The sequence below is a fragment of the Symsagittifera roscoffensis genome, chromosome 9 (genome assembly GCF_963678635.1).
Source record: "Symsagittifera roscoffensis chromosome 9, txSymRosc1.1, whole genome shotgun sequence".
NCBI classification, from domain to species: domain Eukaryota; kingdom Metazoa; phylum Xenacoelomorpha; order Acoela; family Convolutidae; genus Symsagittifera; species Symsagittifera roscoffensis.
Genome location: NC_087070.1, coordinates 42,280,128 through 42,568,485, shown reverse-complemented (window position 1 = coordinate 42,568,485; position 288,358 = coordinate 42,280,128). Strand labels below are relative to the sequence as shown.

The 288,358-nt window shown below is 35.9% G+C and overlaps 7 protein-coding genes across 9 annotated transcripts in view; 5 read left to right on the top strand and 2 right to left on the bottom strand.

Moving 5' to 3' along the window:
• Positions 1-70,341, top strand: part of LOC134854412 (substance-P receptor-like) — a 154,402-nt gene extending 84,061 nt beyond the window's left edge. For all 3 annotated transcript variants that reach the window (XM_063870650.1, XM_063870651.1, XM_063870652.1), the window contains exons 3-8: positions 24,967-25,204; positions 31,032-31,235; positions 32,088-32,232; positions 36,460-36,662; positions 66,710-66,939; positions 70,026-70,341. In XM_063870650.1, the coding sequence (XP_063726720.1) occupies positions 24,967-25,204; positions 31,032-31,235; positions 32,088-32,232; positions 36,460-36,662; positions 66,710-66,939; positions 70,026-70,168 (1,163 nt within the window). In that variant the 3' untranslated portion in view covers positions 70,169-70,341. The remainder of the gene's footprint in view (positions 1-24,966; positions 25,205-31,031; positions 31,236-32,087; positions 32,233-36,459; positions 36,663-66,709; positions 66,940-70,025) is intronic.
• Positions 70,342-85,175: 14,834 nt separating this feature from the next.
• LOC134853901 (probable rhodanese domain-containing dual specificity protein phosphatase) lies at positions 85,176-107,933 on the bottom strand. The gene is made up of 7 exons (XM_063869864.1): positions 107,905-107,933; positions 100,540-100,982; positions 99,990-100,254; positions 93,848-94,000; positions 93,308-93,508; positions 93,008-93,146; positions 85,176-86,174 (listed from the first exon to the last, which is right to left on the bottom strand). Exons 2-7 carry the CDS (start codon positions 100,978-100,980, stop codon positions 85,634-85,636), a joined length of 1,740 nt encoding a protein of 579 aa, XP_063725934.1. The 5' UTR covers positions 100,981-100,982; positions 107,905-107,933; the 3' UTR covers positions 85,176-85,633.
• A 28,090-nt stretch (positions 107,934-136,023) lies between these two features.
• LOC134854070 (ribosomal oxygenase 1-like) lies at positions 136,024-143,982 on the top strand. The gene is made up of 6 exons (XM_063870144.1): positions 136,024-136,455; positions 139,388-139,501; positions 139,827-140,001; positions 140,352-140,618; positions 141,076-141,216; positions 143,552-143,982. Exons 1-6 carry the CDS (start codon positions 136,026-136,028, stop codon positions 143,976-143,978), a joined length of 1,554 nt encoding a protein of 517 aa, XP_063726214.1. The 5' UTR covers positions 136,024-136,025; the 3' UTR covers positions 143,979-143,982.
• A 568-nt stretch (positions 143,983-144,550) lies between these two features.
• LOC134854573 (queuine tRNA-ribosyltransferase accessory subunit 2-like) lies at positions 144,551-162,870 on the top strand. The gene is made up of 6 exons (XM_063870880.1): positions 144,551-144,761; positions 147,794-148,016; positions 150,135-152,053; positions 160,571-160,713; positions 161,736-161,932; positions 162,492-162,870. The coding sequence occupies exons 1-3, from the start codon at positions 144,556-144,558 to the stop codon at positions 151,206-151,208; spliced, it is 1,503 nt and encodes a 500-aa protein (XP_063726950.1). The 5' UTR covers positions 144,551-144,555; the 3' UTR covers positions 151,209-152,053; positions 160,571-160,713; positions 161,736-161,932; positions 162,492-162,870.
• LOC134854852 (dysferlin-like) lies at positions 151,870-228,656 on the top strand. Its single transcript, XM_063871211.1, has 14 exons — positions 151,870-152,053; positions 160,571-160,713; positions 161,736-161,932; positions 162,492-162,660; positions 206,235-207,196; positions 212,989-213,163; positions 216,124-216,359; positions 216,597-216,831; positions 219,631-219,754; positions 220,171-220,985; positions 222,972-223,879; positions 224,111-224,756; positions 225,399-225,611; positions 228,468-228,656. Exons 1-14 carry the CDS (start codon positions 151,870-151,872, stop codon positions 228,654-228,656), a joined length of 5,196 nt encoding a protein of 1,731 aa, XP_063727281.1.
• Positions 228,657-231,333: 2,677 nt separating this feature from the next.
• Positions 231,334-240,559, top strand: LOC134854851 (dynein regulatory complex subunit 2-like). Its single transcript, XM_063871210.1, has 7 exons — positions 231,334-231,360; positions 231,735-231,899; positions 232,260-232,399; positions 232,951-233,071; positions 237,290-237,426; positions 237,892-238,196; positions 240,150-240,559. The coding sequence occupies exons 1-7, from the start codon at positions 231,334-231,336 to the stop codon at positions 240,557-240,559; spliced, it is 1,305 nt and encodes a 434-aa protein (XP_063727280.1).
• Positions 240,560-259,854: 19,295 nt separating this feature from the next.
• Positions 259,855-264,817, bottom strand: LOC134854192 (vacuolar protein sorting-associated protein 28 homolog). Its single transcript, XM_063870347.1, has 7 exons — positions 264,736-264,817; positions 264,207-264,296; positions 264,027-264,132; positions 263,509-263,613; positions 263,009-263,062; positions 262,831-262,922; positions 259,855-260,129 (listed from the first exon to the last, which is right to left on the bottom strand). Exons 1-7 carry the CDS (start codon positions 264,801-264,803, stop codon positions 260,003-260,005), a joined length of 642 nt encoding a protein of 213 aa, XP_063726417.1. The 5' UTR covers positions 264,804-264,817; the 3' UTR covers positions 259,855-260,002.
• Positions 264,818-288,358: the final 23,541 nt, after the last annotated feature.

Below are 288,358 nucleotides of genomic sequence, written 5' to 3'. Positions count from 1 at the left end.
ACAAGACGAATTCGAAAAATTAGCCAAACAGCTAATTAAATATTCATCAGTCTATGCAACATCAAAATTCGATGTTGGCAAAATCAGTTCATCACTACATCTCCCGTTAAAACCAGACGCAGTTTTCAAAAAACAGAGAGCAAGTAAAGTACCAATTCACTTACATGATAAAGTAAACAGATTACTCGATATTTTAGAACAATACAACATTATATCACCAGTTAATAAAGAAGAACAACCAAAAGGCAACACATTCATCAATCCCGTTATCATTCTAGCTAAAGGAGAATCATTAAAAATCGTTCTCGACGCTAGATACCTCAATTCACTTATAGATGAATCAAAATGTAATTGGCCCATTGAACCAATACAAGTTATTTTAACAAAAATAAACGGCAAATACTTTACAACCGCCGATATGAATAGTGCATACAATCAAATGCCACTAGATGAACAATCACGACGTTTAACACAATTTGTTATCGGAAACCAACAATATGAATTTAACCGCTTATTCTATGGAATATCCATAGGACCAGCAGCATTTTCAGCTTTTATGAGCAAAATTTTTAGACCACTAATACTCAAGAAAAACGCAATCACCTATTTAGACGATGTTTTTATGCAATCACAAACAAAAGACGAAATGTTCAAAGTTTTAGAAAAATATCATCAAATACTTCAGAACGAAAATCTGAAGGCCGCCCCCGATAAATCACACTTCTTTTTGACAAGAGTTAAATTCTTAGGACATAACATAGAAAGAAAAACAATAACTCCACTGAAATCACGCATTGACGCTATTCAAAAACTTCAACCACCAACAAATAAGAAGAAAATCCAAGAATTCCTTGGAATGTTAAACTTTTTAAGTAAATATGTTTATAAAATGCAACTATATCTACGACCATTTTACAACATCCTTAGACAACAAAATAATTTTGAATGGAATACAGAACATCAAGCACGATTCGAAGAAATAAAGAAACTTTTAACCGAACAAATTTCAAATACAATCCCAGACCCTGATCAACCATTTTATGCAATGTGCGATGCTTCGAACTTTGGCATCGGCGCAGCACTATTACAATCACATAATGGTACAAATAAAATGAACCTGATATCAGCAAATTCCCGATTATTCACTCAAGCAGAGCTACGACTCTCAACTCTAATGAGAGAATGTACAGCCATAATATATACACTGACAGAATATGAATTTCTGATACTTGGATCAAAACATCCAACAGTTTTATTCACAGACCACAAACCAATCATTTTTCTTTTCACACAGAAATCTAACCCAAACCACCGAGTTTACAGATTTCAACTAATTCTAATGAAATTTCCAAACTTACATATAGTTTGGACTGCAGGAAAAAATCTTGCATTACCAGACACCTTAAGTCGAAATACACCACCTGAATTACTTACACGAAAAACAACAGTTGAAATACCCAAAAATATAAAATTCTACCTTGCAGAAAACGAAACATCACCCCGATTGGAATGCAAATATGCAGTAAAAACTGATATTGAACAATCACAAATAAATAATTTACAACATTTCCCACTTTATTTAGATTGTCAAAATAATCATTATGAAGTTGATCTACTTGGAACATCAACTTTCAAACCAATCCCATATTCTCAATGGATAAAAAATAACACCCAACAAAAACGAACAAAACAACACCCGCCTAAGAAAGACCATTTTCCACTAATTGAAAAAGAAGATTTAACTGATAAAATAAATTTATCAGGACCACAAACAAATGATTCAAAATACACAATAAATCAAGTTTTTGACCTTCACGACCCACTTGATACAATACCCTTATCTAAATTCGAAATTGAAAACATTTTTCTCCCTCCAACAGAAACAATTACAATTTCAACACTGAAACAATATCAAAATCTTGACCCGATAATTAGACAACTAAAATCATGGCACAAATATAAAACTAAACCTGTCAAGGCAGATTCAACCATTCTAGGAAACAAAACACTCCTCCGATACTTTCGCAAATTTAACAACACAACAATTAACGAAAATACAGACCTTTTAGAGTATAACCTGAATGACTCTACAGTTCCATGTCTCCCTTTAAGTATGATTCTTATAGCTTTTTATATTTCACATACACAAAATATTAAAGGACACTCTGGATCAGAAAAAACATATTCAAATTTTATACAAAATTTTTACTTCCCAAATGCACCAATCTGGATAAAAGTACTATGCAATGACTGTATAGTATGTCAACTAAATAAACCTTACCCAAATCAAAAACAAATAGCACAAAAACAAGATTTTAAAGGACAAAGTTTATACTTTAATCATCGTATCTCATTTGATACTAAAGGACCAATTTCACCCTCATCAGAAGGAAACTCGTACATTATGGTAATTGTTGACGCATTTACACATTATGTAGCAATTAACCCAGTACCACATTGTAATGCTTATTACGCATATACAACACTTTATGAACACTGGATAGCAAAATTTGGACTACCAGAAATTTTAGTCACAGACAATGGTACAGAATTCATAAACAATGAAATAATAACACTATGTCATTTATACAACATTAAACACAAACCACGTACATCTCATGCACCTTGGACAAACGGCTTAGTCGAAGGTATGAACCGTTCACTACAAGAATATCTTAGATGTATCATCAACGGAAATGATACAAAATATACCGAATGGTCAGCAGATGTAACATTATTTCCCTTAGCATATAATTCACAAATCACGACAACTTTAGGAATGTCACCATACGAAATGGTTTTTAACCAAAAGCCACGCAAACCAATAATGTTTACAGCAAATTCCCATAAAAACGCACAAGGTTATTGTCAACCAAATAAAGACTCAATTTGTTATAACCTCCCATTACATACGCACGATGAAGATCATTTTCATCACCCACAAATTCTTAAATTAGCCTCCGGTACACACACCGAATGGATTTTAAATAGAGATAAGAAACACAATGAAATTTACCAAAAAATAACGAAAAAGTTATTACAAAGACAAAACATAAATGACCAAATCAATTCACGTTTTACACCAGCTTCCGATTTAAAAGTTGGAACATTTGTTTTAATACCTAATTTTAATACTCAAAAAGGAATTTCTAAAAAATTACAACCCCTCCGAAAAGGACCCTACCAAATAATTGCAAAACCCACTGATGTCACATATAAAATTACCGACTCAGACAAAAAAGAAATCGTTCAACATCGAAACAACCTATTACCTTATTACCCAAAAGAATACGCACTCCGCGAATTAACTCAATTATATTCTTTCACAGGATTAAAAATCATTCAAAATGAACCACATCTGAAAAACACAGAACAAAATGATAACCCCACCGAAAATCAAAACACGAAACCAACCGCCACCAAAAACAATACGCAAAACCATAAAGAACCTCCAAAACTAAGAAAAAATAGAAAAATGACAGAACAAATAATACCCCAAGAAGAAATAGACAAATCAGAACATAGAAAAGCAACAAGACTCCGAAATCAACCACGTAAAAACTACAAAATGTTCATCCCCCAATCTAAAATATTAAAGAAAGTAGAATTTAAAAAGTAATTTTAAGATTTTATACTTCACAATCTTGAAACATCCGTAACATTTTTTATTTCAATTTTTCAAAATAACATGCTCACAAGTACGCAATAATTCTAGTTCAAAATAGACCAATAGGATTCATCCAATCCGCCACTTTCTCTAAACTAAGATCAATTAGACGAATAATCTAGAACTCCAGGCACATCTCTAACTATAACTTTACAACCTCCAGGTCAAAAATAAGCAAACCACTCCAACTTGACAACTAAAATAAATATCACCATAATACCGTACCCCTCCCTTATCTAATAACCCAAAGATCAACAATATTTCCCCAACTCAGACCACGAATACCCCCAAAACAAATTTGATAACTTAGCCTAAAGTAACAAAATGAAGATTTTAATTAGCCTAAAGTATAAAAATCTCACCATACCCCGGATCATTTGACAAACAAAAATAAAGAAAAAGACGACCTCCCAGTCACCATAAAAATTGCCCCCAACAAATTTTTACAAAACTCAACCCACTTGTCAAAAAACTAATAAATAATTTGACCACACTAGAAAATCGCCTCAAACAGCAAAAAATATTCGACCAAGAGATCATTTCTTAAATGCTTTTCTCTCAAACAGTTGCTCAAATACTTATAAATTTTAAACATTTTTTTTCAATACTTGAAGCCTTTATAATATTTCTTTTTGATATACTTGAATCTTTTCTAATAATCCTAATCATTTTTTGTAACATTTTTTTAATTTTCTACACTATACTCGAACTATTCCTCCAACTTTCCAAAACCCTTGAATATATCCACAGGTACGATTTTCACAACTTGTCTAAATGATACGAACAATTTTCAGTAGAACTGATATTTTTTTATTGTTTGTAATTTTCATAACATTTTTATCATCCCTCATTTTGACCATATGTAAATGTATAAAGAAAGCAATCATCACATTTGCCCTAGCAACAATTTTTCTAATTATTTTTATGGAAGAATATTATAATAAACATAAACCTTCCCACTAAAGTAAAAATTCAAAAATCCATCAAAAATTGCTACCCAACAGTCACAGAATCAGTCTTCACCGACATCATCCCAAGATAATCCAACACCACCTTCAACTACTCAAAATCCTCAAACATCTACACGAATTTCTTTTCAAGACAATCCATACACTTTTGAAGAACGGCACGCTCGTTTATCTGAACCACTAGAACCAGTTCAACGACAAGCATCCCTAAGTGAACCAACATACAATCTTTACCCAACACTACCACAAGAACTAAGTAGAATACGAAACCTTAGTCAAAACCAAAACACAACAGAAATAAATAGACAAATTATACATCCTCGACGAAATAGAAATTTTCAAACTCCCCGAGTTCATTTTGATATACCTCAATCCCCATCACAAACCACTCCAGAAAACCCCATTGGTATATTACCAGAAACCCCTACACTTCTTTCACAACGTAGCACCTCAAGCCTACCATCAGATTACTTAGGTTCAACACCAACATCTGAACAAATACGTGAAAATCCTTTTAACCCCCCAAATCTAACATCACGACTGCCATATTGGACTACACATTCATTTACACAAGGTGAACCAAATTTAGTCAATGACCCCATAGATATTTCTACGGATACAACAACATCCTCATCACTACCAGAAACATTATCACTACCATCAACACCATCAATAAGCCAATTTTCACCACCACCCTTTAACTTAAATTTTCCAAATAATCTCGACGCCAGATATCGAGAACAATCATCAATAAATATTCCTTTAAGACTAGATTGGAATACATTCACAGCACCTCCACCACTATTTGGACAACATCAAGAAAGTAACCGCCTTCATAACTGGGCACTTAATAGATTACAATATCGCCAAGATATTCATAACGATATCCGTGATCACAATATTCAAATACTCCAACAAAACAGTTTACAATTAAAGTTTGAAATCACAGTTAAGTTAAATAACATTACCCAACATCCCTACCCATTAAATCCACCTAACATCACAGCTCAATCACTACCACCACCGTTTATAACTACTGAAGTAATATATAAATACGACAGATACACCAAAAACACAATTGGTTACATTACATTTTATAACCCATACTCAGGATTATCATACACATGTATATTCTAAAATTATTAATTTTTCTCCAACTCCTTTTTCTAGTAACCTCAAATCAAAACATAAACCCTTCCCCTCGTACAGGACCACAAGATTTATTAGTAACACATTACGATTGCGAAGAAAATGAACAAAAAACACTACACAAATATGCAATAAATCAAGTATCACAATGTGAAACAGAACCACAAGCTATAGAAACCACAGATATAATAGCAACACTCTATTCAAAAGCCCGAGCAACAACAGTTACAGGTTATAAATTCACAGCGACATTTTCCGAAAAGAAAGTACATTGTTCACAAGTCTCGAACGGAAACAAAAACCGACTTGACCATGAATCATTCTATCAAAGTAATATAGAACGTCTTTTACATCTCAATCCCGACGATTGTAAAAATGAATTACTTAGACTAAACATCACACAGAATAAAAACTCCCAAAGAAAATTAGTTAATTTTCAAGTTTTTTCAGACTCTGTACATCAATCACAACTTGAAAGACACCAAGGACATATAAAACTAGACGAAAAATACCCGTATAACGGCGCACACGGACGATTAACCTATGACCTACATGATAAACATTGGATACCACACATTGGTATAAATAACCCATCAAACTGCAAAGCAGACACGAAAAATAAAGGATACCAAGAAATAATGTTTTTCGATTGGAAAATACAACTCGAAAAAATACAACTCACACGAGATTTATCTGATAATACAATGATCTATCAAGGAATCCGACTACCTTGTAAAAATGATCAAGGATATTGCAACCCTACAACGAGAACACAAGCAACAATTGTTTGGTTCCCCGAAGATACATGTACAACATTTCAAGTAGCAAAAATACACGCTCGTATGATAAAATTTCACGAAAAATATTTTATACAATCAATTCCATATGAACAAGTCCATCCATCACGCAAACTAAGTTCCGATTTTAGAAACATAGACAATATAGAAAATAAATTGACACGTTTTCAAATATATCAAGAAACAGAACTTGCATGTAAATACAGGAATCCACTTCACAGAACACAATACTCTGAAATATTAGTTGAATACGAAAAAGGATTCGACATGACCACTGGAAAAGTAAAAATCGACCCATATGCCACAGGTCATCCTCTAAACGAAGGAACATCCTATATACCAGTTAATTTTGAAAAAAGCAACGGACAACCTGGTGGACATCTAAAACCTTATGACACCAGAAGCACACGCTTACAAGAATTATCACTAATGAATGCTACATATTTCGGTAATATCCACTATGATATTCATTTGGATATGAAACTAGACTATACAATTAGCCGCATTTTTCAAGAAATGTCACTCTCCGAATTAGAAACACTACACTAACTATGCGAATTAGAACGAACACAAATATTACAATCACTTGCACTAGCAGTATTAAAAATACCCTACGCAGGATACTTATTATCAGGAAATAGATCAAATTTTTTAGACTATGAAGGAAACATCTTATGGTTTTATACTTGTACCAAAAAAGTATCACCACTATACGTTTTTGAAGATAAACGATGTTATAAAAGAATCCCTATCTTTTATAAGAATAAAGTACATTTCGTGGATACACTTTCACGAAGAACCTATTTCTGGGATACCGCAGTCCCATGTGGATCAGAAAATAGCCACAATGTAGTACAACTAAACCCTGATGAAAATAAATATTATCTTCTCACTCCATATCCCACATTAATGCAATCACTCAAAAAATTTTCACCAGAAAGCATTCGCGCTATTGCTCGAAACCCAAATATAGACTTACAATCAATAGGAATATACTCAAAATCAGATATTCAACATCACATTAGAACACAACAATTCCAAGAATTATTAACACAAATGGACACTATACAAAGACAATCAATAGACCAAAATTTACGCAAACTTGCAGAAACCGCAGGATTTGCCGATATCTACACACAAGACTATAGCGGATATTTTAAAGACATTAAAGATTATATATATCTAAACGGCGAAAAATACCGTCCCCAAGATATATCACCAATTAACATTTTTAGCTTTGTTACACTCAAAAATGAGATCCTAGATTTTCTAGGATGGCCCTACTACATCTTAGAAAAATTGACTATTTTATACGCAATGTTTAACTTTATTGGATTTCTTTTCTCACTCTTAAAAGGAATCTACAATACATGTGCTATACACACACAAGTAAACAGACAAGCAAGCGTAGCACGCATACTCTTTGCAGGATTTTTTGGAATTTTTTCCACATCTATAAACAAAATTCTTTTAGACGCACAAATAAAAGAATATAACACAAAAATAACAACACGACAAAATACATACGACGAAGAACATAACAATGTCGACACACAGCCAACGGCACCACAACTACCATCCCTACCAAATAATCATCCACTATCCCTAGTCCCACGAAATTTTCGAAATTTAGCAATCACACATAATCCAAATTTTCGACTCAATACATCACAAAGTCCCGTCCAACATATAATGACACACCAGTCACAAGATGATAATACTTATGAACAAATTATTGAACAACCCCATACCACCGCTTTTCAGTCTCAAAATAATGTTTTTTTTAGCCCACGATGAGCCGCCAACTTGGATCACTACACCGATCAAATTCCCATCCAACCAATCTTACCTCTTCAATCCCAATCATACCACTTTTTGCTTTTCCGCCACCCGATTTTCCATCTAGCAATGTAACATCAGGCATGAATTCCGACACTAACTCACATATTTCAGTTTTATACTCCATCTCGCAGCTAAATAACCCGAATATTGAAACCCCCGATGAATTTGCCGACTCAGAACCATCCCCATCCAATAATTTTCATAACCCTTCTAATTTTTCTCAACCTCCTTTTCAACCCATATTGTCCAATAACCCTGACCCAATCACTCCGACACCCTCTTATGCTTCCCAAGTTACCCCAACCTACTCCTCATACCAATCTGACCAATCATCTCATTCTCCAGACACCCCCCGAATCTCCCCAGAGCTAGATAATTTTATTACCCTCCAACAGCAACCCTACCACCTTAACACCCCGACCATAAACCAAATCTCCTCCACTACAAATTCATCCAATCCCCCTACACCCTCTTCAAATTATACTGAATCATTAACACCATCATCCACATCCACTATATCTTCCCTAAACACTAATAGAGCTTACCGCACTTTTAAAAGAAAATTCCCCAACCATCCTTTCCCAGCAAAACCAGGAACAGCCCGTGAATACATCAACCACCCCCAGCATACTAACACTAAAGAATTTTTAGCTATCACTTTACCCTCATTTCCACAATACACCTTAAACACCCCTCACGACGCTAACGAAACACGCAACTTTGTAGATGAATACGTTTTAATGCCCACTCTCTCTTGGACTTCATACTATCATTTCACTAACCCCCTTTGCTTACCTTTATCCAACACTTCCATCGATATAGAACGAAACAAGGACATGCTATATCGACTAACTACACCACTAACCCCTAGACAGTTTACTTACGTTGGATATAAAAAATCACTAAAAATACACACTGCACCTAGAGCTAATGAATATACACTAGAATACTACGATCACAACATCATTAGAGCTAACCAAGATCAATTCTTAGACGACGATCGCTTCGCTAATCCACAAATCACCGAGAAATTTTTCATCAAGACACCATATATATTTACACTAAACATCTTCGACCGCAAGTTTGATCACATTATTTCAGAAGCACTAACAGACACACAAGCATACGAAAGTTTTAAAGAACGCTTCCAAATATTTTCACTAACCTTTCATTTCCTTGCACCGCACGAAAGAGATTTACACTGCTCACACGATATTATGTTGCGCACTAAACAAACACATACATACAGTTACTATCGTTTCATCCAAAATCACTTTGACCTCCACACACCCTCTAGACAACCACACCATCGTTTCCAATTCATCAATTCAAAATACACTTCACCATATTTCCTAAATTTCACATATTGTATTAAAGACACTAACCTCCATGGTATTCTTCGTAATTATGACCCCATAACCCAAATTTACATTTTCTGCCCCATCACCAAGACCTTCAACGCCGAAGAATCCCGACCCTTCCTTATCCCGCACGAGTTCCTACAACCTATAGAAATCCCAATTTTAGAATTCATCCACAACACTAAATTTAACCACAAATTATATAACTTAATCCAAAACACACCTTATGAGTTTGCAGTAGGCACTGAAGAACTAACCACTATTAAGGCACTTCAATTGCTTTGGCCACTGCTTCAAACTAAAAATATCATCCGCATCTTAGCTAAACTACTAACAACTTCAGAACTAATTCACGACATCTTCCCCCACGGTTTTTTCCCCGACGACTAACAGGTAAGTATGAATTAAATAAATATTACTAATTAATTACAATATTAAAAACTCACCATTCTTTATTCATGTTTTCTTTAGATTTTTAGCCTTCATCCTAGATCATCTGAAAAATTCACAAAAGAAAAATAAAAAATAGCAAACTTCTTCAAAACTGTTCAAAACCCTATTAAACTTTTGCACCAACAATTAAATAAATATAATACCAATGCAGTAAATTAATTTATAAAATTTTCCCCCAAAAAGCAGTAAATCTACATATGATGAAAATTTGTATCTTAACATTTCCCCATAACTAGCAGTAAATTTCTAAATTCTATGTAGTAAATTAATAAAATGCAATTGCAGTACTAACCTTTTGATATTTTCTTTCATTCGCACAGAAATTCTATCCACACTCGCACAGCTCGCCCACGAAGAATTGTTTAAAATAATGAATTTCAGTTTCAAGTTTTCACACTCAACAACTCTAACATACAATAACATGTTTCAAACTTTCCTTTAACCCGGTTGGAAAGGAATCATATACTAAACAAAACTAACCAACGCAGCTTACTAAATACCACAAATCATAGAATAACAGCATGACTAAGAAAAGGAAACCAACGGTACCCAAACCGGATTAACCCAGTTTAAAACTGGATAATTTATTCTTTTGAAGACTATTACAAAGTCTTAGAAAGAAATAATAAAACACAAAAAAGTCGAAAGACAAACCCATACCACAAACAATTTGCTTTTTGGAAAAAGTACATAACCAACAAGACATAAGTAAAACCACAACAAACCCAACATAAAACGTTGTCACATAACAGGACCCCTCACAAACACCGCATGAAATCATACTCCCACTCCTGGCCTAACCCACCAGGAAAGGACGTCCTGAGCATGCTCTATAGCCGGCCTAACCCACCGCGCTACATCCACGCTTTGTGACCACACCTTTATTTTTAATAAGAGCTACTCAAGGGTGAGTAACTCTTCAAAATAACCGAACTAAAACAAAAAGCTTTTGTGAAAACAACTAACTAAAATCATTATTAAAAAATATTAAACTAATAAAAGTTTTATAAAATGTAAAATCACATGATGCAATATATAGATCAGAATACAACACCAAGGACGAACATCAAAAGACAAGACGACCTCACTACACTCGAGAGAGAATGACCAACTACAATCGATATGCCGCTCACAATCACAACTCAAAGGATTTAGAGTACGACTTGACTTCGCAGAAAAGGACTTCATTGAACTAGACCAATGACCACCTCGATGTTCAAGTATACGTACAGATCCGAGTAACCAGGCATCCCCTCCACGCACAATCTCCACGCCATTCCCAAACTAGATCATACACAAAAGAAGTTCTCCACGCAGAACAGAAAAACCTGACATAGCCAACCATTCTGGAATCAGAATTGACTTTGTTGCAGAGACTCAGTCGTTGTCACAAGAAGAAGCGAAAGAAAATTATGATGTTCGCCAAATACCAACGTCCATCATCCACCCTTGAATTACAGAAGAACTGTTCTAAAAAACTCTGTAAAACCCGGATGGGTGAAACCTGATCTAAACTATATTTTATGATTGGATAAATTAAATGTTTTACCAATGTAAAGTATTTAATATTAACCAATCATGATCCATCTAACTAACAACCCACTTATTTGTAAGTGCTGAAGTTACTTGTAATTTCAGCACCAGAGAGATTTGAATTTAACTTAGAAATTAGTTGGACTCTCCCGAGCACTTCAGCAGCCGCAATAAACCAGTATACCCTAGATCTATTGAGCCTAGCAGAGACTAGTTAAACAACCTGAGACTAGATAGTATAAGAGTAAGATTAGGATCGGTATTAGACTAAGAAGTTGCACGAATCTATCCGGCCGAAAATAAGATAGCGTGACGAGCAGACGGTGTACCCTATCCGAAATTACTCTATGAGTTACACTTCGGTCCTAACTCAATTGGCAGCTCACTCATTAGTTTGTGGGTGGTAACAGACAAGAATGTGAGTTTCATCAGCAAGTTAATTTTTTTATCAAGGTTGGTTTGCTTTAACATTTTTAAGTATCAAGACAGCCAGAAATGTTTTTTTTCTGAAATTTTGTAACTTTTTTTGCCAAGTCACCAGACCTTATGGACCATTTATTTAAAAAAAAGAACATAACGAAAAAATGACACTGTTTTTGAATTCTTACTGGTCAGAAACGAAATTCTTGCACGCCAATGGGGGATAACAAATTGATCAAAGTCACACATTTAATAGTCTTCACAAAATTTTGAGCCAGGTTCATTTGCAGCTCATTCGTTAAAAACCGCAAATATATTCGCACTATGCTTTTGAAATCTTTCAAAAAAATTTCCGCCAGGTTCATCAGAACGCAAAATATTACGCTCATAGTTTTGTAAATGGACTAAATTAGCTGAATTTGAAACCCCCCAAAAAAGTTTCAGATCAAAACATCTCTTGAGCCTAAATTTTGTTTAAAAAATTTCCTAGATAACTTTTTGAACTGTCATTTGCGCCCTAGTTGCATTCTTTTTTGCCGAATTCAGCTCCAGAAAACTTCCGCTGCCATTACAGATCCAATGGTGTAATTAGGGGTAAATAAAAGACTGTATGCTCAAATGTCGGACCTTATCAGCACCCAACTGCAAAAGTTTGTTGTCCTAGAAGATGTGATGACAGTTTACTACATAATCAGGGACTGCACAAATTAAAGATGCGTCCAAAAGAGCAGCATCGGAGATTTCCAAATAGCGGTTGACACCACTGACTGGTTTTTCTGCTGAAAAAATTAGAAGACATTGGTTTTCGTGGTTTTTGTACAATCTAATACAGCCATATTTCACTAGTCTTTTCAAATACTGGTCTTAAAAAAGAAAAAAATCCTAACATGCTTCAAAAAAAACTGTGCATCAGAAACCTGTTTTTGGGCCGCTGCTGTTTCCTTTTTGCACTTCATAAACCACTTTTTTATTTTTAAAAAGTTTGGATTTTTGTGGATGAAACAACATTATTTTACACTACAAAGACTTAAGAAAAAAATAAAACTCATTTAAAAAACGATTTAATTTTAATGAAGCAATCCAACAAAAAAAAATATTTTTTACAAAAGAAGTAAGGATGCTAATTTTTTGCAAAAAAACAGCCATTCGCGAGGTGTCTCTAGGTGGAGAACAAATGAAAAAAGTATATTTTTTAAAGTAAGTTTTCATCAGCAATTTAATTTTTTTTATCAAAGTTGGTTTGCTTCAACGGCCTTAAGTATCAAGCCAGCAAGAAACGTATTTTTTCTGAAATTTTGATTTTTTTTTGCTAAGTCATCAGACACTATGAACCGTATATTTAAAAAAAAACGAATGTAAAAAAATGAAGCTGTTTTTGAATTTTTACTGGTCAAAAACGAAAATAGTGTATTTTTTATGTACAAAAAATTTAAAATGAAGAAAACTGTGACAAATAACAAGCACAAGCGCTCGCGAAATTTTAATTTATACTTCACAATTAGCTGGAAAAAACTGAGTGCACAGGTTGGTCAACCAGAGAATAAAATGTGACACAGTTTCTTGTCTTTACTGATTTACTTCCTGAAGTTCAGAAAAAAAAGAAAAACAAAATATTAAATCCAGAAATTTCACTGAAAACTGTTACCTTCCGAGACACACCAAATATATTTCAAATAAATGTTGAGATTTTAGTTCTCGCGTTCTTGATTTTCCACGATTTTTCTCAATGAGACTCAGAGCTGGTGGTTGTCACTTGTGGTTTAAATTTCCTATTTATATCTTCTTCTCACTTATTATTTAAATTCGAACAGAACAGACTAAAGTTAGTTAAAATTAAACTGGATCAAAGTATGTTTTGAGAGCAAAAAATACCCCGAGCATAAATATTCCGTAACTTTTTTTGGTGGTCGAGGCAAGAAAAAGTCATTACAGATTTCAGCACCATATAAATGTGTTGTATCAAATTTGTATGTAGTAGTAGTTTATACATACTAATTTACAAACCCAATATAATATAAAATTTTTGAAAACCAAAGTTTTGTATTTGCTTTGATGGATTGACGTGCAATATGCAGTTAAGACATTATATAAAAATTATGTATTTTACGGTAAATATGCGTAAAAGAAAGATCATTCTATAATAATGGCCCTTTTAAAAAGGTATTGTTGTCTTGAGCGTAAATTTGAAAAAATATTTCACTTCTGATCATTTTTCTTAAAGTTATGCGGGTTTCAGTGTTGCCATTTTGACCAATTTGTGACAATTAACGCGCGACATGTTTAGCGCTATTAACGCGTAAGAGGAGATTTATTGTTCCGATTTTCGATACGAAAGTAACGGAATATTTGTGCTCGGGGTGGTTTTTTTTTTCTTCAGACAAATTTCGACTTTTTAACTAGCCATTTTTGACGGAATTTTTTTATATCATTCGAAAGCTATTGTTGACCTGAGCTCAAAATTGAAAAGATATTTTACCTGTGATAATTTTTCGTAAAGTTATGGGGGTTTAAAGATTGCCATTTTGGCCAATTTGGGACAATTAACGCGCGATATATTTCGCGCTATTAACGCGTAAGCGGAGATTTATTGTTCCGATTTTCGATACGAAAGTAACGGAATATTTGTGCTCGGGGTGGGTTTTTTTTCTTCAGACAAATTTCGACTTTTTAACTAGCCTTTTTTGACGGATTTTTTTTATATCATTCGAAAGCTATTGTTGTCCTGAGCTCAAATTTGAAAAGATATTTTACCTGTGATAATTTTTCGTAAACTTATGGGGGTTTAAAGATTGCCATTTTGGCCAATTTGGGACAATTAACGCGCAATATATTTCGCGCTATTAACGCGTAAGCGGAGATTTAATCCGTCTTAAAATCGTTCCAAATTGGTTGAAAGAAAATTATTTGCCATAATTGATTTGTTAAAAGGAGCTAAATCTATCTTTTTAAACTTTATATGGCGTGTGGGGGGATGATTTTCATAAAAAATTTCAAATTTAAAAAAAAAATTCATTTTATTTTATTACATTTAATTTTTTGATGTTATTACTGCTCCATAAAACCCTAAAAGGCAGTCGGAACATTCAGGGCTTCGCCCTGATACGAGCAGTCTTATTGCTCTTAGAAATTGTTCCAAATTGGTTCAAGAAAGCTTATTTGCAATAATTGATTTGTTACTAGGAGCGAACTCTATCACTTAGTTTTTATATGGCGTGTGAGGGAATGGTTTTCACTAAAGAACTCAAATTTTTTTAATTTTTTTTTCATTTTATTTTATTACAATCAATTTTGCATGTATTTAGAATTAACCTTGAGGTGTTTACGGTCTAATTGCTGCAAAACCAAATGAAAAGTCTCATTTACAAAAAACTTTCGACTGATAGATCAGCACCAGCTCATAGGAATGTCTATACTTGATTCAAACTACGGTTGTTTCAATTCAATTCAGGACATCTAGCCTCTATAAAAAATAAAAAGTAGATGATTTTAAATCATTCCTACACATTCTACTATAACTTTCTGCATTTATAATATCAAAAAGTGACGCATTTCTTATGACTTTTTAATGATTGCAGATAAATTTATCTAAACTACCAAAGGGCTTAATTGGCATTTTAAAATTGAGCGAAAAAGCAAATTTTTATCTGCGAAAAAGTAAATAACCGTTTTTTAGGGGCGCGTTCTTTTATCAGATTTTAAACATTTGACTCTAATGAGATGACTCTACCAACTTTTATCAGATTTAAAACATTTGACTCTAATGAGATGACTCTACCAAAAAAAAGAACCGTAAAGAAGAAATTATAATTTTACGTTTTACGAAGTGAAGCTTCTTCAGGATTTTTATCTCTTCTATATCAAGTATTATTCACTGACTTTAACTTTTAACGGGAAACAAATTGCTTTTTTGTAGAGCCGCTCCGCTATGGTCGAAGCTTGAGCTGCAAAACTCGCAAAAACTTTGCAACAGTTGCAATTTGGTGCAGTAAATGCTGTAAAATTGGTATTCTTATTGCGTGAGGAGAGCTCGGCAAATGAATTAATTGGCTAAGATGTTTGAAAAATGCGATAAAAGATAGCATTCCTGGGAAGCGATTTTTGAAGATGATATTCCTCCTAACCAGAAAATTGCATCTAGTTCAATAATTAACTTTACTTCCACCATGTTTGCCTCCGTAGTTGAATTTTGATAACTCAATCAAAATACTTATTTTCATTCTTTGAACTTTTATTCTGGGTAAAGTTTAAGAAGATTGTTCGTATCTGGGCGAAGCCCTGAATGATCGAACTGCCTTTTAAGCTCGACGACGTGATGATCGCTTCAAAATATTGATGAAAGTTTCGAATGAAAAAAACCAAAAAATTTCACATTTTTTTCTGATATTTTTTTCTAATACCAACACCCCACCCCCTCGCACTTGTTAAGCACAAAATGAGATATTTCGCTTAATTCAGATTATTGAAACGGCCAAATAAGATGCCTCAATTTAATTTGGAATGTTTCAAAGACGGATTAAGACTCCGCTTACGCGCTAATTGCACATAACTATTCTCAAATTTATCGCAGGTGAATTATCCTCCTAAATTTGAGTTCAATACAAAAATAAATTTCAGATGATATAAAAAACTTTATCAAAAACTGCTGGTTAAAATGTCGAAATTTGTCGAGAAAAAAAACACCCCGGGCACAAATATTCTGTCTCTTTCTTCGAACATGAAAATTTTTTATCAATTTTTTTGCATTGCTTATTGTTTTATAGGGGTAAAATTAAATAAACAAAAAGTTCTGATAAAATTTTGATAAAAAAAGTGTTTTCGACCTACTTAAAAAGACTTTCTAAAAGTTTTACAAATTCATGCAGTTTTTAATTTTTTAGTAAAAATGTCAAAGTTCAGGGGCAGATTGAGGGAGGGGGGCGTTTGGTGGGGCGGACGCTCCCTTCCCTCTCCTCAGGGTTTCGACCTGTTGAGAATCTTACTATTCGTCTTATTTCATTTAATTAGTTTTAAAGTTTCTTAACTGGTTAATTTAGATATGACCTTGTTATCTTCATTCTCTCCGACGGAGAGAACGACCGCTCACTTTTTAATGATTTAATTTAGAGATTAATTCACTTTTTAAACATATCTTATTTGTAACTAAGTAGAATTATCCGTAACAAAGAAACATTTTATCATGGCGCAGTCAAACAGCAACGAATCAAACGTGAGAGGTATACCTTCATTTTGGCAAAACCACACAGTGGACCCACCAATCCCTTGGGAAGAGTGGAGCGATCTATTCCAGCTAGCAATAATCGCAAAGGAGAATATCGATATCGAAAATCTCTTGAATCCATCGGAACGATATCATCCACTTCCCCCAACATTGGAAAATCCGCCGGAAAATGAATCCGACGCTCAAAAAACATCTCGCATCGAGAGGAATATTCGAGAACAAAAGAGATTCGATGACGAAGAAATGGCCTCAATAAAGTCAGAAACCAAGAAATTCAACGGCATGAGACTTGAAGAGGCGGACAAAAAACTCAGATCCATACTCTATCTAGCCCTCGGAAACGAAGGAAAGAAAATATTCGGCCAAAAGTTCACGAGAGTTAAAGTTCTACAAATTTCTTTCAAAGAATTTTGGGAAAATTTGTCCGTAGCTTTTGTGAGAAAGACAAACATAACCTTCGAAAGACACAAGTTATTAAACAGAAAAGAGAGGGACAGAGAATCATTAGAACAATTCTGGGGGGCACTTGCAGAAATGGCAAAAAGATGTAACATTCCCACAGGAGAAGATGAATGGATTCGAGATATTTTTATCAATAACATGAAGAACTCGGACATCCAGCGCAAACTTCTCACGGAAACCTTACCTCCACTAGAAGCCTTAAATGTAGCCCTGATTGACGAAAAAGGAATAACAAACCACATCAAAATGACGAGTTCTTTTAAATCCAACGGATATTCTTCCAACAAATCTTTTAATCATTTTAATGTAAAAAGAGAACCCACCCTAAACATCGAAAGAACCAACACATGTATGAAATGCGGCGGAAATTTCACAAAAGGACATCTAGCGGTTTGCCCCGCTAAAGATACGACTTGTACGACTTGTAAAAATCGAGGACATTTTACTAGACTCTGTAAATCACGCCGTAAAAATGTAAATATTGTGGATAGTCAAATTGTAAATAATACAGACCATAATTATCCTTCGGAACAATCGGATGTACATATCGACCACGCCAATAGAGAATGCTGTGGAGTAATCAACGCATGGTCGGAGTCCGGACAGAGCGATAACGATGATTACTCTGTATTAAACGTAACAACTATCTACGACGACCAAGGAAAGGAACTGAAGAAATTACTAAACATCGGCTTAGGAAATGAAAACCAAGTAATTCTCAATATACAGGTGGATTCAGCAAGCCCTGTAAGCTTCCTTAAGCAGGATGTGTTACACGAGTTGAAGTTACGAGACCCTTATGTGAAAATTTATCCAGTGGATAAAGCGACTAAAGAACTCTATTGCGGATTTATGAACAATGCAATAAATATCACTGGAGAGGTAATCGTCCCAATTTTCTCAAATGGATAGTCTCACAAGGAATGCCATTTCTTCTTAACGCAAGGTCATGAAAGAAACATCTTGGGAAACAACAATTTACCAAAAGTCGGAATCGAAGTTTCACAAAAACAATTCACAGCACCCACCAACAAGAGAACTTGTAAGTCTATCAATTCAGTTACCTCACTTGACAGAGATAATGAAATAGAAATGATTTCCAAAACCTTCAAACAATTATTCCTTCGGATTGGAAAGATAAAAAATCAAACAAAAATAACACACTTTCACGAACCACTAAAGCCAATTCAACTAAAAGGCAGGAGGGTCCCTTTACACTTACTGGATTCAATAAAATCAGAATTATACAGACTTAAATCCGAAGGACACATCAAAAAATTAGAAAACTGTGACGAGGACAGATTTATTAGTCCGATAGTTATCACTTGTAAAAAAGACAAATCGATAAAGCTAGCTCTAGATTCAAAATTTATCAACAAACAAATTTACAAGAACAAATATCAGATGCCCAATATACACGAATTAGTGGATAACGTAGCGGCTCAAATTTCAAACAATTCCGCCGGAGAAGTATGGTTTACAAATCTAGACTTAAAGAACGCATATAGTCAACTCTCGCTAGACAATTTTACTAGCAGCCAATGCAATTTTAGCCTAGTTGGCGGAGATATAACAGGCACTTATCAATTTTTAACCGGTTTTTACGGATTCGGCGATATGCCAAACGAGTTTCAAAGAGTCATGGACTCAACTCTGGCAAATATTCCTTTTACAAATTGTTACCTTGACGACATATTAGTCGCTTCCAAAGGAAGTTTTAACGATCACAAGAAAATTGTTTATAAAATTTTATCAACGCTAGATAGTTACAATTTGGCAGTTAAATGGTTGAAATGCAAATTCTTCCAGAAAGAAATCGAATGGCTCGGCTTTAAAATATCGAAAACCGGAATCGCCCCACTATTCGATAAAACCAAGGCAATCAAAGATATTCCAATTCCAAAGAATCTAAAAGAATTAAGATCATTCTTCGGATCAACTAATCAGTACATTAAATTTGTACCAAATTTAGCATCCCTCGGAAGCCCGCTTAGATCTCTTCTAAACAAGAAGTCATTTTTCCTTTGGAATGAAGATCACTCAAAAGCATTCGATAAGATTAAATCAGAAATAGTAAATCTTACTGAAAACAGACACTTCGACTTAAAAAAGTCCACGAGAGTAAAAACCGATGCTTCACATAATGGGTTAGAAGCATCCCTTGAACAACTCCATGAAAACGTTTGGAAAACAGTGTCATTTGCTTCAAGATTTTTAAATCCTCATGAATCCAAATATTCAACAAACGAATTAGAGTTATTAGGAGTTGTATGGGCGGTGGAACATTACAAAAATTATCTCTACGGCTCCGAATTCGAAATTATTACCGACCACAAAGCTCTCCTTTCCGCTTTTTCACCTAATCACGGAAACAAAACGTACCATAGCCGATTGACAAGATGGGTAGATCGTCTTCTACCATTCAATTTTACTATCAAGCATTTAGCGGGAAAAGATATGGGTTTTACCGATCTAATTTCAAGAACTCCTTCGGGTAAAGCAATTCCCCCATCACATTACGACGAAGAATTCGTAGTTGCAACTACCAAAAAAATATATAATGCACTCAATCCTTTGGATAATGAAAATCCATTACGTAATTCAATTAATTCAATTTCGGAAAATTCCCAGTACACGAAATTACGAAATCACGTAATAATTACAGCATTGAATTTCGTCAATTCTTCCATCTCAATCTGTAATCAAAAACACTATAGAACAGAATTTTGTAACTCTAAATGTATTCCCTCGGATTTCTCAAGCACAGATTCTACTAAAATCCTTCTATCAAATTCAGCCTTTTTTTATTTTTTAATTATTAACAGTAGCTTAATTAGTAATCCTTCGGATTTCAAACTTTTAAATAGTGTAAAGATGTCAAATAACCAAATTGTAGTAAATCCTTCCACTTCCGGGATACAGGTCTCTATTGATTTCCAAATTTCCTCAGAGCACAAAAAGTTAGTAACTAAATTTCGAGAAAACCTCAAGTTACCTGAAAGACCTTTGGACTTAAATACTTTATTCAATGCAAAGTTGGTTGCTTTATCAACGGAAGATGATGAGATGGTAAACCCAATTGTGAAGGCTTTACAGAAAAAAAGTAGAAAACATCAACGCAAATTCCCGTTACTTACACCAATTTTCGAAAGACCTTCATGAATCCGACGGACTATTATATATGGATGGAAAATTGGTTATTCCATTTACACTTAGAAACGCCGTTTTAAAAACTTTACATGAATCGCACCCTGGCCAATTCGGTATGAAATACATGGCACAATATATTTGGTGGCCACATATAAACCGGCAAATTTACTTCCACGGGATTAATTGCACACAATGCACCCAAACCGGTAAGATTATAAAAAGCATCATACCAACTACACAAATTAGCGAACTTCCCACTTTATTTGAACCTAATGAGGAATTAAACCTTGATTTTGCCGGTCCATTAGATAGCAACTGGGGAAACAATAAATACATCTTATTATGTATAGATCGTTTTTCAAAATTCCCATCAGCAAAAATTACTTCTTCAACGTCATCAAACACGGTAATCGAATTCCTTCAAGATTATTTTTATCTCCATGGGATTCCTATCTCTATTCGTGTTGACCACGCATCCTGTTTTACTAGTCAGGATTTTAAATTATTTTGCAATTCTCTTAATATCAAATTAATATTTTGTACAGTTGGGGACCATCGTTCTAACGGTCTTGTAGAAAAACTTGTTCATACTGTAAAAATCAAATTATTAGCAATGTCTTTAGAACAACAAAAACCTACATTACAAACTGCCATTTCGAAAATCATTTGGAATTTACGATCTTCCTTTCAATCAAAAATAAAATGCTCACCTTTCGAAATACACTTTAATAGAAAACCGAACACGATCTGGAAGCAATTAGCATCTAGTAAATTATCCGGTGGATTTTTAGACAAAGGGAAGTCGATCTTAAGCAGAGAAAGGGCCCTTGACTGGAATGCTGACGATCGGATAGAGGACGGATACAAAGACTTTCTTGTACCGAAAAAGAACCAGTCACCATTGGAGAAAGGCTACGACTCAGACCTTCCTACAACCTCAAAACCTTCATCTTCCCGAGTGGCCTTAAGCACTCCGTTTAAAGGTAATTTACTACGAAAAACCAACAGAAGTATAAACGGAAATCCCTTCTATAAACAACTAGATCAGAAAATAATAAACTCAACAAAATCCACGGTTGAACTATCCGACGGAAAAATCATTAGAAAATCGGACATCGCCATCCCAAAGTCTAAATCCTCTACAATTCGTTCATTCAACGGAAATATCTCATTTCCCTCTTTTTCTAACAGTGATTTACAAGTAGGTCCAAGAAAGACAAACAAAGCGAAGACACAACAGACGCGGAAACCAGACACTAAGACAGGACGACACACAGAGTCTTTCACCCCGGTCACCACCAGATCTAGAGGAACGAGACAGCCTACTAAATTCAACAAATCGAAGCGAAACCGAAATAAAGCCTCGAATTCGAACACAGGATACTTAGCAGGTGACGAATCCATGTTCATTCCGTCGGATACGTCGGACATTAGTGATTGGGAATGGATTGCGGGAGGTTTTCCATGCAGAGAAATGATACGAAAACGCTTCATTTCAGATAATCTCATTTTTAACAAAAAACCTTCCCCATCATTAGCTCCTCAAACATATCAAACTAATATAAAATCTGAGATTTTAGACGAACAACTTCAATCTACAGATACAGCGGAATGCCCAATTAGTATAAAGCCAGCACCTCAAACTACCTCACACCCACCTGGCGAATCTTCTACCGCTACGACAACAGAGGGCCCAAACACTCCTTCAGATTCAACAAAAGCATTGGAAGGAGTAAATCCGGTGGAATTTTCAGTCTTTGAGATAGAGGACTCCTCTAACGAAAGTGCAACTAGTGAGGAAAGACATCCTAAGGAAATCACTATCACCGGTAACGAATTTAAATTAAGACGTTCAAGTCGAAATGTTGGTCACCCACAATTCTATGGTAAGCGATATTACATAGATATTATAGACGAGTTCGAAAACCAACCAGGCTCTGCGAATAACCCTTTATCTCTGGACGAGGGCGACAGCTCGGGCTTCCCCACACTAAACTTCAGAGAGAATCCCTCGGAGAACCAGACCCACATTTGCGACACTCTACCGGAGGACCGTGCACCGGGCCCAGCGTACCCTTCATCTCCCGATCAATTCTCCATCGCCTCTACCGACGAATCCATGAGAGATGCGGTGAATAGTTTCGACAACTACATCGACTTAGACAGTGAAATTTTTAACGCTGAGCTAGAAAAATTCATGGAAGGGGACAGCTAAACTAAATCAAAAACTTGAAAACTCGCATTTAGTCATTATTTCGTACTAGTATTTCGTTTCAGCGCAGTTAGAGTTTACCTTCTTATAACTAGGGATTATAATCCGCCGGAATTAAATATTATATCATTCTTTCTAATTCAGTCATTCCTTCGGAGCACTAAAATTTCATTTGTGATATTGCGCATTATTTAATTTTCAATCCTTGTTGGACTTCTCGAGAGGGAGAAAAAGGATTAGATAACATGTTATGTATCATGGCGCTTAGTACTTTAATTTTTTTCCCACTAAGGGGAATGTTGCGAATCTTACTATTCGTCTTATTTCATTTAATTAGTTTTAAAGTTTCTTAACTGGTTAATTTAGATATGACCTTGTTATCTTCATTCTCTCCGACGGAGAGAATGACCGCTCACTTTTTAATGTTTTAATTTAGAGATTAATTCACTTTTTAAACATATCTTATTTGTAACTAAGTAGAATTATCCGTAACAAAGAAACATTTTATCACGACCCCCTCACCAACCAAAGAGTCCCCCTTTGGTATTATTTTATGACATCCGTTTTCGGCTGACCAACCGTAAAATTTTCTAAAGGCGACTTCTGCGCCAATATATATTAATTTTTAAGGGGAGCGTTCGCTGAAAAAACGCAACTCCTTGGTCAAGTTTTTCCATAAAGTGCCCAAAAATGGCTTTCTTACCTTTTTTTTCAATAATTCACTTGCGGCGCAAAATTTTGTTCAAATTAAGGTTTTTATAATGGTATGAGAGTGCTCAAAAAATCAATTTGGTTGACCTACAAAAAAGTCGAAAAAATTTTCGAATAATTTTTGAAAATCTGCCCTCCCTTCTCGAAAAAATCTCTTAGGTCCGCCATTTTCAACGTTGTTGAACCAATTGGAAAATTTGACACCACGAACACTAATTAAAAAATAAAGATGACTCGATTCACTGTTAAGGAATTTTTTACGCAGTATTGTTCGACACTACCCGACGTTTGTATGGAGTGTTTCTTGATTTGTTGTGTTTTTTATTAATAATAAATTTCATACATTTTTTCTAGGTTTGGAGGCTTTATCATTAGGCTTCGATTACAACTTGTTATAGTTTGTTTTACATTTACGTCTATAGCCTAATCTAAATAATTCATTGAATTAACGTGAATAAATTGTGATTTGCGTCAGGCGATTAGTGGTTGAATCACATGTAAATTCCAACAAAAGTTCCACGCAGATTTTTTCTGTAAAGCTGATGTTACCAATTAATTAATTGGTTTTTTACTAAGTGATTGCTGCCTTAATTGGTGATTATTGCTTTACATTGTACGATAATTAGTTACAAAAAACAGTTTCATACCAATGTTTTGAAACTTAGAAAACACTTTTGTACACTTTTGTAAATCTACAACGCAGCACAAATCAAGAGTGAAACAGATCAAAATTGCTGTTATAAGTATGTTGAAGATGAATAAATGGTCCATTTTTCTGAAAGGGTTTTTGACATTTGCATAAATTACCAGAGTTAGTTCATCACAGAAGCTCGTCTTTCCTCGAAATGTTTCGTTTTGTCTTCTGGTTCTAAAAAAAAGGCATAGAATATTTCGACCTCGGCAAATGTATTTTTTTTCAGTGATTTGAGTAGTTTGCATACACGCTAGTAGTATGCACAATGTGACTTTAAAAAAACGAAGCGTAGAATATTTCGACCTGGGCTAATGTAATTTTTTCTTCAGTGATCTGGGTAGTTGGTATGCACGCTAGTATGCACAACGTGACTAACTACTTCTTGGTGAACCTCTCCATCAGTGACGTAATGTACACAACCCTCAATATCCCCTGGTACTTTGTGTCCAATCTCTCCGGCGAGTGGCTGTTCGGAACTGGAAGCAAATTCTGCAAGATAGTCCGCCTTGTAGCCCCTCTGTCAGCTGCAGCCTCCACCTTCAGCATGACTGCAATCAGCATTGACAGGTCACTATCACTGTTATTTCTTTCTTTAAAGTTTTGTTCACACTATAATAAACAAAGTAATCATAATATTCATAATCATAAGAACAAAATCATAATACAGAGGCGAAACGGAGCTTCAACGCAGCACTTGCGATGCAAAAAAAATTTCTGAAAAACTAAGTTGAAAAATTACTTGAAAAAATAATTCGAAACATTGAAAAAAAAACAGCTAAAAAAACTTCATCGTTGCATAGGAAAGAAGTTCAAAAACAGTTCAGAGAATTGAAAGTTAATTGCCGAGCAGCAACAATTTTTGGTTCCAAACCTGTTTGAGCTGAAAAAAAAAACTGTTGTCAGAAAAATTACATAAAGTTTTAGAAAAGTTTAGGACCCATCCAATCTGCAACATATATCGCATGTGAATATATATGCGCTCGAAATTATGCAATATAATTTGGCTAGCCGATAGAACATGAACTAAAACTGTTGAAACATTTTTTTTAATGAGAAGAAAATGAGAAAAAAAATAACCCATCATCAGACTTATTAAACTTACAAATTACTGAATTTTCGTTTATTGTAGAAAAACTGTCTAAATTGGAACAAAACGTTTGCTCAAGAAAGTAAGGCAGTAAAACCCCTATTAAACAATCAAAAAATGGCTTTGAAAAAAGGAAAATGAACCGACGGAAATCAAGGCAAAGTTGCGAATCCAAAAAAAAATAAATTGAGAAACGTTTTTGAAAAAAAATACTACCTGAAACGGGCGTAGTCTAATTATTACTAAAATTAAAGTCGTTTTAATTGATCTTTCAAGAAATTGAGCATGTCAGAAGATAAAAGAACTCAGAAGTTGAAATGAATCTTGTGAACAAAGTTATTTACGGGAAAAAAGTTTATTACGCGATTTCAACACCCTTTCTCATCGCAAGGGTTAAACGATATTAATAATCATAATAATCATATTCATGAAAAAAAACTAAATTGATCAAAACGATAATCATAACAAAAATTATTATAATAATCATAATAATCCTAATACTCATAACAATCATATAAATCATTATCATAAAAATCATAATCATAATAATAATTGTAATAACAGTAAGCATAAAAATTGAAAAAAACCATAATAATGGTTATCATAAAAAGGCATAATAATCATAATCATACTCATAATCATAATAAACATAATAAAAGAACCGGCACTGATGTTTCATGATAATAATCGAATATTTTGGATTTGTATTTTCTTTGATTATAATTAATTAATTAAATTCAATTGAACTTTCAAAAAATTGAGCATTGTAGAAGATGAAGGAGTCCAGGAGATGAAACGAGTCCTATGAACAAAGTTATTTACGGAAAAGAAGTCTATTGCAGGATTTCAACACCCTTGCTCATTTCAGGGGTTAAAAAATATTAATAATCATAATAATCATATTCATGAGAAAAAAAACATAATGATCAAAATAATAATTATAATAAAAATTATAACAAAAATCATAATAATCACAATACTCATAATAATAATGGAAACCATAATCATAATAATCATAATCATCATAATGATTATAGTAATAACAATAGTCATAAAATAAAAATTAGAAAAGCAACCATAATAATGGTAATCATAATAATCATAGTGATAATCATAATAAACATATTGATATTCATATTAATTAAAACACCGGGCCCTGAAGTTTCGTGGATAAAATCGATTATATTGGATATACATACGCTGTCTCTCTAAAATTTGAAAATAATTGAACATAATTGAATAAAAATGGACTGGTCATAGTTCCTTGCTTCAGTTTTTTAAATCTTTTTATGTGGATTTTTCTTCTGTTCATATTAAATTTAAAATTAAGTAAGTTTGTCATCTCGGGGCGACGAGAACGGGGGGGGGGCGTAGCGGGGATTATGGGGATAATGAATCGTGATTATGGGGATGAACGTGTTTGCTGGCGCTCGATTTATTTCGATTTTTGCATAAAGCAGCTAAAAGAATGATAAAAAGTTTAAGAAAAAATTAGCGATCACATCGAAATCGAAAATGGATTGTAGTCATTTATAATGGACTATAATGGATTGAGAAACCCTTACGTTGTCTAGTTTTGTCAAGACAATCGATTATAAATACACATTTTAGTCAACAAAACTCATTATAATCGAATTTTATCCATGAAACTCCAGTACGGGAATAATAATAAAAAAAATCATTATATTCTTAAATATAATAATACTAATAATAATAAAAATCGTATTAATCATGAAAAAAAAACATAAATAAACAATCTTAATAATGATAAACAAAAACAATCTTAATAATGATAATCATAATAATCACAAAAATAATCGTAATCATAGTAATCATAATTTCATTTTCAAGAAGGAAACAGATTTTATTATGATTTAGTAAACCCATAGCAATAGAGACCCCATCTTGGAAAAATGCCAAAAAAAATTAACTGCCTATTGTATGGTGTCTTCATCAGAGTTCGGGTAATTTTTCAATTGCAATTATCAGTCTTAGATCAAAACAATTAACTGTTAGCGGTCTACAACTTTGCTTCAATTTACGCAACTAAAACAACTAGTTCAATAAACATGGTGTGAGCATCAAAAAGCGAGTATTGAACTCAATTACTATGCAAGAGTTGATAAATTTTTACGAAATTTGTCTTGAATCTTATCAATCTCAAAAAAAGCCCAATTTTCTTTAAAAAAAATTGCTACAGATTGGAAGGTTGAGCTCAAAATCATTCTCAAGTGGATATATCTATACCACTTCTTTACAAAATTGAGAAAATGATTTCTATGATCAGTCAACTAGTGTAGAGTACAGCAAGAAGAATTATTCTTGAAAGAGGTTGGCAATTAGGTCGGACTTTTTTCTTAATCACCTATTTAACTTGAAGCATGTAAATTGTCTGTGTCTGGGCAATTGAGTCCAAGACATGTATGTACCAGACAAAGTTCTACGAAAATCAAAAAGTGTTCAAGACATTTTGTTACCAGACAAAAGTGTCCAGCTAATTGCCAATCTAGCTAACAACAGGACTATTTTGACAAAATGTTAGATTAAGAAGGATCATTTTGATACGGCCGCGCAACAGTGCAAAAAGACTTTTTGAGTAGCCTAATATAGACTCAATTAAAAGAGGGCTCCAATCCTTTACACATAGCTGAACAGTTTTTGCTTGGTTGAGGCTTACGCCAAACGTAGCTATGACTGAATTTAGTATCATTATTATAGCTCTTGAGTTCGCGTTCTACAATGGAAACCTTTAAGACAAATAGTTCATGATGCATACGCTTATATCAAACATCGAATTTTGACGAACACGTCAGTTTCGTGGCGAAACACATCGCCATGAAATTGAGGTGTTTGTCAGTCTGTCGAAATTCGATGTTTGAAATAAGCGTATGCATCACGATTTAGCTTTTCATTGTTTTTATTGTCAAAAAGATTTCCATTGTCGAACGCGAACTCAAGATGTATCAAAATGTAATGGCCCATTGTGCACTTTGAAAGACGAGGTCACTATTATGAATTGTTTTGTCAATTTTTTTCTAGATACCTGTCGGAGAATTGGGTAATTGCGTTGCGTTAGATAACCAATTTAAAAAAAAAATAGTTGTGCTCGGAGCAGGGGCGGATTTAGGGGGGATGCCTCTTTCCTCAGGTATGAGACCATCTGTCGACCCAAAGGATCCCCCTTTGAACTATTTTTGAGATATCCCATTTTGGCTGACGGACCCATGGCGCCAATATATACTATTTTTAAGGAGAAGATGCGCGCCGAAAAAACGCCAATTTTGGTAAACATTTTCCAAAAAATGCCTGAAAACGCCTTTTTGTTGCCTTCGTTTTCAAATTTTGCCTGCTGCGCAGAACTTTTGGCCAAAGCATGGAGTTTTTAGTGCTTTGGGAGAGCTCGGAAAATCAGTTTCGTCGGGCATAAATTTTGAAAATTTTTTGAAAATCCATCCCCCTCAAGGAAATCCTAGATCCACCCCTGGCTCGGAGAGGTTTTACTCCAGAAGTTTTGGTTTTTTCACTAACCAATTTTTGGCAGATTTTTTCTCAAGTTAAGTTCCCAAGCTAGAAATTCCAAAATTTTTTGATCCCTGTCACCATTATAAATTATAGCGGATTGATTTTGGGACTATTTTGATCACTATAAATCGAAGTAAGATAGTTAACGTGTAATTTAATTCATCCTATCAAAGCGCTAGCGATAAATAATTAATTTCAATCTGAAATCAGACAAGCAAGCAATTTGCGCTCATTATTAAGGTTCCAAATGCAAAATTTATTAATTTTTACTCAACATAAAAATGAGGGGAAAAACCTTATTTGAACCTCTTAAAACATTGTTTTAAGCCAAAACATTGCTCAACATTCGTAAGAACCAGTTAAAACAACATGGCAGCCAGGAAATTCAAGGTTTGGTGCTGATACGAAAAGTTTTGTTATTCATTTAAATCACTTCGTTCATGAATTGGTATTTAGCGTAATAATGTTTTTCGATGACGCCGGCATTTGCGTCAGATATCCTTGTTTATCTCATTAATAAAAATTAAACTTAGAGTATACACTGTTGATCAATTTGATACATCAAATCTTGTTAAAAATTGAAATTTCATCAACTATTTGTGCACGAAGTCATCACCGTTTCCACATTAACTGAAACCTAGGCGATGATCTAGGACGCTTGCGTGAGTGCGGACTTTCAAAAAGAATCAAAAACGTTTGTGGCTTTTTGCTAGGCCGACTGAATTGATTGTCTGAGCTTTCACATACACGTAGCTTCAAAATGATTCTAATCAGCCGATAGTAGAATAAATTACCAAAATAATTTATAAAAAAAGGTCGTTTAGGAAACTTTAGTGTGTGCTTCCCTTAGTAAACTTTAGGTTTTTTAAATCAAAACTGAATGTTGTGTACAAAATCCTACCAAGGTTGATACTTTCTAGAACCAAAATTTTACTTGATAAATATCAGACTTAATTTAAATTTGAAGCTTCTAGGATTTTTACTGCTCCATAGCAAAGTTCTCATTCTAATTTTGAAACTTTTTTGATTGTAATTGCTTTGCAACAAATTTTTAGAATTATTTTACCAAAAATTGAGGAAATTATGAATGGTTCGATGCAAATGTGCCAAAATTAAAAAAAAAGCTTCCCATAATGCCAAATGTCAATTCAATATAAGGTTTTTTTGGGGTCATAAAAAAATAACACAGTAAAAACTACTTCATAAGCAAAAAAAAATTGAAACAAATTTGATATATACTTCCTGGAAATAATCAAAACAGACAAATTTATCCCCTAAAACGGCATCCTACTTTTTTAAGCAAGCATTACGTTGGGTTGTAGCTCTTGTTCCAAAAATTTTGCGAATCGTGCAAATTTATGAATACAATAACTTTATCAATAGACATTATTACTTTCAGCTTCAGATTATGGAAATATTTTAGCGTACAGAGAGAATTAGGTAAATAATTTATTGAAAGGCTTCTCCATATGATCTTACTTTTATCGGTGCAAAGACATCATGAAAAAACCAAAGCTAACCGTTCCTTTTTGTGTTTTTCCAAGATAGGATTTTCGTTGGATAAATTTTGTAGAAAAAAAAAACAAATAAGTTGCTTCGTTCTTGAAAACAAATTTATTATGACTAAGATTAATATTATTTTTATTATTATGATCATTATTATGATTATTATTTTTACGATTAGTATCATTATTATGATTATTATTTTTACGATTAGTATCATTATTATGATTATTAATAATATGATAGTTATTATTGTTTATTATTTAGTTTTTCGTTTGACAGGTACTGTGCAATTGTGAATCCCCTGTCGCATCAGCTGACCCACAGCAAAGCATGGGCGGGCATAGTGGCCATCTGGACCCTGTCTGTGGCCACGGCCTATCCCCAATTCCACTTCTCAGAGACAGTCCAGATAGAGCCCAACTCCACAGCTGTGCAGTGTCTTATGATATTCCCAGACGGGCTATTCGGAACATACTTCCTCGTGTAAGCGCACTCCTTAAGAAAAGTAGGCTCTTTCAGAAAAGTAGGCTCTTTCAGAAAAGTAGGCTCTTTCAGAAAAGTAGGATCTTTCACAAAGTAGGCTCTTTAACTGCCCCTTTCGTAACCCCCCCCCAAACCCTCCCCCCCCCCTCGCTTACCCCTTATGGCCTTATGGCACATAGAAAAAAAACCATCCATATCAAGAAGAAATATTTCAATGGTTAAAAATATTTGAGAACTTGCGAGAAAGTAACAAATGCCGTCCCCTGGCCGAAGTCCGCAACTTGTTGCGACTGAATTGGGGTCATGGAATACAGGGGAGGGGGAATAGTTGAAGAGCTCTTACTTGGGAACTTTACAACAATTGCACTTAGTAAAAAAATACCACCCCCTTAATAAACTAATCCAATAATTGTAAGTATACATGAAATTAGAAACGAGACTTTTACCCCCATCTATTTTGCTAAAGGCCGAGAATTGTTTTCAAAGTCCCAAAACATATCTGTGGTCCCCCCTAATGTAACGAAAAATCTGCAGGAATATGAAATCCAAATATATTACTTAGCTTTGGACTGCAGATTCAATTCATTATATTTTCATTTTTTGCTACATTTTCGCTAATGATTGGACTTTCTAAATACTTTCTAGAATGACACGTACTGTTATAGATTATGCCAAACTATATCAGTGTGACAAACGACAAACACGTGAAAAAATTTGTTCCATTTTTTAAAATATTCAAGTTGCCGTATCGACATTTTTAGAAACTTTTATGTTGTAATTTGTAACGTAATGGGTTCGAAACTAAAAGAAACTGTTTTAAAAAATCATTATTTGTTATGTTTTGTTGTACAGCACCAAGATTTTGCAGTCTGTGATCTACTTGGTGATTCCTGGACTCATAATTTCGTCTGCCTACACAGCGGTGGCCAGGGAGCTCTGGCAGTCCAACTCAATAGGAGAGACCCAGAACCAACGCCAGATAGACTCCAAGAGAAGGGTCAGTCCAAAACATGTTTAGCACACCGATGATTTACCACCCAGGTCGATTTGTTCGATTCAAGTTTTGACCAAATCGGTCAAAAGCAAGGTCTCTGTTTGACCCAATTCCGAACTGGAAAAACAAAATCTTTCGATCGAGCAGAAAGTTGAAGCAAACTTAAGCTTATTGTTAAACACAGCCGAGGACAAAAAAGAAATACATAAGAACATAAAGTTGAAACGTAGCCAAAGTTAGAAAGTTAGCCAAGAACAGCCATTTGATACCAGTTTTTCTCAATATTGTTTGAATTGCGACTCAGAAAAATCAAATCTCGCACAAAACAAGCTGAAAAATCTACAATTTAGAGTTGTCAAACCCTTATCAAACGATGATTTTGCAAAAAGCCATTTTGTGTCGCCTTGGTCATATCAAAGCAACTTCTTATCGTTTGTTTGTTTTTAATGTGATTCAGATAACAGTTAGTTTGTAGAATTTTTAACGTTAGCGGCTTTTTTAACCGTTGTATTTTTTCTCAACCTAGTAAAACTAAGTTTTGAAATAAAAAATTTGACACCACTGAATACTCTTGTTCTGAACCATATTTAGTTACTTCTGCGTATAAAATATGGCCGCGCGCATTCAAAGCCTTGAATTAGAGAATTTTATAAAAAACTAAAACAAAAAGAAAACATGTTTTTGTTCCGACTCTGACCACTATCAAGTGTGGGAAAATTTTTTTTTTTGATTATGAGTTGTTTTATAAAGCAAAACTTTGGTCAGTTTTGGCTAACTCAAGGAAAACTCGTATAGGGTCAAGTGTGGTATCATATTAGAGTATAATCATGATCGCAATTTTTAAGCCAGGTTCCAATGAAATGGTCTCAGTGTCAAGAAAAACTGGTCAGAGAGTTTAAGGTTTTCACTCTAAATTAGGCCGACCCTTCAACTTTAACACTGAGTCGAATTGAGCTTGGCATCACTTGCTATACAACACAAACATAAAAAAAACATAATCGATTTTGAAAAAAAATGAAAAATCTTGAAAAAGATTTGGTGAACCATAAGATTAGTTTAAGCAGTCTGGATAAAAAACCATAATGGACCCAGCTGTAGCTGGAAGAACGATATAGAAATTTTTTGAAATGTTTAAACTGATGCGGGACAGAATCTCAGCTATAAAAACTAAGAAGAGTGAAAACGTATTAAATATTGGAAATTATCCAAGGACATAACAATTCTCTTGAAAAAAAATAAGGACAGCTCTCTTATGAAATTTCTACAGGAAAAACTCTCGCAACCAGTTCTTTTGATTGAATTTTTCTTCTCAGATTTGATAAAGAAGTTTTCATGCAATCAAAAGTTCAAAAATTTTGCTTTACGAAATTCAAAACTGTTTTCAACAAAAATGCAGGTTGCGGCCGCTAAAGTGGAGGAATTCCCCAAAACGCAAACCGTGTTTTTCGATAACTACTATGCTAATTCTCAGGTTAATCAAAAAAATTTCCAAAGCAAAGTCGAAGTTTTGAACCTTCGCCTTTTTGACGGCCATAATTTTTGTCTTATAAAATTAGGCGTGGCCAACTAAAAAACAAGGATAGTTACTGTGCAAGAGGCACAGAGTGTTCCGACCATAGTCTTTCAAAAATACATTTTGTTTTGATAGTATAGTTTTTTCTGCGTGGTGTCATTAAAAAAATCTGAACAAAAAAAAACAGAAATTAGGATAATGCGACAGTCATAGTCAAATGAACCAATTGGAAAACTGATAATGTAGAAAACTGAATAGAAAAACTTTCAAAACTTTTTTCGATTTTTTTGCCAAAACTGTAGGCATTTTTGAAGTTTTTGATTCCAAAATGGCGCTAAAAGCTACTAAAACTAACTTTACTCAAGTGAAACTGAGTTTTCTTTTCATAGTTTAGTTTAACTTGTAAAAACTAATGTAAACTTGACGTTTTTGGCTCAGAATTTCAAACCGGTTTTTCTCGACATTGAGAAACATTTTAATTTTTTTTAGGTTGCTCAAATACGACTGAAAGAACTTAAATATGACATACCACTCAATCCAATCCAAATTCCGATGTTACCTGATTTTGACTGGAAAACAAAAAGAAAAAAACTAAAACTCACCCGAATACAGAATACCTCCACGTTTTTCAAATGGTCGGAACAAATAAACTTTCAACAAACTGTTGTTTTGGTTAGATCTGTGATATCAAATTTGACAGAATAGCCATCGAGAATGGTCCAAAAAAACTGTCAACAAATCATAAAATTCATCTTTCTAAATATCAGAGGTTTTTGAAAAAATAAGGTGTAGTCGCTGATGCAGTAAAAACTCACGCAGTGTCTAGTTACAATTGAAGACTCCAAAAAACCCAGATTTAGGAGTTTAGTTCAAAAAACAGTCAAAAATAGAAATTGATTCTTCAGAAGGCCTTAGTTTTTGGTCTGTAAATATATGTGAGTATTCATTAATGCAGGGCAATTTCACACTTAATCGTTATCTACATTGAAACCACAACCTCAGATTTGGTAAGTTCGTTTTCGAGAAAAGTCAAAAGATTTAAAAAACGCTCAAAATCAAAAGATTGACGTTGCGAGAGTCATAATTTTATGTGTAAAAAGTTTTTGAGAGTAGCCGCTGGCGCAGTGAAGTTTTCCAACACGCGTTCCAGGTTTAAAATAACACTTTTTGGGAAAATAAAAAAATCTATTATTTGTTTCAATTATTCCCCTACAAACTTTTTTGAAGGCTGTAGACAGAGATATAGTGTAAAAAAGAGACTGTGGGAGTATGCAGACACACAGAGAAGAAGGCGCCAAAAAATTGAAATAGTTTCAAATGCGTCTCAAAAAGAGAATAGAATAGGAAACTCAATCCAATACAGTCTCATAATACCTCAAACTACAATTCCCCCTCAAACTACAAGATGATACTTGTTTACAGCATAAGGCAACTAAGCAGACAAAAGTTGAGCAGATAAACAAAAGTCGGACAAATCAGTTTTTACCGGAAGCAAAACTTTTCAATCGCATACATCTTGAAAAAAAACAAGGTTCGGCCGAGCGTTGTTTTGTGTTATTTAAGCGTTTTTAATTTTAGTTTTTGCCCTTTCTTCTATCGCACTTTCTTTTATCGCACTCTATGTAACAAAAAAGGGGTATTTTAGTTAGACACAAAAAAGCGAACACAATTTTTTTTCGAATCTTTTTTGAACTTTATCCAGATTAAATTTGATCGAAACATTCTGTGCTACTTGCAAAATAACCAGCTGTTCTTGTTTCTTATTTGATTTTGCACTAAGCTCGTTTTATTTTCAAGCTTGTGTTTGCATATGGTGTGTATTCTTGTGGAGAAATTGAGGTAAAACAAACTGAACTGAGTACTGAATTTTGACTTTTAAAAAAGATATTTTACTTGTGATTATTTTTTGTATAGTTTGGGGGCAATTAGCGCGCGATATATTCCGTGCTCTTAAGGCTTAAGCTGATATTTAATTGAATTGAGGAATGCTCTTTGGTCTATTTAAAACATTGCTATACGCAAAACTTATCACTTTGTACTTCACAGATTTTCAGTTTATTTTTTCAATTTCACCAATTATTTTATTTTAATTACCTCCATCGAAACTAAACCGCAGTCGAACCCTTCAGGGTTTAACTCTGATGCGAGCGATCTTGTTTTTTCTTGTATCTTTTTTGGTTGACTCCTATAAATGAAAAATTTAAATATTGAATTTGAACTAGGCTGCAACGTGTAGTTTATTTAGTAGCGTATTGGATCTTCGAAAATGAGTACTTGGCATTTTAGAAAATTTGAATAAAACGCGTCATATTCCTTATCTGGACCGAGTTAGCCAATTAATCAAAGCTAAATGCTGGGTTGGAAGATCTTTATTTGATCTGTCTTAGGGGCAATGTAATTTTGAGCACCTTATGTAAGTAAAAAAATATATTAAATTCACTTAAAAGAACTTGAGTTTTTTTAGACAGTTAATGCTATTTGTTTTTTTTCCAGATTTTGAAATTGATGGATTTGAGTTTTTTTGTTTTTCAGACAGTCAAGATGATTGCGGTTGATTATTGTTCAATAAATCAATTGGTCGGTCGTTTTTTCTTCAGATGGTGAATATGTTTTGTTTTCTTATTCAGATAGCGAATTTGATACATTTTATGCATTGTTTTGGCTCGTTCCGATAGCGAATTGGATATATTTATGTTTTGTTTTGGGTTGTTCTGCAGATAGTGAAGATGATGATCACGATAGCGGCCGTGTTCAACCTGAGTATGATTCCGATGCACGCAGTGTTGATTGGGATCGGACTGGACCAGAGTGTGTTGGAGAGATACCACGTGGCCATCAAACGCACCTGGATGCTGGTCACTCTCCTCGCTAACTCCAACACTGTCTACAACCCAATCATATACTGCTACATGAACAGCAGGCTAGTCACTATTCTGTGTGAGAGGCTGGGTGGGGGGGGGGGAGTTTATGCTCGAACAGCAAGCTAGCACCTATTGTGTGGAGGGGGGAGGGGAGGTGGAAGGCTAGTCATCACTATTAGGGGATTTCAATCAATCAAACCTCTTTAAACTGCTTCAAAACTGACTGAGTTTCACCTGTATTTTTTTCCTATTGGTTTTTTGAAACCTGATTGACTGGCACAATTTTCAGACATTCGGTCTGTCTGACAGAAAAGATTCATTTGCTTGTTACTATTGGGGAATTGTCTGTTTTTAGATAGACATACCGCATTCTCACCAATTAAGTTTTTGCCGAAACTCATAAATCTCAACCAAGTAAAAAATTGGGCTCTTTTCCAGTTCGCCTTATTCAATTTTTTTCTGAATTTTAAGATGACTTTTCACTTTTCATGTTATAAACTGCATTAAAACATGTCAGCGTGAACAGGTGAACAAACTCTACAATATTTCTTACATGAAAAATTCCGTGTGAACAATTTTTGGTTCTTTTTCTCCCCCCCCCCCCCCCCCCCCACCTGCTATTTTTTTTATTAAATTACTGTTCACATTGCCCGATTGTCATACAAATTGGCATGCAAATAAATTAGGCCATGACAAACATATTTGGTCTTTATAATTAACCTTGTAAAACCACTCGTAAGACCATAAAAATGATGCTCATGTGAGGTGGGGGGAAAAGGAAAAAGAGCCCAATTTTTGAACAGCTTAATTTTGTAATTATACGAGGGAAACTTCATAAGAGCCAAAATTTGAAATGAAATTGCACGAATCATGCTGGTTGAAATTGAATGGGTCGTTCGCCAAAACAGAGTTTGATCGGATCGTTCTTTGAGTAAATGATATGCTCTCAAGCTAAATTTGGAGAGGATATCCGAGTTCCATAATCGCATGGTTGCGATTGGTGGGGGCTTTTCTCATTGATGAAGCTTCGAATAGCCAAAAATTTCAGGGCAGTATAAAACTTTCAAAATTTCTAAAACTTTAAGTATATTGGGCTTTTTTGGGTTCGGCTCAGGTTGATTCAAAGTGGAACCTGATCTAAACTACATTTTATGATTGGATAAATTAGATATTTTACCACTGTAAAGTATTTAATATTAACCAATCATGATCCATCTAACTAACAACCCACTTATTTGTAAGTGCTGAAATTACTTGTAATTTCAGCACCAGAGAGATTTGAATTTAACTTAGAAATTAGTTGCCTCTCCAAGAGAACTTCAGCAGCCGCAATAAACCAGTATACCCTAGATCTATTGAGCCTAGCAGAGACTAGTTAAACAACCTGAGACTAGATAGTATAAGAGTAAGATTAGGATCGGTATTAGACTAAGAAGTTGCACGAATCTATCCGGCCGAAAATAAGATAGTGTGACGAGCAGACGGTGTACCCTATCCGAAATTACTCTATGAGTTAACCACATCGGACCTAACTCATCTGGTGCGACCATAAAACTCGAACAAGACCTTTATAGCTTAGAATTAACCAAAAATAGATTAGAATTTAGACAAAACATTTTCAAAATGTTATACGACGATAATTTAATCGAAATGTCTCTACGACTCAATAGATCAGAGCCAAGATTCCGAACGATAATAGAACTACCCGGAATTGGAAGAAGACCTCGAACCAGAGACGACATACGACAAAGTAGAAACTTACCAAATAGTTATATGATAGTACGGCAAAAGCCAACACAAACTTTTATATTTAGCATCTTATTAGCAATGAATTTAGATTTTCATTTGCAAACATAAAATCTTGAAGTCAATCTTCATGATCATTTCAGGCGCTAAACAAAATTATTAATATACAATAACGATTGATAAAAAGATCTCAGATCGTTTTCCTAAATTCTGCAGTATTATATAAAACATGCTTGGAAAATATTTATTGAAAATCAAAACAAAAATTAGTAGCATGACAATAAATTGTTAGTAATCATAAAAATCATCTGTAGTCCCAGCTTCATCACCTAAACATAACAGCAATCATAAGGTCACTAAACATCAAAAACTAAAATTTTGAACAATTCAAACCATTTTAAACTTAAAATCACTTAATTTTAAAATCAGATCATCAAGGCTTATCCTTGGATCTACATTAAATTTTTCTATTTCATTAAATTTAAAACTTGATCATCAAGGCCTATCCTTGGATCAAAAAGAACAATTTTGTTCTCCCCCACCCACTTAGCTAGTGTCTAATGACCTCAAACGTCGATTCACTATCCAACCCTTTCAAAAAACCCAAGACTAATAGAAATTTTTGAACAAAACTAACCATTCAAATTAGGATAAACAGTGAAGAACTTCGGTTATTCATCCTTCACTTGAACCCTCCTCTTACCAGACCCAGGATAAATCTTAGACTTAGTAAGTTTAAAATAGTATCTAACGAACTACTCGCGTTCTAATTATACCTGAACCTTGTGGATCGGTTTACTATTCTCCAACCCTTGAACACAATCACTACCCCTAAGTAAGATTAAGTAAGTTAACACCTTAGCTTATATTAGCCACGAGAAAGTAAAAAATCACTCTTCGGAATCGATATACTTTTCTCTCCAACCCTAAATAAATAGACCCAGGTTAAGCTAACCAAAAAATCGTAAGGACTAACAGTTTAAGAAAATAAAAATCATCTAACAACTTTTAGCATCCGTCATCCTAAACCTTATGTCATTTAAAAATCTAGGAAACAAACAAACAATCGTTTTGCACAACTGTGAAATAGATAACAAAAAATACGACCTTGTAATCACACCTCATACACAAACAGTTGGATATATCAGAACAAAACGACAAACACTAAAAAGGAAAATAATAACCAAACAAAGACAAATAACACGAAAAAGATTTTCCAAAAATAGAAACGCATTCTCAGAATCAGAAGCCAGCAATTTAGACGAACTTTATAAATTAAAAGAATCCATTGATGAAAATTGCCCCATTCACGATCAATTATATTTTTCCGACTCAGAAACAACATCAAATTCATCAAAAAGAGGAAAAAGAAGAATAAAAAAGCAATATAAACACAAACCAGTACACTTGTATAATTGGAATCAACCAATTAGACACATCGATAATTACCTATTAACAGTCATTGAACGAAAAAATGAGCCAAACACACAATCCAAGTGAAGATAGTCCAGATGATGACGATATCTACCCCTTCCTCGTAGATGCACCCGATAATAGAGGACAACATGATCTTTGCAAGAATTTTCTCCTAAATTTGTTTGAACCCGGAATCAGCCCATGTAAAGCAGAGTTCCCAGATGTAAAAATAAAAAGACAGATTATTGATCTTTATCTGAAAAATATAGGTAGCTTAACACAACAATACGGAATCTACACCATAGAATTCAGCTCACCAAACCAGAATCACCGCAAATATGTAATTCAAACAGACGATCTTGATTTAAAATTTTCAAAAGTATTCTCAGAAAAAAAAGCATACAATATCATAACTCACAAAGAGCAAACTCCATATTTACTAATGAAGTTTTTGCAATAATATATAGTCATATTTCAATATTAGAAAACGAAAACCCAATCCCACATGTCTCACCGACAGAGACATCCAAACCTATATGGGTACGACATGAAATCACACTATTTTCAACTTTCCTACATATAATTAAAGAAAATTTCACTAAAGATGAAGTTTCACAACATACAAAACATGACTTACAAAAAATTTTGGCATGGTTTATAATAGATTATTTCACACATAATATAGATTTAATTTCACAAGCAAGAAAAAATTTCAGGCCTCAAAATTCAAACGATGATACCGCCATCACAGAACAGTCAGACTACGTTTGGGACCCCGAATGGTCTCATTATGCATTCATAAATATCCCACAATCAATCTCAAGTCAAGCAATAAGTACAATATCTTATGTAAGAGATTAAGTAAGAGTAATAACCATTGATGCAACCATTGATGCAACACCATTAAACTACAATACATTTTTACCTGATACGCGAAATAACAGTTTAAATTCGACCGTCATACACAATGAAAACCTTAATGGAACTAGGAACCTCACTCAACAAGATATTCAAACACCATCACACTTCATATATGAAGAAATCGTCCAAACAACAACAACTACACAACAAAGTATTTCACCAATACGTCCAAATTTAACAACACCAAGAAATACAAACACTTCACTAGCCTAAGTAACCTTACAATCAACCGTTAAACCTTCGGTTGCTCCAAAATATTCACAAATGGATTATCAAACATATAGACCCATGACAGTACCGTCAAAAACACGCAGAACATTCACAAGAAACACTTTTGCGGAACAGAATTATAATTACGCACATTCATCAAAAACAAACTATCCCCCACGAAAAAATAATAATAATCAGATAAGATCTCGATATTGGGATAACCCAATGGCAACAACCAACTCAGTAAATTTTCAAACTAATTCACATCCTCCACAGGATCGTAGTGAAAATTACCCATTCTTTCAACAGAATAAAAATAAAAAGCAAGCACCTCATCAAACGGATTATTTATCCTCTGATGATGATTATTTACAACCAGATATATTTGCACCATATACTCAAGAATATCGTGGACAAGGAGTGCAGAAACCACATACATATCATAGAATTTTTTCTCCACATCCAACAGATACACAAAATCAACAACCAATACAAATGCAAAACCCAATTAATACACAATCTTTTCAACCAATTCAGCCACAAAACCCATTGATTACACACTCGTATCAACCAACACAAATGCAAAATGAAATACCACTCCCATATTACCTTCAACAACACGAAATAACAAAAAATCAACTCTCAAATTTTTCACAAATGCCAAATGCCGCAGAATCATTACAAATGACAATGAATCCATACCTTATGGGTGGATCATCAATAACATCAAATAAACCATTAATGGTATTCACAGGAACAGACCCTGAATATTCTGTAGAAGATTATTTAAATGCAGTAACAGCAAATTTAATTTTAAATATAGGACCTGAACCAATTAATACGCCACTACATCAAAATTGGATACATCGACGCACAGCGTTGATACAAACAACCCTAGATGACGCAGCCCAAAAGTGGTTTTCAGTATTGCCTATAGAAATAAAATCAAATTGGAAAAGATTTACACAAGAATTTTCAAAAAAGTTTGACTCCGAGAGAAATAAACAACAACAAAGAGTTTTATGTAATGAAATTCGCAGATTACCAAATGAAACCATCAAACAACTAGCAGTACGTATCGAAACACTAGTTCGAAAAGCATATTCATTAAATACACACGACTATAAAAACACAAAAATGACAGAAATCTTAATGATGACCTTAACACCTCAATTAAGGAAAATAGCAATAAAAAAGAGAGCATCCCATCCCTCCTCAATTCGAGAGCCCGATTTAGATTTTAGAAAACTAGTAGACAAACTAGAGCAAGCAGAAATCACAATGAAACTTGAAGAAACAGAAAATCTGAAGTTACAATATGTTAATCGAATTGAAACAAATACCACAAATATCAACAATAAACAGGAATCAGTTACAGACCTCGTTGAAAAAATCACTGAAATACTCAATATTTATGAAAAACACCCAAACTTTAAAGGCAGACCATCTTTTAAAAAAATGGTGTAATTATTGCCGACGATACGGACATAGTATTTCTGAATGTAGACAAAAACAACAGGACAATCAAAACAAACCTCAAAATATAAAAAACCAAATAAATCATTCTATCAATACATGAAGAAAGATCAAAATCTACCAAACAAAAATGTATACAGCAACAACAGTTCAGGAAAACCACTTCCGAACAATAACAATTACACGAGAAATCAATCACCATATAACTCAAGTTATAGAGGAAGATCACCAGAACGAAGAAATACACAAAATTCTTCACAAAATCATTATAATTGACCAAATAGTCGAAATAACTACTCCAGATCAAATTCAAATACAACACAATTTGTTTCTAGATCTAATTCCCAATCAAGAAATAAATACTATCCAAACAATCAATCACGAAACTCATCATATAATAGAAATAGAAACTATTCAAATAATCGCAATAGAAGTTATTCAAACAACCGTAATCAGAACTACCCAAACAATCGATCAGGGAATAACTCATATAACAGATCAAACTATCACAGATCAAACGATAATTATCAAAACCGATCACAAAACAATTCACAAAATCGACATTCAAGTTATAATAATCTTTATAGAAATTATTCCCAATCACCACACAGAAATAATAACCATTATAATAATTCTAACAATCGCCACAGAAGTAGTACACCTAAACATCAAAGATATATTAATCAAGTACAATCAAATCCAGAAACAACATCAGACCCCCCAGGTATTGATGACACAGCAAATAACGAACTACAACTAAATCAAATAAACTGTGGATCATCAGATTCAGAAAGTGATACAGAAAACACTATCTCCATAAATATGATAGCAGTCGAAAATGACTACGAACCTATTATATATGAACAAGCTTTTTCATCACATTTATATGAAAATCAATTAAAACTCCTTCACAATTATTATATTGAACCCATCCATACCACACAAACGGCACAAGAAACTAACGAAATCAACACAGTAAATAAAACCAATGAAAATGACAAAACAAAATGCTTGAATACAAATCACATCTATCAAAATATACAAAAAGAACAACCCAAAGAAAGAATTTGGACAATACCATTTCTTTTAGAAAGTCCAAGAAACAAAGAATTTCAACCACCAGATCTTGAAAATGATTTTTTAATTGATTCAGGAGCAGAATCAAACATAATAAACATTCCCACATGGAATGAGATAAAAACATTACACCCAAAATTAACACCTCTTGCAACCTCCAGTAAACTAGCAACAGCACAAGGATCAACATTGGTAAACTATGGAAAAGTTCAATTATTTCTTCTCCCCACAAGAACAATAGAGCAAAATAAATTTTTAAATAAACCATTTAAACAAATATTTCATATCACTGATATTAAACACAATATCATTGGAATACCATTTATCTCTAAATATATACCAACAAAATCAACATCTTGAATAGTAAAATACTAATTAAAGATAAGTACACAAAAACAAAAGAAACATCCCTAACATTTTTTCAAAGATTAATTAAACAACCACCATTCTTTTCAAAATTTTATCCAATATATAACCAACAAAGAAAACACCTGAAACCACTATCAGGAAACATATATAATTTTTCAATAAAACAAGTTCACCAATATGATAAAAATCAAAATAAACAACAACTCTATATGTCAGACTTTGAATTCAAACCTATCCATAAGTTTTTCAAAATCACAATTTCATCCATAAAATATTTGAAAAATTCGAATTCAGATATTATTTCGTTACATGTATACAACAATACACCGTATCAAGTAACATTACTTTTAGGACTTTTAGGATATTGCGAAACCAACGCTACGATATCACCAATGCACGAAAAAGCATACCGCGTAAATAATATACTCCAATTATTAGATATTTGTCAATCCACAATTCTTAATGAAGAATTATCCATAAATAATATAATAAGTAATGAAAAAAGTAATACAGATTATTTCACAAAAACCCCATATTTCAAACCTACATTCAACATAAATAACTATACAGAGGATCAACAGAAATTTTTAACATTGTTTAACTTCCAACATTCACAAATAACACAAGACGAATTTGATAAGTTAGCCAAACAGCTAATAAAATATTCATCAGTCTATGCAACATCCAAATTTGATGTTGGGAAAATCAGTTCATCACTACATCTCCCGTTAAAACCTGAGGCAGTTTTCAAAAAACAAAGAGCAAGTAAAGTACCAATTCATTTACACGATAAAGTGAACAGATTACTCGATATTTTAGAACAATACAAAATTATCTCACCGGTAAACAAAGAAGAACAACCAAAAGGTAACACATTTATCAACCCTGTTATCATCCTAGCGAAAGGAGAATCATTAAAAATAGTTCTAGACGCTAGATATCTTAATTCACTAATAGACGAATCAAAATGCAATTGGCCTATTGAACCAATACAAGTTATTTTAACAAAAATAAACGGAAAATACTTTACAACCGCAGATATGAATAGTGCATACAATCAAATGCCACTAGATGAACAATCGCGACGCTTAACACAATTTGTTATTGGAAATCAACAATATGAATTCAACCGCCTATTCTATGGAATATCCATAGGACCAGCAGCATTTTCAGCTTTTATGAGCAAAATTTTTAGACCACTAATATTCAAGAAAAACGCAATCACCTATTTAGACGATGTTTTTATGCAATCACAGACAAAAGAAGAAATGTTTAAAGTTTTTGAACACTATCACAAAATACTTCAGAACGAAAATCTGATGGCCGCCCCCGATAAATCACACTTCTTTTTAACACGAGTTAAATTCTTAGGACACAATATAGAAAGAAAAACAATCACTCCATTAAAATCTTTCATTGATGCCATTCAGAAGCTTCAACCACCAACAAACAAAAAGAAAATTCAAGAACTCCTTGGAATGTTAAATTTTCTAAGCAAATATGTCTATAAAATGCAATTATACTTAAGACCATTCTATAATATACTTAGACAACAAAATAATTTTGAATGGAATACAGAACATCAAACACGATTTGAAGAAATTAAAAAACTCCTAACTGAACAAATTTCGAATACAATTCCAGACCCAAATCAACCATTCTATGCAATGTGCGATGCTTCGAATTTTGGCATCGGCGCAGCATTATTACAATCACACAATGGTACAAACAAAATGAACCTTATATCAGCAAATTCTCGATTATTCACTCAAGCAGAGCTACGATTCTCAACTCTAATGAGAGAATGTACAGCCATAATCTATACACTTACAGAATATGAATTTCTGATACTTGGATCAAAACATCAAACAGTTCTATTCACAGATCACAAACCAATCATTTTTCTCTTTGCACAAAAATCCAATCCAAATCACCGAGTTTACAGATTTCAATTAATTCTAATGAAATTTCCAAATTTACATATAGTTTGGACAGCAGGAAAGAATCTTGCATTACCAGACACATTAAGTCGAAATACACCACCTGAATTACTTACACGTAAAACTACAGTTGAAATACCCAAAAATATAAAATTTTACCTTGCAGAAAACGAAACATCACCCCGACTAGAATGCAAATATGCAGTAAAAACTGACGTTGAACAATCACAGATAAATAATCTACAACACTTCCCACTTTATTTAGATTGCCAAAATAACCACTACGAAGTTGATCTACTTGGAACATCAACTTTCAAACCAATTCCATATTCACAATGGATAAAAAATAACACCCAACAAAAAAGAGTGAAACAACACTCGCATAAAAAAGACCTTTTTCCGTTAATTGAAAAAGAAAATCTAACTGATGAAATAAATTTATCAGGACCACAAACAAACGATTCAAAAATACACATTAAATCAAGTTTTTGACCTCCATGACCCACTTGACACAATTCCTTTATCTAAATTAGAAATTGAAAACATTTTTCTCCTTCCAACAGAAAAAATTACAATTAAAACCTTGAAACAATATCAAAATTTTGACCCAGTAATTAGACAACTAAAATCATGGCACAAATATAAAACTAAACCCGTAAAAGCAGATACCACAATTTTAGGAAATAAAACACTTCTCCGATATTTTCGAAAATTCAACAATACAATAATCAATGAAAACACAGACCTTCTAGAATACCAATTAAATGAATCGACAGTTCCCTGTCTCCCTTTAAGTATGATTCTCATAGCTTTTAACATTTCACATACACAAAACATTAAAGGACACTCTGGATCAGAGAAAACATATTCAAATTTCATACAAAACTTTTATTTCCCAATTGCACCAATTTGGAGAAAAGTACTATGCAATGATTGCATAGTATGTCAGCTAAATAAAACTTATCCAAATCAAAAACAAATAGTACAAAGACAAGATTTTAAAGGACAAAGTTTGTACTTTAACCACCGTATTTCATTTGATACAAAAGGACCAATTTCAACATCATCCGAAGGAAACTCCTACATTATGGTAATTGTTGACGCATTTACACATTATGTAGCACTTAACCCAGTACCACATTGTAACGCTTATTACGCTTACACAACACTCTATGAACACTGGATAGCCAAATTCGGACTACCAGAAATTTTAGTTACAGACAACGGTACGGAATTCATAAATAATGAAATCATCACACTATGTCATTTATATAACATCAAACACAAACCACGTACATCTCACGCACCTTGGACAAACGGCTTAGTCGAAGGTATGAACCGTTCACTACAAGAATATCTTAGATGTATCATCAATGGAAATGATACAAGATACACCGAATGGTCAGCAGATGTAAAACAATTTCCCTTAGCATATAATTCACAAATCACGACAACTCTAGGAAGGTCACCATATGAAATGGTTTTTAATCAAAAGCCACGCAAACCAATAATGTTTAAAGCAAACTCTCATAAAAATGCACAAAGTCATTGTCAACCGAATAAAGACTCAATTTGTTATAACCTACCTTTACACACACATGATGAAGATCATTTTCATCACCCACAAATTCTTAAATTAGCCTCCGGTACACACACCGAATGGATTTTAAACAGAGATAAAAAACACGATGAAATTTACCAAAAAGTAACAAAAAAGTTGTTACAAAGGCAAAACATTAATGAACAAATAAATTCACGCTTTATACCAGCCTCCGATTTAAAAATTGGAAAATTTGTTTTAATACCCAATTTTAACACTCAAAAAGGAATTTCTAAAAAATTACAACCCCTTCGTAAAGGACAACCCCTTCGTAAAGGACCATACCAAATAATTGCCAAACCCACTGACGTAACGTATAAACTCACAATTTCAAATAAAAAGGAAATTGTTCAACATCGTAACAATCTATTGCCCTACTACCCAAAAGAATACGCGCTACGCGAACTAACTCAATTATATTCTTTCACAGGTTTAAAAGTTATTCAAAATAACCCACATACAGAAAATGAAACACAAAACCAACATGACATTCATCCCGAAATCCAAAATAAAAAATCAACTACAATAAAAAACAATACAAAAAAGCTAGATCAAAATATTCCTCAAAAAGAAAGAAAAAATAGAAAAATGACAGAAAAAATTATACCCTAAGAACAAATCCACAAATCAGAACATAGAGAGTCATCACGACTTAGAAAGCAACCACGCAAAAACTATAAAACATTCATCCCACAATCTAAAATATTAAAGAAAGTTGAATTTCAAAACAGCTTTAATTTTATATTTAATAATCTTTGCACCTCTGAAATATTTTGAACTTTCATTTTTCAAAATAACATGCTGACAGACACGCAACGATTCTAGTTCAAAATTGGCCAATAGGATTCATCCAATCCGTCACCTTCTATAACTCCAACACAAACCAACTAGACGAAAGATATTAAACTCCAAGCATATCTATAGCTATAACTTTGCGACCTCCAGGTCAAAGATAAGCAAACCATTCCAACTTGACAACTAAAATAAACGTCACCATAATATCACAACCCTCCCTTATCTAATAACCCAAAAATCAACAATATTTCCCCAACTCAGACCTCAAATACCCCCCAAACAAATATGTTAAATTAGCCTAAAGTAAAAGAACGACCATTTTAATTAGCCTAAAGTACCAAAAACTCAAAAATACCCCAGATCATTTGACAAATAAAAATAAAGAAAAAGAAGACCTCCCGATCACCATAAAATATGCCCCCAACAATTTTTCACAAAACTCAACCCACTTGGCAAAAAACCAATAAATAATTCGACCACACTTGAAAATTGCCTCAAACATCAAAAAATATTCGATCGAGAAGCCATTTCTTAAATGCTCTTTTCTCGACCAGTCAACATAATTCTTGACATTCTCATAAACTTTTTAACGATATTTAAACTTTTAATCATATTTCTTTTTGATACCTTTGAAGCTTTTATAATAAACTTAATCATTTTTTGCAATATTTTTTAAATTTTCTACTCATATTTGAACTACACCTCCAACTTTCAAAAGCTATTGACTATATCCACAGGTACGATTCACAAAACTTATCTAAATGATACGAACCATTTTTAGTAGAACCGATATTTTTTTACTATTTGTAATTTTTATAACATTTCTATCATCCCTCATCTTGACAATATGCAAATGTATAAAGAAAACAATCATCACATTCGCCCTAGCAACAATCCTCCTAATTCTTTTTCTAGAAGAATACTACAATAAACATAAATTTTTTCACAAAAAGAAATAGATCAAAAACCATCAAAAATTGCTAACCAACAATCACACAGTCAGTCTTCACCGACATCATCCCAAGATAACCCAACACCACCTACAACTACCCAAAACCCCCAAACATCTACACGAATTTCTTTTCAAGATAACCCATATACCTTTGAAGAACGACCCGCTCGCTTATCTGAACCACTAGAACCAGTTCAACGACAAGCACCTCTAAGTGAACCAACATATAACTTATACCCAACACTACCACAAGAATTAAGTAGAATACAAAAACTTAGTCAAAATCAAAATACAGTTGAAATAAATAGACAAATTATACATCCTCGACGAAACAGAAATTTTCAAACCCCCCGAGTTCATTTTGATATACCCCAATCCCCATCACAAAGTACTCCAGAAAACCCCATTGGTATATTACCAGAAACCCCTACGCTTCATTCACAACGTAGCACCTCAAGCCTACCCTCGGATTACTTAGGTTCAACACAAACATCTGAACAAATACGTGAAAATCCCTTTAACCCCCCAAACCAAACATCACGACTACCATATTGGACAACACAATCATTCACACAAGGTGAACCAAATTTAATCAATGATCCAATAGATATTTCTACGGATACAACAACATCCTCATCACTACCAGAAACATTATCACTACCATCAACACCATCAATAAGCCAGATTTCACCAACGCCTATTAACTTAATTTTCCCAAATAACCTCGACGCTAGAATCGAGAACAATCATCAACAAATATTCCTTTAAGACTAGACTGGAATACATTCACAGCACCTCCACCATTATTTGGACAACACCCAGAAAGTAACCGACTCCACAACTGGGCACTCAATAGACTACAATATAGACAAGACATCCACAAAGACATTCGTGATCATAACATCCAAATACTCCAACAAAATAGTCTACAATTGAAATTTGAAATCACGGTTAAACTAAACAACATTGCTCAACATCCCTACCCATTAAACCCACCAAATTTAACAGCTCAATCACTACCACCACCGTTTATAACAACTGAAGTAATATACAAATACGACAGATATACCAAAAAGACAATTGGTTACATCACATTTTATAACCCATACTCAGGATTATCATACACTGTATATTCTAAAAATATTAATTTTTCTCCAACTCTTTTTTCTAGTAATCTCCAACCAGAACATAAATCCTTCCCCCCGCACAGGACCCCAAGATTTATTAGTAACACATTACGATTGTGAAGAAAATGAACAAAAAACACTACACAAATATGCAATAAATCAGGTATCACAATGCGAAACAGAACCACAAGCTATAGAAACTACAAATGTAATAGCGACACTTTATTCAAAAGCCTGAGCAACAACAGTTATAGGATATAAATTCACAGCAACATTTTCTGAAAAGAAAGTACATTGTTCACAAGTCTCAAATGGAAATAAAAACCGACTTGACCACGAATCATTCTACCAGAGTAATATCGAACGACTTTTACATCTCAATCCCGAAGATTGTAAAAACGAGTTACTCAGACTAAATATCACAAGAAATAAAAACACAGATAGAAAGTTAGTATATTTCCAAGTTTTTGCAGATTCTGTACATCAAGCAGAACTTGAAAGATATCAAGGACATATAAAACTAGATGAAAAATACCCATACAACGGCGCACACGGAAGATTAACTTATGACATACACGATAAACACTGGATACCGCACATTGGTATAAATAACCCATCAAACTGTAAAGCAGACACAAAAAATAAAGGATATCAAGAAATAATGTTTTTCGATTGGAAAATACAACTCGAAAAAATACAACTCACACGCGATTTATCTGACAACACAATGATCTATCAAGGATTTAGATTACCTTGTAAAAACGATCAAGGCTATTGTGACCCTACAACACGAACACAAGCAACAATTGTTTGGTTCCCCGAAGACACATGTACAACATTTCAAGTAGCAAAAATACACGCTCGAATGATAAAATTTCACGAAAAGTATTTTATACAATCAATTCCATATGAACAAAAAAATCCATCACGAAAAAAAGTTCTAATTCTAGAAACATACACAATATAGAAAATAAATTGACACGTTTTCAAATATATCAAGAAACAGAACTTGCATGTAAATACAGAAACCCACTTCACAAAATACTCCGAAATATTAGTTGAATACGAAAAAGGATTCGACATGACCACTGGAAAAATAAAAATCGACCCATACGCCACAAGTCATCCTATAAACGAAGGAACATCATATATACCAGTTAATTTTCAAAAAAGTAAAGGTCAACCTGGTGGACATCTAAAGCCCCATGACACTAGAAGCACACGTTTACAAGAAATATCACTAATGATTAGTACATATTTCGGTAATATCCACTATGATATTCAGTTAGATATGAAATTAGACTACACAATTAGCCGAATTTTTCAAGAAATGTCACTCTCTGAATTAGAAACACTTCACCAACTATGCGAATTAGAAAGAACACAAATCTTACAATCACTAGCACTAGCAGTATTAAAAATACCCTACGCAGGATATTTACTATCAGGAAATAGATCAAATTTTTTAGACTACGAAGGAAACATTTTATGGTTTTATACCTGTACCAAAAAAGTATCACCACTATATGTTTTTGAAGATAAACGATGCTATAAAAGAATCCCTATCTTTTATAAGAATAAAGTACATTTCTCGTTGACACACTTTCAAGACGAACCTATTTCTGGGATACCGCAGTTCCATGTGGATCAGAAAATAGCCACAATGTAGTACAACTGAAATCTGATGAAGATAAATATTACCTTCTTACCCCATACCCCACATTAATGCAATCACTCAAAAAATTTTCACCAGAAAGCATTAGAGCTATTGCTCGAAACCCAAATATCGACTTACAATCAATTGGAATTTATTCAAAATCCGATATCCAACATCACATTAGAACACAACAATTCCAAGAATTATTAACACAAATGGACACTATACAAAGACAATCAATTGACCAAAACTTACGCAAACTTGCCGAAACCGCAGGATTTGCAGATATTTATACACAAGATTATAACATAGCGGATATTTTAAAGACATTAAAGACTATATATATCTAAACGGTGAAAAATACCGACCACAAGATATCTCACCCATAAATATCTTTAGCTTTGTTACACTAAAAAATGAAATTCTTGATTTTCTAGGATGGCCCTATTACATCTTAGAAAAGTTGACTATTCTATACGCAATGTTTAACTTTATAGGATTTCTTTTTTCACTTTTAAAAGGAATCTATAACACATGTGCTATACACACACAAGTCAATAGACAAGCAAGTGTAGCACGCATACCATTTGCAGGATTCTTTGGAATTTTTTCATCATCAATAAACAAAATTCTTTTAGACGCACAAATAAAAGAATACAACACAAAAATAGCAACAACACAGAACACATACGACGAAGAACATAACAATGTAGAAATAACACCTACAGCACCACAGTTACCACCCCTACCACATAACCATCCATTATCCCTAGTCCCACGAAATTTTCGAAATTTAGCAATAACACATAATCCAAATTTCAGACCAACCATATCACAAAGTCCCATTCAACATATAATGACACATCATTCACAAGATGAAAATACATATGAACAAATTATAGAACAACCCCATACCACCGCTTTTCAGTCTCAAAATAATAATTTTTTTAGCCCACGATGAGCCGACAACTTGGATCCCTACACCGCTCAAATTCCCACCCAACCAACCTCAACACTCCAATTACAATAATTCCACTTTTTGCTTTCCCGCCACCCGATTTCCCAACCAGTAATATAACATCAGGCATGAATTCAGACACTAATTCACATATTTCAGTTTTATACTCCATTTCACAACTCAATAACCCTGATATTGAAACCCCTGATGAAATTGCAGACTCTGCACCATCTCCATCCAATAATTTTCAAACCAACTCCTCAATTTTTTCAACACCCCCTTTTCAACCAATCCCACTAAATAACCCACTCCCATCCATTTCTACACCCTCTTACGCTTCCCAAGTCACCCCAACCTACTCTTCATTTCATTCAGACCGATCATCCAATTCTCCAGATACTCCCCAAATCTCCCAAGAACTAGATAATTTTATCACCCTACAACAACAACCCTTCCACCTTGACACCCCCACTATAAATCAGATTTCATCCACAATAGAATCATCAAACCCACCTACACCTACACCCTCTTCAGCTTATACCGCATCATTAGCACCATCATCCACACCCACCGAATCATCAAATAGCACTAATAGAGCTTATCGCACTTTCAAAAGAAAATTCCCAAACCACCCATTTCCAACAAAACCAGGAACAGCCCGTGAATATATTAATCATCCAAATCACACTAACACGAAAGATTTTCTAGCAATCACCTTACCTTCATTTCCACAGTATACTTTAAACACCCCCTATGACACTAACGACACACGTAGTTTTGTAGATGAACATGTTTTAATGCCTACACTTCATTGGACATCATATTATCATTTTACTAATCCCCTTTGCCTACCATTATCTAATACTCATATCGATATAGAAAGAAGTCAAGATATGCTATACCGACTCACCACGCCACTAACACATAGACAATTTACTTATATAGGATATAAAAAGTCACTAAAAACATACACTGCACACCGAGCTAACGAATATACGCTAGAATATTACGATCATAACATCATCCGAGCTAACCAAGACCAATTTTTAGATGATAATCGCTTCGCTAACCCACAAATCACAGAAAAATTCTTCATCAAAGCACCATATGTATTTACACTCAATATATTTGATCGCAAATTCGACCAAGTCATTTCTGAAGCACTAACCGACATGCAAGCTTACGAAAGTTTTAAAGAAAGATTTCAATTATTTTCACTAACCTTCAATTTCCTTGCACCACATGAACGCGATTTGCACTGCTCACACGACATTATGTTGCGCACTAAACAAACCCACACGTATACATACTATCGCTTCATACAAAATCATTTTGACCTGCACACTCCATCAAGACAACCACACCAACGTTTTCAGTTTATTAACTCTAAATACACTTCACCATTTTTGCATCAAAGATACTAACCTTCACGGTATTCTTCGCAATTATGATCCCATAACCCAAATGTATATTTTTTGTCCCATCACGACGACCCTTAACGCAGAAGAATCCAGACCCTTCCTTATCCCACATCAATTTATTCAACCTATAGAAATCCCAATATTGGAATTCATCCACAACACTAAATACAATCACAAATTATATAATCTCATCCAAAACACACCTTATGAGTTTGCAGTTGGCACTGAAGAACTAAAAACCATTAAAGCACTTCAATTGCTTTGGCCACTGCTTCAAACTAAAAACATCATTCGCATACTAGCAAAATTACTAACAAAATCCGACATAATACACGACATCGTCCCCCACGGTTTTTTCCCCGACGACTAACAGGTAAGTATAATTTATACATATTCTTCACTAATAAATTCAAATTAAAAACTAACCATTCTTTATCCATGTCTCATTTAGATTTTTAGTCTTCATCCCACGATCATCTGCAAAAAACACAAAAGAAAAATAAAAAATAGAAAACTTCTTCAAAATCTTCTAAACTCTATTAATATTTTGCACTAGATAAATTCAATAAAATTCATACAAATGTAGTAAATTAATTTATAAATTGTTTCCCCACAAGCAGTAAATTTAGTAATGATGAAAATTTGTAACTTAATTTTTCCCCAAAACTAGCAGTAAAATTGAAATTCTATGTAGTAAATTGATAAGACGAACATGCAGTACTAACCTTTTGATATTTTCATTCACTCGCACAAGAATTCTATCCAAACTCGCACAGCTTGCCCACGAAGAATTGTTTAAATAATGAATTTCAGTTTCAAGTTTTCACACTCAACAACTCTAACACACGATAACAAGTTTCAAACTTTCCTTTAACCCGGTTGGAAAGGAATTATATACTAAACAAAACTAACCAACGCAGCTTACTAAACACCACAACACATAGAATAACAGCATGACTAAGAAAAGGAAACCAACGGTACCCAAACCGGATTAACCCAGTATAAAACTGGATAACTTATTCTTTTGAAGACTATTATAAAGTCTAAGAAAGAAATAATAAAACACAAAAAAGTCGAAAGACAAACCCATACCAAAAACAATTTGATTTTTGAAAAAAGGACACAACCAACGAAACATAAGAAAAACCACCACAAACCCGACATAAAACGTTATCACATAACAGGACCTCTCACAGAAACCGCACGAAATCATACTCCCACTCCTGGCCTAACCCACCAGAGAGGACGTCCTGAGCATGCTCTATAGCCGGCCTAACCCACCGCGCTACATCCACGCTTTGTGACCACACTTCTATTTTTAAAAAGAGGTACTCAAGGGTGAGTAACTCTTCAAAATAACCGAACTAAAACAAAAAGCTTTTGTGAAAACAACTAACCAAAATCATAATTAAAACACTGAACTAATAACAATTTTATAAAATGTAAATTATACCTTGCAGTATATAGATCAGCATACAACACCAAAGACAAACATCCAAAGACAAAATGACCCCACTACACTCGAAAAAGAATGGCCAACCACAATCAATATGCCGTCCACAATCACAACTCAAAGGATTTAGAGTACGACTTGACTTCGCAGAAAAGGACTTCATTGAACTAGACCAATGACCACCTCGATGTTCAAGTATACGTACAGATCCGAGTAACCAGGCATCCCCTCCACGCACAATCTCCACGCCATTCCCAGAAAAGGTCGAACACAAAAGAAATTCTCTACATGAAACAGAAAAACCTGTCATAGCCAACCATTCTGAAATCAGATTGAGTTTGTTGGGAAAACCCAGTCGTTGTCATAAGAAGACACAACGATTGATCCTGGAACTTCTCTAACAAGAAAACCCAGAAGAAATATGATGTTCGCCAAATACCAACGTCCATCATCCATCCTTTGAATTGCAGAAAGACAATTCTAAAAAACTCTGTAAAACCCGGATGGGTGGAACCTGATCTAAACTACATTTTATGATTGGATAAATTAGATATTTTACCACTGTAAAGTATTTAATATTAACCAATCATGATCCATCTAACTAACAACCCACTTATTTGTAAGTGCTGAAATTACTTGTAATTTCAGCACCAGAGAGATTTGAATTTAACTTAGAAATTAGTTGCCTCTCCAAGAGAACTTCAGCAGCCGCAATAAACCAGTATACCCTAGATCTATTGAGCCTAGCAGAGACTAGTTAAACAACCTGAGACTAGATAGTATAAGAGTAAGATTAGGATCGGTATTAGACTAAGAAGTTGCACGAATCTATCCGGCCGAAAATAAGATAGCATGACAAGCAGACGGTGTACCCTATCCGAAATTACTCTATGAGTTAACCACATCGGACCTAACTCAAAAGCGAGAATAAGATACGTGGTTAGTTTCAGTAATATTCGATAAATATAACGACAATGAAATTCACAAGCTGATTAAAAAATTCACGAAAAGATAATTTTTTGAACAATCAAAAGCATTAGGAGGCCATCAACTGTTTATTTTGTGAATTGTAAGCAATTTCTATGAGCCGATTGTAAGCGTATCATATTTCAAGGGAAAAAAAATCAATGAAAAACCAAAAAAAAATCTTATAGCCATAGTGAAAAATTAAATGAGCTCACGTTCAAGAGTACTCGACAGTAACATATTACGTCATATGTGACGTAACATGTCAATGTCAACTAATCGCTTCCGTGAGCTCAATGAACTTTTCACTAGCGTTTTTCAAGCGAGAACTTCCCTGCCCCAACGAATAGGCGAAAGCTCAATGATTGACCGCGTTGATTCTCCGATGCAGGTCGTTGCACTTGCGAAGCGCGTAAAGCCGTCCTTGTCGTAATTAAGCGTTCCTAACAAAAGAATGAATAGTAGCCACTTAAGATTTGCTCCATGACTATCCAGAAAATAACGCCAGATGAGAGTTACGTTTGAGTCTGGTTTCACTCAACATGGGCGCTCGTGGCGTTCCTTGTCACAAACTACTCCTTCAAAAAGCGCTCGCGGGGTTCCTTGTCACAAACTACTCCTTCAAAAAGCTCTCGCGGGGTTCCTTGTCACAAACTACTCCTTCAAAAAGCGCTCGCGGGGTTCCTTGTGACAAATTACTTCTTCTAAAAGCGCTCGCGGGGTTCCTCGTCACAAACTACTCCTTCAAAAAGCGCTCGTGGGTTTCTTTGCCACAAACTACTCCTTCAAAAAGCGCTCGCGGGGTTCCTTGTCGCAAACTACTCTTTCAAAAAGCGCTCGTGGGGTTCCTAGGCACAAAGTACTCCTTCAAAAAGCGCTCGCGGGGTTCCGTGTCACAAACTACTCCTTCAAAAAGCGCTCGCGGGGTTCCCTGTCACAAACTACTCCTTCAAAAGCGCTCGCGGGGTTCCTTGTCACAAACTATCCTTCAAAAAGCGCTCGCGGGGTTCCTTGTCACAAACTACTCCATCAAAAAGCGCTCGTGGGGTTCCTTGTGACAAACTACTCCTTCAAAAAGCGCTCGCGGGGTTCCTTGTCACAAACTACTCCTTCAAAAAGCGCTCGTGGGGTTCCTTGTCACAAACTACTCCTTCAAAAAGCACTCGCTGGGTTCCTTGTCACAAACTACTCCTTCAAAAAAGCGCTCGTGGGGTTCCTTGTCATATACTACTCATCAAAAAGCGCTCGCGGGTTTCCTTGTCACAAACTGCTCCTTCAAAAAGCGCACGCGGGGTTCCTTGTCACAAATTACTCCTTCAAAAAGCGCTCGCGGGGTTCCTTGTCACAAACTACTCCTTCAAAAAGCGCTCGTGGGGTTCCTTGTCACAAACTACTCCTTCAAAAAGCGCTGGCGGGGTTCGGTGTCACAAACTGCTCCTTCAAAAAGCGCTCGCGGGGTTCCTTGTCACAAAATACTCCTTCAAAAAGCGGTCGCGGGGTTCCTTGTCACAAACTACTCCTTCAAATAGCGCTCGGGGGGGGGGGGGGGGGGGGGGTTTGTCACAAACTACTCCTTCAAAAAGTGCTCGTGGGGTTCCGTGTCACAAACTACTCCTTTAAAAAGCACTCGCGGGGTTCCTTGTTACAAACTACTTCTTAAAAAAGCGCTCGCGGGGTTCTTTGTCACAAACTACTCCTTCTAAAAGCGCTCGCGGGGTTCCTTGTCACAAACTACTTTTTCAAAAAGCGCTCATGGGGTTCCTTATTACAAACTACTTCTTCAAAAAGCGCTCGCGGGGTTCCTTGTTACAAACTACTTCTTCAAAAAGCGCTCGCGGGGTTCTTTGTCACAAACTACTCCTTCTAAAAGCGCTCGCGGGGTTCCTTGTCACAAACTACTTTTTCAAAAAGCGCTCGTGGGGTTCCTTGTCACAAACTACTCCTTCAAAAAGCGCTCGCGGGGTTCCTTGTCACAAACTACTCCTTCAAAAAGCGCTCGCAGGATTCCTTGTCACAAACTACTCCTTAAAAAAGCGCTCGTGGGGTTCCGCGTCACAAACTACTCCTTCAAAAAGCGCTCGCGGGGTTCCTTGTCACAAACTACTCCTTCAAAAAGCGCTCGCAGGGTTCCTTGTCACAAACTACTCCTTCAAAAAGCGCTCGCGGGGTTCCTTGTCACAAACTACTCCTTAAAATAGCGCTTGCGGGGTTTTTTGTCACAAACTACTCCTTCAAAAAGCGCTCGCGGGGTTCCTTGTGACAAATTACTTCTTCTAAAAGCGCTCGCGGGGTTCCTCGTCACAAACTACTCCTTCAAAAAGCGCTCGCGGGGTTCCTTGTCACAAACTACTTTTTCAAAAAGCGCTTGTGGGGTTCCTTGTCACAAACTACTCCTTCAAAAAGCGCTCGCGGGATTCCTTGTCACAAATTACTCCTTGAAAAAGCGCTCGTGGGGTTTCCGCGTCACAAACTACTCCTTCAAAAAGCGCTTGCGGAGTTCCTTGTCACAAACTACTTTTTCAAAAAGCGCTCGCGGGGTTCCTTGTCACAAACTACTCCTTAAAATAGCGCTTGCGGGGTTTTTTGTCAAAAACTACTCCTTCAAAAAGCGCTCGTGGGGTTCCGTGTCACAAACTACTCCATCAAAAAGCGCTCGCGGGGTTCCTTGTCACAAACTACTCCTTCAAAAAGCGCTCGCGGGGTTCCTTGTCACAAACTACTTTTTCAAAAAGCGCTCGTGGGGTTCCTTGTCACAAACTACTTTTTCAAAAAGCGCTCGTGGGGTTCCTTGTCACAAACTATTCCTTCAAAAAGCGCTCGCGGGGTTCCTTGTCACAAACTACTCCCTCAAAAAGCGCTCGCGGGGTTCTTTGTCACAAACTACTCCTTCAAAAAGCGCTCGCGGGGTTCCTTGTCACAAACTACTCCTTCAAAAAGCGCTCGCGGGGTTCCTTGTCACAAACTACTTTTTCAAAAAGCGCTCGTGGGTTTCCTTGTCACAAACTACTTTTTCAAAAAGCGCTCGTAGGGTTCCTTGTCACAAACTATTCCTTCAAAAAGCGCTCGCGGGGTTCCTTGTCACAAACTACTCCCTCAAAAAGCGCTCGCGGGGTTCTTTGTCACAAACTACTCCTTCAAAAAGCGCTCGCGGGGTTCCTTGTCACAAACTACTTTTTCAAAAAGCGCTTGTGGGGTTCCTTGTCACAAACTACTCCTTCAAAAAGCGCTCGCGGGGTTCCTTGTCACAAACTACTCCTTCAAAAAGCGCTCGCGGGATTCCTTGTCACAAATTACTCCTTGAAAAAGCGCTCGTGGGGTTTCCGCGTCACAAACTACTCCTTCAAAAAGCGCTCGCGGGGTTCCTTGTCACAAACTACTCCTTCAAAAAGCGCTCGCAGGGTTCCTTGTCACAAACTACTCCTTGTGACAAACTACGCTTGGGGCTTGAAACTCATAAATCTCAACCAAGTAGAAAATTGGGCTCTTTTCCAGTTCGCCTTATTCAATTTTTTTCTGAATTTTAAGATGACTTTTCTTGTTATAAACTGCATTAAAACATATCAGCGTGAACAGGTGAACAAACTTTTACAATATTTCTTACATGAAAAATTCCATGTGAACAATTTTTGGCTCTTTTTATTTTTCCCTCTCACCTGCAATTTTTTATAATTAAATTACTGTTCACCTTGCCCGATTGTCATAAAAATTGACATGCAAATAAATTAGGCCATGACAAACATATTTGGTCTTCATAATTAACCTTGTAAAACCACTCGTAGGACCATAAAAATGATGCTCATGTGAGGGGGGGGGAGGAAAAAGAGCCCAATTTTTGAACAGCTTATACGAGGGAAACTTCATAAGAGCCAAAATTTGAAATGATGGTTGAAATTGAATGGGTCGTTCGCCAAAACAGAGTTTGATCGGATCGTTCTTTGAGTAAATGATATGCTCTCAAGCTAAATTTGGAGAGGATATCCGAGTTCCATAATCGCGTGGTTGCGATTGGTGGGGGCTTTTCTCATTGATGAAGCTTCGAATAGCCAAAAATTTCAGGGCAGTATAAAACCTTCAAAATTTCCAAAACTTTAAGTATATTGGGCTTTTTTGGGTTCGGCTCAGGTTGATTCAAAGCGAGAATAAGATACGTGGTTAATTTCAGTAATATTCGATAAATATAACGACAAAGAAATTCACAAGCTGATTAAAAAATTCAAGAAATGATAATTTTTTGAACAATCAAAAGCAGTAGGAGGCCATAAACTGTTTATTTTGTGAATTGTAAGCGGTTTCTATGAGCGGATTGGATTGTAAGCGTATCATATCATATTTCAAGGGAAAAAAATCAATGAAAAACCAAAAAAAATCTTATAGCCATAGTGAAAAATTAAATGAGCTCACGTTCAAGAGTAGTCGACAGTAACATATTACGTCATATGTGACGTAACATGTCAATGTCAACTAATCGCTTCCGTGAGCTCAATGAACTTTTCACTAGCGTTTTTCAAGCGAGAACTTCCCTGCCCCAACGAATAGGCGAAAGCTCAATGATTGACCGCGTTGATTCTCCGATGCAGGTCGTTGCACTTGCGAAGCGCGTAAAGCCGTCCTTGTCGTAATTAAGCATTCCTAACAAAAGAATGAATAGTAGCCACTTAAGATTTGCTCCATGACTATCCAGAAAATAACGCCAGATGAGAGTTACGTTTGAGTCTGGTTTCACTCAACATGGGCGCTCGTGGCGTTCCGTGTCACAAACTACTCCTTCAAAAAGCGCTCGCGGAGTTCCTTGTCACAAACTACTCCTTCAAAAAGCTCTCGCGGGGTTCCTTGTCACAAACTACTCCTTCAAAAAGCGCTCGCGGGGTTCCTTAACACAAACTACTCCTTCTAAAAGCGCTCGCGGGGTTCCTTGTCGCAAACTACTCCTTCAAAAAGCGCTCGTGGGGTTCCTAGTCACAAAGTACTCCTTCAAAAAGCGCTCGCGGTGTTCCGTGTCACAAACTACTCCTTCAAAAGGCGCTCGCGGGGTTCCCTGTCACAAACTACTCCTTCAAAAGCGCTCGCGGGGTTCCTTGTCACAAACTATCCTTCAAAAAGCGCTCGCGGGGTTCCTTGCACAAACTACTCCTTCAAAAAACGCTCGTGGGGTTCCTTGTGACAAACTACTCCTTCAAAAAGCGCTCGCGGGGTTCCTTGTCACAAACTACTCCTTCAAAAAGCGCTCGTGGGGTTCCTTGTCACAAACTACTCCTTCAAAAAGCACTCGCAGGGTTCCTTGTCACAAACTACTCCTTCAAAAAAGCGCTCGTGGGGTTCCTTGTCATATATTACTCATCAAAAAGCGCTCGCGGGTTTCCTTGTCACAAACTGCTCCTTCAAAAAGCGCACGCTGGGTTCCTTGTCACAAATTACTCCTTCAAAAAGCGCTCGCGGGGTTCCTTGTCACAAACTACTCCTTCAAAAAGCGCTCGTGGGGTTCCTTGTCACAAACTACTCCTTCAAAAAGCGCTCGCGGGGTTCGGTGTCACAAACTGCTCCTTCAAAAAGCGCTCGCGGGGTTCCTTGTCACAAACTACTCCTTCAAAAAGCGCTCGCAGGGTTCCTTGTCACAAACTACTCCTTCAAAAAGCGCTCGTGGGGTTTCCTTGTCACAAACTACTCCTTCAAAAGGCGCTTGTGGGGTTCCTTGTCACAAACTACTCCTTCAAAAAGCGCTCGCGGGGTTCCTTGTCACAAACTAGTCCTTCAAAAAGCGCTCGCGGGATTCCGTGTCACAAACTACTCCTTCAAAAAGCGCTCGTGGGGTTCTGTGTCACAAATTACTCCTTCAAAAAGCGCTCGCGGGGTTCCTTGTCATAAACTACTCCTTCAAAAAGCGCTCGAGGGGTTCCTTGTCACAAACTACTCCTTCAAAAAGCGCTCGCGGTGTTCCTTGTCACAAACTACTCCTTCAAATAGCGCTCGGGGGGTTTTTTGTCAGAAACTACTCCTTCAAAAAATGCTCGTGGGGTTCCGTGTCACAAACTACTCCTTTAAAAAGCACTCGCGGGGTTCCTTTTTACAAACTACTTCTTCAAAAAGCGCTCGCGGGGTTCTTTGTCACAAACTACTTTTTCAAAAAGCGCTCGTGGGGTTCCTTGTCACAAACTACTCCTTCAAAAAGCGCTCGCGGGGTTCCTTGTTACAAACTACTTCTTCAAAAAGCGCTCGCGGGGTTCTTTGTCACAAACTACTCCTTCTAAAAGCGCTCGCGGGGTTCCTTGTCACAAACTACTTTTTCAAAAAGCGCTCGTGGGGTTCCTTGTCACAAACTACTCCTTCAAAAAGCGCTCGCGGGGTTCCTTGTCACAAACTACTCCTTCAAAAAGCGCTCGCGGGATTCCTTGTCACAAACTACTTCTTAAAAAAGCGCTCGTGGGGTTCCGCGTCACAAACTACTCCTTCAAAAAGCGCTTGCGGGTTTCCTTGTCACAAACTACTCCTTCAAAAAGCACTCGCAGGGTTCCTTGTCACAAACTACTCCTTCAAAAAGCGCTCGCGGGGTTCCTTGTCACAAACTACTCCTTAAAATAGCGCTTGCGGGGTTTTTTGTCACAAACTACTCCTTCAAAAAGCGCTCGTGGGGTTCCGTGTCACAAACTACTCCATCAAAAAGCGCTCGCGGGGTTCCCTGTCACAAACTACTCCTTCAAAAAGCGCTCGCGGAGTTCCTTGTCACAAACTACTTTTTCAAAAAGCGCTCGCGGGGTACCTTGTCACAAACTAATCCTTAAAATAGCGCTTGCGGGGTTTTTTGTCACAAACTACTCCTTCAAAAAGCGCTCGTGGGGTTCCGTGTAACAAACTACTCCATCAAAAAGCGCTCGCGGGGTTCCTTGTCACAAACTACTCCTTCAAAAAGCGCTCGCGGGATTCCTTGTCACAAACTACTCCTTAAAAAAGCGCTCGTGGGGTTCCGCGTCACAAACTACTCCTTCAAAAAGCGCTTGCGGGTTTCCTTGTCACAAACTACTCCTTCAAAAAGCACTCGCAGGGTTCCTTGTCACAAACTACTCCTTCAAAAAGCGCTCGCGGGGTTCCTTGTCACAAACTACTCCTTAAAATAGCGCTTGCGGGGTTTTTTGTCACAAACTACTCCTTCAAAAAGCGCTCGTGGGGTTCCGTGTCACAAACTACTCCATCAAAAAGCGCTCGCGGGTTCCTTGTCACAAACTACTCCTTCAAAAAGCGCTCGCAGAGTTCCTTGTCACAAACTACTTTTTCAAAAAGCGCTCGCGGGGTTCCTTGTCACAAACTACTCCTTAAAATAGCGCTTGCGGGGTTTTTTGTCACAAACTACTCCTTCAAAAAGCGCTCGTGGGGTTCATTGTCACAAACTACTTTTTCAAAAAGCGCTCGTGGGGTTCCTTGTCACAAACTATTCCTTCAAAAAGCGCTCGCGGGGTTCCTTGTCACAAACTACTCCTTCAAAAAGCGCTCGCGGGGTTCTTTGTCACAAACTACTCCTTCAAAAAGCGCTCGCGGGGTTCTTTGTCACAAACTACTCCTTCAAAATGCGCTCGCGGGGTTCCTTGTCACAAACTACTTTTTCAAAAAGCGCTCGTAGGGTTACTTGTCACAAACTACTCCTTCAAAAAGCGCTCGCGGGGTTCCTTGTCACAAATTACTCCTTGAAAAAGCGCTCGTGGGGTTTCCGCGTCACAAACTACTCCTTCAAAAAGCGCTCGCGGGGTTCCTTGTCACAAACTACTCCTTCAAAAAGCACTCGCGGGGTTCTTTGTCACAAACTACTCCTTCAAAAAGCGCTCGCGGGGTTCCTTGTCACAAACTACTCCTTCAAAAAGCGCTCGCGGGGCTCCTTGTCGCAAACTATTCCTTCAAAAAGCGCTCGCGGGGCTCCGTGTCACAACCTTAGCGTTTCCGTTATTGAGGTACTCCTCAAAAAATAAAGGAAAACTGGTGCCATATAGACCCAATAATAGCAATTGGGAGTTATCTCTTCGAAATCCAGTGAAATGACATTCATAAGCGTTTTAGAGGTCGAGAGTCTTACGAGTTTGCTATGAGACAATACGTCGTGCCGTAACATCCAGTTTGCCAGCAGAAAGTCTACTTCAATTGGAGAAACCGCATTTTAAGTTTCAGACTTTATTCGTTCATCTATGTAATTTAAATGTATACTGTATTTCATATCACCGTTGCAAAAAATATGACATTTGGAGTTCGGATAACAACTTGCTACTTCTAGAGCAATTAATTTCAAATTATGTACGCTAATCGATAAAAAAAATCAATTTCGCCGCGCAAAAAGCGGACGTTTTACAACCCAGCAGCTAAGTACCGATGGTTTATTGAAAATGATGCAAAAAATTAGAAACTTGTCTACGTCATTCCCGTTTTCTAAAACAGGAATTAGCTTTCAATGTTTTTTAAGGTTTTTTTTCGAAAAATTTATAGAGCTCACGCCATCGAGTAAGTGCCTGAAAGCGTTCTTCTAGATGAAATTCCGATTGAGTAGATTCCTTTTTTTTCAGATGCGTGTTAGAAAAACCATGCTTAATTTAAAATGTTGTTGGATGTTTGCACAATCGGTTATTTGCAGTGAACCTTGCAAGAAACGTAGACAAAGTTGAATGTAATATCAGTTAATTTTTGACTCATGTTCATGCATAGATACTCGAAAAAACCTCCAAAACCTCACAATTTTTTATGACGAGAGACTTCCCTTGTGAATTAAAACTTCCCCTTAAATGTCAACCGGAGTTATAGCTCATGGGAGGAATATCAAAGGGCCCAATTTATGTTCTGTTTGCAAAATACTTATCCGTATTTCATGAATCTTAAAAAAAACTTCCAATTCTGTCAGTGATTGTTTCAAAAATTTTAAACTGTTGCTTATAAGATTTTGAAAGTTGCAACTGAGAAAGGCTTTCGATTATTTCGACGTTTTCTGCTATTCGCTCCTTCTGCCCTGCGAATAGCCCCAATATAGCCGCTGCCATGGCAAAGATAGTGTGTTAAGACGAGCTCTCACTTGACCTCTAGCTTCAGGTCTACCACACATTGGCCGATTTCGGCTGCAAAAGTGGACCACCTTAAAAACTAAGGCGCGAAAAAGCGGCCGTGTGTCGAACAACAAAAGGCTTTGATCAACAAAAGTACTCAGTCTGGAATGTTATTATTATTTTTATTATTACTATTAATAGTATTATGATTATTATGATTGTTTTAATGATTATTATGATTATTGTTATGATTATTTTTATGTTTATTATGATTATTATGACTGTTATTACTATTATTAATAGTATTATAATGTTTATTATTCCAACCATTAAAAATGGGGAGAAACTTTGCATTCGGATGTTTTAGTTATTTTTTCTTTTTTTTTTGTTTTCCACGCAAAATCAGCTACCAAAAGTAACCATCGGAGTAAGTTGAGTGATATGTCAAACGAAAGCTCGGTTAAACCAAGAAACTTTCCCAGTGTCGAGAAAAGCCGGTATGAATATTTTGATTTTTCGTCTAATTTTGAGTAAAAAAAAAGTGAGCGAGCAGGCTTACAGTAGCTTATTTATGCTTAATTTAAGCCGTACAAACTTAGTTTTACTCAAAAAAACTATTTTTTGGATGGTTTTGGCGCAATTTTGAGAATAAAAGTTTCTATTATTGAAAAAAATTCTGCAAAATCCATTTTTCTGATTTGAATTTAAAAACATCTAAAATTTTTTTTCATTTATTTTTTGTTTATCTAGTCATTTTTTCCACGCACTGTTGTCCAATTTGGTTATTTTAATATTTTAATATTTTCTAGTTTTTGTTCAGATTTTTAAATCGCATCACAGAGAAACTACATTAATTTGAAAAAACAAAAAACATTTTTTTGTATTATTCAAGACTATTGTCGAAAAATTCTGTGCTATTTGCACAGTAACCGTCTAACCTGGTTAGTATAATTGATATAATACGTACACAGTTCACTGCAGTTTTATTTGTTCTCAAAATCTTCCTCATTGTAGATTTCGCCGAGGTTTCATCAACTTCTTCCGGGCACTGGTGTGCAAACGACGTCTTGAAATTGACAGTGTACGAGCGACAGGCGGCAATTCGGGTCACGATATGGGCCGAAGATCACGTGGAGGTCACGGGGCATCGGTACCCAAGAACAGCGGGACATCATCAAGCGCCGCTGCGGTGTCACGGGGAGCCACTGTGTTGTCGAACTCCTGTTACGAACACTCCTCGACAGGTAATTGGCACAAAAGTTTTTTTTAAAAAGTTAATAAAAAAATCATGACAATATCACAGAGGCGATGCCACAAAAATAGCATTGCCAGCTAGCAGAGAGGACAGGAAAGATGAGCCACTAAGTCCAAAGAAAACGGAACAGTTTTCGCAGAAACCACAAACAAAAAATTTCAAAATTTGTCTGGAAAGATGTTCCATCTGCGGAAAACAAATCCAGAAATAACATTCGATGGCGTTTAATAAAAACTCAAAAATACTTTTGGAGCGAAAATAAAATTGTCATGAAAAACTTTGAATTATAAACTCTTTTTTGTGATTTTTAACGTTTTGTGCAATTCGGCGGAAAGCATAAAAACTATGGTTCCCTCTGAGGACTAAAAATTAAGTAAGAAAGCCGATAAAATATATGCCGCAACCATTTAGGCGTAACAAACTTTTAAGCAAAAAAAAACAAAAAAATGAAGTATACCAAGTCAAGGTTAGTAGAATTACAAATTGAAGGAGAAACTGAAAATTTAAAAAGCAACTACAATGAAATCTGCATACAGCAAAACAGTTCTGAGCTGAGCCAATTAAAGCGACAAAACATAAACAGACAAGCAATAAGCCGAACTTTTTTTAAAACGGGAAAATTTCCCATTGAAAAAAAATATGTCCTGGTCAGATTCGAAATAAGTACTTTTTGACGTCCTAGGCGTATTCGTTACCTCCAGAAGTGTGCCGGAGATGCTTAGAAAGTGGAATTCATTATGAGCCAAGATATCAATATTTTAAGCGAATCAGTAGTTAACCCGACAAAAAGTCCATACCCCGATTTGATAAGGCTTGCTAATCGCAAGCGTAATAATCATCATAGCAATCTTAATAATAGTCATAACAATCATGTTAATAATTTTACTATTGATAATAATCATTAAAAAATAATTATAATGATGATTTAACTCGACATTTGGTACTTAAAAAATCAAAAATATTCAGAGCGTTGAAGCCCTCGGAAAAAAAGACATTACCAAGTGTCAATGACATATTCGACGGAAAAAGCCGCGATTTTCATGTTTTTGGTATCTTCTGAAAATCCTGGCAAAAACAATGCCATACGGTAACTTTGTGCAATCGTGTTAACCGTAGAGTTTATAAAGATGGCCCTGTTTACAAAACCTCGCAATGCTTGGTACACACAAATCTTTTTAATTCAGTTCCATCTATGACTAATGCAACACTCAGCATAGCCTGCATAACTGTTTTCACGCTTATTTTTAGTCCAAATCAAATTTCAAATAACGCTCTTTTCATTTGGTTCACTTTGAGGTAGAAAAACGCACGAAACTATGTTCGAACAATTTGGTGTAATTTTAATTTGGAATGCGCCTTGACTACTTGTGTTTTATTAGGGAACTTTGTTTTCCTCAACTGAGGAAGAGCATGGAAAAATGACAAGTGAATGGCAAAGGAAAATTTTAGCCCAAAATTGATGACCATAAAGTCTCAATGCAAAGCTCTACGAGATACTTTCACTCTCAACAAAAATGGAAATACTATGCAAGAACTTCGCTTGTTCGTCTGGAAAAATTATTTAAAACAGACATAGACTAATCAAGCAAACAGAAAAATGACGCGTTGTGAGCATTTAAAAAAAATGTTCGAACGTTTTTGAAGAAAAAAAACATAATTGTTTCCATCAAATTTTGTAACATCAGAAATACATTAAGTTGAGAAACTGATAGAACGTCAGTTGATAGTATTAGACGAATTCTTGATAAAAAATACAACTCAAGGCTATTGAAGTCAGTAGAAGTCAAAAACAATCAAAAATATTGTCTAGTAGGTTAAAATTCTCTCCTAATACTTCCGTCAAGACAATGCTGGGTAGAAGAAAACGTATTCAATGGGTTGTTTTGAAAGCTTTTTTTCCAAAAGAAAGCATCGATGTATATGAAAAGTTTTCTAAAAGACTGATTGCACAATCTTTTGAAAACTTTTTTTTTGTCTAACAGAATTTTCAAAATGTTGGGTTTCAATATATTAATAAATAACCATATTTCTTGCGGCAAAAATTCTATTCCTTAGGTTTTAGAATGAAACGTGGAAATGGAAATCGTATACTGAAGATTTCCAATGCAAAAAAAAACAAATTTTGCAGTCAAAAAATATTTGAGTTGAAAAAAATTGATAGATTGATTTTTTTAGAATCTCATTTTTTATTCGCTATCAGTAAAAACTGTGTGTGACAAGATAATCAGATAACGAAAATGGCGGCCATATTAACAAGTTCCAATAGCTAGCCTTTCACTTTGCAACGGTGCATGAGACAGATTAGATCACCGCTTACACTTCAAAATCACGAAATATATCGCGCGCTAATATCTTTCTAACATTTAGCTCAGGGCGTCAATATCTTTTATTTAATATAAAAAACTCCGTTCAAAAAAACCCAATTAAAAAAATTCAAAACCAGACCACTTTCTTCAGACTAATTTAAAATTTGTCTGAAGGAAGAGAACCACAGTGAGCATAAAATGCAAAAAAAAATACTGAAAAAAAAAACAATATTTTGTTTTCAAACCAATAAAAAGAACAAATAGGTTAATGTTAGTTGAAAAGAGCATCCTGAAGTTTTTAGAAATCTGCTCAAAAAATGAATTTCAATCTATTCGCAACTTCGAAAACAAAGTTTTCACGCGTTTCACTGAAAAAAAGCGGTAAATTAATCAACAAAAAAGCATTCAAAATTTTCTGGTGATGAAACAGACCAAAAAGTCCGATATTACCGAAAATGGCATCAAAATCAAATATGATTGAGGCAGCTCGAAACGATTTAAAAACATGGATCAATCTTTACGTAAGTTAAATAGTTGATTTCGATGAAGGACGCACAATTCTTTTTCAAGGTAAATTAAGCTCAAACTTGAGCTTCATTGCTAATAAGTTACAAATCAAAATTTCCTAATTTGAATTAAAAAAGTCAATATATCTCACTTATCTCAATTTAGACTTTTTTGTTTTCTCATGAAATGCTGCTTTGAAACAAATCAACTCATAACAAAGTATTTTTAATTCATTCAAATGATTTAAGACTGCTTGATGTAGGTCCCCTCCGATCTATGGCAAAGTCATCGGCAGCAACCAATGCTTCTGAAGCCCCGGTATCTTCGGCAACCCATAGGTTCAAGAACTCCTCTTCCCTCACTGTCGATGCTTGTTACTCGTCCACGAAAACGTCCAAGTGCTAAGTCGCTCCTCAATTTATGCATATCTGCACGCTTTTGTTTGGAATTTTTAATTACTACTACTTTCAAATCATTTTGTTAAATGTATATATATTTTCAAATTGAAAGAAAAAAAAATTAAAAACGATGAATTACCTTCAATAGCCAAAAAGACACAATTTAATTGCCATATTTCATCCAAGTCAAGTTTCTAGTTAACAATCTTCCATTTTCGGTAAACTTCTTCGCCAAGTGATTTTTTATTTGACCATAACTTGTGCAGAAACGGACTTAGGGAGGACGGCGAGCCCCCCCCCCCCCTACGATAAATTCCTAGATCTGCCCGACATTGTTCATGCTTGATTATGCTTGGGATGGAATTGAGCAACATGATGAATGATTCATAATTAGTCCTCAAATTATTAAGAGCAATATGTTAACAAGATCTGAAGTCGCAGTAAATTGTTGCTACTATTTATAAATTTTGATATTCCTCGAATTAAAAATCCAATGTATTGTCGCTTGGGAAAACGAGAAAAAATCATTTGTTGTCCGGCTCTTAATAACAATTTTCTGAAGTTGCTTTCACAGTTGTTCAGATCCGAGTGTGTTCCGACCACGGAATTCAATTATTTAAATTAATCAAAATTTTGTACTAATTACTGGGTACAAAATTCTCATATGCTTAGCTTGCATTAGTTCTTTATAGGGGTGGAATTACTTTCCAGGTACCAAAGGGGAGAATAGTTAAGGAGATCTCCTAAAAGATATTGCGACTTAGAATGTATTTGAAACTATCTAGAACCATAATGAATGATTCGTTTCGAACATAAGTTGTATTAAAATTTAAGTAAGTTTGCTTCTCACTCATTCTTTGAATGAAAATTGGTACACTGTCGCAAAGGTTTCAGACCAGTTTTTGTGACACCTTTAAAGCATTTTAGAAAACTAAATAGCAAAATCTGCATCAGTGCGGTAAGCCAGTCATTCAAAAGCGTCTAAACTTTTGGTTCATTTTTTTCAATATATCAGAAAAAATTAAAAAATCAGACATAATTTGCTTGCTGTGGTCGGAATACATGGACAACATACAAATTGAATTAAAAGATATTGATTTCTGACTGTTTTCGTACCATAAAGATTATTTAAATTTTTTGATTTATTAATTTTTATTTACTCAGAAAAATGGAAATACTCAATTACTTAATTCTATTTTCTTCCCAAAAGATGAGTGCAATGTATTGATTTTATAATTTAATTTGTCCTGTCATGAAAAATTTTCAATCAGATCTTTCCGAACTATTACGAAGGCAACTCTCATGACATATTTCGGGCATCTTTAACTTGCGGCAACTTCCAGAGATCTTGACTACTATAAAACTTCTGCTGGCCTCGAATTTTTTCGAAGACGTCTAGTACCAATGTTTCCTTTTGTTCAAGCCTGAACTGTTGAGTTAGGGCTGTGCCTGTTTCCATGAAGCCGTGTTTGTTATATGTCGCGGCTAAAACAAACCAGGTTTGCATGTTCACAGATAGTCTTCCAAGCAAGAAATGGTTGGGTGTATGAGTTTCCGAATCTGTCAAATCTGATGGCACATTTGTCAGGGGGCGAGAGTTCATGATCGCTTCTACTTCGCAGGCGAAGGTTGACGAAGTTTTGTCGTCGAGGGTGCGTGATCCGTTTACATTGTAGAAGGAGTCTTTGTGAACTTTTACCAATGTTTCGCGAGATCCTCCAAAGTGTGGTGCGGCAGGTGGGTTAAAATTGCATTTCAACTCAAGAAGTTCGTTCTGCTGTTGGAACTGTTTCGACTCTTGAAGCTGCTGGAGAAGTTGCTCGAGCTCGCTGTTGGCTTCGAGGAAACATTTCCGTTGTCCGGTTGTATTTGGCCCTGATTTTCACGTCGGGCGATGAAGCGTCGAAGAGCTTGAAAAATGCAGTCAGTGATGATGAAGTGGTAGATTTCAGTATGTACTGCTCGAGTAACTAGGCAGGTGAAGAGCAAAACATATCTTTTGGAGAAAAAAAATCCGTTTTTATTCTTTACGAAGGGTCCTACGAAGTCAGCACCTGTCGCGAGGAAAGTGCTATTGCTGTCCGGTACTGGCAATCTGGCAGGAGGTAAGTCAACTATTAGAGGCGTGATTGGTTCTTGGCGTAGTCGGCAACATGCTAGGCATTTCCGGATAATTCTTCTCAGAATTTTCCTAGAGTTGAGAATCCAAAAGTCCTGTTGTACGATGCTTCGGCTACGATCTAAACCACAATGTCCGTTGCTGTCGTGAATATGCTGCAGAAAGAGGCAAATGGGTTGTTGTTCTGCGTCCATGATTACCGGGTGGTGGCTGGAGTCAAGAATTGTTGCCTTGCAGAGTCGTTCTTTGGTTCGAAGAAAATCATGTTCGTCGAGGAATGGGCAGAGTGTTTGTGGTCGGCTGCGGGCAGGTATTGATGTCTTTTTTCGAAGGCTGTCAATTTGCTTAGGAAGATGTCGATTTGGCAACTCTTCACAATAGAAGCAAATGCATTAGCGAGATCCTGAAATGTGAGCTGGCGGCGTTCTTTTGCTTTAAGGTTCTGTACTGTAGGTTGACAGTCGCTGTCATTTTAGAAATCGTGTCCATGTGCTGAATCGGCTGCAGTCACTTCACTGTTGAGATTAGCTGTCTACTGAGGCCTATGTCGGCTGAGTTTGACTGTCTGTCGTTAGAACATCGGTCGAAAGCTGTAACTTCATTTCTGCGGGCCGATCTAATGAAGATTTTGAAACGAAGGCTGGTCCATTGATCCCTCGGGAATTAGCTGTCATGTTGCATGCTTTGTAATCACGTGTTAAATCGTTCGCAGGGTTGTCTTTGCTGGGTACATATCTCCAATCTTGTTGCGATGTCGAGTCCAAGATGAAGTTCAAGATGAGGCGGTTGGCAATAAAGAAGTAGTGGCGCTGATTTGAAGAATTGATCCAACGTTAAACGGTCGTACTGTATGTCCAGAGTGTTGTGTTGCCAATCTTGACGTCGTGCTGTCTTTTGACAAATCGTGCGAGTTCGGCTCGATTTGTCGCCGCTTGTACTTCCAAATTCGGTCATCCTTTTGATGGGGACTACTCGTGTTTTTCCGATGATGAACTTTACCTCCAATGTATTTTCGGCGGCGTGGGTGATCCTGAAGTCAGCAACTGATGCAAGGGCAAGCTCAGAGGCGTCGTTAAAGATATGAAGTTGCATGTCACGAATATTTTTTTCGTGCTGAAGTAATTCCGTGGCTGGCAAAAGTCGTTCAACTAATTGCGTTCGTCAATCTATTCGTTGAGATTTTTCAGAGGGACCTGGTTGAGGGATTTGTCCCACTGAGGCCCAGTAGTCCAGGCAAGTTGAAATGATTTTCTAAGTCGAATCGTCAATGGCATGCTTATTCCAAATGTGTCGAAAATTGAAGAAACAATCTTCAGTAGTTTGCGCTGGATAAGGTCCTTTTCGTCAATCGTCTCAAAATTTAGTACCCGGCATACTTTTCCAGGCTTGTTGACATTTGTTACTGGGTGATGAGGCAAATACCATTTTCCTGTCGCGTTGACCGGGGGGTCGTCTACTTCGATGATGAATCCTTTTTGAAGATCCGTGTCGATTGTTTCCTGGTACATGGCTTCCATGCTGGGTTTCTTCGTAGTCGCTGTAGAAGGCTGTCGATTTGCTTATTGGCAAGCCATCGGATGTTGGGCAAATGTCGATCGCGTTTCCAAAGCATTCCAACTTCTTAGTGTCCATTGGGTAGGCGGTGGTCTAAGATGTCCAGTGTTTCATGTCGTCTGCAGAGAGGCTCCGCCGGCGTCCATCTTCATCCATTCGGCCACATGTCGAAATAGCAAATCGTCCGATCTGAAGTGAATGGTTTTGGCATCGTTAGGCTAAGCTGCATTGTCTCTTCCGCAAAGAGGACCATCCAAGAGACCAAGCGTTTTACATCCAATCGGTACATTCTGTTTTGATGAGATGGATTCCGTTCGTGTCACTAGTTCGGCGACGTCGCATCCTACGATAAGTCCAATTTGCTTTAAAGACAATGTTGCAATGCGGATATGTTGACGTTGTTGATTCTTTTGTAAAATGGAATTAACAACTTCAGGGTCAACATCTAAGAGATTCCAATCTAATATGACTTTAATGTCATTAAGTTGAAAAGGCTGCTATCGATGTTTGTAGCTTCCAATTGCAAAGGTTAATTTGGCAGAGGCTGTGTCGGATAAAGCCAAAGATTGATAAAGCTGAATACTGTCGACGAAACTGAGATCTGGTTTCAATTGAGGGACGATGGATGATTTTAGCAAGGTGAGTTTGCTAGCGCAGTCAAGCATTGCATAGGCATGTACTACGTGATTGCCATAAGAGATCATTACTGGCAATGTCGGAATGTGGTGAGTCGTTTTCCATGTTTTTTGTTTTTGTGCTGGAGCTGCAATTCGTTGCATCATGTCGTATAGCCTTCCTAACTGTAGTGTCCTTGCGTCCTGTCGAGGTCCATGAATTGTAGTTGTTACTGTTATGTAGTAGAGTGTGGTGTTTCTTGTTGCATCCATCTCTCCTACAGGTCTGAGTTTACTGACAGTAGGCAAACTTGATGGGGCTGAGGCAAATAAAGCAGAGTTGTAGATCTCTGGCATGCTGTAGTCAGTCCTTGATTTTCATGGCTATGAAAGGCTGGCACTTTCCGAACTAGGGGTATCTGCCTTTTTCTAGGCAAAAATCTCTTCGTGGCTCCTTTTGTCCTGGGTGATGTTGTTGTATGCATTGAACATTCGGGATTTTATTTTGATTGATAGGTCAGCTGGCAGAAAATGCTTGTTGATTGCTGCTGCGCAGGTTGCCGCAGGCTTCGGCGTAGACGTTGAACCATAAGCTCAATTCAATGAGCGAAGGCTTTCGCAGGTTTTGTTGAAAGTTGTAGCAATTCCATTCCAGTCGGCAAGGCGTCGGCAGTTTTCCCAGTACTGTCAAAACATTCGTTGTAGTATGGAGATCGTGGTGGAGTCCAAGCGTTGTGAGGGTGTCAACCATTGTCTGTAGGAAGTTAGCGAGACCCTTGTAGCTTCTGTTGCGTCGTAGAGTTGGGCTGCTGATGTTGTCCAGTAGTCGAAAGAAGGAAGTTATTATTTTCGTCGGGTTTCCAAAGTCATTTTATAGGCGTTCGAGTGCTGAGTTGTACATTAATCCCTTGCATCCATATCGGCATTTGAGAGATTTTGCATTTCCGGAGACAAGTCACTGTAAGGGGTCAGTTTCTCCGAGAGGAACATGTCTGTGGTGTCGATTGTTGCGCTGAAGAGTCCCATCCAATCTAACCATTAATCCGGTTTCAGTCGAATACAAATGGCTTGACTATTGGAATTGATTTCCTGAAATTCTTTGAACACTTCTACTGGTTGCTAATTTCGGGCGGTCTTGCTTTTTGCCTATGTGTCACGTTTTGAGGTGCAATGGCAGCTGATAGTTTTTGATACGCTGTTTGTTGGTATTCATGCTGATGTGAGGATTGTTTGATGTACATTGACTTATTCCCTTGATTCAGCTCGTGCTAGCGGCTGCTGATCATATCGTTCATTCATGGTGCTGGCTACACTATTGTTGGGTTGATTACCGATGCGTGTACTGAGTTGGTCGTTTGAAAACCCTGATGTGGTCGCATGAGGTGCTGTCTTCGTTCCACATATCGAGTTGGCTGGTTTCCGGTCTATGTTGTCCTTGGTCCAAAAGCTTTGCTGTCGAAATTAAGATGTAAACCTGGCTGGGTTGTTGACTGCAGTGTCGATCCAATGACGAGGTTTGTAAGTTTCGGCTGATGTCTGTCGCAAAGTTTTGGTGGGTTGCTGCGGGGGCAGTGTGTTCTCTGGCGGCAGATCTGGGTCTGAAGGCGCTGAACTGATTGTGCAACATTGGCTGTTGATTTGAGAACTGAAAAAATGCAAAAGGTTGGTTGTATGGAGGTGAAATCTATTGAAGACGCTGAATTTTACTTGCATGAAGATCGTCTGTTGCTGCTGCATGTTCCTGATGAGTGTGGAATTGCTGTCCTGTCAATTGGAGTTGAGTTCGATTGGGGGCATTGATAAAGGCTGAAAACATTGTGCTGAAGTGTTAAGTAACCGCGTCTTTGTAGCTTCCGTCTGTCTTTTGCCAAATAAGAGTTGAGTTCTGAAATTGAGGTCGTACTGCGTTCCATGAAGTTGGGCTTCTGGGGTGCGCGAATGACGAGTCAAACTTTCTGATATGTCGATAATGGATTGCGGCATTGAGGCGGTGTCCTGAAATCTGCTGCTGTGGAGTTGAGTTTCTTTAGCTGACTGTGGAGGAGGCGAAAACTGAATTATGGCATCCTGGGGGTCATAAAGTGTTTCATTGTAAGTATTCGTCAATTGCGAAGGTTTCGCGTTGAATGCGGGTGAGGTTGGCATCGGTGCTCCGGAAAAATTCGACACGAAGGCTGCAGACGTTGAGGGGTGAAAGAGAGGAGGCGAAATTTGCTGTTGTGTTGGCTGTTCGCTATGAACTTGACCAGCGTCGGTTTTGTTCTTTTGTTTTAGTGTACAGAGCGGTGTAGCGGCTTGATTAATCGGTTCGTTGTTCATGGCGCTGCGAATCGTAACGGGCGTAGACACGTGGCCGTTCAGTCGTGATTAAACTAAGAAAGTTGATGGGGACAAGCAAAGAGAATTATCGTATCAGTTGTATTCCATCTGTACTTTGCTGTAATTCAATTTCTGCGACTCGAGACGAGCTAATAATACCTCTTTTGATTCAATATTTCTGGCGTTCATGAGCGTAAGAATCTTGTCGTTCATGGAAGTAATTAGCGCGTATAAATCGCTCATAAAACTGGAAATTAAGTCGAAGTTATCGCGGCTTGCAATGAGTTTGGTTATTGTAGAAGATAATGATGCTATTTTGTGTTCAATTGATTGCAATTTATTGTCGTAATTACAAACCGAAGCGTTGCCTCCCGTATTTTTTACAGTGATTTTACCTGAAATCTTTCTCTTAGTTCGTGAAGCAGAAGGCATACTTAAGGCGTAACACAAGTAGAAAGCCGTAAAATTGTCAGAACATAACTCTGCGCTCGAACGGGAACATTTGTCGTATTGGGAGTTTGGCGTAACCGACAAAAAATTGATGCAAAGCAAAAAAAAATAATTTTTCTCTGAAAGATGCATTAACAACAATAATGAAAAAGAGTTGGAAAAACAATGTTAACTAAAGTCGTAGGCTCAAAAAAAAACTTCCCACACTATTTCTCTAAATGCAAAATGAGTTTAATGAGACAAAAGAGAGCTGAGAAGGAAACAGTGGTTGAGTATGGGGGACAGTTATCGTACCAAATCCTAAGTATCTCATCGAAGATGAGAGAGAGAGAGGAGATTGAGAGTTCTTAGAATGGTATACGTATCGTTCTCTACCCAAAAAGCTTGTCTTCATGAGACATGTGAATTATTACCCAAACATAAAAGCTACTGAGTTCAATGAATACTGGATTTATTTGCTAATGTAATTTAAAGTGTCTTTTTAGAATTGATTTTAATTGATCTATTTGGAAATTGACTTTTGTTCAGTTGGGAATTATTTTTTGTTAAGTTTCTGTTGTTGTCTGTAATGTTTTTGACATATGCGTCGAAGTGGCGGGAACAAAGCATGTTACTTTTGATGTCTGGGAAAAAATTGCAAACGCTCATGATTATAGACCACGATTATAGTCTTTTGAGTTCTTTTCTGGTTCACTTCATTACATTTGTTAGCTGAAGGCACACTCCAATATACAGCAGCAAGTGTAAAGGTCATAAAAACATGGTTGATTTCTATTTTCGAAAGTGAATTATAATTTTAGATCTCAAAGAAATATATATAGCCAACAGCTTGTTGAAAAAGAGTCAATGAACGCAAGTAAGCAGAAAAAAAATTGACTCAATTTTTTTGCGAAATCTGAAATTTCGAAGAAAAAAGTTGATGACTTTAAGGTTCTTTGAATTTCTAGAACAATATGTGATTGCCACTTTTTTGATAATATTACAGCATTTCGAGAAAACTGGATCATTAAGTAAAGTTTTAGTTTTGATTTCGCTGGGAACTTTCACTTTCGAAACTTGAAGTCAATCAATTTTTTCGTGACTTTTATTGTTACGCTGCTCAATTGCGGAGTTTCCCTTCCTTTTAACAAAGGAAAGGAACTGAGTAAAAAAAAACTAATCAAACCTCAAACCCCAAAAAAGTAAAATTGAGCGTGAACAAATTTTAAGACTTTCCTGAAAAAAAATTGCACGACCTTTACAAGAGTTTGAGCTACATTCATTGACTATTGAAAATTTTACCGATTGATCCAGTTTTTTCAAATTGAGTTGGTATATCATAAAATTGTCAATCAGTGTTCGTTAAAATCAAAAATCTTTGAGGCCGCGTGTTTTCACTTTGAAAATCAAAAGTTGAAGATCCTGAAAAAAAAATCAATTTTTTCTGTTTTCTTGCGTTCATTTACTATTTTCCAACTGCCTGTTGGCTATGTGTAACTTTGTGTTAAATTTGAGATATATAAATAAATGAATCGATCGGCAGGGTACTTAGAACTCAAGGTTCTACGAGTGAAAAAATTACGTCAAATAAGGTGTTTTTGTAATTGTCTGCTATTTTGTTTCCTTTAAAAGTTTGATTTTTGATTAGATGAACAATACTTCCATCATCATTTCTTGTTCATTGTATAATGCTTTCACTCTATGTTCTGATCTTCTGAGCGAAAGTTAGCAATTTTCTACATTTTTTTTCACAGGGTATGATAGGGTACAAACACTCGCCCAGAAAATCAGAACCTAAATGGAAATCTTTATACCATGAACAGGAAATAATGGAAGTTTTGTTCATCAAATTTAATATCATGTTTTTTAAACCGGTTAGCAAGCTGCAGCCAAAAAAAATTCGTTGATTTGATGTAATTTTTTCTGTTTTAGAATATCCCATTGAACGTTAATTTTAATGGATTCAATTTTGGGATATACTTCACAGTTTCCACCCCTTCCAAAAAAGGGGAGGGGAGATTGTTAAGATGGTCAAAATGGTCGTTTTTTGACCAATCAGAATGCAGCAAAATAGGAACCCTAGGAACTCTCAATAAAAAGCACTAGCGCTAATTTACTGCTTTTACTTATAGGGACGGAGTATTCTAAGTAGGTACCATGGGGGGAGGGATTGTTAAATAGAACCCAATTTTTGTTTATATCAAATAAATTTTGAGCTGAAAAGCTCCAATTGTTACTTGAGAAGTCACATTCATTTTAAGAGCTCAGAAGATCTCTTCTACGAGCTCAGAAGAACTGTCCCGCATCCAGTTTCAAGCGTGAATTCTAAATTATAATATGATTTTAGAACCAGTCTCACAAAAATTGAGAAAAAATTTAATTTTAATCAATTATTAATCGATTATAATCACTCTTTTTGAAATCAAACTCATCAATTGCAAAACATTATAATCGATTTTAATGGATTAATTTTGTCTGAATTACTAAAGTTTTTTTGCGGTAAAAATCCATTATAATCGATTATAATTGTTTATAGTCCCCTTTGTTTGCCCATTTTGTCTTCTGAATTGCTTAAGCTTTTCGTAGACGTTAGTTTATTAAAAATTGCGAAAATTGTTTTCGCAGTTTTGAAATCAATTCAAACTTATAACATTTTTTCTTTTCATTTCTTGCTGATTATAGTTGTTTCATGATGCACATTTTAAGACTTTTTGACCACCAAAATATCAACACACTGCTTCAATTTCATGGTTGTTATAGAAGAATTATATTTCACTTACCGGGGGATTCTTTCAACTAATATGAAGTGATCTACATGAAACTTTTGTTTCCTGGTAAAACTTTGTGTTCAGATGAGCCAAAGAGTGACAAGACATCTCACTTTTAGAGATTTCTGACAACAAAAATATAATCTTAAATAATTTTTAGATATATAGATCTTAATTGGTTATTAGAGATTATAACAGATTATAAGAGACCATAAGAGATTTTAGGAAAAATTATAATCAATTTATTGATTATAATTTATTATGATGTCAGAAAAATGTTATAATTATAATGGATTATAAATCGCTTAAACATCTAAATTTGGCGCCAAAAACTCATTATAACTTTGACGAAAGTACAATTATAATTGCCATAAAAGCAATTATTCTCTCGTCTTACTGATTGCGGGGTTCTACTGCTTATCCAAAACAATTTGCCGAAACAAGCAAATTACTGCTTTTAAAAATTCGCGTTGAATTTAAAAATGGGTAAGCAATTGTCCTTGATTCGGGGACTAGGAAATTAGACAAGCTAAGTAGACGTGACCAGAAAAAATGAAATTAGAACTACAATTATGGGAAATTAGACGACATTGTATTGTTCGTGTCTGAAATTTTTTACTGACTACAATTAACTTTCGTTTAATCTTGCTAAAATGGAAGTCAATTTTTGAAATGAGGCAATTGTATAATTTATGAATTTCAAAAATTGTTCATAATATTTGGATTCAAGTTTTATAACTTTTTTAAAATAAAATTTTTGATATGCGATGGGTTTATGTACTTGTGAAGTTTTGTTTTATGCAGTAAATTTTGTGGGCCCTTTGCTTTCCGTCTTTGCTATCCGTCTAAAATAGGTTTGCAAAAAAATTTTGACGTCTAAATTCCGTTTTACTGGAGCCGTTTAATTTGCTTATCGACTAACCCCTCCTGGATTTACATAAAGAAGAGTGCTTTTTGCCGCATACATATGTATAGTGTGAGTTTGCGACGCCAACTTCGAGAAAGACATTTTAGGTTATGTAGTTAATTATTGGTTTTTAAAAAAAATTGTGCGGACTAAATCGTTTATTTTATTAGATGAACAGATTTACTACACTGTAGAATGCTGTATTTGAAGCTCTCCCCACTCCTTGTTTTCAGAATCAATTGATAAAATAGGAATGCCGCAAAAAAAAGATGAATTGACTTTCAGAGGAGGACATCCGTTTTTAAAAATGAGCCGACTTTCACCTCACAAAACAGCGTCAATCATAAGAAAAATCACGAGGACTTCTGAAATTGATTGAGGAAAATCAAAAAATGAGAACAAAATACGTTTTTTAAGCTTTGATAATATATACAATCATGTTCTTGTGTTAGTAAAAGTTTTTGTAAGCTGTTTACTGTCTGTTGACTATGTTTTTATTGCCCAATTCAAATAAGAAAAAAATTCACGCACAAATAGATGTTGTTCATTACTATTTTCAAGACACATTCTCTCTCTCTCTCTCTCTCTTTAAAAAAATATGTATTTTGCAGACGTCCTTGTGAGGCTAATTATGAGCAACCAAAAAATTTGGTGCATTCTTGATCTTAAAAAATTACAGAAAAATGTAAGGAGCAAAAAATAAGGTAAAACATAGCCAACAGACAGTTGGAACAGAGTCAATGAACGCACGAAAACAGAAAAATTTTTTAACTTGTTTTTTAAAATAACCTCAATTTTAACCTCAATAACCTTTAAAAAACCTCAAGAAAAAAATAGATGCCACTAAATCTTTCTGATTTACAAAAACAATACGCAAAAACTTATCTTTTTTTGATGAAAATAAATATTGAGAAACATGGATTAGTAACTAAGATCTTTGCTCTGCTGGGAAACCTAAAAATCAAAATCCACTTTCGAAACTAGAAGTAACAAAGCAAATGAACTGAAAAACCATCAAGACCTATATAAGTGTATTCATTGTGTAAGCAAGGTGGTATACATAACTCGATAACTTAGCCGACATTTTCCCAATGTTGATCCGAAAAATAATTAGCATAATTATGCTGTAAATATACATACAATTAGATTTCTAGATGTAACATTTACCAGCAGTGATATTACTAGCCGCTAGTTGAATTTGAATTTTCAAAATGAAAAAAAAAACAGCGCAAGTATCACACAAGATAGCAGTGATGTCTAAAAGAGACATAAATTACAGAAATGCCATAAGATTACTAAGACTCAAAACTATATTTCTGCAAGATTGCGAACTCAGAAGAAATAGTCACCTGTATTAACCATTCGGCCAATAGCATTGATTTGACCACTCTTTTTTCTCAAATATCTGGGTGCAAAAATGCGCTGTGACAAATATAACTAGATCATATACTGCGCAATTAACAGAAAAGTTGCAGAAAATGTGCATTTTCATTTGCCAAAAAAATCTGACCGTGTAACACTATCTAAGCAATTTAGCTTGTGTACAACTGGTAATTGTAATTTTTTTATGCACAGGTAAATCACAGGTTCGCACTACTCTTGATTCGTAACAAACAAAGCCGACAATACTCAGGTAGACGCCCATTGAGCAGAAAACTAAAGTGTCACAAAACATTACGCTAGAGAGCTTTGAAAATTTTGCATCGCTCTACCCTGAAACACCCTCTAATTGAACCAATATTATCACTCTAAATGACGAAAAACGTTTTTATCATTCCGACCATAACCATTTCGAGGAAAATGCAAACACTTGCGAGGAAAATGCAAAAAAGCGCTCTGAACGGGCAATCAAAGTGAAAAAAAAAGAAAAGCTGAAGTCACCTTGACTAAAATTTTTGTTCAGATCAGGATTATCAATTTCTCACATCTGCTCCACTACCACTTGTAATTTTATTGATAAACTTACAAAAAAGGTTGGTGCTAATACACTACGCTGCTGGCTAGTGTAGAAAGGAGAAACTTAGAATTCGAGCGTTTGTTTTTCTTTTGTTCTCTCAATAACCATAAAAATTCATCAGAATTGTCTAGGTAATACATCATGATTAAGCTGTTTCAGACGTAATTCGAACATAAAAAATTTCAAAATGTTAACCCCGTATAAGTTCGAGCAAATAAAGCTAGCAAGCAGGCTTACAAAAACTTATTTATGCTAAATTTAATTCGTAAAAATTTTAATTTTTCATCGTTTTTCTGGTCACTGTTTTACAATGATGTCCATTTTGCTGATTTCAAGATGAACGTCGAATATGCTCAAATTCCAACTTTTCGTTCAGATCCTTTTATCACACCATGCAGAAAAAAACACCAATTTGAAAAAAAACTATCCGAGATAGCTTTGTAGCTTTTGTAGGGGGTTGTCTATTGCAATACTCCTCAATCAAAAATATAACCCTTAGCAGTAACTAGGGATAGAAAGCTAGAAGTATTTTTGACTGGATACTCTTTTAATTTGGAAAACTAAAGCTTCAAAAATTTGAATTTATTCAATTGTTTTTGCATCATTAACATAACTTGGTTTCACTTACTTGGTTTCAAACTGAACTTTTTTATACGTTATCAACTGTCTGAGGAAAAATGAGGTTTTGATCAGCTGCAGATTTTCAACAAGTGTTGAATATCTACAGGCTAACCATGAACACTGAAGCAATTCAACTCTTAAAATTTGTCTGAAACATATCTAAAAGTATTCTTATATATAATAAGTTGCAAAAAATTCGGATAGACAAAACTATTTAAAACGAGCAATCTGCACGCAATTTTGAGGCGTAAATTTTGTTGGAACAAACAGCTTCTCTGCAAAATTTTCCGAAATTGTTCATTTGCACTTTTTAATTAGTTTTTCTATCCGCAATTCATTATTCAAACCCAAATGCTTAAGCAGCAGCATAATTGTTATGACTTCACATGAATCGCAAGGTTACAGTACTAAGCTGTTTTAAAGCATATGTAGATTTGACAATTTGATGTGATAAAAACCGCTTTGGTCACCTCAAAGAGATTATTAACGAAATATCACACTGATGATTCCCAAGAACAAACTTTTTCATTTGTATTAAAAAAAACGTTTTGTTGTAGCCCAAAAGGCCTACAAAACTTCCTTACCCACGCGTTAAATCAAAACTGTTCTTGAGATATGATTCAAATAGCCACAATAACAACACCGCTGATTAAGAATAAGAATTGGTCAAAAATGACACACAATTGAGATGCGGGAAAGAATATTTCAGGTTTCAGTTACCGTGAAATTAGCGAGTCTTAGTAGTCTTTTCCCTGTTGCCATTGTAAGCATGTGCGTCCTTGTGTGATTTCCTAGTGCGAATCCTTTGTACATAGTGCTGCAATAAGACTCAACAATTGGTAATAAAACAACTGTTGATTGTTATTAGTATTAGTAGTTTGGAGAGATCACGCGCACGTGGGGGGGGGGGGGGGGGTTGTTTGGCGAGGGCGCGGGTTGGAGCAAGAGTAAAATGTCAAAAATAGTTTTTCGTCCATAACCACGAAATAAGTTTTTGATTCTGAGCCACTTTGTTTTTTGGTCCATAACCATAAAAATGTAAGTGGCTCAGAATCAAAAACTTATTTCGTGGTTATGGACGAAAAACTATTTTTGCATATTGCTCTTGCTCCAACCCGCGCCCTCGCTCACCCCCTCCCCCCCCCCCCCCCCCCCACCCCTGAGTGATCTCCTTAAACTACTACTACTACTACTACTACTATTATTGCACAACTATGCACGAAGATATTTCACTTGGAAATCGCACAAGAGTTCAGTTGCGAACAAAGGTTTCCACATCCACAGGTACACACCAAATGAAAACTCGCGAATTTCGTCCAAAAATTGAATATCAGATTGTGAAAAAAAATTAGCAAAACAAGAAAGTAATTGTCAAAATTGTTATAATTATTCGAAATAGCTTTTTTTTCAATTCTGATATTTTGATTTGCAAAAAAAACGTTCGAATTGAGAACATCAATTCAAAAGAGCAATCAGCCAAATCTGAGCAAATTTTGCAAAAAAAATCTGAAATAGTACATTTGCTCTTTTTAATGGATTCTGACAATTCGAACTTTTTGCAATTTAATATATGCTTTAGTTTAATATGCAGTCCGCTTCATCTCAATTAATAATCGATCTCTTAGAAACTAAATTTGAAACGAAAATATAAAAGAAAAGAAATAACTCAACAGCTGTCTGGTTTTTCAATATTTATACAACTAGAGAGTTTTGTTTAAGAAATATGCAAATGATAAAATTTCAATTCAAAAAATTTCTATTCTATCTTTTTAACTCTCCAAGCTGCTATTTTGCATGTTTTTTTTCTATGATTAATAATCGCTACTCACAAAAAACTGTAAAGAAAATCAGGCTCATAATCAGGGTCAAAGGGTTCAATCAGTAACCTGCTTTGGTTTCAGGCAGGACACGTTCACAAGCAACGAGCAATTGAGTTCCAAGCTCAATGTTCAGACTCTTTCAAGGTTTCTCTTCAAATTTTTTGTACAGATTCACATTTCTAGATAAGCAGTAAAGGCCGAAACATTTTGAATGCCTAAGGAATATTCGCAGCAAAATTGAAATTTGTTTCAAAAACTCCTGGAAATCTGTAAAACGTTGGCCAAAAATTAGCCAGATCCGTCCGAAGTCGGATACAATTTTGGGCAATTCTATATATAATTTTTTCGAACATTAATCTTGGAACTACTCGGGAATCGAACTATTTTTCTGATGAGAAAACGAAGGGGCGCCAAAACTACACTTCGGAAACGCAGAGGACAGTTCATTGCTGGTCTTCAGCGAACTACTAAAGGAGTTTTTATTCGTGTTTGCCTTCTTGAACGCCGAGCAAAACGGGTTGTAGTTTGTCGGCATAATTGGGGCCGAGGCAATGTTCTCGAAGCGCGACGCTCCTTCGCGAGGCACTGCGGAAGCTGCTACATTTATTTTCAGGGGCAGTAACATCTTCCTTTTGGCCGCAAATCCTGTGCTTTGCGCTTCGTTAGAATCCTTCTTTAAGTTCAGGGCATCGAGTTTTAGGTTCTGAAGTTGCACTTTGGTACGTGCAGAACTCCCCGCTAAAGGAACATGGGGTGGGGGTTGTTTGATTTCCATAATGACAGGTGATGAAGGGCTGCTTTTCGAGACGTTCTTCTTCTTGGCTTTCAGGTGGTCATCATACTTCATGAGTTGAGCTACAAAACTGATGTTTGGTGCAACTATACTGCGCTTCTGCTTCAGTTCCCTAAAAAAAGATGTTTTTGAAACCTATTTATAAGAACAAACAAGAGTATCAACTTAATGTTCTTCAATAAATTTTTACAAGAAAGGTTAAACTTCATAACTGGTTTATTATTTTGCTCACATGATTCAAAAACCAGTTAATTTAAGATCCGGATGTGATGTCATTATTATGCATTTATGCACATTGTTAAATGCAAGTTATGCAGCTCAAAATGCAGATAATTTATGCAAATATGATGTAATATATTATATAACTTTGGGTTGAAAGCATGGCGACTTGTTGAACTTTCCCGGTTTGCTACGAGAAGGAGCAAGAATCTATTCGATTGCATCATGATTACGTAACTTTATTTTTAAGTCTGGTTGAATCACGTGAAAACATACCACCATCAGGCGCTTTATTTGTTACCAATTGAACTTATATTAAAACTGCGACGGTAAAATAACTGATGGTATGGTAAATTTTGAGAGCCGCTGCGCATCACGGCTGCTACATTAGAATGAGCAAATATGCTTCACAATAACAAAATCTTTTAAAATTGTAAATATCTCAAAAAGACAAGCGACTACAACCTTTGCTTGCTTAATCTTAATTGGACGAAGTTGATATGAAATTGACCGAAGACCACATACATTGAAATCATACTAGAACAAATATAAATGTTGTTCTGCCAATACCAGTTCCTATTTTTTACCTTAAGGATAGATAATTTGGTTGGATTTGAGTGATCAAAATTCGATGTATCGAATTTACAGACAACTTTTTCATGGTAAAAAGAATTGCAGGGAAAACATCAGATTTTTTTTCAGATTGAAGCCAATAGACAGTCGGGAAAGTGTTAATGAGACCGAGGAATTCGTTTCTTTTTTTGCCGAAACGGATATGCATCCCCTTGAAATTCAAGAATCTTGAATTATTGACAATTTTTGAAACAAACGAGTCCAATTTGAAAAATGTATCAATGCGTAGTTTTATTGTGCTAAGAAATCTTAAAACTTTAGTTTGAAAACTTTTGCAACTAGTTTGAAGCAGCTGTAGAAGGCCAAGTCAGATTCCAATTGTGCCGCTATTTGCCCTTTTGCTTACGGAAAAAGCATTTACTTTGAACAGGGATAGCCAGTTTTTGAACATTTAGCTATCCAAGATAGCAATTTTTTACACCGAGGCGAAGCTGAGCTTCGCACCACTTGCGATGCAAAATCAAGTCTGAAAAAAAAAATCAAAAATGTCGAAAAAAAATTGATCTATCAAAACGAATTAGACTAGTTTTGAAAAAAAAAACGCCCAGACAATAAAATGTGGAATTAGCATCAGAGGAAAATTTACCAAGCGGTAACAAAGTAAAAACAAAACCTAATCAGAAATCATTTAGGCCAAAAATAATCAAGACTTAAGTCTTCTAAAAAGTTAATAAGTCCCACTCACCCTCCCTCAAACACACAAAGAAAGCCGAAATAAGCAAAAAAAAAAGGACAAGTAAAAAGTTATTAAGTCCCCTTCACCCTCAAAACAAATGCACATTAAAACAATTTTGGCTGGTCAAAAGACGCAATATGAGGCCAGTATGCCGATTTAATGAGCCGAAACCTATCAAGCGGGAAAAAAACAACAAAAAAAGAAAATTAGAAGTGAAGGTTAGTAAAATTACAAACAGCAGAAAAAATTAAAGCGCTAACAGCAACTACAATTTAAATTGTGCTCAATAAAAAAAACAATTCTACGATGTGGCAACTAAGCCGACAAAACATAAGCAGACAATACTAAGCCGACATATTTTTTAGAAATGCAGTATGTACCGTTTGATAAAAAGGTCCTGTCAAATTCGATCCCAGGACCTTTGCCGTCCCAGGCATTATCAATACCTCCAAACCAAGTCATTATCAATACCTCCAAACCAAGTCTGCCGGAAAGGCAGAGAAAATTTGAATTTATCATCAACTGAACCTAAATCTATCATTTCTGATTTTGACCATTCTGTGAACAAAGTTATTACGGGATAGAAGTCTAGTACCCGATTGCAATACCCTTGCTTATCGTACGGATAAATATGATTCATTTTTAAAGTTCGTAGCAAAAAATTAACATGTTCGAGCTCTTCAATTTTGAAAAAAAAATTTTTTGATGGACAGTTCAAAAAACAAGCTCAGTGAAAACACTAGATCAAGAGGTTTTTTCCATTCAGCTGGGATTCTGAATATTCAAATTCATGTTCGAAAATTCAGTCACCCAGGCTTCTTCGCGCTATTTGCACTTTTTAGACAGTGTTAGGTGCCTTCCTATGAGCAAAATAATTTGAACTGAACTTGAACACAAAACAGAAGTGGAAAAGCAAAAAAAATCAAATTTGAGTCAAAACCATTTTGAAGATTTTCCTGAAAAAAAACAAATAGGCACAATCTAGAAAACTGAAGACTTCGCTGAGATTTTGAACACAGTCGAAGCTCCACATATACAAGCTAAAAAATTATCGGCAATAACTATTGCTGCTGATTTGATGAAGTTTAATTGTCGAAAAGAAACATAGCCAGCAGACAGTTGGAAAAGAATCAAGGAACACAAGAAAACTATGAATTATTTTATGGAAACAAATAACTTTCAAATTTCAAAGAAAAAAAATATGTCCTTATAGCTATTTGAATTTTCAAAGGCAATTTATTATTGACAATTTTTAAATATAATTAACTCAATTTAAGAAATCTGAATCAAAAGGTAAAATTTTTCGGCAGGTAAATCTGAAAGTTGAAATCCACTTTTGAAATTAGTAGTCGATCAAGTAATTTGGTGACCCTTGAACTTTTGCTGTTCAAAAGTGGCGTTTGCCATCCTTTCAACAAAAAATTAACTAAACTTAGAAAAAATCAAAATTCAAACCGCGAGAAATCAAAATTGAGCGAAACCAAACTTTTAAATTCCTGAAAAAAAAAACATCACGACCACTTTAACAATCTTCAGTCCCTTCATCGACTCTTAAACATCTGGGCCCGCTCAGCACCGCGCACTGCAGAGCATCAACTTCAAAAAGCCGAGTGCCACCAATATTAAACCAGCTATCAAAATTAACAGAGCGCTCAAAAAGTCGACAACAGATGATTAGACGTCCATTGTGCCGAAAACAAATAATTGTCATAAAAAACTGTCATACAAAAATTTGAAACTGTAAGTTTTAAAACTTGCAACAAACTACCAAAAATGAATAATTTTATGCCTTTGAAGCAACAAAGAAATAAAGTTATTAAGCCGATAAAACATAGGCGGAAACCATTTCAGCAGAAGAAAGCTTTTGAGCTCAAAAAAAAACGAAAGACAACCAAGGAAAAAATACGTCAAGAGTATTGATTTCTAAATACAGGAGTAAATTAGAAACACTTGCATCTCTACGATGAAAATTGCCAACAGCTTAAAAAAATTGCCAACAGCTTAAGAAAACTACCCGATTTGGCAACTAAGCTGACAAAACATAAGCAGGTAAACAAAATTCCGACCAAATTCCCAACTTTTTTTTTTCAATTTCTTACATACTTAAAGTTATTTGAATTTTCAAAGGCAATTTATTATTGACAATTTTTAAATATAATTAACTCAATTTAAGAAATCTGAATCAAAAGGTAAAATTTTTCGGCAGGTAAATCTGAAAGTTGAAATCCACTTTTGAAATTAGTAGTCGATCAAGTAATTTGGTGACCCTTGAACTTTTGCTGTTCAAAAGTGGCGTTTGCCATCCTTTCAACAAAAAATTAACTAAACTTAGAAAAAATCAAAATTCAAACCGCGAGAAATCAAAATTGAGCGAAACCAAACTTTTAAATTCCTGAAAAAAAAAACATCACGACCACTTTAACAATCTTCAGTCCCTTCATCGACTCTTAAACATCTGGGCCCGCTCAGCACCGCGCACTGCAGAGCATCAACTTCAAAACGCCGAGTGCCACCAATATTAAACCAGCTATCAAAATTAACCGAGCGCTCAAAAAGTCGACAACAGATGATTAGACGTCCATTGTGCCGAAAACAAATAATTGTCATAAAAAACTGTCATAAAAAATTTTGAAACTGTAAGTTTTAAAACTTGCAACAAACTACCAAAAATGAATAATTTTATGCCTTTGAAGCAACAAAGAAATAAAGTTATTAAGCCGATAAAACATAGGCGGAAACCATTTCCGCAGAAGAAAGCTTTTGAGCTCAAAAAAAACGAAAGAAAACCAAGGAAAAAATACGTCAAGAGTATTGATTTCTAAATACAGGAGTAAATCAGAAACACTTGCATCTCTACGATGAAAATTGCCAACAGCTTAAAAAAATTGCCAACAGCTTAAGAAAACTACCCGATTTGGCAACTAAGCTGACAAAACATAAGCAGGTAAACAAAATTCCGACCAAATTCCCAACTTTTTTTTCAATTTCTTACATACTGAAAAAAAACAAGGTCCGACCGGGATTCAAACCCAACAACCTTAGAATTCTACTCATATCACCGCTATCGACAATGTGAAGATCTTTCAAGATAAACACAGAGGCCCACTTCGCAAGTTGCACTTTGCATACACAATCAAAAATATGACCGATAACGCTACTGGGAAAAACTGAATTAGTAAAACTTTGAGTCCACAAAATTCTCGAGTGACGCACACCAATTATGATTCAACATAATTGCTAAGTGACGCAAGCTATTATGACGCATTAGCAATATCAGTCAACTGAAAAAAAAAAAATTTACCAACTAACATGCCTCAATTTATAGAGCGGACGCATTTTAACTAGTATACGAAAAGGTTCATTAAAAATACCCGACCCTGCCCAGGTTCGAACCCTCTTAGTTTGTTGCGGGTCTCCCTCCCCACTTCTACGCTACAGATCCACTAGGGGCCCAGCTGAAAGCTGGAGAAACCTGTTTGATTATTTTAGTATTGATTATTTTAAAATTGTTTTAAAATTTCAGGTTTCTCAAGTCGATAGCTCCCTTCCTACGCAAAAAAGTGAAAGAGAAGCTTATGCATTCATTGGTAACGCTTTAGTAAAAAGTTTTCATGAGGGAACTTTTCAAGTCCATAGGTGTTTCCAAATCTGGACGGATAGTTTTTGAGGAAATCGGAAAGATTTGAAAAAAGGCCAAAAAAGTGACTTTTCCTAAGTCTATAGCTCTTCCCCTAGGCAAGTAAAGGACCAGCCGCTTGTGCGGGGGAGTTTCCTACAACCTGGTCTATCGATTAAACCCTTAATTCCAAATCTGGATGGGTAGTTTTTGAGGAAATCGATAATTTCCGAAAAAATAGGCAAAAAAAATCAAAAAAGTGACTTTTCCTAAGTCTATAGCTTTTCCCCTAAGCAAATTAGGGACCAACCGCTTGTGCATGGGGGGTTCCTACAACCTGGTCTATCGATTAAACCCTTAATCCCAAATCTGGACGGGTAGTTTTTGAGGAAATCGGAAAGATTTGAAAAAAGGCCAAAAAAGTCAAAAAAGTGACTTTTCCTAAGTCTATAGCTCTTCCCCTAGGCAAGTAAAGGACCAGCCGTTTGTGCAGGGGAGTTTCCTACAACCTGGTCTATCGATTAAACCCTTAATTCCAAATCTGGATGGGTAGTTTTTGAGGAAATCGATAATTTCCGAAAAAATAGGCAAAAACAATCAAAAAAGTGACTTTTCCTAAGTCTATAGCTTTTCCCCTAAGCAAATTAGGGACCAACCGCTTGTGCATGGGGATTCCTACAACCTGGTCTATCGATTAAACCCTTAATCCCAAATCTGGACGGGTAGTTTTTGAGGAAATCGGAAAGATTTGAAAAAAGACCAACAAAGTCAAAAAAGTGACTTTTCCTAAGTCTATAGCTCTTCCCCTAAGCAAATTAGGGACCAGCCGCTTGTGCATGGGGGGTTCCTACAACCTGGTCTATCGATAAAACCCTTAATCCCAAATCTGGACGGGTAGTTTTTGAGGAAATCGGAAAGATTTGAAAAAAAGCCAAAAAAAGTGACTTTTCCTAAGTCTATAGCTCTTCCCCTAGGCAAGTTAAGGACCAACCGCTTGTGCGGGTGAGTTTCCTACAACCTGGTCTATCGATTAAACCCTTAATTTTAAATCTGGACGGGTAGTTTTTGAGGAAATCGATAATTTCCGAAAAAATAGGCAAAAAATCAAAAAAGTGACTTTTCCTAAGTCTACAGCTCTTCCCCTAAGCAAATTAGGGACCAGCCGCTTGTGCATGGGAGTTTCCTACAACCTGGTCTATCGATTAAACCCTTAATCCCAAATCTGGACGGGTAGTTTTTGAGGAAATCGAAAATTTCCGAAAAAATGGGCAAAAAGTGAAAAAAGTACCGAGTTGTGAAGCTTTTCTAAGACCGTAGGGGGTGGGGTAGGGTAAAAATTGCCCTAAATTTCATGCAGGCAGGTAGGTAAAACGCTACTGAATCCATCATACCACTTTTATGAGAATCTGACGGGTAGTTTTTTGGGAAAGCGAATTTTTCGAAAAAGCGTCTCAAAAAAAAAAAAAAAAACAGATCTCATCTGGAAAAAAAAACGTTTTCATAATACCTGTTTAATAAATCAAACAGGAATTATACCTTGAAGCTAAAGTGCAATTTGTAATATAATAGTCTGTGTTATTATCCATGGCATTGGCTGTATTTAGAAGCTGGTTATTAATCAAAATGAACACTAATATTTGCGGCTTTGCTTGTGTACAGATACTATTCATTGTCATGATAAATAACGTCACTCTTTATTAGAATAACATGTAGTTACTATTTAATTTGATGCTTTTCAGCATATGTAGGGACATTATTGTATGTAATATATAGTCTTTTTTGTCTGCTTCTCTTGTCTCACCTGTAGCTGTCGTGGTAGGTGAGATTGTAGGCGTACATGAGGTATGCGATGGTGATGGCCGCACTCCGGGACACTCCGGCGTAACAGTGGATCAACACTTTGCCTCCCTTTTTCCCATTCTCTCCCCGAACTGCTTCGTCTGCATCAGACAAAACAACAACTTCGCTTACTAACTATCACTCATGCCAACCATTTCATTGCTCCCGTCATTCACTTTTCTAATTTTTTCAGGATTTTTTTGTAATTGCTAATAACGACAACAAAAAAACGGCGAATTTGTTAGATTATATAAACAGGCACCTATGAACTGAAAGGCATCGTCTAGTTTCCCAGCCAGTGACTGCTGCAGATTATCATCACACTGCAACTCCCTGTACTTGTACTTGCCCCTCCCACAGTCTGTCACGCCCTCTCCTCTGGAAGCAGTGCGACAGCAGTTCAGAATATGAGTGATGTTATGTCTGTCCAGCAGTTTGTCATTCTTCGCGTCATGCAAAGCTCCTGGAAACAAAAATAGTTGACTCCAATTTCGTGCGCATGAATCATTCAATTACAGAATGAACAGTCATTTTTTCCCGTAATATTATTTGACAACATCCATTTTAACCCAAACACAACAAACACGTAAGTTAGTTTTGAATATCGAAGAATACAATTTCTCAAGGGAAAACCTTTCGAACCTACACGAAAAATTTCATCGGAAAAATTATAACTTTTGCTTTATAACTTTATTACGGTTATGCTTTATTACTTATGCTGTCCAAAACAAATTTAGGAACGCCTCTCTTAAAAGACTCTTGGCACTTCTGTAAGTTAAATTATAAAAGCTATGACTCATACCTATGAATATGTTTTTCCTCACTTCCGTCGCCTCCCAATTGAGATAAGTGCTTTCATCATCGCCACTCACATTGGAAATGAAATATCTGGCCACGAAGGGAACTCCTTGGGTACAGTGGTTTGGATACGCTTTGCGGAAACTGTCGAAACCTCCTGAAATACAACACACCGAGCATGTACCCTGGTCTTTGTGAACTTATAGCGCAAAGCCAAATTCCATATTATGAACCAAATTATAAACATGACTTTTGTTAACTGATTGCAAGGGCGAATATATTCATTAATTGAGATGGTTGACAGATAAATTTAGAAAAATATCCCAAGATTTCATCACCCCTTACTTTAACTTAGCCAGATCTAATTTTGAAATTTTGGAAAAGTTGAAAAAAAAGTATGTAACGGTGTATTTTCAACTAACCACGACCGTTTTGGTTGTTCATGTTTTTCGAAATTTACCGAACATGACATGAATTTTGTTTAAAACTACTTTAATAAAGACAAAATCCTTTCACTAAGGAGTCTTTGCCTTCCGCAGACTTGAACAGTTCAAAATACCAAATAAGGCAACTACTAAAGTGGGAATAAGGCAACTTCGCAATACTTGTTGTGAATTCCATTTTGAACCACTTCGCGGGCAAATCTGGGCTTTGAAATCTACTATTCAACCCGTTCAACAAGCACGTGATGTAATTTAAACCCTCACTTTCCAACATTTACATAACTGAATAGCGCCCGTTCAGTTCCTAGAAGGATCATTTAGCCTAGCAAATGGCAATACATCTAGTTTTTCAAAACTGCCTCTAAACATAGGCCACGACATTTTTTGAGCATCTCTAAAACCGAACCGACTGATAATAAACATATTTTGTTTTCAGAGCTTAAAATATTTCAGACATCCACATTCGCAATTTAGAGCTTTTCGTAGGCTGAAAAAATTTTCGACTATGTGGCGTTCGATCGAAAGGTGTTAATGATACTGAATGAGAAAAAGAGGTCAAGTGTCATCTGAGATTGATTCCAGATTGGCTGGCAACGCTTCTGGATTTCCTTTTCTTCCGCCCGCGCGCCCGGCGACAGCAGTGCACTTAGATCGGGGCCAATACATTCATTGTCTTGCATTTCATTTCAATTGTTCATGCAGTGGCAGTCACGTTCTGTTCTGCTTAACAAAACGATCAAGGTAAAACACTTAGAGCCCAGCCACTTACAGCAACCCACCAAAATGGAGATGAAAGGGTTTGACTTGACCTAAAGGGTAAACATTTATTAAGAACTAACCAACTCGAAAATTGTACTCACAACGAAGATTGCTCTCAACGAGGCCCACACAAAAAATGATGAAGAATAGCAATATCGACACAGAAGCGAAGCAGAGCTTCGCATCACTGGCGATACAAAACAAATACATAATAATAGCTAGGCGAAGGCCAACATTCAAAAAAATGCTCATAAACATCACCCAAAATATTCAAACACTTGTCTAGAAAAAAATCACTACGAAAAAAATCTTGTCGCAAAACATGATTGCCAGCATAAAATAAGCAGAATGACTAAATTTATAGAGTGGTTGTTAATTCTGCAGATAAAACTTAGGTGGGCGCCCGTTAAGCCCGGAAAAATGGCCATAAAAAACTTTCAAGCAACAATGATTTTATAAATTCCAAGTTTTATGTCCTCTTCGAAGCACATAAACGCAAACAAATCTAACAAACAAGCCGACACTATTTAAGCCGAAAAACCTTTAACGCGAAAAGGCAGAAATTACACAAAATCTTCATGCAACATTCAAAATTTCAGAAATGGCATTTTTGAACGTTTGAAATAGATAAGTTATCAAGAAAAAAGCGTGCTGAGAAAACTAAGCAGCTAACTCAAGTAGACATACAAGAGTCCGAAAAAGAGACAATGAAAAAGTAGAAAATTTGGACTTTTGAAAAAGTTTGGGTGAGATTTTTCAAAAATTCTGTGTACCATTACCTTGGATCAGTTTTCAAAACACTATCCAACATAAAGAGAAGTATGAAAATAAATTGCTAGAAAATGAGGCCAACAAAATAAAGACAATAAAAATTAACCACAAGCCGTGGGGCGAGAAAAAAACACCTATTTCAATTTTTTCTTCTTTAAATAAAGAACTAAATAAAGAAACCTATCTATACAAAATAGGAGAAAAAAGACAGGGGCATTACAAAACAAAATAAAAACTAAAAATTTTAAAGCAAAACTTCTATAAATATGAGCAGAACAAATCAGAATTTTTGAAAAAATATTTTCTGATCTGATAGCAACTAAGGTTTCTAAAATTGAGAGTACTGCTCAAGACTGTTATCGTTGAAACAAAGATAGGCTTGAAATATTTAAATCGATATAAAAATCAGTTGACAAAAATACTGATAAAACTACACCTAGAAAAATTGACATAACCTCATCATTTCAACTATCTTCACCAAGGACGAACTGAGAATACAGCATTCCAATCAAGTAGTATCGAGTAAAATTTTGAACGAAGTTACTTGTGTGAAAAAGAAAAGAAAGGAAAGAAAAAACATGTTTTTGAAGAGAGTCAGAGAAGTTGATTTCAAGCTTTCTAAAATAGATTATTAAAAGTGAATCAATTTCAAAAAAAAATTTTAAAAAGTAAGCGGAAAAACATAGTCGACTGATAGTTGGAAAAACTTCAACTTGCGAATTTTAAAGAAAAAATACTAGCGCTTAGAGCTCTTGGAATTTCAAAAACAGTTTTCTATTAAACCCAAATTGAGAAAACTGGATCAAAAGGTAAATTTAATCAATTTAATCAAATTGCATCAATATGTAAATTTTCGCTGGTTAATCTGATAATTAAATTCCATTTTCGAAAATAGAAGTCAATCACGTTTTTCCTGACGTTTGCATTTTTGATGATCGATAGTGGAGTTTCCCTTCCTTTCAAGAAAATAAATGAAAAAAACTTAAACAGAAATCAAATGTCAAACCGCGACAAATCACAATTGAGCTGGAACAAATTTTAGACTTTTTCCTGAAAAAAAAATCAGCCGACGCCTTCAAAATTGTTTTTAACAAAACAAATCAAACTCAGATACGGCAACATGTAAAGCCTTTGCTCAAAATGAGGCGGTCGGAATAAAGGATAGAAAACGAGAAAGATTTAAAACAATATATACATTTGGACAACATGCGAAACCAGAAGTTAAAAAAAAATTTAACACAATCATTATAGAAATTAAAACACCTGAATCCAATTTAGGAGGAATATTGAGAACATTATGGAAATTTTTGAAACAGGGGAAGCGGAGCTTCACGCCTCTTGCCATTAGAAATATCATTATCAGAAAATGAAATATTTTCAAGCGCTTTTCTGGTTCCTCGGAAATGGTGAAATCTTACTCTTCTAGCGAAACAAGCAATTAAAACCAAGTTTGAACAAGGAAGAACCAATCAAAAACGACAGCAAATCAAATCATTGCAAAACAACCGAAGAAAAGTTTTCTAACTCACATGATGCCTAATGATGTGTATTAACTAGCATATAAATTTCAAAATTGAAAATGGTCTCGATTATTAGAAAAACGGAAACAGAAGTTCCAAATATTGTTAAATTGAAATCATTATACGCAAAGAGTATATATAAAACACAATTTTTTCAGAGTTGACAATTTTCGCGGTGATCAGTGTTCCGTTGAAGTCATCACATGTCGGGGTGTGATTAATCACGATTTATGTAACGGAATTTTTTCTGCTTTACGATTGACTAAATTATCGGTTTTTTCTATTTCTCAGACATGCAAGTTTTAGTTTGAACAGATTATCATTTCTGTTTTGTGTTTCTGAGAAATAAAACTATCAAAAATATGCTACACGATAACTATTCATGTTTTCATTTTTTAAAGCTTTTCAAACTTTATGCTAGTCGAGCGGTCACCGAAGCCTACATTAGACGCGAGCAGATACCAGAGCGATGAAGATGTACCAGAAATTACAAAAACTATACCAGTTCAAAAGAGAGACAGATAGTTGAAAAATTTGAAAAACTGATCCAAAAACTTTTTAACATTTTATAATTAAATCATATCTCACACTTAAAACTTCGTAATTAATGAATTCTTTATGATTCAACCGACTAAACAGAAAAGAAAATCAGAGAACCTTTTTAAAAAGGTATTGCAATTTGTCTAGCTAGTTCTCAAATCAAACTACTCTAGATTCTCAAAAGTCTACTGTCGATTGCAACACGCTTGCTCACGCAATGTAATAAATCCAGGCACACTGTTCTACTGAAACTTTAGCAGACTCATACAAAAAATCGAAAAAACAATCAGCCGAAAGCAAAAAAAAACATTAGTTTTCATTTTTAAATTTGGATTTGCTCAGTATAAACATACAATGATCAAAGTCCTGGAAATCGCTTTCATGACAGTCGATCAATCATCATCGAGTTTCTTATTCGACAGCTTAATATTGTATAGCATGAAAACTGGGTCATATGAAAGGGTCATAAAAAAGCTGTTTGAACAAAAAAGCTTTCCGACTTTTCTTCAAACTGTTTTCATTTATTTCCCCAATGTTATATTGGGAAAAATGTAAAATTGGGATCATTTTGATGTTATCATATAATTCCCAAAATTTACGGCGTGGATTCAAACAAACTACCAATGGCTCACAAGGCAAAACATTAGCTTCACGCCAACTTGCATACATGCAATATGCACTTCGACTTTCGGACGTGTTTTTGCAAAAATTAACTAAGCTGCACAAAGTAATAACAATGCACTAAGTAGCAAATAAAAACATTCGTACAACTTTAAAATAAGACTGCTCGTATCAGGGCGAAGCCCTGAATGTTCCGACTGCCCATTAAGGTTTATGGAGCAGTAATATCATTAAAAAATTAAAAGTAACAAAACAAAATGAAAATTTTTTTTTCAAATGAAATTTTTTAAATAAAAATCATCCCCCCACGCCTTATAAAGTACAAAAGGATTATGGCAAATAAGCCTCGTTAAACCAATTTGGAACGATTTCTAAGACGGATTAACTCTCCGCTTTACGCGTTAATAGCGCGAAATATATCGCGCGTTAATTGTCCCAAATTGGCCAAAATGGCATTCTTTAAACCCCCATAATTTTACGAAAAATGATCACAGGTGAAATATCTTTTCAAATTTAAGCTCAGGACAACAATACTTTTCGAATGATATTTTAAAATTCCGTCAAAAATGGCTAGTTAAAAAGTCGAAATTTGTCTGAAGAAAAAAAACCCACCCCGAGCACAAATATTCCGTTACTTTCGTATCGAAAGTCGGAACAAAAATGAGCTGAATTCGCAAAAATTGTTTGACCACTTTTATGGCGGTTGGGGAATCTTCAAACTTAGCTCCAAGAACTATCAATCAGGGTTGCAAAAATACAGGCTCTGAGCATAAAAAACTTTTAAATACGTCTTGAACACATTAAACATATGAAGCTCAGAAAGTTAAGATTTCCTATAAAATCTACTCAGCAACCAGCCACTACGCAGTCTTTCAAATCCATAAGCCATGCACTAACCCAAAATCACTTCTAACATTTCATCATAACTATAAAATCTCAAAAATGTGCCAAACTATGTATTGAACGATCAAAAACTTTATCGAACTAGCATCTTGAGCCTGATAATACAAAAAAATTAAATCCAAAGAGCGTTAAATGTTTTAAATGCGAATTTCCCAAGTGTTCAGACCATGTTTTCAATCGTGACACTAAAAGAAGTTTACCGTTGCCCATAAAACACCTCTTCTCCCCACTTGCCTAAAAAACATTAAAAGCAAGATGACTTATGTCATCAACCATCAGATTTTTCATGATGGAAAAAATTTTGTCCCAAATTTTTATAGCAATCTAAATCACGACTAAATGAGCTTCAATGTTATATACTAATTGACTTTGTCCGACAATTTTTGTAGTTTCTGATTTAGTGTGAACCAAAACAAAACAGCCCAACTCATAGTTCATTCAAATTCTGTGATCGGAACACAATAAGTAAGGATGCATATTGTTAAAAAGTAATTTGAGGCAAAAATAAATAGAGATTCATATTGATTCAATTACTACACGTAAATTCTTTTAATTCCTATATACAGTAATTTTGTAGAGCTCAACTTACCTTGCAATATCTCAATGCGCGCTTCCTTGTTGGACACATTTTTTAGATTTTTGAAGATTAGTTTAGCGAAATCAGTGACTGCATTCATCCCATTCCCCTCCTCACTTTCTTGACGGGGGTCTCCGCTTCCAGTGCCCGCAGAAGAGGCTGAGGGCAGTTGGCATCCACTGCCAGAGGGGGGTCCTTGCTCGTAGATGACGATGTCTTGGCTGCCGTCGAACAGTAGTCGAGCCTCCAAGTACTCCTTAATCTGCAGTTTCCCATCCTAAACAATATTCCATGCAGATGATTAAAACTCTAATGAAAAAGGAACAACGCTTGAGGAAAAAAACAGAAAAAATCATGAGATCGACAATTGAAAAAAGAATTTTCGTAAGAAAAAAAACACTTCAAAATTTATCATAATTAGATGAAACTAACCATGGATAAAAAGTATATTACTGAAAAAGTGAATAGAGACTAGCATTTTTATTGGTAAAACATTATGACGCGATCGGAATGATATGATTTAAAACAATGTTTACTTCAAAAGTCGGGTGCTTTGCTGTACCTGAATGCGTTTTGAAACCAGAGGACAGTTTGTGAGGTTAATACTCTCTCTCACGTGACTCTCCTGGAACAGAAACATAGAGCGCAGATCAATGAGAACCAGTTTCCTATAACTTCCCCCTCCTGGCGATACTGGAGGCGACGGGGAGGAGGGGGAATTCGCAGGTTGTCCCACAGGAACAATCTCCATAGCAGTTGCGCTACTCCTACAGTGGAAGTCCCCACTATCAGCGCTACGACACATAGTACCGTCACCGACAGTGCCGGAAGGGAAGGAGGGAGGACCATCGGTTGAATCATAGGTGCTACAGAAGCCATCCTGTAGACGTCCGGCTAGCTCGTCTCCCGAAATGAAGTTGAGGTCGGTGGTTGAAGCAGCAGCTACATCATGTTTTGATCTACTGCTTGATTGTAATGTCAAAGCAGAACTCCCAAGAACCATCACTGCAACAGAAAACGGACACTTTAATACCAGTTAATCACAATATAAATCGAACATCATCTAGTTCGGCAGCTTAATAGTCGATTGCAACCAAAAATAGGCACAAGTTAACATTATTTATCGTTTGCGCTTGCGCATCAGCTTAATTTCTTTAAAACGACGTTACTTATTTCAGAGAGTCGACAAATACAGATGACAAGACTGCTAATCGGAACTCTTCCGATTATATAGACCGATTTGAAATATCCTACAAGAAATTTTTTAAAAACTGGAGAACCTAAAAATGTTCGACCTTACAAAACACGGAACGTCAAAAAAAGAAATCGCGAGTGCGGGGATCGAACCTGGGCCCACTGGATCGAAACGTGCAATCTCCAAAAATGAGCCCTAGTACATGTTCTTCTAAACTAAAAAATATTCGAACAAAATGTTTTATATTCCTCACCAATTATTTTAAAGTTTTAACCCAAATTTATTTCAAAATTCGGAATTGTCGAAGAAAGTTCTCGTTTGCAAGTCGTTTATCCGATGAAAACGTCGTTTTAGTCGGTGCAATTTCAGCAATTTGAAAACTGTTAACAAACCGCTCAAATGGATTCCATGCTAGAGACAACATCCAAGATAATCTTTGAGGTCATTGGTAAGGGTCAAAATAACATAAAAGTATCAAAAAATAACAAAATACATTAACTAATTCGAATTTTCGAAGCTGCAATCGCGAATCTATTCTATAATGAATGTTATTCTGATTCCATTCGTAAATACATACGAGAATAGAATTAAAACTCGTTCGATTACGTAATTCTTCCGTCATGTTTGTAATAGATTGTTTGCTAGACTAAAATACAATACTGTCAGCGTGCCATATGCTTTTATCTATCATCAGGCGACGAAATGTTTTAACTGTATTGCATGGTGAAAATGGTTAGAGGTCATTAAACGCACCGCTCTAATAGCATAACTGCGAACACAAACAACTTCGCTTGCGCAAATTCTCATCATGACTTATCCGACAAAAATCAATAGGCTAGCTGTTCAAATTTTTCAGACACCGCTGCTAACCCGATGTTTAAAAATTACATGCATTTTTAAGTAGTTTTTTTTATGGCTGGATAATGCTGCCTCACCCTCAAGCAAGGAGCACGGATCATCTGAGCCTCGAACGTCGAACCACCGCCCTTTCGATTGAGAGACGATAACTAGCCAGCTTACCAAAGTTACGTAAGTATGTTAACACATGGCAAAAATTAAAAAAAAAACAGAAATACTTGATTTACCATCATTTTTTTCTGGGTATTTTCAAAAATTATGTATCAAAATTAGTTTTTAAAGGTCGACTATTGGATCAGTCTGCTAGGTGCACGGATTCCTTCAGTTCATTCATTCACACATACTGGAGTTCATTCATATTTGTTCACATACATATATATTCATTTCCTGGCGCTATTTCAACCTACATACAAATTGTGCGGTTATCAACGAATATTTTCAAAACTTACGTCATTTTCGGCTTAATAGTCGTCTCTTCAAAGTTTAGATACATACAATCTTGTCTCGAATCGTCCAAGCATATCCTTCAATTTATTCATGCATTTATAATATATCCTTTTCAAAACTTAGCTCTATATTTAACAATCTAGTCACGAGCAGAGGCGTTCTTGTATTTATAATAATATATATATTTTAGGCGAATCACTAAAATAAAAAATCAAGTAGGACGAAAAAAATAACTAGAGATTACAAGCAAAAAAACAGAGCGAGTAGTTTCATAGTCACTTGGCGAATAACTCGAACGCAAAAATAACCTCTTTAACAAAAAATCCAGATTTGTGTTAGCTAAAATCATGTTCATTTTTGTTTGTTTAACGGTAACACTTGATTTCTAAATGCAGAGCACTTAGAGCACCACTTTACAGTAACTACACTATTTTCTACTATGTAATGTGAATTTAGTGTTCATACAATACCATGCATGCCCCAGCTAATCGTTCAATAATTCAACCATCAATACGAAAGACAGCCAAATTTCCTTGCGCAGAGCTGGATTCAGCCATCATTCATATTCATGTACACGCTAGATTTGCGGCTTGATTAATGATTATCCGGTTCAGCGCCTGTCCAATTTTTGTTCACATTTACCAATTTGAATGATAAGAATACACCAGTCAGTCCTCAATAATACCTTAATACTCAATTGAAAAAAAATGTTGGAACTGCAATCTGAATTAGCTTGTATTCTGGGTCTTACAACATGTTTGTACCTTCATTTTGCAAAATTAGGATAACGTAGACCAGGAGTCATTGTTACAAATAACGAAGTTGCCGTTCGCAAACACTTGCAAACAGTTGAATATAAAACAGCTAATAAGACTATTGATGAATTTGCTGAAACACATACACTAGTGGACAAAATTAAACGCAAATTTAGGCTTTTACTCTCAAAAATTCAACTCTAAGGACCATTTTGGACAATATTAACTTGAAATTTTGACAAAACTTGTAAATGGACCGGCAGCAAATGATCCGGGTCTGAAAATGCCAGTTTTCACCGTCTGCGCTAGGTTTTACATTTTACATCGTAGTGAACTCTTTCTCAAACCAGCGGAGTAAAAAAATTGTTCATGCGACATGAAACATTCTCAGCGAGAAAATTGAAAAAATCAGTTCGAAAACTTCACCAAACTCAGCTGTTTCATACATTTACACGCGAAATGAAAATTTTTTTGCAGATGATGAAAATTGGCATTTTCAGACCCGGAAAACACTGATAAACACTTCAAATGGTTAGTGCGGAAAAAAGGTACGCGTTAAACTTTAAAAGTTTTAAGAGTCTAAATTTTTAAGAGTTATAGACACTTTTCTCCACTCGTGTAATTACACTAGTGGACAAAATTAACCGCAAATTCAGGATTTTACTCTCTAAAATGCCTGTTTTCGAAGTCCATTTTGGAAAACACTTCTTTCGAAATTCAGTGAAATTTTTACATTGAACGAGAGCAAATGATCAGAGCTTCTCTTTCATCATTTGCCCATGTTTTGAATGACAACAAATTTAAATAATTAAATTTCCAAAAAGACAGGCTCCACAAAAAACTATAGAAAATTTACTCAAAAAAAGCAAAAAGAAAAAAACTGACAATCTTAAAACCAGAAATTTCAAAATTTACCCTGATATCGATGATGCGATTTTAAATAACTTATTTTAAACCGTTGGTAAAATGTAACATCTAGTACATATACTTTATGTTCAGCAAGTAAAATCCTCGGTGGTTTTTAGTTTCACAAATACTGCAGGATTGTACGAAACAATCTCAACAAGAAAAATCATGAAATAACTGAAAGCTAACTAAGTAACAACAAAACCAATTGCTGTTAAAGTAGCATAGAATGTACCAACTAAATTATTAATTTTCCGATTTTCGAAGAAAACGGAAGATTTATGCTTGGGGTGGTTTTTTATTCAATAAATTTTCGTCGATCGAAATAATAGTTTTTACACAGAGGCTAACTTGCACTTCGCACAAACAAGCAAAAATATGACCGATAACGCTACTGGGAAAACTGAATGAGTAGAACTCTGAGTCTATAAAATTTCTCAAGTGACGCAAGCCAATTATCACGTATTAGCAGTACCAGTCAATTATCACGTATTAGCAGTACCAGCCAATTATCACGTATTAGCAGTACCAATTAACATGCCTCAATTTATAGAGCGGACGCATTTTAACTAGTATACGAAAAAGTTCATTAAAAAGATCCGACCCTGCCCAGGTTCAAACTCTTTTATTCGAAACAAACATCACTAAAAAAGCCAATAAGGCAAACGGCATGATAGCAGTAATTAAGAAAAGCTTCACTAAAGTCACGATACAAGTATTTTTAAACATCTACAAATGCTTGATACGGCCACACCTTGAATTTGCGAACTTAATCTGGCACCCAAGACTGATGAAGCATCAAAAGATCTTAGAAAACGTACAAAGAACAGCGACGCGTCTAGTTAGTGGTATGAAAAATCTATCATATTACGAACGCCTTAAAGAACTGAATCTATCATCGCTGGAATACAGAAGGAAAAGAAGGACAATGATAGAAATGTATAAAATCTGCTATGGTTTGTATGATAGGAATGCCACTGCGGGACTATTCGAGCGGAATGATAGGGATTCTAGAGGTAACGCATGTAAAGTAGTAGTACGTAAAGCAAATCTAGAAATGCGAAAAAATTTCTTCACGATTAGAGCACCTCTCGACTGGAACAATCTGCCACAGGAAACAGTGCAAAGCAAGACCATCGACGAATTCAAGTGGAAACTGGACAAACATTGGAAAGCGATTGGAATCGACATGTACGAATTCGAACGGAGATAGGAACAAAAAACATTTGAAATGACCACAAGAGGCACTGCCTAATGGTCATAAAAACTTGAATTGACTTGACTTGAAACTTATGACGAAAATAAGGCAAAATCGACTAAACAAAAACTAGGCTTCATTCTTAAATAGATATTTATTTCTCTCCCACAAGACTTACTTGACCGCGTTAATAGATGAAATAACAATTTCAAACCGATTTTTCTTGACCCTGAAATTACTTTATTTTCAATCGGAATCGCTTTTTGCCGCGTCGCCTGACTTTTCAGAATTCTGTCTTTTATCTCTCCAGATCCACCCCCTCCTCCCTATCCGCCAACCTAGCTAAACTTTTTGTTCAAGTTGTCTGATTGTTTCGGTTTATTTAAGCATGCAGTTTATTTGGGCCATGACAAACATATTTGTTCTTAATACTTGACCTTGTAAAGCCCTCTTTTAGTTGCCTTTTGAGCGCAGGGGAAAAATAGCCATAGTTCTATTAGACTGAAGCAATCTTCATAAAATTAGTATTAATATGAAAACCAAACCAATTGATTATTTTAAAACAATAGATGATTGCAAAATTATTATTTGTTTTATTAGATCTGAGGATGCGCTAAACTAAACTTCGAAAACTAGTTAAACACACCTAAAAGTAAAAGAATAATTTTTTATAGAGCTGAATAAAGCTTATTAATGAGTTTTTCGCGCGCTTTACTTTCTAAAAATTAGACAAAAATCAAAAACTTTTGACCGATTTTTCTCAACACCCAGAAAACTTTTTGTAAAGTTTTCAAGATCCCGGGACTTAAAAAAGTAAAAAAAATCTTAAGCACACTTGAAGGCTAAGAAATCATCAATTGATGCTTTAAAAAAATCCACGGTTTGGAATGTAAGCCAACAAACACGAGTAGACAAAACATCAAGTTCCACACACCGACAAATAATCGAAGCCCGGCTCGGACTCAAACCCAAGACCTTATATTCAAAAGGCGCGGTCTTTAACAAAAGACAAGTCATAGGGCCTGAAAAATGTCCAGATTCCATAAGGAAACAAGTGTAGATAGAGTCTAGGTCAGCGGAGAGAGAAGATAGAGTTTTGATAGTTATGCCTTGGGTGAAGACATTGAAGTCGTCCGCGTTAGATATAATGGATATACTTTCGGGCAGAGAAGGGGAATCGTGGACATAGTAGTTGCAAAATGTTGAGGATATAACTGAGCCTCGAAGGACTCCACTGCAGACTATTGCAGTGAGGATTTAGCAAATTTATCAATGAGCGTGTGGTTCATATAATCGAAGGCTTTCGATAAATCTAAGGCTGCAAGAAGCAAGAAGCCATGCGAAATTAAATTGTAGCGAGATTAGGACCCTGTTGGTGGAGTGCAGGGGTCAAAAGCCGTGTTGCTGTGACTAGGTTTTAAGGTAATTATTAAGAATAACGGGGCTAAATAAGGAAATATGACGATAGGATTTGGAAAGCGTGGGGTCTTTCAGGGGCTAGACGAGAAGTAAGGTGGCTGTTATCCAAATGGATGGAATTTGCGAAGAGCGTAAACTAAGGTCTATGATATTTGTGAGATAGTCTAGCACTGTTTCATGGGGACGTTTCAATTGAATTATTGTAATTCTATTGTAATTCCATGGGTACCGAAAGCTCGAGACGCGCAGTTTTTATGCGTTTTTCCACTTCAGCATAAAACTGAGGCGCATCTATTAAGGGAGAGGCGTATAGCGTTTCTCTTAATCTTAAGGCTCCGTTTGGAGGTATTGTTTATGTTAACGCGGGTCAGTTGAACTTTTAATGCGTTTGCTATTGAGGGTCTGATGAGGGACTAGAAATTGAAAAAAATGTTGCAGTTTGAGTTTTTAACTCAGCCTGCTGATGAAATCTAACTTTTTGAAAGAACAATAACAGAAGCTAAGTGGAAAGATATTTGATGTTAAAATGTTGGCAATATATACAAGCCGAAAAACTTTTTGAAGATTTTTCACAAATGAAATTCGTAGAAAAAAAATATGAAGCCATCAACTTTTATCAATTTCCAAAATCTTTCAAGCTGAGTTTTTTGTTGAAAACATCCTATAGGGACATCGGGATCAATTGGTTGTTTTTTATTTTGCTTGAAATTAAAGCATGTGTAATAACTTTTTCCTCACATGGTCGATTCCCTTTTTTTAAAACTTCAGTTTCAATCGCCAATTTCAAGTCAGTAAGTTCTGATTCATTAGTATCGCCACTTAAACCTCTAGTGCACTAAAGAAATGCTGGCCCGTTCATACGCTGGCCCCCTTCATGATACATCTTTATGTCTCTGTTTGCGTCGGCTAGCTTTTTTATTCAAATTTTCGGCTCTTTTCCAGTTTCCCAGCCCTAGTAAAATTACAGAATTAAGTTGTTCAAAATTTTGCATGAAAGCAATGATGTAAGATTTTGTTCACCGGTTCATGCTTATACGTTTTGATGCATTTACAGAAACTTTGATGCTTAGAATTTCAGAAAAAATCAATGGAGGATCTGGAAAAGAGCCTATATTTTAGAGAATACAGATATTTAAGACATCGACTTACCGCAAACACCACACACAAAAACATATTTTTTCTAAAATAAAATTGACGTTTTAAATGGAGTGAAAGACAAATAAAGATGCATAAATTAGGAGAACAATTTACAAATTACGCTTAAAATTTAAAAATTTTCTGGGTGCTTTGTACTTTTAACTAGTTTCTTAAATTCAAACTTTCGACTTTGGAACTATAGCTTGTGTCAGCTCCCTGCTTCTAAGATCCTCGCGTGAATTGACTCCTCATTTAATAATCGGTCAGAAATTACAGTGACAGAGCGTAGAAAAGGTCCCTATTGACGACTGACTGACGTCAGTTACCTTAATTCTACTCGTTTTTTACCGTCTCGACCTAGCCAGTTAACTTTCTGATTAGTTTAAGGGCTAATTATCATTACGCCGTTTTTAGGCCATCAGCCAAACGACTTTTAATCAGCTTTCGTAAAGTTGCAAAAAATATTATAGCTGGGTCTCGGATCCCCAGTCAACGTGATTTTTGTAAAAAACAGGGCTAGATACCATAACTAAACATCTTTTTAATGAGTTATATATGAGCTCCATTAGAGATGGATTGAACCTTTGAAGGGATATTTGATAAAGATGTAACAGTCGCCTACTTTAGTCACATATGAGGCTTAAGAAAAATAGGCCCTATAACCATTGGCTCAAGAGTCAGGGACACTATCTCTTGTGTTTTTCTACCTCAAGAACGGTCGGAGCCAATTCGGTTCGCTTGCGACATGAGACTAGAACCCGTTACAGCTTAAAGGCCACTACCAAAATACCCCCCACTCTAGAAATAAGAACGTCCCCATACTTAGGTCTCGAAATACCCAAAATACATGAACGCCGTTAAAAACCGGGTCGGAACAATCCGCTTAGTTACTTTTTATTGGACAGTGGAACTTTGATCCATTACAGATGGATCAACCTAAAACTCGCCTTATCTCAACATAACTATCATAAAATACACTCGAGAAATTTAAATTGAGAACTCACATGTCGATGCGCTTGAGTATGAGGAGTAATTAAAAGACAAGCAGCTTGAGAATTAAATAATACAACTAAATAAGTTTGATGCTAATTAGTTTTAACAACAGAAGTAAGTTCTGTCTCAAGAATCAAAGTTTCTGAATGAACCATCGGGACACTCGAGTTGTCCTCTCTTCCATTGAATGTTCACTCTGTTCCGTTCGAATAATCGTCCTTTCTCAAGTCTGTGTTCTATTCTCCTGTTTTCGGGATAAGACAGCTCTACTCTCTTATTATTTCGTATCGAGAATTTGCGAACAGCAATTTCCTGCCTTTTTCCTGAGTAGTTTCCCGCAATTGTTAATTCGGTCGTTCTGATTTTTCTTTTTGCGTTTTCAGTTGGTTCGAGAAAACTGAGCATGACAGGCTCCATTCGAAATTTTTAAAATTAAAACTTCACTCCATAATTACGTGTTTCTCAAGGTGAAACCTCCAGACATGACCGACTGGCACAAGAGTAAACTCCAAACGTTTTTGCAACTATGTGCATCCTCAGGATTTTTACAATAAACTAATTTAAATGTCGATAAAACATCAATTTACAAAAATTATTTACAATAATTCACATAAATTTTGGTTAAAACCATGATGTTAAAAATGTGTCAATCACCGTTGACTTCTAAAAATACTAATTAAAATAACCAAACTTTTAACCTCTTAAATTAATTAAACAATTTATAATTAATATGTCTGGAAGTTTCTGAGTCATAATTTTGATTGTGACATACGTTTTGAATCAAAAACCGAAAAATATTTTGAGAATATTTTCAGTGTTAACTCCCTGGTCCTAAACTCATCGCGCGTGTTACAGTTTTCTCTTTTCTGATATATTTCGCCTCTAGTGTTAAGTTTTGTTTGGTTGTTTGACGTAACTACAATTTGCCAACTAAGATCTGCGCTATTTCCTTCAAGACTACATTGCTGAAGGTGAAGGCCTACCGGTGAGTCTGCTTTCTTATGTTCCCCGATTCTATTGGTCTTATGTCGAACTGTGTGTCCGACATAGGTGGAAATAAACCACTACATGTCAATTTATTAACCACTCTTGTTTTGCGGTCATTAGCAAATGCTGATTTCAGTGATGGTAAACATGATTCTAGCTTTCCTGTGGTGAAAACCACTTGAACATTGGTTAAATTTTGCAACCTTGTGCCATTTGGTCATATTTGGAAAATTGACCTTGAGAAAACGTTTAGTCTTGATTTTGGGGTGAAACGTAATTTTTCAAAAAATCGAATTGAGCATGTCATGCTCAAGTTTCTCGCGACAACTGAAAATATCAGAAAATAAGATCAGAAGATTCGAACTACAATCGCGGGAAAATCGTCAAAAAATAGCAGTTGGAAATTGCTAATCGCAATTTCCGATACATAATTCGAACGAGAGTAGAGCTGTCTTGTTCTTGGCAGAAGACAGAAAGTAATCGCGAGTGGAGGGAGTGTAAATTCGAGTGGACCAGAAAAAACCTTCGGTGGAAAGGTGGACAACCGAAATTGCCCAATGGTCCAGACCCAAATCTTATTTCCTGAGCAGAAATTTATTCATTACAAACTTTTCGAGTTAAACTTAATTACCCAATCAATTCTAGAGTTGCTTTATAGTTTAGTTACTCAATTCTAGAGTTTGTGTTGGTATGTGAGTGCCTAATTTAATTTTTTTGAGTCTGTTTTATATTGTTATGTTGAGTTAGGGATAATTTTTAGATTGATCCATCTGAAATGGATAAGGTCCACTGTCAAATAAAAAAAAACTATACAAAAGAATCCAACCCTATTCTTAACGGCGTTCGCGTGTTTTAGGTATTTTAAGACCTTTGTATGGGGGCGTTCTTATTTTCTAGATTGGGGACATCAAGACTACGGGAACAAACCCACTTGACACAGTTCTGGGCTACATGCCCAATCTAGAGTACCGATGGTGCGGTTCAACGGGAACAGGTTCACCTAGCTTTTTAAGAAAATTTGAGAAACCGGTGCGTTTTCCGAAACGAGGCCTACCCACAGTTTTGAGGAAATTTTTTTACTTGAGCAGAGCTTGGAAACAAGTTCTACGTTTTTCTCTCGAGAGGTTTAGCACCCATCGCTCTTAGGGTAATTTTCAGCTTAAGTGTGGGGCTAGACAGGGTGAAGGTTAGAAGGGGGCTGGTTAAGATAGAGGTTGGTGGTTGAAAAGTGTAAAAAAGCGGACACATTATAGTAATTACACAATCGATATCGTCGATTTAGTTACCTTAGTAGACCCAGAGTCTGAAACGATCCATCTTTAGACTCAGAACAAGAGTTAAAACGCGAGGATATCCAATTTTAAGATCGAATCAAGGTAGGTAACCTGGTCGGATTGGGTGGGGGGGGGGGGGGGGTCGGAAATAGACGGTTTTTGGAATCCAAAAGGAGAATACCCATTAAGATCGTTAGTAGGGGGGAGGAAAAACGCGTGGCAATCAAGTACAAGACATTTTTTTACGAAAAGACCACATTAGTCGCCTCTGAATTTTGAGCGTACTTACCATTTTTAAAAACTTTTTTCTCATTTTTCTCAGTTAAAATTTTACGCTTCCTGATCAATTTTAATTGGCTTTTAACGAGTTGGAAATCATAAGGCACTTGCTAACAAGTCGTATTCCCAACACTAAGGAACAGGAGATCCGACTGTCCCAACAATAAGGAACAAGAGATCCCATTGTCCCAACACTCGAGCGAAGTCTCCTAGGAGGGTTCAGAGAAGACCTGGGACAGTACGAAGTGTCCCAACACTCGAGCGAAGTCTCCTAGGAGGGTTCAGAAAAGTCCTGGGACAGTACGAAGTGTCCCAACACTCAAGCGAAGTCTCCTAGGAGGGTTCAGAAAAGTCCTGGGACAGTACCAAGTGTCCCAACACTTGAGCGAAGGGTCCTAGGAGGGTTCAGAAAAGTCCTGGGATAGTAACGAAGTGTCCCAAAACTCAAGCGAAGTCTCCTAGGAGGGTTCAGAAAAGTTCAGGGACAGTACGAAATGTCCCAACACTCCAGCGAAGGATCCTGGGAGAGTTCAGAAAAATCTTGGGACAGCAACGAAGTGTACCAACACTTGATCGAAGGGTCCTAGGAGTTTTTAGAAAACTCTTGGGACAGTAACTTAGTGTCCCAAACAGAACACTATGGTTCCTAGGAGGGTATATAAAAGTACTAGGACCGCACCAAAGTGTACCACGACCCCATCGAAGTATCCCAACACTTGGGCGAAGGGTCCTAGGAGAGTACCAAGAAATCCTGGGAAAGTATTAAAGTATCCCAAAACAAGAACAACAGGTCCTAATGACTGAAATTGATTTACATTTAAAACTAATTTAGACTAATTCGATTTGTTTTAGTTTTTAATACATTAGGAAATTTTGTTATAATTTCAATAAGATTTTACAGTAGGGACTTGTAAATAAAAAATTTGTAGATAAAGGAAATTGTTTATTTAGAAATAGGGTATCGATAACTGAAAGAAGAGGAACAGGACTTAAGCAAAACCAAACCTCGTCACAACTGAGACTAACACCATCACATCCGAAAGTCAAAAAAAAACATTTCAGTGAACATGGTCAAAACAAGAAGCATAAAAGAACATCAGGACAAGGAGAAAGCAACGGAAGAACAGACTTTGCCGGCTAGAGAAGACGATCTTGGGACACGAAATCAGAGTATTGACGGGGTGGAAACGAAAACGACTGAATCAACACCAATGTTAAATGCAGAAAAACAAGAAAAGAAAACGAGTTCTCACCGCTTGACAATGCAGACGAAACAACAAGCAACACGCCGAAAACGATAAAAGACGATTCTCAAACAAAAAGAACGTCGTTCACAGAGAGGATTGCAGCGATGGTCGGGATGAAAACAAAAGATAAAGAAGAAGTTATGCAGACGACCGAGAAATGCAAAACGTTTGGAACAGTTTCCGCAATTACATCAGAAACCAAATAAGACGAAGAGCAGGTCACACATGGAGCAACGGCTAACCAAGAAAAACAATTTCGCTTGAGCTGGATTACTTGATGGCAAAGTTGGAGCAAATCGACAAGAAACTGAACTACAGCAAGGAGGACCGCCAAGAACTAAAAGGGAAATACGACAAAACAAAAATGAGAACCCAGACAAATGTTTTGACCTGGCAAGGGCGACTGAAGAGAAGCTACAACAGATGTCGGACAAGGTAGAAGCTACCGATAAAGAGCAAGAAAAACATATCAAGAAGGATATGGGAGAAATGAAGAAACGGTATGACTATGGGGGTTCTAGAGACCAGAATGGATATAATTGGCAAGAATCTAGCTGAAAGTTCTTGTGCCATACAGTCCAAACTGGATGCTTTCTTGAGAAACTCATTCGCCCAAGATAAATTAATGGTGGAAAAGCCATCCGGAACTAGAGTCGATTTTGTGGAACCACAACGAAAGGAACGCGAATCTACATAGTTAGCACGGACTGATAGTATCATGGCGTCAGGAGGGATAAGGAATGCCATAAAAGTGGGAGTCTCAAACACAACAAGGACAACAGAGGACTCAGGATCACATACGCGTGGACAACCGGATGCCATGACGCGGGCCATTACCTGGGAAAGGATCAACAGGACGCTTGAAGCATTCGCAACGAGGAACACAGACTCAAGTGACAGAGGTAGTGACAAATCCCGGAAAAACTTCAAAAACCTACGGAATTCAAGGACGATTCAAATGGTTGCATTGATACATGAGTTGAGGTAATGAGACTGCATCTAGAACAAGATAACTTGAATGATGAAAGGCAGGCCTGCACGGCAATACTAAGCAATTCAAAAGGCACCGCACTAAAATGCGTGGTAGCAAAGAAAGAGGAGGAGCGTGATCAAGCGGAAAATATCTTCGAGATACTGTTCAACCGATTCGGGTCAGGGATGAAGGGCCATCAAGCGATGATGAGATTTGAAAAAAGGATACAAAGGGAAGATGAGTCAATCGGTCGATTCCTGGATGATCTTGAGAAGAAGAAGCGACCCGGAAGAATCGACGAGCAGAAGAAACTTCAGCATCGCTTCAAAGTTCATTGACGGGCTGAGAAGTGACGACTTGAGAACGATGCTGGCAACGTACTATACCCCTATCAAAGGATAATGCATCGACCCCAGAAAAGATGAGACAAAAAAGAGTACATGTTAATGAAACCAAAAAAGTGCTCATACTCAGAAGGAAGGAACTTGCAAGGGGGGAGTCAGTCACAAAGGTAGTCATGGTACAAGCCTAGAGACGACATGGACAAACGTAGGTCTTGCGCAAATTGTAGATGGCGGATTGCACGACAGAGAAGCAGGGCATGAAGAGCTTGGGATACGCACCGGAGGAAGAGGACACAAATCAAACGGAGGAACAAGAGTTTTACAGTGGCTTGATCATCAAGATAGGCGCGAGCCGTGTTTTCTGCAATCATGAAGGTCATTTCAGTATGGACTGTCCTTTATTCTGGGAGGCAGTGAAAAATCAGAATCACCCGAAACACAAATTAGCACTGGCCGCAGTGTAAAGTACTAGGAACAAACAAGCTGAAAACAATTTGAACAACAAAGAATCAGCGAGTGGTGATTTATCAACAAAGACAGTAAAGGCCGTGACACAAAACAAAAATGCCACGGGGGCCGAGAAGAGAAATTCTCTAGAGATAAAATACGAGTGAGCAGCTGCAGAGGCGATCAACAAAGTGAAGCAAGACTTGGCGACCAAAGAAACCGAACAACAGCTGAAACAGAAAATAGAAAAACAGAGATTAAAAGAAACGCTCTGTATGACAAGACCAGAACCAAAGACCGGAGAGAACTCGATGAGCAGGGGCAAGTGCAACACCTTGAAAGTGGTGACAGGAAAACCATATGGCATCACGAAAATTGGGGCAAGAATCATGCCAATAATCACAGTGGGCTGCACAAAGTAACAAGAAGCCTGAGTGAACCGAATGATTAGACAAAAATGCTCATTGATGTGTACGCGGATAAGCCCGCAAACTCCTTCTAGAGCTTCAAGGGCCTTACTATCGATAGGTGGTAGTAAATCAGTTCGCATAGAGATCAGCTAAACGGAAGCCTATGGACCACATGAGGTCATGGTGAATATAGATGGTGTAAACATCTACACAAAAACGCTGATAAGATGTGATGAGGATCTAGCCGGGCAAATCTATGTTGGTAGAGAGGCACTAAAAGTGAGATCCATTGGCACTGTGCTATGCTGGAAGAGGATGCCACGCATTTGGGAACAGAAGCATACGTTTCTGCACATGTATTGGATATAAGCGGAAAGAAGACACAACTGCGTGGGTTGGTGGACTCGGGAGCCATCTTGAGTGTAACACTAATTGAAATTTGGAGAAGAATAGGTTTCGACAAATATGACTTGATTGACTCAAGAATACGACTGTCAGCAGCAAACAAGGGGGCGCCTCGGATTATAGGTAGGACACCAATAATATCACTAAATCTGGGAGAACGCAACTTGTGGATGAATTTTCTGGTGGTGGAGAATCTAGATGAGTCTGACCAATTCATTTTAGGCAGAGATTTCATCAGGAGTTTTGATGTAACAATTGATCTTAACAATGCGGTGTTCAGGATTCGAAACCCGGAAAGGAAGTACGTAATTAAACCGGTTAATTTGAAAATGGCGAATGAAAATTAAGCTCCAGTTTTTTTGAGAAGGAGGGTAAGGCTGAAAAGGAATGAGGCGGCAATAGTAAGTTTACGGATGAAAAACTATAATGAACTAAGCGACAACAAAAAAAGTATTTATGGTACCCAATCCACACAGTCAAAGTGCTGCTATTTTAGGAAGATCCTTCTCGATAACCAAGAGTGGCCTCTGCGACAGTGTCTTGTTGAATACTCTTGACATACCAATCACAATCCAGAGGGAGAGGAAGCTAGGATACGCACGGGCCGTGAAAACTAGATATGAAATGATGGAAAATGTGAAAGAAAATGAAGTTCTTGATTGCCCGAATCACAGGGATAAAATTTGTATCTTGAGACAATTGAAGAAAACAAAATGTTCATCAGGTCTTGTGAAGTCATTTAAGTCAGAGACAGACAATTGACTGTCGAGCTGTTCGAATTTTCCAGAAAGACCTACGCTAGAGGAATTGGAAAAGGATAAACCAGTATTACCAGAGATTGAACATTTAAGGGGGAAGGTAACAGTTGAACAGCTCGAAGCTATCTAGGACGTTCGAATTAGGAATCAGGATGTTTTTTCGAGACATAAGGCAGACATTGGATGCTGATACTTTGTTGAACATGAAATAGAGCTAGAAGAATCGGCGGTGCCGCATATGGGGGGGGGGAAGCGCATGACCCCAAAAAAATCGAAGGCTTGTAGAAAAGAGATAGAGACCCTTCTAGAGTATGACATGATAGAACCATCCAAGTCACAGTGGGCGTGTGGAGTAGTGATGGCTAAAAAGAAAGGAGACCAACTTAAGTTTTCTTGTGACTTTCGATATCGAACTCCGTCACGGTGAAGGATGCCTATCCCATAGCTAGGATAGATGAAAGTCTCTCAAAATTACGTGACGCAAAATTTTTCACATTTCTTTATCTAGGGTCTGCCATTTGGCAGGTACCACTGAGGAAGCAAGACAGGTACAAGACGGGTTTTGCAAGTGAACTGGGATTGTTTCAATGGAAGAGGATGACCTTTGGCCTATGCAATGCGACAGCCACCTTCCAGCGACTGATGACACAAGCGCTGACAAACGTAAGGAAAAAATAAAGCAATATAGTAATGTGCTACTTAGATGACGTGGTGATTGCAACACCTACACTGGATTACCCCATTGAACGACTGGACGAGATGTTTGCTTGTATGAATAGGACAGGACTGAAATTCAAGCCATCGAAGTATGAGATTCTCAAGGACTCGATCAAATACCTGGGACGAATGGTGGACAAACATGGTATTAGACCAGACCCAGATGCGGTAGAGGTAATACTGACTTGGAAATGGCAAAAAAAAAACAGAACACCAGTTGATGAGCTTCTTAGGTTTCTCAAACTACTACAGGGAGTTCATCAAGGGCTATGCAGACAAAGTATATCCAATGCAACAACTCATGAGGCACAAGGGTAAGAAATTCACGTGGAAAAACGCAGCAGAAAGAGTCATTTCAAAGAAAGAGAACGGAGTTGTGCGAAGCACCAGTGCTGGGGATGCCCACGGAAAAGCGAATGTACATGCTGGACATGGATGCCTAGGTGGTAGCGATCTCTGGAATACTCCACCAAGAACAGGAATGGAACGGAAAGACAGTCTTGAGACCGATAGCTTACAGGAACAAAGTCTTGTGTGATACAGATATGAAGTACGGAGCACCCAAAGCAGAAATGTTCGCGGTAGTCACCTTTGTAGAAAAAAATAGGGCATACCTGGGTAGCGAGCCAATCAAGCTGCGAGTCGACAACTGAGCACTCAGTTGGTTAAAAACGTACGCACTGGACCAGAGCTACATCAAACAAGGTAAAAACAAGGTAAAAACTTCAAAATGCCGACAAATTGAGCAAAAAGGCGGAGTTTTACGAGAGACAGGAGCAAAGAGAGGCCGACAGGCCGGAAATCGAAGATGGTTGATCATTTATGGACAAGGAGACGTATGACAGTCTCCCACTCATGAGGTGGCTTGACAAGTCAGGGAAACCAATAGATGACCATCCCGAGCTACCAGCAGAACATGAGACGAAAGAAATTCTCAAGACGAAAACAGGAAGGCCAATGGAAATGATGCTCAAGTCGAAGATAGTGAGGAAAACATTAAAATCAAAAAGCTTTGACCTCGATGAAGTGGAGACAAGAAGGGTGACGATAGAAGAAGATCTGAGGAGACTAACTCCAGAAACTAACCGACAATAAACCAGTAGTCCGAAACAATGATAAAGACAAACCGGTAGTCAACATATTGAAAAGAGGGGAAGCGGATCAAGGCGAGAACTCAACAATAAGGCAATCTGACGACAAAGAAAATGTGCGGACATACTCTTCCGCAGGAACTTACAACCTAGAGCAACAGGAAGCGTACGGAGGAGAAGAGCTTGAGAAGATAGCGGTCTCAAGATAACCTTTCGGGCAGCTATCGTGCAACTCAAACGTCAGGACAAACCTGGAACCGGATGATGATTTTGAGAAGGATAGTTAGCGTTAAGCTAAAAGGTGACATCCACAGTCCAGGAGAACTGAATGGTCAAATGATGGTATTGAAGGAACATGTCAAAGCGAGGTACAGACTATCGGATCTGATATGATTCCAGAAGAATGACAAGATGACGAGCAACCTTTCCAAATGGATCCAGACGGTAGACAAGGAGACAGGTGACTGGGAGAAGGATAGTTACAAGATCTTGAGCCAATTCTACAAGGAAAGAAGGGACTTAATCTATCACACAGCTGATGGTGTGGTACTCTGTAGGAGGAAAGATGAGGAGAAGATACTACACAAGCATATTCTCATCATATTACCAGACAGAAGTGTTGTTCAGATCACACGACCAAATGGGACATCAGTGGATAGACAAGGTGCAGCAAAGAATACTACACAGGTTTGATTGGCCAGGGTTGAGAAAAGCTTGCGAAAGGTGGATGAACGCATGTTTGTCGTGTTTGCAATTAAAGGACACTAGAAAAATGAAATTCCCACTTAAGTCCGTGGAAAGCTCGGAGTTTAACGAGATCGTGCAGATAGACCATCAGAAGATCTGCTTGACCGACTCGGGATGCAATCAGATACTGATAATTATAGACCACTTCACAAAATTGGCAGAAGCGGTACCATGTCAGACGGCCTCAGCGGAAGAGACTTGTTATCTTTTGATAACGCACTGGATATCACGATATGGTTGTCCGATGACAATCCAGTCAGACAATGGGAAAGCCTTCGTGGGGGATCTGACAAAAGAACTCATGAGGAGATCCCATATTGCTCAAGCGTACTCAACAAACCTACCATCATCAAAGAAACGGATTAGTGGAGAGGCAGAACAAAACTTTGGTGAAAATGCTCAGGGTATATTGCTCGAGATACATGACAGACTGGGACAAACATCTGCCACAATTGACGCAGCACTCAACAACAGGGATCAATCCTTTCATGATGTTGACTGGCAGGGAGAGAGCAATGCCCCTGACCTTCTTCTATCAGGAATATTCAGGGAAGAAGACGTCGCCGCTGGCGTACGTGAAGCAAGCGGTCAGGAGACAACAAAAATTGAACGAGCTCTGTAGAAGGAACACGACGCAGGCTCAAATGAGACAGCGGAAGAAGTACGATGAAAAAACACTTCAGGCAAAACCGTATGCTGTGGGACAATACGTCTAGATGTTCCAGAATGTCATACCCTCAAAAGGGACTAAGAAGTTACTGAAGAATAGGAGAGGACCGTTTATGATAACAGAGCGCACTACGAAAATCTGAAACTTCACGTCCCGTCTCCGGAAGACTGGTGTATACCACAGAACATGGAGGGACTAGAGTACCTACTGGTAGAACCAGCATGTGAGGTGAACGAGAAAGGCTCCAGAGAGAAGAATGACGGCAACGAGGACCTGAGCATGGATGACAACGAGAAGATAGAGTTGGATTCGGATGAAAGATCTTTCGCGGAGGAAGATTGGAATGACCCGGAGCAGAATGAAGTGACAAAATGAACAGAACCAGTCCAGCCGATGACCACAGGGACGAGGAAAGACGATCGCAAACGGACAGGCATGAGATACAACAGTTATGGTGACGACTTCTTGATTGACAAAGCACAACCAGATGAGATAAGCGAGGAGTTGGTGAACGTGGGCGAGCTGGTAGCCGATTAAGAGTGGCAGATCATCAACGACAGCCCGAGCCTTCCTTGCAAGAAGACTGCTCAGTAACGGAATGAGAAGTAGACCTGGAACCAAGCGAGATAGAAAGAAGGGATATACAAACCTGAGGTTACTGCAATGGATGCATACTCTTGAGACTGACGAAAGGGAGGCGCAAAACATCCACTAAGTCGACGTGTCAGCAATGAAACATGTGAAGACAGGAAATCCACTATTTGGTTGGACAGCCACAGACTGGCCGCTAGAAATAACACCGGATAACTTGAACCCAGCACCATCGACGGGGACGTCGATAAATATTTTTGTCCGGGGAGTGGGGGTAGGAATTACCCACAACGAAAATTTGATGATAAAGAAGCTCATAAAAATAAGAGAGACTAACGGGTTGGAACTGGATCAAGATGAAGCTGAGCCTACCATAGGAAGACATTTCAAGAAAAAAAAAACGAAATACTGAATGAATATTCAGAGAACATCCTGGTCAAAGACAGCGACTTCATTTTGACAGATAGCACGAGTTCAATCTGCATAACAGCGGACATGAGCTTCAACACGAGGCTGGAAGCAGACTTTAGAAAAGAATATCCGAACGTGGAGTTTCTATTCAGGCAGAGGCCAGGGTTAGGAGTAATGGCTGCGCTTCCTCCTTCAGTTTCACAAGTTCCTGGTAAATATCTGTGTTTTTTGGTGACGAGGGTCAACGAGAGGAACACGATATTCCCCGAGCACATAAGGTTGAGGGACTTCATGGTCGAAAGAGGGATACGAGAGGTCTCAATGCCGGTTTACGATCCAAACAGGGGCAGGATGAACCCTTAGGAATTATACGCCATCCTACATGTGGTCTTTGCAGAAACGGAGATAATGGTGCACCTACACAAGAAGTACTATTTGAGTATCGCCTGAGCTTTGAATGGACATGGAAGTCTTGAATTGGGAGGCACAGGGTTCTTAAGCTAGGTTAAGGGGGGCACGAGTCAGGTAGATAAATGTTAATGTAATTGGCATGTCAATTAATCTGAAGAATTAATGGTGCTAAAACATAAAATGAATCTGCATATTTTTTAAAATCTAAATTGAATCATTTTAATGGAGTTGTCAGGATAATGTCGAAAAGATATTAATGGGGGAGGTTTAGGCTAGGCATGAGCAAAAACATCTTAGTCTAAAAATAATTTCTATTTTCAGATTGATTTGCAAATTAAATTGACATTCAAACTACACTTACTTGAGCAAACCAGCAGAGATCTCGATCGGTTCTTCACTAGCAGTACTAGAGGAGGATATTTCTTGAGTTTAACTGGGAAGGTATTTCTTGAACTTAACTGGGAAAGTATTTCTTGAGTTGGTTTGGTGAAAGTAATTGTTTAGTTTGTTGACACGTGAGATCGCTTGAGAAGAAGCAACGATGGCGGATCGCTTCTGGAAGTCTATGCCAGCAGCGCTCAAAAAACCTAACCTCGATGAGCTATAAAAGCGTTTGAGGGAACTCGATTATACACAAGTGGACAAAAGATTGGCGGTGATGTTGAATGCCATCCTGCAACTGGAAGCACAAGGCGAACGCAGGGAGTCAGCGACTGAAGCCGCGTTGATGGTGGGATACACTTCAGACGGAATATCAAATCAGGAGCAGACCAGATGGCTATCCTGGAATGTGGATGGAGGCCTGAGACATGACCTTGCGAGAAACCCTGGCTTGAGCAACAACACGAAATATGGTGCGGGAGAGTTTCTCCTTCCGACCAGACCGCCAGCAGGAGCAGGGACTCAGTCCACAAATAAACCAAAGTCAATGTTCCGCTCGCAACAAACAAAAGAGTCGTATCCGGATCTCGGCAGCATGAAGAGAGAGTTGGAAAGGGCCCAAAGGGAAAGGGACAAAATCATTCTGGATAGGGACCAGGCGGCTCTTGAAAGGGATCCAGTCAAGCTTGATCGCGAGCAGGCAGGACTTGAGTGAGATAAAGCGATTCTGGATTGGGATCTGCTGATGGCAAAACGAGTGCAAGAGTAGAGGCAACAAGAAAGTGTAGCCAATTGTGATCAAATAAAGTCAGAACTAGAGCGGCTACAAAGGAGGACTACGACTGAACCGGCTGTCGCGAGATCGAGACCAGAGTCGCGGATGGAGTAAGACGAAGCTCCTTGGGCGGGCGGTTGCTTCAACCTGGACCGTGGGGCCCAAGAACACATGAGTGAGGGCCTGGAAACATGGACGACTCCCAAGCCAGTTTCTTCCCTGCGCAATCTAGAGGCAAACCCAGTTAGGCCTTTGATGGAAATCTCGCTGCCGGGATGGACGCCCAGTTCAACCGGTAGCAGTTGCTCAGAGAGTTGCCAGAGAGGTTGTAGTCAAGGGCTCGAGAGAATTCAGCACGAGAATAGCGACCTCCCACCTGGAGAGACCACCCAGTGAGGAGTGTAATAATCGCAAGCTACCAAGAAGAACACAGACGGGCATAACCGGATGGATTAGACGACGGCGCAGCGCGCGAGGAGGGATGCCTTCCACGACGCTTCTTGGGCTGAATATTTCACACAGCCCAGGATACCCGAGGGGGCAGTTCACTTGATTATAGGGGACAGACTGATACGAGTGTTGACGCGAATCCACGCGCATTAGCTGGTGGAGATCGCGAGTTTTTCTGGAGCCGCAACACCCCCAGATGTTGGCGTTGCTAGAAATGCTGGATATGACGAAGATTTACACAGTCACGCTGATTCAGGAACCAATGACGTGTCCAGAGGCGAGCAGAGGAAAGTGATGAGGCTGCAGGAGAAGATGAGTTGTATTCTTGTGGAATTGAGGATCTATCTAGTTCCAGTCATACTCACTATTTGATGGCTGATCAGAATGCGCGAGAGATGCACGACAGGGTGCGCAACCTCAATGAAATCATCAGGCAAACACAGCAGAGAAGCGTACAGTGAGACTGCTCAACGAGGAAAGCATGATGGAACACTCCCTTCCGGATGATGCGTGTTCCGACGGCATCCCCTTTGATAGGCCCAGGGGTTTGAAGTGGCTGAACGGTGTCTTCCAAAGGCACATGAACCTTCTGGAGTCAGACCTGCTGGAGACGGGCCAGTTCACCTTTGGTCCACCCTCAATACCTCCCTTTTTCGCTGCTAGGCCCTTGTCCGATCATTTGGGAGGAAGGACCGACTCGAGAGAAAGCAAATAGGAGCCACACCGATGGAAGGAGACGAGGAGGAAACATCCACTCCCCAGAGCTCGGTAGTGTCCTCGGTGGTGGCGGTGGACAACAAGAAGACAGAAAGACCGGGAGAGGAGAGCAAAGCCCGATATCAGAGAGAATAAAGGTCCTAGACCTGAAAGATCTGGCATGTAGATAAGAGGTTCTGGGGCTCAAGAATATGTCGCACGAGTATTTGAACAGACATCACTGTTTGGATTGGCAAAAGGCCCACGAAGCGGATTTCTCGAGAGCCAAGGCACTGGAAACCGCAGATCTAACGGGAATACCACAAAAATCGATAGTGGGCCCAGTCAATTACAGGCCCCTCAAGCAGCTAGGGAGTCCAGGTCTAATCGTGGAGCCTCCCAAGCATCGAACGGGCATAGCCAGGTTCAGAGTGGCAAATCCCGCACAGCTAAGGATAGTCGAAAAACTTCTTGAGCCAACGAGCATGGGGAGTGCGGACACCGGATACCTGGGCGCAATGCTCGCCGAAGACCCAAGGTATGGTGGATTCTGTGGGACTTCACAGCTAGCAAAAACCTTGGCCGTGTACGATCAATCAGACCCCGGAGCAGCGAGAGCAATCATCTTGGCAGGATCGGACTTCGAGGGGACGTCGCCGAAGATATTTTGGCCAGAAACCCTAGTGTACCTGCTGCATGGAGCGGAACTGAATCAAATGCTGACCCTGGTGTTGGCTACAAAATCGGAGACGCCGTGCGAGCCGGAGCTGTTGCTATTCGCGGGGATGAATGACCACCTGCATGCGGCATGACTTCTAGAGCGCTTGAAAGGCGCGGAGCCAAAACCCAAGAGGATCTGGGAAGCGATTCAGACCCTGTTTGCTTCTCAATTTAGGCCAAAGACGAAAGTGGTGTTCTCGTCATCGCCAGGTTACGCGAGCATGCCACCAACATTACAGTTCGTGCATGCAATTTTGATCTTGATAGCAGAGGGCAATGCGTGGCGGATGCTTATGCCCGCTCCGAATTGCGAGTTGGAGCCAATAAACTTGAGACTTCTTATGTCTGAACTGCCAGCGGTATGGGCGTATGTATCTCATGCTCTGAGGGGATTTTATGAGTTAGCAGACATCTTGATTGAGCTGGATGAGGTTTTCTGCCTTGGGGTGTCGAAATTTACCCGACAGTTGAAGTTTAACCGGGAGATTGGGGACGATCATCCTGCGATAACCCATCTAACAGCCAGCTTGTGGTTCCGGAGTAGGGATCTGACAGTAACGAGCTCCACCAGCAATGCGAGAGGACCGAATAATGAAAGAAAGAATGTGGCCGCGGCCGAGAAACAATTAGAGTCGATAGGATATCGCTTAACACAAGAAAGAGGGAGATGGCCGTTTCTGACCCCCAGATTTGAGAATGCGACGGAAAAGACGAGAGAGAGTGCCCCACCCCTCATCAAACAAATATGGAAGTTTCTTGAGAGCAGCTAGGGGTGGCAGAAGATAAATAGATGACGGTGGGAAGATTTGTCACAGCAGGTAATGAAGTCAGTGTTGGAGGTTTCTTGATGGATCATGCGAAGGGCGAGCTGAAGACCAGGAGGGACCACGAGATCTTGAGATTCTTGAGCCCATGCTGGGAAAAGAAATATCTAAAAGAGGTGTTGTACGCTTTGTATCTGGTGTACTCCAGGTACCTGTTTAATATGGGGCCGGCGTACATGTTCAGTAGGGGCGTTGGAACGCTCCGGAGTGATGGGTTTCTGACGTTGGTACTCTTGGCGCATGGGGAACTGACGGCGTTTCATCGGTTGATGAATCATGGGGAACCCCTGTCGGTAAAGAAGGCTCACCCGAGTAAGGAGACCTATTCGCACAAGTGTGCTGCCGGACTGAAGACATTGCTTGTGGAGTACTTGCTGATGCAAAATCGATACTTAACGGGCGAGGAAAGAAACCCCAAGACGAGAGAAGAGTTGAGAGAGGCGAATGGGGGCATACCGCTTCTGACTTACTTGTGATTGACCATGAGATCTGACCCAGTGGGGATTATCAGAGGCTTGGGGGAGGTGGTGACACTTATGCCTTCCCGGACCCACTCGTGGTGGCCTATCGACACTTGGTGGTGGATGTGAGCCTGATCAGCATTCTAGATGGGACGGCACTCAACTGGTGCAGACAAGAAGACTTGAGAACGCAGATGTTTGAGGGGGAGCTTTTTGGAAAAGTCAAGAGTCCCGAGCTGCTGGCGTGCATTTTCAGAGGACAACTGCACTGCAGAATGGGAGGAAAACGTGAGGGTCCCATCGAGGTCTGTCCCAAGTTTTGGAGCCTGAATCCAGTGACGAGGGATAAGAGGGAAGTCTTGAGGATCCCAGCGGGGACGAGGAGTTTCAAATTCACGAAAAAGGAATTGGATACGATACTAGAGCGGGATGTCCTACCCGCTGCCGTCCCCGAGTTGCCGACGGTGAGAAGATTGACCCTGGGAAAGAACAGCTCCCTGGTAGTCCCTTCCCTACACACGAGAGCTACAGTAGAAAGACAACAGAGAGAATTCACGAATGGCTGGGACCCTTTGTTCATTGGGTACTCGGCAGCGGTGTATTTCCACACGTGTGAGATTAAGATAAAATCGTGGACTACACAAGCGGAGAAGATGCGAGGCTCGGTGCCCCCTAAGTTTGATGTCCGAGATGTCTTGAGAACACTTGAGGAGGCTGGACTCGAGAACAAGCTGCCAACTTATGACGATGGAAAGATGATCGTGGAGGAGGGTAATCTGGCTCTGAAGGACGATATGAAGTTTGCCACGAGAAAATACTGAGCGCCTCATGGTCTGGAGGAGTTGGAGTTGAGGCAAGAAGGGATAAGGCTGGAAGCGGCAGGACCCCTGTATATATCCCTCACTGAGTATAAGACACCTTCACCCCTGTCTGTGGGAACCCCTGGAGACATAAGGAGCCTTCCAGTAGAGAACAGATTCACTGCCGCGCTAGAGAGGGACCAGCCGGAGTCAGGAGAGGGGGAGAGCATGGACGAAACCCTCAGCGATGCTTGAGAGGAAATGGAAGTGGGTAATACGCCAGACGGAGGGGCAACGAACAGAGAGTTCAGCCCCGGCACCACACGTGAGCTACTACAAAAACTGAGTGGGGACGACTGGGCAAGCACAGCAACCCCACCTTAGGAATCTCCCCGGAAGAATCTTGAGCTGCCACTAACGAGTGAACCATCCAACATCGGTAGGGTGTTCCTAGCCGATGAAGCAAGGGAGGACAAAACCTTTGAAGGCAACAAAGACATGATCATGAGCACGTTGGACGAGGAGGCGTCGCGAAGTTTTCTGGACGAGTTCAACCAGAGGGTGGAAAACAAAGTTGAAGTAGATGGTTTCAAGGAAGAGCTGTGGAGCACGGTAGTGATGTTTGGAGAGCCAGTCCTGATCGGTACTGGATTGGACGAGAAAGGGAGGAAAGGGCTGCTCGAGAGGATGATTGACCTAAGGAAGCAGAAGCAGGACGCCGGTGCCAACCCATGTAAAAAGAGCTCTACTCTAAACAAAAAAACTGATGATAAAAAAAAAGTGTCGAGGTGGATGAAAAAAATAAGACTAGTAATATGATTTAAAATACTAATAATCTCAAGGCTAGTGAATGGGGACGCAAGAGTCGGATAAGAGGGACCTTGACAAGGAAGTTGAGTCAGTGATGGTAGTGAAAACGCCCCCGAGTAAAAATTAAGGTCTAGGAAAAAGAAACGGGGGACAGAGGAGACGAGTCCTTCGGCGGACGCGGTTTCGGAGAAAAATCTAAAAGAGACAGCTCCCTTTTGCAGGAAGCCAAACATTGTCAAATCACCATTGCTCTATAACAGAAAACGCTTCCGAGTTCGCTGTCTCTGTTGGAGAAGCTCTTTCTTCACCGCCAGGAAGGGTTGCTATCGTCACTTCAGCCTTCCCAATCGATGAAATATGTCCAGTAACGATTGTAACTGTGCAATCGTTACCACCCAGAAGGCTATTTATTGCAATGTCAAAAGATGTTCTCCGCGTAGTTGCTGCCGTTCTTTTGATCTCTCTCATAGTGTTGCACTGCAAACATCTGATTTTTGCGGTTTCTTCGCGGAAATAAAATCGTTACGTGTCATGCACGTCCAGAGAAGGGGTAATAAATTGTGAGTTCAGATTTCAATTCGTGACGGGACTGGGCTTATTTCTCCAGGCTTGGATCAATTTGGATCAAATTGGATCAAATTGTAAATAAATTTTCTCTATCCCATTTTCTCCTTCTTTCTGTATCCAGCAATATGTCTAAAAATTGCAAAACGTGCAAAAAACCATAAATGCCAGGTACAAATGTTTCAGTTGTGTATCTTGCAATGCTCAAATGCATCTTGAGGGCACCTGCACTGGTCTTACTAACACCGCCATCAATGTTATAGTAGACTTGGGTTTAAACGCAATGCTTCTATGCGACACACGTGTCACTAATAACGAAAGAGATAACTTCATAAAGTGTAGGACCATCATGCAAATAAACGAGAAAATTGAAAAAGAGTGTGAGGGAAAACAAGCACGTCTTGAAAATATGGAAAAAAGCTGACGGCATTGGCTGATGAAAAAATCGAAAACGCTACTAAAACCACATGAGAAAAACTGGAAAAAAGCTATGCAGATATACTCAGTGTGAAACCTGTTAAAGATATGAAAGCTCAACCAGGAGCTGGAAAAAAAAGGAAAACATGAAATACATCATAATATCACAAAAAACATGCGTATACAGGGGATCAGAAAAAATCCCGAGAAAGCAAAAGGCGAAAATTTTGTCCACACAAACGAAAAAGTACATGAGGTACTAAACAAGGAGTTAAACCACAAATTGAAGAAATAAAAGGCTACGAAAATTCAGCAAAGAGCGCATTAAGTCGAGAACTTTAAAAATAACTCAGTCAACGGAACATGAAGCACAATTGGTGCTGGCAAGGAGCTTCGAAAAAAGAGATGAGCGGCGAGATGAGGAAATTTACTTTCTACCAGCATTATCGAAAGAAGATGCGAGGAAGGAAAACCTATGCCTAAAAAGACGAGGAGAACTTCTAGACGAAGGAGTTCCAAAGGAGAAAATCAAAATCAGGAATTTCGAGCTGTTCAATGATGGGAAAAAAGAGATGATAGAAGCCGAACAAGCAAAAGATCCTTGACTAGGCTTTTTCAAAGTCCTGCAAATGAATGTAAGAAGTCTCATAAATCTCAAACGACGAATGAAGTTTGCAAATGCTGTAGCAACATCAAACTATGACATAATATTTCTCTACGATGCTTGGTTAAATGAAAACATTGCATCATCTGACTTAATGCTAAAAGAATACAGTATTTATAGATCAGAACGAAAAACAGCCAGAGATCAAAATTTGCACGGTGGAGCGCTAATGGCAGTGAAACAAACATTTTAATCTAAATTTTTGCCAATTAAGCAACCTTAATGTTAATTATTTTGCAGCATCCAAATAAAAGATAAGCGAATAATTGTCTCTAGTTTTTACAATCCACCTTCGAGCAGCAAATATCGATATTGTCTAGGTGATTTTGCACAAATTTTAAATGAAATCAAGAAATCAAATCAATCAACTGCAGCACTTATTTGCGGAGATGTAAAATTTCCAAATGCAAAATGGATTGACTATAGTAGCACCGAAAATGAAGAAAATTCAAAGATTGAACTAGTCAAGCAACATCAGTTCGAGCGGCAATAGATTTTCCAACTTGTGGCAAAAACACCCTAGACATTACATTATTCAAAAATTGTCACATTCATGCGACTCCTGACCAAAATTTCTCAAAAACTTACAATTGTTCCGACCACATAGCAATCAGCATTCTCCTTGAATGCCCTCACCATGAGGAAAAAGTCGCTTTTGAAAACTTTCGAAGCTTTGGTAGCGTGGACTATAAGGAAATCAAGAAATCAATACTAAGTGAGCCTTTCTCACCAGTGTGTCACACAAACTTCAATAGAATGTGCGAACTACTTTACGACTATTCGGAAAATTTGGTAAACCAACATGTGCCCAGAAGAACGAGACGTCGCCAATCACTTCCGCCATGGATTATGCCAAGTACAGCAAATATCATGAACAAACTGCAAACACAAACTAGAAGATACAAATTGAAACCTACAAGCTACCGCAGAAATCTCAATCTATCTCTAGATAAAAGGGTGAAAGAAGCAGTAGAGGAAGATATATTAATTTATCAGGAAAATGTGATGTCCACTCGTAACACACATTTAATTTTCGAACACTTTAAGAGTCTGAAAAAATTAGAAACTCTCATTAGAAAATTATGATCATGGAAGACATAGCTGTTTCCAAAGCCGAAGAAAAGTGAACTTTTTGAATGAATAGTTTCACTCTGTCTTTTCGCTCAAATCAAGCTTCAACCTCAGTGACATGAAGTGCGAAATCACGATATTGAGTAACTTCAGTATCTCAAAAACATATTTAAACCAAATTATAACAGAGCTTGACATAACAAAATTGCGGGACCCAGATGGCTCCCACCAACTTTCTACCAGCGAACTGCCAGAAAAATGAGCACAATTTTGCATTGCGTTTTTAAAAACATCAAGAGGGTAAGGAAAATACCAGATAAAGGGAAAGTTGCGGCTGCGTCGCCTATTTACAAGAAAGGTGATAAACGACTAATGGAAATCTACCGGCCAGTGTCACTCCTAAATATCATGGGTAAAATCCGGCAAAAATGCATGTATCCACTGCTGTTCGACCATTTCATCAAATTTCTCACAAGAAATCAGCACGGTTTTGTTAACAAAAACCGTTCAGTTATTACAAACATGTTATCTTTCTTGAAAGAAATCTACAAAGCAATTGACAACAACGCTGAAAACCATGTGATCGAATTTTATACTGACTTCTCTAAGGCATTCGACAAAGTCCCGCTCTACGAACTACTACAGAAAACTAGCAACATTGGAGTTGGAGGCTGTTTCCTAGAAATAATCTCAGACTTTCTCAGCAACAGGAAACAATTTGTTCGTGCTGACAATTTCTCGTCAGAAACTTTAGAAATTACAAGTGGCGTACCACAAGAATCGTTGATTGGTCCATTATTCTTCTGCATCTTCATAAATGATCTTCCTGAATTATTGAAATTTAGTGACCCATATGTTTTTGCACACGACCTAAAATCACTAGCAGTGAATGTAGACACAAAGGACATCCAGCAGGACCTAAAAAGCGTTGAAAACTTGGTAGACAAAAACAAAATGAGTCTGGCACTGCACAAATGTTTTGAAGTAGATTTTAGAGGAAATCAACACGAAGTGTTTCTTTGTGAAACAGCAGTGGAAAGTCCGAATGTGATAAAGGATCTAGGAATACATGTGTCCAAACATTTAACATGGACAACCCATATTGACTCAAGAATGTCGAAAGCGAGTAAAACGTTCTATTGCATCCGCAGAAACTTAGAATTCAAAGTCAAAATGCGCATAAAACTTGGTCTGTACAAATCCTTAACACTTCCTGTTCTAACGTATGGTCTTATTATTTGCAATTTCTCAAGAAACGACTTAGGGAGATTAGAGAAGTTCCAAAAGAAAGTCTTAAAATGGATCAGGGGAAACGGTTCTGTTTACACAGAGCAGCTGAGATTGTTAAACATCCTGCCTCTGGCGTTGTTTCTCCAGCTGAACGATTTACTGATGATGGAACGACTTTATGGATTATGCCAAGTACAGCAAATATCATGAACAAACTGCAAACACAAACTAGAAGATACAAATTGAAACCTACAAGCTACCGCAGAAATCTCAATCTATCTCTAGATAAAAGGGTGAAAGAAGCAGTAGAGGAAGATATATTAAATTATCAGGAAAATGTGATGTCCACTCGTAACACACATTTAATTTTCGAACACTTTAAGAGTCTGAAAAAATTAGAAACTCTCATTAGAAAATTATGATCATGGACGACATAGCTGTTTCCAAAGCCGAAGAAAAGTGAACTTTTTGAATGAATAGTTTCACTCTGTCTTTTCGCTCAAATCAAGCTTCAACCTCAGTGACATGAAGTGCGAAAACACGATATTGAGTAACTTCAGTATCTCAAAAACATATTTAAACCAAATTATAACAGAGCTTGACATAACAAAATTGCGGGACCCAGATGGCTCCCACCAACTTTCTACCAGCGAACTGCCAGAAAAATGAGCACAATTTTGCATTGCGTTTTTAAAAACATCAAGAGGGTAAGGAAAATACCAGATAAAGGGAAAGTTGCGGCTGCGTCGCCTATTTACAAGAAAGGTGATAAACGACTAATGGAAATCTACCGGCCAGTGTCACTCCTAAATATCATGGGTAAAATCCGGCAAAAATGCATGTATCCACTGCTGTTCGACCATTTCATCAAATTTCTCACAAGAAATCAGCACGGTTTTGTTAACAAAAACCGTTCAGTTATTACAAACATGTTATCTTTCTTGAAAGAAATCTACAAAGCAATTGACAACAACGCTGAAAACCATGTGATCGAATTTTATACTGACTTCTCTAAGGCATTCGACAAAGTCCCGCTCTACGAACTACTACAGAAAACTAGCAACATTGGAGTTGGAGGCTGTTTCCTAGAAATAATCTCAGACTTTCTCAGCAACAGGAAACAATTTGTTCGTGCTGACAATTTCTCGTCAGAAACTTTAGAAATTACAAGTGGCGTACCACAAGGATCGTTGATTGGTCCATTATTCTTCTGCATCTTCATAAATGATCTTCCTGAAGTATTGAAATTTAGTGACCCATTTATCTTTGCACACGACCTAAAATCACTAGCAGTGAATGTAGACACAAAGGACATCCAGCAGGATCTAAAAAGCGTTGAAAACTTGGTAGACAAAAACAAAATGAGTCTGGCACTGGACAAATGTTTTGAAGTAGATTTTAGAGGAAATCAACACGAAGTGTTTCTTTGTGAAACAGCAGTGGAAAGCCCGAATGTGATAAAGGATCTAGGAATACATGTGTCCAAACATTTAACATGGACAACCCATATTGACCCAAGAATGTCGAAAGCGAGTAAAACGTTCTATTGCATCCGCAGAAACTTAGAATTCAAAGTCAAAATGCGCATAAAACTTGGTCTGTACAAATCCTTAACACTTCCTGTTCTAACGTATGGTCTTATTATTTGCAATTTCTCAAGAAACGACTTAGGGAGATTAGAGAAGTTCCAAAAGAAAGTCTTAAAATGGATCAGGGGAAACGGTTCTGCTTACACAGAGCAGCTGAGATTGTTAAACATCCTGCCTCTGGCGTTGTTTCTCCAGCTGAACGATTTACTGATGATGGCGAAATTCATGCATGAAGAAAACGATCACATCAAGCTCCCGGCAAAAATTGAAAGTCCAGGAAAAACGAAAGAAATTTCCAACCTAAACAAGACGAGAAAAGAAAAAGCTAGAGGAGAGTATACATCCTTGACGTGCCGTCTAATAAACCGACTAAATCAGAAAATTGAGTTTCGAGAAATGTGAGGCTTAAAGCGAAGATTGATACAGATGATGTGGAAGTTTCTCGACGATCAATTCTCAGAACAAAACAAGTCCTCATGTGTCCTCTTCTGTGACTGAAATTAACTGGACAAAATTTTGAGAACTTTAGGATTTTGACCCAAAAGTATCCTATTGAAAATTCACAACAACAACAACAAAATCAAAGTTGTAAAAATATTCAATTAAGTTCTACATAATTTTTTTGGTTCTTATAGCAGATATGGTCACTAATCGTTTTTTTGAACGTATTTCGCATTCAATTTCTTCCAAATAAAAGTCAACGGCATTCTGGTCGAATGGCACATAATGCATAGTTTTCAGTAAAATTTACAAATGAGATTTGGTTTAGATTTGACACCATTAATTGTTATTCAGAGGTCCTAATTCAGATTGCGGTCTGTGTAATAATAATCATAATAATCTTAATAAAAGAGAAGTTAGGGTAGCAACCCGGGGTAGATATTCCGAGTTCCAGTTTTCCAAAGTTCATTTGAGTTTGTGTTGATTTCTGCAGTTCTGACAATTACATGTCAGTCTCCAGGAGCATATATCTTCGAGATTATTTTTATTGACAAAATAGTTTTTGTAAACTGCCGTGATTTTTTTTTGGATTTTCCAATTCGTCCAGATTTATCCCTATCTTTTGAGCAACTGTGTTTGCTAAGAATGTACCTCTTGTCCAAAAGTCACTGTTTTGTTTCTTCTTCAACAGAATAAGTGTTTTATGGAACTTCAATTCCTGTGCTCTCGTGTTTTGTTCTGATTTGTTTTGTACAAGAACAAAAGATTCCCATTCAATAATATACCTGCCTTTCACTATGTCGACAAATGTCAAAAAAACGTGCATTTCGTGATGCAAGGATAGTCGTAGAATCAAAAGTCGTTTTAATCTATCTTTATAGTCTAATCTATTGGTACCAAGGATCCACTTCGAAGCTTTTTCCTGAAGGTTTTCTATCATTCTCAATTCTGATTTATTTGGTTTCCAAAGAATTGCACCGTATGATATGATTGGGACAATGAAGCTCCGGTAAATATTCTTTTTTGCAATCCAACATGTACCATTAGCGATGTTTCGTTTTATAGTGAAAAATATTTTGATTGCTTTCTCACATCTTCTTTCGGGGTTTGCAGTCCATGTCAAGTCGTTCAATACAATTATTTCAAGATCGTTTTCCTTCTTTTTTTGTTCAAGTGTCTTTCCATTCATTGAAATACTTCCGTTTCCGTTTAAGCTTAGCGTTTTACATTTGTTGATGATCAATGTAATCAAATTCTGGCTACACCATTTCCATATTCTGGTCGCGTCATTTTGTAGAGTGATCGTGTTGGTAGCAATAACTTTATAATCATCCGCGTGTCCGAAACAACTTGACATGATGCACTCTGGGAGATCCTTTATTAAAATTATGAAGAACAGAGGACCCAGTACTGAGCCTTGTGGAACTCCACTTTTGACTTCGAGTTCTGAAGAGGTCGAATTTTCAACTTTTGATAGGTGTTTTCGACTTTTCAGGTAGCTTTCAAGCAGCTCCAAAGCTCCTCGTTTCAGGCAGCTTTCAAGCAGCTCCAAAGCTTCTCCAGCTACAAATGTCAAAAGAACGTGCATTTCGTGATGCAAGGATAGTGGTAGAATCGAATATCGTTTTAATCTATCTTTATAGTCTAATCTATTGGTACCAAGGATCCACTTCAAGGCTTTTTCCTGAAGGTTTTCTATCATTCTCAATTCTGACTTATTCGGTATCCAAAGACTTGCACCGTATGAAATGATTGGGACAATCTAGCTCCGGTAAAGATTATTTTTTGCAATCGAACTTGTACCATTAGCGATGTTTCGTTTTATAGTGAAAAATAATTTGATTGCTTTCCCGCATCTTCTTTCGGCGTTTATAGTCCATGTCAAGTCGTTCGATACAATTATTCCAAGATCTTTTTCCTTTTGTGTTTGTTCAAGTGTCTTTCCATTCATTGAAATAATCCCGTTTCCGTTTAAGTTTAGGGTTTTACATTTGTTGATGTTTGATGTTTTTAAATTCTGGCTACACCATTTCCATAATCTGGTCGCTTCAATTTGTAGAGTGATCGTGTTGGTTGTGCCATTCTGCCAGATTGACACAGCGCAACCTTCCGGCGACACGAAAAAAAACGAATAAAGGCTTTAGGAACGAAAAAGTATTATGAAGGAGGGTAGGAACATTCTAGAATTTTTTTTTAAATTTCGATTGAGGAGTGGATATTTCTCAGAAATACAAAAAAGACGGCCATCTTGAAAAAAACGACGAAAAAGCAAAACCACGACAATTATTGTGGAAAACGGTCGCACAAGAGACGAAACACACAAAGCCTCTTATCGTGGCAACAACACACGATAAGACTCTTAGCAGTGAAAATTGGTGGAGGAGGAAGCTTCAGTGGGGAAGGAATATTCCACGGAACCCTCCCGTGCCACAAATTGGGAGAGATAAGAACGTTATCTCAGGAAGATTGCGGGAGCGGAGGCTTGGTCCCCCAGAGACTGTTTGATGTGAAGGGACTATATAAAACTGACTTTGTAGCTACTTGGATGTCGTAGAACTCTGAATTAACACCGGTATAATTTGATATTTTAGAATATGAGTAGCTAGAAAGAGGAAAGGGTCAATCCATCTCCAATGGATTTAATATAGAACTGTCACACAAAAACATGTTAAAATAGATTGTTCGAGACGTGTTTTTAATGGCAATCACGTAGTCTGAGGATCCGAGACTCAGCTATGTGGTAGTGTTTGCATGAAAACGAAAGCTGATCAAAAGTCATTTGACTGATGGCCTAAAAATAGTAACTTTTACTTAGCCCTAAACAGACCAGAAAATCAACTGGCAAAGTCGAGACGGTGAAAAACGAGTAGGTTTAAGGTAACTGACGCCTGCCAGTCGTTAATAGGTACTTTTTCTACGCTCCGTCGCTGTGTAGTATTTGGGCGAATGTTACAGGTAGCAAGAACTTTATAATCATCCGCGTATCCGAAACAACTTGACATGATACCTTGTGGGATATCATTTATAAAAATTATGAAGAACAGAGGACCCAGTACTGAGCCTTGTGGAACCCCACTTTTGACTTCGAGTTCTGAAGAGATCGAGTTTCCAACTTTTGCTCGGTGTTTTCGACCTTTCAGTAATGCCATTATTTTGCAATTTTTCTATTAATTTTTCATGACTGACCTTGTCGAACGCCTTTTCGAAGTCGAGGTATAGAGCAATCAGTGTTGGAGACTCGAAGTGGTCAAATATTTCACTGAGATATAAGATCATTTGAGTCATTTGGTGAATCCATGTTGTTCTTTGCAGATATTAAGTCCAATGGCTACGTAAAGTTTTTCGAAAATTAATGGTTCAAGAACTTTTGAGAGGCACGCCAAGAGCGCAATGAGACGAAAATTTGAAATTTCTTGTTTGTCTCTGTCTTCAAATATTGGTATAAGGATGTAATTTTATATGTGATTTTTTTTTTTCAGTTTGCAATGAGCTCAGCAGATCTTTTACATTCAAAAAAGAAACGAAAATATAACTCTAAAGCTTCGGAAATTGATGTCAAGAAAATGAAAACAATGGGTTCCACTGAACCGAAACTGGATGAAACTTACAAGCATATTCACGATGAAAACGTACAGTTAGAGCCGCCATATCTAACAAAAGGTGATTGTAGAATTGACGGAAAAAAGCTTCTGGATTGGATTTTGCATCCTGTTAACAATCAAAACTTTTTTCGTGAAATATTCGAGAAAAAACCTTTGCTGATTCAGCGGAAGGGAGTATCTACTACATATAGCTCGCCTTGGATATCCTCTAAAGAAATTGATTCTATTTTACGCGAGAATATTTTGATATATGGGGTCAATATTGACGTCACCAGTTTTGAAAATGGCCAACGAGAAACCCACAATCAGGAAGGTAATAATTTATGAATGTTAAATTTTGAATTTTCGGTATATGAAGTCGAAGAGATAGCTGGTTACTGTGCAAGGAGCACAGAATGTTACGACCACATTCTTAAAAAACTTTGAAAAAAAATAGTTTTTTTTTTCAAATAAGTGTTTTGTTTTGTGTGTAGTATGATAAAGAAAATATTCGAAAGCTTATAACGTTAGTGAACTAGGCATAATTTACAAGTTTTATCTTGATAAACAAATAAAATAAAAAAATTTCTTTATTTGGGTCGCATCGCAGAAAATGTAGCCTAAGCAGCCTTGAATTACCTCTGGACTGAGTTGAATTAATACTCTGATAGTGCCTGCAGCTCAAGGTTTAATTCAAGTTGCTGAAATAAAAGTCTTAGTTTTGCAGAAAAGAAAAACCACCTTGAATAATGTTCATTTTCTTTTGATTAATATTGTTGGGTTTCGGCCTATTATTTGGTTGAATTGCCGCGACCAATGTATTGAACTTGAAAGGGAAGTTTTGAGCGAAATCGAATTTGAGCAGATTTATTTGATCGAAATAGTATTATTTGGTGCATTTTCTCGGCTTAAATGCCGCTCGCTGTAATTTTTTTCTCAGTGAATTTATATTTTTATAAGTTTACTGTTGGCAATACTTCAGTTGAAAATACGCTTCCGATTAGCAAGCGTCATTAAATCAGATTCAAGACTTTTTTCCAGGCAAATACTTTGTCTAACAGTTTCTCATCTGATCAAAGCAAGAATAATTTTCTCATCTGATTTTCTCTTCTGTCATCCAGTAATTTGAGCTTGCCTCATTTTCAAACACCCGTTCTGTTTGAATTTAGTTTTTCATGTTTGTTGTAAATTTATGATTTTTGATGTAGTATAATTTCAGTTTTTGTTTGTGCTTTTGATTTACTTATTCGACTTGAAAGTTTCGACTTTTGTTATATTGACAGGATGACAAGCGACAAGCTGACCCACTGGAATTTAGTTTTTTAGATTTCCAGCAGAATACAAATTTTACGTATTGATCCAGTTTCCTCTAGTTGGATTCGTCTTATCAAAAAAGCGCCAATCATAAATTGTTGTAGAAATTTAAAGAGCTTTAAAAGCATCTATTTTTTTCTTTGAAATTCGAAATTTGAGATTTTTTCAAGAAAGTCAGTGGTTTTCATGTTAACTTGCGTTCATTACTCTTTTTCTATCTTCGATTGGCTATGTTTGTGGATATAGTTTTTTTCGTGTAATTTTTAAATTTCTCAGGGTGTATGTGCAATCCAGGAGTCCATAACATTGTTTGTCAACAAAATTGCGGCTACTTGGCTACTCTTGACTGGGAAAAGTTTTTTGGGTTTGCCATTCAAATTTTTTTTATCATAATTTATCTGAATTACACTCGGCATAACGCAATCCGCAAACACCCAAGTAAGAAATGAGTGTTTTACAAACAGATGCGGCATGCGTTGTGCTTTAAGGAATAACTTGACTGAGGTATAAAGATTTTAATCCCATAGGCCACAAAATTTGAAAACTGCAGTTGGTTTTCCAACTAGTTTTGGTGGTATAAGTGCAGCATTATTAAGACTTAATTTTGAAAAGATACGCATTCTAATGACGTCATTAAATTTTTCCATCTATTTTGCTTTTGATTGCTGATTTTTAATAACGATTTTCCCTTTTTTTGTTTGCATGATCCAACCATAAGCCATGTTGCTCAACTATTAGTTTTCTCTGATTGCTAACTCACGAATTTATTAAGGCTTTTTCATTCCATCGCTTCTGAGAAGATGTTTCCGATTTTTTTCAGATTTTTCTGGTTTTTGTGCGATATGGTATGCACCGTCATAATTTTTCAACGATGCGCACAAAACTTTCGACTTTTGTGATCGGTCAGATTTTTCGTAAGCTTCTGAAGAATTATTTCGTGCTAAGTCCGAGATGTTTACGCCGATTTTTTTTTGTAAATCTCTTGTTTCTATTTTCATCATTTATTGACTCGCAAAAAAGTTAATGTTGCATATGAAAGCATGTCATGATCTGTGTTAAAAGGTATTTTGTACAAAATAAAAGAATTTCTTTTGTTGTTTGAAACCGCAATGGTCGATATATCCGTTACACACGATTGTTTTGAAATATTAGATATAACTTACCCTCAATCTGGAGCATAGTCATAAGTTTTCAAAGACTAGAATGGTTTTAAAAGGTCTATATTGCAGTCACGAAATATAAACTTTAATTTTCGAAGGAAAAACTTTTCAGAATAAGCAGAAATTTCACCAAATACTACTTTATAAAGTATGCGAAGAGCCTTTTTCTTGAGCAGCTCGAAACCATTTTTTCTTTTTATCGATGATTTAATTCTAACCCGTAGTCATTCGGGGGAAAAAACTATCTGTCAGCACTCTTAAGATCTAGTAGTTTTTGTTCCAATAGGTTGTCAACAATTTTTTGTTTGTTTTTAAAAAAATTTGTTTTGCAGTTGTTATAATATTTTGTAGATGCTGTAGCCTCAGCTGTGTAGTCAAAGATCTGGAGTTAAAAATTTTTGGCTTAACGAGCTTCTACCGAAATTAGTCGGCTTTGTTGCGGCTTTTTCATTTTTTTTGTTTAATTTAACGAGACTGTTTGTCTCTCTGTGTTTTTCCCTACAAATGTACTTCATTTTGAGACTAACGTCGTCGAATTTTGGCAGCTCTAGTTTTTATTCGATGTTTTTTCAGACCATTTATATGTGTCAGTGGATTTAGTCTTGTTTTCTAGAGGCCATTTTTAAAGCTTGCCAATTTCTAGCTTGCAGTGCGAACGTCGAGATGTATCGTAAGTGGCGCGGAGCTCCGGTTCGCCTCTGTGGATTTTGTCATTTTCGTCTAGCCGGTGTCCGGCGACTATAAAATTGAATTGCAAACTCTTGGAGAATCAAAGAAAATGTGTTTGTTTAGGCCGTGCATATGCAGGAGCGATCTGGGATTTCTATCAGACAGGTTGTTCTATCAGACTTTTGAACCCACAGACGTTTTCACACGATGTCTACGAGAAGTTATCTTTTCTCCAGGGTTGGCATAATTAGTTAGCAGCAAAAATAGGTATTCAAAGCAATATTTTTGTATTTATCTCGACAACCTTTCGATTTAGGTGTTTTTCCATAATTGAATCTTAATCTTCAAGTATTGAATTAGAAATTAAAAAGAAGTTGTTTAAATATTGCTATTTAAATTCTACAACGAAAAGTGCTAAATTTTTATCAAAAAATGAATTTTCCCGAACGTATTTTTTGAGTTTATGCTCAATAGGAAGATGCGGTCGGAACATGCAGTGCAGTTAAACTTTGATATTCGTCTGCAACCTAACTTAATTCGACCAACCCTGCTCTTTTGCAAGAGTATGTGGGCAACTTCTGCGGTGCTAATGTGTACCTGACCCCACCGGGGACCCAAGGCTTCGCTCCTCACTGGGACGACATCGAGGCATTTGTGATTCAACTGGAAGGGTGTAAAAGATGGAGAGTGTATGAACCCACCACTTTGCTGCCTGATTATTCGAGCCATAATTTAAAGTTGGTATATTGTTATTTCCACTACCGCATGTTATACCTAAGAATTTTTCAAAGGCTTTTCAATTTGAATTGTTTTGTATCTTCTAGATCATAGTCGAGTATATAGTGTTTGATCATTTCGGTGATTGGTTTAAGTTGAGTCGAAATCAAAGAAACTATCAAAATTTGTTGACGACGTTCTTCGTTCAGGTCATATCGTTTCTTATTTCATCTGATATATGATTTTGGAGATCATAAAAGTATTCGACATATAGGAAATTAAAGTTATTTTCAAGGAAAACGCCCAAAGCTTCTTGGCTGAGCTATGAATGGTTTTAAAAAATGTAAGACAACTATTATTTCAATTTTAGGAGCGAAAGTCTTCCGGATCCCATCATTGACTGTCATCTGAAAGCGGGCGATTTGCTCTACTTTCCCAGGGGTTATATTCACCAGGGAAACGCCCTTGAAGACCAGCATTCTCTACATATAACAGTTTCTATGTTCCAACAACACTCATATTCTCATCTTATGGCCAAAATCATGCCTAATTTATTGAACAACTTCCAATCGAAAAGTCTGACTCTCCGAGAATCTTTGCCGTGTAATTATTTGGACGCTTTCGGAAGCAGTAATCGGTCAATTTGTACTGTTTGATTCAGCTTTCCAGTCATGAATTGGAAAAGTCAAGCATCAATTAGCTTTTGTTCTTTTTTTTGCGATTTCAACTATGCGAAGAAGTGCTCGTAGGATATGTTTTCAAGGCGTAAGGGTCCAATGGTAGAAACTTTTAAACAAATCAAAATACCGAGACATTGTAGCTCAATTATATTTTCACATTTTCTCTTCGTGTTGGAATACCAAGTCTTGGGAATTCTCAAGATTTTGGTAATACATTTTTTGATACCATTAGAGCAAGCTTTTTTGGACCAGTGTATAATAATGCTCAAATTTCAAATGCATTTTTTAATCAAACTTTTGAACAATTTGTTCATCTGGACATTTAGCGACGAATGAACCTAACTTACGAATAACTTCGTTTATTAAATTATGCATGAGGTTTTTGGGTGACTCTAGTAGTACAAATTGCGACAGTATGCAAACTAACTCAGAAAGCAATAGCGACACTGCTCAGACAAGAAGCGAAGTGATCAAAAGAGTGCAGAATATGCTGGGAGAGATGATCAATTGTGTTCCTGACATTGTGGACGAATCGGTGGATCAGTTTGCATTGAAGTAAGTCAGATGTACAACGTTCATTTTTTTCTCGACTGAAAATTTGAAACACCTTGTATCAGAAACCTTAATTTAAGATGAGTAATTTCAAGAGAGCATTTCTATAATAATAATATAATAAATTGTTTGCAAATTAGATTCCATTCATTGTAAAAGTTACTACATTTACTACCAAACGAAATCTCATTGCGAGAACGCCGTGGAACTATGCAGCCCGTTTTCAGGCGCCTCTGATCCTGCTTATGACTTCTGTTATTTTTTTATATCGATAGTTAATCAAGAAAAAAAAAGATTTAATGATTTAAAGAGGAAAAAAAAGCTTTGAAGCGAAAAAGAGGAAAATTTCAGCAGTATACCTTTGACTGCAAATCTTTTTTTAAAATACTATTTTATTTCTTCTCAAAAATGAGTTTAAACAGTTGATAATTTCCTAGAATAAAGTTGTCCAAAAACTCATGGTTGAAGATTTGTGATTAATATTGTGTGCAGCTCTGATTCTTAGTTACAAAATCTGGGTAGTATTTTAAAACAAAGTTGAAAAGTTTTCTAATTCTAACTTTAACTGAAGTTTTTTGATTACCCTTTGATTGCACAGGTATCTGCCTAGCTAAAACTCTCTTATTCAAAATTGTATTCAAATTTTTCTCAGTTACAGCTTCCTGGACAATGGCCGATATGCACTCTTTTCTCAAAACCTTAATAGTTCATAGATATGTAATTCCTTTACGAAGTATATTTTGCGTTTTTGTCTCAGTTCTTCGATGCTTTCATTTTTTCATTTCTTCTCTTAAAACAAATAATTTTTATAAGCCGTTTAATTTTAAGTTCAATTGTTTCGAATTTCGTTTTGTCTGTTGACGCATAAGCCAAAACCCCGTACTGTAGAATGGGTTTCACATAAGCGTTATATGCTTTCAGTAGTTGATCTTTTCCTTAAATTTTCCTCAACCTGTAATACATCCCACAAAACCTCGACAATTTATTTTCAATTTTTGTAATATGTTCAGTGAAGGAAAGTTTAGAGTCAATTTGAACACCTAAGGATCGGAACGATTGTTTTTCTTCAATAATTATTCCATTCATTTTGACATATGATTTTCCACTGCTCTTCTTAGATAGTATCATTGTTTTTGTTCTATCTTCATTCAAGATCAGCTTGTTTTTTTTGTAGCCAACTTGCTGTTTTGTCCAACGCTTCTAGGTTTTTACCGGTTAAGTCACTGTTTCTAGCTGTTGTTTTTATGAAAGTGTCGTCTGCATATAAAATCAGATTACTTTCACTATTTTCATTTAGCTCAATATTATTTATATAAATGATGAAAAGAAGCGGCCCTGTGGTACTCCATAATTCACGTTTATATTTTGAGAGCGTTTGGTTTTAGTGGCAACGTATTGTTGTCGGTTTTTTAAATAAGATTTTAGAAGATCAAAAACAGATCCCCGAAAACCATATGCGTCACATTTCTCAAGTAAAAGAATGTGGTCAACTGTATCAAAGGCTTTCTTAAGGTCAATGAATCGCACTTCTTCTATTACGGTTATCAAAGCATCAATTGTACTCCTTTTTGATCTGAACCCAAACTGGCAATTTCGTAGTAACTGATACTTAGTGAGATATTGATTCATTCTGTTATAAATGACCCGCTCAAAAATTTTACCTACAACTGGTAAAAGAGAAATTGGCCTGTTGTTTGATGGGTCTAGATCGTTACTTTCTTTGAAGAGAGGTTTAACTTTGGCAATTATGAAACTGTCTGGAAAAACTTGTCTATCCAAACATTTTTGTAAAAGTTTTGTCAAAACTGGACAATTTTTTTCAAGTAATAGTGATTAAGTCCATATTTCTTTATTTTCGAACTTTCTAATCTCTGAAACGAGAGAGCTTTTCGAACTTTCGAATCGTTTCAGGGTTTTTATTACACTTGTATTTGGCCGGCGAGGCAAGGATGAAATAGCTTAATTTTTAGCAGAGAGCGAAATTACGTCATGCTAGGAAAAACCACTTAAAAGTTTTAGCCAATACAAGCGGTTTCCATCCAAGAAGTAATTGCAGCTATATGGTTAAACGAAAAATTTAGCGTTAATTGAACAACGTATCAAGTAGCTTCTGAAAAGTGAGGAGGGTTTCTTGTTCAGATCTGCGGAAGTTTATTTGAACATAGTTACTTAAAGTTATACAATTTGAATTGGTTGAAATTTTAAAAAGTATTTTTTTTTGTTTCGCCCCAGCAGAACCTCTACCTGTTCATTCATTAACTAGAAGAAAATCTCAAGTTATGAGATTTTTCTTGAGTGTTTTTAAACAAGATTTGACTAATAGAGTTTTTCTGTTTAGATTTATGAGAGAAAGTTTGCCGCCTTGTCTTTCCACAGAAGAATCCTCGAGGACAATTGCAACGAGCGGAGCATTCTGGGAGAGCAACTCAAAATCAGTTCAAGGAACGGAAAATGTCGTCGACTTGGACACTAAATTGAAGCTTGTGAGGAAGCGCTGCATACGCCTAATTTACGAGAGAAAGACGAAAACAAACCGGCTGTATTTCAATGTAGAAAATACACGAATTTATCATGAAGTTGATTTGAAGTCAATCGAACTTGATTCAGTTGATGCCAAAAATATCAAATTTTTAATTAGAAAATATCCCAAGTTTTGCACGGCCAATGATTTGAAGTTTGGAGATGAACAATCTAAACTAGAACTTGTTATGGGGCTATATGAAAAAGGTATCTTGATATCTGAGAAAAAAATTGAAACTATTTGATTTCTGGTTTTTCAAAGCTAAGTAGGATTTAGGTCAGTCGGTGCAGGAAGACGAAGGAAATAAAATAAATTTAGGCGGGCGCCGCAATATTGTTTTGACTACCGAAGGAAGTTTGCATGCTGATGTTTTCTTGCCACGGAAAATGAAGTATCACAAACTATCTTCAGATGGGTTCGAGTAATATGTCAAATTGAAGATTTTTCAGTGGTCATTTTGCTTGGCGCAGGAAAAACAGGTTTAAAATTTTCGCTTTTTTGGAAGCATTTAAAGCGCAGATTGAAAATGAGTTGCCGTCAATTTTGAGCAGCGCTTCCTTTTTTACACATGTGAGATAACAGGCGTAGTGTCGCATAACGACTTCTACTTTTTTCCAAACCAAATCACCAGGTAAAAAGCTCTTTTGGTGGCAAATTTGCTTCAATGCATAGCAACAGGAATTTAATAGCATATGTAGCTTCTTTTTGCTGGCTAGTCTTTATATATATATAGCCTTATGTGCAGTCGTGACTCTGTTAAAGTTTGCCAGAGTCAAGAAGTTATTTTCTTTTTTTTTGCTATTTGTATTCTAGACCAGCTGATGTCAAACTTTTTCTCAAGGCGATCAATTGGATTTCAAAGAAAATGTGGCGCGATGGAGATTCGAACCCCCAACTACCTGGTTTATACCAAATGCGCCCGAGTGCCTTTTCTAACTGATGATATTTTGGAGGACCACCTTAGTCATATCAGCCCGACTAGGATGTTGTGTTTGCCAAGTGTCTATAATCTCGCCGAGCGAATTTGGTACTTGTTTTTATTACTTACATGAAGTTCAGACTATTCACTTAAGAGTGATTTAGGAAGTGAAGTTGGAGATTTTTGAGATCAAGGAGAATTTTTCTCTAGATTCGATCGACTCGTCCCATTTGACCTTTATAAGGACATTCGTTGTTGAGGAGCCAACCCTGGTATTTATTGGGGCAACTATGGTAATTTTGCAAAGAGCGCTTTCCGAAAAGTCGGTTTATAGTGAAAACGGTCCAAAAAGTGCCATATATTTTCTGCAACAAGTTTGTGTGGCATAAGATGAGTTGGCAGAATTCTGATCAGGGGGAGTTGCTAAAATTGCAAGCGTAAAAAATTGAACTGATTTTCACTCTTACATTTTCGCATTTTGACTTTTAATTTTTTTCTAAGTTCATTAGTTCCTTTGTAAAAAAAGCAAACTTCGCAACCGAACAGCAAATGTGTAAAGGTCACGAAAAACGTGAATGATTTCTAATTTTAAAAATGGACTGGAGTTTAATTCGCAGCGGATTAAAAAATTACTTATTGATCCAGTTTTCTCTGCAAATGATAATTACACAAGCAAAGCTTGTGTTATAGTATGAACTCTCTTTTTTAACAACCTAAGTCGCAAATATTGTTGCGACAAATTGTGTTCAATTTGATCAATAACCAGCTATAAAGTACAGCCAATGCTAAGGATATTAACACAGACTATTATATTACAAATAGCACTTTAGCTTTAAAGTATCATGGATCTGTAGCATAGTGGTAGGGAAGCCGACCAGCAACAAAATAAGAGGGTTCGAACATTGGCAGGGTCGGATGGTTATAAGGATTTTTTTTTTCGGATACTAGTTAAAATGCGTCCGCTCTATAAATTGTGGCATGTTACTTGGTAAATTTCTTTGTTTTTTCATATTTTTGCTTGTGTATGCGAAGTGCAACTTCGCCTCTGTGTCAATTCTTGGAGTTCAAAGTTTTTAATCAAATTTTTTTTGGCTTCCTGATTATGTTACTTTTTTCAACTGTCTGTTTGGTATGTTGTTTGTTGCCAAACGTTAACCGTCCCCTACTAGTTTTTTTTAGTAAAATTAACGTTTCCTCACTTGACACAAATGTTTGGAAAATTGGCAGCTTGACTAATAACCCTAGATGGTCTTGCCAAGCAAAATTTTCCAGCTAAAATTTTGAATATGAAAAAATTATTGGCAGGGAAAAGAAAAAAGAATGACTTTCTGTTTGGTAAGAACAGGTATTGTGAAAATGTAAAGGGTATGGCTTATAACTTATTTTTTTTGAGACGAATTGGAAAATTTTGACTTCTCTCAATCTTTTTCTCAATATACTGCACCGGTTTTTAAAAAAAGTGATACCAGTGGGAAAACAGACGTTTTTCTGTAAGTCTGAATATTTATCTAGTCTAGTCTCTTTATATCTAACGCCATTTTTTACAGCCTCGGAAATTTTCTGTGAGGGTAGTGTTTAACCCATATTTTTGTAGTTTTCTATTTTCTCAAAAACAATTTCGCCGGGGGTTGTGGAAAGGTCTCATGTTTAAGTGTATATGCGCATTTCTTAACACAAAAGTTATGGGCCCTGAATAAGTCAAAATTTTAATTTATTGACCATTTTTGGAAACTTTGGATTTTTCTCGGATACTAATTTCTCAAATGTAAGATTTTGCGTTCAATCAATTAAAAGGATTGTGGGAGGTCTTCCGACTTAGTGGTTCTGTCCAATGTTGCTTAAACAAAAAGTTATGATCCTCGGAAAGTCAAACTTTTGATTTTTCAATCGTTTTTTGAAACTTAATGACTTCTCTCAAAAGCTCACCTTCAAATCTGGAATTAAAGGTTCGATTGAGAGGACAGATTCTTTTAATTTTTCCGTTGTAATTAAATACGCCCTTATATTTGTAGAAAAAGATTTTTGTGTTTCGAAAAAGTCAAAAGTTTTCTAAAAGAGCAGAACCCGTTATTTCGATTGAACCATTAATCTGAGAAAGGGCAGAGTAGTTTTCGAGAAAACTACTCTGCCCATTCTCAGATTAATGGTTCAATCGAAATAAAGGGTTCTGCTCTTTGCTGTACGCCCTGTTTTTGTGTAAGCCAGTACGCCCTGTTTTTGTACCAAAATGTTGGTCTTGGAAAAAGTCTATTTTGTTTCTTTTTGTCGCCGTTTTTGGAAACTTCTGGCTGGAACTACCCTACTAAATATGAGATCAAGGGCTCAATCGACTAAACCGGTTCCGAGAATTTTCAGTGTAGATGCGGCCACTTCTTAATTTTTTTATACATTGGGAAAAAAACCAAATCTGAAATTTAAAGCGTTTTGCAATTTTGCCAAACTATCTTGCCAAATCTGAAATTAAGATTTCAATACAAAAACTGGTTATGGGATTTTACCTGCATAAGTGGCTCCGCAGTTATGATTTCAATTGAAATAAATTGTTGTGAGAATCTTCCTTGCAGAAGCTGTTAATTATTAATATTTGTCGAAAAACTGTTTTGAACTAAAGAAAAATCAAAGTTTTGAGATTTTGATCATTTTTGGATTTTTTTGAAAACTGCCCGCCAGCTCTGAGATTAATGGTTGCCTTGAAAAATAGGAATAAACAGTTTTAAACTATTTTTTGTCGAAAAGCAGGAATGGATGAAAGAAAAATCCATTTTTCGAATCTTCGAAAGTCTTTTGGAAAATGTTTTTTTTTTCTCGAAAAATACACATATGATATTAAGTTTATCAAAAGAACAGGTAGTATGAACGTCCCCTACGTAAGCGGCTACTTCCCTCATTCTGACAGAAAAACAACTAAGGTTCTGGGTAAGGTCAAATTTTTGAAATTTTGAAAATATGCGTATGCGTTTAATCCCCCAGTAGTACAAATATTCTAAAAAAAATCAAACAGGTAACCTCCTGCTTTAGCGGGGTCGCTATTTTAACAATCCCGTTATAGTACAGCAAATTTATTAGCCAACGCGCACAAGGAGTATTTCAAGAGTTGAGCGTATACGAAAAAGATAGCCAGAAGTGTTTTTTTTTTTCAGTAAATTTCCGGGAACTGCTCGGAAGTATCTCAACTTATCAGAAGATATATTTGTGGCTCTTTGTCAAATTGACCCGGTTGATGAACGTCTATACGGCACAGACACTCAGTCATCAGCATGTATTAACATCAGGAGAGGGCGGATGTTGCTGAGTGCCGATCAGTATATGAGTACTATTGACATTTTCGACCCAGATATCTCTCACTACATGTTTTCAACACCGGTAAGTTTCCGAAATCAGTCTTCGGTGCGGGTGTTTATTGGAAAATGCTAGCTGCGCTATTTGAACATTTTGCGGAATTTTCTTGCTTCTTGTGATGATGTTTGGTATGTTCTCTCGAAATTGAAAATGGCACGACTGACTATGTGTAGTAAGAAGTTTAGTTTGTGCTCTTTTTCTAAAGGTATAAACGTATAATTTTTATCTTGTTTTTGGTGTGCTGCTTGATAAAGGCGAACCATTGGCTTTTTCTGGTGTTTTTATAAATTGTTCAAGCTCGAATATAATTGTTAGTGGTTTGTCTTTTGACTTTTTTTAAAGCTCAGTTCATTTCCTTAAGGAAGGCAAACTTCACTATCGAACAGCAAAAGTGAAAAGATCACGAAAAACGTGATTGACTTCTGGTTTCGAAACTGGAATTTAATTTTCGAATTTCCCAGCGAAAGAAAAGAATAAATTTGAAAAAGTATCAGGTATCCAAAGTTGTATAGATCAGTAACCCAGCGAAATCAAAATATTATCTATTGATCCAGTTTTCTCAAGTTCGATTAATATTATCAAAAAAGTTTCAAGGATGAATTGTTCGAGAAATTCCATGAGCTTGAAGGCCATATTTACAATTCGAAAATTGAAGTTTTTTTTAAAGTTTTTTCTGTTTCAGTGACTCTTTTCCATTTTGGTGTTGGCTGTTTTGGATCCCTTGTTCTTTTTATCTTTTCCAACAATCTGTTAGCTAGGTTTGTAAACTCTTAGAAACGTTCGGTGATAAAATGCCAAAATTTTTCTTCGAAAGTTTTTTTTATTAAACTATGCATACGTTTTTTCGCCCCCCCCCCCGCCCGACCTGCAAACTTTCGTCCTAGTTTAATCTAAATAACACTATAGAAACTTCTACCTGCTCGTTTGCCTCTTATTGATGACCAGACACAGTTGAACGTGAGCTTAGGCATAAAAAATGAAAATTTTAACAAAAAAAGTTTAACGAATTGATTTTGCTTCAATTTCAATCCCACAATTTTTTTTTGACTTTTTCGGCACGTAATTAAGCTGAAACTGTGAATTTGTTTACTTGTCTTTGCACACGTTTGCGAAGAGTTCCCCCGGTTTCTGTCAAAAACATTCTGACAGTTTTTTTTTCTTTGTTTTCTACGCAAAATCAGGTACCTTAAATACTCATCGGACTGGGTTGAGTGATATATCATATCAAAGCCCTTTCAGTCGTGATTCGAACCACATTTGAAAAAACACAAAAATTTTTGTCAGTGTCGAGAAAAACTGGTTTGATTTTTCGTCGCAATTCGCGCGAATAAAGCAAGGGAGCACGCTTACAAGAGCAGGCTTAAATTATGCCTAACTTAAGACCTTAAAACTTAATTTTAAGCAAGTAAAACTAGTTTTTGGAGATTTTTTTTGCTTCATTTTGGGAACCAAAAACTTAAAAAATTTTCTAACTAAAATTTTGAATGTTTTTTTTTCACATTTTTAGTTCTTCTTGTCAATTTTCTACACAAATTTTTGTTCAATTTGCCTATAATACTATGACTGTCTAATATACCTAAATAATATTTTTACGTCTAATTTGGAAACAACTAGTTTGGAAAAAAAACTTTCTAAACCGTAGTTTTCTAGAGACTATCTATTGTCGGAAAATTCTGTGCTACTTGCACAGTAACCGGCTATCCTTGTTTTCTATGTTCAATTGTCTTTAACTTGGGTATCGGAAGTGGTGCGAAGCAAACGAAGCAATGCAGACAAATGTTAGCATGAAGATTGCTGCAGAGTACTAATAGTTAATGTGCTGGATTTCAATTTTGTAGATCGAGGGATTGATTGCTGATAGTGCCAATTGTTTTTGTCGGATAAGTTAAGAAGCATCTTCAAATCAGCAATTGAAACTTGTTTTGGCGATTTGTAGTTTTTTCGCTAGTGTAGGCGTAGTCCAATTTAGTTTTCATATTAAGTTGTAAACTTCTCGCTCTACAAAGCCATAATATCTCGCTCTAACGCTTGAAGAAAAAATTTTTAAAAAATGTATTGTTTCGCTTTTTTGAATTTTTTTTTTCAATATCTGTTGTAGGATTATTCTGTGATAATTGCACAGCAATCATCTGTTCTTCTTAGAACTCTGCCGCGAGTCAGTCGGCGCTGAAAAAGGCGGCAACGAGAACGGCTACACACCATTTTCAATGTCACGAAATCTATTCTACGAGATTGGGATCCAGTTCAAAACCGGATAGCGAATTAATAATTGTGCCGGATAAAAATGACGAAAAACTGGACTCAAATGTGTTGCAAATGGGGGCACAAATGGCGGATCAAGCTGAGACGTGTTCTGAGTTGGATAATGAGGACAATTGTATAATGGGCAGAAAAGGAAGTGTGGCCACACCGCCACCTGATGAGGTCCATAAAATGGCCATAAAACAGGGACCACCTTCTTGTTCTTTCTCAGCGGGGGATGCAATAGAAACACAAGATAACAATGCTAACAGGGAAAAACTAACTTCATCTGGAAATGAAAATGACGCAGACTGTAACTACAAATCTAAAAGTAATATAGCCGAAATGGCCATTCATATTGACTGTACAATTTCTATACAGTTTGCTCTCAATCAGATATTAGAATTAGACTCTTATTTGATACAGTCGGCCAAAACTCTTTTCATATTTTACAACCCCAAATCGCTGCTATTTCCACTTGCGGACTTAAAAATTGTTCTGGATAAATTTTCGCCCGCTGTTGCTAAAATTCTAATCGGTGCTAAAAGTCTGGATTGTATTGTAGGTGGAATAGAGCTAGGCTTTGATTTGTTTGACGGGTCCTACGCTTACCTTTTGACAACAAAAAATCTGGCCCTAAATTTTGATTTTAAAAATTTTGAGTGCTGTGATGTTAAAAAAGAAGCTATTTTATTAGACGCGGAAAAATTGGCTTACAAAAACAATTTTGAGCCTCTGTCAAAATACTGTGATTGTTATGTTTGTAAAAATTATACAAAAGCCTACTTGAATCATTTAACTGTTACAAAAGAATTGCTCGGTCCAATTTTGTTAATGATTCATAACTTACACAGTTTTGATGCATTTTTCATGACTATACGAAAATTGCTGTCGTTCCAACACCAAAGTTCTGAGCAGAAAGAAAAATTTGAATGTTTTGCTTCCAAAATTAAGGAGCTCAAATTTTCAGTTTGAAGTATCTGTCTTTCATCTTGTTTTTTGAATAAATAATTGAATAAGTACATTTCTTTTTTGTTCTTTTTCTGTAGTTAAGAGAGCGTGGAAATTCTTACTTGAAAATTCTGCCCTTGTTTTCAGGAAAGAACTTTTCTAAAATACAAAAGAAATTTTCTTGTAGTTTTAATGAGTGACGTAGCGGAATGCTCTTGGTTGCATAAATAAACACAGCGAAGTTGAATCAGATTGTCTGAAATGCACCCACGGAGTACAGAGATTTCTCAAGTTTGAGAAACTTGTTCTTCTGGCGGGAAGAACTTTTGTTTAATGAATTTAATGATTTTGTTTAATAAAACCGGTTTGGTTTTAACCAGTGCGTCAATATTCTTGCTCTGAAAACGATTTAATTTCTCCAATGGTTCATTACACAGTTTTGGGATTAAATTAGTTTACAGAGAGATTTAACGTGTAGATATTGTCGAAGTAAAAAGCAGACCTCCCTCTCGTCGACACACAAGTAGCGTGGGAAATGTTATAAATTGGTTATAACTTGGTTATTTTATCTCTACAAAGTTATTCTTACCTTTCGGCCGACTTAACATGTCCTGATTTCAGCTAATGTAATTCTCAAATTAATATTTTGTCTATCTTTTTTATTGGATTAAAAAGCTCAAAACAGATGAATTCGACGTGTGCTGTTTTGTATGTTGTGGTTATTTTTATCTCCTTTGCGGGAAGGTCGATTGAAGATGCAAGTTGTTGCACATGTACTTCGCCGTCGTTGCCTCAGCTGTTGAATAAACCCTCTGAGCAGATGCAACAGCTGCTCCAGTTTTCACTCTCTAGGTCGAGAGGAGTCGCAGGTAAGATTGGGGGATATTTTTTCTACTATTTCCCTCCTACTGAACCAAAAAGAGCCCCTATTCATCGGCTCATGTTGAAACTATTCAGTGCCAATGAACGAAATGAAGACACTGATTTAGGTTGTGTGGTTTTTCCGTCCTTCAGGAAGTCTTAGAAGTTATTCACGCTCAAATCTCTTTTTAGATCGAGTTTGATTGTTTTTTAAGATCATTTCAAATTGAAATGGAAGAAAAAATTAAGCTCCCTAAAACCAAATTTCCTATTGGAACGATAAAATTTTGACTGTATTTAAAAATAGATATAACAATATAAAAACGGTATGTAATCATCTTTGAAAGTCAAAAGTGGTAGCATTTTTTAAAATGTCCATTTTTCCGGTGTATTCGAGCTTACTAAAACTTTCTTGATAGTCTATGGATTATGATTTAAGTGTAAATTATGCATTAAAAAATTTCTGCATAAACAATTCCGATAAAAACTTGATTAGTGGTAAGTTGGTGGCTCATTACGATAAATCTAATCTATTATATATTTAAATGAGGGCTCCACTATCTCGCAACGTTTAAGCTTTTTCAACGTATTATTTTTGCATGTTAAACGAAAAAAATTTTTTCACATTTAAGCTACATCGTATATAGCAATGGTTAAGAACTTCTTTTTCGATTTTCCAGAATGATTTCGATGGTGTTTTCACCAAGTTTAAAATAAGCAGCCCATTAATTGGATGCTGTTCGGATTCTCCACGAGCTTGCAAGTTTGGACTCCAATTTTGAATGCCCAAATCTTCGTAGTTTACGAGATACGACGATTTTGGTGATTTTTTTTTCAAAAATTTTCAGGAAACTCAAATTGCAAAACAGTTTACAAAAACTGAAGTTTTGTAAACCCAGTTTAGTTTTGTAGAGGGAAGCTTTCAGAGTGCTCTCAAGGATTGCGAATCTTGCCTCCAAAAATGACGGCTCAAATCCTTGTAGTTTTTGAGATATGACGTGTTTTATGATTTTTTTCAGCAATTTTCAAAAAACTTAGATGTTAAACATTTCTTAATTTTGAAGATCTTAATCCTGTTGTTGGAAACTGTCTGTCAGGCTGCTCTCAGGGGTTGCGAATCTTGCCTTCAAATATGACTGTTCAAATCCTTGCAGTTTTGAGACATGGCGTATTTATGATTTTTTCAAAAATTGTCAGAAAACAAATATTTTTTTTCTTTCAAAATTTGATAACCCCAACCCTGTAGTTGAGTGCTGTCAGGGTACTCTCAGGGTTTACAAATCTTGCAAAATGCGACTGCTCAATTGTGTGACATATTTTTGATTTTTTCAAAATTTCTCAAAGAACTTCCCTACAAAAAACTTCACAAAATTTGAAACTACTAATTTGATGAAGGGATAAACTCATTATCAGTGTACACCCAGGCGTCGCAAATCTTGCCTCTAATTTTGAATGCTCAAATCCTTTTAGTTTCCTAGATGTGACTTTTATTATGATTTTTTCAATTTTTTCGGGAAACTTGAGTTTCAAAAATCTCACGAAATTTTAAATCCCAACTCTATAGTAGGGTGCTCTCAGGGACTCTCAGTGGTTGCAAATCTGACCTCCAATTTTTTCCAGAGGTCCATTAAGTTTTCGAGATGACGCTTTTGTGGTTTTTCGAAATTGGAATTAAAGTTTTTTTTTAATAAATTTGGAAATCGCCAACCCTGTAATTGAGTGCAGTCAGAATACACGAAAAGTTTGCAGATCTTGGTTCCAATATATGCGGTTTTTCGTGAGTTGTCAAAAAACTTCGAAGCACCGGAGGTGCGTTACATGCTAGCTGAATTTAAGCTCAATTATATTTTTATTCCGACCATTGAAAATGGGAAGGCACTTAGTTTTCGGATGTATTCTGTTGTTTTTTGTTTAACACGCAAAATCAGGTACCACAAATAATCATCGGGATAGGACGAGTGATGTATCATGTTAAAGTCTTTCAAGTCGTGATTTGGACAACTTTAAAAAAACTCAAAAATTTGTTCAAGTGTCGAGAAAACTTGTTTTAAATTTTTTGAAATTTAGTCTAATTTTGAGAGTAACGTTTTTTTTTACAAAGAGATTGATGAAAACTGTTGTCAACTTTGAGTAGTTTGCTTAACTTAAACGCGTTTTTAAAGTTTTCTCCTTACATCACCCACAAAAAAAAACGATACTAAATTGAAGAAAAACGTTTTGTTTTTAAATGAATGTCGTCGGAACATTATGTGCTACATGCACAGCAACCGGATACCCTTGTTCTGATCAATGTTTGCTTTTTCAGGGTCGTTCAAAAGTGCCGAAGTACAAGAATAACGAAAACAAAAAAGTATTTCGAATTGCAGAAAATGCACCGCTTCTATAATTGGTTGGCCTTTTTCAACTTCTTGATGGGTTAAATATCGGGTTTTTTTTAGATTTAGAACCAAAATTTTATTTAAAATTTTGCTTATTGCTGTAGTAATTGTTCACTTGCTTATACTAGCGTGAAGTGATTGGTTTCAAACAACATAACAATCATGAAAACTCGATATATCTCGCAATTTTATGAAATCCATAATTATACATAATGTGGCTTTATGCTTTCCAATTTGTTACATGCAAAGTTAGTGTGGATGCTTTCAGCTTGCTATGTTCCAAATTCTTACTTGCAAAATTGAGTCTATTTGTATTTGCTGCTACTTTTGCTGAATCGCATTGGCAATATATTTGCATATGTAGCTGCTTTATTCGTGACCAGTGTTTGTTGGTTGTAAGCTTGCGTGGCTGAGTGGATAATGCGTGAGACTCGAAATCTCTTGATTGCAGTAGCTCGCAGATCGAATTCTAGACAAGCCGATTTTTTGGTTAATTGGAGGCTTCTTTCTATTTTTCTTATTCAACTTTCTAGAGCTGCTTTTTGTCGTGTTCTTGCTAGTGCTTGCGAAGCGAAGCATCGCTTCTGTGTAAAATTTAGAATGCCAATTTAGAGGAGTTTTTGTTTGTTTCACTTAATGCGAGAAGAAAGTACAGAAGCTATGTCGCGTTCGCTTGCTAGTGCCTCAATTTTTACAACTTTATCTTCACAAAATCTTGATTAAGAAATAACTTTCGGCACTGCTGTACACTTTTGTTTTTGGTACTCTTGTGCTACCGGGCTTGTACTGAACAGGCTTCACAGAATACCTAAATTCTAACGTTATTTACGAATTTATTTTCGTTGAGGTTTCAAAAATACTAGTTTTTAAATATTTGAGTTTTTTGTGATGTTTTGCAAAATTATTTTTCTCTGTAGCTCGAGCAGCTGTTGACTTTAATTCTTATTTGATTCACTGGTGGGCCAAGCTTTTAATAAAAATTTATTTGTTTTCTACAACATATCGTAGATATCAGAAAGAACTATATATTTTTTCTAAGTGTCTTGCCACCACCTCAAAACAACAAAACACTTGAAAGTTTGAAAAAACATATATTTAAAAAAACGTTCAGTTCCTTTTTCTGCAAGCATTTTGCGATTTGAACCTTATTTGCACAGGTACTATATATACTTGCACAGAAACTGGCTCCGTGTTGTCCAGAGAAAATTATATGTTTCAGCAATCCTTCACTTTGATCTCAACATCCCATCTATCTGGTGAAAGTTTACACCGAATTGCAATATTTTTTGTTTTTATAGGCTTTTTGCAAGGGATCATTTGGCATTTTTTTCTGATCACTGAAAATGAGAAGAAGTTTTGCTTCCACATATTGTTCAACGAAAAATTAGGCGCCACAAAGAAGCGTCAAATGAAAGTGATTAGTTGAACAATGTAACATACATAAGTCGAGAGGCAATGAATTTTTTTGTGAAAAGTTCTTGAAATTCGGCGAAAATTTGGTTGGAGTATTCAAGAGTGAAGCGTAGATGGAAAAAAGAGCGCTTTCACCAGTTTTCATAGTTATTCGATAAAAATAGTTCTTACAATATTTATTCTAATAAGTAGGAAAATTTACTTTCAAATCATTACGACGAACAAACTCCCTCTGCTCGATCAACACAACCACAAAAACGAGAAAAATTGCAGAAGCGCAGCAATAGGGTTTTTGTTTAAATTTACCCATCCTCATTACATCGATCAAATGTGTTTTAGATTCCTAAGCTTTAGAAGTAACCATTCAATGTAAATGTTAAGGTTTTGACTATTGAGCTTTCGTTTATTACCGTGCGATAAGCAAGGTTGTTGCAACCGTGGTACTAAATTTTTTCTCGTAAACAACTTTGTTCAAAAGATTTCGCAGATTTCTCATCATCTTGCTTCGTATTTAAATCGAAATCAATCAAACACCCAGCGCATCTAACGTAGAGATAACACGCCTGATTGAGACGACAAAAGCTTGTGGTTCGAATCTTGTCGGTACCTGTTTTTTTTTAAAGTTACGACCGTAGTAAATGATCTTAATTAGATCTTTGTGATTTTTTTTCGCGGTTTGAGTTTCGATTTCTTTTCAGGTTCAAATCATTTCGTTTGTTAAAAGGAAGGTAAACTCCACTATCGAACAGCAAAGGTGTAACTGCGGCCTAAAACGTGATCGAAGTCTAGTTACGAAAGTGGATTTTAGCTTTCAGATTTCCCAGCGCAATGAAAAATTTATTTTTGTTCCAGTGTTCTCAAACAGAGTTGATTTTATCAAAAAAGTGTCAATCATAAATTTGCTTCGAATTTCAAAGAGTTTCTTGACCGAATACTTTTACTTCGAAATTAGAAGGTTTTTTTGTTTGCTTGCGTTCATTGTCTCTTTTTCAACTGTCTGTTGGCTATGTTTTCAAAAAAAGATTTTCCTAAAATTTTACTAAAAATTTAGGTTCTGTTTAAAGGTATGACCTTATAAAGTCTTAGTTGTTTGTGGTCTGCCATATGGCAAAGGTGAATCAAAGACCGTATCTGGGATATGATAATTGGTCACGCCCAAGTTTAGTTTTTTTTTGTGTTTTGACTTGATTTAAGTTCATCGCTTTAAGTTCATCGCAATTCCTTTTTTAAATGGAAATTAAACTACTTTTTTGAACAGCAAAATGTAAAGGTGACAAAAAAATTTATTCGACTTCTTTTTTCAAATGAACTTTTTTGCAGCTTTTCCAGCGGAAGAAAAAAATGTTTTTTGACCCGTTTTTTCAAATTGGGTTAACTTCATGAGAAAATTAATTTTTTTCCTTCATGACTCTTTTCTAACTGCCTGTTGTCTGTTTTAAACTAGAAATGTTCTGATTTTAGGGAATATTGTCCGTCTGTTTTTTGTCGGCTTCGGACTGTTTTTGAAGGTTCATTTTAGAAATAATTTTGAATGCCAGTTTTTCTGAGGATTTTTTTAATATATTTTTTGCTTCATTCATTACTCTGCACTAAATTATTACGTATGCGACAATTTTGCGCGTAATTAGCAAATGTATCAATTCTATCTATCGAATTGGTTTAGTTTACATTGTCGGTTGAGCGAAAAACTTCCTATGCGTGTTAGTTTTTTCAAGGGGTATTTTTTTGTATTTTAAAAAAAAATTGTCTCAACAGGCGTCTGTTCAAAAATTGCCTGCTTTGAAACCGCTTTGATTTTTTGCAAATTGAACTTTTTGCTGTTCATATTTTTTGCTGTTTGAAAAAATTAAATTTATTCAAGGCAAAGATATGAAAATTGTGGCGGATCTAGCTTTTCTCGACGCTTTCTAATTTTCGACATTGTGGATTTCTTAACACTTGCGAGACTTGCGAGACTAAGTTTATTTCATTTGGGAAGTAGACTTTTCCTGTAAACAATTTTTGCTACAAATCTGTTGCAGCCTAAGGTCTGGGGTTCTGGTCCCAGCCGGTCATTGTTCTTTTTTTCAGTATAATTGAAATTGATCTTTTTCAGGTCTGCTTATCTTTTGTTGTCTTACTTGCCGAATCGTGGAATGTTTTTGTGCTGACAGCAATTTTATCATAGATACAAATGTCTTAGAATTACTCCTGTGATTTATTTTTTTTCGCTTAAAATCTGTATTCGGCATAAATGGTTTGGGATTATCTTTTGTCGGCTTAGTTGCCTTATTTTGTGCTGCTTCAAGGGCACAAAATGTGCGATCGCAATCGTAGTGTTATAGAACATTCCAATTTTGTTTTTAGTCAAGTTGCACATTTAAGGCGAAGCTTATGCATATATCATGCAGAATATAATTTAGCTTTAACTTCATGGAAGCGCATTCTGTTTTGCCTAACTTCTGAGAAAAAAAGTATACTTGAGACTAGCTCAGGGCAACATAACATGGCTTGACTAATTGATTAACGCAAGTGAATCTTCGTTCGGAATTCCCGCTCCGAATCGTGCAATTATCGGTTTATTATTTTGATATTGATTTTCGTTTTTTTTTGCGATACAAGACTTAGAAACTTTGCGCGATACACGACGTAAAAACATGAGATGCTTGAAGCGATACTCGACTTAGAAACTTTGAGCTAGACAAGACTTGGTAATTTTAAGCGGTACTAGACTTAGATAGAGAACTTGAGCAAAATGTAGAACGGAACTCCTGGTCAAAAAGTTCTGGGTCGAACTCAATTGAAACGTTTTTCCTTGGTTGAACACAGTGGAAATATTTTTTCGCGGTCAAAATTCTTCTCGGTCGAAAAAAACTCTTAGGTCAAACTCAGCTGAAATGTTCTTTTTTGGTCCAAAACAATCCAAATGTTTTGTTGCGGTCGAAATTCTTATGGGTGAAAAAACTCCTTATTCGAACTCGATCGAAACGTTCTTCTTTGGTCGAACTTAGTCGAAACATAGACAGCTTGGGTCGAGTCAGGGTCGAGACAGCTTCAGCCTGGGTCGAGAAGGTACAAACATACCATTTTTTGGTCGAGTCAATCCAAACATAAATTACAAACCTCGACCCGAAACTGCAAACCAAAGTTGCGCAAATCACTTTGGTCGCGCAAAATGGCAACATATTGATTTTGAGTTGCGCAAAATCAAAAAACGTTTTTGCTTTAGTCGTGCAAAGTCGCACAAAAATTTCGGTCCCGCAAAGTCGCAAGATACCCATTTTGAGTCGCAATGGTTGCAACATACTTTTTTTGGGTCACAATGATCGCAACATGCCCATTTTCAGTCGCAATGGTCGCAACATAAGTCCCCAACCTCGACCCGGGAATGAGATCATTCATTTGGCTTAGAGAAAAGCAATATTTTTAGCCAATCAGAATTCAGTGTTTTGAGTTGTGACTCACTGCTTAAATTTTTGTTTTGGAAAGTGTTCACTTGGTGCAAATAGGCGTATATTGTCGTTGTAGCTTTAGAAAACTGTTAATATTATCGTAAACTACTACCACGAAAAAATTAAAAAGAATCGCAAAACAGAACTTCCCTACCTGTTGTTGTGAATATGATTGATTGATTGATATGACAAGTACACAAGCAACTTTTTGTGTTGTAAAACGATTTCTCTTTCTTCCGACCGGTCTACTGGTCTACCGACCATAATACTACCCGTACCCAGCATAAGTTCATTTTCTAGATAGAAATGTTTAATAGATTATCTCCCCAAGTTTTCTCGTTTTTTCTGTACCCCTTTAAACTAATATATCTCGACTCTGATAAGGTCATGCAGTATTTGTCGAAATACTGATGAGCATGAATACGGGGTTGTTTAAATACAGTCCGCTCTTTCAAATTATTTTTACTCTAAAAAAAACAAATACTTCTCCAAAACAAGACACGTGACAAGACTTGAAATGAACTTTTGAAAACTTGTATAAAAAATCATTTTTTTTTAGTTTTTCAGAGTAGGTAGAAATGGTTTATTTCTAACCTTAGACAAGAAATAAGAAATTTTTGTACAGAAAATACGAGAAAACTTGGGGAGATAATCTATTAAACATTTCTATCTAAAAAACGAACCTATGCTGGGTACGGGCCTAAGTCGCTTGTTTTTGTTTAATTTCAAGATATGTAAATTTTTCTTTTTAGTGTCAGTGAACATAAGTGTCAATCAAAACATGATGATCAAGAGTAATGAGCGTAGTGAAGACTCTTCTATAGGTCTTGCTGATTGTTTTTTTTTCAGGAAAAGTCTTAAAGTATTGATGCACTTAGGTATATATGCACTTTTTGAGTTCAATTGAAATTCATCTGCTGAAAATGACGTAAATATCACTCTCCAAATACGAACGTGGAAATGGCGCGAAAAAACGTGAACGATTTCTAGTTTCGAAAGTGGGATTTAATTATCAGATTTCCCAGCAAAACAAAAGTTTAACCTTTTGATCTAGTTTTCTCAAATTGGGTTAATGTTATCAACAAAGCGCCAATCATAAATCGTTCTGGAAATTCAAAGAGCTTAAAGAGCATCTATTTTTTTCTTTGAAAATCAAAAGTTTTTTCTATGAAGTCAGTCATGTTTTTGTCGGTTTGCTTGCTTTCATTGGCTCTTTTCCAACTGTCTGTTGGCTAAGTATAAAATTTCAATTATACTCATTTTGCTGTTTTTTGAAAAGTGCAGCTTTGCCTCACTGTTGTAGGGAATGATGAGGATGAGGGTTCAAACAACTACCACGATGAGTCATCGTCATCATCTTCTGCAGGAGTGAACAGATTAAAAGAAGAGTGTGAACAGATGTCGACTGAAGTTTGTAGGATCTATGGCACTCAACACACATGTACTGTAAGTCGAATAAATACTATTGGAAGTGTTTGAGTAGAAAAAACAACAACACTCCTGAAGGGATTTCGTGCCTCTTGTCTTATTTAAAAAATTCCTGTGTTACAATATTTTCGATTTTGGAGGCTCTTTATATCATTTAACAAATCGTCTTTTTGTGATAAAACACGCATAATTAGCAATAGTTTTCTATACACTGATTTTTTGCTTTCAATAAACACAATTTGTGAATTGATTTTGTCAAACGCGAAAAATCAACGAGCTTGCAATAAAAATTATGAAAGTTCATCGAAATTCCGCAACCGCTAACATAAATCTAACCCGGGTTGAAGTTGCACTGCAATTCAAAAATGTATCATAGATTGTAATTGGAGACGTTCAGCAATCAATTAATTTAATCGCTATCTAATTTTGAACACAATCCCCCCACCACCTCCACTTTCATGCAATTTTTTATTAGATATCGTAGGGAGGAATTGAGGGGGTAATAGTATTTTTAAAAAAATACACAGCAGTTTGTTAAAGCAACATTTTTAAAAAAAATTCAGATTTTTTGCATTATGCATTGTAATTCATTTGAAATCCATTATATGAATGGATTATATAGTAAGTAAAAAGTCACATTGAAATTGGTTTTTTCCGCTTTCTTTTTGCTTCGCGTCGTGCAAAATTTTGCAAGAATTTCAGCATTTGTCAAATGAGTAATGCGGAAACTTTGCAAAGCGAGTGTACGGCCTAATCCATTTCTAAATCTAAGCTGAACCACCAACCCCAAACCCCCTTCCCGGCCCTGAACTAACCCTCCCCCCGCACCTAAACCACAAACCCCCCGCACCTGAACCAAACCCCCGCACCTGAACCAAACCCCCCGAACCTGAAAAACCTAAAAATCCCCCAACATCAACCCTCCACTTTCAACCAATTCTTTACTAGATACCGTAGGGGGGCAATCCGCCACTGGTTCCAGCTGTGAGATTTGTTTCTGAGCAACGTGATTAAATTTTGTTGCTGTGTGAACTGTACAGGTGTTGCATATCTTCAACGAGACCTCTCTGATTGGGGAGTCCCGCGGTTGTGCATACAACATGGCCCTTCTCTTCCTCCTCTTGTCTTACCCGAACAGTGAGGTGGATGTGCATGTCAGACAGCTGAAGACACAGTACAATGAGATCATACACACCCTCAAAGCCAAAGGGTCGCTCACTCCAGACCTGCTCAACAGGTGAGATGAGTCCCTCTTTTTTATTAGCCCCCCGCCCTATTCCACTGTTCTACCCTTGGGCCTTTTCTTCCACGGGGGAGAGATATGTCATCCATTTTGAGGTAGCCGGTCCCATCTTCAAGAGGCGGATGACCCTGGGATCCCTCCAATCGTGCCCGAAACGGGATTCGAACCCAAGACCCAAGCCGCGCGTATTGCCCAATCAGCCATAAGTCTCTCTCAGAAGTTGTAGTAGCAGGAGGGTGAATGGGCATTAGTGTTTGAGAAGAGTCTATAGCGACTCGCCGAGGTTTTGCAAAGTTATTAATTCGCTTTTCCTGGGAAAAATTCTAGATTTGTCCGTAAAAGTAACGGAACCAACAAGATGTCGAAGAAACTTTGAAAACTCTTATAACTTTTTCGCATCCCCCTTTTGTTTTCAACCGAGCAGATTTTCAAGTTACATCTCAGCTTGGAGTACAGGGTGTAATGGCACATTTTAAAAATGGTCTAGACGTACCGTAATTGAAACACAGTTTAGAGTTTTTATAAACCTGCAAGTTTTTATCACGTGTTTCAGGTTTGAAAAATCAATGGCCGACGTGATCTTCAGTGTACTATGCTACGACACTTCCTCATCTGGGGTCCAAACACCTCAGAATTTGGACTCTATGTCTTCTCTATCTTTCCCTTCATCTCAAATGACATCGGCTGCTCCTAATGGAATCACCTTCGACTGTTCGCACGCCGTGCGCGGTGCACACTACTGCACCATACAGTGCTCAAACCACTTCTCTTCTACGCAAATGTCAACAAAAAAGCACCCCACGTGCTTATCTTACAGCTATTTTAAGTCAAAAACTCAATCAAAAAATTCTAATTTAGTATTAATTTTTATAGCCACACTTAGTCTGCTATTGCTCTTTATTTAAAATTTGATTACAATCTTATTTTTCAAATGCGCGCATATTGAATATTTCAAAATTATGTTGATGAAATTCATTTATTTGGCATTTTTTATATTTCTTATCATTAAAATTGAATTCATCTTGAAATCGACTGTTTTGGACGAGCTATTATAACATCGGTGTTTGTTGTGACCATTTGAAAAAGGGGGAGCAACTTGGTCTTCGGGTGTGTTTCAATTTTTTTTTGTTTTCTAACGACAATCAGTTAGCACAAATAATGATCGGACTGAGTTGGGTGATATATCACACTAGATCCATTTTAGTCGTGATGTGAACAATATTTTAAAAATTTTCAAAAAAAATTCTAGTGTCGAGAAAAACCGGTTTGAATTTTTTTTGTACTTTTTGTCATAATTTAAGCGAATAAAGCGAGCGAGCAAGCTTACGGTAGCTTGTTGCATTAGCTGAATTTGAGTCGTGAAAAATAAGTTTTCGTTGAAAAAATGTTGTTCAATTTGCTTATTTTACCATTACCGAAGAATATGCCTTAACTCTAGTTTTTCGCTCAAATCCTGTTATCGCACCCACCACGCAGAAAAAAAAACAACTGTAATTTGAAAATCTTTATTATCTTTGTTTATTTTATGGAATTGTATGATAAAATTCGGCTCTAAGATTAATACAAGATAAGGACTTTTTTGAACAAGAAATTTCTAAGACTATAAAAAAATTGCTTTTTTTGTAGTTCAGTGTTCAATACACTTGCAAGACCTATCTAATCAGGACCTAAATTTTTTCCCCAACTTATCTTGCAACTCTTTTTCTCGTTAGTTAACGTGATCCAGAGATAACGCGGTCAATAGATAACCGAGAGGTATGAAGCGGTCGAGATGTAACCCCGTTGCCTTTACATCCTACGGTCAGGGGTGCGAGTCTCGGCCAAAACTTGTTTTTTCTTTAAAAAAAGAATTGTTGGATATTCTTTTGCCTGCTCAACTTTAGTTGATGTATCAAAGATTTTTCTTGTGCTGTAAGCATTGTTACGTCAAGTTTCTTGTTTCATGGGGGACTTCAGAGATTTTGAGTTTTTTAAATATTTTTTTTTGCTCAGCTGGTGTTTGCTCAAAAATTGTCGGCTTAGTTGCCACATCACGAATTTTTGATGTCCTGCTAGCAACATTAACTGTAGCTAATTGTGCACGTGCTATTCATACTAGATTCACTTGGGACTTAACACTCGTAAAAAAATTTTTTTCTATAATCATGTTTTTTTTTCGGCTCAACTTAAGTCTTCCCAAAAATTGCCGGGTTTCTTTCCTCTTTATAAGTTTTGTTCCGTTGCTAAGTTAAGATGCAAATGTTTAGCATGTTTTTCTAGAATGAACTTCTATTATCTTGGACCTAGTTTGAAAAAATTCAATTTTTTTGTTTGTGTTATAGCGCAAGTAATGCAAAACTCCGCTTTGCTTCGGTGTAAAAACAACTGAAGAATAATAAATGCATATCTCGAATACGTATGAAAATTGTAAGATGGAGGAATCTCCCTACAAACCTTATGAGAAACTCGAAGATCGGGGAAATTTCTGTAGGATATTCAAAACGGGTCGCGTCATTACGAGGCCATACTCTACTACATCGGCGAATGAAATTCTGTAAACATATTCCAAAAAAAATAGTGGATTCCACTTTCAAAATTTCCGTACATTAGAGTAAAATTTGTCGGTACACCTGTTGTCGCGGATTCCGCAGCAAGCGAATATAACTAGTTGTTCTGCATTCCGCAAATTGTAGGCAGTTTCCCTAAATTTATGTGGGATCCGCAAAATTTGGAATCGGAATCCGCAAATGTTACGGACTCAGCAAATTTTAAGCTGATTCCGCAATTTTGTTTGTTAAACTAATACAAGCCAGCTCTTGCGTTTGAACAACTAAAAGCTAGAGCTTGAATTATTATCTAGCAAATGCGGAATTGAAAAGCAAGGTTCTAACCACTGTCAGCAGAATCCGCGAACATGTTAAATCATTGGTTAACTAAATTGTGGATGTAGCCTTTAGTATTTGGTATAAACTTTCCACCAATCAATTTGTAGAAGTATAGTTTTGGAAACACAAAACCATACATCACAAAACACAACGTAAGGTACAACTCGTCACCGAATAAAATCATTACTCAGAGTTGTGGGCTGGTTGAGAGCGATTTCAAATCATGAGGGCAAAAGTTGATGTTAGATGATAGTGAATTTAAATCATGAGAACAGTGTTTGAGATCAGACTGAATTCGAATCATGGGACGGAATTCAAATCATGACGGCAAAATTTTCATGTAATTACTACATCAATGTGGAATAAATCATTAATTATTCACATGCAATATCCCAAAAAAAGGCAAATATCATCATCGCTGTCATCCGATGTCTTTAAATGTATATTGCATTTCTCCCGGTTGCGTCTGATGTGATTAATCACTAATTAATCACATACGGTACCCTGAAATCAGTATAGATATTCATCGCTGTTATGTGATATCCTTAAATTTATAGGCTACTTATATATGATACTAGAATTCGCTAACAAAAAGCGGATTCCCGCAAACGAAAGCGGATTCCACTTCAGTTGCGGATTCCGCAACAGCGCAATTTTGCTATACCTATAGTTTATTATTTGTTTGCGGTTGGCACAAACTGCTCCAGATTTCAAACAAATTGTTGCGGATTCTTCAATTTTGCTCGTTGATGGAGCAATTTTGAGCAGTAGACTGTTTTAGTTATTTGTTTGTCGAGTCCAAAACCGCAAAGATAACCAAAGAAAAGTTGCGGATTCCGCGACAAATCTGATTTTGGCCGGCTGTGGATTCTGCCTACAATTCATATCATGCAAAATTTGGCCTCGTAATGGTTTAAACTCTTAGTGTTACCTATCATACAACCGGTAAAATGCTATTTATATCTTTCCCATGGTATGAAAACTGCATGGCTAGTATTGCTGCGTAGCTTCACTGAACTTAGCATAAATTTTTGAATTTTCAAATTTGAAACAAAATTTGAGGTACATGCTCTGGTCTTAAATTTAAAACCTTAAAAGTAAATTTGAATATGCAATTTAAGTATGAGCGTAATGGAACCTGATCTAAACTACATTTTATGATTGGATAAATTAGATACTTTACCACTGTAAAGTATTTAATATTAACCAATCATGATCCATCTAACTAACAACCCACTTATTTGTAAGTGCTGAAATTACTTGTAATTTCAGCACCAGAGAGATTTGAATTTAACTTAGAAATTAGTTGCCTCTCCAAGAGAACTTCAGCAGCCGCAATAAACCAGTATACCCTAGATCTATTGAGCCTAGCAGAGACTAGTTAAACAACCTGAGACTAGATAGTATAAGAGTAAGATTAGGATCGGTATTAGACTAAGAAGTTGCACGAATCTATCCGGCCGAAAATAAGATAGCGTGACGAGCAGACGGTGTACCCTATCCGAAATTACTCTATGAGTTAAGACCACCAGGAATAACTCATCTGGTGCGACCATAAGTCTCGAACAAGACCTTAATAGCTTAGAATTAACCAAAAATAGATTAGAATTTAGACAAAACATTTTTAAAATGTTACACGACGATAATTTAATCGAAATGTCTCTACGACTCAATAGATCAGAGCCAATATTCCGAACGATAATAGAACTACCCGGAATTGGAAGAAGACCTCGAACCAGAGACGACATACGACAAAGTAGAAACTTACCAAATAGTTATATGATAGTACGGCAAAAGCCAACACAAACTTTTATATTTAGAATTTTATTAGCAATGAATTTAGATTTTCATTTACAAACATAAAATCTTGAAGTCAATCTTCATAATCATTTCAGGCGCTAAACAAAACTATTAATATACAATAACGATTGATAAAAAGATCTCAGATCGTTTTCCTAAAATTCTGCAGTATTATATAAAACATGTTTGGAAAATATTTATTGAAAATCAAAACAAAAATTAGTAGCGTGACAATAAACTGTTAGTAATCATAAAATCATCAGTTGTCCCAGCTTCATCACCTAAAACATTACAGCAATCATAAGCTCACTAATATCATTAAAACACTAAATCTTTTTCTTAAATAAATTTAAACCATTTTAAACTTAAATTCACTTAATTTTAAAATCAGATCATCAAGGCTTATCCTTGGATCTTAATTAATTTTCTATTTTATTAAATTTAAAACCTGATCATCAAGGCCTATCCTTGGATCAAAAAGAACAATTTTGTTCTCCCCCAGCCACTTAGCTAGTGTCTAACGACCTCAAACGTCGATTTACTATCCACCCCTTTCAAAAAACCCAAGACTAATAGAAATTTTTGAACAAAACTAATCATTCAAATTAGGATAAACAGTGAAGAACTTCGGTTATTCATCCTTCACTTGAACCCTCCTCTTACCAGACCTAGGATAAATCTTAGACTTAGTAAGTTTAAAATAGTATCTAACGAACTACTCGCGTTCTAATTATACCTGAACCTTGTGGATCGATTTACTATTCTCCAACCCTTGAACACAATCACTACCCTTAAGTAAGATTAAGTAAGTTAACACCTTAGCTTATACTAGCCACGAGAAAGTAAAAAATCATTCTTCGGAATCGATATACTTTTCTCTCCAACCCTGAACAAATAGACCCAGGTTAAGCTAACCAAAAAATCGTAAGGACTAACAATTTAAGAAAATAGAAATCATCTAACAACTTTTTGCATCCGTCATCCTAAACCTTATGTCATTTAAAAATCTAGGAAACAAACAAACAATCGTTTTACAAAACTGTGAAATAGATAACAAAAAATACGACCTTGTAATCACACCTCATACACAAACAGTTGGACATATTAGAACAAAACGACAAACACTAAAAAACAAAATAATAACCAAACAAAGACAAATAACACGAAAAAAATTTTCCAAAAATAGAAACGCATTTTCAGAATCAGAAGCCAACAATTTAGACGAACTTTATAAATTAAAAGAATCTATAGATAAAAATTGCCCCATTCACGATCAATTATATTTTTCAGACTCAGAAACAACTTCAAATTCATCAAAAAGAGGAAAAAGAAGAATAAAAAAGCAATATAAACAAAAACCAGTACACTTGTATAATTGGAATCAACCAATTAGACACATCGATAATTACCTATTAACAGCCATTAAACGAAAAAAAGAGCCAAACACACACTCCAAGTGAAGATAGTCCAGATGATGACGATATCTACCCCTTCCTCGTAGATGCACCCGATAATAGAGGCCAACATGATCTTTGCAAAAATTTCCTCCTAAATTTGTTTGAACCCGGAATCAGCCCATGTAAAGCAGAGTTCCCAGATGTAAAAATCAAAAGACAAATTATTGATCACTATCTGAAATATATATGTAATTTAACACAACAATACGGAATCTACACCATAGAATTCAGTACACCAAACCCGAATCACCGCAGATATGTAATTCAAACAGACGATCTTGACTTAGAATTTTCAAAAGTATTCTTAGAATATATAAAAAGCATACAATATCATAACTCACAAAGAGCAAACTCCATATTTACTAATGAAGTTTTTGCAATAATATATAGTTATATTTCAATATTAGAAAACGAAACCCCAATCTCAAATGTCTCACCGACAGAGACATCCAAACATATAAGGGTACGACTTGAAATCACACTATTTTCAACTTTCCTACATATAATTAAAGAAAATTTTACTAAAGATGAAGTTTCACAACATACAAAACATGACTTACAAAAAATTTTGGCATGGTTTATAATAGATTATTTCACACATAATATAGATTTAATTTCACAAGCAAGAAAAAATTTTAGACCTCAAAATTCAAACGATGATACGGCCATCACAGAACAATCAGACTACATTTGGGACCCCGAATGGTCTCATTATGCATTCATAAATATCCCACAATCAATCTCAAGTCAAGCAATAAGTACAATATCTTATGCAAGAGATTATGTAAGAGTAGTACCATTAACCATTGATGCAACACCATTAAACTACAATACATTTTTACCTAAAATAACAGTTTAAATTCGACCGTCATACATACTGAAAACCTTAATGGAACTAGGAATCTCACTCAACAAGATATTCAAACACCATCACACTTCATAAATGAAGAAATCGTCCAAACAACAACAACTACACAACAAAGTATTTCACCGATACGCCCAAATTTAACAACACCAAGAAATACAAACACTTCACTAGCACAGGTAACCTTACAATCAACCGTTAAACCTTCGGTTGCTCCAAAATATTCACAAATGAATAATCAAACATATAGACCCATGACAATACCGTCAAAAACACGCAGAACATTCACAAGAAACACTTTTGCGGAACACAATTATAATTACACACATTCATCAAAAACAAACTATCCCCCACGAAAAAAAAATAATAATCAGATAAGATCTCAATGTTGGGATAATCCAATGGCAACAACCAACTCAGTAAATTTTCAAACTAATTCACATCCTCCACAGGATCGTAGTGAAAATTACCCATTCTTTCAACAGAATAAAAATAAAAAACAAGCACCTCATCAAACGGATTATCTATCCTCTGATGATGATTATTTACAACCAGATATATTTGCACCATACACTTAAGAATATCGTGGACAAAGAGTGCAGAAACCACATACATATCATAGAATTTTTTCTCCACACCCAATAGATACACAAAATCAACAACCAATACAAATGCAAAACCCAATTAATACACAATCTTTTCAACCAATTCAGCCACAAAACCCAATGATTACACACTCGTATCAACCAACACAAATGCAAAATGAAATACCACTCCCATATTACCTTCAACAACACGAAATAACAAAAAATCAACTTTCAAATTTTTCACAAATGCCAAATGCCGCAGAATCATTACAAATGACAATGAATTCATACCTTATGGGTGGATCATCAATAACATCAAACAAACCATTAATGGTATTCAGAGGAACAGACCCTGAATATTCTGTAGAAGATTATTTAAATGCAGTAACAGCAAATTTAATTTTAAATATAGGACCTGAACCAATTAATACGCCACTACATCAAAATTGGATACATCGACGCACAGCGTTGATACAGACAACCTTAGACGGCGCAGCCCAAAAATGATTTTCAGTATTGCCTATAGAAATAAAATCAAATTGGAAAAGATTTACACAAGAATTTTCAAAAATGTTTGACTCCGAAAGAAACAAACAACAACAAAGAGTTTTATGTAATGAAATTCGCAGATTACCAAATGAAACCATCAAACAATTAGCAGTACGTATCGAAACACTAGTTCGAAAAGCATATTCATTAAATACACACGACTATAAAAACACAAAAATGACAGAAATCTTAATGATGACCTTAACACCTCAATTAAGGAAAATAGCAATAAAAAAGAGAGCATCCCATCCCTCCTCAATTCGAGAGCCCGATTTAGATTTTCGAAAACTAGTAGACAAACTAGAGCAAGCGGAAATCACAATGAAACTTGAAGAAACAGAAAATCTGAAATTACAATATGTTAACCGAATTGAAACAAATACCACAAATACCACAAATATACCACAAGTATCTGATTCAACAATATACAGGAATCAGATACAGACCTAGTTGAAAAAATCACTGAGATACTCAATATTTATGAAAAACACCCAAACTTTAAAGGCAAGCCATCTTTCAAAAATTGGTGTAATTATTGCCGACGATACGGACATAGTATTTCTGAATGTAGACAAAAACAACAGGACAATCAAAACAAACCTCAAAAATATAAAGAACCAAATAAATCATTCTATCAATACATGAGGAAAGATCAAAATCTACCAAACAAAAATGTATACAGCAACAACAGTTCAGGAAAACTACTTCCGAACAATACCAATTACACAAGAACTCAATCACCATATAACTCAAGTTATAGAGGAAGATCACCAGAACGAAGAAATACACAAAATTCGTCACAAAATCATTACAATAGACCAAATAGTCGAAATAACTACTCCAGGTCAAATTCGAATACAACACAATTTGTTTCTAGATCTAATTCCCAATCAAGGAATAAATACTATCCAAACAATCAGTCACGAAACTCATCATATAATAGAAATAGAAACTACTCCAATAATCGAAATAGAAGTTATTCAAACAACCGAAATCAGAATTACCCGAACAATCGATCAAGGAATAACTCATATAACAGATCAAACTATAACAGACCAAACAATAATTATCAAAGCAGATCACGAAACAATTCACAAAATCGACATTCAAGTTATAATAATCGTTATAGAAATTATTCCCAATCACCACACAGAAATAATAACCATTATAATAATTCTAACAATCGCCACAGAAGTAGTACACCTAAACATCAAAGACATATTAATCACGTACAATCAAATCCAGAAACAACATCAGACCACCCAGGTATTGATGACACAGTAAATGACAAACTACTACTAAATCAAATAAACTGTGGATCATCAGATTCAGAAAGTGATACAGAAAACACTATCTCCATCAATATGATAGCAGTCGAAAATGACTACGAACCTATTATATATGAACAACCTTTTTCATCACATATATATGAAAATCAATTAGAACTCCTTCACAATTATTACATTGAACCCATCCATTTCACACAAACGGCACAAGAAACTAACGAAATCAACACTACAAATCAATCCAATGAAAATGACAAAACAAAATACTTGAATACAAATCACATCTATCAAAATATACAAAAAGAACAACCCAAAGAAAAAATTTGGACAATACCATTTCTTTTAGAATGTCCAAGAAACAAAGAATTTCAAACACCAGATCTTGAAATTGATTTTTTAATTGATTCAGGAGCAGAATCAAACATAATAAACATTCCCACATGGAATGAGATAAAAACATTACACCCAAAACTAACACCTCTTGAAACCTCCAGTAAACTAGCAACAGCACAAGGATCAACATTGGTAAACTATGGAAAAATTCAATTATTTCTTCTCCCCACAAGAACAATAGAGCAAAATAAAGTTTTAAATAAACCATTTAAACAAATATTTCTTATCACTGATATTAATCACAATATCATTGGAATACCATTTATCTCTAAATATATACCAACAATCAACATCTTGAATAGTAAAATACTAATCAAAGATAAATACACCAAAACAAAAGACACATCCCTAACATTTTTTCAAAGATTAAATAAACAACCACCATTCTTTTCAAAATTTTATCCAATATATAACCAACAAAGAAAACACCTGAAACCACTATCAGGAAACATATATAATTTTTTAATCAAACAAGTTCACCAATATGACAAAAACTAAAATAAACAACAACTCTATATGTCAGACTTTGAATTCAAACCTATCCATAAGTTTTTCAAAATCACAATTTCATCCATAAAATATTTGAAAAACTCGAATTCAGATATTATTTCATTACATGTATACAACAATACACCCTATCAAGTAACATTACCTTTAGGACTTTTAGGATATTGCGAAACCAACGCTACGATATCACCAATACACGAAAAAGCATACCGCGTAAATAATATACTCCAATTATTAGATATTTGTCAATCAACAATTCTTAATGAAGAATTATCCATAAATAATATAATAAGTAATGAAAAAAGAAATACAGATTATTTCACAAAAACCCCATATTTCAAACCTACATTCAACATAAATAACTATACAGAGAATCAACAGAAATTTTTAACAATGTTTAATTTCCAACATTCACAAATAACACAAGACGAATTTGAAAAACTAGCCAGACAGCTAATTAAATATTCATCAGTCTATGCAACATCCAAAGTTGATGTTGGCAAAATCAGCTCATCATTACATCTCCCATGAAAACCTGACGCAGTTTTCAAAAAACAAAGAGCAAGTAAAGTACCAATTCACTTACACGATAAAGTAAACAGATTACTCGATATTTTAGAACAATACAAAATTATCTCACCGGTAAACAAAGAAGAACAACCAAAAGGTAACACATTTATCAACCCTGTTATCATCCTAGCAAAAGGAGAATCATTAAAAATAGTTCTAGACGCTAGATACCTTAATTCACTAATAGACGAATCAAAATGCAATTGGCCTATTGAACCAATACAAGTTATTTTAACAAAAATAAACGGAAAATACTTTACAACCGCAGATATGAATAGTGCATATAATCAAATGCCACTAGATGAACAATCGCGACGCTTAACACAATTTGTTATTGGAAATCAGCAATATGAATTCAACCGCCTATTCTATGGAATATCCATAGGACCAGCAGCATTTTCAGCTTTTATGAGCAAAATTTTTAGACCACTAATACTCAAGAAAAACGCAATCACCTATTTAGACGATGTTTTTATGCAATCACAGACAAAAGAAGAAATGTTCAATGTTTTAGAACACTATCACAAAATACTTCAGAACGAAAATCTGAAGGCCGCCCCCGATAAATCACACTTCTTTTTAACACGAGTTAAATTCTTAGGACACAATATAGAAAGAAAAACAATCACTCCATTAAAATTACGCATTGATGCTATTCAGAAGCTCCAACCACCAACAAGCAAAAAGAAAATCCAAGAATTCCTTGGAATGTTAAATTTTTTAAGCAAATATGTCTATAAAATGCAATTATACCTAAGACCATTCTATAATATACTTAGACAACAAAATAATTTTGAATGGAACACAGAACATCAAGCACGATTTGAAGAAATTAAAAAAATCTTAACTGAACAAATTTCGAATACAATTCCAGATCCAAATCAACCATTCTATGCAATGTGCGATGCTTCGAATTTTGGCATCGGCGCAGCATTATTACAATCACACAATGGTACAAACAAAATGAATCTTATATCAGCAAATTCTCGATTATTCACTCAAGCAGAGCTACGACTCTCAACTCTAATGAGAGAATGTACAGCCATAATATATACACTAACAGAATATGAATTTCTGATACTTGGATCAAAACATCCAACAGTTCTGTTCACAGATCACAAACCAATAATTTTTCTCTTCACACAAAAATCCAATCCAAATCACCGCGTTTATAGATTTCAATTAATTCTAATGAAATTCCCAAACTTACATATAGTTTGGACAGCAGGAAAGAATCTTGCATTACCAGACACTTTAAGTCAAAATACACCACCTGAATTACTTACACGTAAAACTACAGTTGAAATACCCAAAAATATAAAATTTTATTTTGCAGAAAACGAAACCTCACCCCGACTAGAATGCAAATATGCAGTAAAAACTGACGTTGAACAATCACAGATAAATAACCTACAACACTTCCCACTTTATTTAGATTGCCAAAATAACCACTACGAAGTTGATCTACTTGGAACATCAACTTTTAAACCAATTCCATATTCACAATGGATAAAAAATAACACCCAACAAAAACGAGTAAAACAACACCCGCATAAAAAAGACCTTTTTCCGTTAATTGAAAAAGAAAATCTAACTGATAAAATAAATTTATCAGGACCACAAACAAACGATTCAAAATACACAATAAATCAAGTTTTTGACCTCCATGACCCACTTGATACAATTCCTTATCTAAATTAGAAATTGAAAACATTTTTCTCCCCCCAACAGATAAAATTACAATTAATACTTTGAAACAATATCAAAATCTTGACCCAAAAATTAGACAACTAAAATCATGGCACAAATATAAAACTAAACCCGTAAAGACAGATACAACTATTTTAGGAAATAAAACACTCCTCCGATATTTTCGAAAATTTAATAATACAACAATTAATGAAAACACAGACCTTCTAGAATACCAATTAAATGAATCTACAGTTCCCTGTCTCCCTTTGAGTATGATTCTCATAGCTTTTAATATCTCACATACACAAAACATTAAAGGACACTCTGGATCACAGAAAACATATTCAAATTTCATACAAAACTTTTATTTTCCAAATGCACCAATTTGGATAAAAGTACTATGCAATGATTGTATAGTATGTCAGCTAAATAAACCTTATCCAAACCAAAAACAAATAGCACAAAAACAAGACTTTAAAGGACAAAGTTTGTACTTTAACCACCGTATTTCATTTGATACAAAAGGACCAATTTCACCATCATCCGAAGGAAACTCCTACATTATGGTAATTGTTGACGCATTTACACATTACATAGCACTTAACCCAGTACCACATTGTAACGCTTATTACGCTTACACAACACTTTATGAACACTGGATAGCCAAATTCGGACTACCAGAAATTTTAGTTACAGACAACGGTTCGGAATTCATAAATAATGAAATCATCACACTATGTCATTTCAACCAATCCCACCAAATAACCCACTCCCATCCATTTCTACACCCTCTTATGCTTCACAAGTCACCCCAACCTACTCTTCATTTCATTCAGACCAATCATCCAATTCTCCAAATACTCCCAAAATCTCCCATGAACTAGATAATTTTATCACCCTACAACAACAACCCTTCCACCTTGAAAACCCCACTATAAATCAGATTTCATCCACAATAGAATCATCAAACCCACCTACCCCTACACCCGCTTCAGCTTATACCGCATCATTTGCACCATCATCCACATCCACCGAATCATCAAATAGCACTAATAGAGCTTATCGCACTTTCAAAAGAAAATTCCCAAACCATCCATTTCCAACAAAACCAGGAACAGCCCGTGAATATATTAATCATCCAAATCACACTAACACGAAAGATTTTTTAGCAATCACCTTACCTTCATTTCCACAGTATACTTTGAACACCCCTAACGACACTAACGACACACGTAGTTTTGTAGATGAACAAGTTTTAATGCCTACACTTCATTGGACATCATATTATCATTTTACTAACCCCCTTTGCCTACCTTTATCTAATACTCACATCGATATAGAAAGAAATCAAGATATGCTATATCGACTCACCACACCACTAACACATAGACAATTTACTTATATAGGATATAAAAAGTCACTAAAAACATACACTGCACCCCGAGCTAACGAATATACACTAGAATATTACGATCACAACATCATCCGAGCTAACCAAGACCAATTTTTAGATGATGATCGTTTCGCTAACCCACAAATCACAGAAAAATTTTTCATCAAAACACCATATGTATTTACACTCAATATATTTGATCGCAAATTCGACCACGTCATTTCTGAAGCACTAACCGACATGCAAGCTTACGAAAGTTTTAAAGAAAGATTTCAATTATTTTCACTAACCTTCAATTTCCTTGCACCACAAGAACGCGATTTGCACTGCTCACACGACATTATGTTACGCACTAAACAAACCAACACATATACATATTATCGCTTCATACAAAATCATTTTGATCTACACACTCCATCAAGACAACCACACGACCGTTTTCAATTTATTAACTCTAAATACACATCACCATTTTTTCTTAACTTCACATATTGCATCAAAGATACTAAGCTTCACGGTATTCTTCGCAATTATGATCCCATAACCCAAATGTATATTTTTTGTCCCATCACGAAGACCTTCAACGCAGAAAAATCCAGACCCTTCCTTATCCCACATGAATTTATTCAACCTATAGAAATCCCGATATTAGAATTCATCCACAACACTAAATACAATCACAAATTATATAATCTCATCCAAAACACACCTTATGAGTTTGCAGTTGGCACTGAAGAACTAAAAACTATTAAAGCACTTCAATTGCTTTGGCCACTGCTTCAAACTAAAAACATCATTCGCATACTAGCAAAATTACTAACAATTTCCGACATAATACACGACATCTTTCCCCACGGTTTTTTCCCCGACGACTAACAGGTAAGTATAATTTATACATATTCTTCACTAATAAATTTGAAATAAATACTAACCATTCTTTATCCATGTCTTATTTAGATTTTTAGTCTTCATCCCACGATCACCTACAAATTATACAAAAGAAAAATAAAAAATACAAAACTTCTTCAAATTCTTCAAAACTCTATTAATATTTTGCACTAGATAAATTCAATAAAAATCATACCAATGTAGTAAATTAATTTATAAATTATTTCCCTAAAAGCAGTAATTCTAATAATGATGAAAATTGTAACTTAATTTTTCCCCAAAAAACTAGCAGTAAAATTGAAATTCTATGTAGTAAATTGATAAAACGAAAATGCAGTACTAACCTTTTGATATTTCCATTCACTCGCACAAAAATTCTATCCAAACTCGCACAGCTCGCCCACGAAGAATTGTTTAAATAATGAATTTCAGTTTCAAGCTTTCACACTCAACAACTCTAACACACGATAACACGTTTCAAACTTTCCTTTAACCCGGTTGGAAAGGAATTATATACTAAACAAAACTAACCAATGCAGCTTACTAAACACCACAAATCATAGAATAACAGCATGACTAAGGAAAGGAAACCAACGGTACCCAAACCGGATTAACCCAGTTTAAAACTGGATAATTTATTCTTTTGAAGACTATTATAAAGTCTAAGAAAGAAATAATAAAACACAAAAAAGTCGAAAGACAAACCCATACCAAAAACAATTCGATTTTTGAAAAAAGGACACAACCAACGAAACATAAGAAAAACCACAATAAACCCAACATAAAACGTTATCACATAACAGGACCTCTCACAGAAACCGCACGAAATCATACTCCCACTCCTGGCCTAACCCACCAGAGAGGACGTCCTGAGCATGCTCTATAGCCGGCCTAACCCACCGCGCTACATCCACGCTTTGTGACCACACTTCTATTTTTAATAAGAGGTACTCAAGGGTGAGTAACTCTTCAAAATAACCGAACTAAAACAAAAAGCTTTTGTGAAAACAATTAACCAAAATCATAATTAAAACACCGAACTAATAAAAATTTTATAAAATGTAAATTATACCTTGCAGTATATAGATCAGCATACAACACCAAAGACGAACATCCAAAGACAAAATGACCCCACTACACTCGAAAAAGAATGGCCAACCACAATCAATATGCCGTCCACAATCACAACTCAAAGGATTTAGAGTACGACTTGACTTCGCAGAAAAGGACTTCATTGAACTAGACCAATGACCACCTCGATGTTCAAGTATACGTACAGATCCGAGTAACCAGGCATCCCCTCCACGCACAATCTCCACGCCATTCCCAGACTAGGTTGAACACAAAAGAAGTTCTCTACATGAAACAGAAAAACCTGTCATAGCAAACCATTCTGAAATCAGATTTGAGTTTGTTGAGAAAACCCAGTCGTTGTCATAAGAAGACACAACGATTGATCCTGGAACTTCTCTAACAGGAGAACCCAGAAGAAATATGATGTTCGCCAAATACCAACGTCCATCATCCATCCTTTGAACTGCAGAAAAACTATTCTAAAAAACTCTGGAAAACCCGGATGGGTGGAACCTGATCTAAACTACATTTTATGATTGGATAAATTAGATATTTTACCACTGTAAAGTATTTAATATTAACCAATCATGATCCATCTAACTAACAACCCACTTATTTGTAAGTGCTGAAATTACTTGTAATTTCAGCACCAGAGAGATTTGAATTTAACTTAGAAATTAGTTGCCTCTCCAAGAGAACTTCAGCAGCCGCAATAAACCAGTATACCCTAGATCTATTGAGCCTAGCAGAGACTAGTTAAACAACCTGAGATTAGATAGTATAAGAGTAAGATTAGGATCGGTATTAGACTAAGAAGTTGCACGAATCTATCCGGCCGAAAATAAGATAGCGTGACGAGCAGACGGTGTACCCTATCCGAAATTACTCTATGAGTTAAGACCATCAGGAATAACTCAGTAACCAATTATTAAGTATTTAAAAAACTAAAAATGCGCTGATAGTGAAATTAATTTTCGAAAACAATTGTATGGCTAGCGTTTGTGGCGATGCGGATGACCCCGAAAAACCACGCCTATTATTGGTCGAACAACAGTGAAATATTACTAAAAGCGGATTGATTGCCCATATACAGATATTTTAATTTTGATTTGGCGTATTTTTTTTTGGTTTTTGCACGAAACGTTCTGGAAAATACCCAAAGCTGCATCAATGGTCCGTATTGTACTTTTCTGGCCTTTGGCGCAGAGATTTTTTTTCAGAAAATAAAGCTTGACATCGTCTTAAAGTGAGCTCAGAAAATCAATTTCGTCATTTTGAAAAGATCATCTACTTGCAAAAATTCCGGATCCTTGTCCCGGATCAAATTAATTGTTGCTTTGTTAATCTTTTTCGGCAATCCAATGTAGACGAATTCCTTCAAGATTTTAGACTTAATATTTCTTGTTATGTCGAACTCTCAAAAGTGCATCAAGAATCCATGTTTGATTTTTCATTAGCATTTTGCCTTTACAACTACTATTAACTATTATGACTAGCACTCGGACTTGTAAACGGTGCGCGGTCCTTCCCTGGTCGGGCTGGGTCCACATTTCAAAAATGCCAATAGGGTACAACGGACGGAATGGTTCAAAATGTCGATCATGCTTCGGTTTCAGTGAACTTTTAATAATACTGCTAAATTTCTCCAAAAGTAGATTCAAAAAAGATTAAAAGGACGAAGATTTTTAAGAAGTTTATTTTTAAGTTATTTTCTCAAGCTTCTTTTTCTTGCTGAGCTCAAGTATTGCCCCAAATTGGCATCAGGGAAACATTTTTTAAAAGTCAACATACATCCAGTTTTTTTAAGTTGTTTTGATGCGATAAAAAGAGAATTAAATCATCATGGAAGTTTTTTCGGGCCATTAGAAGTGTTTTAATATACTCCAATGGCGAAAGAAAATACAATCTGACCTATATAGGAAACATTGAATCTTACGCAGATTGGAACCCTGGATTCAAAAACCAATGGCGCTGCTTACAGAAGATTTGCATTAACAACTAATGCCTTTCCAAAACCCGCCTAGTTACAGCAATCTAGTAAGGTTTTCTACAAACCGATATAAGCTGCATAAGAGCATAGTAGAGTTTCATTAACATTCCAGTAGAACTAATAAATTCAATTTTGTTAACCAATAGTATTGAAAAAATTTTGCATCCGCATATTATCAAAAATCTAGATTCCAGCCTGGTCGAAATCTGCAAAAAAAAAATCGAAACCTTGAAGTGTTACAACACGGGCGCTGATTAAGTTGTATGGCAGTAAGTTTGACGAGGTCGCGAGTCTCTTTTTAAATTGCCTTTGTCGAAAGCAATCCGCTTACAAATTGCAAAAAAATTGGTGCAATGAACGTTGGAAAGAGCGCGGCGCGTTTTCCTTCAGATTTAGACTATCGTACAGGTAAGTTATACCCGACAAGAAAATGATATTTTATGCTCCTTCAAAAAACCTTGGTCTCTTTTTCACCGAACAAAGATAACGTTCCTTTTCTTTGTCATATGCAACAATTCATCGTTCCCGTAAATTTGATCATCTCTTTTTATAAATTGTTCATGAGCAGTTTAGTTTAAGGATTAACATTTTGTTCATTCTTTTTTTATGAAAACATGAAATGAAAATAAGGAAAGTTCTGCGTTGGAATTGATTTTGCTGAAAAATGTCTGTTGCAAGTCAGCAAGAAGTTGCCGTCGATTATTCGGTCAAAGTTCAAATATGGGGGTGTCGAAATGTCAAAGCCTCTGGAATCCGACCTGAAGTAAAGGTTACACTTTTTGACAGCAAGAAATTAACCCCATCTAAAAGGTCAGCTGAAAACCCTTATTGGAATGAAATTTTCTTGTTCCATGTGAAAAAAGCCCACACTTTACTGCTCTCCGAAATTATCAATTTTCAGCTGATGAGTAGTAGAAATTTATTGAGCCGAGACCAAATTATCGGAGCCTTTGATCTCCAGCTTAAAGATGTTTATGCATACGAGAACCATTCAATGCAGAAAAAATGGTTGCTGCTAACTAACGAGTATCACGAGTTTGTAGGGTACCTTAAAATTACTGTTTCAATAGTCGGACCCAACGAGTCATTCCCACCCGAAGAAATTTCAGACGAATCTGAAACGGATATTTCTGAAAACGTGATCAGACCGAATAATGTATCACTCCACCCCGTTCAATTATTCACTAAACTTTACGAAGTTTGCCATGTTCCGGACTTTTCAGACGCCCTCAACCGGAATTTTCCTCAATGCAATTTAAGAGATTTTAGACCTGTAATTGAAGTCAGCTTTGATGGAGTGAAATCTAAGTTTAAAAGACTGAAGAGATGGCAAAATCACGTGGTGAACGAAGGAGCAGTCATGAACATCCATAACTACCCTTCGATTGCGAAAAAGATTTACATTTCAGTGTGCGACTCAAAGCACGGAAGTCGCTCCAGTGGGCTTTTGGCCCGCTGTTCGATTGATTTAAATTCATTTAAGAAAGACAGAACATCGATAGATTTGTCATCACCTCTTGAGACTAGTTTTGGACCGAAATTGCTCAACCTGTACGCTCAAACAGAAAACTCCGATTACCAAGCTCCTGAAGCGTTTATTTTCATGGGTCGCGTCGTCGTCGAGTTTCGGCTAACTGTTTCATCTGAACTAAAGCACGAGAGAGAACGTCATAAAGCATTCGCTATTGCACCATTGGCTAGACCGCTCAAATTCCCATCCAACCAACCTCAACCTTCCAATTGCAAAAATTCCACTTTTTGCTCTCCCGCCACCCAATTTCCCAACCAATAATGTAACATCAAGCATGAATTCAGACACTAATTCACAAATCTCAGTTTTATAATCCATTTCACAACTCAATAACCCAAATATTGAAACCCCTGATGAATTTGCAGACTCTGAACCATCTCCATTCAATAATTTTCAAACCAACTCCTCAGTTTTTTCAAAACCCCCTTTTCAACCAATCCCACCAAATAACCCACTCCCATCCATTTCTACACCCTCTTATGCTTCACAAGTCACCCCAACCTACTCTTCATTTCATTCAGACCGATCATCCAATTCTCCAAATACTCCCAAAATCTCCCAAGAACTAGATAATTTTATCACCCTACAACAACAACCCTTCCACCTTGAAAACCCCACTATAAATCAGATTTTATCCACAATAGAATCATCAAACCCACCTACCCCTACACCCGCTTCAGCTTATACCGCATCATTTGCACCATCATCCACATCCACCGAATCATCAAATAGCACTAATAGAGCTTATCGCACTTTCAAAAGAAAATTCCCAAACCATCCATTTCCAACAAAACCAGGAACAGCCCGTGAATATATTAATCATCCAAATCACACTAACACGAAAGATTTTTTAGCAATCACCTTACCTTCATTTCCACAGTATACTTTGAACACCCCTAACGACACTAACGACACACGTAGTTTTGTAGATGAACAAGTTTTAATGCCTACACTTCATTGGACATCATATTATCATTTTACTAACCCCCTTTGCCTACCTTTATCTAATACTCACATCGATATAGAAAGAAATCAAGATATGCTATATCGACTCACCACACCACTAACACATAGACAATTTACTTATATAGGATATAAAAAGTCACTAAAAACATACACTGCACCCCGAGCTAACGAATATACACTAGAATATTACAATCACAACATCATCCGAGCTAACCAAGACCAATTTTTAGATGATGATCGTTTCGCTAACCCACAAATCACAGAAAAATTTTTCATTTTCATCAAAACACCATATGTATTTACACTCAATATATTTGATCGCAAATTCGACCACGTCATTTCTGAAGCACTAACCGACATGCAAGCTTACGAAAGTTTTAAAGAAAGATTTCAATTATTTTCACTAACCTTCAATTTCCTTGCACCACAAGAACGCGATTTGCACTGCTCACACGACATTATGTTACGCACTAAACAAACCCACACATATACATATTATCGCTTCATACAAAATCATTTTGATCTACACACTCCATCAAGACAACCACACGACCGTTTTCAATTTATTAACTCTAAATACACATCACCATTTTTTCTTAACTTCACATATTGCATCAAAGATACTAAGCTTCACGGTATTCTTCGCAATTATGATCCCATAACCCAAATGTATATTTTTTGTCCCATCACGAAGACCTTCAACGCAGAAAAATCCAGACCCTTCCTTATCCCACATGAATTTATTCAACCTATAGAAATCCCGATATTAGAATTCATCCACAACACTAAATACAATCACAAATTATATAATCTCATCCAAAACACACCTTATGAGTTTGCAGTTGGCACTGAAGAACTAAAAACTATTAAAGCACTTCAATTACTTTGGCCACTGCTTCAAACTAAAAACATCATTCGCATACTAGCAAAATTACTAACAATTTCCGACATAATACACGACATCTTTCCCCACGGTTTTTTCCCCGACGACTAACAGGTAAGTATAATTTATACATATTCTTCACTAATAAATTTGAAATAAATACTAACCATTCTTTATCCATGTCTTATTTAGATTTTTAGTCTTCATCCCACGATCACCTACAAATTATACAAAAGAAAAATAAAAAATACAAAACTTCTTCAAATTCTTCAAAACTCTATTAATATTTTGCACTAGATAAATTCAATAAAAATCATACCAATGTAGTAAATTAATTTATAAATTATTTCCCTAAAAGCAGTAATTCTAATAATGATGAAAATTGTAACTTAATTTTTCCCCAAAAAACTAGCAGTAAAATTGAAATTCTATGTAGTAAATTGATAAAACGAAAATGCAGTACTAACCTTTTGATATTTCCATTCACTCGCACAAAAATTCTATCCAAACTCGCACAGCTCGCCCACGAAGAATTGTTTAAATAATGAATTTCAGTTTCAAGCTTTCACACTCAACAACTCTAACACACGATAACACGTTTCAAACTTTCCTTTAACCCGGTTGGAAAGGAATTATATACTAAACAAAACTAACCAATGCAGCTTACTAAACACCACAAATCATAGAATAACAGCATGACTAAGGAAAGGAAACCAACGGTACCCAAACCGGATTAACCCAGTTTAAAACTGGATAATTTATTCTTTTGAAGACTATTATAAAGTCTAAGAAAGAAATAATAAAACACAAAAAAGTCGAAAGACAAACCCATACCAAAAACAATTTGATTTTTGAAAAAAGGACACAACCAACGAAACATAAGAAAAACCACAATAAACCCAACATAAAACGTTATCACATAACAGGACCTCTCACAGAAACCGCACGAAATCATACTCCCACTCCTGGCCTAACCCACCAGAGAGGACGTCCTGAGCATGCTCTATAGCCGGCCTAACCCACCGCGCTACATCCACGCTTTGTGACCACACTCCTATTTTTAATAAGAGGTACTCAAGGGTGAGTAACTCTTCAAAATAACCGAACTAAAACAAAAAACTTTTGTGAAAACAACTAACCAAAATCATAATTAAAACACCGAATTAATAAGAATTTTATAAAATGTAAATTATATCTTGCAGTATATAGATCAGCATACAACACCAAAGACGAACATCCAAAGACAAAAATGACCCCACTACACTCGAAAAAGAATGGCCAACCACAACCGATATGCCGTCCACAATCACAACTCAAAGGATTTAGAGTACGACTTGACTTCGCAGAAAAGGACTTCATTGAACTAGACCAATGACCACCTCGATGTTCAAGTACAGATCCGAGTAACTAGGCATCCCCTCCACGCACAATCTCCACGCCATTCCCAGACTAGGTTGAACACAAAAGAAGTTCTCTACATGAAACAGAAAAACCTGTCATAGCAAACCATTCTGAAATCAGATTTGAGTTTGTTGAGAAAACCCAGTCGTTGTCATAAGAAGACACAACGATTGATCCTGGAACTTCTCTAACAGGAGAACCCAGAAGAAATATGATGTTCGCCAAATACCAACGTCCATCATCCATCCTTTGAACTGCAGAAAAACTATTCTAAAAAACTCTGGAAAACCCGGATGGGTGGAACCTGATCTAAACTACATTTTATGATTGGATAAATTAGATATTTTACCACTGTAAAGTATTTAATATTAACCAATCATGATCCATCTAACTAACAACCCACTTATTTGTAAGTGCTGAAATTACTTGTAATTTCAGCACCAGAGAGATTTGAATTTAACTTAGAAATTAGTTGCCTCTCCAAGAGAACTTCAGCAGCCGCAATAAACCAGTATACCCTAGATCTATTGAGCCTAGCAGAGACTAGTTAAACAACCTGAGATTAGATAGTATAAGAGTAAGATTAGGATCGGTATTAGACTAAGAAGTTGCACGAATCTATCCGGCCGAAAATAAGATAGCGTGACGAGCAGACGGTGTACCCTATCCGAAATTACTCTATGAGTTAAGACCATCAGGAATAACTCAGTAACCAATTATTAAGTATTTAAAAAACTAAAAATGCGCTGATAGTGAAATTAATTTTCGAAAACAATTGTATGGCTAGCGTTTGTGGCGATGCGGATGACCCCGAAAAACCACGCCTATTATTGGTCGAACAACAGTGAAATATTACTAAAAGCGGATTGATTGCCCATATACAGATATTTTAATTTTGATTTGGCGTATTTTTTTTTGGTTTTTGCACAAAACGTTCTGGAAAATACCCAAAGCTGCATCAATGGTCCGTATTGTACTTTTCTGGCCTTTGGCGCAGAGATTTTTTTTCAGAAAATAAAGCTTGACATCGTCTTAAAGTGAGCTCAGAAAATCAATTTCGTCATTTTGAAAAGATCATCTACTTGCAAAAATTCCGGATCCTTGTCCCGGATCAAATTAATTGTTGCTTTGTTAATCTTTTTCGGCAATCCAATGTAGACGAATTCCTTCAAGATTTTAGACTTAATATTTCTTGTTATGTCGAACTCTCAAAAGTGCATCAAGAATCCATGTTTGATTTTTCATTAGCATTTTGCCTTTACAACTACTATTAACTATTATGACTAGCACTCGGACTTGTAAACGGTGCGCGGTCCTTCCCTGGTCGGGCTGGGTCCACATTTCAAAAATGCCAATAGGGTACAACGGACGGAATGGTTCAAAATGTCGATCATGCTTCGGTTTCAGTGAACTTTTAATAATACTGCTAAATTTCTCCAAAAGTAGATTCAAAAAAGATTAAAAGGACGAAGATTTTTAAGAAGTTTATTTTTAAGTTATTTTCTCAAGCTTCTTTTTCTTGCTGAGCTCAAGTATTGCCCCAAATTGGCATCAGGGAAACATTTTTTAAAATTCAACATACATCCAGTTTTTTTAAGTTGTTTTGATGCGATAAAAAGAGAATTAAATCATCATGGAAGTATTTTCGGGCCATTAGAAGTGTTTTAATATACTCCAATGGCGAAAGAAAATACAATCTGACCTATATAGGAAACATTGAATCTTACGCAGATTGGAACCCTGGATTCAAAAACCAATGGCGCTGCTTACAGAAGATTTGCATTAACAACTAATGCCTTTCCAAAACCCGCCTAGTTACAGCAATCTAGTAAGGTTTTCTAAAAACCGATATAAGCTGCATAAGAGCATAGTAGAGTTTCATTAACATTCCAGTAGAACTAATAAATTCAATTTTGTTAACCAATAGTATTGAAAAAATTTTGCATCCGCATATTATCAAAAATCTAGATTCCAGCCTGGTCGAAATCTGCAAAAAAAAATCGAAACCTTGAAGTGTTGGAACCTGATCTAAACTACATTTTATGATTGGATAATTTAGATATTTTACCAATGTAAAGTATTTAATATTAACCAATCATGATCCATCTAACTAACAACCCACTTATTTGTAAGTGCTGAAGTTACTTGTAATTTCAGCACCAGAGAGATTTGAATTTAACTTAGAAATTAGTTGGACTCTCCCGAGCACTTCAGCAGCCGCAATAAACCAGTATACCCTAGATCTATTGAGCCTAGCAGAGACTAGTTAAACAACCTGAGACTAGATAGTATAAGAGTAAGATTAGGATCGGTATTAGACTAAGAAGTTGCACGAATCTATCCGGCCGAAAATAAGATAGCGTGACGAGCAGACGGTGTACCCTATCCGAAATTACTCTATGAGTTAACCAACTCGGTCCTAACTCATCTGGTGCGACCATAAGTCTCGAACAAGACCTTAATAGCTTAGAATTAACCAAAATAGATTAGAAATTAGACAAAAACATTTACAAAATGTTATACGACAATAATTTAATCGAAATGTCTCTACGACTCAATAGATCAGAGCCAATATTCCGAACCATAACAGAACTACCCGGAATTGGAAGAAGACCTCGAACCAGAGACGACATACGACAAAGTAGAAACTTGCCATATAGCTATATGATAGTTAGGCAAAAACCAGAACAAACTTTTATATTTAGAATATTACTGGCAATGAATTTAGATTTTCATTTGCAAACATAAAACCTTGAAGTTAATCTTCAAAATCATTTCAGGCGCTAAACAAAATTATTAATATACAATAACGATTGATAAAAAGATCTAAGATCGTTTTCCTAAAACTCTGCAGTAATATACAAAACATGTTTGGAAAATATTTATTGAAAATCAAAACAAAAATTAGTAGCGTGACAATAAACTGTTAGTAATCATAAATCATCCTGTTGTTCCAGCTCCATCACCTAAAACATAACAGCAATCATAAACCCACTAATATCATCAAAACACTAAATCTTTCCTTTACACACATTTAAAATTTTATTAAAACTTAAATTCACTTAATTTTAAAACCAGATCATCAAGGCTTATCCTTGGATCTTAAATCATTTTCTATTTAATTAAATTTCAAATTTGATCATCAAGGCTTATCCTTGGATCAAACAGAACAACTTTGTTCTCCCCCACCCACTTAATTAGTGTCTAACGACCTCAAACGTCGATTCACTACCCAACCCTTTCTGAAGACCTAAGACTAATAGAAATTTTTAAACAAAACTAATCATTCAAATTAGGATAAACAGTGAAGAACTTCGGTTATTCATCCTTCACTTGACCCCCCCTCTTACCAGACCCAGGATAAATCTTAGACTTAGTAAGTTTAAAATAGTATCTAACGAACTACTCGCGTTCTAATTATACCTGAACCTTGTGGATCGATTTACTATTCTCCAACCCTTGAACACAATCACTACCCCTAAGTAAGATTAAGTAAGTTAACAACTTAACTTATACTAGCCACGAGAAAGTAAAAAATCATTCTTCGGAATCGATATACTTTTCTCTCCAACCCTGAACAAACAGACCCAGGTTAAGCTAACCAAAAAATCGTAAGAACTAACAGTTTAAGAAAATAGAAACCATTTAACAACCTTTTGCATCCGTCATCCTAAACCTTATGTCATTTAAAAACCTAGGAAATAAACAAACAATCGTTTTACACAATTGTGAAATAGATAACAAAAAATACGACCTTGTAATCACACCTCATACACAAACAGTTGGATACATTCGAACAAAACGACAAACACTAAAAAGAAAAATAATAACGAAACAAAGACAAATAACACGAAAAAGATTTTCAAAAAATCGAAACGCATTTTCAGAATCAGAAACCAACAGTTTAGACGAACTTTACAAACTAAAAGAATCAATAGATAAAAATTACCCACTTCACGATCAATTATATTTTTCTGACTCAGAAACAACTTCAAATTCATCAAAAAGAGGAAAAAGAAGAATAAAAAAGCAGTATAAACACAAACCAGTACATTTATACAATTGGAATCAACCAATTCGACACATTAATAATTACATATTAACAGTCATTGAACGAAAAAATGAGCTCAACGCACACTCCAGGTGAAGAAAGTCCAGATGATGATGAAATCTTTCCTTTTATAGTAGATGCAACCACTGATAGAGGACAGCATATATTTTGCAAAAATTTACTATTAAATTTATTTGAACCCGGAATCAGTCCATGTAAAACAGAGTTCCCAGATGTAAAAATCAAAAGACAAATCATAGACCACTACTTAAAAGATATATGCAACATAACACAACAGTATGGAATCTACTCCATAGAATTCACCTCACCAAACCATAATAATAGAAAATATACAATTCAAACAGACGATCTTGATTCAGAATTTTCAAAAGTTTTTTCAGAATATATAAAAAGCATCCAATATCATAACTCACAAAGAGCAAACTCCATATTCACCAATGAAGTTTTCGCAATAATATATAGTTATATTTCGATATTAGAAAACGAAATCCCAATAACAAATGTCTCACCGACAGAAACATCTAAACATTTAAGAGTACGACATGAAATCACACTACTCTCTAGTTATTTAAACATCATTAAAGAAAATTTCACGAAAGACGACGTTTCACAACATACAAAACACGATCTACAAAAAATTTTGGCATGGTTCATAATAGATTATTTCACACACAATATTGATTTAATTGCACAAGCAAGAAAAAATTTTAGACCCCAAAACTCGAACGATGATACCGCTATCACAGAACAATCAGATTATGTTTGGGACCCCGAATGGTCTCATCCCGCATTTATAAGCTTCCCACAAACAATCTCAAGTCAAGCAATAAGTACGATATCTTACATAAGAGATTATGTAAAAGTAATACCATTAACCATTGATGCAACACCATTAAACTATAATACATTTTTACCCGATACACAAAATAATAGTTTAAACTCTACAGTTATACACAATGAAAACCTCAATGGAACTAGGAATCTTACTCAACAAGATATCCAGACACCATCACACTTCATAAATGAAGAAATTGTACACACAACAACTACACAACAAAGTATTTCACCAATACGCCCAAATTTAACAACACCAAGAAATACAAATCCTTCACAAACACAGGTAACCTTACAATCAACCGTTAAACCTTCGGTTGCCCCTAAATATTCACATATGGATTACCAAACATACAGACCCATGACAATACCATCAAAAACACGCAGAACATTCACTAGAAACAACTTTACAGACCATAATTATAATTATACACATCCATCAAAAACATATAATCAACCACAAAGAAATTTTAACCAATATACAAGATCTCGAAATTGGGATAACCCAATGACCCAACCTAATTCAATAAATTTCCAAACAAATCCTCCACAGGATCACAGTGAAAATTACCCATTTTTTCAACAAAATAAAAATAAAAAACAGACATATTATCAAATGGATTATTTATCCTCAGATGATGATTTCTTACAACCAGATATATTTGCACCAAATACTCAAGAATATTGTAGACAAGGAATACAGAAAACACGTACAAATCATAGAAATTTTTCTCCACAACCAATAGATGCACAACATCAACAACCAATTCAACAACAAAATCTAATTAATACACAATCTTTTCAACCAATTCAACAACAAAATCCAATGACTGCACACTCGTATCAAGCATCACAAATGTAAAATGAAATACCACTCCCATATTATCTCCAACAACATGAAATAACAAGAAACCAACTTTCAAATTTTTCTCAAATGCCAAATGCAGCAGAATCATTACAAATGACAATGAATCCATACCTTATGGGTGGATCATCAATAACATCAAACAAACCTTTAATGGTTTTCACAGGAACAGACCCTGAATACTCTGTAGAAGATTATTTAAATGCAGTAACAGCAAACCTGATTTTAAATATTGGACCTGAACCAATTAATACGCCACTACATCAAAATTGGATACATCGACGCACAGCGTTAATACAAACAACCTTAGATGGCGCAGCCCAAAAATGGTTTTCAGTACTACCTCTAGAAATAAAATCAAACTGGAAAAGGTTTACACAGGAATTTTCAAAAATGTTTGACTCCGAAAGAAACAAACAACAACAAAGAGTTTTATGTAATGAAATTCGCAGATTACCAAACGAAACCATCAAGCAAATAGCAGTACGAATCGAAACACTAGTTCGAAAAGCATATTCATTAAATACACATGACTATAAAAACACAAAGATGACAGAAATCTTAATGATGACCTTAACACCACAATTAAGGAAAATAGCAATAAAAAAGAGAGCATCCCATCCTTCTTCAATTCGAGAACCCGATTTAGATTTTCGAAAACTAGTAGACAAATTAGAACAAGCAGAAATCACGATGAAACTAGAAGAAACGGAAAATCTGAAATTACAATACGTTAACAGAATTGAAACGACTCCCACTAATATTAATAATATACAGGAATCAGAGACAGACCTCGTTGAAAAAATCACTGAAATACTCAATATTTATGAAAAGAACCCAAACTTTAAAGGCAAACCATCTTTCAAAAAATGGTGTAATTATTGCCGACGATACGGACATAGTATTTCCGAATGTAGACAAAAACAGCAAGACAATCAAAATAAACCTCAAAAATATAAAGAACCAAATAAATCATTCTATCAATACATGAAAAAAGATCAAAATCTGCCGAACAAAACAGTCTACAGCAACAACAGTTCAGGAAAACCACTCCCGAACAATACAAATTATACAAGAAATCAATCACCATATAACTCAAGTTATAGAGGAAGATCACCAGAACGAAGAAACACGAATAATTCATCACAAAATCACTACAATAGACCAAATAGTCGAAATAACTACTCCAGATCAAATTCAAATACACAACGATTTGTTTCTAGATGTAATTCCCAATCAAGAAATAACTACTATCCAAACAACCAATCACGAAATTCATCATACAATAGGAATAGAAACTACTCCTATAATCGAAATAGAAGTTATTCAAACAACCGAAACCAGAATTACCCGAACAATCAATCAAGGAATAACTCATATAATAGATCGAACTATAACAGACCAAACAATAATTACCAAAACAGATCGCGAAATAATTCACAAAATCGACACTCAAGTTATAATAATCGTTATAGAAATTATTCCCAATCACCACACCGGAATAATAATAACTATAATAATTCTAATAATCGCCACAGAAGTAGTACACCTAAACATCAAAGACAAATCAATCAAGTACAATCTAATCCAGAAACAACATCAGACCCTCCAGGTATTGATGACACAGTAACTGATACGTTACAACTCAATCAAATAAACTGTACATCATCAGATTCAGAAAGTGATACTGAAAACACTCTTTCTATCAATATGATAAAAGTCGAAAATGACTATGAATCTGTCATATATGAACAACCTTTTTCATCACACATATATGAAAATCAATCAGAATTTCTTCAAAATTATTACACTACACCCATAAATTCCACACCAACGACGCAAGAAACAAATGAGATTAACACTACAAATCAAACCAATAAAAATACCAAAACAAAATGCTTGAATACAAACCACATTTATCAAAATATACAAAAAGAACAACCCAAAGAAAAAATTTGGACAATACCATTTCTCTTAGAAAGCCCAAGAAATAAAGAATTTCAACCACCAGACCTTGAAATAGATTTTTTAATTGATTCAGGAGCAGAATCAAACATAATAAACATCCCCACATGGAATGAAATAAAAACTTTACACCCAAAGCTAACACCTCTTGAAACCTCCAGTAAGTTAGCAACAGCACAAGGATCAACATTGATAAACTACGGAAAAATCCAATTATTTCTCCTCCCCACCAGAACAATGGAACAAAGCAAAATTTTAAATAAGCCATTTAAACAAATATTCCATATCACTGACATTAAATATAATATCATTGGAATACCATTTATTTCGAAGTATATACCAACAATTAACATACTAAATAGTAAAATATTAATCAAAGATAAATATACAAAAACAAAAGAAACATCCTTAACATTTTTTCAAAGATTAAATAAACAACCACCATTCTTTTCAAAATTCTACCCGATATTTAACCAACAAAGAAAACACCTAAAACCACTATCAGGAAATATCTATAATTTTTCAATCAAACAAGTTCACCAATATGATAAAGAACAAAACAAACAAAAATTTTATATGTCAGAATTTGAATTCAAACCTATTCACAAATTTTTCAAAATCACAATCTCATCCATAAAATATTTGAAAAATTCGAATTCCGATATCATTTCCTTACATGTCTATAACAACACACCTTACAAAGTAACATTACCTTTAGGACTTTTAGGATATTGTGAAACCAACGCTACAATATCACCAATACACGAAAAAGCCTATCGCGTAAATAATATACTCCAATTACTAGATATTTGCCAATCTACAATTCTTAATGAAGAATTATCTATAAATAATATAATAAGCAACGAAAACAGAAATACGGATTATTTCACAAAAACTCCATATTTCAAACCTACATTCAACATAAGTAACTACACAGAGGACCAACAAAAATTTTTAACAATGTTTAATTTCCAACATTCACAAATAACACAAGACGAATTCGAAAAGTTAGCCAAACAGCTAATTAAATATTCATCAGTCTATGCAACATCAAAATTCGATGTTGGAAAAATCAGTTCATCACTACATCTCCCGTTAAAACCAGACGCAGTTTTCAAAAAACAGAGAGCAAGTAAAGTACCAATTCACTTACATGATAAAGTGAACAGATTACTCGATATTTTAGAACAATACAACATTAGATCACCAGTTAATAAAGAAGAACAACCAAAAGGCAAGACATTTATCAACCCCGTTATCATTCTAGCTAAAGGAGAATCATTAAAAATCGTTCTCGATGCTAGATACCTCAATTCACTTATAGATGAATCAAAATGTAATTGGCCCATTGAACCAATACAAGTTATTTTAACAAAAATAAACGGCAAATACTTTACAACCGCCGATATGAATAGTGCATACAATCAAATGCCACTAGATGAACAATCACGACGTTTAACACAATTTGTTATCGGAAACCAACAATATGAATTCAACCGTTTATTCTATGGAATATCCATAGGACCAGCAGCATTTTCAGCTTTTATGAGCAAAATTTTTAGACCACTGATACTCAAGAAAAACACAATCACCTATTTAGACGATGTTTTTATGCAATCACAAACAAAAGACGAGATGTTCAATGTTTTAGAAAAATATCACCAAATACTTCAGAACGAAAATCTGAAGGCCGCCCCCGATAAATCACACTTCTTTTTGACAAGAGTTAAATTCTTAGGACATAATATAGAAAGAAAAACAATCACTCCATTGAAATCACGCATTGACGCTATTCAAAAACTTCAACCACCAACAAATAAAAAGAAAATCCAAGAATTTCTTGGAATGTTAAACTTTTTAAGTAAATATGTTTATAAAATGCAATTATATCTACGACCATTTTATAACATCCTTAGACAACAAAATAATTTTGAATGGAACACAGAACATCAAACACGATTTGAAGAAGTAAAGAAACTTTTAACTGAACAAATTTCAAACACAATTCCAGATTCAAATCAACCATTTTATGCAATGTGCGATGCTTCGAACTTTGGCATCGGTGCAGCACTATTACAATCACATAATGGTACAAATAAAATGAACCTCATATCAGCAAATTCTCGATTATTCACTCAAGCAGAGCTACGACTCTCAACTCTAATGAGAGAATGTACAGCCATAATATATACACTGACAGAATATGAATTTCTGATACTTGGATCAAAACATCCAACAGTTCTATTCACAGACCATAAACCAATCATCTTTCTCTTTACACAAAAATCTAACCCAAACCACCGAGTTTACAGATTTCAACTAATTCTAATGAAATTTCCAAACTTACATATAGTTTGGACTGCAGGAAAAAATCTTGCATTACCAGACACCTTAAGTCGAAATACACCACCTGAATTACTTACACGAAAAACAACAGTTGAAATACCCAAAAACATAAAATTCTACCTTGCAGAAAACGAAACATCACCCCGATTGGAATGCAAATATGCAGTAAAAACTGATATTGAACAATCACAAATAAATAGTTTACAACATTTCCCACTTTATTTAGATTGTCAAAATAATCATTATGAAGTTGATCTACTTGGAACATCAACTTTCAAACCAATCCCATATTCTCAATGGATAAAAAATAACACCCAACAAAAACGAACAAAACAACACCCGCCTAAGAAAGACCATTTTCCACTAATTGAAAAAGAAGATTTAACTGATAAAATAAATTTATCAGGACCACAAACAAATGATTCAAAATACACAATAAATCAAGTTTTTGACCTTCACGACCCACTTGATACAATACCCTTATCTAAATTAGAAATCGAAAACATTTTTCTCCCCCCAACAGAAATAATTACAATTTCAACACTGAAACAATATCAAAACCTTGACCCAGTAATTCGACAACTGAAATCATGGCACAAATATAAAACTAAACCTATCAAGGCAGATTCAACCATTCTAGGAAACAAAACACTCCTCCGATACTTTCGCAAATTTAACAACACAACAATTAACGAAAATACAGACCTTTTAGAGTATAACCTGAATGAATCTACAGTTCCCTGTCTCCCTTTAAGTATGATTCTTATAGCTTTTAATATTTCACATACACAAAATATTAAAGGACACTCTGGATCAGAGAAAACATATTCAAATTTTATACAAAACTTTTATTTCCCAAATGCACCAATTTGGATAAAAGTACTATGCAATGACTGTATAGTATGTCAACTAAATAAACCTTACCCAAATCAAAAACAAATAGCACAAAAACAAGATTTTAAAGGACAAAGCTTGTACTTTAACCATCGTATCTCATTTGATACCAAAGGACCAATTTCACCCTCATCAGAAGGAAACTCCTACATTATGGTAATTGTTGACGCATTTACACATTATGTAGCACTTAACCCAGTACCACATTGTAACGCTTATTACGCTTACACAACACTCTATGAACACTGGATAGCAAAATTCGGACTACCAGAAATTTTAGTTACAGACAACGGTACAGGATTCATAAATAATGAAATTATCACACTATGTCATTTATATAACATTAAACACAAACCACGTACATCTCATGCACCTTGGACAAACGGCTTAGTCGAAGGTATGAACCGTTCATTACAAGAATATCTTAGATGTATCATCAACGGAAATGATACAAAATATACCGAATGGTCAGCAGATGTAAAATTATTTCCCTTAGCATATAATTCACAAATTACGACAACTTTAGGAATGTCACCATACGAAATGGTTTTTAACCAAAAGCCACGCAAACCAATAATGTTTACAGCAAATTCTCATAAAAACGCACAAGGTTATTGTCAACCAAATAAAGACTCAATTTGTTATAACCTACCTTTGCATACACACGATGAAGATCATTTTCATCACCCACAAATTCTTAAACTAGCCTCCGGTACACACACCGAATGGATTCTAAATAGAGATAAAAAACACAATGAAATTTATCAAAAAATAACAAAAAAGTTATTACAAAGACAAAACATTAATGAACAAATCAATTCACGTTTTACACCAGCCTCCGATTTAAAAATTGGAACATTTGTTTTAATACCTAATTTTAATACTCAAAAAGGAATTTCTAAAAAATTACAACCCCTTCGAAAAGGACCATACCAAATAATTGCAAAACCCACTGATGTCACATATAAAATTACCGACTCAAACACAAAAGAAATCGTTCAACATCGAAACAACCTATTACCTTATTACCCAAAAGAACACGCACTCCGCGAATTAACTCAATTATATTCTTTCACAGGATTAAAAATCATTCAAAATGAACCACATCTGAAAAACACAGAACAAAATGATAACCCCACCGAAAATCAAAACACAAAACCAATCGCCACCAAAAACAATACACAAAACCATAAAGAATCCCCAAAACAAAGAAAAAATAGAAAAATGACCGAACAAATAATACCCCAAGAACAAATCGACAAATCAGAAAGTAGAAAAACAACAAGACTCCGAAATCAACCACGTAAAAACTATAAAATATTCATCCCCCAATCTAAAATTTTGAAGAAAGTGGAATTTCAAAAGTAATTTTAACATTATACTTCACTATCTTGAAACCTTCGAAACATTTTTCATTTACATTTTTCAAAATAACATGCTGACAAGTACGTAATAATTCTAGTTCAAAATAGACTAATAGGATTCATCCAATCCGTCACTTTCTCTAACTCAAACTAAGACCAATTAGACGAATCATATAGAACTCCAGGCACATCTATAACTATAACTTTACGACCCCCAGGTCAAAAATAAGCAAACCACTCCAACTTGACAACTAAAATAAATATCACCATAATACCGTACCCCTCCCTTATCTAATAACCCAAAGATCAACAATATTTCCCCAACTCAGACCACGAATACCCCCAAAGCAAATTTGTTAACTTAGCCTAAAGTAACAAAATGAACATTTTAATTAGCCTAAAGTATAAAAATCTCACCATACCCCGGATCATTTGACAAACAAAAATAAAGAAAAAGACGACCTCCCAGTCACCATGAAAATTGCCCCCAACAATTTTTTACAAAACTCAACCCACTTGTCAAAAAACTAATAAATAATCCGACCACACTAGAAAATCGCCTCAAACAGCAAAAAATATTCGACCAAGAGATCATTTCTTAAATGCTCTTCTCTCAATCAGTTACTCAAATACTCATAAATCTTAAACATTTTTTTACAATACTTGAAACCTTTATAATATTTCTTTTTGATATACTTGAATCTTTTCTAATAATCCTAATCATTTTTTGTAACATTTTTTTAATTTTCTACACTATACTCGAACTATTCCTCCAACTTTCCAAAACCCTTGATTACATCCACAGGTACGAGTCATATAACTTGTCTAAATGATACGAACAATTTTCAGTAGAACCGATATTTTTTTATTGTTTGTAATTTTCATAACATTTTTATCATCCCTCATTTTGACAATATGTAAATGTATAAAGAAAGCAATCTTCACATTTGCCCTAGCAACAATCCTTCTAATTCTTTTTTTGGAAGAATACTATAATAAACATAAACCTTCCCACTAAAGTAACAATTCAAAAATCCATCAAAAATTGCTACCCAACAGTCACAGAATCAGTCTTCACCGACATCATCCCAAGATAACCAAACACCACCTTCAACTACTCAAAATCCTCAAACATCTACACGAATTTCTTTTCAAGACAATCCATACACTTTTGAAGAACGACATGCTCGTTTATCAGAACCACTAGAACCAGTTCAACGACAAGCACCTTTAAGCGAACCAACATATAACCTATACCCAACACTACCACAAGAACTAAGTAGAATAAGAAATTCTAGTCAAAACCAAAATACAGTCGAAATAAATAGACAAATTATACATCCTCGACGAAACAGAAATCTTCAAACTCCCCGAGTTCATTTTGATATACCTCAATCCCCATCACAAAACACTCCAGAAAACCCCATTGGTATATTACCAGAAACCCCTACGCTTCTTTCACAACGTAGCACCTCAAGCCTACCATCAGATTACTTAGGTTCAACACCAACATCTGAGCAAATACGTGAAAATCCTTTCAACCCCACAAACCAAACATCACGATTTCCATATTGGACTACACATTCATTTACACAAGGTGAACCAAATTTAGTTAATGACCCCATAGATATTTCTACGGATACAACAACATCCTCATCACTACCAGAAACATTATCACTACCATCAACACCATCAATAAGCCAGATTTCACCACCACCTTTTAACTTAAATTTTCCAAATAATCTCGACGCCAGATATCGAGAACAATCATCAATAAATATTCCTTTAAGACTAGATTGGAATACATTTACAGCACCTCCACCATTATTTGGACAACATCAAGAAAGTAACCGCCTTCATAACTGGGCACTTAATAGATTACAATATCGCCAAGATATTCACAACGATATCCCTGATCACAATATTCAAATACTCCAACAAAACAGTTTACAATTAAAGTTTGAAATCACAGTTAAGTTAAATAATATTACCCAACATCCCTACCCATTAAATCCACCTAACATAACAGCTCAATCACTACCACCACCGTTTATAACTACTGAAGTAATATACAAATACGACAGATATACCAAAAACACAATTGGCTACATTACATTTTATAATCCATACTCAGGATTATCATACACATGTATATTCTAAAATTATTAATTTTTCTCCAACTCCTTTTTCTAGTAATCTCAAATCAAAACATAAACCCTTCCCCTCGTACAGGACCACAAGATTTATTAGTAACACATTACGATTGTGAAGAAAATGAACAAAAAACACTACATAAATATGCAATAAATCAAGTATCACAATGTGAAACAGAACCACAAGCTATAGAAACCACAGATGTAATAGCAACACTCTATTCAAAAGCCCGAGCAACAACAGTTACAGGTTATCAATTCACAGCAACATTTTCCGAAAAGAAAGTACATTGTTCACAAGTCTCGAACGGAAACAAAAACCGACTTGACCATGAATCATTCTATCAAAGTAATATAGAACGTCTTTTACATCTCAATCCCGACGATTGTAAAAATGAATTACTTAGACTAAACATCACACGAAATAAAAACTCCCAAAGAAAGTTAGTTAATTTTCAAGTTTTTCCAGACTCTGTACATCAATCACAACTTGAAAGACACCAAGGACTTATAAAACTAGACGAAAAATACCCGTATAACGGCGCACACGGACGATTAACCTATGACCTACACGATAAACATTGGATACCACACATTGGTATAAATGACCCATCAAACTGCAAAGCAGACACAAAAAATAAAGGATACCAAGAAATAATGTTTTTTGATTGGAAAATACAACTCGAAAAAATACAACTAACACGAGATTTATCAGATAATACTATGATCTATCAAGGAATCCGATTACCTTGTAAAAATGATCAAGGTTATTGCGACCCTACAACGAGAACACAAGCAACAATTGTTTGGTTCCCCGAAGATACATGTACAACATTTCAAGTAGCAAAAATACACGCTCGTATGATAAAATTTCACGAAAAATATTTTATACAATCAATTCCATATGAACAAGTCCATCCATCACGAAAACTAAGTTCTAATTTTAGAAACATAGACAATATAGAAAATAAATTGACACGTTTTCAAATATATCAAGAAACAGAACTTGCATGTAAATACAGGAATCCACTTCACAGAACACAATACTCTGAAATATTAGTTGAATACGAAAAAGGATTCGACATGACCACTGGAAAAGTAAAAATTGACCCATATGCCACAGGTCATCCTCCAAACGAAGGAACATCCTATATACCAGTTAATTTTGAAAAAAGCAACGGACAACCTGGTGGACATCTAAAACCCCATGACACCAGAAGCACACGCTTACAAGAATTATCACTAATGAATACTACATATTTCGGTAATATCCACTATGATATTCATTTAGATATGAAACTAGATTATACAATTAGCCGAATTTTTCAAGAAATGTCACTCTCCGAATTAGAAACACTACACCAACTATGCGAATTAGAACGAACACAAATATTACAATCACTTGCACTAGCAGTATTAAAAATACCCTATGCAGGATACTTATTATCTGGAAATAGATCAAATTTTTTAGACTATGAAGGAAACATCTTATGGTTTTATACTTGTACTAAAAAATATCACCACTATACGTTTTTGAAGATAAACGATGTTATAAAAGAATCCCTATCTTTTATAAGAATAAAGTACATTTCGTGGATACACTTTCACGAAGAACCTATTTCTGGGATACCGCAGTCCCATGTGGATCAGAAAACAGCCACAATGTAGTACAACTAAACCCTGATGAAAATAAATATTATCTTCTCACTCCATATCCCACATTAATGCAATCACTCAAAAAATTTTCACCAGAAAGCATTCGCGCTATTGCTCGAAACCCAAATATAGACTTACAATCAATAGGAATCTATTCAAAATCAGATATTCAACATCACATTAGAACTCAACAATTCCAAGAATTATTAACACAAATGGACACTATACAAAGACAATCAATAGACCAAAATTTACGCAAACTTGCAGAAACCGCAGGATTTGCCGATATCTACACGCAAGACTATAGCGGATATTTTAAAGACATTAAAGATTATATATATCTAAACGGTGAAAAATACCGTCCCCAAGATATATCACCAATTAACATTTTTAGCTTTGTTACACTCAAAAATGAGATCCTCGATTTTCTAGGATGGCCCTACTACATCTTAGAAAAATTGACTATTTTATACGCAATGTTTAACTTTATTGGATTTCTTTTCTCACTTTTAAAAGGAATCTACAACACATGTGCTATACACACACAAGTCAATCGACAAGCAAGTGTAGCACGCATACTCTTTGCAGGATTTTTTGGAATCTTTTCTACATCTATAAACAAAATTCTTTTAGACGCACAAATAAAAGAATATAACACAAAAATAGCAACACGACAAAATACATACGACGAAGAACATAACAATGTAGACATAACGCCAACGGCACCACAATTACCAGCCCTACCAAATAACCATCCACTATCCCTAGTCCCACGAAATTTTCGAAATTTAGCCATCACACATAATCCAAATTTTCGACTCACCACATCACAAAGTCCCATCCAACATATAATGACACACCAGTCACAAGATGATAATACTTATGAACAAATTATTGAACAACCCCATACCACCGCTTTTCAGTCTCAAAATAATCATTTTTTTAGCCCACGATGAGCCGCCAACTTGGATCACTACACCGATCAAATTCCCACCCAACCAATCTTACCTCTCCAATCCCAATAATACCACTTTTTGCTTTTCCGCCACCCGATTTTCCACCTAGTAATGTAACATCAGGCATGAATTCCGACACTAATTCACACATCTCAGTTTTATATTCCATCTCACAACTCAATAACCCGAATATTGAAACCCCCGATGAATTTGCCGACTCAGAACCATCCCCATCCAATAATTTTCATAACTCTTCTAATTTTTCTCAACCCCCTTTTCAACCCATATTATCCAATAACCCTGACCCAATCACTCCCACACCCTCTTATGCTTCCCAAGTTACCCCAACCTACTCCTCATACCATTCTGACCAATCATCTCATTCTCCAGACACCCCCCGAATCTCCCCAGAGCTAGATAATTTTATTACCCTTCAACAACAACCCTACCACCTTAATACCCCAACCATAAACCAAATCTCCTCCACAATAAATTCATCCAACCCCCCTACCCCTACACCCTCTTCAAATTATACTGAATCATTAGCACCATCATCCACATCAACTGAATCTTCACTCAACACTAATAGAGCTTACCGCACTTTTAAAAGAAAGTTCCCCAACCATCCTTTCCCAGCAAAACCAGGAACAGCCCGTGAATACATCAACCACCCCAAGCATACTAACACAAAAGAATTTTTAGCCATCACCTTACCCTCATTCCCACAATACACCTTAAACACCCCCCACGACACTAACGAAACACGCAACTTTGTAGATGAATACGTTTTAATGCCCACTCTCTCTTGGACCTCATATTATCATTTTACTAACCCTCTTTGCTTACCTTTATCTAACACTCACATCGATATAGAGCGAAATACGGACATGCTATATCGACTCACTACACCACTAACCGCTAGACAATTTACTTACGTTGGATATAAAAAATCACTAAAAACACACACTGCACCTAGAGCTAACGAATATACACTCGAATACTATGATCACAACATCATCAGAGCTAACCAAGATCAATTCTTAGACGACGATCGCTTCGCTAATCCACAAATTACCGAGAAATTTTTCATCAAGACACCATATATATTTACACTAAACATCTTCGACCGAAAGTTTGATCACATTATTTCAGAAGCACTAACAGACACACAAGCATACGAAAGTTTCAAAGAACGCTTCCAAATATTTTCACTAACCTTTCATTTCCTTGCACCACACGAAAGAGATTTACACTGCTCACACGATATTATGTTGCGCACTAAACAAACCCACACATATAGTTATTATCGCTTCATCCAAAATCACTTTGACCTACACACACCCTCTAGACAACCACACCATCGTTTTCAATTCATTAATTCCAAATACACTTCAACATTTTTCCTAAATTTCACATATTGTATTAAAGACACTAACCTTCATGGTATTCTTCGTAATTATGACCCCATAACCCAAATGTACATCTTCTGTCCCATCACCAAGACCTTCAACGCCGAAGAATCCCGACCCTTCCTTATCCCGCACGAGTTTGTACAACCCATAGAAATCCCAATTTTAGAATTCATCCACAACACTAAATTCAATCACAAATTATATAATCTAATCCAAAACACACCTTATGAGTTTGCAGTTGGCACTGAAGAACTAACCACTATTAAGGCACTTCAATTGCTTTGGCCACTGCTTCAAACTAAAAATATCATCCGCATCTTAGCTAAACTACTAACAACTTCAGAACTAATTCATGACATCTTCCCCCACGGTTTTTTCCCCGACGACTAACAGGTAAGTATGAATTAAATGAATATAACTAACTAATTGAAATATTAAAAAACTCACCATACTTTATCCATGTTTTCCTTAGATTTTTAGCCTTCATCCGACGATCACCTACAAAAACCACAAAAAACAAATAAAGATCGCAAATTTCATCAAACAGACTTCAACAATTCTATTAATCTCTTACACTTATAAATTTATAAATTTAATACCAATGCAGTAAATTCATTTCTAAAATTTTCCCCACAAGCAGTAAATCTAATTATAATGAAAATTTGTAACTTAAAATTCCCCCATAACTAGCAGTAAATTTCCAAATTCTATGCAGTAAATTAATAAAATGCAATTGCAGTACTAACCTTTTGATATTTTCATTCATTCGCACAGAAATTCTATCCACACTCGCACAGCTCGCCCACGAAGAATTGTTTAAAATAATGAATTTCAGTTTCAAGTTTTCACACTCAACAACTCTAACATATAATAACATGTTTCAAACTTTCCTTTAACCCGGTTGGAAAGGAATCATATATTAAACAAAACTAACCAACGCAGCTTACTAAATACCACAAATCATAGAATAACAGCATGACTAAGAAAAGGAAACCAACGGTACCCAAACCGGATTAACCCAGTTTAAAACTGGATAATTTATTCTTTTGAAGACTATTATAAAGTCTAAGAAAGAAATAATAAAACACAAAAAAGTCGAAAGACAAACCCATACCACAAACAATTTGATTTTTGGAAAAAGGACATAACCAACAAGACATAAGAAAAACCACAACAAACCCAACATAAAACGTTGTCACATAACAGGACCCCTCACAAAAACCGCATGAAATCATACTCCCATTCCTGGCCTAACCCACCAGGAAGGACGTCCTGAGCATGCTCTATAGCCGGCCTAACCCACCGCGCTACATCCACGCTTTGTGACCACACCTCTATTTTTAATAAGAGCTACTCAAGTGTGAGTAACTCTTCAAAATAACCGAACTAAAACAAAAAGCTTTTGTGAAAACAACTAACTAAAATCATAATTAAAAAATATTAAACTAATAAATGTTTTATAAAATGTAAATTACATTATGCAATACATAGATCAGAATACAACACCAAGGACGAACATCTAAAGACAAAACGACCCCACTACACTCGAGAGAGAAGGACCAACCACAATCGATATGCCACTCACAATCACAACTCAAAGGATTTAGAGTACGACTTGACTTCGCAGAAAAGGACTTCATTGAACTAGACCAATGACCACCTCGATGTTCAAGTATACGTACAGATCCGAGTAACCAGGCATCCCCTCCATGCACAATCTCCACGCCATTCCCAAACTAAATCAGACACAAAAAAGTTCTCCACGCAGAACAGAAAAACCTGACATAGCCAACCATTCTGAAATCAGATTTGAGTTTGTTGCAAAGACTTAGTCGTTGTCACTAGAAGACACAACGTCTTATGTCTCTAACTCCAGCTTCCTGGAACTTCTTTAACAAAAAGGAAACAGAAGAGATAAGATGTTCGCCAAACACCAACTTCCATCATCCATCCTTCGAATTGCAGAAGAACTATTCTAAAAAACTCTGTAAAACCCGGATGGGTGGAACCTGATCTAAACTACATTTTATGATTGGATAATTTAGATATTTTACCAATGTAAAGTATTTAATATTAACCAATCATGATTCATCTAACTAACAACCCACTTATTTGTAAGTGCTGAAGTTACTTGTAATTTCAGCACGAGAGAGAGATTTGAATTTAACTTAGAAATTAGTTGGACTCTCCCGAGCACTTCAGCAGCCGCAATAAACCAGTATACCCTAGATCTATTGAGCCTAGCAGAGACTAGTTAAACAACCTGAGACTAGATAGTATAAGAGTAAGATTAGGATCGGTATTAGACTAAGAAGTTGCACGAATCTATCCGGCCGAAAATAAGATAGCGTGACGAGCAGACGGTGTACCCTATCCGAAATTACTCTATGAGTTAACCAACTCGGTCCTAACTCAGTGTTACAACACGGGCGCTGATTAAGTTGTATGGCAGTAAGTTTGACGAGGTCGCGAGTCTCTTTTTAAATTGCCTTTGTCGAAAGCAATCCGCTTAAAAATTGCAAAAAAATTGGTGCAATGAACGTTGGAAAGAGCGCAGCGCGTTTTCCTTCAGATTTAGACTATCGTACAGGTAAGTTACACCCGACAAGAAAATGATATTTTATGCTCCTTCAAAAAACCTTGGTCTCTTTTTCACCGAACAAAGATAACGTTCCTTTTCTTTGTCATATGCAACAATTCATCGTTCCCGTAAATTTGATCATCTCTTTTTATAAATTGTTCATGAGCAGTTTAGTTTAAGGATTAACATTTTGTTCATTCTTTTTTTATGAAAACATGAAATGAAAATAAGGAAAGTTCTGCGTTGGAATTGATTTTGCTGAAAAATGTCTGTTGCAAGTCAGCAAGAAGTTGCCGTCGATTATTCGGTCAAAGTTCAAATATGGGAGTGTCGAAATGTCAAAGCCTCTGGAATCCGACCGTATGTAAAGGTTACACTTTTTGACAGCAAGAAATTAACCCCATCTAAAAGGTCAGCTGAAAACCCTTATTGGAATGAAATTTTCTTGTTCCATGTGAAAAAAGCTCACACTTTACTGCTCTCCGAAATTATCAATTTTCAGCTGATGAGTAGTAGAAATTTATTGAGCCGAGACCAAATTATCGGAGCCTTTGATCTCCAGCTTAAAGATGTTTATGCATACGAGAACCATTCAATGCAGAAAAAATGGTTGCTGCTAACTAACGAGTATCACGAGTTTGTAGGGTACCTTAAAATTACAGTTTCCATAGTCGGACCCAACGAGTCATTCCCACCCGAGGAAATTTCAGACGAATCTGAAACTGATATTTCTGAAAACGTGATCAGACCGAATAATGTATCACTCCACCCCGTTCAATTATTCACTAAACTTTACGAAGTTTGCCATGTTCCGGACTTTTCAGACGCCCTCAACCGGAATTTTCCCCAATGCAATTTGAGAGATTTTAGACCTGTAATTGAGGTCAGCTTTGATGGAGTGAAATCTAAGTTTAAAAGACTGAAGAGATGGCAAAATCACGTGGTGAACGAAGGAGCAGTCATGAACATCCATAACTACCCTTCGATTGCGAAAAAGATTTACATTTCAGTGTGCGACTCAAAGCACGGAAGTCGCTCCAGTGGGCTTTTGGCCCGCTGTTCGATTGATTTAAATTCATTTAAAAAAGACAGAACATCGATAAATTTGTCATCACCTCTTGAGACTAGTTTTGGACCGAAACTGCTCAACCTGTACGCTCAAACAGAAAACTCCGATTACCAAGCTCCTGAAGCGTTTATTTTCATGGGTCGCGTCGTCGTCGAGTTTCGGCTGACTGTTTCATCTGAACTAAAGCACGAGAAAGAACGTCATAAAGCATTCGCTATTGCACCATTGGCTAGACCGGTTTCAATGGGTGCCGTTTTCAGATGTGTGTTCATATTGCAAGAGTTGAATTTGATTAATGAGTTAGTAAGTGAAGATTACGTTCGTGTAAATGTGTCTTGGGCAGACTGTGACACTTCGTCTCTGCCTCTCCGAATCGGCGACTACTTCAAGTCAATGTAAGTGCATTTTTTTTTGTAGTTCCTGCTCGAGGATAGCCCATTTGTATTATCTCCCCACATTCCAGACTGTGTTATTTTGTTGAGCGAAGCTCTTTTTTGCGACTCAAGGCCGTTTTTGTGCGTCTAGAAATTTCACGTGGTACCACTATTGCAACCAAATTTGGTCAGGTTGTGGTAGACCTGAAGCTAGAGGTCAAGTGAGAGCTCGTCCTCACACACTATCATTGCCATGGCATGGGATCGATTACACGATCTGACGATTCTAAAGTGAACGCCTTACCACTATGCTAAGTGCCCCTACAATTGAATTTGTGATTACTTAGTGCTTAAGCCTGCGATTAGCAAGTGTCATCAAATCGGAATTTAGACTTTATGGGTTGCTCGGCAAAACCGTTGAATCATTTGTTCTGCCGCCATTTGCGCTAATGACTGACATGCTCAGCATTTTGAGAACTGACTGAAAATTTAACTACTGGTTACTCAAGCTAGTAACTACTGGTAAATGCTATATATCGTTCTAACCATTATATTTATGGTGATTTTATCAGGTTTATGTCAATAACCATTTTTTTTGGCTTCTGGTTATCAACTTAAACTCTGTCGCTCATTTTCCAATTTTGATTGGTTATTTTGATTGCATGTTCTCATGCAATAACTTATATAGGAACATTACAAATTTTCTATTTTTTTGCTCATTCAAATTAATATCAAAATCATTTTTCGACTTTCTGAGTGTTTGGTTATAAATCTATCGTCTTAGCTGTATTGTAAACTCAATTTCTCCGGAACATTGCACTGGCAGTAAAATCTATGCCTGGAACCACAAATATCCTGAGTTGGACTTGCTTGTTTGATAAATGATTGCAAAAATAATTATTGCTTAAATTTGGTATCAAGTTCAAATCTCAAAATGTGTTTAAAAAGCCGGAGAATACTAGAGAGAAAAAGTAACGCAACTAGAGAAATTAAAAACAATAAATGAGAGAAAGTTTTTGAAAAGACAAAATAAATTGGTTACTATTATGATAGTTTTTGCCCTTGATAGCAATATACCTAGTTTTTATCTGAAAAAATCTCAGAAAGTTTGAAATAAAAAAAAAACAACTGAAACAAGCTTATTTTTTAAAGCTCTGATTGAAAAATTGAAAAATTGAAGGCAAAGCTTTGTAATCCAATCGAGAAAACGTAATGTGAAGTTCGATCTCTCATAGAATGAAATGAAACTTTTTTGGTACTGACTGTTTTTTTTCCAGAATAAAGTCGAATTTTGTTCCTTTGATGCAAGGTGTTCAATGTCTGTCAGATTTCAAATTGTCTGTCAGACAGAGATCAGAAGGTTTCAATTCATGAGTCAGACAAAAATGTGTTGCAAACGTTTTGTTTTCACACAAGGAATGAAACAATTTTTTTTATCACAAGGTTTCATAAGGGATTTTTTTTTGAGTTTTGAAAACTGTTTGATTGCATTAATTTTTTTTCTCCGTTATATATGGGTCAGCAATTTTGAGACAAACGTTCTCAGGGTTTCTGCACTATTGCAAATTGCATCTAAGCCTTTCACCAGAGCTAGACCGAAAAATGTTTCTGACCGACCTGCAATGGCCATTTGTTCTGCCCCCACCTGTGAGTTTTTTAAAGTTAATGAACGCAATTTTCTTCAGTTTATTTCCTCGTTTTACAGATTTCCTTGTTTTCTTTCCGGTAACTTACATTTTGTTGTTTGTGTGGTATCGCTTCGCCTCTATACAGGCGCGAATCTAGGAATTTCTCGAGGTGGGGGATGTGGATTTTAAAAAAAATCAAAATTTGTTCGACCTTTTTTTAGATCGGCCAAATTAATTTTCTGAGCTCTCTCAAAATACTTTAAATACCGTAACTTGACCAAAGTTTCTGCGCCGCAGGCAAATTTAAAAAAAAAGCCAAAAAAAGCGTTTTTAGGCACTTTTTAAAAACTTTTGACCAAAAAATCGCGTGCGACAACAGTGGTACTACTACAGACTTAAGGCTTTACTTGAAATTGTCAAATCTTCGATGAAATTTCTTTCTATACTGGACGTCACTCACTGGAGTCAAATCATTAAAAATGAGCTGGTTGTTTTTTATCAAATTTTTCGAAATAAAATTTTACCACGTTTTCATTAGGTAACTGTATCACGTTTATATATGTTTGAATTTCCTTTAATATTGTTTTTTTTTATGTTTCCTGTCCTGTTTTAGGTGTTTAATTGTCAGTGAATGAAAACAATCTGTTTAGTCTGCAAAAAAATGTGACAAAGATCCTTCAATTGAGTCGCCCTCTATAAACCAAATTATACCCTTGATTTTGGTTGTGGCTTAATTTCGAAACATAATATATTTTTATCTATTTAAAAGGTGATGTATATCTAAATCTTTCTTTTTTATTTTTTCTAGAAATCAGGAATTCGGTTTCCCAGAAAATCAAAATAGATAGTCCTCAGTCGATTCGCAAATTATAGTTAATTAATCTTTTGTCCGTTCTACTTGTTTTAAAAAACGTTGCAATGAATTACCATTTTTTTTTATTTTTAAACGCCCAAAACCATTCTTAAATTTTTTCAGCTGGTCTCGTAACTCAATTTCACGCCAGTTTTTTCTGAACTTTTTAACAAAAAAGTTAGTTATTTCCGACCTAACTTGGTCCCATTTGCGTTCAGCTTTTGTCTTTAGCATCTGTGCACTGCTTCAATTCTCTTTGGCGAACTGATCGCAGATGTTCTATTTGCTTTAATTAATGCATTATCCCTAAGAACTGGTGGTGTATATCATTAGAGTGTGTGTTAATTATATAAGACAGAATGAAGCTTTTCTTCCAGTCGAATCAGATCGCAAGCTTTTTTTTACTCCCCCCACAATTGAATTTAAATTTTGAAAAATTACTGTTGCTTTGTCATTCGAAGTTTACTATCCTGGCTTAAATTTATTTTGTCATTTTGATCTTTTCACTGTTGTTTGCAAAGTGGAGCTTCACTTCTGTAAGAGAATTTTGGGTCACAATGGTTTCAGTTGTTACTCTTGGGTAGCAAGTGTTTTATGTTTGGGAAATATACTTTTTTTCCGGCTAGTGTGTTTGGCTACATTTTAAACACGTTTCGTTTCGTGAACTTGGTTTCCCTGCAGATATCTCTCAAGTTTTGCTGATTCACGTTTTATAAACGCTTGTCCTGATTTAAAGATAAAATTTTTAGCAATCAAAAAATTTCAGATTTTGGCTTTAAGGCCATTTTCCTATTTTTTTCGGGATGTTCTTTCTTCAAATGTGCAAAATTTGTAAGCATTTGAGTCAGCTTAAATTTAAAAATTTTAGGTAAAAATTGTGTTAAAAGTTATTGGAAAATTAGCAGTATACTGGAGAAAAAGTAACGCAACTAGAGAAATTTAAAAACAAAAAATAGGGAAAGTTTTTGAAATTACAAAAAAATGGTTACTACTATGTTAGTTTTTGCCCCTAGATAGTGGCATACCTAATTTTTATCCAGGAAATTCACAAAAAGTTTTCTAATCCGAACTAGAAAACGTGATATGAAGTTGCCTCTCACAAAAAATGAATTGAAAACTGTTTTTTTTTCCGGATCAAAAGGTACAAATTTTGCTGCTTTGATGTAAGGGGCTCACTGTGTGTCAGCTTTCAATTTTTTTATTTCATCTCTAACGTTTTGTTGTCAGACAAGGAATGAAGCAATTTTATAATTACAAGATTCCATAGAGAATTTTTTTGAGTTTTGAAAGTTGTTTGGTTGCGTTATTTTTTTCTCCAGTTTGTTTTCAATAATCACTGGTGACTAATCACCAGACAGACATAACCGTTTTTGTTTTCGTATTGCAATTTTTTGCATCTTGTTTCCTTCTATGTAGAAAATAAGTCTCCCAATGACAATCTGGATTGAAATCATCTTTGTTATTTATTTATTTGGCAATTTTAGGCTCAACTTCAAACCGTGTCTTTTCTATTTTCCCACAAAAACGGTTCTTGCGGCAATTTTTAAGAGTGTGAAAATTTGTCCTTGTTTTCACGCTGATACTTTTTAAGTAAGTTTTCTTATGTCGAATTTGAGAAAAATTTAGAGAGTGTTAGAAAAAAGCCCAACTTTCAAAATGATTTACGTAAGATTTCCTGGTTATTTTTACTTTATAAAGATATTTTTTCCAAGAGTGGTTTTGCAGTATTCCATGTTGGTCAATTTCTGATAAATTCCAAGCTCTTTTTTAGTTTGCAATGATTTTTTCAGGAAAAGTCTTTGAATTTGTTCAAGTTCAACATATTTTTTTCGCTGTTTGACTTTTGATTTTGGTTTAGATTTAGTTTAATTCCTTTATTAGAACATCGAATAGCAAGAATGTGAAGGTGACAAAAAATGTTATCGACTTCTAACTTTGAAATGGAATTCAATATTCAGATTGCCCAGTGAAAAAAAAAACTTATTCAATGGTTCAATTTTTTCAAATTGGGTTAACTTTATCAAAAAAAATGCCAAATATAAATAGTTCTAAAAAATTAGAAAATCCAAACACTTCAACGGTATCTATTTGTTCTTTGAAGTTTGAAAGTTAGGGTATAAAGAGTATTGCAATTGAAAAAACGAGAGTCTTCAGGGATTTTATAGTCTTCAGGGATTCCGCTATACATTTGCGATATTTTTCTCTAATTTTGAATTTTGAGGAAAGTTTGTTTTTTGTCCTTCTCAAATTTCTGTCAAATTCTCTGTGATCTCAGAAAAATAATTTTAAATTTTTTTTATGGTTTTCTTAACGCATTGTCAAAGATCGCAAGTTATCTCAATTTCGCCTCAGCATGTAACTTTCAATTTAAAGTTACTAATGAATTCAAAGTTTGAACTCGTTTAGGTTTTCTATGCTGAAATTGAAAATTGAGAAAAAAGAAAAAAGGTTTACTGTGACCAAATGTGTTTTTTTTAAATCTTTTCCGGCTCTTTTCTACTCCCCCCACTTTTCAATTTCATTTTTAAAAATGTATTTGAACATTGTCGTACTACGGTGAAACTTGGGATGGTGAAAAAAGTAAAAATTGTGAACACATGTGTCCTTCATACTTTCCATCATAACATCACACATTCAGTCAGAAAAACGTAATAGTAATAATAAAGCGGAAACATTGAATTGGGGGGAGTGGAAAAGAGCCAAATCTTGTTGTCTACGAATACTCATTTTTCGAAGTTTGCTATCCTGACTCACATTTGTTTTGTCTTTTTGTCTTTTTCCGCTTTTGTTTGCAAGGTCACTTCTTAAAAATAATTTTGGGTCCCAATTGTTTCAGTTGTTAATTTTGGGTAGCAAGTGTTCTATGATTGTAAAATTGACCTTTTTTCGGCTAGCATGCATGTTAAATACGTTTTACACTTTAAAATTTTGTCACGTTTTTTACTTTTTTACGTTTTTACATTTTGTCCACATTTTAAATACTTTTTATGTTCTTGTTTTCGGGTTTTTGTTTCTTCAAATTTTAAAGGTTTTTGAAAATGACATGAAAGTGATATATAGTTTTAAAATGATGAATTTTTTTCTTTGAAGTCAAAATAAAAAATATCAGAAAAACTTAATGTTTTTTTTTCGGCTTCCTGGAGTTCATTGACTGTTTTCCAACAGTCTTTTGGTTGTTTAGAAGCAGTAGCAGATTTAGGAGTGGGGTCGCCCCTTCCTTTCAGGAATCCGACTCCCATGCCACCCAAGGTGACCCCTCCCTTTTGGTACTATTTTGAGACATCAAATTTAAGTTTAAATTAAGTTTATATTAGAAGAGCGTTGTACTTTAGGAGAGGAAGTAGCTATAGATATTGTGATTTGAAGTCTAACTGGCCAGTTCTCATTTTGGAGACTTCTCTGGAGAATGAAGTTGAGAGCCTGGTAGTGTCCAATATAATCCAGAGCATGGCAGAGACCACAGTCAACAGTCTCAACAAACTCAAAGCAAACATTGTCGCCAATCGGGTAAAATATACAATTGCAAGCAAGGAGAGCTTGTTTTTTTAACCTGCACAAGTAATTTCAGTTCTTCATAAATAATTCCATTTTGTTTTCCGAATCTGGTCCTAGGGTTTCATGACATTTGATCATTAGTATATATATTTTGGGGTCGGATTTTTTAAAAAAAAAATCAAAATTTTGTCTTTTTCTTGGTTGACCAAACTGTTTTTTCGAGCTCTCTCAAGCACTAGAATGACCTTTTTGGGCGCATTTTTTGCGCCACAGGCAAATTTTCGAGAAAAAAAAGCCAGAAAGACGCGTTTTTAGGCACATTTTGAAAAATGTTTACCAAATGCTCCCTCCTCAGAATTAATTTGTATTGGCGCCATATGCGCCATTAGACAAACTTTCCAACCAAAAGCTGCCGACCAAAACTGGAGGTCGTAAAATAGTTCCAAAAGTGGGACCCTCTGGCTCGTCATTGGGTCAAATCCATGAGAAGTAGCGTCCGCCTTTCTTCCCTCACAAAATCAGACCCGTCTCATGTAAAGTTTTTGAAATTTAAAAGAGCATTACGATAATACAAGTTTTTTGTGAAACTCAAAAAAGAAAAATTCTTACAAAAACTCGTTTTAAATGACTTAACACTCGCCATTAATATTTGATATACAGAATTTGCATTAAACCTTCATCTGAAATAAATCTTTTTAAGAAAAGCGGGGTCTTATGCATTAAACGGCCCAAAAATCAAAATTGAAGCAAAATGAAAACTAAAACTGAAACTGATCCTGATTGGCTAATATTAGCCAATCAAATTCGAGCAGCTAGGTCAGCCATTTCGATTGATACTGAGATTAATCCTGATTGGCTCGTATAATATGTAATGACTTAAGTAATTGTATGTTGATTACGTGATTTCAATTTAAATAAAGTTTCTGACTATTTTCCTAATTTTGGGCCGTTTAACGCATAAGACCCGAAAAAAAGTTTTTTATTGAAAATTTTTGAGTTGTTAAAACTTTGTTTTTGGCGAAGATTATTTACTTAATTAAAGCCATTACTGATGTTCTAAGTTTTGTTCAGTTTTTGATAAGGGTCTTATGCACAAAACGGCCCAAAATCAATATTTTTATATCTTGAGCCAAAATTTATACAGTCAAATCTGATTGGCTAATATTAGCTAATCCAATTGAAACAACATGATTAGGTAATTCAATCAAAACTTCCAGCAGAAAAAATTTTAAGCCGAAAGTACCGAAATGTTAAACTTTTACTAACAATAAAATTATTTTCAAGTCACATAATAAGTTTTTTTGACGAGAAAAATTCAATTGAAATGCAGGAGCAGGACCGTGTTTTTGAATTTGAGTGTATAAATTGCGATCAACCTTATTAATTTGAACTCAAGAAAGTTGAAGAAATACTGATTTTGGACCGTTTAGTGCATAAGACCCTTTTATATCTTCGCACACAAAGCACTAATTTGAGTGAAAACTATTCACCTTTGTATTTACAATTTTTTATTCATTTTTGTTTTTATTGCACATGTTTTTATAAACTCAGTACCGTCCTGGTTATTGTTTTTAAAGTAAAAAAGAGCAATTTGAAGATAATGATTAAGGTCGCGTGTTTTTTACTTTTTGTCATAAAAAAGTTTTGAACAGTGTCCACACTCAACATCGATGTTTTTTTTCGTTTGGAGTTTTTTTTTCCATGCTCAACTCAAATTCTTTTTCTAAAAAAGGGCAAATTTGTTTTTCCATAAAAAGTCCAAAAATGCAAAAAAGAACGTGAACGTTGTTTAGTTTCGAGAAACAATTTTGACCTAATTTTCTATAATTGGTTTAGTTTGTTGAAAAAGTTTCAAAAATAATGAATTCTCGAAACTCAAAGAATCTCAAGGTGATTTTTTTTCTGCGGAATCTGAAAACTCGCGTTCATTTTAATCAGCCTGTTCATAAAAGTTTCTTATAACTTTTTTTACTGGGTTAAGTCAATGAAACTCGTGAACAGTTATATAGGTCGAGTGGATTTTTTTATTTCACTTTTTGGAAAAAGTCTTAAAATTTGTTCACGCTTAACTTTTTAATGGTTTGATTTCTCATTTTTTTCTAAGTTCAGTTCAATCTCTATGTTAATATAAAAGGAAGGCAGAATCCATTATCGAACAGCAAAAGTAGAAATATGACAAAAAACGTGCATGGCGATTCAAGAATACAAATTGACTTTAGTTTTGTGAATTCGACTTAATGATCCATTTATCTCAAATTCGGCTTATTTTCATTAAAGAAGAGTCGGTAATAATTTGTTTTTGAAAATCTAAAATCTTTAAGGCCATGTTTTTGTTTTTTTTTTTAATTTAACAGTTGAATTTTTTCATAAACCAATTTGTCAATTTTGTCGGTTTTCTGGAGTTCATTTACACTTTTCCTATTTTGTTGCCTGTGTTTTGATACCAGGGGCGGATTTGGGGGGGGGGGGGCTTGTGCGAGGGGCAGAGGCTTCCCTTCCTCAGGGATTTGACCCAAAGGGTCCCCCCTTTGTACTATTTTGGAACACCCACTTTTGACTGACCGGCACAAAAAATTTTCTAAAGGCGCCTTGGGTGCCAATATATACTAATTTTTAGGAGGGGCGCCAAAAAAAAAACGCAATTTTTGGTTAAAATGTTTCCAAAAAAGTGCCTAAAAACGCTATTTTGGTCTATTTTTTAAAACGTTTTGGCCAAAACAGGGTCTTTTTACTGCTTTGGGAGAGCTCGGAAAATGGAAAAAAGATCGACAAAATTTTTTGAAAATCTGCCCCCCCCCAATCCTCCAGAAAATCCTAGATTAGACCCTGTTTGATACTACTCGTTCCAACAAATTCGGGAGCATAACCCAGTCCTAAAAAACATTTGGGATTTAAAAATCGCTGTTTTTTAAAGCTATCGAGTTATTATATTAAATTTAGAATAACAAAACAAAATTGAAATATGCTTATAGGTACAAGATGCTAGCAAACACATGTTACCAAGACTGGTCAAAATTTTGAATTCCCTCGTTATTAAAGTAAATGTGACGCGAGCTCAACTGGAAAGCATGGATTTCTCCGATTCGGAATACTTGTTGGATAAACTGGATCTTCTGCTCGCAACAGTGGCATCCATTTTACAAACACTACCAAAAGAAAATCAGCATGACCTTTTGATAGACATTGAAACTCTACTGCATAACTTGAGGTAACATTTTCATAATGTTGATTTCTATTAGCAAGTGGCGGATTGAGGATTTTCTAGAGGAGAGGTAGATACGGATTTCCAAACAAGGGAGGACCCTTTGTGTGGTCAGGCGTCGAACCCACGAGGGGGAGGTGTGTCGGGGTTCCAGTGTGATGATACTTAATAATAGTAAAATGACTAAAGATCCCACACTTGAAATAAAATATGGTCTGACTGTACATATGCTTCTATTTTCAGGTCGATCAGAAGTCCCGTCTTGTCCACATTGCCGCCTATCATTGTCAGTTTCTCCTGCAAGGCAACTTCAGGCGCTATTTTTGCGTTTCTTCGAATTCCAACTCAGAATCTGATGTTCAATGCGTTTTTCGCGGGTAGTCAGTATAACAAGTCTACAACTGCCAAAATGAAGTTTGTGTCTAAAGACTTGATTGGAAGAATGGGAGGACAAATAGCCGCCCAGATCACTTATCAGGCAAGTAAATAACTGCTCCGCAAAAGCGCCAATTGCCAGAATCGGAGGAGCGTCTTGAAACCTCAAAGACTATTCGTTTTCGATTACTTCCTTGAAGCCAACGTACATTTATTCTGAGATTAGAGGTAGCAAGCGCAAGTTTGTATTGAAGTGAAAGCTCATTGACATGACTATTATCTAAAATTGACAGAGGCGCAAAAAAGTTATCTTCCTTAGTTTTTGGGAGAGCTCTGAAACAAGCATAATGATGAATAAAATAGGGGTCGCCTTTAAAAAGCGAATATCTATATCTATATCTATCTATATCTATACAATATTTAAATGCGAGTGACAGCTATCTCCCATGTTTAAGCATAATAATTTTGCATGTTTAACGAAAGAATTTTTTCATGTTTAAGCTATAGCATATATTGCAATCCTTAAGAAAATTTTTCAATTAGTTTTTTGCAAGGTCATTAATTTTTCAGTATTTTTTTTCGAGGCCAAATTAAGTCTGTCTGTCTGTCTGTCTGTCTGTCTGTCTGTCTGTCTGTCTGTCTGTCTGTATACCTGCTTTTTTAATTAATTTGATTATTTCTGTCTACCCGTCGCCTAATTTTTTAACTTTCATCTATTATGTATCTATCTATTATATATTTAATTGCGGGCTTCACTATCTCGCCATGCTTAAGCTTTTTCAACGTATTATTTTTGCATGTTTAACAAAAGAATTTTTTCACGTTTAAGCTATACCCTATGTTGCAATTTTTAAGGTTTTTTTCGATTTTCCAGTTTAAATCTATTATATATTTAATTGCGGGCTTCACTATTTTGCCATGTTTAAGCTTTTTCAACATATTATTCTTGCATGTTTAACAAAAGAATTTTTTCACGTTTAAGCTATACCCTATGTTGCAATTTTTAAGGTTTTTTATCGATTTTCCAGTTTAAATTCGGTGTTCATTTTATCAAGTTTGAAATTAGCAACCCAATAGTAAGATATTGTCTGAGTTTTTCCAGGTTTTGCGATTCTGGCCTCCATATATGAAAAGCCAAATCCTTTTAGTTTACGAGATAGGCAATTTTCGAGATTTTTCAAAACTTCTAGAAAATTTAATTTTAAAAGTTTCTCAATGTTTGAAATTCTCACCCAGTAGTTGTCAAGGTGCTGTCAGGATACTCTCAGGGGTTGCGAATCTTGCCTCCAATTCTCACTTCTAAAATCCTTGTAGTTTTCGAGATATGATGGTTTTCCTGATTTTTTTAAAAATTTTTCAAAAACTTAGATTTTGAAAAATTCCAAAACGAAATCTCAATCCTGTTGTTGGATATTGTGAGGGTACTCTCAGGGGTTGCGTATCTTGCCTCTGATTATGGCTGCTCTAATCCTTGTAGATTTTGAGATATGATTTATTTTGGATTTTTTTTCAAAATTTTTCTGAAAACTTAGATATAAAAAATATCACAAAACTCGAAATTACCCTCTCTGTAGTGAGGCTCTGTCGGGGTACTGTCAGAAATTGTGAATTTCGCCGCCAAAAATGACTGCTCAAATCCTTGTAGTTTTCAAGATATGACGTTTTCTATGATTTTATCCGAAATTTGAAAAAAAACTTACATGTTAAAAAATTCCAAAAGTTTAAAGATCTCAATCCTGAAATTGGAATCTTTGAGGGTACTCTCAGGGGGTTGCGAACCTTGTGTTTGAATATCGCTGCTCAAATTCATGAACTTTTAGAGATATAACGTTTTTTTAGGATTTTTTCTAAATTTTTTCAGAAAACTTAATTATAAAAAAATTCCCAAAAATTGAAATTATTATCTGTAGAGTGAGGCTCTGCCAGGGTACTCTGAGGTGTTGCGAGTTTTTGCCTCCCAATATGACTGCTAAATTTTTTGGAATTTTTGAGATATGACGTTTTTTTGGATTTTTTTTTTCAAAATTTTTCAGAAAACTCAATTATAAAAAACTTCCCAATACTTGAAATTTTTATCTCTGTAGTGAGGCTCTGGCAGGGTACTCTCTAGAGTTGCAAATTTTGCCTCCAAATAGGACTGCTCAAAATTTTGCAGTTTTCCATTTATTACGTTTTTTATTAAAATTATTTTTTTTTTTCAAAGTTTGAAATTCCTAACCTGTAGTTGTGGGGCTGTCAGAGTAATCTCAGGGATTGCAAATTCGGCCTTCATTTAAGAATGCCCATATCATTTTTGTTTAAGAGATACGACAATTTGTGTGATTTTTTTGGAAGTTTTCAGAAATCTCAAATTACAAAATAATTCGTTAAATTGAAATTCCCAACCCTAAGTTGTCTACTTTGCGAATTTTGCGAATTTTGCCATCTAAAAAGACTGCTCAAATATTGGTTGCTTTCGAGATTAGAAAACTTAAGGTGAAGTTTATCAAAATTTGAACTTCCCAACGTTGTCTCAGGAGTTGCAAATCTTGCGTCCAAAAGCGACTGCTCAATTGCTTTCAGTTTCCCAGATGTGACGTTTCTTAGTTCATTTTAAATTTTTCAAAGAACTTATATAAAACTTCACAAAATTTTATGGTTCTTCAAAATTTGTTCAAAAAACGTGAATAAAAACTTTGCAAAATTTTTAATTACGAACGCTGTAATTGGGTGCTGTCAGAGTACACTCAAAGAATAGTTTATGAATTTGAATTCATAAACCCTTCCGTCATCATTGTTTTGAGCAGGGGGAAAAAATTTCACTTAAGTTTTGCTTATAACTTTCATGCCTGTTTGAAATCGTTCATAAACAACCACAAAATGGCCGCTGTTCAATTTTGACTCAAATCCTTGTTGACTTCAGGCATGGGTTTACAACAAATCAGAAGGAGGTTGTCCTGCAAATGATTTGGATCAGAAACTTCCGATCCATTCATGCGCAGTTATGCATGAATACGAGGAGAAAACTCTTCTCAGCTGGCAAAAAGGTTGGTCTTAAATTAGATTCATAATCAAATGTAATTTAGGAGGATTTATTGCGAAATGATCACAAACATAGAAACTAGAGAATAAAAAGGCTCTTTTCCAGTTTCCCACCCCCCTTTCAGAATACCGAGTTTTATGTTTGTTGTACGTGTTATTACGGCTAAATGCGTGATGTTACGCTGTAAGGTATGAAGAACAAATCTGTTTACAGTTGTCGATTAATTCACCACGCCAAATTTCATTGCATTATGACAACGTTAAATAGACTTTTCAGTATTGAAATTTAAAGGGGGGACTGGAAAAAGAGCCAATAATATTATGACTAGGCTTTACAATCATTACTTGATTTGAGGAGATAATTTAACTTTTTGTGTAGCTTTTAAAGATGTTTGTGCCAATGTATCTGTTTTGATTTCAGGTGAACCTCAGTTCCATGACTTGAACGGAGTCACCTACCCTTCCATTGAGATGCTCAGTCGCATTTGCAGAGGTTCTCAAAAATATGAAATCTCCAAGTCCGACCAATGGCAACTGCTCACCAACCTTACTAGTCCCATATCAACAGACCAAAAGTTGGATACTTTTCCAAAACAAGATAAGAGTCAGGCAGTTATGTTTAAGCATGAAAGAAGGAAAGTAGGTGATAACAAGTGGCTGCGAAATGAACCTCATTTTTGGGGCTCTGATTTGGTGGCTAAAGATGACAAAAAGGGATCCTTTTACCCTCCGAAGGGCTGGAAGTGGGCTGGAACCTGGAAACCTGAAATAGAACCGAGACGAATTGGTTCGGAAATTGACGAAGAAGGCTGGCAGTACAGTTCGTTTTCAGGAGATGTCACGAGTTTTGAAGTCACAGATTGGAATCCAGTTGAAAATGAAAGCCACCGTCTTAGAAGGCAAAAGCTGGTTCGCGTTTTAGTCCTTGACGACAAAGAAAACGTAGAAAAATTAGAAAAGATAGAAGAAGAATCTGCTTTTTTCGAGTATTCAAACAATTATTGGGACGATTATTTCCCGTTCTCGGATGGAAGTGAAATCTTTAGACGGCGAATTTGGTTTCGAAAACTGAACTCGGTTGAATTTGTGGGAAAGAGTTTCGACAGTCTCAAGTTGAGTGCTTCTTTGGAAGATGGCGGCGGAAACATCGAAGTCTGCTCGCAACTGTATCATTTTATCAATGCAAAGTTAGCTGAAAAACGGTTTGAACTGCATGCGTACATATATCAAGGCGAAGTAAGTAATTTTTGTTAGAATTAAACTTTTAAGGCTTAAATTTTTAATTATAGCAAATTCAGCGAAATAATTCACACAGGAAATCAGTGAATTTCAAAGAAAACTGCGGCTAACCTGTTTTTATTAGAGCTACATGGAAGCCTAGTTCTCAAAAACTAGACTCTTATCTAAGTTTTTTTGAACCTAAATGTTGCCTCACCTGCGAACGAGTCCATATTAAAGGAGGGACTAAACTACCAGGGCACTCCATCTGTGTTTGTGAAGCGAATCCGCTCCGCGTCCAACCCAGAGAATCTCATTTTAAGGTTAGATTATTTGTTAGAAGGAAGGCAAACTTCTCCATTGATCACCAAAATCGTAAAGGTTGTAAAAAACGCAATCGAATTTTTATTTTGAAAGCTGATTTCAATTTTCAGATTTATCAGTGGAATAAATGTGTTGTCTATTGATTTGATCCAGGTTTTCCGTTTTCTGAGGGAGAATATCTATGATGTGATTACGCCAGCTCTAATCTTTATGATCTATGACTTTTAAAATTCTTCTGCAGAAAGGAGAACGATAACGCTTTCACTTCAAAGAAGATGTTGTGCGACTTCAACATTCAAAAGTGGATTTGAATAATTAGATTTCCCAGCTGAGTGAAAAAAAACTAGCTGATCCAGTTTTATCTTATTGAGCTAGTTTTATGAAAAAAATGTCGAAGACACAAAATTCTTGAAATTTAGAGATCTCAAACATGATATATTTCATTTTTTTAGTTCTCGAGAGATTTTCAAATTATAAAGTATTTTCGCTCCGTTGTTTAATTAGAGAGGATTTCTAATGCTTGGGCTGGTTTGCAAATCAGTCAAACTTCGGCGATCAAAATATTTTACTTTCATTTTTTGTAAAGTTATGTCGGTTTAAAAATCGGTACTTTGAGTATGCTCTAGTTTATTTTATGCACCTTTTTCAATGTGTAATCCATGTTGACGAAAACGTAACGCAGTTTATTTACTTGAGGCTGTGATTTCTTAAGGAATAAAGAGATCTGTACAAGACTTAATTCATCTTGTTATATAATAGATAAGTTGTAAACAATGTCATGACAATTAGATACTTCAACTTAAATCTTTCATAAATTGAATAAGAGTGATTAAATAAACTTGTTTAAAATTAGACCGTGGATTGATAGGTCGAATTATCTCGCACTAGAAAAATTGTTCCAAAATGACTTCAGGCAAGCTAAAAGTTTGTGATTATTTGTACGACTAAAGTATTTTAACTTGATATTTGTTTTTGCTTCAAAATTATTGTTTTTCAGTTTTAGGAGTCGACGAACGTAGTTGAGAAAGTTAAATAGGTCGGAATGATTTTTTGTCTTTTTTTCAGGTTTGAGGTTTTTTTATTTGAGTTTATTTTTTAAAGGCCAATTCCCTTCTTTTGTTAAAAGGAAAGCAAATTCCACTATCAAGCAGTGAACATGAACAAGTTACAAAAACATGGTCAACTTCTAATTTTGAAAGCGGAGTTCAATTATCAGATTTCTTAGCGGATGAAAAGTTTTACCGAATAATCTAGTTTTCTCAAATTGGGTTCATTTTAAGAAAAAAGTGGCAATCAAAAACTGTTGGTGAATTTAAAAAAGCCTTAAGGCCATCTATATTTTATTTTAAAAATTCGAAAGGTGAAATTTGTTCAAACTTTCGAATTTCATTGCGCTCATATATTCTTTTCCAACTCTGGGCTATGTTTACTGTTTCCAAAAATTTTTCGGTACCAGCAGTTTGAAAATTCAACAATTTTGATGGCTGGCGCTCTTATCTTAAAGTTAATCTATTTAGAGATAACTGGATCAATACGTAATTTTTTATTTGGCTCGGAGTTCAGAAACTTAAAGTCCTTTTTTGAAACTAGGAGTCATTCACTTTTTCGATCAAACAAGAATTTACATTTTTCCATTTTTTGTTTTAAAGATTTCCAATTATCTGATGGCTACGTTTTTAGGATCTCAATGCTGCACAGGCAACCAGAACATTTGCCAATGTAATTGCACAATCGATGTCCAGGAAGTCCCATAGTGTCGATCGCTCAATTAGCCCACTATTTGACGAAGTCTTAATCATCAAAGACATTTGCTGCTACGATCTAACATTGAACCAAGAACAATCCTCTTTAATTATACCATCAGTTTTCATCGAAGTCAGAAATCAGTCGGGATCTTCAGAAACAGCTGTGGGTCACGTGACTATTACCCCAAATCTGTTGAAATACTCTTCAGATCGACGCTCACATTTGAAGTGGATCGAGTTGCGAACTTTTCTGTCGACCGCCAAAAGTCGTCTCCTCTGCTCATGTGAGCTCATTGAACCAAATTTACAAGCTGCTAAATTGATCCCTACTTTTGACCGAACTGTTACGTATTTCACAATCCCGTACCCAATAGCTCCGGTCACGAAACTCACTACTTTCGAGATCATTTTCTGGGGTTTGAGAGGCGTTAACAACCTTTCGGGTGGTTTTGTCGAACTAATGCGATTCTTGGGAGGCATGGAATCGTCAAGTTTGATTATTGAAACAACGATTCTCAAGTACTTCGAAAATTCCGGTGTCCTCAAAAATATCGCAGAGCACCCTAATTTTCCAAGAGACAACCATCGTCTGGATATGCTTCTCCCGATCAAGAAAGAGTACTCGCCTGTCGTGGATTTGGCCCTGAAGAAATTTGAAGGAGACTATTTTCCCGGAACCGGGCAAATTGTAGCTGTCGCAACTATCTCAGGAATCACCGATTTGCTGAGAGGAGATTTATTTGGCACGGAAACTCTTGATGATCAATTGGGCAATGGAGATAATGAACATGGTGACACTGGTGATCAGGAACATAATCGCAGCTCAAAAGAATCAGTAAATAGGTTGGTCTTTTTTGTAAAATTGTCTCTGGTTTCCAAAGAACTCGACATTTTGCACTACTTTCATTTGCCATCTTTTCCTAAAATAAAATTTCAAAATTTATGAAAAAAATAGCCCAACTTTTTTTTATTTATGGGTGAATATTGAAGCTACTAAGAGACCATTAATTTGCCGGGTTTTTCTCTATGCTTGTAATTTCGTAACCTTTGATTCTGTAATCTTTTTTCATGTAGCTTGTACATTATGAAGTCGAGAGCAAACCAGGGTAACAAGGTCAAACTCTACCGACGTCAAAATGCATCAGGGCAGGGCGATTTACTCGACACTGTTGAAAATGGAGATTTCTGGTCGCTGTTCTACGCTGCCCGAAAGCTGAATTCAGTCAGCTTGGAAAAACGAACTGAAAATACAGAAGCCAAATCAGATGCTGTATTATTTTTCTACCAATCAAGTCTCGAAGACTTCCACGAACAGTTCACAGACTTCTTAAACAGTTATCCTCTCGTCAAACCGAACAAATCTTTCTTCAGTGACGATTTTGGAAACCGAGTTTGCGATTTGAAAGCGGCTATTGCGGTGTACTACACACTCCAAAACCGTCAAAATTTTTCGTTTTTCTCGAGAGCGCCGACGCCAACGCAGAAGAAATTACTAGTCCGACTGTATGTTTTACAGGCTGATAATTTGGTGTCTCTAGATTTCAATACTGGTCTTTCAGATCCATATATTTTTGTGCAAACAAGCGGTGGTCAAACGTTTGGAAAACGTGATGATTTTGTGACCAATTCTCTGGAGCCGGTGTTCGGAATATCGTTCGAGTTCAAAGTTACACTCCCGTTGGATTACTTAGTCACATTAGAAGTGTGGAACCATAACAAGGTGAGCGGCGAAATAGCACAACTTTTTGCACATTGATATTTCATTTATCGAGACGGAAGATCAGTTAATAACCAGTGAAAGAGGAATTGAGCTTTCTACGATAAAGCGCGGTTAAGACATTTTCTTTGACTCTTTTTTAATCTATACTGCCAAAAAAGCTTTCACTTCTAAGCAAAAATGATTATTGGTTAGCATTCCAATGAGGCAGCCTTGTGGTAAGTCGGTAACTTTGAGAACGTCAGATCAGGTGTTCGATCCCCTGTCGCGGTAATGAAAGTGTGTGAGGATGAGCACTCATTGAACCTCTAGTTTTAGGTCTACTACAGCCTGACCTTTTTTGGTTGTAGCTGTGGTACCATACGTCACAGTTCTAGACGCTTGATAGTCAGCCTGAGCTTGCAAAAAAAGTACTTTGCTCAAGAAAAAACGCTGTAATGAAGAAATAAAATTAAAGGGCTCGTGGAAAATGACCTATGAAAACAAATTATTTCTCTTCTATAAAGCATATAGAAGTCTTATTATTAAATATGTACTTATTAAAATTAAAACCATATGCACTAGTTCTTATGAGTCAAAAATTCCACAGAAGGAGTCGAAAATGTACGATTTGTAACTAGCTATTGTATTACTTCGTCTATTCAGGTGATGAAAGACGAGTTGATGGGCTTCACTGAGATCGACATTGAGAACAGATGGACTTCCAAGTACAGAGGCATGTGTCCACTGCCTGCCAGTGGTGGGGGGTTCGATTCCCGCTCCTGGCGGGACAATCAGCTGCCCACTGACATTTTGACTCAGTGGTGCAAGAGACACTTGTTCTGCGAGCCCCGATGGATCTCAAATCACGAAGTAGAGGCTAGTTTTATTTTCAATTCAAACCAAGCATCGTTCTCTTTTTCTGGCTTTCTATGTCATATCACACTTGCTGTCATATGGAGGCGGATAATAAAAAAAGAACCAGCTGAGACTGGTTCAGATGAGACGCTCTATTTTTTTGAAGATTTTGCTAGGTTTTGAAAAAGTATTCAACAGCTATTGCGCTGTGCATATAATTGTGTAAGTTTTGGACAACTAATATTATTGCTTGTTTTTAAATGTAAACACAAAGAGATGCAAATGGCGCAAAAATTCGTAAAAGGTTTCTAGTTTCGAAAGTGGAATTCAATATTTAGATTTCCAGCGGAATAAAAACTTTACCTGTTGATCCAGTTTTCTCAAGTTGGGTTAATTTTATCAAAAAAGCGCCTGTCATAAATCGTTCTAGAAATTCAAAGAGTTTAGAAGGCATCTATTTTTTTCTTGAGAATCGAAAGTTGAGATTTTTTCAACAAACTTAGTGTTTTTTTTATGATTAATTGCGTCCATTATTCTTTTCCAATCTTCGATTGGCTATGTTTGTTAAATGATTATTGCGTAGACATTGTTGCTGGAATCCGTAAAACTGTGCAAGAATCCGTATAATTTTGAAATAGTTTTCGAGTCAAAATTTGATGGGATACGTTGGCAAATGATTAAAAATAAGGTGCTAAGTTTGCATTTTGGTTGTAGAGCTAATGTGCTGGTTACAGAGACTACGAGGACTTTAGTGACAAATGTTTCGTCAAGATTATTATCAGTAGTGAACGTAGTGAAGATTCTTACACGGGTCTTGGTGATTTCTTCAATTTTTTTTCAGGAAAATGTTTTGAAGTTTGTTCACGTTAAACGTGTTCAATTTCTGGTTTCGAAAATGGCAATAAATATTCAGATTTCCCAAGAAATAGTTTTTTTAAATACAGTTTTCTCAAACTGGTTTATTTTTATTTTAAAAAGTGCCGACGACCAAATTTTCTAGAAATTCGAACAGCTTCAAGGGCATCTGATTTGTTTTGAAGTTCGAAGTTGAGACTTCAAAAGACAAGTTAGTTTTTCTGTTTACATGCGTCCCTTGAATTTTTTCCAACAGTCTCTTGGCTATGTTTTAATGATCCAGTTTTCTCGAATGGGGCTAATTGTATGATAAAATGGCAGTTCATAAAAGGTTCTTGCCATTTAAAGAGCTTTGAGATAATGTGTTTTCCCAACAAAAATTCAAAATTGAAAACTAATTAAAGTCATTTCAATTGTTTTTTCCGCTTTCCGTGAGTTTATTGTCCTTTTTATCAATTTTTGATGGCTAAATTTCTTCCCGCATCTAAAAAAGGTAAAAAAATCAATCATCAAATTGTGGTCTAAAATATTATTAGAATAATTGATTCCCATTCCCATGTTGCACTCAGACAGCAAAAAAGAATAAAAAATCGATTATAATCCATTGTTTTTTTTATCGAATTTAAAATTAATTATAATCCATTTAAAAATAGCTTTTTTGTTCGCCTTAATTTTGTTTTGCGTCTATCGAAATTTTGCAAGATTTTTCGCATTTATCAAATGAGTAATGCGGAGATCTTGCAAACCGAGAGTACGGCCTACTCGATTTCTAAACCTTAACTTTCTCAAATTGCAAAACGATTGCGTTAACATCTCCCCCTATTTTGCCTCTTTACCCTTTACAAAACCCACCCCAACGTTTGCCCCTTTACTCCCTCCCCCTAAGTTTCTGAATAATCTTTAAATAAACTGAAAGGAACAAAATTATGAAATTGGATAACAAAAAACAGTAACAAAAATCAAAGTTGAGCAGAAAAAGTTGAAATTGAACAACAAGTAACGAACTTTAGTTTGAAACAGAAAAACACTTTATGTGCATTGAAATTAGCATCTCAATTAGGTAAACAAAATCGATTATAACGGAGTTTCATAAAAGGGAAAAATAACCAAATATATTTGATTTGCAATAACTTTTAATGCTTTATCAAATAATAGCACTATAATACAATCTTTATTGATTAGAATTGTTTAGTTTTTTTCACTTTTATAGAAACTGAAAAGAAAACTCAACTTTAATATGATTTTTATCCAAGGAACTCCAGTGCGGGAATTTTTGTTAATTATGTCCGAGTGTTATAAAACTTGACATGCTGACTAAATAGGCGTTGCTAAATATAATTATTCCTGCTAATATACTTTGTAAAACCATAAATTTGATGCACATGAGGTGGAAGGTGAGGAAAAGGAGCCCCCAAAAATATGAAAAAGATGTGACCCGGGACGACATTAATTTGAAATCAATTGAACAATTAAATTAAAATTTAATGATTATAATGTATCATAGTATTTACCCTAAGAAAATACCGTTAACAGCTAATTTAAAAATTGGAGCAAGATTGATATAACAAGATGCACGTGCATATGTCCTTAAAATTAAAATTTATTAACGACCAAAAATGGCAGCAGCAGCTGAGAAAAAGAAACATGTGGAGTTTTTGAATAAGTTCACAGACAAAGCAAGAGAGAAGGCAGGAGATGGAGGGAGGAGGAAAAACAGCACCAAAGGAAAGATAAATCGCATTTGCGTTACCTGTTCCTTGAAACCTTTTGATATCTTTAAATAATCTCAATTATAGTACTAAAATAACCGTACCCTAGGAATAATTTTACGGTTAAATCAGTGTCGTTTGAAGTAATTTTCCGAGGGTGGGGCTGATTTTTGAGAATTTGAACCGTCAAACATATGCGAACATTTTAGTAACGATACAGTTTTCGAAGCAGGCCAACTTACCTGGGAATTTAATGGTAACGCAAACTGTAATCTGATTGGTGTCGTTGTTTAATTAAGAAGTGCTTTCTAAGCGGGACAAGAAGATGGTTGAGAAGTTGTATGTGCACAGTGTGGCTGCCGGGAACAAGGGGGGAGGAGGAGGGGGAGGGGACGAAGGAGGTCAGCTGCTAACTCGGGCCTTCTTAGAGGTCAAGTTGAAGAAAGAGGAGCACAAGCGAAAGGCCAACGAGGAAAAAGCCAATAAGGAGAGACTACCATGACAACACACATTGCACACTTAAGATCTTTTCTGTCCCCCACGTAGTTCAGACTCTTAAATAGGTCGCGATTATTTTTTCAGGAAGTCTTTAAATTTGTTCAGGCTCAAATTTACTGTTTCGCAGTTTGACTTTTGATATATTTTTTAAGTTCCGCTCATTTCCTTTGTTAAAAGGAAGGCAAACTCCACTATCGAAAAAAATGTAAAGGTCACGAAAAATGTGATTGACTTCTAGTTTCGAAAGTGGTATTGATTTTTCAGATTTCCCAGCGGAATAAAAATTTTAGCTTTTTAATTTGAAATTCGAAAATTGAGACTTTATTTAGAAAAACATGTCAGTACTTTTTCTGGGATCTTTTCCACTTTCCGGCTCTTTTCCAGTTCCCCCCCCTTTTCAAAATACCGAGTTTTATGTTTGATTTACGTGTTATTACGGCTAAATGCGTGATGTTACGCTGTAAAGTAGAAGAACAAATCTGTTCAGAATGGTCGATTTGTTCACCACGCCAAATTTCATTGCATTATGACAGCGTTAAATAGACTTTTCAAAATTGAATTTGAAAGGAGGGGGGAAACTGGAAAAGAGCCCACTTTCCTCCTACATTTCGAAATTTCTGTTTTCATAATTGCTGTTCATGTTTTGATAGCTAAACGCGTGTTGTTACGATGTTACGGCATTATAAAAACGTTTAATTGATTTTTCAGAATAGAATTTCAAATGTGGGGTGGGGGAGTTGAAAAGGGGGCTCCTTGAGCTTTTCAAATTCACTTTGAAAAAGCGTTTTTTAACGTTGTCATAATGCCATGATATTTGGCGTGGCGAACAAATCGACAACTGTGAACTTCATACTTTACAGCGTAACATCACGCATTTAGCACGTAATAACACGTAAAACAATCATAAAACTCGGTGAGAACTGAAAGTGAGAACTGAAAACGAGCCGAGAAAAGCTTTTTCTGTTTGCTCGCTTCATTGACTCTTTTCTTTTCTTGTCGCCGCTTCCACTCGCGTTTTTTTTTTTGGTTTTTCTTATACACCGGATAAAATTGTTCTCTCTTCTTCTGCAACACTTGCTCCGGTCACCTCGGTGATACAAACTGGTTGAATTCTACATTTTCTGAGTTCCCAATATTTTATCAGTTTAGCGAGCTTCACAAGATTCACCACAACCACAAACACCTCGAGTTAGACAAGCTAGCCAGTACAAAACGCATCTCAAGTTCAAAAAATTTCTTCTGTAACCCAAGCTCCTTGAATTCTACAAGTCTTTCCAGTACTACGGGCTCCACAAGCATCTCTAGTGTCAAAAGCTTCTCAGTTGTAACTAAATTCTCCCGTAACGCAAAACTCTCAAAAGTTAAACCAAGTTCAACAACAACTAGGAGCTCGGGTCGATAATTCGCGGGTCGGTAAACTCACTGAACTCCACACGCTTTACCAGTTCGCTGCAATGCTATCGAGCTCTGCTGAACTGCTGTATCCGAGTCACTGCTTGCAATTTATCCGAAATAATCAGTAGAAATTTGCGATTTTTTCTCAATTGTAACTAAATTTGCCATAATGCAAAGCTCTCAAAATTTTAGCTCTCAAAATTGAGAAAAAAAATAATTTTTTCAGAAAACTCCTTCGTAACGCAAACGACGTTGATAAGTTTAAAATACCCTAAAGTTTTTTGAGAGCTAAAATTTTGAGAGCTTTGCATTATGGCGAATTTGGTTACAATTGAGAAGCTTTTGACACTAGAGATGCTTGTGCCCCAAAAATAACCTAAAAACTACTTTTAGGATTACTTTCAAAAACTTAGTTTCGGTGAACAAATGCTTATCATAAAAATTTCTTGAATGGAAATTGTAAGACAAACATTTTCCATAGAGTCCGTGAATGGAGTTTTACGATAAATTTTTCGGTCTATGGAGGTCAACCTGGGCAGGAAGAAAAAACAATATATGGTAAAATGGTGCAACGCTATGTAGTAACAACGATTCTGATAGACTGAAACTAAATGTTCCAGTAGAAAAAAATGGGTCAATTCCGGGGCACCTCCTTTCAACCCCCTTCTAATCCAGCATAAACAGTCAGCTCTCAAATAAAAATATATCTAGTCAAGTTAAACACCTTCTCGGAGCTTGTGTCGATAATTCGCTCTCTCTCTCTCTCTCTCTCTCTCTCTCTCTCTCTCTCTCTCTCCTCTCTCTCTCTCTCTCCTCTCTTTCTCTCTCTCTCTCTCTCTCTCTCTCTCTCTCGTCCCAGCCTCTGCTATTCTGCTAACGCTCGCTTTGCAATTTATTAGTCCTGCTTCGCTCTGTTTTTTATCATTGCCAAGCTAACACTATCTCTGGCTAGAAATGCGCCACAGCTAGGAGGACATAGATTGAGAGAAAAAAACCATGGCTAGACAGCAACAGCAACCAAAAAGGAAAATCGCAAACTTCTACTGACTATTCCAGATAAATTGCAAGCGTGATACGGAAACAGAAAGGGCGCCCGTGGATACAGCAGACGCAGAGCTCGACAGCTTTGCCGCGAACTGGTAAAGCGTGTGGAGTTCGGGGAGTTTATTGACCCGCGAATTATCGACCCGAGCTCCTAGCGGGTGTTGAACTTAACTGTTTAAATTTTTGAGAACTTTGCGTTACGGGAGAGTTTAGTTACAATTGAAAACTTTTCGACACTAGAGATGCTTGTGGAACTCGAGGAGCTCGTGGTACTAGAAGAAAGACTTGTAGAGTTTGAGCTTAGGTTACATTTTGAACTTGTCGGAGCTTGGGTTACAGAACATTTTGTACTGGAGATGCTTAGAGAACTCGAGATGCTTATTGTACTGGAGATATTTTTGTCGATGATATTTTTGCCTTTTTTAACCGTTCTAGCCAAGCTGGGTAAAATTACCAATAAAAACAATAAATTTTTTTTTACATGGGTACAATTTTGGTCGTAGATGGCTAGTTAATTAGTTTTTTAGCTTTAAAATAAAATAACTTAAGTCTAATACAGTCAAGTTGGTGGGTCCTACAATTGATACTTTAAAAGTATCCGTGTGCGTGTGTGTATGTAACGTTGGGTCGCAATCAAGAGCAGGTGTTGCGCGAATTGCTCTCGTCAGTGGAGAGTGAGGAGTTGAGGGGTGCTTTGGAGCAGGAGTGCAGGGACTTCTCCCGCAGAATGTCCGCCATGGACCAGGAGGTGGAAAGGAAAGTGGGGGAAATTAAGGAGAGCGACCAGCAGCACCAAATGCTCACCCAGGTCTCAAATGAAAACCATAAACCCCTGTGTATTTTTTTCCCTACACCTCTCTCCCATGTGGAAGTTTGTTTTAATTAACTTTTCTACAACCTTGAGGAATCACCAATAAAAAGATTTTGCGTGAGAACCATTTGAAGTTTTCATCAGACCAATTTGTTACGATAAAAGTATGATGAACAATACTTTGTTCACATTACACATTAATTATTTTGTTCACCAGGCAAAGTTTAATTATCACAACGTGAAAATAATTTTGTAAAATCGAAAGTTGAGTGGGGGAGGGGGAAGGGGTAGAGAGGGGAGGGGAAAGGGGGATGAAGAGAGCCTTCTTTCAATAATCCTCATCTGCCTGATATGTAGTCGTTTGACCACACAGTATCTACTCTGAAAGACTGTCAAGAGGACTCCATCAACAGACTCATCCACGACTACAACTTGAACTTGGAACACCTGCTGAACACGTACAATGCAGAAATGGACAACAACACCGCCAAACACAGGCAGGCAACTTAAAGGCTGCTGCAAAACCACTGCGCCAAATTCAGCATACTAGTCACAAGCTCATTCGAGACAACTGCTTTTTGTTCCTCTGAGCTCTCGATTCCTGAACTTTGAATTAAGAAAAAACGCGGCCTTTTTAATAATCTATACAATCAGGGGTGGGTTTGTTTAAGGGAAGGCGCCAAAAGTGTCGAGGGGGTCAAATCCATGATAGAAAGGGGCGTCTTCCCTTATACCCACCCCTGATTGTATAGATTTTTTCTGAAAGCCTTCCAAAAAGTGCCCTTAAGGCCTTAAATAGGTCTTTCACGACACGTTTTTTCATAATCTTGGGTATATAGGGCCTCAAAGTGCTTCATGAGAGCTCGAAAAATTAATAGAGTCAACCTAACGATATTTATGATTATTTTCGAAAATCTGCCCCCTCCCCTTTCAGGAAACTCTAATATTTGCATCTGAGTATTTTTATGACCCCTGATTATCAATGAAGGCTATGAAGATATTCCCATAATTTTCGCATATGTGTGGTTGACTTTGGCCGGCTGGTTAGAGACAAAATGGGAGACATGACAGATTGCATGTTGGCTCTGGACTCCAATTTCAACGAAGACGAAAAAGATTTGCAGACACATCACAAGAACCTGCAGAAGTTTATGGATCTGCAGGGATGGGTTTAAATAGATTCTTCCCAGTTTCCTCGCGAACTTATTGAATTTTGGTGTTTTAAGTGACGTGTAATATACTATACGACTGCAAACATTTCCGAAAAACAGTGACGTGAACGTGGTAAAAAATAAGCCGCGTGCATGCTTTTATACGGAAGGTGCGAATTATAAGCGTGTCGCACTGCGTATCTTCTTACCTTGGGACTCGGTCACGCTAAATTCAGGCTCAGTTTCAGTGATTGGCAGAAACTATAATCGACTACAATGTTTTTACTCAAGCTCAAGTGTCCACGCATACCGAAACTCCGTCGATTACTCGGTCAAAACATACCTCGTACAATAAAAATTATAAAATAATAAATCCGTTAACGAATCAAGCACATTACAGAAATTCTTTATCATAGATGTACAATTTTTGGTAGCGACGGTTTAAATGGTCACAGTAAGACTACAAGCCTGTATTCAGGTGCAATTTGAGTCAGAAAAATAAAAAAAATAGCCATTTTTGTTGAGCTAGATCGAAATCATAAAGACCGAACAGCATTTTTTATTACAATTTTTTATTATGTACTACTCTTTAAGAAAATTTAGCCTAATTTTCACCAATAAAACTTTTTCTCAGAAAACACTACCGTCCAGATGGAGGTCTCTCAGTTTATAAACAAGACTGTTTAATTGAATTGTTAGGCGTGGTATTATGTTAAATAAAATCTTATAGTCTGGTTTGACAATCTTATTAGAAAGAAGGCTTACTCGTTAACTATTTTTTTTCTGTTAAATTTGTTCATTACAGATTGAGTTTGTTCTAAGCTGTGTATCACTTATAAGATCCTTTTTCAATATTTTTGATGTCATGAAATTACTCACATACTTACTTGTATGTTCTTGTTTATGATTTTTGTTAGTATTTTAGGATTTTTTATATATGTAGTGCACAGATTGAAAAAACTTTTTTTTGTCTCGTCGATTTTACTTCATCGAATTTTCTTGTCTGGTGATTGTTCTCATAAAAATGAGATTGTTGATTGTTTTGATTGCGATTGTGATTGTTGTGAAATGTGATTGTTGTTTCTGCAGTGTGTCTAGATTTGTTTTTGAGGTGCATATGTAAATCAGTTTCCCCTACTGACAAATTGTTGTTCTCATAAAAAGTTTGTTGTTTTTGCTGTGTGTCTAGATTCGTTTTTTAGGTGCATCCATAAATCAGTATTCCATATTGATAAATTAGTTGTTTTTAGCTTTTATGAGTATGAGTTTTTCAACCGACAACATGTTTCTAATTTAGGAGAGATATGAAATGAGCTTTGTGGGTCCATTTTTCAAATTTCGTAAATGTTCAGTGAAACTATATCTAGCATAGTTTTCTGTTTTTTGAACACTTTTCCTCGACTTAATGAATGGTTTTATTTTCTTCGAGCTAGTAACAATTGTTTTCGTTTTGTCCAGGTTCATCTTAAGTTTAATTGCTGCCATCCATGTTCTTATGAGTTCAAACTCAGATCACAGTTTCTTCCAAAATAACGCCATGTATACTAGTATCACCTACAAAAGGAATCACTGGCAGATAATTGTTGTAAAATGAACATAAAAGTGGACCCAGAACTGATCCTGGAGGACTCCGCATTTCTCATTCTGTTGAATACTCTTTGTTTGGTTTATTTGAACAAATTGGTAGCAGTTTTCTGGGAAGGATTTGAGAATCAAAATTTTTTTCCTCTCAATCAGTTTACTGAGCACTTTCGAGGAGCATCCATGGTTTACATTATCAAAAGCTTTTGATAAATCAATGAGTGTGCGAAAACTATATTTCTTATTCCTCAATTTCATCAACTGTTGATCCTTCTGACAAAATCGTTTTTGTATGTTTGAAAACACTTCGTTTTTGTAACAAAAAATCTGACAATACTCAAGCATAAACTTCTTTTGGATACTTTTTTGAAGACTGGTAGAGAAGTAATTTGTGTTTGAGTCCTTTTTCTCACCTTTGTGTATTGGGATAACTTTGGCAAGTTTAAAAAACAATCCGGATAAAGTGCTTCTTGTAATTTTCAATTAAATAAAACTGTCGAAATTGAACAGATCGCAGGATTTATTATTACTATGAAAAATCTAGACAGTTCGTAGCAATCACTTTTTTGTTTCGCAAACTTCCAATTGTTTCAAAACTTTCTTGTTCAATGAATTTAGGTAGATAAGATGTATTCTCTGCTGTTCTTACACGTAAAATTGCTTTCTATTTTTTAATAATTCAGCTAATTTAGGTCCAACTTCAACAAAAAATTGATTGAAAGCTTCCACTGATATAATGCTCAGATTGTATTCTCAATTACCGTTTTTTTTGCCGTTGGCTTCAGACTGTTAATGAACTCGTAAAAATTGGTCGTTTCTTTTTGTCTCTTACCATTGATTTAATTTTTTTGCGATGTCTTTGATTTGAACATTTTGCCGCATCTATAAGACTTTGCAGGTAAACTTTGTATAGTTTGTGTTTTTTGCTCTTTCACGTTTGACTTGATTTGTAATTCAGGTTATGTTATATTTTCTGCTTTTTATTTCATGATTCGGCAAGAATGTATCCGGAATTTTTTGAAGTTGAGTTGTTAGTAGAATGAAAGTCTCGTTGAGGGGTAAACTTAAAAATAATTGGTGCAATTGTTTATAAAATATAACTTATTTTCAATTGAAAATGTCTTAAAGTTTTCATCATCACATTTTTTCTGTGACCTGCCAAAGCGAGACAGCTTTTTAGATTTCCTCTTTAAATACAGTTTTTTTTCCAGAAAAAAGTGCTGTGATAGATGTCTGTTCTACTGGAACGTCGGTTTAAAATTTGGTTTAAAAGAAATCACAGTGTTTTGTTTGTCTCGTGGTATTCAGTAACAATTTGAGCGTAAGATCAAACATATTGAGATTTTCTATTAAACCTTCAGACAGATCAATTTTGTTTTTTTTTTGTAATCTCTGCTCACCAGATGCTTAGCTATTGGGTTAGTTTCAGCTCGGGTAAGTGATTTATGACCGTCTCTAGGAGAAACTCAAGGGAATGCTGTGGTCATTCATAAAAAAATATCAAAAACATTTTGTTTTTCTTTTTTAAGTTTGAATTGTTAATAGTTGAATTTTGTCTGTTAAAAATTTCAGTATAACCTCACGATTAAAACCTGTTCTCAAAAACAGCAATTCTTCTGCCTCCTCTGTTGGTTCTTTTGCACATGTAGTTGTTTTCATAATCATTTAGTTTAAAAAAAGTTTCGATGATTCATTTAACCAGGTTTCCGTCAACGCTAAGGCCATCAGTTTGTCTTCAAGATCGCTTAAATATGTTTCTATTTCTCTAAAACTATGATTCAGAGATCATACATGTTGCATCATAAGTTGATTTGGTTTCATTGTTTTGCTCAAATTTGTCTAGCTCGCTTTTCGTGCAGACTGTAAGTTCAAAAAAACTAATGTGATTTTTATCTGCGATTTATAGAGCATGTGTACCACGCTAGTTGTGTACAGTGCCTATAAACAATTGCATATCAAGTTTGAAAAATTTTTATACCCTTTTTTCAGCAAATTGTTCAATTCAAGGGTAGGCACATGTGATTCCGGATTATGATCTATAAAAAGTCAACTCAAATATAATTATCGCAAATACCATCGAAACATAAAGAAAGCTATCTATAAGACAAGAAAAAAAATGATTTTGTTTTAACGTGACATTACTATAATATCAATACTTCGACTCTTTTTGCAGTAAGACGAGGCGCTATTAGTCTATAATAAGAACCCTCATGAATGTGTTCTGAACTCCCACACACAAAGCAGAAAATTAAATTGCCCCCAAAACTGTCATTATGATTTATTTTGCATGCTCGCTAAGTGATTCAAAGTCATTCACTGATTCAGTTTTACAGTTTTCGTAATGATTTGCATCGACGAAATTGGTTTCCAACTACATTTTACTCAATGCAAATTAAAATTTCGAAAAAAATAAGAGGCGACTGGGATGAAGTCTATTATATAGTTAACGCCGAATTGTTGGTAATATCGGTCAAAACACGGTTGTTATAGGTTAATTAGATTTTTTAATATGGTTTTTTATTTGCTCAAATGAAAAAAAAATTGATGTCAGACTTCAAAATTAGCAGTTTTAGGTAAAATAACTTTGTTCAGATTCGTTGACCGAAAATAATATTGCCAACAATTTGGCAGTAAATATAATACCTGCATAATCAGGGTATCCGTGAGACGCAGAATGTGCGAATAGCGAGTGAGAGTGTGATTGAGGAGTACTGGAGGAAGTATGAAGACACTCTCTACAAGTTCAACACAGACACCAGAAGACTCAAGAGTGAATTGATGAAGAGAAGGAGGTTGGGAGAAAGTAACGCTCAAATGTATCACGCCCAACAACAGAGAGTTGAAAGGGATCTACTTAACAATCTCTCTCTCCCCCCCCTCCCCCCCTATTGTACCTACTAAAGAATCCCCCCCTTTTTTTCTTGAAAAGGGGGGGGGGAGATTGTTAAGTACATCCGTTGAAAGGTAGACAATAAATCACGGTTGCAAAAATGGTTGTCAGGTTAATCAAGACAAAAATAATATTAGATCGGTTGAGAGGATTATATTTTTGATTGCCTTATAGGCTAATTTTTTCTGTCAACAAATTTGAATAATTTTCTGCCTCTAGCTTCATATTTTGTGGCCTAATTTAAAAAAAAAACTGGCATCTGAAATAATCACAATGTGAATTTTTTCACTTCCTTGCCTGTATACAAAATCATGTTAAAAACAGAACTTTGTAGTTCAGTTTTTGCAACGGTCTTTGTCATGGTTAGACTGCAGAGCAACTTGAAGACTGTGAAAAGCCGAGTGCGAAGCATCAACAGAGAAACCGTGAACACTTTGAATGCCATCTCACGAGAACAGAAGATCCTGTTCGATTTCTACATGAAGCTACGACAAGTGTTGAAGGAAAACGAACGCGTCAAAGACGTGCAATTGACTAAACTATGTACGGAAAGTGAAGCTGCGTTGAAAAACTTAAAGGAAAGTTTGGATCTGGCTGAAAAAATTGTCAAATTAGGTCAGAACAATCCAAACAAGATCAAACATGAACATAAGATGCTGGAAACACTTAGACGTAACTTGAATTTTTGGGTTTCTCCCATTATAGCCCCCCCCCCCCCCAGCTTTGTAACAAAAAATTATAGCCTCCCGCCCAAAGCAGTGATTTTTGTATTTCGGGGGTCTATAATTTACCTTGGGGGGGGGGGGGGGGCTATAATGGAAGAAACCCGAAAATTCAAGTTCAACTGACCATTAAATCTTTTTCAATGATGAAAATTGAAAAACCCAAAAAAGTGTTACTGATCAATATCACTAGCAAAGGCATTCTATTAGCATGGACAGCCCGGGTTGACCTAAAGTAGCTATAACAGAACTTTTGTGATGAGAATCTTACAACTTCTTACAACTTTAGGCATTAAGAATGAAACAAGATAGGAAAGTTTTGAGACACAACTAAAACTGTTACAAGAAAATTGTACGATAGGAACTTTTTCTACTATATTTTTTCAAAATTTTTTGCATATTTATTTTTTAAATTTAGCTTATAACCAGTTTAAAATTTCTCTATTGTCGCAGAGTACAATAATTAAAACTCGTAGACTAACGAACCGCTTCGCCATATGAAATTACCGAAAACCCACTAAATTCATAGAATTGGTTTTTTGCTGATAACTAGAAATTTTGTTTGTTTATACCTGAACTCCAGAAACAACACGTCCGCAGCTATGCCACTTGATTCGTCCGTTGATTTTCTTAACCGCTAATTACATAAAACTAGATATATTTTTAAAAATTTCTTTCGGAATTTTTTGTTCGAAAGGCATACAATAACCTCCATCAAAAATATTTTACATGCATAAAATTGAAAAAATCCTAAATTGATTCTTATCTGTAGCTACTGTATAAAAAGACATTAAAATTGTTTTTTTTTGGAATTTGGGAAAAATTGTTATCTTGAAACTTTTACAAAAAAAAGTTGTAAGATAGTAGAAATTTCCAACCATATTCAAAGATAGGGGAATTCTTAATAGAATGGTCAACCCGGAAGCTCAAAATGAAGCATTTCATCTGATTAATCCACGGGTACTTTTCTCTAGCCGTTTTGTAAGACCCGCGCTTTTTCTCTACCCGAGTCATGAAGGTAGTGAAAATTCTTATATAGGTCTTAGTGATTTTTTTTGTTCATTTTTTTTCTGGAAAAAGTCTTAAAATTTGTTCATGTTAAAAATTGACTTTTCGCGGATTGACTTTTGATTTTTTTTAACATTTATTTCTTTTCCTTTGTTAAAAGGATGGCAAACTCCACTATCGAACAGCAAAGGTGTGAAGGTCACAAAAACATGATCGACTTCCAGTTTCGAAAACAGAATTTAATTTGCAGAATTCCCAGCGGAAGAAAATTACTTTTTGATCTAGTTTTCTCAAATTAAGTTTATTTTTTTATCAAAATCGCGTCAATCACGAATTGTTTTTGAAGTTCAAAGAGCTTTGAGGTCATCTATTTTTTAATTTGAAATTCGAAAAAACAAGCCAGTATTTTTTGTTTCCTTGCGTTCATGACTCTTTTCCAACTATCTGCTGGCTAAGTGTGCAGTTTTGTCCACCTAAGCTTTCACAAAAATGAGACCAAATGTGTTTGAAGTTAATTTTTGATTCGCGTTTTTGCAGCTTTCCAGATTGATCTAAGGTTCTGGATATCAGTATTGAACTTCTTTGTAAAAACCGCAGATTCAATTATGTGATTGAAATTGTCAACTTCATTTTTCATCATTGAGGCCCGATCATTTTGAGTACGATGGTTCATTACTCTGAAACTTCGTCCAAACTCACTTCTTATAATCGAAGTGCATGTAGTCGAGGGCTCTTCATTATGTTATCATAGACAAAAAAGTTTCACTTTTCATCCATGACTGCAAAATTTTCCATAACAATTCTCATTGTAATTTTGAATGAGAAGCATAAAATACAAAAAAGTATATATAAAAATAATCATACCAATGTCCGGTTTGGTTTTGATTAATAAAAGGACATATGTGCCGATGTTTGGAGTCGGAAAGTGAGAAAGTCACACCTTTTTTGAAGGAGGGAAATTTGGACCAGACTGAACTGAATGTTCTACATGAGAAAATGTGGAAAAACTTCGAAGAGCCTCTGAATAAAGACGTGCACATTTACAGCCGAGTTCAAAAGTTGGAGCAAAGAATGAGCAAGACTGTGTTAGATGACGCAATAGTAAGAGCCGAAATCAGCCAGTACGACAGATCGATTGATTGGCTCAAAAAACAACTCAAGTTGTACTTGGAAGACATAAGTGTAACTAGCGAGTTGGAAGATTATGACAAATGTCATCGATTGCTTATGGTGGAGAAATTATCTGATGGAAATGAAGAAGGGGATTACGCCAACCCAAATCATGGAACTGCGGCTGATCAATGAAGGATGCAAAGTAATTGAAAGAAGCGAAAACTAAATTAAAATCAAATATTTGGAGTTTTGCTTTTTTTTAGTTGACTGGGGAGCTATAATAATCTGAATCAGCCAAAATTTGCACCTTTCCTTTTAGTTTTTTTTAAATTTTCTCCCCTGGGGTTGGGATAAACAGGGGAGATAAAAGAAAGGGGCGGGAGGGTAGAAGGGGGCAAGCAAAAGTAGACAATAATCGAGTTAGACTATACAAAACAAGGACAACCGCTTGCAAGAGCAGTCCTGTTCAGCTCTACTGAAGTACAGAAAATAAAAAATCTGAAAAAAATAAAAATAGAAAAAATTCCAAATATAATGTGATTTTTTTTTTCAGTTAAGGGCGATTAAATTATTTCCAGAAATGCAAAAATTGGTAGCAAGTTTTGCTCAATAATATAAAATTGCTTTAGAATTCAATTAACTGCCGCGTCAATCGTAAACTTCGTTTCGAAATCGAAAAATGGACGTTAATTCACTGGACAACAATTTTGAAGAACTTAAAGTATATAAAACGAATTTGAAACAGAAAAGGCTTCCAACAAACACTGATCGCCGCTTAAATAATGACAGGCCTACCCAACCTGATTGCCGCGAGAATAAAGACCCTTTATTTGACTTCTCAAAAGGTTCAGTCCGACCTCTAAACTTCTGTTAAAGAATGTGTAAAGGATTTTGTGCGCAGACTGTTTTTTACTTGCGGTTTTATAGATAAATTGGCAGTAACAAGAGTTAGTAAAACGGTACGGTCTGTAGGAGTAAATTCAACTTGTTTCTTCAATGTATTAGAGGTCAAAATTTAGGCAGAGCTAGATGGATTGGCAGGCAGGTACCTGCTCGCACTTAGTAGTGATATAAGAAACTCTCAAGAATATAAATAATTATGGGTATCAACTGAAAAGAATGACATCCAAATATGTAGCCCACTTTTCCCTACGCCTGTAAAATTTGAATACATATTAATTTAAATTTATTGCAAAAATTAGCAACACTGAAACAGCTTTGAGTTATAGGCTTATGGCCATCCCTCTCCCTGGGTTACAAGGTTTTGAAAAATTTGAAATCAGTTTTCCACCTCCCTTGGATTCTTCGAATTTCCTCCGCCCCTTGAGGTTTTTCAGTAATGGAGTCAATCATCACCTCTCCCCTTCTGTCCCCAGGTTTGCGTCACCTCGTTCTTTTTCGGGTTCCCGAACTGTCGCTCTGCGTCTCCAAATCTCCCTCTTCGTGGCTACTGTTCGAGAGGCATTCTCTTGAAATAGTGCCGGTCTTTTCTGATTTTCCTTCGCCCGTTTCGTTTTCGTACTCCGTACTTTAGCCGCCGCCCGTTTCTCATGCGTCGTCGCCCCGCTCTTCCCTTGGTCGGCTGCAATTGCCTCATCTCGCGCCGCAACTTCGACTGGTAGTCGCAATGGGATAGTGTTCAATGGCCGATAATCTTCACTGTCTGAGTCGTCTGATGGTTCGGCGATTACCCTTACTTTTTCAGTCTTTACAGTTTTCGGCCGCTTCGACTTAGGGCTTCGCGGAACTCCCCGCCTTGCGCTTGCTAACATCTCCGCCACGGTAGCCGGTTTACGTTTCTTTGGAGCAGTTGGTTTTGATTTCATTGTCACGGCATTTTTCCTAAGTACAGACCCGTTTTTCAGTTTGGTGTTAAGTTTAGATTCAGATACAATGTTAGATTTTATTAGTCTGTACCAGTTTAGCGTTTTGCTAGTAGTACGCGGGTAGATATCGGCGGCCTCCTTATTCCCTTGGTGGGGCAGTTTGCCCTGCGGTTCTTCCCCCTGGTCTGTGTCGATCTGCTGATCGGTGTCTAGTAAAAAAGGTGACTTCCTCAGTGTTGGGGCGTAAACCAGGTCTGACCGTTCCTTCCAGTTTGAGTGCTGCGAATAGGCGATCGAAATCAGCTCTGAGTCGTTTTCGTCTCAACACAAACATTTTTGTTTTAGGACGTTTTTCCAATCCAGGTTTTTAAGACTTGGTTTTTTCATGAGGTTACGTAAAACGGTATTTGCCTCCTAACCGTGGTGTGCCTCAAAATGGATTAGCTTACTAGTCGCATTTTCGAGAAACGTTATCCGCCTAACGTTTTGTCGACCATTAATTCTAGAGGTTTGCGTTCCTTTTCGATTGCATAGGTGAGCACGAAGTTTTTGAGACTGCCGATTATTCTCTCCACCGACCCCGTGCCCCAGTGATTCTTTACTGGGGAGTAGATTAGCTCAATTCAATCGATACTACAGAAGCTTTAAAACTTGTTGGACGTGAAACATGACCCTTGGTCTACATGGATTTTACGACATACCCCGTGGTGGTTAATGTATTTTTCCAGAAATTTTAATACTTTATCCGACGTGTTGGTTGTAGTAACCATGGCCTATGGGCACCTTGAAAACCTGTCCGTCGTGACCAAAACATACTTTTTCTGCTTTCTCAAATCGCTTATTGGACCCCAGAAAACCAATTGTATACATTCATTAGGTTCGGGGACTTTTCTAATATCTTCCTTGGGTAGCTACGGTTTTGAGTTCTTACCGCATCCCTGCATTATTGACATTAGATCGTTTTTGCCGCCAGACTGCGGTACATATAGGGGTACCAAACATACCGAGCAACCTCGAACATGTTCCGTTTTTCATGATGGTAGAAGTGGATCCGTGACTCTACCGGTATTTGCAGTGGTAATGGGATTACTAGTCGTCCGTCCAGCCAGACACAGATGTCTTTTAGGAAGAGGTCGTTGGCATACTGAGCCCATTATTTTCCCACCTTCGTAAATTAATCCTTAAAATTGGTCTTCTTTTTTAATGCGTCTTTAACTTTAAATAAAATGATGTCTGCCGGGATGTTCGAAGCGACAATTTTCAAATTAAACGATTCAGGTAATGAGGTAGATTTCTTATTTATTTTACAATCGCTTAGTACAATTGACATGATTCGTTGATTAGGATTTATTGCTGGAAATAATTCAACCGGAAATTTTGAAGGAATTGATTGGACTGTGTTATTTTTCGAATATCGTGTATTTTTTGGTGATGGCTTCAATTCTTGGATTAATTACAGTTATTTCATCGCTACTTTGAAGATTAGGGTCTAGTCTGATTAGGGAACTTAGTTTTGAGTCAATTTCAATGACCGAAAAAGAACAATCTGAACTTTCAACCATTTTTCTGATTTGTTGTATTAATTTTGTTTCAAATGACCGCCTTCCAGGGGAACGATGTGCAGTGTACACTGAACGTCCCTTGGATTCGGCTGACCTATGCGGTATGCAAATTGGACGATTCTTATTGGCCAGATTTTTAACGCATGACTTTCCGCCTTCAACCGTCGGTGTGCTTAAGCATGTTTGCCGTTCTTGGTTCTGAATGGACGAGTCTCGTTTAGATAGTTTCTTGCATCTTTCGAGTATTATTACTTTTACCAAGGGGTTGAATTTTGGGTCAGAAACCAAGAGATTTTCTTACAGCGTGAATTTTACCTACCGTGAATAAGCTATCGCATTTTTTATGGCTTTTTGGGGGTCGCATGGATGTCTTGACAAGTAATCTGCGAATTTGATTTTTGCTCCCTGTTTATGTTCTACGACGAAATCGAACGGAATTAATCTGTCTAGCCATCGTGTAAGTCTCCAAAAAAAAGGTTTTGTTCTTTTCATTATTCCCGAAAGCAGGTACCTGCTCACAATTAGTAGTGTTATGAGAAACTCTCAATAATATAAATAATTATAAGTATCAACTGAAATGATTGACATCCAAATATTTAGCCCCTCACAGCAGGGTTTGCATTAAATGGGATTAAGAAGGATGCAAAAAACTTTTTTCAGGCAAAATGACTCTATGTTTTAAAATGGTGCATCGATAACTTTAATGTGGGGTGAAAATAAATGGGGCATGCACTTTTTCAAAAAAGTCTGAAAAGCTCACCCAAGTACACGTCTTCCGCAATTATCTTCTGTCAGAACAAGAATTTCATCAAACAATAACGTTTTTTGTATGCTTTGAAAGCATGAATTATGTGTTCTTGAAATAAAGGCTAACACGAAAAACAAGCGTCATACAGTGTTTATTTACGGAGAAATGCTCATCATATAATTTTCAACTCCATGAGTGCAGAAAATTATAAGAAAAGTCTATGATTAGCAATTTTTCATTCATGAATTTGCATGACTAGCAATTTTCAATAAATGAGAAAAAAAATTAAATATAATCTTCTAAAAAACTTTTGGAATGTGTCATAACCGAACGCAAGGGACAAAGACTCTGGTTAATCAAAGCTAGAGTTACCAAAGGTTTCAGTAAAGTTCTTGCTTGTACAATGCATTGGCAAAGACTTGATTACAGATGTCTAAGACAAACGATATAATGAAGGTAGCGAACTTCTTAGTTTTGTAAATGTAAATTTTTTGTTAGTCATGAATTGATGAAGGCATACAGAAACATGCAAAACAAGAAAATAGGCTTCTTCAGAAATTTTGAAAACATTTATTCGTAGAAACAGAAAAAAAACTGAACATTTATGTATCAAAGTCTATGTTATCCTACCAAAAACTTACATTTTGCGTGTAAAAGCTTTTTGTGGACAATACTTATTTGAATAAAAAATCCGTTTTGCGCCATAAACATGCAAATTTTCTGATAAATTTACAACTTTACAACTTTTTTGATGCTGCCATCCGCCATCAAAAAAACACCTAGTTATAATTTTCTACTCATTGAAATTGTATGCTTACCTCTTTTTGCCAAAAAAAGTTTCCTCTTATATTTAAGTAGATACGCCTTCTTTAATGCGAAAACTAGAAAAAAAGTTTTGATTTTCAAAGTGATTAAAATTCGTTTGACTAACTTTTTTCACAGACTTAGTTATGGGAATTGTATGACTAGCATTTTCAGTCTATGGAGGTCAACCCGGGAAGTCAGCAAAACTAAATAGCAAGAAAATACAAGTTTTGGTTAAAAATTCAAAATTAAAAAAACTCTGAGGCTATGGTACTGCAAAACAGATTTAGATCACATAGTACAATAAACTGATTGTGTAACTTAAAAAAAAGCTCTGGAGAAAAAAATCACAATTCAAAAAACTTACCAGTGAAGTTTTTTTAAATGCTTTAAGACTGAAAAACTTGAACTTAAGTTTTCCCGCAAAAACTTCACTTTCCAGCATGCTGAAGAAAATTGAACCCCAAATGTTAGGGCGCAAGTTGTAGGTCTGGAAAACTGTTCGAGCTCAAAAAATAAGCTAGTTCAATTGTAAAAAGTTCTACGGGAAAATTTTATCCCAGTTACTAAATTATGCATCCTTTTTAAACTGTTCACGTTTCAAAATCTTCAAATTATTGGTAATGTTTCATAAAAGAAACCCAATTAGAGAAAAATGGCTCAGCCCTAAAATTTACTCCAGTCTAATTTAATCTTTTTTACTCCAGTCTTAAGTCTGAAAACCAATATCCATTTTTGAAACAAACAACATGCAAGCTTTTCGCGCAATTCATAATTGAATACGGTAATCTGTGTTTGTGTCAGCAAGTTTAAAAGAAATGATCTTCCAAAACCAAAAACCGAAACGCGATTAACCAAGTTTCGAGACTTTTTCCTGAAAAATTATAAAAACCATTAGTGTCTGCAGCTTGCTGACTTAAAAACAGCTATTTTGCAATAATGCAATGAAGTTTTAATTACTTATAAATTTTTTAAGACAGTTTTGGAGGCAAGTTTATTGATCTTCATTAAAACCTGTTGGACACAAATTGTATCGCCTAGGAGACTGAAAATTTATGGCGGCAAGCGCGATATTGAAGTCATCGTTTTTGATGCGAGCAGCATTGTTAAGCTGAAAAACGCTAAGTGTGGAAGTAAACAAAACAAATTTTACAACGAAACGTGCGACAGAAACTTTGTAAAAAGTTGTATCTTTTTACAGGCATAAATTAGCATCGCGGGAAAACACTCGTTTCAACTCTGCTATATCAAAAAAATGTTTGATTAATTGTGCTACATCGAAATTTCGAATAGTGAAGTCATTACTCAACATTCATAATTCAACTCCGTTATGCTGACGCTGCATACCACGAGGGACCTGATTTATAGATTTTTTCATTTCAAAGCAGGGGTGGATCTAGGATTTTCTCGCGTGGGGCCGGATTTTCCTTTTTTTAGGTCGACCAAATTGATTTTCTGAGCTTTTTGATTGTCTGAGTTTTTTGATTTTCTGAAACTTTTGAAAAAAAAACAGGCCAAAAAAAAGGCGTTTCTAGGCACTTTGGAAAATTTTGATCGAAAAATTGCGTTTTTTCTGCTTGCGCTCCTGGCAAGCAATTTAACGCGGGATATATTCAATTTAGTTATATCCCAATAAAACAAAATGTGTGCCATTTTTGTTCGGTTATAAAAATTATATCAAACAAAAATTTATTGAACATTTTTTGATTCAATACAAAGAAGTTTAAATTAAACTTTACCTTTCCTTTGCAGCTCAATTTCGCGGCTCAGTTTGCAAATGTTTTTTTTGAACTTTGTTTTTTGCTTTTTTTATTCTAGCCCGATAAATTTTTTTCAGGTTGTTCTGTTTTGATTTATTTATTTCTTGAGAAAATAGCTACTTCACTTATTACGTGTTAACCAGGACTCATCTCCTAGTGGTACCGTGGTTCAATCCGAAATCAGATTTCCGATTGCCTTTTGCACACTTAGCTTGGTTTTGCAGGTTTACTTGCTTCTTCTCAGAATTGTTTTTTTTTGCTGTGCGCAACTTTCACTGTAGTTGCTTTGTTTTTGATTTACACTTGCAATTTTAATTTTTACTAATCATAACTTCGTATTTCAATTTTGTTTCGCTTAACAAATTTGTTCGACCTAAATTACTTCGGCTAATAGTTTATTGGCTTATTTACTTCATTTTTGGTCGTTTCACAGAAAAGTCGATTTTATACCTCCCCTCTGGGTCGCTCAGTGCAAAGCTCAGTTTATTATTAAAATCTATTGTTTTGAATTCTACTCGGCTTTACCCAAATTTGATTGGCTGTTGCGGCTCGATAATGTTTGCGGCTCTAATTTTCGTTCAACGCAGTCGGTTGTGTTTTTCTGTATTTATCGCAAACAGAACATCATTCCAGACAACATTTTGAAGTTTTTAAAAACATTTTTTCTAGTTTTTTTTTCGGGTTTAGTCTGATAGCTTACAATGCTTTTTTATGTGCTATCGCAAGTGGTGCTCCGCTTTGCCGTTGATTGTATCTTTGAAATTTCTTGTAGCTTCAAATAAAGCTATTTTGCATTTTGATTTACTTCAACACTCGACTCTGCAAACCCGACTTCAGCTACTATTGTTCTGATATCGACTGTCGTAATTCCACCATCTGCTCATTACTCAACACTGAAATAAACACAAATCAAGAAGACAACACAAAAAATTTATCGGAAATTGTATACTATACCTGTAAAATATAAAAACCAAGTCAGCAGACCTTAACTAGTTGTATATTGGGATCTAATTAACAATCTCTCCCCCCTCCTGACGAAGTTGGTCAGATCGAAGTTGAGATCTAATTGAGACCGGTAGACGTCGTCATGTTTTGTTGGTGAACCGTTGTTGGTGAACACCTGTAGTAAATAAAAGATATAAATATAAACGTTACCCCATATAAACATATATGTAAATGGAGTCCGCAAACAACATGCGGATTCCACGTACAATTTGCGGATTCCACTTACAGTTGCGGATTCCGCAACAGCTCAATTTAACGATACAAATGTTTTATCATTTGTTTGTGGACTTGACACAAACTGTTCTGGGTTCCACAAATACTGTTGCGGATTCCGCAAATTCGCATATTTTTGGAGCGATTTTGAGCGGTACAATGATTTAGGTATTTGTTTGTGGAATCCAAAACAGCATAGAAGATCAAAGAAAAGTAGCAATGTTGCTGATTCCGCGACAAATCTGATTTTGGCCAAGTGCGGATTCCGCTGACAATGCAGAGAATGCACAGTTTGGCCTCGTAATGTTAAGTAGATCAAAATGGCAGATTTTTCGACCATTTCGAATGCAGCAAAATTCGAATTCTCAATACAAGTTCTTGTGCTAATTTACTGTATTAAATTATAGGAGTGAAAATTCATTAGTAGGTACAATAAAAGGGGGGGGGAGATTGTTAAGTAGATCCGTTTATTCCTACTTTCAAAGAAAATGAGAAATATATATGCTCGGGGTGATTTTTTTTAATTCAGACCAAATTTCAAAAGAAATTTTTTATCTTTTGGGGATTGATCAATGGACCTTCGTGGGCCCAGAGTTGGCACACCACTATATTACTCTGACAAGAGTCTAGCTTAACTGTTCGTGTGATATTTTTATGCATTCTTTACGCAAGGTGATTTATCCCGAGAACAGTTAAAACAAATCGAGAACAGTTGCGGAACATTCAGGGCTTTGCCCTGATAGGAGCAGTTTTCTTCTGTTAAAATCATCAGGGTATATTTTCCGTTTTAACCATCTTTCTTTGCTATCTTATACATTCTCATACAGTATGCAGATAATCCAAGTAGACTAGTCGATATTAGTACAAAGAGCTGTTGTCGCGTTTGTAGAGAACTGCGTGTTGAGGTATTCCAAAAATGAAAAATCAAAAGACATATATTTGACGCTATGTTAGTTCCCTTAGAACTAAATATGTCGGGTTATGAAAAGAGTAATAGCTTATTGGATTTGATGCAAATTGAAACGAAGAGTTCACGAAGGCATCAACTCTTCCACGCTAGCCAACTAGAACTTACGTCACTTGATTCTTGTTGTTAGATCGATACTTAAGTTAATACTTAAGTGGTATGAGTAAATTATTTACAATCAAAGAAAAGACACGGTAAACATAAAAAGAAATTTAGATGTCAGTAAAACTGCTCTTAAACGGTCAGTCCGAATCATCTATTCAGAGCCGCATTTAATTTCAGATATGCGGGAAAATATACGAACTGTCGGATTACAAATCGGAGTTCGGAGGAGACTCAGGCGATGTTATCCGAGAAGCTCTCTCCTTGCGCATTTTGCAGTCGTGGAATCTAGTGCAGGAGCATGTTGAGAGACGCAAATTGAGCAACCCCCAGATGCGAAACAGGTAACACGCGGTGCGGAGTCCAAAAATAAGACGACCGCTGTAAAGACGAGAACCGTTTTTGATGGGACTTAATGACGACGCCACACGCAACTCTCAACATTGTACTTCTGACAATTATAGATCGTTTTAAAAGTTTTAACGGCCATTTGTTGCCTTAATGTCATGTCTTAATGACATGTAGGAGTTTCCACTGCTAGACATTTTTGTATTGCTTCCGGAAGAACTGAAAATGTGTTTTTTGGCCCTTAAAACTGTTTTGTGTTTGCTTTAAATGTCTGCTTGCGTGAATATGTTCTCTGTGATGAGCGTTGAAATTTTAACAATAATGCATTCAGCAATGTGCATTAAAAAACTGATCCGAGTGAGAAACTAGCGACAACAACAAAAAGCAGCTATAGAAAGTGTAAAAAAAAGAAGTAAGCCTCGAATTAGCAAAAATTCGGCTAGGTCTAGGCTTCGATCTGCGACCTACTGCAATCAAGTGATTTTGAGTCTCACGCTCTAACCACTTAGCCACAAACGCTTAACCAGCGACAAACAAAATTTCGAATAAAGCAGCTACATATGCTGATAAACTGCCAGTGCGATGCAGCTAAAATGGCACAAAACATAAATAGACACAATTTTGCACGTAATAATTTGGATTATAACAAAATGAAGGCATCCACACGACCTTTGCATGAAAAAAATTGCTTTTTACGGTTCATTTGATGAATTAAAAATGCATCAACTGTGTCAACTTATTACTATTCGAATGTCAATGAGCATACTATCAAAACGCTGTAAAGCTGCCCAAAACTGGCACCAATATTTGCGACTTAGGTTAGAAAAAAGGTTCAAACCTTCTAAATCTTAAAATCGTACGAGTTTAAATAAACTACTGCCCAGAAACACAGAAAAAATGTCCTTTAAAACCAATATAGGGTTGTTTAATTTTGATATTTATCATATTTTCAATGAAAAATGGGTACACACCCAAGGAGTACTCAGTGTGCCTCTTTTATCCGATTACAAAATTTGATTTTTTTGTGATTGATTAAGAGTACTGAACGGAGTGAAGACTCTTATATAGGTCTGGCTACATTTTTTTTCAGGAAAAGTTTTAAAAGTCTCCACTAAGTACAGATGAGCAATCATACCTACTGATGCATTTATGAATGCACTCAGGTATATATGCACTTTTTGAATTCAATTGAAATTCATCTGCTGAACGTGAAGTAAATAGCACTCGCCAAATACGAACAAGGAAATGACGCAAAAAAATGTGAAACATTTTTAGTTTCGAAACGAGAACTTAATGTTTAGATTCCCAGCGGAATAAAAATTTTACCTATTGATCCAGTTTTCTCTAGTTGGTTTCATGTTATCAAAAAGATTTAATCATAAATTGTTTTAGAAAATCGAAGAGCTTAAAGGGCATCTATTTTTTTTCTTTGAAATTCGGAAGTTGAGATTTTTCAAGAAAGTCAGTGTTTTTTCATGTTTACTTGCGTTCATTACTCTTTTCCAATCTTTGATTGCCTATGTTTAAAAATTTTGTGCCAATTGGACTACGAACAATCGCCAATGTAATCACAACCTACGTCTATTAATTTTAAATAAGCAGCAAAAAGAGCGGTCGTGACTGAGTGAATACGCCTCGCGGCCTATAATACGAAGGTATTGGGTTCGATTCCCACTTCGCTCACTGTTCGAGAGGTCTTAGCGTCATCAGCCTCTACAAGGTGAGACCATCTGCGACAAAACGGATGCCATAGATCTCACTCACGGCAGCAAGGCCCAAGATAGTAAGGAGGAAGTAGAGCCGGGACAGATAATTTAAAAAAATCTTCGAAAACTATATTTTTTTGCCGTAAAAACATAGCCAACCGACAGCTGGAAAAGAGTCAATGAACTCAAGTAAATAGAAAAAATAGAATTTCTGACTGACAATTTTCTGGTAAAATAAACCCAATTTGAGAAAACTATCGATAAATAAAATATTTACACAGAGGCGAAGCTGTGCTTTGTGAGAATATGACCAAAAAGCAGCTCTTTCAAGTGACATAAAAAAAAGTAGAAATAAGCCTCGATTTTGCAAAAACTCGGCTTTATGTCGGGTTCGAATCTGCGACCTAGCAAATTTGAGTCTCACGCAGTAAGCACTCAGCCACAGATGCTTAAGATCCATAAGCTAGCAACCAATGGCGCAGCTACATATGCTAATAAATTGCCAATTTGATGCAGCAAAATTAGCACAAAGCACAAGACACAATTCGCATATACTAAATCGCAAAGCATAAAGCCACATTATTTATAACTTATGCATTTCAAAAAAGTTGCAAGATAAATTCTGAAAATTTCTGAAATCGAGTTTTTATTAATGTAATGTTGCTGAAACAATTAGCTTTTTTCGGTTCATTTGATGAATTAAAAATGCATCAACTGTGTAAACTTATTACTATTCGAATGTCAATGCGCATACTATCAAAACGCTGTAAAGCTGCCCAAAACTGGCACCAATATTTGCGACTTAGGTTAGAAAAAAGGTTCTAAATAATCCACTAAGCTGGCGCAGAATAAAAATTTTGTTGGTTCAAAAGTTATTTTGTCAAAACTTAAAAAACCAATAAAAAAATTAAACTATCAAATTTAAAAACCAACTGAAATATGTTTTATTAAGTCAATGAACGTAGTTCAGACTCTTAAATAAGTCTTTTTCTTTCGATGTTTTTTTTTTCGTTTTTTTTCACCATGTCTAACAGGTTGTTGAGTCTCAATTTACTTTTTCGCCGTTTGACTGATGATTTCTTTTTCAGTTCAGTCCATTTCATTTGTTGAAAGGAATACAGACTACACTATCGAACAGTGAAAGTGTAAGGGTCACAAAAAACGTGATCGACTGCTAGTTTCGAAAATAGATTCTAATTTTCAGATTTCCCAGCAAAATAAAAAGTTTCCCTATTGATCCAGTTATCTCAAATTGAGTTAATTTTTATCAAAAGATCAATCATCAATTTTTCCAGAAATTCAGAGATTTGTAAGGGCGTCTTTTTTCTTTGAAAGTCGAAAGTTGAGATTTTGAAAAAATAAATCCGTATTTTTTTTTCAGTTTACTTGCGTTCATAAACTCTTTTCCAACTATCTGTTGGCCATGTTGTTTTGAATAGACTTTTTCGAATATCCAGTTCTTATTCAAATAAATGGAGATCATTAAATAAACGAAATGCATGAGGACATGTTTATTACTATTAACTAAACTAAAGTGTAAAGGACATGTTTATTACACATTAAAGGGATGTTGGAAATGTGTACATGTGGATGGAACTGTATGACACTGAGTTGGGACCCCCCAAGATGCCGATGATTGACATCCGACCAAGTGAGCCGGAGCCGATGGTGCTGCGGGTGGTTGTGTTGTCCACTCAAGAGACTGTACTCGAAACCAAGTCGTTCAGTGGCGACACGATTGCCGATGTTTACGTACAGGGATGGATGGAAGGTTAGACACTGGAAATCATTAAATGTTGTTTGTATTTCAATTACAAAATTTTTTGCACTGCTAAAACAACGCATTACTATATTCCTTTTTTGAATAAAATTTTTGCAAAGTCTTGCAAGCTATCTACCTACCCACTCAATTACTGATTTTTTACTCAAATACAATCAATATTTTCTCAATTTATTTGATTTCAACAACTCTAAACTATTATAAATACAATTTAGTCGGAAATATTTGCAGTTATCCAGAAATATCATTGCGCAGTTGATAAATTTTGATTTCTTTTGTGAGGAATAAGTTGACTCTGCTAGTTATTTTCGTCTTTGAGCGTCCGGATGAATGCATTGTATGATACGTCAAGATCAAAGGTCAATTGTCGTGTCTGGTCGTCAGAAAGTTCATCTGACACTGCCATTTCTCCAAGTGTTTTCAGCCTAAGCAAGCGAGTTAACAACATTTGTTATCCCGAAATATTGATCCATAATGATCCAATCAATTTTTTGAATTCTCCAATTTCATTGAAAAAATGTATGTAAAACAAGGAAATCAAAATTTCCTACAATTGTTCCCCTTTTAAGAAAAAAATCTGAACTATGTTCAGTAAATTAAGGCGCAAAACCTTCTAAATCTTAAAATCGTACGAGTTTAAATAAACTACTGCCCAAAAACACAGAAAAAATGTCCTTTAAAACCAATTTAGGGTTGTTTAATTTTGATATTTATCATATTTTCAATGAAAAATGGTTACACACCCAATGAGTACTCAGTGCGCCTCTTTTATCTAATTACAAAATTTGATTTTTTTGGTGATTGATTAAGAGTAATGAACGTAGTGAAGACTCTTATAAAGGTCTGGCTACATATTTTTTCAGGAAAAGTCTTAAAAGTCTCTATTAAGTACAGATGAGCAATCATACATACTGATGCATTTATGAATGCACTTAGGTATATATACACTTTTTGAATTCAATTGAAATTCATCAGCTGAACGTGAAGTAAATAGCACTCAAAAAATACGAACGTGGAAATGACGCAAAAAATGTGAAAGATTTTTAGTTTCGAAATGAGAACTTAATGTTTAGATTCCCAGCGGAATAAAAATTTTACCTATTGATCCAGTTTTCTCTAGTTGGGTTCATGTCATCAAAAAGATTTAATCATAAATTGTTTTAGAAATTCGAAGAGTTTAAAGGGCATCTATTTTTTTTCTTTGAAATTCGAAAGTTGAGATTTTTCAAGAAAGTCAGTGTTTTTTTATTTTTACTTGCGTTCATTACTCTTTTCCAATCTTTGATTGGCTATGTTTATTAATTTTGTGCCAATTTTGTGCCGAACAATCGCCAATGTAATCACAATCTACGTCTATTAATTTTAAATAAGCAGCAAAAAGAGCGGTCGTGACTGAGTGAATACGCCTCGCGGCCTATAATACGAAGGTATTGGGTTCGATTCCCACTTCGCTCACTGTTGGAGAGGTCTTAGCGTCATCAGCCTCTACAAGGTGAGACCAAATGCGACAAAACGGATGCCATCGATCTCACTCACGGCAGCAAGGCCCAAGATAGTAAGGAGGAAGTAGAGCCGGGACAGATAATTTTAAAAAAAGCTTCGAAAACTATATTTTTTTGCCGTAAAAACATAGCCAACCGACAGCTGGAAAAGAGTCAATGAACTCAAGTAAATAGAAAAAATAGAATTTCTGACTGACAATTTTCTGGTAAAATAAACCCAATTTGAGAAAACTATCGATAAATAAAGTATTTACACAGAGGCGAAGCTGTGCTTTGTGAGAATATGACCAAAAAGCAGCTCTTTCAAGTGACATAAAAAAAGTAGAAATAAGCCTCGATTTTGCAAAAACTCGGCTTTATGTCGGGTTCGAATCTGCGACCTAGCAAATTTGAGTCTCACGCAGTAAGCACTCAGCCACAGATGCTTAAGATCCATAAGCTAGCAACCAATAGCGCAGCTACATATGCTAATAAATTGCCAATTCGATGCAGCAAAATTAGCACAAAGCACAAGACACAATTCGCATATACTAAATCGCAAAGCATAAAGCCACATTATTTATAACTTATGCATTTCAAAAAAGTTGCAAGATAAATTCTGAAAATTTCTGAAATCGAGTTTTTATTAATGTAATGTTGCTGAAACAATTAGCTTTTTTCGGTTCATTTGATGAATTAAAAATGCATCAACTGTGTAAACTTATTACTATTCGAATGTCAATGCGCATACTATCAAAACGCTGTAAAGCTGCCCAAAACTGGCACCAATATTTGCGACTTAGGTTAGAAAAAAGGTTCTAAATAATCCACTAAGCTGGCGCAGAATAAAAATTTTGTTGGTTCAAAAGTTATTTTGTCAAAACTTAAAAAACCAATAAAAAAATTAAACTATCAAATTTAAAAACCAACTGAAATATGTTTTATTAAGTCAATGAACGTAGTTCAGACTCTTAAATAAGTCTTTTTCTTTCGATGTTTTTTTTTTTCGTTTTTTTTCACCATGTCTAACAGGTTGTTGAGTCTCAATTTACTTTTTCGCCGTTTGACTGATGATTTCTTTTTCAGTTCAGTTCATTTCATTTGTTGAAAGGAATACAGACTACACTATCGAACAGTGAAAGTGTAAGGGTCACAAAAAACGTGATTGACTGCTAGTTTCGAAAATAGATTCTAATTTTCAGATTTCCCAGCAAAATAAAAAGTTTCCCTATTGATCCAGTTATCTCAAATTGAGTTAATTTTTATCAAAAGATCAATCATCATTTTTCCAGAAATTCAGAGATTTGTAAGGGCGTCTTTTTTCTTTGAAAGTCGAAAGTTGAGATTTTGAAAAAATAAATCCGTATTTTTTTTTCAGTTTACTTGCGTTCATAAACTCTTTTCCAACTATCTGTTGGCCATGTTGTTTTGAATAGACTTTTTCGAATATCCAGTTCTTATTCAAATAAATGGAGATCATTAAATAAACGAAATGCATGAGGACATGTTTATTACTATTAACTAAACTAAAGCGTAAAGGACATGTTTATTACACATTAAAGGGATGTTGGAAATGTGTACATGTGGATGGAACTGTATGACACTGAGTTGGGACCCCCCAAGATGCCGATGATTGACATCCGACCAAGTGAGCCGGAGCCGATGGTGCTGCGGGTGGTTGTGTTGTCCACTCAAGAGACTGTACTCGAAACCAAGTCGTTCAGTGGCGACACGATTGCCGATGTTTACGTACAGGGATGGATGGAAGGTTAGACACTGGAAATCATTAAATGTTGTTTGTATTTCAAATACAAAATTTTTTGCACTGCTAAAACAACGCATTACTATATTCCTTTTTTGAATAAAATTTTTGCAAAGTCTTGCAAGCTATCTACCTACCCACTCAATTACTGATTTTTTACTCAAATACAATCAATATTTTCTCAATTTATTTGATTTCAACAACTCTAAACTATTATAAATACAATTTAGTAGGAAATATTTGCAGTTATCCAGAAATATCATTGCGCAGTTGATTAATTTTGATTTCTTTTGTGAGGAATAAGTTGACTCTGCTAGTTATTTTCGTCTTTGAGCGTCCGGATGAATGCATTGTATGATACGTCAAGATCAAAGGTCAATTGTCGTGTCTGGTCGTCAGAAAGTTCATCTGACACTGACATTTCTCCAAGTGTTTTCAGCCTAAGCAAGCGAGTTAACAACATTTGTTATCCCGAAATATTGATCCATAATGATCCAATCAATTTTTTGAATTCTCCAATTTCATTGAAAAAATGTATGTAAAACAAGGAAATCAAAATTTCCTACAATTGTTCCCCTTTTAAGAAAAAAATCTGAACTATGTTCAGTAAATTAAGGCGCAAAACCTTCTAAATCTTAAAATCGTACGAGTTTAAATAAACTACTGCCCAAAAACACAGAAAAAATGTCCTTTAAAACCAATTTAGGGTTGTTTAATTTTGATATTTATCATATTTTCAATGAAAAATGGTTACACACCCAATGAGTACTCAGTGCGCCTCTTTTATCCAATTACAAAATTTGATTTTTTTGGTGATTGATTAAGAGTAATGAACGTAGTGAAGACTCTTATAAAGGTCTGGCTACATATTTTTTCAGGAAAAGTCTTAAAAGTCTCTATTAAGTACAGATGAGCAATCATACATACTGATGCATTTATGAATGCACTTAGGTATATATACACTTTTTGAATTCAATTGAAATTCATCAGCTGAACGTGAAGTAAATAGCACTCAAAAAATACGAACGTGGAAATGACGCAAAAAATGTGAAAGATTTTTAGTTTCGAAATGAGAACTTAATGTTTAGATTCCCAGCGGAATAAAAATTTTACCTATTGATCCAGTTTTCTCTAGTTGGGTTCATGTCATCAAAAAGATTTAATCATAAATTGTTTTAGAAATTCGAAGAGTTTAAAGGGCATCTATTTTTTTTCTTTGAAATTCGAAAGTTGAGATTTTTCAAGAAAGTCAGTGTTTTTTTATTTTTACTTGCGTTCATTACTCTTTTCCAATCTTTGATTGGCTATGTTTATTAATTTTGTGCCAATTTTGTGCCGAACAATCGCCAATGTAATCACAACCTACGTCTATTAATTTTAAATAAGCAGCAAAAAGAGCGGTCGTGACTGAGTGAATACGCCTCGCGGCCTATAATACGAAGGTATTGGGTTCGATTCCCACTTCGCTCACTGTTGGAGAGGTCTTAGCGTCATCAGCCTCTACAAGGTGAGACCAAATGCGACAAAACGGATGCCATAGATCTCACTCACGGCAGCAAGGCCCAAGATAGTAAGGAGGAAGTAGAGCCGGGACAGATAATTTAAAAAAATCTTCGAAAACTATATTTTTTTGCCGTAAAAACATAGCCAACCGACAGCTGGAAAAGAGTCAATGAACTCAAGTAAATAGAAAAAATAGAATTTCTGACTGACAATTTTCTGGTAAAATAAACCCAATTTGAGAAAACTATCGATAAATAAAGTATTTACACAGAGGCGAAGCTGTGCTTTGTGAGAATATGACCAAAAAGCAGCTCTTTCAAGTGACATAAAAAAAGTAGAAATAAGCCTCGATTTTGCAAAAACTCGGCTTTATGTCGGGTTCGAATCTGCGACCTAGCAAATTTGAGTCTCACGCAGTAAGCACTCAGCCACAGATGCTTAAGATCCATAAGCTAGCAACCAATAGCGCAGCTACATATGCTAATAAATTGCCAATTCGATGCAGCAAAATTAGCACAAAGCACAAGACACAATTCGCATATACTAAATCGCAAAGCATAAAGCCACATTATTTATAACTTATGCGTTTCAAAAAAGTTGCAAGATAAATTCTGAAAATTTCTGAAATCGAGTTTTTATTAATGTAATGTTGCTGAAACAATTAGCTTTTTTCGGTTCATTTGATGAATTAAAAATGCATCAACTGTGTAAACTTATTACTATTCGAATGTCAATGCGCATACTATCAAAACGCTGTAAAGCTGCCCAAAACTGGCACCAATATTTGCGACTTAGGTTAGAAAAAAGGTTCTAAATAATCCACTAAGCTGGCGCAGAATAAAAATTTTGTTGGTTCAAAAGTTATTTTGTCAAAACTTAAAAAACCAATAAAAAAATTAAACTATCAAATTTAAAAACCAACTGAAATATGTTTTATTAAGTCAATGAACGTAGTTCAGACTCTTAAATAAGTCTTTTTCTTTCGATGTTTTTTTTTTTCGTTTTTTTTCACCATGTCTAACAGGTTGTTGAGTCTCAATTTACTTTTTCGCCGTTTGACTGATGATTTCTTTTTCAGTTCAGTTCATTTCATTTGTTGAAAGGAATACACACTACACTATCGAACAGTGAAAGTGTAAGGGTCACAAAAAACGTGATCGACTGCTAGTTTCGAAAATAGATTCTAATTTTCAGATTTCCCAGCAAAATAAAAAGTTTCCCTATTGATCCAGTTATCTCAAATTGAGTTAATTTTTATCAAAAGATCAATCATCAATTTTTCCAGAAATTCAGAGATTTGTAAGGGCGTCTTTTTTCTTTGAAAGTCGAAAGTTGAGATTTTGAAAAAATAAATCCGTATTTTTTTTTCAGTTTACTTGCGTTCATAAACTCTTTTCCAACTATCTGTTGGCCATGTTGTTTTGAATAGACTTTTTCGAATATCCAGTTCTTATTCAAATAAATGGAGATCATTAAATAAACGAAATGCATGAGGACATGTTTATTACTATTAACTAAACTAAAGTGTAAAGGACATGTTTATTACACATTAAAGGGATGTTGGAAATGTGTACATGTGGATGGAACTGTATGACACTGAGTTGGGACCCCCCAAGATGCCGATGATTGACATCCGACCAAGTGAGCCGGAGCCGATGGTGCTGCGGGTGGTTGTGTTGTCCACTCAAGAGACTGTACTCGAAACCAAGTCGTTCAGTGGCGACACGATTGCCGATGTTTACGTACAGGGATGGATGGAAGGTTAGACACTGGAAATCATTAAATGTTGTTTGTATTTCAAATACAAAATTTTTTGCACTGCTAAAACAACGCATTACTATATTCCTTTTTTGAATAAAATTTTTGCAAAGTCTTGCAAGCTATCTACCTACCCACTCAATTACTGATTTTTTACTCAAATACAATCAATATTTTCTCAATTTATTTGATTTCAACAACTCTAAACTATTATAAATACAATTTAGTAGGAAATATTTGCAGTTATCCAGAAATATCATTGCGCAGTTGATTAATTTTGATTTCTTTTGTGAGGAATAAGTTGACTCTGCTAGTTATTTTCGTCTTTGAGCGTCCGGATGAATGCATTGTATGATACGTCAAGATCAAAGGTCAATTGTCGTGTCTGGTCGTCAGAAAGTTCATCTGACACTGACATTTCTCCAAGTGTTTTCAGCCTAAGCAAGCGAGTTAACAACATTTGTTATCCCGAAATATTGATCCATAATGATCCAATCAATTTTTTGAATTCTCCAATTTCATTGAAAAAATGTATGTAAAACAAGGAAATCAAAATTTCCTACAATTGTTCCCCTTTTAAGAAAAAAATCTGAACTATGTTCAGTAAATTAAGGCGCAAAACCTTCTAAATCTTAAAATCGTACGAGTTTAAATAAACTACTGCCCAAAAACACAGAAAAAATGTCCTTTAAAACCAATTTAGGGTTGTTTAATTTTGATATTTATCATATTTTCAATGAAAAATGGTTACACACCCAATGAGTACTCAGTGCGCCTCTTTTATCCAATTACAAAATTTGATTTTTTTGGTGATTGATTAAGAGTAATGAACGTAGTGAAGACTCTTATAAAGGTCTGGCTACATATTTTTTCAGGAAAAGTCTTAAAAGTCTCTATTAAGTACAGATGAGCAATCATACATACTGATGCATTTATGAATGCACTTAGGTATATATACACTTTTTGAATTCAATTGAAATTCATCAGCTGAACGTGAAGTAAATAGCACTCAAAAAATACGAACGTGGAAATGACGCAAAAAATGTGAAAGATTTTTAGTTTCGAAATGAGAACTTAATGTTTAGATTCCCAGCGGAATAAAAATTTTACCTATTGATCCAGTTTTCTCTAGTTGGGTTCATGTCATCAAAAAGATTTAATCATAAATTGTTTTAGAAATTCGAAGAGTTTAAAGGGCATCTATTTTTTTCTTTGAAATTCGAAAGTTGAGATTTTTCAAGAAAGTCAGTGTTTTTTTATTTTTACTTGCGTTCATTACTCTTTTCCAATCTTTGATTGGCTATGTTTATTAATTTTGTGCCAATTTTGTGCCGAACAATCGCCAATGTAATCACAACCTACGTCTATTAAGTTTAAATAAGCAGCAAAAAGAGCGGTCGTGACTGAGTGAATACGCCTCGCGGCCTATAATACGAAGGTATTGGGTTCGATTCCCACTTCGCTCACTGTTGGAGAGGTCTTAGCGTCATCAGCCTCTACAAGGTGAGACCAAATGCGACAAAACGGATGCCATCGATCTCACTCACGGCAGCAAGGCCCAAGATAGTAAGGAGGAAGTAGAGCCGGGACAGATAATTTAAAAAAAAGCTTCGAAAACTATATTTTTTGCCGTAAAAACATAGCCAACAGAAAACTGGAAAAGAGTCAATGAACTCAATAAACAGAAAAAATAGAATTTCTGACTGACAATTTTCTGGTAAAATAAACCCAATTTAAGAAAGTTATCAATATATAAACACAGAGGCGAAGCTGTGCTTTGAGAGAACATGATCAAAAAGCAGCTCTTTCAAGTGACATAAAAAAAGTAGAAATAAGCCTCGAATTAGCAAAAATTCGGCTTTATGTCGGGTTCGAATCTGCGACCTAGCAAATTTGAGTCTCACGCATTAAGCACTCAACCACAGATGCTTAAGATCCATTAGCTAGCAACCAATAACGCAGCTACATTTGCTTATAAATTGCCAATTCGATGCAGCAAAATTAGCACAAAGCACAAGACACAATTCGCATATACTAAATCGCAAAGCATAGAGCCACATTATTTATAACTTATGCATTTCAAAAAAATTGCGAGCTAAATTCTGAAAATTTCTGAAATCGAGTTTTTATTATTGTAATGTTGCTGGAACAAATAGCTTTTTTCGGTTCATTTGATGAATTAAAAATGCATCAACTGTGTAAACTTATTAGGATTCAAATGTCAAAGCGCATGCTATCAATAAGCTGTAAAGGTACCCTAAAAGTGGCACCAAAATTTGAGACTTAGGTAGCAAAAAAAGAGGAAGTTTGTACTAATACACTTTGCTTCGCAAGCATAATTAAGCTCGGAAATGAAAATTAAATTCCACTTTTGAAAAAGCGGATCATCGGCTGTTCTATAGTGGAATTTGCCTTCCTTTTAACAAAGGAAATGAGCTGAACTGGAAAAGAAATCAAAATTCAAACCGCGAAAAAGTAACGTTGAGCCTGAAGAAATTTTTATAGTGGAATTTGCCTTCCTTTTAACAAAGGAAATGAACTGAACTGAAAAATAAATCAAAACTCAAACCGCGAAAAAGTAACTTTGAGCGTGAAAAAATTTTAAGACTTTTCCTGGAAAAAACGAAAAAATTATCGCGACCTCTTTAAGAGTATGAACTACGTTCATCGACTTTTTAATTACATTTCGAATTAATTTTTTTAAATTACATTTCGAATTAACTGAGAAAAAAACGGTATAGAAAATAACTTTCTAACCGACCATATCAAGCATGTTGTTGGGAACATATTGTCGATTAAACAAAGTCGCATTGCAGCAATTTCATTTGCTGATAGTAAGATTTCATTTGCTGATAGTAAGATAGTAAGGTATCTTCAAGCTATTCAGCCAATTTTTTCCGCAAATGGGATCTTTTAACTAGTCCCCCTCCCCTCCACCGCAAAAAAGGTGGTGAGAGATTCGTTACTAGGTACAAAACCCACGAATGCTTAACCGCTGAATTAGTTCTTATATGGGTGGCAATTCGAATTCGATACTATGTAACAAATGGGAGGGGGATAACTCAAAAGATCCATTTTCTGATAGATTTTGTGTACAAAGGAGAATTCTTTCGATGCAATTCAATCATTGCTACTAACCACTCGTTCATTTTCGTTTTGGCTTCGAAGTTTGCGGGCAGAGAGGTCATTGAGCTTAATGCGTCACATATCTCCCTGACCAACGGATAAATCTGAAAACAAAAGGAAACCAACAGTCACGCACATTTGATTCTCTGAGTTACTCTTATTTAACGTCAGGCCAAAGGACAATACTTACGTCATCTTTAGCTCTCCTCTCCAATTTCAGACAGTCAGATGTCGTGATGAACAACTAAACAGATAATTCAATGATAAAACCCCCAGCACTAAACTTAAGGCTATATAATATTGGAAGATGCACAACTTAGGAGCTGCTCGGCTCTTAACAGAACCGCTGTTGTAGCCTTTACTACGAACTGAACAATTTTTGGACTATTTTTTGGATGGGACGTTGCATACAATGAACGCAGATCATGATGGACTTTAAACCAAGGACTTCAATCCAAGGTCTTCGTTTATAGTGAGGAAGATAAAGCTTAAACCCCTTCAAACTCGCCATTAGCAAAGCATTGACGTTTCCCATCAGACAAGGATAGGAAACGATTCTACCGCCCCCTTCATGAAAGGGGAGGAAATTCTTAAACGGCAGCAAATTTATAAGATATGCTGAGAAGTCTAGGAGACCTTTTTCTTCATAAGAAAGGGTCGTTGTTTTTGGCAAAAAAAATTAAAGCTTACTGATACGATGTCTGCAATACACTTGTTTGAGTTGCCTGTCTTCTCTGAGCGAACTTTAACCGGCTGGTCGTCTTTGATCCGCTCCAGTGCAGCCACGCAATCAAGCTGTGAACACATAAAAAGTAAGGATACTCGCTTGAGCTACAACTAACACAATTTCAAATATATGTTTCGGAGACTTTCGGCCATTTTCGCCAGCGAAAGAATTGGAATCCAGCTTCAAGAATAAGCTAACTATATCTTAAATCATTTAGCTGCAATGGAATCATCTAAAGTAAGCTGGCTTGAGAGGCATAATTATTCAGACAAGGGTTTCTTGACATTGAGAGAGCAGAAGATTTCTAGAAACTAAACGGCTACAGAAAAAGGCTTTTATCTCAAAACAGTCTTGATAATTAGCGAGATTATTTCGAGGCACATAAAATTGCACGAAAAAACCACGTTGGCCTATGGATTCTTTCGACACATTGAGTTGTCGGAGCAAAGAGCAGATTTTTGGCATATTATATTACACGCACTCTGTATTTCTTCACAAAAGAGTCCACGTCTGGAAATTCTGAGCTCTGCACAAGTCTGAAAGCTGTTTTGTATTGGGCCAGCAGTTTGTTACAAGCAGCTTCATACCTTCGGTTCAAAATGAAAAAAAAAATAAACACTGAAGGATTATGAAATGAAAACATTAGAAAATTTTGACATACTCGTTCGTCTTTACACAATCTCGGATGTATGCTCTTTCAAGGCATTGAAGTGTGTTGATTACAGCATACAAATCAGCCAAATTGTCGTAACTGAAACACAATAATTCGATCAAACGAAATATTATACATTTTTATTCAAATGAGGAAAACAGCCCTAAGACAAAAAAAATTAAGCAGCATTCTTATACATCGTAAAATCTTACACTGTGGTGAAGTTTCTCATCGCAAATGCAAAAAAATGACAAAAAAGCTATAAAAAATTGCAAGAAAAATAAGTTTTGGAAAAAAAAGAATTAGCCGACAATGAGATTAAAACCGGTGCCCTCCGAAATATTTGACTAATTATATTACAGTCCCAACTGCCTAATAGAGTTTATACACCATGTAATATTTATTACCATACCCTTTAAAAAACTTATGCTAGGAGCCGATTAGAAACAAGAACTCGTATTTTAGAAAGCATTCGCTTGTGTAATCACCAAAATTAGTAGTTTCAAAAAATAGGCCTTGATAGAAAATCAGTACAAACTGGGCTCGTTCTTTTGGACTGTCATGTAGTTTCACCTCTTCCATCAATTCAGGCCTTGATTGATTCATTTTTATCTATCTAAAAACAACATTATAATCTTAGTAAGGATAGCACGTTGCTGTGCAAGTAGCACGGAATGTTCTAACCACACTGATTTTGAAACTTCAGTTATATATTTTTTAGAACAGTAAGTTGAACAAATGCAAGAATGAGTGCTACTAATAGCTATAATAACTTTATTTTAAAATAGTAGTTAATTAGTAGGTAGAATTGAAGGTTGGCAGCTACAAAAAATGACTAATTTAATCTGGAAACAGAAAATTTTTAGACCAATTTTTCTTGACATAGACAATTTAAACACAGGCGAAGCAGAGCATCACATCACTTGCGATACTACGGGAACAGAACAATGCAAGCTAGCAAATAATAGTCGAAAAAAATCTTTAAAAATTTAACATTTTTTCAAAAAAGGATAATACAATTTCAGAAAAACAGTTGAGAAACAACCAGCAGCATTAAATAAGCTTTTATTAAATACTGAGCGACCACTAAGCTGACAATACGTGGGTAGAAGACCATTGAGCCGTAAACAAAAAATGCCTTAATTAGTTGAGGTGAAAAGCTTTGAACATTAAGTTTTATACAGTGACTAAGTCGATAAAACATACGCCGATACTATTCAGGCCGAAATAGCTTTAGACCAAAACGAATCAAAGAAAAACAAAAATAGTCAGGTATACTAAAATTACAAATCACAGGATAACTCATCAATACTTGCAACTATAAGGAAAACTGCTTACTGTACAAGAAAAATTAATGATGTGGCAACTAAATCGACAAAACATAAGCAGACAACTAAAGGCTGACAATGCAAACTTTCCAGAAAAATATATCAATTTCATACGTACTGAAAAACAGAGGTGCAGACGGAATTCGAACCCTCAGGCCTTACGGTGCAAGGAGACTATTATAGGCTAAGTTTCAATAAGAAAGCAAATTCAATTTCTTACAGGTTTGTACGAAAAGTTGCTTACGGGGGAACAGTCCCGTTCTCGATTACAAGGCACTTGCTCTAGCAAGTGTAAAAAACGGAATCCACCTTACGACTGAAAACGCTTCAATATGATACCACACTTGAAACCCCACAGGCTTTCTTTCAGGTAGTCAAATCGGAAGAAGAAAACACATCCTACCCCATAGATAGTTATTATCCTTCACTTCGTGAAAGAGTCAGCGCAAATATTCAGCTTTTATGTTCAATCTCATGACCTTAACATTGGTTATTGCCGAAAACTAATAAGATCTCAAATCAATATTTATTAACTACCGAAGAACAATATTTCAGGCATGGAAACAGGTCGTCAAAAGACAGACGTACACTACAGATGCATGGATGGTACTGCCTTATTCAACTGGCGATTTATTTTTGAGTTCAAACTAGTCCCGCAGGAAATGAAGGTTGAAGTAAAAGAAAAGCGGCGCCTGCTAGCCAGACATGCGACAAGCCAGTTTGTCCCACCTGTGATCCATTTCCAAGTGTGGGACAATGACTTCATCAGCTCAGATGATTTCATAGGCGAGCTCAGTTTGAACTTGAGCAAGATGCCCCGTCCATCGCAGTTTTCAAGAGAATGCGACTTCTCTATGGTAAGCTACTTTGTACAAAAAAATCTACAATTCAGTGAACGCAATCTAAAATTTGTACACGCTCAATTTTTATTTTTTCCAGTTTTGACTTTTGATTACCGTTTGATCCAATTTTCACCAAATGAGAAGAACTTCATAAAAAGCCAAATCATAAAGTATTCATGATGTTTCAAAAAATAATGAAGTAGTAACAAAGTTTCAAATTTTTGACTCATTGAGATTATTTTCCATCCATTCAATTTTTCTGAGCTGGTTTCTAATCATATTTATCGTGCGACAGGCTAATTTAAGCACCTTGAGTTACTGACAATCAAATCATACTAAATTTCAATATCATAATAATTGATTAAAGCAAACTTGACTTTGTTTAGTTACAAGAGTCAAAAGCTAACCCTTGGATTTCACTTTTCCAGTCCAAAAGAGTAAGGGGATTTTTTCCGATGACTCGATATACAAAACGTGGCGACTATAAAGAATTAACGTCAAAACTAGAGGTAGAAATGGAGCTTCTGACAGAAGATGAAGCGAACGAAAAACCAGCTGCTAAGGCAAGAGATTCTCCAAATGCGTATCCATTCCTCACTCCACCGGAAAGACCAAAAACTTCCTTCCATGCCCTTCTCAACCCCTGGAGATCATGGAAATATATAATTTGGAAGAGAGTGAAATGGATAATTCTAACTTTTCTCTTGATTCTGATTTTAGCTTTGTTTATCTTATTATTCCTCTATTCGTTCCCTACATCATTGCCATCTGCAATTATTGAGGGAACCCTTTGAATGCTTGTAAAATTCACCGTACGAATGATCTTTCTTTGAATTTAATTTAATTGAAGCATTCAAGTGTAAAGTGTAAAAGATGTCATCAGAATAAGTTTAAGAAACTCCCAAGGGGACAAAATAGAACATCGGACAAATTAAGTTAGTTTCGCTTGTCGGGATCAGATTTTCCTGGGTTTTCTCTTCTTTGATTAACGTCTTCTTTTTCATAAATAACTTATGAAGGAAAATTTGAAAATGCTAAGAGTTAAAGATATTGTCAAGCTCATCAAAGCGACTTAAAATTTTAAAAAAAAAACTAAATTAGAAAAAAGGCCCTTCCGTTTAGTTCGGTAAGTGCACAAGCTGGATAGGGCCATACCAGTATTATAAAAGTGCATATATATCAGCAAGCTGTATCAGTTTATCAATGAAGTCATAAATCAGTATGCAATGCATCGTCGTAATGTTAATTTATCTTAGCCGTCCTTGCTCTACAATAGCGCTAATGAAGTTGTCGATAAATTGAACTTTGCGCAGCGATCTGCACCCCCTTATACATAGTATAGAGCTCCTCAGGAGCGCGAAGCTTATTTTAGTTCTTATGTAATTTATCGACTCTGGATAGCTTTCTTGTCTTTTTTCACTTAGTTTTTCGGCTAATCGTTGCATCGTCCGCGTGGCTGTAGGAGCAGCGCCACCGGTGCATCCGAAAATTAACGGGCAGAAGCTACTCTGCTCTACGTTTGAAATTCTTTGCTGAAATTTGGAGTTCTTCAGCGTTTCGTGATATTTATATGCGTCTTTATGCAGTTTTCGCGATGTTTTGGCATGGGGTTTGAAAATTTTCACATCAAAGAAAGCGCGGCTGAATCGTGAACCCCAGAGTCCGTTTGCCGTAATGTCAATTCGTGCCTCATCTACAGCTGTAGTTGAATTGTTGACAAAGCTTTCGCCTTGCAACCGCTGAAGTTTCGGCTCCATCTCGACGTCATGGCAAACCTCGTCCATGAGGTTGGCGAATGTGTCTCTGATTTCATTGTGTTTTATGTGTGTGTAACCGCCCTTTGCACAGTGTAGCGCATGTGTCAAAAAATAAAATAAGCACCACATGCACATGTGAGTGATTTTCGTCGTTTCCCATCCGTATCTTAAGTAAAAACCATCTCTGAAATACCTAAACGCCGTAAAGGTCAACAGAGCAACCGGTCCAGACAAAATCCCCAACAGGCTCTTAAAGAATACTTCAAGTCAACTATCCAAATCAAAGACAATAGTTTTTCAAACCATCATCAACAAAGGAGTCTACCACTCGCAGTGGAAAAAATCTTTGGTTATACCGCTTTTCAACTCAAAAAATTGCGAAGTGGTTACACAATATCAACCAAGCTCCCTCTTGACAGTTAGCAAAGTCTTTGAAAGGATTTTATTCGATGCGATATATGAAAACCTTTCCAAAATATTTTCTCCCAGCCAATATGGCTTCCGGAAAAAACGGTCCACTATAGTTCAGCCTATTGATTATGTGGATAAACTGTACAGATGCAAAGATGATTCAGACTATCCCGAACTTGGAGCTTTATTTGTCGACTTCGAAAAAGCTTCTGATAATATATCTCATAAAGTCCTTCTTGAAAAATTGTGGTGCCTCGGTATACGAGGAAAAGTGTTTGTAATATTGAGAAGCTACCTTACGAACAGAAAGCAACAAGTCAGCGTAAACGAGCAACTCTCAGATTTCTTGAGCATCGGAAGCGGAGTGCCACAAGGTTCTATTTTTTCGATTTATATCAACGATCTTCCCGAATGCTTGAACATCGACGACGCTTACTTGTTTGCAGACGACTTAAAGACAATCAAAAGAACGCTTTTCGGAATGCAGAATTCTCTTTTATAGTTAGAAAACTGGTACCTTTTAATTTCACTGAAAGTCAACTTAGATAAAACTCATAACCTACCATTCAAAAGTTCCTTTCATGGATGTACACTGGCAGGAAGGGGTGTGGAACCCAGTTGTGTAGAAAAAGATCTTGGAGTTGTTGTCGACAAAAACCTCACCTGGCAGTGAAACGTATCACTGCGACTGGCGAATGCTATCAAATGCTTCTTCCTTCTGAAACGCAACCTTACCTTTTGAGCCAGCACTGAAAAGAAGCTGAATGTATACTGCGGTATGGTAGTTCCTATTCTCTCTTATGCTTCGCAAGTTTGGTATGCTTCGAAATCAGGCTTGAATCGAATAGAAATGTTACAAAAAAGAGCCTCCCGGTGGATTTTACCGACAGAAGAAAATTATGCTACTCGACTATCTCTTCTGAAATTTTTGCCCGTTTCTCTATATCTTGAGCTTCATGATGTTATGCTTTTCAGTAACATACTCAAGGATCGTTTTGACATAGAATGGCAAAACACATTTGCTTTGTAGCAGATGTTTCCCGCGGTATTCCAAAAACTTTACCCTTTTTATTCCACGTGTTAGACTAGCGAAGTCTAATCACAACTTCTGGGTTCGTTCTGCCCGGTTAGCTAATAGAATGTCTCCATTTGTGAACATCTTCGACTGCAACAATCTGGAAAAAAACTTGCTGAAGTTCTACTGGTTCTACTTCTACAACTTTTACGACAGCAAAAATTCATGTAGTTGGCGTGTCCTGTGTTTGTGCAGCAACTGTTAAGTTTCACCAAAACTTTTGTTTTAGTTCTTGTAAGGGGAACACTCCGTTCGGTTTTTACCGTAAATCCAATCATTATCATTATTATGATTATTTATTCAGTTATATCGGTTCAATGGTAAAGCGTTGAGCCAGTAAGAGGCTCCCTTTTCAGAGGCCAGGTCGATTGCGTTTTTATCTGAACTATCCAAGGAGTTCATGAGGTTTGTTTTCTTTCGGTTTGTTCTATCAGTTTACAATTTTTTGGTTTTCGTACATATTTTTCTTGTTGTGTTATTGCTGTAACAGGATCTTGAGATTCCAAAACTAGTGATGTTTTCTTAGACCATTCTAGATAGCTTTCATGATCAGATGGCAGCATGATGTTAAGGCCACCCATTTTAGAGGGTAAGGATGGTATCTCACGGAATTGGGGGTTCAATGTGTTTTTACCGATTAGGTTACGTATTAATTGTTTTTCGATAATCTTTTCACAATTTTCTAAATTTTCCATAGTGTTTGGCATTGTCCTGGTAAGAAATGAAAGTTTTTCTCGAACTCCTTTAGTTTAGCAGGCATAAACGTTTTGGGGGGATGTTTTAGCGATTTTCGTTAATTTTTTCAATGTTTTGATTTGCTCTTTCTGTTGAAATTCGAGAATTCAGATTCTGTTTCTATAACTGAAACAAGCGCTCGGGCGCCTACTTTATAGTGTTTCCTGTATTTTCGAAGATTTTCTCAGCTTCACCAAGTTTTTCATCTTTGACAATGAGTTGGCATTTGGATGCTTCAACATGGTAGCCAAAAAATTTACCTAGTGATACAATTTTATCGAGGACGGTTCGTAGGTTGCTTAAATTACCGACTGCGTTTCCTTCGTCTGCGTACCATTTCTGGGTTACGTTGTCTATTGATAAAAGTGTTATGAGGGGTATTATGGCTAGACCGTGCTTGGCCATTGCTAGTGGATCCCCCTGGGTTGTCCCTTCTTGAGAGTAGTTGGTTTTTTTATTTAACGAACAGTTCAAATGGAGCGGAGTAGGATATCTTAATCGCGATTAAAAGAGATGGGCAGGTATTTTCGATGTTTTTCAATGCCAGCTTTGGATTCACGGAGTTGAAATAGTTTTCGGCATCTATCAAAAAAACAGCATCGGAAGATGTTTTGCTGTATTGATCTCTTAGCGTGTGGATCGCATATTCAATGCCACGTTTTTGTCTTAGACAGACTTGATAATTTGAACCGATTGACGTGAGTTCGTTTTTTAGGCATTTGGTTATTGTTCGTCCTATTATCCTACGCATAACTTCTCCGATGCCTATGGGTTTTACTCATGGAAAAATGTTTTTTTTTTTGTTAACGAACAGTTTAAATGGAGTGGAGTAGGAGTTCTTAATCGCGATTAAAAGAGATGGGCAGGTATTTTCGATGTTTTTTAATGTCAGCTTTGGATTTAGGGAGTTAAAATCGTTTTCGGCATCTATCAAAAAAACAGCATCGGAAGATGTTTTGCTGTATTGATCTCTTAGCGTGTGGATCGCATATTCAATGCCACATTTTTGTCTTAGACAGACTTGATAGTTTGAACCGATTGACGTGAGTTCGTTCTTTAGGCATTTGGTTATTGTTCGTCGCATTATCCTACGCATAACTTCTCCAATGCCTTTGAGTTTTACTCCTGGAAAAATGTTTTTTTTTGTTAGCAAACAGTTTAAATGGAGTGGAGTAGGAGTCCTTAATCGCGATTAAAAAAGATGGGCAGGTATTTTCGATGTTTTTTAATGTCAGCTTTGGATTTAGGGAGTTAAAATCGTTTTCGGCATCTATCAAAAAAACAGCATCGGAAGATGTTTTGCTGTATTGATCTCTTAGCGTGTGGATCGCATATTCAATGCCACATTTTTGTCTTAGACAGACTTGATAGTTTGAACCGATTGACGTGAGTTCGTTCTTTAGGCATTTGGTTATTGTTCGTCGCATTATCCTACGCATAACTTCTCCAATGCCTTTGAGTTTTACTCCTGGAAAAATGTTTTTTTTTTGTTAGCAAACAGTTTAAATGGAGTGGAGTAGGAGTCCTTAATCGCGATTAAAAAAGATGGGCAGGTATTTTCGATGTTTTTCAATGCCAGTTTTGGATTTAGGCAGTTGAAATCGTTTTCGGCATCTATCAAAAAAACAGCATCGGAAGATGTTTTGCTGTATTGATCTCTTAGCGTGTGGATCGCAAATTCAATGCCACATTTTTGTCTTAGACAGACTTGATAGTTTGAACCGATTGACTTGAGTTCCTTTTTTTGGCATTTGGTTTTTGTTCGTCCTATTATCCTACGCATAACTTCTCCGATGCCTATGGGTTTTACTCCTGGATTTTTATCTAAGGGTATTAATCTATATGCGTTATATGGCTCCGTTAGTTGTGAATTTAGTTCTTCGGTAGCCTATTTTTAGCAATTTTAGCAATTGTTTTTGAAATCTCAATTGATGGTTGCCCCAAATGTGTTAAAATTCGTCTCCATTCATTTGCATCAAGGCTAGACGGTCCATGAGTTCCGTGCGTTCTCATGGTTGCTTTCTTGAAATGTTCACCGTTTATCTGATCAAATATCGATGGATGGAAGGGAATTGTTTCATTTGAGACTGGTGTAATATAGTTCTAATGAGTTGGTTCAGATGGTGGGTGCTTCTCTATAAGAGTCTGTTCTATTGTCTTACCTTTGACGATCTCGTCGAGCGAAAGAACACCATTGGATTTGTCCGTTAGCTTTGCTCTTGCGCTTGATATTTTACCAGTATTCATTATTTTATTGAACTGTTGTGCTCCAGTTTCAGTTTTTCTTCTACTTCCTTTTGTCAAGAGCATTTGCAGCGCCTTCCATTCATTATATAGGCCATCCAGGTCTCCGTTTTGCCATTGCTTAAGTCGCCTTGCTATTGTCGTGAATAAAGATCCATTATTTTCGGACTTTGTTTTGCGCAGTAGTAAGTGTGGAAAAATCATTGCTGCGTGCATTGCGAAGGTATTTTCGTTGTTTTCTATATGGCTGTTCCGAGTTCTCTTGAGGGTTAATTTGAAATTATAACCAACTTTAGTTTTTGATAAGATCATAAAGAACGGTTTCCAGTGGACCAGTTCGGAGTATATTTTCCTTGTGGTTTCTATTAGTTCTGGACAGGGGTTTGACCATGGGTCTTGTGTTGTTCTAGTTTCTAGAGTGGAGGGTTCTCTTGAGTTTTGTGAGTGTTGGGCAGTGGAAGGGTGAGGGTGAATTTGGGGGAGTGTGGTTGCAGCTAGGATTGGGGGAATTTTTGATTTTACTAGAGTTGGTTTGGTATATTTTGTCTTCGAAGTCCCGATAACTAGTTTCTGTGAGAACTCAGGGATGCGTCTTGCCTGAAATTGCGGCATCTACCTGAAACACAGAAAACTGGGGCGAGAAAGCGACTTAAAATTACGCCGAATGAATTGAACAAACAGAAAATTACAGAACACTTGTGAAATTTATCAATGAACAAAAATTCAGTAAAAAAAGATGCAGATTGAAAGGAAGAGGAAACTTAACAACAATAACTTTAGGTACTTTTTTTACTTTTTCCGCGACAAAATAAAATTAGATGATTGGTCCCATCTATTTTCTAAAAAGAAGAGACAGCACAAGAATTGAACTTACGCCTAGGGGATGGCAACCAGATTCGTATCTGCTAGATTAACTAAGCCCGTTTCGACAGCAATGTTGAGAAATAAAAATAAGAATTGCTTACTGTTAGAATCAGCCACACACTGTACCTCGATTTTTATAAGGTACCACAGCATTTTTGAGGTCTCCATAAAACTAGTGTGCGAATCAATCATGTCATGCTCAAGTTTATCGCGGCAACTGAAAAGAGAAGCTAGTTTAATCAGAAGATCCGGAACATAATTGCGGTAAAATTGATAAAAATTGTGCTGGAGTAAAATTGCTATTCCCAATTTTACTGAAATCCCCAACTCGAGAATTCGCGAGAACGTCGCAAATTCCTATGAGAGTGACATCGCGGGTCAAAAGAGAACCTTGATTGGACAGGTAGACGAGTCCAACTGCCCAATGGATCAGAGAAAAAAACAACTTGAGTCAAAACTAGTTACTTAAAATTCTCAGAGTTATCTTAGTTACGTTGTTTACTTGAGTCTAGAGTCATGTCAATATGCGAGATTTGAACTCAATTTCATGAGTAAATTTTACACGATTATGTTGAGATAAGGCGGGTTCTAGGTTGATCCATCTGAAATGGATCAAAGGTCCACTGTACAATAAAAACTAATGGTATACTTGAGTTTCCTACCCTGTTATTAACGGCGTTCGTGTGTTTAAGGTATTTGGAGACCTATCCATGGGGACGTTTTCATTTCCAGATTGGGAGGGGGTGCGTTTTTTGACAGTGGCTTTTAAGCTGTAACACGATTATCGCTCTACCATGTCATAAGCGAACCGAATTGGCTCCGAAAGGACAAGGAACAAAAACACAAGAGATAGTGTCTCTGACCCTTGAGCCAATGGTTAAAGGGCCTATTCTTCTCAACCTCATATGTGACATAAGCCACGACTGTTACATAGAACACAACTATTCACCTGATCGCCACGCATCAGTCAAGTTGTATTGATATTTCCTTCAAAGTTACGGAAGACACTCTCACAGGTTCGTTCTGATATGTAGGCTTTATTTCTTCCTCTAGTGATCAGTTCTCTCTTGGACGTCCATGTTGTCAATCAATAGACAGTGTTTTGTTTATTTTAGATGCACATAACTTAACCAGTTTTGCTTTAAATGTGTAAACACTGTTTGTTGCTAGATATGATTGCTTCTGGTAATGAACCCCGCTCATTAAAACCTGCTATGGTAAAAAAAAATGTTTCTAGAAGTAGTTCTTTCATTAATGAGAAAAGTCCTTCAGTTGCTGTTACATCACACAAGATTTTTGTAAACTTCAATCGTTCTCCCTCGCTTTCTTCTGTTTTGGAGAATTGGGAGGTTCAAAATCTTTAGTCTATTTGAATAGCTAAATTTGCGTTTACCTGGGACAAGTCTCGGTGCTTTTCCTTATTTTCGCTTCCATACTGTTCGCCAGTTTCGTTTTTTGGCAATGTGTTCTCGGAACGATAATTTCATAACCACAACATCTAATAGGTCTTTCTCAGGTGTTTGTACGTTGCTTAGGTATGATTTACCATCTATAGTTTAGTTACGTTCTGGTAGCTTTTTCCTTCCTGTTAAGATAAAAGTGTGACATTTGGACATGTTTTAATTTCATGGGGCGACCTTCTGGCCATTTTGATTTTATATATAGGTCATGCTTAAGTTTGTTTGTTTCCTCTTCTGATGTAATCGATCTGCATATTTTCGCATCGTCTGCATAGAAAAAAAATTGGGAAAAATTTTCATCCCTTATTGAGTTGATGTATAATATTAATAGTATTGATCTTAGGACCGATCCTTGAGGCATACAGCTTATGAAGGGCGCCCATTCCGAATAACTTTCGCTTGCTTTGACGCGCTGCTTCCCTCAATTCAGGAAGTCGATAAATCACATTGGAGGTTTTCCTCTGATCCCGAGTCTTGACAAGGTGTTGAGCAATCTGTTGTTTGGAACACTATCAAAGGCATTTCGGAAATAAATATACAGAATGTTTACTTCATTTCTATTGTCCGGTTCTGCCATCCAGCCGTCGAGTGCTCTCAGTAACTGCAGGGTCGTTCAGCGACCTGTAGGAATTCGTATTGCCTCTCTGATTTCATTTTGTGTTCTCTAATGTAATAAAATAGGTGTCTTCTTGTTACTTTCTCCATAATTTTGCAAGAGAGGGATTAAGGTTGTCAATCTTCTAATTGGATGATTCCACAAGGATTACCTTGAACCAAAAAAAAAATCATTTTTAAAATTTCGATTCGGGCGTGCATGACACGTGACATATTTTTGCGAAAACTGAAAAACAGAGCAAAAATCGGAACTGCGATTTTCGCTAGTAGAAGAGAGATTAACCACGACGAGCAAGATCAAAACGAAACGCAACAACGTCAACAGAGATGATCATTAAGAAGAAGCCTTCCGAGTGGTAACGATTGTGCTGTTACATTTGTTACCGGAATAATTGAACGAATCAGGAAGGCTGAAGATAAAGACAACAACTCTTCCTGGTTGGGAAGAAGAAGTTTTTTCACAGATATTGAAAAAATCGGAAGGGCCTGGAGTCACATTCCTGAACTGTTATCTTAAACAACTTTTTGCTTCCGGAGATGTCCTGATTATAAGATCGATTTTCAACTTCAGGCTATGAGAAGCTAGAAGTTAAGCAAGGGTTCGATCCATCTCCGATGAAAAGGGTGATTTTCTCTACTGTACAAAAACAATTCTTAATATAGTAATATAATAGTGATAAAGTATCTACCTCGTTTTTAGGAGTAACCTCGTGGTCTGGGGATACTTAGACCCAGCCATAATTTCACTATTTTGCATACCATTAAGTTAATTTTCGCGACACGACTGATAGCCTTTAAGCCTTAACATCATTGCCGACCCGATGTTATGATGGCCATTTTGAACTGGCTTTGGCAGAGACGGTTAGAAGCACGTAAAGCTCTATCTTGACGCTAGCCAGTGGTTAAAGCATATAGTATTACTTTCCGTCGTTATGTACCTTCCGGACGATAATTACTGTGTTTTGCATGAGGTCGCAACAAAAATTCAGTAAAAAAAAGATGCAGATTGAATGGAAGAGGAAACTTAACAACAATAACTTTTGGTACTTTTTTTTTTACTTTTTCCGCGACAAAACAAAATTAGATGATTGGTCCCATCTATTTTCTAAAAAGAAGAGACAGCACAAGAATTGAACTTACGCCTAGGGGATGGCAACCAGATTCGTATCTGCTAGATTAACTAAGCCCGTTTCGACAGCAATGTAGAGAAATAAAAACAAGAATTGCTTACTGTTAGAATCAGCCACACACTGTACCTCGATTTTTATAAGGTACCACAGCATTTTTGAGGTCTCCATAAAACTAGTGTGCGAATCAATCATGTCATGCTCAAGTTTATCGCGGCAACTGAAAAGAGAAGCTAGTTTAATCAGAAGATCCGGAACATAATTGCGGTAAAATTGATAAAAATTGTGCTGGAGTAAAATTGCTATTCCCAATTTTACTGAAACCCCCAACTCGAGAATTCGCGAGAACGTCGCGAATTCTTATGAGAGTGACATCGCGGGTCAGGCTCAAGTTTATCGCTTAACTGCAAAGAGAAGCTAGTTTAATCAGAAGATCCGGAACATAATTGCGGTAAAATTGATACAAATTGTGCTGGAGTAAAATTGCTATTCCCAATTTTACTGAAATACCCAACTCGAGAATTCGCGAGAACGTCGCAAATTCCTATGAGAGTGACATCGCGGGTCAAAAGAGAACCTTGATTGGACAGGTAGACGAGTCCAACTGCCCAATGGATCAGAGAAAAAAACAACTTGAGTCAAAACTAGTTACTTAAAATTCTCAGAGTTATCTTAGTTACGTTGTTTACTTGAGTCTAAAGTCATGTCAATATGCGAGATTTGAACTCAATTTCATGAGTAAATTTTACACGATTATGTTGAGATAAGGCGGGTTCTAGGTTGATCCATCTGAAATGGATCAAAGGTCCACTGTACAATAAAAACTAATGGTATACTTGAGTTTCCTACCCTGTTTTTAACGGCGTTTGCGTGTTTAAGGTATTTGGAGACCTATCCATGGGGACGTTTTCATTTCCAGATTGGGAGGGGGTGCGTTTTTTGACAGTGGCTTTTAAGCTGTAACACGATTATCGCTGTACCATGTCATAAGCGAACCGAATTGGCTCCGAAAGGACAAGGAACAAAAACACAAGAGATAGTGTCTCTGACCCTTGAGCCAATGGTTAAAGGGCCTATTCTTCTCAACCTCATATGTGACATAAGCGACGACTGTTACATAGAACACAACTATTCACCTGATCGCCACGCATCAGTCAAGTTGTATTGATATTTCCTTCAAATTTGCGTTGCAGTTACGGAAGACACTCTCACAGGTTCGTTCTGATATGTAGGCTTTATTTCTTCCTCTAGTGATCAGTTCTCTCTTGGACGTCCATGTTGTCAATCAATAGAGAGTGTTTTGTTTATTTTAGATGCCCATAACTTAACCAGTTTTGCTTTAAATGTGTAAACACTGTTTGTTGCTAGATATGATTGCTTCTGGTAATGAACCCCGCTCATTAAAACCTGCTATGGTAAAAAAAAATGTTTCTAGAAGTAGTTCTTTCATTAATGAGAAAAGTCCTTCAGTTGCTGTTACATCACACAAGATTTTTGTAAACTTCAATCGTTCTCCCTCGCTTTCTTCTGTTTTGGAGAATTGGGAGGTTCAAAATCTTTAGTCTATTTGAATAGCTAAATTTGCGTTTACCTGGGACAAGTCTCGGTGCTTTTCCTTATTTTCGCTTCCATACTGTTCGCCAGTTTCGTTTTTTGGCCATGTGTTCTCGAAACGATAATTTCATTACCACAACATCTAATAGGTCTTTCTCAGGTGTTTGTACGTTGCTTAGGTATGATTTACCATCTATAGTTTAGTTACGTTCTGGTAGCTTTTTTCCTTCCTGTTAAGATAATAGTGTGACATTTGGACATGTTGAACTTCATCGGGCGACCTTCTGGCCATTTTGATTTTATATATAGGTCATGCTTAAGTTCGTTTGTTTCCTCTTCTGATGTAATCGATCTGCATATTTTCGCATCGTCTGCATAGAAAAAAAATTGGGGAAAATTTTCATCCCTTATTGAGTTGATGTATAATATTAATAGTATTGATCTTAGGACCGATCCTTGAGGCATACAGCTTATGAAGGGCGCCCATTCCGAATAACTTTCGCTTGCTTTGACGCGCTGCTTCCCTCGATTCAGGAAGTCGATAAATCACATTGGAGTTTTTCCTCTGATCCCGAGTCTTGACAAGGTGTTGAGCAATCTGTTATTTGGAACACTATCAAAGGCATTTCGGAAATAAATATACAGAATGTTTACTTCATTTCTATTGTCCGGTTCTGCCATCCAGCCGTCGATTGCTCTCAGTAACTGCAGGGTCGTTCAGCGACCTGTAGGAATTCGTATTGCCTCTCTGATATCATTTTGTGTTCTCTAATGTAATAAAATAGGTGTCTTCTTGTTACTTTCTCCATATATTTGCAAGAGAGGGATTAAGGTTGTCAATCTTCTAATTGGATGATTCCACAAGGATTACTTTGAACCAAAAAAAAAATCATTTTTAAAATTTCGATTCGAGCGTGCATGACACGTGACATCTTTTTGCGAAAACTGAAAAACAGAGCGAAAATCGGAACTGCGATTTTCGCTAGTAGAAGAGAGATTAGCAACGACGAGCAAGATCAAAACGAAACGCAACAACGTCAACAGAGATGATCATTAAGAAGAAGCCTTCCGAGTGGTAACGATTGTGCTGTTACATTTGTTACCGGAAGAATTGAACGAATCAGGAAGACTGAAGATAAAGACAACAACTCTTCCTGGTTGGGAAGAAGAAGTTTTTTCACAGATATTGAAAAAAACGGAAGGGCCTGGAGTCACATTCCTGAACTGTTATTTAAAACAACTTTTTGCTTCCGGAGATGTCCTGAATCTAGATTATAAGATCGATTTTCAACTTCAGGCTATGAGAAGCTAGAAGTTAAGCAAGGGTTCGATCCATCTCCGATGAAAAGGGTGATTTTCTCTACTGTACAAAAACAATTCTTAATATAGTAATATAATAGTGATAAAGTATCTACCTCGTTTTTAGGAGTAACCTCATTGTCTGGGGATACTTAGACCCAGCCATAACTTCACTATTTTGCATACCATTAAGTTAATTTTCGCGACACGACTGATAGCCTTTAAGCCTTAACATCATTGCCGACCCGATGTTATGATGGCCATTTTGAACTGGCTTTGGCAGAGACGGTTAGAAGCACGTAAAGCTCTATCTTGACGCTAGCCAGTGGTTATAGCATATAGTATTACTTTCCGTCGTTATGTACCTTCCGGACGATAATTACTGTGTTTTGCATGAGGTTGCATAGTGCTTCCGCAATTTCGTTTCGAGTCTCGTAGAGTATCCGCCCCTAATTACCTGGCCCTTGTTTTTGTGGTGTCTAGCATAGAAAATTCATTTAAGATCAACTGTTTTGTGAAAAAAGGATCATCAGAATTTTGTTGTTCTTTTTTATCCACAACTTCAAAGTTTCCTGGTGCTTCTATAGTAAATACTAAATTAAAAAACTTTGACAATGCTCTTGCTTTGTGTTTTTCGGTTTCGTACCATGGTACCGGATCTCATCAGGCATAATGATTCCGTGTAGTCTCAACCGATGGCGCTGGTGCTATATCTTCGGGGAGCGAGTGTCAGTCGTAAACAACTCTTCTCGAGCAAAAATTGGGACGTTCGACTTAAATGTTTTCTCGTTTTTTTTCCAGTTTCCAAGAGTGTCCTTCCAATTTTCGATTCTCAGAGAGCTTGAAGAAAGTGTCAAAACCTAAGTCAATTTTTCCAATCAACATCTTGTTGACCAATATTAAAACTTGTTCCATCGAGAAATGAATAACTCGATTGAGCAAGACAAAATTACATAGCTGTCTTCTTTTCATTCAATCAACACAAACGATTGTTTCAAGCTACTTCAAAAACTTTGTGGTTGTACGCCAATTCCATCTGTCCTTAACTTGGGAGCATCATGTGCCTCTACTGATAACACCAAAGCCTATTTTTTGATAACTTTCTCTGTTGTGAACAAAATGAATCTTTCGCGTACAATGGTTGCTCTGATATTGCTACCATTGACACGTCCGAATTATCTTTGGTAAAAATGACGTGCACAGCTTACTTGAAAAAGTACCAGATACCACAGCAGTGACAGCTGATGTCACACCACCATTTTTTCTCAAATAAAATGCTGATGCAGTCACGCCTACGGTTTATATTATTTTCAGTCAAATTATTACCTGTTGAATCTGACATGCAAATCATCGTGGATTTATTACTTTACCGCGTTCATCGCTTCATCTAAAAAAACGCTTTTTAATTCAGTTCATTGTTAAGATCGTCACAAATGTTTTGATAAACAGCATTGCTATGTTAGAAAGCGCAACATGTTTTTTCAGTTTTTGGATTATGTCGAAAAAATCACAGTTGTATTGATGCCAATGAAAAATTTTGTTCTGCCTATTTTGACGTCTAACACATTTGACTCTGTGTCACATAAACAGTTGCTGAGCAAACTGTCATTTTTGATTGCGATGAAAGTTTCATCATGTTAATTTCATCACTTCTTTCCAATCGTTGCCAAATGGTGTGTTTAAAGTTATTTCATCCTACAAAGTTTACAACTCGAAATAATTACAAAAAGGAAGCATTTTGGTTTTATTTCCAGTTTCCAAGAGTGTCCTTTCAATTTTCGATTCTCAGAGAGCTTGAGGAAAGTGTCAAAACCTATGTCATTTTTTCCAATCAACATCTTGTTGACCAATATTAAAACTCGTTCCATCGAGAAGTGAATAAGTCGATAGAGCTAGATAAAATTACATAGCTGTCTTCATTTCATTCAATCAATACAAACGATTGTTTCAAGCTACTTCACACACTTTGTGGTTGTACGCCAATTCCATCTGTCTTTAACTTGGGAGCATCATGTGCCTGTACTGATAAGACCATAGCCTATTTTTTGATAACTTTCTCTGTTGTGAACAAAATGAGTCCTTCGTTTACAATGGTTGCTCTGATATTGCTACCATTGACACGTCCAAATTATCTTTGGTAAAAGTGACGTGCACAGTTTACTTGAAAAAGTACCAGATACCACAGCAGTGACAGCTGATGTCACACCACCATTTATTCTGAAATAAAATGCTGAAGCAGTCACGCCTATGGTTTATATTATTTTCCGTCAAATTATTACCTGTTGAATCTGACATGCAAATCATCGTGGATTTATTACTTTACCGCGTCTATCGCTTTATCTAAAAAAAACGCCTTTTAATTCAGTTTATTCTTAAGATTGTCACAAACTTTTTGATAAACAGCATGGCTATGTTAGAAAGCGCAACATGTTCATTCAGTTTTTGGATTATGTCGAAAAAATCACAGTTGTATTGATGCCAATGAAAAATTTTATTTTGCTATTTTGACGTCCAAAACATTTGACTCTGTGTCACATAAACAGTTGCTGAGCAAACTGTCATTTTTGGTTGCGATGAAAATTTCATCATGTTAATTTCATCACATCTTTCCAATCGTTGCCAAATGGTGTGTAATGAAGATATTTCATTCTACAAAGGTTACATCTCGAAATAATTACAAAAAGGAAGCATTTTTTTGCCAGTTTCCAAGAGTGTTCTTTCAATTCCAAGAGAGCTTGAAGAAAGTGTCAAAACCTACGTCAATTTTTCCAATCAACATCTTGTTGACAAATATTAAAACTCGTGCCATCGAGAAGTGAATAACTCGATTGAGCTAGACAAAATTACATAGCTGTCTTCTTTTCATTCAATCAATACAAACGAATGTTTCAAGCTACTTCACAAACTTTGTGGTTGTACGCCAATTCCATCTGTCCTTAACTTGGGAGCATCATGTGCCTCTACTGATAACACCAAAGCCTATTTTTTGATAACTTTCTCTGTTGTGAACAAAATGAATCTTTCGCGTACAATGGTTGCTCTGATATTGCTACCATTGACACGTCCGAATTATCTTTGGTAAAAGTGATGTGCACAGTTTACTTGAAAAAGTACCAGATACCACAGCAGTGACAGCTAATGTCACACCAATTTTTATTCTCATATAAAATGCTGATGCAGTCACGCCTATGGTTTATTATATTTTCAGTCAAATTATTATCCGTTGAATCTGACATGCAAATCATCGTGGATTTAATACTTTACCGCGTCTACCGCTTTATCTAAAAAAACGCTTTTTAATTCAGTTTATTCTTAAGATCGTCACAAACTTTTTGACAAACAGCATGGCTATGTTAGAAAGCGCAACATGTTTATTCAGTTTTTGGATTATGTCGAAAAAATCACAGTTGTATTGATGCCAATGAAAAATTTTGTTCTGCCTATTTTGACGTCCAAAACATTTGACTCTGTGTCACATAAACAGTTGCTGAGCAAACTGTCATTTTTGGTTGCGATGAAAGTTTCATCATGTTAATTTCATCACATCTTTCCAATCGTTGCCAAATGGTGTGTAATGAAGATATTTCATTCTACAAAGGTTACATCTCGAAATAATTACAAAAAGGAAGCATTTTTTGCCAGTTTCCAAGAGTGTTCTTTCAATTCCAAGAGAGCTTGAAGAAAGTGTCAAAACCTACGTCAATTTTTCCAATCAACATCTTGTTGACAAATATTAAAACTCGTGCCATCGAGAAGTGAATAACTCGATTGAGCTAGACAAAATTACATAGCTGTCTTCTTTTCATTCAATCAATACAAACGAATGTTTCAAGCTACTTCACAAACTTTGTGGTTGTACGCCAATTCCATCTGTCCTTAACTTGGGAGCATCATGTGCCTCTACTGATAACACCAAAGCCTATTTTTTGATAACTTTCTCTGTTGTGAACAAAATGAATCTTTCGCGTACAATGGTTGCTCTGATATTGCTACCATTGACACGTCCGAATTATCTTTGGTAAAAGTGACGTGCACAGCTTACTTGAAAAAGTACCAGATACCACAGCAGTGACAGCTGATGTCACACCATCATTTTTTCTCAAATAAAATGCTGATGCAGTCACGCCTACGGTTTATATTATTTTCAGTCAAATTATTACCTGTTTAATCTGACATGCAAATCATCGTGGATTTATTACTTTACCGCGTTCATCGCTTTATCTAAAAAAACGCTTTTTAATTCAGTTCATTCTTAAGATCGTCACAAATGTTTTGATAAACAGCATTGCTATGTTAGAAAGCGCAACATGTTTTTTCAGTTTTTGGATTATGTCGAAAAAATCACAGTTGTATTGATGCCAATGAAAAATTTTGTTCTGCCTATTTTGACGTCTAACACATTTGACTCTGTGTCACATAAACAGTTGCTGAGCAAACAGTCATTTTTGATTGCGATGAAAGTTTCATCATGTTAATTTCATCACTTCTTTCCAATCGTTGCCAAATGGTGTGTTTAAAGTTATTTCATCCTACAAAGTTTACAACTCGAAATAATTACAAAAAGGAAGCATTTTGGTTTTATTTCCAGTTTCCAAGAGTGTCCTTTCAATTTTCGATTCTCAGAGAGCTTGAGGAAAGTGTCAAAACCTATGTCATTTTTTCCAATCAACATCTTGTTGACCAATATTAAAACTCGTTCCATCGAGAAGTGAATAAGTCGATAGAGCTAGACAAAATTACATAGCTGTCTTCATTTCATTCAATCAATACAAACGATTGTTTCAAGCTACTTCACACACTTTGTGGTTGTACGCCAATTCCATCTGTCTTTAACTTGGGAGCATCATGTGCCTGTACTGATAAGACCATAGCCTATTTTTTGATAACTTTCTTTGTTGTGAACAAAATGAGTCCTTCGTTTACAATGGTTGCTCTGATATTGCTACCATTGACACGTCCAAATTATCTTTGGTAAAAGTGACGTGCACAGTTTACTTGAAAAAGTACCAGATATCACAGCAGTGACAGCTGATGTCACACCACCATTTATTCTGAAATAAAATGCTGAAGCAGTCACGCCTATGGTTTATATTATTTTCCGTCAAATTATTACCTGTTGAATCTGACATGCAAATCATCGTGGATTTATTACTTTACCGCGTCTATCGCTTTATCTAAAAAAACGCCTTTTAATTCAGTTTATTCTTAAGATTGTCACAAACTTTTTGATAAACAGCATGGCTATGTTAGAAAGCGCAACATGTTCATTCAGTTTTTGGATTATGTCGAAAAAAAAAAGTTGTATTGATGCCAATGAAAAATTTTATTTTGCTATTTTGACGTCCAAAACATTTGACTCTGTGTCACATAAACAGTTGCTGAGCAAACTGTCATTTTTGGTTGCGATGAAAGTTTCATCATGTTAATTTCATCACATCTTTCCAATCGTTGCCAAATGGTGTGTAATGAAGATATTTCATTCTACAAAGGTTACATCTCGAAATAATTACAAAAAGGAAGCATTTTTTTGCCAGTTTCCAAGAGTGTTCTTTCAATTCCAAGAGAGCTTGAAGAAAGTGTCAAAACCTACGTCAATTTTTCCAATCAACATCTTGTTGACAAATATTAAAACTCGTGCCATCGAGAAGTGAATAACTCGATTGAGCTAGACAAAATTACATAGCTGTCTTCTTTTCATTCAATCAATACAAACGAATGTTTCAAGCTACTTCACAAACTTTGTGGTTGTACGCCAATTCCATCTGTCCTTAACTTGGGAGCATCATGTGCCTCTACTGATAACACCAAAGCCTATTTTTTGATAACTTTCTCTGTTGTGAACAAAATGAATCTTTCGCGTACAATGGTTGCTCTGATATTGCTACCATTGACACGTCCGAATTATCTTTGGTAAAAGTGATGTGCACAGTTTACTTGAAAAAGTACCAGATACCACAGCAGTGACAGCTAATGTCACACCAATTTTTATTCTCATATAAAATGCTGATGCAGTCACGCCTATGGTTTATTATATTTTCAGTCAAATTATTATCCGTTGAATCTGACATGCAAATCATCGTGGATTTAATACTTTACCGCGTCTACCGCTTTATCTAAAAAAACGCTTTTTAATTCAGTTTATTCTTAAGATCGTCACAAACCTTTTGACAAACAGCATGGCTATGTTAGAAAGCGCAACATGTTTATTCAGTTTTTGGATTATGTCGAAAAAATCACAGTTGTATTGATGCCAATGAAAAATTTTGTTCTGCCTATTTTGACGTCCAACGCATTTGACTCTGTGTCACATAAACAGTTGCTGAGCAAACTGTCATTTTTGGTTGCGATAAAAGTTTCATCATGTTAATTTCATCACATATTTCCAATCGTTGCCAAATGGTGTGTATTAAAGATATTTCATCCTACAAAGGTTACATCTCGAAATAATTACAAAAAAGAAGCATTTTGTTTTTTTTCCAGTTTCCAAGAGTGTCCTTTCGATTTTCAATTCTCAGAGAGCTTGAAGAAAGTGTCAAAACCTACGTCAATTTCTCCACTCAACATCTTGTTGACCAATATTAAAACTCGCTCCATCGAGAAGTGAATAACTCGATTGAGCTAGACAAAATTACATAGCTGTCTTCTTTTCATTCAGTCAATACAAACGATTGTTTCAAGGTACTTCACAAACTTTGTGGTTGTACGCCAATTCCATCTGTCCTTAACTTGGGAGCATCATGTGCCTCTACTGATAACACCAAAGCCTATTTTTTGATAACTTTGTCTGTTGTGAACAAAATGAATCTTTCGCGTACAATGGTTGCTCTGATATTGTTACCATTGACACGTCCGAATTATCTTTGGTAAAACGATGTGCACAGTTTACTTGAAAAAGTACCAGATACCACAGCAGTGACAGCTGATGTCACACCACCTTTTATTCTCATATAAAATGCTGATGCAGTCACGCCTATGGTTTATTATATTTTAAGTCAAATCATTATCCGTTGAATCTGACATGCAAATCATCGTGGATTTAATACTTTACCGCGTCTACCGCTTTATCTAAAAAAACGCTTTTTAATTCAGTTTTTTCTTAAGATCGTCACAAACGTTTTGATAAACAGCATGGCTATGTTAGAAAGTGCAACATGTTTATTCAGTTTTTGGATTATGTCGAAAAAATCACAGTTGTATTGATGCCAATGAAAAATTTTGTTCTGCCTATTTTGACGTCCAACACATTTGACTCTGTGTCACATAAACAGTTGCTGAGCAAACTGTCATTTTTGGTAGCGATGAAAGTTTCATCATGTTAATTTCATCACATCTTTCCAATCGTTGTCAAATGGTGTGTATTAAAGATATTTCATCCTACAAAGGTTACATCTCGAAATAATTAGAAAAAGGAAGCATTTTGGTTTTTTTTCTAGTTTCCAAGAGTGTCCTTTCGATTTTCGATTCTCAGAGAGCTTGAAGAAAGTGTCAAAACCTACGTCAATTTTTCCAATCAACATCTTGTTGACCAATATTAAAACTCGTTCCATCGAGAAGTGAATAACTCGATTGAGCTAGACAAAATTACATAGCTGTCTTCTTTTCATTCAGTCAATACAAACGATTGTTTCAAGCTACTTCACAAACTTTGTGGTTGTACGCCAATTCCATCTGTCCTTAACTTGGGAGCATCATGTGCCTCTACTGATAACACCAAAGCCTATTTTTTGATAACTTTCTCTGTTGTGAACAAATATGAACAAAATGAATCTTTCGCGTACAATGGTTGCTCTGATGTTGCTACCATTGACACGTCCGAACTATCTTTGGTAAAAGTGACGTGCACAAATTACTTTAAAAAGTACCAGATACCACAGCAGTGACAGCTGATGTCACACCACCATTTATTCTCAAATAAAATGCTGATGGAGTCACGCCTATGGTTTATATTATTTTCAGTCAAGTTATTACCTGTTGAATCTGACATGCAAATCATCGTGGATTTATTACTTTACCGCGTCCATCGCTTTATCTAAAAAAAACGCCTTTTACTTCAGTTTATTCTTAAGATTGTCACAAACTTTTTGATAAACGGCATGGCTATGTTAGAAAGCGCAACATGTTTATTCAGTTTTTGGATTATGTCGAAAAAATCACAGTTGTATTGATGCCAATGAAAAATTTTGTTCTGCCTATTTTGACGTCCAACGCATTTGACTCTGTGTCACATAAACAGTTGCTGAGCAAACTGTCATTTTTGATTGCGATGAAAAATTCATCATGTTAATTTCATCACTTCTTTCCAATCGTTGCCAAATGGTGTGTTTAAAGTTATTTCATCCTACAAAGTTTACATCTCGAAATAATTACAAAAAGGAAGCATTTTGGTTTTTTTTCCAGTTTCCAAGAGTGTCCTTTCAATTTTCGATTCTCAGAGAGCTTGAAGAAAGTGTCAAAACCTACGTCAATTTTTCCACTCAACATCTTGTTGACCAATATTAAAACTCGTTCCATCGAGAAGTGAATAACTCGATTGAGCTAGACAAAATTACATAGCTGTCTTCTTTTCATTCAATCAATACAAACGAATGTTTCAAGCTACTTCACAAACTTTGTGGTTGTACGCCAATTCCATCTGTCCTTAACTTGGGAGCATCATGTGCCTCTACTGATAACACCAAAGCCTGATTTTTGATAACTTTCTCTGTTGTGAACAAAATGAATCTTTCGCGTAAAATGGTTGCTCTGATATTGCTACCATTGACACGTCCGAATTATCTTTGGTAGAAGTGATGTGCACAGTTTACTTGAAAAAGTACCAGATACCACAGCAGTGACAGCTGATGTCACACC

Bases quoted from the DNA above. Each gene is read 5' to 3' on its own strand.
- LOC134853901 (XM_063869864.1), bottom strand. From the start codon at position 100,980: ATGGTTCTTGGGAGTTCTGCTTTGACATTACAATCAAGCAGTAGATCA. The intron at 93,509-93,847 runs GTATGAGTCATA...TTTTGTTTCCAG, and splicing joins GAGGAAAAACATATTCATAG to GAGCTTTGCATGACGCGAAG. The intron at 86,175-93,007 runs GTGAGACAAGAG...ATCTTTTTTTAG, and splicing joins ACCTACCACGACAGCTACAG to GGAACTGAAGCAGAAGCGCA.
- LOC134854070 (XM_063870144.1), top strand. From the start codon at position 136,026: ATGAGCTCAGCAGATCTTTTACATTCAAAAAAGAAACGAAAATATAAC. The intron at 139,502-139,826 runs GTTGGCATAATT...CTCTTTTGCAAG, and splicing joins GAAGTTATCTTTTCTCCAGG to AGTATGTGGGCAACTTCTGC. The intron at 141,217-143,551 runs GTAAGTCAGATG...TTTTCTGTTTAG, and splicing joins GTGGATCAGTTTGCATTGAA to ATTTATGAGAGAAAGTTTGC.
- LOC134854573 (XM_063870880.1), top strand. From the start codon at position 144,556: ATGTCAAACTTTTTCTCAAGGCGATCAATTGGATTTCAAAGAAAATGT. The intron at 144,762-147,793 runs GTACTTGTTTTT...TTTTTTTTTCAG, and splicing joins AATCTCGCCGAGCGAATTTG to TAAATTTCCGGGAACTGCTC. The intron at 148,017-150,134 runs GTAAGTTTCCGA...TGTTCTTCTTAG, and splicing joins ACTACATGTTTTCAACACCG to AACTCTGCCGCGAGTCAGTC.
- LOC134854852 (XM_063871211.1), top strand. From the start codon at position 151,870: ATGAATTCGACGTGTGCTGTTTTGTATGTTGTGGTTATTTTTATCTCC. The intron at 162,661-206,234 runs GTGCGCGGTGCA...ATCAATTTTCAG, and splicing joins CCTTCGACTGTTCGCACGCC to CTGATGAGTAGTAGAAATTT. The intron at 223,880-224,110 runs GTTGGTCTTTTT...TTTTTCATGTAG, and splicing joins TCAAAAGAATCAGTAAATAG to CTTGTACATTATGAAGTCGA.
- LOC134854851 (XM_063871210.1), top strand. From the start codon at position 231,334: ATGCTTGTGGAACTCGAGGAGCTCGTG. The intron at 231,361-231,734 runs GTACTAGAAGAA...AATCAAGAGCAG, and splicing joins TGGAACTCGAGGAGCTCGTG to GTGTTGCGCGAATTGCTCTC. The intron at 238,197-240,149 runs GTAACTTGAATT...GATTAATAAAAG, and splicing joins GATGCTGGAAACACTTAGAC to GACATATGTGCCGATGTTTG.
- LOC134854192 (XM_063870347.1), bottom strand. From the start codon at position 264,803: ATGAATCAATCAAGGCCTGAATTGATGGAAGAGGTGAAACTACATGAC. The intron at 264,133-264,206 runs GTATGTCAAAAT...TTTGAACCGAAG, and splicing joins GATTGTGTAAAGACGAACGA to GTATGAAGCTGCTTGTAACA. The intron at 263,614-264,026 runs GTGCGTGTAATA...ATGTGTTCACAG, and splicing joins CTTTTGTGAAGAAATACAGA to CTTGATTGCGTGGCTGCACT.